General features: G+C 40.2%; 1 protein-coding gene, 2 non-coding genes and 1 pseudogene across 4 annotated transcripts; all 4 read left to right on the top strand.

Annotated features, from left to right (window-relative positions):
• Window positions 1–6,788: 6,788 nt before the first annotated feature.
• Window positions 6,789–239,538, top strand: DIP2B (disco interacting protein 2 homolog B). 2 transcript variants are annotated; one of them, XM_060166241.1, is made up of 38 exons: window positions 6,789–7,020; window positions 124,484–124,555; window positions 146,536–146,664; window positions 162,620–162,745; window positions 173,077–173,289; window positions 176,054–176,209; window positions 176,682–176,801; window positions 180,415–180,612; window positions 182,064–182,155; window positions 183,862–183,972; window positions 185,637–185,760; window positions 186,372–186,481; window positions 189,567–189,669; window positions 190,851–190,915; window positions 193,196–193,289; window positions 193,759–193,878; window positions 195,336–195,450; window positions 196,257–196,396; window positions 197,046–197,182; window positions 200,449–200,529; window positions 203,036–203,163; window positions 204,890–205,004; window positions 208,789–208,990; window positions 215,270–215,379; window positions 215,517–215,597; window positions 219,037–219,160; window positions 220,761–220,882; window positions 222,087–222,198; window positions 224,515–224,624; window positions 225,115–225,245; window positions 226,886–227,054; window positions 227,868–228,038; window positions 229,037–229,098; window positions 229,979–230,036; window positions 230,804–230,878; window positions 232,625–232,802; window positions 234,682–234,805; window positions 236,401–239,538. In XM_060166241.1, the coding sequence occupies exons 1-38, from the start codon at window positions 6,921–6,923 to the stop codon at window positions 236,651–236,653; spliced, it is 4,731 nt and encodes a 1,576-aa protein (XP_060022224.1). In that variant the 5' UTR covers window positions 6,789–6,920; the 3' UTR covers window positions 236,654–239,538. The 2 variants fall into 2 exon arrangements, with proteins under 2 accessions (XP_060022224.1, XP_060022225.1); XM_060166242.1 differs by lacking the exon at window positions 124,484–124,555.
• On the top strand, window positions 29,747–81,974 carry LOC132529205 (small ribosomal subunit protein uS5-like; annotated as a pseudogene).
• On the top strand, window positions 126,580–126,651 carry TRNAD-GUC (transfer RNA aspartic acid (anticodon GUC)). Its single transcript has one exon. It is a non-coding gene; the product is annotated as a tRNA-Asp (tRNA).
• TRNAR-CCU (transfer RNA arginine (anticodon CCU)) lies at window positions 232,378–232,450 on the top strand. Its single transcript has one exon. It is a non-coding gene; the product is annotated as a tRNA-Arg (tRNA).
• Window positions 239,539–247,595: the final 8,057 nt, after the last annotated feature.

Here is a 247,595-nt window from a genome sequence, read left to right as displayed (position 1 = left end):
ATCAGTACGGTTTTGAGATGGTTATGCTTATTCTTGCAGGATTTCTGATAATCCTAACAATGGCAAGATGGGGGTGGGGGGACTGCAAAAAGAAATACCGAACTAAAATCATTCCCTTTAATTCTAAAAAACAGTTCATCTCTAGCATTGTGGTGATTTTCATTAGATTACATTTTCTTTCAGCTTATTTAGGGATAGGGCTAAAAATTATTTAATTTATACCTACCCCTATTTCTGTCTTAATTGTTGCTACCCTAATCCTAATCATCATCCTCTCTTCCCACCTGGACAGTCTCCATGCCAACTACTGTTAAGCACTTCTCATGTGAGTTCATTCAAGTTTTAATGTTTCCAATCCTCACCAATAAAATTGTCAGATTGGAGAGGAATTAAAAGCATTAAGCTTGTTGTGACTGTTATCACTGCTAAAAAAATTTTATTATCAACTTGCCATTTTTCTATGTGAAGATCCCTAAAAAACATAATTCACACATGCCTCAGCAAACCAGCTGTGTCCTAGAAATGAAGTAACACGCTCATAAACACGGCTAGAAGGTTATAAAATTTGAATGTCTATCAAATCCCCCCCAACCCTGAGTAACATTATAGTCTTCCCATAGCTATAGCCAACTCTGTTATTAATCTTGGTGTATTTAGGCAAATCATTTCTTTCTCTCAGCTTGTTTACTCATCCAAAAATTTAGGGAGTAATAGCACATACTCTTCAAGATTCCAGATTTAACTTACTAAGTTAAAAAAATTTTTTATTGTGTCTCACCACTTGTTTTCTTGTGGATGTATGGCTGTTTGTGTAGCATGCCACTTTCCATCAGTATTCAAATCTTAGAAATACCCACACACTAACTCCATGACCTTAATTGTTTCATTTATGACCATTTTGATCTTACATATCTACTATAAGCCAAGACACTAGGTGCACAGAATGCTAAAATTATGAAATTTCTACCCTTAATAACTAGAATGGAGCATTATAAGCCAAAATATTACTATGAAGTGTTATGAATGTTTTGATGGTGTTAGAAATACACATTCAATGGTGGTCAGCTCTGCTGGGGTTGGGGGGATAGGCATTAACTTCCAAATGGATTCATGAACAATATGTGTTGGCTAGGTAGGTGAAGGAAGAATGAACAGCATACTGACAGAGTGCAAGTAAAGAAGGGCAAAGAGGCATGACCATGTGGTAAATTCAGTATAATAGTTTGGAATGGGTGGAGTGTAGGTTTCAGTAGAGTACGACAAGAGAAAAGCTGAATTTACTTTGCAGTCAAATCATGACCAATTGTATGCTAAGAAAATGACTTCACTTGATTCTGTAGGGAATGCTGAACCACCGAAAGTCTTAAGGAGAGGATTATGGTTATATTCGAAATTGAGAACACAAGCTCGTGGCTATGTGAATAGTTTGGGAATTGTCCAGGTGAGAAAGATGTTTGGAATTAAGGGAGCAGTAGTTAAAACAGTATGAGAGGTTGAATAATCTCTCCCACAAAGATGTCCACATCCTAATCTCCAGAACCTGTGAAAGTTATTTATACTGCAAAGGGGATTTTGCAGATGTCATTAAGTTAAAGATTTGGAATGAGGTTTTCCTGGATTGTCCAGGTGGGCCCAATATATTCACAAAGGTAAGTCTAAGAGGGAGGCAGGAGATGAGTCAGTAGTACTATAGTATGTCTTGTGATGAAATACTATATATCACTTAAAGTGAATGAACTGGAAACAGCTCTTACGTGTCAAAAGAAATATTGAAAGAGCAAGTTAGATTGACATATAGAGTTTGATACCTTTTATTTATAGTTTTTAAATTACTATTTATTGTTTATGGATACATCTAGTAAAAGTATAAAAATGTAATAATATACTTGGGAATGATACCGGCTGCAAGATGGTGGATACCTTTTAAATAACCATGTTTTGGGAAGGAGGAAGGGAGGTAAATAATACTAGGGATGCATGTATAGGGCCTTCAAATGTATCTATAATGTCTTTAAAGTTCTGAAGCAGAAATAGATGGTGAGATAGGTACATAGGTATAATTCTCTATACCTGGAAATATTTTCAAGTAAAAACACTTTTTAAAAATGTAAAAGAAGGCAGAGGAAAAGGAGTTCCCAAACAATACTGGCATTAAATGTTCTAACAAGAGAAGCAGGAGAAAGAGATGTTAAAGAAATTAAAGGAGAAAATTTCAAGATGTAAAGTATAAATGCCATGTAAGTGAGATGACGAGTCCATTGGATTTGACAGTTGGACGGCTACTGGTAACCATTACCAAACTGATTCAATAGACTAGGAGTGGAGGCCTGATAATAGAGGGTTGAGAATAGGTTGGAGAATAAGTAGAGGGGAGCCAGTGGCTTACTTTAAACGTTCAGTGATGGAGCTGGACCCAAGTGCATAATCAATCTTAATCTAATCCCTCTTCTCTCCTCTTCCCTCACCTTTTTTCCACACCTTTCCCTCCCATGCCCAATCCACTAGCTGTATGTTGGCTTCTTCCTCAGGTGCGTTCTCTATGTGACAGGAAAGATTGGTCAGTAGCAGTTACAGGTTTACGAGGTCCTTGCAGCAATTTCCAGATGAGGAAAGAATTCTCCTCCCCAGTGTCCAAATCTTTCACACAACAGGACAAATCACCCTCAAGAGTTTTGGGCTTTTATGATTCTGTAGCTTATGGTCCTCAGCCATCAAGGGAAGGGATACACCCAGTATCTATATATCATTTAGGTACTTCTTATCTGTTATTGCTAAAATTGTATTTCTTTGATTGCTGGTAAGTTTTTAAATGTTTTTGTATCCTTATTAGCCATTTATTATTTGTTACTTATTTTTTCATTAGGTGGTCAATTTTTATTTACTGGTAGGGCTCTTTTTTTATAATCTATTTTTGTTTTTTATAATTTATTTACTTATTTATATTTGGCTGTGTTGGGTCTTTGCTGCTGCGCGCGGGCTTTCTCTAGTTGCGGCGGCGAGTGGGGGCTACTCATTGCAGTGCGCGGGCTTCTCATTGCAGTGGCTTCTCTTGTTGGAGAGCGCGGGCTTCAGTAGCTGTGGCTTGTGGGCTCTAGAGCGCAGGCTCAGTAGTTGTGGCTCACGGGCTTAGTTGCTCCGCGGCATGTGGGATCTTCCAGGACCAAGGCACGAACCCGTGTCCCCTGCATTGACAAGCGGATTCTTAACCTCTGCGCCACCAGGGAAGTCCAGGGCTCTTTTTTATGTTCCGGATATTTCACCGTCTGTTAAATATACTGGAAACACATTCTTATTTGTAATTTAAAAAATGTTAACGTTTATATCAGCGGTTCCCAACCTTTTTTGACACCAGGGACTGGTTTCGTGGAAGACAATTTTTCCACGGACTGTGGCGGGGGTGGGGGGGATGGTTCAGGCAGCTTGGGGACACCTGTTGTATATGGTTTCTTGCATTTTAATTGTTTTGGGGGCCATATCTATCAACATTCACCTGTACAACTTGCTTAGAAAGCCCTGCCTATGCTGAAGTTATTAAATATTTTTCCTCTCTTCTAATACCTTAATTTTTTTCTTTAAATTTTAACTTTTAAACACATTCAGTTTCTTTTGGAGCATTATGAAGTGTCACTCTTATTTCTTCTAAATAGTAATTTGTTAAAAAACAATTTGTTAGATACTTGATCTTTTCTCCTTGATTTGAGGTGCCACCTTTATCATAAAGGAAATTCCTAGTTACGCGTAAGTCTGTTTCTTCAGTATTTATCAAATTCCTTCTATCCTCTTCCTGCACTAATAACACCCTATTTTAACTCCAGTAGCTTTTTAGCATATTTTGTTATTTGAAAGGACAAATTGTTCCCATAGTTTTTTTATTTAGAATGTTTGGCCATTCTTGTGAATTTTTTTCTTTAATATGAGCTTTAGAATCACCTAACAAATTTTGTTAAAAAAAAAAAAACCAAAACGTTCTGTTGAAGATTTTATGGATATTGCATTGTACTTACAAGAAATTTTGGGAGACCTGACTCGACAAAAATTATGAGTCTTGCCACTAAAGAACATGCATGTTTGTCTTATCTTTCATTATTCACAATCAGTATTCCTTCATGACTTTTTGGTTTTGAGGCTTGTTGATTTTTAGTATGTTTTGATATCTGCTCAGGCAAATTCCTCTTCTAAATTTTTAAATTTTTCTTGACTTTCCTTGAGCATTTAATCTTCTATTTAAACTTTAGAATCTGCTTGTCAAGATTTAGAAAATTACAGTAATATTTTGATAAAGATTGCATTCACTTTTTTTTTTTCTTTTTCTTTTTGCGGTACGCGGGCCTACTCACTGTTGTGGCCTCTCCCGTTGCGGAGCACAGGCTCCGGACGCGCAGGCTCAGCGGCCATGGCTCATGGGCCCAGCCGCTCCGCGGCATGTGGGATCCTCCCAGACCGGGGCACGAACCCGTGTCCCCTGCATCGGCAGGCGGACTCTCAACCACTGCGCCACCAGGGAAGCCCTGCATTAACTTTTATAGATTAATTTTTGGAGTATTGATATCCTTATGATATTGTGTCTTCCCATCTGGGAATAGGTAACTATTATTTAGGTTTACAGTTTTCTTCATATAAATCGTACACATTTCTTGTTAGGTTTATTCCTACTTATGTTTTGCTGTGACCGAATGGATTTTTCTTTGAATTGCCTATTGCTGTAAGACAGGAAATTATTTATTTTTATATGTTGGCCTAATCTTAAGCCACTTCATAAAACTAATTGTAATTCTGATAGAACTAAACTAAGCTCCGTGAGAGTATACACCTTTTTCAAACACTGTATTCCTAGCACCTAGACAGTTCCTAACATGTTACATTAACTCAGTATGTTTGAATGAATGAATGAGTGAATGATAGTATTTTAGTTGATTCTCTTGGATTTCTGGGTAGACAATATTTCCAGTTTTTCAACTGTTATAATTATGAAACTTTTAGTAAAGATTGCTTTGTAGATTCATGTTTTAAAGTACCCATTCTCTTAATATATAGCAATATTAGAAAAAATAGAAAAAGATACAATTACAAAGGTATGATCTCCTGCAGAAATATTTCTCTACTTAAAAAAATGTTTTTTTATGGAAATTTTAAAATATATACAAAAGTAGAATAGTATAATCAAACTGCATATTCCCGTCACCCAACTCCTTCTATGATCTCAGCCAATATTACTTCAGATATACCTCTACCTTCTTCTCACCCCACCTTACACTGGGTTATTATGAAGCAAATCTCAGGCATACCATTTCATCCATAAATATTTGAGTATGTTTTCCCATTAAAAAGTACTATTTTAAAGTTATATAATCACAATGTCATTACCATATGTAAAAATATGACAATAATTCCTAAATATCTAGTGTTCAAATTTTCCTGATCCTCATAAATTTTTTCTTTCCTTTAAAAATCTCTTATTTAAGGGCTTCCCTGGTGGCGCAGTGGTTAAGAATCCGCCTGCCAGTGCAGGGGACACGGGTTCGAGCCCTGGTCCAGGAAGATCCCACATGCCGCGGAGCAACTAAGCCCGTGCGCCACAACTGAGCCTGTGTTCCAGAGCCCGCGAGCCACAACTGCTGAGCCCATACACCACAACTACTGAAGCCTACTCGCCTAGAGCCCGAGCTCCACAACAAGAGAAGCCACCGCAACCAGAAGCCCGGGCACCGCAACAATGAGTAGCCCCCGCTCACCGCAACTAGAGAAAGCCCGCGCTCAGCAATGAACACGGAACGTAGCCATAATTTAATAGATAAAATAAAATTTAAAAACTGCCATAGTCCTCATGTAAACCAGAAGACATACATACATATATTCCCATAGATTCTCCTTACATTGTTGCAGTTAAACGGAAATTTCAAAGTCTACTTCCCAGTCAACCTTATTACATTCCTTTTTTAAGCTGAAATTCAATTTTTTTTTCCCCTCCAGCCCATGAATGGTATAATACTGTCTGGGAACTACTAAAGAACAGATGCTGAGGCCTTACTCTCAAAGGACCAATTTTGGATCAGAATGGAAGGGAAGGAAAAACACTGGAATTCCCTCTAATTCTGCAGGGGACTTTTGACGTTTAAAAAAAGATTCAATACTACTAAAGAAAGACTATGAATGGCAGTTTAAGGCATCTGCCCCAGTAGTTCCTGGTAAAAACACACACATGTGTGGATCCTTATACTGAATTAAAATATTAATACTTTTGGAACACCTATTAAGTCATACACCAAGGAGGATAAAAAGATAAAGAAGACGAAGTTCTCCTGTAAGTGGTTAGATGTCTAGGAAGGGGGAGGCAGATTCTCCCTCCTTTGTCTTAAATGCTAGAACCGAAATAGAAAAAAAAGAGCTCCTGGTAAATGCAATCGGGAAGCCCCAGTGAAAGAACTGGCCTGAGTTCAAATCTTTATGAATCGGAGGTGTCAATCAGGGGGAAACGGAAGATGTGACAAGACAAAGGGATACACTACTAAGTGAAGAGAACTGGAAAAAGCAAGGCCTGGGGCCCCTGAAAACTGCGTGGTCGTGAGTTCGTAAAAGGTAAAGGCTACGTGTCCCGGTGGACATCAACACCGTTGGCGTATTTAGCGTTGGAGAAATCGGGGCGGCGGGCTTGGACTCGTCGTTTCAGGAGTCTCCCAGTAGAGGGCGCCATCAGACCGCGAGTGCTCAGCCTGACTCGGCTTCGGAGGCGGTGCATCCTCAGCCCGGGGGCGGGGCTGCCGCGCTCACGTGACCCTTGCTCATGGCGGCGGCTGCAGCGGAGGCGCTGGCGGCGCTTGGCGGCCGGAGCCGGATCCTGTAGCCGGGGTGTGGGCTCGCGTCAGTCCGTCCCACTTTCGGCCCCCTCGGTTGTCTTCCGGAGTGTGGCTGACAGAGCCGGGATGGCGGAGCGAGGCCTGGAACCCTCGCCGGCTGCGGTGGCGGCGCTGCCGCCCGAAGTGCGGGCGCAGCTGGCGGAGCTGGAGCTGGAGCTCTCGGAGGGTAGGAGACGGGCGGGGGAGCGGGCGCCCGGGCGCCGCTGCGGCTCGCGGCGAGGGGAGACCAGGTCCCCGCCGCGCGCCCTGGTGGCCGTGCGGGCAGAGTGGAGGAGGGTGCCGGAAATCTGGCCCGGGCTCTGAAGGGTCGCTCCCCTTCTCTCTCACCCTGGGAAGTGGGTTTCCGTGTGATTCATTGTGTTCCCTGGGAGGGGGTGAGCAGAGGCTTGGAGGAGAGGTCCTCCCCAGGCCCGGGCTGCTTCTGTGTTCCCTGCCCCCCAAAACCCGAGACAAAGCTGTGTCCTCCCGCTTCAGGCTTCTGCCCGGGCGCCGGGGCACGGTGGGGGCGGGGCGGGGGTGAGGCCGCCAGCAGGGTGGCTGACAGCTTTCTCCTGTTCTCCTCTACCCTTTTCCAAGGGAGGGCCCTAGCCTGTTTCAGCTCCCCTTCCCCGTCTTCAGAAAAAGAGAAAGACAGGGGAAATCCACCAGCATTTATTCTTCCTTCTTTAACAATGCGAGATGCCTCCCTAGTGACAGGAGAGAGATAGAAGCGGGGTGGGCCGTAGAGGGTCCTAGGGAGGCCAGAAGAAGTGGCATTAACACAGAGAGGGACACACAGGGCTGCTTCTAGAACACCTTTGTCATAAGGGTTTTTTTTCCTGGTGCCTGTATTCAGGCTGAATTGTCCGCATCTGATCACCTTTTGCAGTCTTTGAAGAGGGAAGGAGAGAGGTGGCTACCGGTTACAGGCAAATCCTGGCCGGCACCGTCTTTCTTTTGTTAATGGATTGTTACAAGGAGGGTTGGATTGGTATTGAGAATTAAAAGAATGGAATAAGTCGAGCCACTATTATTAGAGAAGTCTCTGGACAACAATGAGAGAAACGTTGCTCTGTTGTGGGCATGTGATCAGGCTTCTTGTGCAGTTGTGATCAGTTCTCCACAAAGTTCCTGTTTTTATCACAGGCTGCCTCTGAGACAAAAGCAGCATTTTCTCCAAGCTTGATGTCAGTACTGTGGTGGTGTCCCCAGAGCTGCATATTCTTATTAAGTTCTTTGCCAAAGGCCCTCTTCGCTAGCATTTTTCAAGTGGATTAAAAATTGTTGGTTGGAAAAGAAGAATGTGATAAGTTCCCAGGAGAGTTCTGACTTTTTGTTTACTTATCAAGGCATTCTCTCTCCCACCCCGCAGTCCTTTACAATGAAAAACCAGAAGTAGATTTGAGTGTTATAAAGCCAGTTGGGCATGGAGGGAAATAATTATTTTTAATAACCCTGTTAGGTTTTCCTAATGTATAGGGAGGTGCTGTTTTCATTTGCACTTAATTATCAGCATATTTTTTTTCAGTTAACCAGTTGGGAAGTTATTCTTTGGCCAGTCCCCAGAATCAGTTGTGGTGGGTGAGTTTGTTTCTGTGAAATGTTTAGGGCATTGCTATCTTGGTTCTGCCTCTCAAAAAACCTCATTCTTCTGGACTAAAGCATTGTCATTCAATCCGTGATGACTTTCATTCAAGTCAGACTTTTAAAAGTTACTTTATAGTGTCACATCAGCTATCTTTGATTAGCCAGAAGGAGAGAAGTTTGGCTGGATGTTTGCATCAGAACGAGATTAAAAATAGGAGTTGATTGCTTTTACATGGAGAGGGAAATCCTGGAAGCTCTTTATTCTTGATATATCTGCTTCCAGCTTTTTATCGTTTACTTCTCTGGGTGTTTCTAGAGATGATTCCAAGGAACTATTTCTAGGACTCACACTGATTAGCTCACCTGTGTCTCCTTCAAGAAAGTGTGAAACTCCTGCAAACTGTATTGCCAAGCCTTCAACATTTTTAAGGACAAGTGCATGGTTTGTTTTCTGATGCAGGGTTGTTTTGCTTTGGCGTGTAACTGAGTTTGAATTGGTTTTTTAAAGGTTTATACTACATCATCTTGTATTTCATCTCTTTTAGCGATGGAAAATGGGAAAAAATGTAGTTGAAAAACCTCGGACCTGCAGTGTCAGCATCTTGGCCATCTGTCTGTCTCTCTCGCTTAAAGTACAGAGGATGGTTGACTGGAGGAGTAGGTAGACATTTTTAGGAATTCAAGTGAAGTTGAAACCACCAACAACCCCCAGATCTATAGCATGCTATTTGTGATGTCTGTACCATATTTTGAAGGGACCTTTGTTTGTTTAAAATTTTCTCTACGGTTACTGCTCTGACAAAAGTACTTTTTTCTTCTGGGAAAAAAAAAAAGATGCTTTTAACTATGTGTTCATTGTGTGTTGTTGGCTTTGGTGCACTCATTCCTCCATTTTATTCATTTTTTTAGGTTCAGGCTGTAGTTGGTCCTAATTATAGCGATCGTCTGAGCTGTATGCCGTTAAAGAATTTCCTTTGTGCTCGCCTGTATTTTCAGCTGCAGGCTCTGGTCGCAGATGGGCCAGCTCTGCACCGGAACGCAGGTTGTGCCACCCTGGGCTGTTTGCCGCAGAGTGCGTTGCAGAACCCAGTGCTGTGGCTGCTGCTTCATTCAGGCAGGTCACCATGGACTTGGTGCTTAAAGCTGCCTGCTTTTGCACCAAAAAGAACAGCCCAGCACTGTCCAGAGAATCATTTAAAATTGAATGGACACCTAATCATAAGCTTTTCTGTAGACTAATTGAATAGGCAGGAGGTTTCTGCAAGTATTCCCATAACTGAAAATTTTTTCATGATTCACATGTATTGTTACATTTATTATGTATTTGGTAATAAGCTCTGTTGTCTGAACTTGAGTCATATGTTTTAGTCAAGTGTATGCACATAAAATAACACTAATGAGGGGAATTTGTTTAAATCTGTCTGATAATTCATTGTGTTTGTGTCATGATCTTATGCATTATGTCGTTTGAGTCTCACTGCAACTTTGTGATTAGGTAGAACAGATGTTATTAACACCTGTTAATAGTTTTTTGTTGTTGTTTTGGTTTAACAGAAGGGAAAACTAAGACTCAGAAAGGTTAAGTATTTTGTCTAAAGTTGCTCGCTAATAAGTGCGTTATCTTAAGCTGACATGTAATTATGGCATCTGTTACCATCAAATGATTTAAATATCTTTACGGTTATTGCACAAGCTATTAACTCTAATTTTTACTCTAAGCAAATGCTACGAAATAGTTGTATGCCACAATTCCAAAGAGTCTTGTTGATTCTCTTTCTGAAATCTCTTTTAAATCTATCTTTCACTTATTTGATTCAGCAGACATTTATTCTCTGCTTACTATGTGCTAGGGATACAGAGGTGAGTATGGTACTGTGTTAGCTTTCAAGGAGCTCTGAGTCCGGTAGGGAAATCACTTAAAAATACCAACAAAACAGTCCATGAGACAAAACAGTCCATGAGGGTTCTGTACAGAAACTGCCTTCTAAGAAAAGAGGAAGCTGTCTGCTTTGTTGTTGTGAAAAAGGAACAGCAGAGAACCTTAAATACAAAACTGGAGGCTGGTAGAGAGGGCTGTGATTTAGCTCGTGAAATTGTCGTAAGTGTGAAGGAAAGAAGGCAGTCTGTGGCAAATTAGAAGGGGTGCAAGTCTTTCAGTGCCTGAAAACAGTCCCAAGATGACAACTGGAAAGGTATTTAAGATAAAATAACGCTTACAGGAAGGGATCCTCCCTTTTCTTGTTTGAACACTTCTCTGACCACAAACACAACAAACCCAGTCACATCCTCCCTTTCTCCTGTCTATTTCATCACGTATCTCAGGGTCCTCAGAGAGTGGTACAGGTCCACCTTGAAGGTGGAGGGGAAGGAGACAGCTGCTTCCTAGGAGTTGAAGTGAATCCCCTTTAGGAGTTGGGCAGAGGTGGGGGAGTTGAAGAGGAAAAGGGGGAGATGCTGAATTGAGATTGTATTTCACAGTGTTCAAAGTGGGCAATTGGAATTAAGCCACTAGAAGACTGGTAAATCCTTCTTACTTTACTTATAATGGGAAAGTGGGCCACTTCCCCCCAAATATGTAGCATAGTCATTAATTCATAAGAAACACCTTTATCAGAAAATTATGACTAAGCAGTTGTCATTCCTAGTGTTAGGAGTATTAAGGAAAGCAGGTTTGGTTTGAAAAACCAAAACTGGGCATTATCTAAGTGATTTATTCTCTGAAAGTTGCATATCTATATTTTTGGTGGGCTATACCCGCCTTATGTTGGAGCTTATCTTTAGGAATTGCTTGTCAGAGCCTGTGACGCATTCCTTTGAAAATCCTCATAGCGGCAAATTTTAATTCTTTGAGGGTAGAGTTTCATTTTATGGGTTACTTGGTGTCAAGTAGAGAAAAGCTGGTTGATGTTCTTCTGGAGTCCAGACTAGCTGTGAATGAAAAAATTAGAGTGATTATAAATGTGTTTTATTTGTAACTGTCAAAAAATTAGAATGATGCTAAACTGGTTTTGAGGGTAGTTCCAGAAGAGTAGTGACAGACAAATTCACTGGAAGAATGATTCACTTTACTGTAAAGGATAGCGCTTGTTTAGACACCCTAGTTCTATGTATTTTGAAAAATTAATCTTGTTGTTTGACAGTCCATAACACTGAGCTGGATTTTTTTTTTTTATAAATTTATTTATGGCTGCGTTGTGTCTTCCTTGCGGTGCGTGGGCTTCTCATTGTGTGGGCTTCTCATTGCGGTGGCTTGAACTGTTTCAGAGTTTGGGCTCTAGGTGCGTGGGCTTCAGTAGTTGTGGCACATGGGCTCAGTAGTTGTGGCTCGCGGGCTCTAGAGCGCAGGCTCAGTAGTTGTGGCTCATGGGCTTAGTTGCTCCGTGGCATGTGGTATCTTCCCGGACCAGGGCACGAACATATGTCCCCTGCTTTGACAGGCGGATTCTTTACCACTGCTCTACCAGGGAAGACCCTGGATTTTTGAATAAGAGAAATCTTTAACCCTTCACTCTCAGCCCAGCCCTTGGTGGCTGCTTTCTTTCCTGGCCTTTGAGAGGATTAGCACCTCAGGGTTGAAAGTTCAGATGATTGGCTAAAAACGGCCTTCACATGTATTTGTATTTTAATGATTATAGTTCTTCATGGTTCTCTCTCATGATTAATCAGGAATGGTCTTTGAAACACTCCTTCCTGCTTGTCTGCACCATTTCTCACAGTTCTTTAAGAGTTAGTTGAAGTTCTACCTTTTTTCTAAACCTGCCCCTGAACACTGTGAGCTCTCTTTCTCCAAACCTTATAGCATTTACAGTTTATATCATTTTTGCCAGTCATGGATCTTGTAAATATTTAAATTGTTTTTCATTTCACCTCCATGTAAGCTCCTAAGTCCTTTAAACAACTGCTCAACAATTTCTTTCTTGTATTGTTTTAGGAGTGCAATAAATTTTTGTTCACCTCAGATTTTAATTGAAGCAAAGTCTCTGTCTTGGGGATTTGATTTTGGCACAAGGGGTGGGGTTGTATGATCATTTGAGGAGCACGGGTTTTGGCATCTGGTGGGCTTGGGTCCAAGTCCTGGCTGTCACTTAGCCCTGTGACCTTGGATGGACTGCCTAACCTCCCTGGTTTTAGTTCTTCAGTTCTAAGAAAGGAAGGACAACCTTATTAGAGTTGTAAGGAGGTTTAAAATGAGATCGTAGGAGAACAGCTGAGTGTGGTGTGTGCGTGTAGTAAGTGCTTGGTACGTGTAATCTTTATTGTTTCTGATAGTGAATGGATGCATAGTGACTTGGCTGTTTTTAATATCTTGTGTTACTTAGCGGAATATGATTACATATGAAGTGATGAATGGAACCAATTAGTGTAATTCTTTTTTGCAAGTAATACTTGACTCCTCCATCAGTTGCTCCTGTCGGCACCCTCTACCCTAGTTCAGCACGTGTTGTGTCAGTGCAAGCAGTTGACTAGAGCAGCACAGAGTAGCTGGTTTGTTTCACGTAGACATCGGGCATGTGTGCATTTCTAAGCCTGTAGGCTCTGGCAAATGGCTCTGAAATTTAAGCATCGTTTCTTAGACTCAAGCATCTTCACGCTATGTATGAAAAGGCACGTGTGGATGCTCAACCTTCACATGGCTTTTGACTCTTCCTTTTCCCCCGTTTATCCTTCATGAACAACTCCTTTTGGCTCCTCGTTCAAAAGTTTTCTTGCATCCATTTTTCCTTTAAGTTGCATTTACCACCAGCCTTGTTCAGTCCTCTATCTTTAGACCTAAGGGTCAGCTCTAGATGGATCTTTTATCTTTTAAAAATACCATTTTTATCTAAAGGCGTTGCTACATCCAAGGCTCTGTCGCTCATTGTCTTTATTTTAGTTTTTATTTTTAAAAATATTTATTTATTTATTTATTTTTGGCTGCGTTGGGTCTTCGTTGCTGTGTGCGGGCTTTCTCTAGTTGTGGTGAGCGGGGGCTACTCTTTGTTGTGGTGCGCGGGCATCTCATTGCGGTGGCTCTCTTGTTGCGGAGCATGGGCTCTAGGTGCACAGCTTCAGTAGTTGTGGTGTGCGGGCTCAGTTGTTGTGGCTCGCGGGTTCTAGAGCGCAGGCTCAGCAGTTGTGGCGCATTGGCTTAGTTGCTCCGCGGCATGTGGGATCTTCCTGGACCAGGGCTCGAACTCGTGTCCCCTTCATTGGCAGGCTGATTCTTAACCACTGCGCCACCAGTGAAGTCTAGTACAACTTTTTTTGGACTATGTCATGGACATTTAAGTAAGAGTTTTCGTATATTTGTGTTTATAATGAATAAGTTACCTTCCCTTGTGGATGCTCTTCTATGAATAAAATCTTTTCTGAAAGGCCATTTCTTTGGAATTTTATAGCATCACAGCTGACAGGATCTTTGGATACACGGGTTGGCTTTAGTGGACCTGGAAACTCTAAAGCCGTGTGTAGAATTGTGAGTGTGAGTGCTTATGTGCCTTTTTGGGGAGCAGAGTCTCCAGCTTTCATCAGTTTCTCAAAGAGGACTGTGAAGCGAGAACCAAATCTGTGTACTACCACTCTTCATTCTTACTAGCCTGTAAGGAACGCCAGACTCCCTCAGCATCCCTCCTCAACACTCACAAACTTACCTATATCAGTTCCCACCCGTATCCTCTTTCCTTCTTTCCTCAGAGGAAGAACTGTCCCCCTCCTGTTCTGCAGTGTGTCCCTGTGACTATGATCTCAGTCCTCATCCCTTCTCCTCTTCTGGGATCTTGGGATCTTACTTTATTGATCCATCTATTCACTTGTAGTCTTTTGTCTTTGTTTTTTCCTCTCATCTTTAGCCTCTCACTTAACACTTGGCTCTTGGCCCCCTCCCTTCAGCCTATAGATACGCTGAAGTTTCTCCCATCTTAAGAAAAGTATCTTCCCACGATCTTGTATTGGAGCCTATTTGCTTTCGTGTGCTAGCGTTCACTCCCTCTCATAGATCCTAGAAAGTAGAGCCTATGTTTCCTTTATTTTGTTTCTTACCTTTGCTCACTCCTCAGTCCGTTGCTTCTGTCTTATCAAGCCTCTGAAAAAAATGTCTCCAAGGCCACCAGTGACTTCTGATTTTAGACTGAAAAGTACCCACATCTTTCTCTGCATCTTTCTCTGCAGCATTGGATGCTGTGGACCAATATCTTTATAAAACTCCCTCCTTCCTTAGCTTTTATGGTATAATTTCCTTCCAGCTCCCTACCTATTCCTTCTGCTCTCCCTTGGGCTTCTTTTTCTCTTTCTTCCTCCTGGTGTGGGTGTTCCTGGTATCTGTCATTAGCCTTCATCTCACTTCACAGACACTTGCTGACTGATCTCATCTATGACCAGGGCCTCAGCTGTCAAGGCTGGGAGATGGCTCCCTAGTCTGTATCTCTAGCCCTGACTCCTCTCTGCTCCAGACATCCCATTTATTCTCCCCAGACAACTGTAACTTAGTAGGTCCAAAACTGTACTCCTTGTTTCTGCTCCGCAAATACTTGGGGGTCATCCTTAACTTCTGATGGGTCGCTAAGTTCTGTCGATTCTGCTTCCTCCCCTCCATTCCCATTGTTTCAGCCTTTGTTTAAGCTCTTAACCATCTTTTGCTGAGACCATTACAGTAGTCTCCTAACTCGTCTGCCTGCCTTCAGTCTCTTCTCTCTTCAGTTCATCCTTCTCTATTCTGTGATGGAATGATCATTCTGAAACACAGATCTAATTGTGTCCTTTTCCCTGTTGAAAAATTTTCACTGGCTTCCCCAATCCACAGGATAAATTCCAGGCATCCTTTGTGTAACAAGACCTGCCTGCCTGCCTTTTTAGCCCGGCTTCCCGCGCCTTCCATGTTTTTGCTGTCTTCTCTAGCCATGCCGAGTGACTTGTATTTCCCTGAATGCATGGTGCTTTTTCACTTCCATTCCTTTGTACACGTTGCCCTTCTCTGAGAAATGCCCACTCTGGCATGTTCTTCCCCTTTTCCTGTCTCTTTAACTTCTGTTCCACTCAATTTCCTGTAAGAAGCCAGCCTTTCCTAAGCTCTCTTAAGAAGTTAAGAGCTCTGTATAAGTAGCCATCAATTATTGAGTGCTTATTATGTAACAGGCCCTGTGCTTAGCACTTTATATATCCTGCCTGACCAGTAAGTAGGTGCTGAATAAATTGCTGCTGTTGTCATGGTGATGAGGGAACTGAGCTAGCAAAAAGCAACTGAACCTTGAGTGGAACAAAGGGTGTGCCAGCTCCTGCCCTCACACAGACCTGATCTTTCCCTTTTTCCCTACCAGGAACAGTAACGTTCTGAAGTGAATGGCAAAGGGGAGAGAACACACTTGAATCACTTAGAACTGTTTCTGCTGCTTACTGTATGATCTTGGACAAGTCTTTGAAGTGTGCTTCTAATCCTAACAACTCCTAAAGATAGGTGTGTCATTTCCATTCTGTAGAGACTTGTTAAGGAACGTGAAGCCTGAAAGTAAAGTGTGCTGGGGTTGGAACCCACCTCAACTTGGCTCCAAACCCCACGGTGTTTCCACACTGCCTCCATCTCCCTGAATCACGTTTCAAGTAATTTCAGCAAAATTCTTTTCCATCTTAACTATTGGGCCCCGCTTTTCTTAGGCTACAGCTTCTGTCTTTGGAGTTTGGGAGGTAGGGCTCCCCAGAGAGAAAAGAATGGGAATGTTCTATCCTAAGAGAAATGGATAGCAGTTGGAGTGAGGTTGGTTGGTTATTTTTGACCTTGCTTTGCCAGAACCAGCACTCCAACATATATTTGGAGGATTTCATTTATATCAGCTTGACTTCTGGAAGGGTGTGACTTCTTTTTTTCTAAAAAGAGCAAAAGATATTGGGTAAAATCCTTTAAGACTGCGTATCTGTAAAGTAAGAGATAATCTTATGTACTTATATTTTGATGTGAAATTGATTTTTCTTCCTTGAATTGAGATGGGTTGATGAGAAGCTGAAAGGGGAAAATCCAGAAGGAGAATATCTTGGATGCTACACAGGACAGCCCTAAATGAAAATGCACAGGTCTGGCATCTTTGAAAGGTCCTTGCTGTGCCCTGGACTTGAGCTTCTGGGCTACAGATAGAGTATTGTTACATTCTGGTTCAGAAAGAGTTTTTTGTTTGCTTTGTTTTTTCCTTAGGATATTTAATGTTTAATTTAAAAATTAATGTTTAAATTAATGTAGATATTTCTGTAAATGACATTTACTTTAGTTGATTTTTCTGGAGTTATTTTTTGTCAAAGAAGAGCGCTCTCATATCTCCTTTTTTTTTCCAGAGGACTCTTGCTTTTAGGGGTAAACTAAAGCAGCTGTAGGATTTTTTTCTTTCTTTTTAAGGACCTTGTTTCAAGGTTATGTTTGGGTTATGTTTCAATTTATTCATTAACTGGAACCTTCTGGGTTTTAATTCAGGTCAGGCATGAATGCATTACAGTGCTGGCCAGTCTTGTCACTGAATCTCCTTTTTTTTTTTTTTTTTTTTTTTTTTTTTTTTTTTTTAGCGGTACGCGGGCCTCTCACTGTTGTGGCCTCTCCCGTTGCGGAGCACAGGTTCCGGACGCGCAGGCTCAGCGGCCATGGCTCACGGGCCCAGCCGCTCCGCAGCATGTGGGATCTTCCTGGACCGGGGCACGAACCCGCATCCCCTGCATCGGCAGGCGGACTCTTAACCACTGTGCCACCAGGGAAGCCCTGAATCTCCTTTTTAAAAATGAACCCAGGGGCTTCCCTGGTGGCGCAGTGGTTGAGAATCAGCCTGCCAATGCAGGAGACACAGGTTCGAACCCTGGTCCGGGAAGATCCCACGTGCCATGGAGCAACTAAGCCCGTGAGCCACAACTACTGAGCCCACGTGTCACAACTACTGAAGCCCGTGCGCCTAGAGCCCATGCTCTGCAACAAGAGGAGCGACCGCAATGAGAAGCCCTCGCCCGCAACGAAGAGTAACCCCTGCTTGGCGCAACCAGAGAAAAGCCCACGTGCAGCAGCGAAGACCCAACACAGCCAAAAGTATAAAAAATAAAAAATGAAAATGAACCCAGCAGGAATTGTGAGGAGAAGTTTCTGATAGTTTCTTGCATAGTAAATCTGTGACTGAGGCAAGCAGGCTGTCTTAATTTTTTTTTTTTAATCAAGGTATAATTGACATACAACGTTATATTAGTTTCCAGAGTATGACATAATGATTTGATATTTCTATATGTTGGGAAATGATCACCTCAGTAAATCTCATTAACATCTGTCATCATACATAGTTACAATTTTTTCCTGTCTTAAAATTGTAAAGAGCTGTCATTCTTTTTTTGGCTTCGCTGCATGGCATGCGGGATCTTAGTTCCCTGACCGGGGATTGAACCCGTGCCCCCAGCAGTGGAAATGCAGAGTTTTAACCACTGGACTGCTAGGGAAGTCCCAAGAGTTGTTATTCTTACTTTATTGGACTTCCTTTCTGGTTTGGAGAAACTTTCATTTTTAAATTGAATGTGTAGCAAAAGCATTTGTGAGTTTTCCTCCCATGGTTCTTTGCTTATCGTTTTCTTCAAGGAGACCAAAGGAAGTCCTAGAAGAGAACTTCCTGTTAAAAGACAATGTCCTCATTTGTTGGTTCTCTGAGCTCTAATCTCTAATGTTACTCCTATATTATAGTTATTTTTCAAATGACCTTAAAGCTATTATATGATCATTTGCATAAATATTCTCATCTCCCTTTGTAAGCTGCTTGAGGACAGCACACAGCATCCTTCAGCATAAGTGCTTTTCAGTACTTATTCAGCCAGTGAATGAATCTAGACTCTTGTCATCAGCCTCCTTATCTATTCTTATTTCCTTAGTAGTATCTGACAGACTCTTCTATTACAGTCAGACTGGTTTCCTCACTCTTTTTCCTGACTGGCTCATTCTCATGTCTATGCCTTTGCAGCGACTATTTTCTTTGTCAGGACTACCTTTTCTCCTAGTAAAATTTACCTGTGGTTTCACGGCCTGGTTGATGTCCTTTCATCATGAAACCAACTGACTACTTTAGTCCTTATTAATCTCTTCTATTTTTAAGCTATTGTTGTATTCAGTGACAGTTTAACACTTAACTGACAGCTGTTTATTTGTTTTGTTTATGTTGTTTTTGCCTCCTCAGTTAGACTTTAGATTTTGTGAGTGTAATGACAAGGTCTTCTACCTTTGGGAACGTGTAAGGTGCTAAACATATCAATATATCAGTAAAGATGTATTGAGCACATTTATTTACAAGATCTATTGAGAGGGTGAGAGATACATAGAAGGCAGATACCCTGCTCTCAAGGAGCTTTCAGTCTAGTAACTTATCAACAAATAGCTGTTTGGGCTTTAAAAATATTAATTTAAAGTAATTGTCTTTTGAGTGAGCACGTAGAAACTATTTTATACTTGAGTGATAAGATAGCATTTAAACAACCCCATTTGAAATGATTCTGGGAAAATGGCAGTTTGAGCACATCTCTGCTGCCCTCTTTTTTTAAAACTCAGTTCAAGTAAAATAACAATTTCAAAGCTTAGAACAGAAATACTAAGAGTTGGAATGGGAACTCATGAAAGTCGAAGGACTTGGAGGATAGATCCAGGAAACCAAAAATGCAGATAACAAGAATTTTAGAAGGAGGAATAAGTAATAGAAGAAAAATTCCCTGAGCCAAAAAAAGATTGCAGATTGAAAAAGACTGAAGATTGAATGAGTTCACTGTGTTCCAGGCAAGATCGATGAGAAAAGGCACAAACCTAGGCATATTCTGATAAAATTCTTGAATTCAGTGGTAAAGACAAAAAAAAACCTACAAGTAAGTTCCTAGATAGAAAGATAAAGATTCAAAAGAAAAGAAAAGGTGAGAAACATTCAAAAGAAATAAAGATACAAAAGAAAAAGTTAAAACTACCACAAAACAGACTGTTCTCATTTGCATCACTATAGTGTTAGTGTAAGAAGCAGACTATTTAGAGAAAAGGTCCACTCCAAAAATCTTACAGGCAGTCTAGATACTATTCACCTTTCAGGGAAAAGAAAGCTCTGTGTGGGTGTGCAAGGATTCACATTATATCACCCATAGACTCTAATCTGGACAGTATACTCTAATCAAACAAATAATATTTCCTCTCCTCCTTCCAAAGTAGGAAGAGGAGAGGAAACAGTGATAGACAATGGACTTTGAAATATATATATATATCATATATTATTGTTACTCTATGTTACATATAATGTATATATCAATATAATTACATATATTGAGAGTGATAAGGAATGTGTAATATAAATGCTAAGTAAGGATCTTTGAAATTGAAGACACATATTGAAAGAGAAAACCTTGCTGTCTGAAGGAAATATTCTAAATGATTCCAGCAAAACTTGGACATCGCAGGACAGGGTAGTGTGTGGTGAGTGGGAACTAAAAGCATTCTTTGGTATCATTGAGATGTTGGCAGGGGAAGTATGGCAATGAACTGCCTTTGTGAGGAGAAGAATACTTCATTTATAATAGTGCTAAAAAAAATTGTAAAATACTTAAGGGAAAGTATCACAAGAAAGGCACAGGCTCTGTGTGAAGAAAATTGTAAAAGGTTAAGGATGATCTGAAAAAAATGGAAATATATACCATGTTCCTGGATGGGAAAACTAAATAGATGTAAATTTAATGGAAATTAATTACAACTCCAGTGGAGAATTCTTTTGGGGGTGGGGAAATAGGTAAAACAATCTGTGTTCAGATAGAAGAATAAATGTTTTAGAATAGCCAAGAATATTTAGGCACAGAATAGTGAGGTAGTCCTTGCTTTACCATGTATTGAAACAGATTCTAAAATGATCATACTCAAAGCAGTGTGGTATCAGCATGTGAATAAGGATGAGCAAACATAAAGTATCCCAATCCTTGTATATGTAAGAAACATAATTATAAAAACATGAAGGTTTTGCAAGCTTAGACTAGCTTTCTTTCCAATTGTCTCAAATTAACAAAAGATCTTAAAATAAGTTGGCCAGGGCTCCATAGGACATCAGAAATACTGATATTGTATTTATCCTTGATACTCTATTTATCCTGCCAAGAGGAGCACACTGGAACCATTCCTACTGCAGTGTCTTTCCAGTGCCTCTACAAACAAAGCTTAATATTGTGGCATCTGGCAAAGGGAAAATATTTAAAGGGTTCATCTTAATTTTCACAGAGCAGGCAATGAAGGGGTGATTTGGAGCTGAGAAGCAATAAATTGATAACTGGCACATTCTTGACTCCTCTCTTTTCTTCAATCCAACGGCCCATATCTAGTCCATCAGTAAGTCTTTTTGGTGCTACCTTGAGAAATACCCTCGCATCTGCTTCTCCATCATTGATCACTGCCGATCATCACCTTGCCTCTGTTACCTCATCTGTAGCTTCATAGTGCCTTATCTCGTGTCCCTGCTTTTTTCTCTCTAACCTATTTTCCAAACCTAATTTGTAAAATACAAATTAGATCATGTCGCTTCCCTGCCATTGAATTTCCTTCAGTGGACTTCTGTCTTTTAAATAAAATTCCAGGGACTTCACTGGTGGCACAGTGGTTAAGAATCTACCTGCCAATTCAGGGGACACGGGTTCGAGCCCTGGTCCAGGAAGATCCCACATGCCACGGAGCAACTAACCCTGCGAGCCACAACTACTGAGCCCGCACACCACAACTACTGAGTCTGTGCTCTAGAGCCCACGAGCCACAACTACTGAGCCCACGCGCTGCAACAGCTGAAGCCCGTGCGCCTAGAGCCCGTGCTCTGCAACAAGAGAAGCCACCGCAATGAGAAGCCCATGTACCGCAACAAAGAGTAGCCTCCACTTGCTGCAACTAGAGAAAGCGTGCGCGCAGCAAGGAAGACCCAATGGAGCCAAAAATAAATAAAATTAAAATTAAAAAAAAAAGTAAAATAAAATTCCAGCTCCTGTTCCATGGTCTACAAGGCCAGCACTCCTGTTCCCCCATCTACTTTGCTTCAGCCACACTGGCTGACTCTTCTTTCCCTCCTTTCTCGTTTCCTCCCTCTCTCCTTTTCTTTTTTCCCTCTCATTCTTTTCCTCTCTTCCTTCTTTCTCTGCCTCCCTTTCTCTTTTCTTTTCCTTTTTATTTATTTAGCTACTATTTACTGAGTGCCTACTTTATGCCACATAGGTACAGGCAATACGGCAGTGATTAAAATAACAAAACTCCCTGCCCTTAAGGGGCTTACATTCTGTAGAAATAGACAGAAATTAATAAGTAATTTATATTGCCTGTCAGATGGTAAAAATTTCAGTGGAGAAAAATCATGAAGAGTAATAGAGAATACTGGGGCCGGTCAGTGAATACAATTTAAAGTAGGGAGTCAGGGATGACTTCATCATAAGATGGCACTCGAACAGAAACCTGAGGATGGTGAGGCTTTTTCTCTCCTTTGAACAAACCATGCTTGTTCCTGCCTCCAGACCTTGTTCCTTGCTTTTCTTCTGCTGAGAATGCTCTGCTCCAAGTGCTGTGCTTGGCTGGCAACTTTGCCTCCTTTCTGTCTCAGCTCAAAAGTGACCTTCTCAGAGATGCCTTCCCTGACTGCTGAGTTTAAATGAGCAGCTCCTCCCCACTTTCCCCATCTCATCTTTTTATTTATTTATTTATTTTGAAGTCAAAGTGATTATTTATTTATTTATTTATTTTTGGCTGTGTTGGGTCTTCGTTGCTGTGCACTGCCTTTCTGTAGTTATGGTGCGCGAGGTTACTCTTCATTATGGTGCGTGGGCTTCTCATTGTGGTGGCTTCTCTTGTGGAGCACAGGCTCTAGGTGTGAGGGCTTCAGTAGTTGTGGCCAGTGGGCTTCAGTAGTTGTGGCTTGCGGGCTCTAGAGTGCAGACTCAGTAGTTGTGGCACACAGGCTTAGTTGCTCCGTGGCATGTCGGATCTTCCCGGGCCAGGGCTTGAACCCATGTCCCCTGCATTGGCAGGCAGATTCTCAACCACTGCACCACCAGGGAAGCCCTCATCTTTTTTTTTTTTTTTCTGTTTAAAATTTTCTATTTAATACCACCATTTGAAATGATCTTGTTTGTGTATTTATTATCTGATCCCAGTAAAATGTTAGTTCTGTGAGAGGCCTTGCTGCCTTGCTCCCTGCTGGATGCCAGGACCTAGAATAGAAGACACTCAGTAGACACTTGTTCGCGAATATATGGACTTTGCAGGGAGAAGATTCCAACAGGATTCCTTAGATGGTGATAGCTTTACAGAGTAAAGAAATGTCGGCTCTGTCCCAGGGCCTCTGCTGGGAAGGGACAGGGACCCCTGTGGAAGCTGGCCAGGGCTGGAACTCAGGGGCCCATGATGTTTCCTGGCATTCGGTTAGTTTCTCATGTTTGTTTTTCCTTTGTTTCCTTCACCTATTTATCTGCACGCTCTGATTTTCCATGTGACTTTTACAGTTGGGTGGTGCGTGACAACTTTCCATTTTATCAGCGGACCTGGCTCTTTGGCCCATACATTTCAGTTCAGCTGATATTTATTATGCAGAAGTGTATAGAAGATGCAGTGCCAAGCCTGGTAGAGCGCTTGCATGAGAGCCAGAGCTGGAGCCAGGCTGCTGAGGACCTCTGCTCCCTGCATGGAGGGACGTCCACTTCTGTGTTGACTTGTACTTGCCTGTGTGTCGATTCCCTTTTCCTCTACCTTGACCAACTGTATTACTCACAGGATCTGATCTGAGGTGTAAGCTCATTGGGTGAGTTTTTCTGTAGAATAGATAGTGTAAGCAACCTCGTTTTGGTTTAACTGGTCAGTCCTGGTTGGGAAAAACTAAATATTTCCCGTGTTTGGTTTTTCAACATCTTTTCTTGGCCACATTACATCTTTTCCAAAATGTTGGAAAACCGGGGAAGTGAAATATTTAGCCATATGGTGAGTATTTGGTTTGTTGAACTGTCACACCTTTGGACAGTTTATCGTCGTTTATGCAAATTGTGTGGCCAGCTAGACTTCTGAGGGCCTTCATAGGCCGCCCATAATATGTCTGCCTGTATGCATACAACACTTTTATTTTAGGTCCCAATGTTTTCTCTCAGGTGCCTCTTTGAGTACCTGTGTCCAAGATGTTGTTCAGACACTAAATTTATTGTAATTTTACACGTAGGATAAATATAATAAAAATCTCAAATATTCCATTTATTTATTATTCTGTCATCAACTTGAAGTTTATTTTTGTGGCTGAGAAATAGAACTTGTGAAACATCTTAATAATTAATATTATCCTATTTCAGCAAGGGTTGAAAGAAATATGATTTAGATGATTATCCTGTTGAAAACAAGACTAAAGTATTATATGTTTATCAACCAGAGATCACCATTGACAGACGTAGTAAATTGCTCAGAATTCTGAATTTGATTTGATTATCTTCTAACTTTTCCTTGCAATTGTAGAAAAAAGAGTTTTTCATTAGAGGTAGGGATTCTTTCCTGCCTTCCCCTCCACCCCCCCGCCCCAGTCAGATTTTTTTTTTTGCGGTACGCGGGCCTCTCACTGTTGTGGCCTCTCCCCTTGTGGAGCACAGGCTCCGGACGCGCAGGCTCAGCGGCCATGGCTCACGGGCCCAGCCGCTCCGCGGCATGTGGGATCTTCCCGGACCGGGGCACGAACCCGCGTCCCCTGCATCAGCAGGCGGACTCTCAACCACTGCGCCACCAGGGAAGCCCCCCGGTCAGTTTTAGTTATCTGTTTCCATACCTATAAAATGTGGTTAAGAATGCTATCAACCTTATAGGATTGATGTGAGAATTAAATTAGTTAATACATAAAAATACAGTGATTAGAACAGTGCCCAGCCAGGAGGTCCCTGACAGTAGTTTTTTGCAGAGATAGGATATTGCAAACAGTATGTTTATTGCATAATAAATGCCATAAGGAAGGCATGTACAAATACTGAGGGTGCTCAGGCAAAGGGCGTTCATGTACCTATGTTGTTTCTGGGGAGGAGTATCACTCAGGCTCAGAGTCATCAGTTGAATAGGAGTTTGGTGGGAGGACAGACCAGGGAGGAGGATAGTTTAGGTTTGGAGAAAGACATGGGTTTGTGAATCACTGGAGTATGTTGGAGGAATTACGATGATTTAGTAGTCATTGCTAGAGCATAAAGAGTAAGCTCAGTAGGTCCAATAAGCCTGGACAGGTGGGTAGGTCTTAGAATCTTAAGTTTTATCTCGTAGGTTCTTGCTTCTCAGTAGGAAATGTGCCAGGGTACTCAAAACTGTAGGATAAACATGGTACAAGAATCTTCTTGGGGTATCCATTTAATTGAATTTTGGGGAAATTATTGCTACATTAAAACATGAATATATTATAATACAGGATTTAAAATCCAAGATAAAATATAATTTTAACTTTTTAAATAAAAAAATAATACATTTTGCCTTAGTTGCTGGCTTTTTCAGGCTGTGCCTCTTCTAGACCCTCCATTCCCCCCATCACTTTCTTCAGGTGAAAGTTTAAAAAGCACCCATATAGGTCATGGGGAATCATTCAGGAATTGTAAGCAGGAGTGGATGACATCTGTATTTGGTGGAGATCAGCCTAGAGGAGGATGGTTTCAGGCTCCTGTGTCACACAGTCAAGGGTCACCATTCACATAGAATACAATGCGAAATACCTTAAGTAGATAAGAACAGGGCAAGAGGGCAAGACAGGACAGGGAGAGTTGTAAGGTGGCTACTGAAATGAGCTGGTGGCCTCTGCAGTGGGATTGGGGAAAAGGGAATGAAAAGAGGTATTTAAGGAGAGAGAATCGATGAGACTCGTGTAGAAGAGGAGAGCGTGTGATGTGTTGGAAGAACCTAAGTTGACGCCTAAGAAACTTAAATTTCTGGCTTAGCATCTTGAAGGAAGGAGGGCACCATTTTCTAGTACAAGGAATAGCAGAAGAACAGTTTGGAGTACGGGAGGAGATAAATTCAGTGTTCCTGAATTGGAGGGGTCTTTGGGCCATGCGGGTGAAGGTGCGTAGCAGGCAGTTGGCTATGTGCGTGTGGAGCTCTTTAGAAAGGCCTGTCCTGATGACACACCTTCAGTTCTCCCGAGTGGCCATCACTGGCAGTGAGGCCCACAAGCATGACTGAGGTGGTCTGAGGGGAGCACAGCGAGTGAGGAGAGGCTAAACAGAGAGCTCTGGAAGTGCTGCCATTTAAGGGGGGAGGCTGAAGGAAAGGAACCTGAGAAACTGTCAGAGGTACGTGTGGCCAAAGAGGGAGGAGAAGAGCAAAGCAGCAGGGAATTTCAAGAAGTGCCTGTCGCTGCAAGAGAGTTTAAGAGTAGACTGGGAAATGCCGTCCAGATTTACCCCGTGGAGGAGGCCACTGCTGGTGACCTTTGCCTGAGCTGTTTCAGTGGTGTTGGGGGTGGGGACTGCAAACCTGTCCGGAGAGGGTGAGGCATCCAAGGCGGGAGAGGAAGTAGAGGCAGGCTGCCCGCGCTGCTCTTGGGAGCCTGGCTCTGTGAAGTGGAGGAGAGAACAGTAGCTAGGATGCTTATACATTCACCTCCTCTTTCTCTCCCACTGGAAAGTAAGTTGCACGAGGGCAGGAACTTCATTTTATTTACTGCTATATCTCCAGGGTAGAAGAGAGCTCCTGCTACCTAGTAGGTGCTCAATAAATATTTGGTGGCTGAATTAATGAGTTATGTTAAGATGGGAGAGACTTGAGCATGTTCATTTATAGGGTGGAAGGGTAAGAGGTCTTGGAGAGGAAGGTTTGAAGGTCTAGAGGAGAAAGGATGTGATGGAACATGGTCTCCATGAGTCAGGAAAGTTTGAGATTCCAAGCCCCTCTGGAGTGACTATCCAGGATACCAGGAGTGGCTCCTTTTCTGCTGAAACTGAAGGAAAGGAGGAACGGATGGGAGCAGAGGTAGATGTTTACAGGTGGTGGAGGAGGAAGTTGAGGGAGTTCTCTCCTGATGGTCTTATGAGTATTCTCTGAGTTAAAAATAAATTAAGAATGAGTATCATGTGTGTATCCTTGGAAAACATTTTGTGAAGACATACAAAAAGCCACCCCTATTTAAGCAGCTATGCTTATGGGGAGAGTCACAGACAGGTAATTGTAGGCACACACAAGATTGTGGTCGGTGATATAAAGGGTAGATGAGGTAAGGATGCACCCAGGGGATGAGTAAGTAGGTGAGACAAGAGGTCTCAAGTTTCAGACGGGAATGCAGGGAGTGGCTGGGAGCTGGGAGGAGGGATCCACACACACTGTGCACGCCATTTCACCCTGCCCCAGGAACCTTCTGTCAGCAGGAGACTGTCCTTGGATCATGGGGAAGTGGGAGGAGAGGCAGTGCATGGAGCTCGGTCTTTCCTCTTTGAGATAAAATGAACTGAAACCTGAGGCTTGAGGGAAGTAGAGTCACTCATTGTTAGTAACTCTTCTGGTTCTAACCAGGCTGGTTTTCCAGTGATTTATTTCTGATTCATTTGATAGGAAACTGCTTTCCCAACTTTTGTCAAACCTGTTATCTGAAATGATTTGTCTGTTCAGAAGCACAGGTAGTAGTGAGAAAGGATATGAGAGTGTCGCAGTGAGTCATGAAGAACAAGACATGACCATATTTATTTACTACATCAGACTTTAGCTAGAATTAATTTAAAGAATATTGAAGTGTCTATTTTATTTTAATTAGCAATTGTTTAGTAATAAAGTTTCACTTGTTCAGAATTCTCTATTTTCAGTCTATTCGAGTTCAAGACTACTTACTTCTCAGAAACTTTCTGAAAGGGAAACTAGAGTAGTAAGGATGGGTCTTTTAGTTTTCTAGACTTTCATTGAAATTAAATAACCCAGTGAAGCAAATTTTGTTTTTTTGTCTTTTGCTATTAACCTTAATGGCCATTATTGCAAATCAGTCTCTGATAGCTAAGCAGCATGAGGCAGGTTAGAGTTGAACTTGAGTCCTGGCTACTTCTGTTCTTGGATTTCTCACATGTTAAAACACGTTCCCTATAAAATGAGCAGAGGATCTTTCAGAAGGGGATCTGATTCTAAGAGTTAAAGGGGTTTTGCTTAGAACAAGTTGCAAATTCTAATCACTTATTTAACTGCCCTATCAGGGAAGGCAGGTTTATGGTGTAAAAAGCACCTGTCAATTTTTGGAGATGGAGAGAAGTACCTTTTTTTCTCTTGACAGGAGGTGAAATCAGAGGTTGACTGAGACATGCTAATTGGAACGTGGTATCATCTCAGTTGGCTCAGTACTTAGAATTCATTTTCTCTAAGCCAGTGGTCCCCAATCTTTCTGGCACCAGGGACTGCTTTCGTGGAAGACAATTTTTCCATAGATGGGGTGGGGGGAGGGTTCAGGTGGAATGGGGGCGATGGGGAGCAGCAGAGGAAGCTTCGCTCGCTTGCCCGCCCCTCACCTCCTGCTTGCGTCCCGGTTCCTGACAGGCCGTGGACCGGAACCAGTCAGCAGTCCCGGGGGTTGGGGACCCTTGCTGCAAGCCATCCCAGTTCTGATGGGGAATGGGGGGAAACCCTATGTGCCTCCACCTCATTCCCCCCAATTCTAAGTTTTTTAGCCATTAGTTGAATAGTTAGAACTCCAGTTAGGCCTTTATTTGGGGGAAGAAGAATGACTTTATCAGCATTTGGGGGAGAACCTAGGGGACAAGAGAGTCTTCAGGTCAATTTGGCATCAACACGCTGAGGACCTTTTTCTCATTTTTACAGAGAACTAAGTTATAGCCAGATCCCTATTTTCCTGGAATTTATGTTGTGTGTGTGTGTGTGTGTGTGTCTAAGAGAACATGTTGAAGACTTTTGAAAGAGACCTGACGTCTGGACCCTCTTTACAGATTGTCATTTTTGTTGCCTTTTACGGGAATCAACTGGGAAAGCATTCTGAGATGAGGCATGTCAGAGGCAGTGAGTGAGGTAACAGGGAAAAGGTCACTGGGTTCTGGTCCCATTTCTGCTATTTCTTTGTGACCTCAGGCAAATCATTTAACCTTTCCTGGCCGCTGGGAGATGAAGTGGCTAGATGAGGGAATCTAGTTCTTTCCAGGTCTTAATTCCTGAGGTGACCTGTGAGTATGGTTTAGGAAAATGTATGAAGAAAAAATCATATATATATATATATATATATATTTTTTTTTTTTCCCTTGGCCGTGACACACCGCACAGCACGTGGGATCTTAGTTGCCCGACCAGGGATTAAACCTGGATCCCCCCTGCAGTGGAAGCAGAGCCCTAACCACTGGACCGCCAGGGAATTCCTGAGGAAATCCTGTTGATATTTTAAATTCATTAAGACAGTTATCATTTAAAGGAAATCCATGTATAATGAGAATCATCAGTTGCCTAATTTATATTCATTCAGTCAAAACTTATATATTGAATTTTCCTAAAGCGAGGTATACATTTAATTATTCAGGATGTGTGCTGTTATTATTTTGGTCTAGTGAGGCTTAGGGGATGGAACTTTCATTCTGACTCTTACAAGTTACAGCTTATCAAATTCCCCTCCTAATGCATCTCCTCTTCCCTTTGTCCCTCTATGCCTCCCCAACCTCAGCATCCTGCGTGTTTATCTTTGGTAATGCCTGTGTTCCCTTACATTTCTTTCCTTTTTTTTTTTAAGATTTATTTATTATTTATTTATTTATTTTTGGCTGGTATTGGTTGTGGCATGAGGGATCTTCGTTGAGGCATGGGGGATCTTTTGTTGCAGCGCGTGGGCTCTTAGTTGTGTTGCATGAGCTTCTCTAGTTGTGGTGTGTGGGTTTTCTATCTCTAGTTGTGGCGCATAGGCTCCAGGGCGCATGGGCTCTGTACTTTGCAGCACGCGGGCTCTCTAGTTGAGGTGCACGAGCTCAGTAGTTGTGGTGCACGGGCTTAGTCGCCCCACAGCATGTGGGATCTTAGTTCCCCGACCAGGGATAGAACCTGGATCGAACCCATGTCCCCTGCATTGTAAGGTGGATTCTTAACCACTGCACCACCAGGGAAGTCCCCCCCTTACATTTCTGTTTATCCTTCCCAGAGGCTGGAAATCATGTCTTATTTGTCTTTACTTTCCTTATTGTAAAACATTGAGGGGAAGAAAGGTAATATGTGAGGAAATAGGTAACAGCAGAGTCAAAGATGGCCCAGATTTTAATTTGGGGTAATGGGAGAATGTTTACGTTATACGTAGAAATACCTGAGGTGCTGGTTTGGGGAGAAGATGATGAATATAATTTTGGACATGATGGAATCTGTGGCACTGGCAGGACATTCAGGTAGACTGTTCAATAGGCAGTTAGAAATGGTGACTTATATCCTGGAGCGGTTGGAGGATTTGAGCATCAACTTCATGAGGTTCATCAGGGTGAGTCAGATCTTTGAAAGGGAAAGTGAAAAATGAAGCTAAGGGGGAATGCCTGTATTTAGGAAGCTAGAGGAGAAAGAAGAGTCATCCAGGCTGCCAGAAGTGATCGCAGAAATAGGAGGTGTACTGGGGTGCGTAGTAAGTGGCTTTTATGGAGGTAAATACTCAACTATGTTAAAGCTACAGAGAGGTTAGGAGAATTAGATGAGGGAATATAGATGATTGGATTAGTCAGTTCCAGTCCTGTGGCTGGACCAGAGGCTACATTAAAAAGTGATGAGGACACAGAAGCAATGAGTCTGTAGGCTCTTAGTTTGAAGTTGGGAAAAATGAATTAAAGAACAAGGGCAGGTTCAAAGGAGTACTTATTTCTCTTACTTTATTTTATTTTTTAATAATAGAGGATACTGAGAAATCTTTATAGGCCTGGGAGGCTAAGAATGGAGGCTAAGAAAAGATTGTGTTGGCTAGGGAGATTTGGACACAGATTAGATCCCTGGAGGGTAGATGAGGGTGAATTTGAGAGCAGGCTGCCGTCAGGTTGGAGAGGAGGGAGGAGCATCTCTCTGAGACAGGAAGAATGGTTTGGTTGAAAAAAATGATTTAGGGAGAGGAAATTGGTGTGGGATTAAAGGGAAAAGAATATTCAGAAAGATGGAAGCATGGGGTTTTGAGAAATGTGAAAAGAATTAGAGCAGCAGCTGCAGGGGAGTTCGGGAGGAATTAATGAAACAATGAAAGCAATGCTGGTGCTCGTAGGCAGACAGAGTGTGGTCAGCATGAATTTGGAGGGGACACAGTTGTGATGCTTGTGTCCAACTGTGAGATCAGGGTGTCATAAAAGTCGTCAGTGTGAATGACGCTGGCTACAAAGACAGTGACAGGACCTGGGGTCTGGGGGGAAGCAAAAGAAACCAGCAGTAAAGATGGAATGTGCTCTGGGGGCTTCGGGACTTCAGTGCCCTAACCTGGGCTTCGTAGTTGAGACCAGCAGCATTCCTGAGTCCCTGTGTGTTTGTTTTTATGAAGCAGGAAAAAAGATGGTCTTATTTAAGGGTTATTGAAGTGGAAGTGAGGTATGAGAATACTTGTAAGAATACTGTGCATTTTTTTCCTATTAAATTAAAAAAAAAATGGCATGGGAACATTGTTGAAAAACTCCATGAAATGGAAAAATAGCCTCCCTCCTCCCCCCGCCCAGCCCCATCCCACTTCCCAAGGTGTAGCCATTTTTTATCAGTTAGTAGTATAACTTTCAATATGTTAAGTCACCTTTAGGAAGCATGTCTTGAATCTCTGCTATGAACAGTTGAGAAGTGTACCCATTTCCAGTACTCTTTCCTTCTGAGTTTTTGCAGTCATATTAGTGTTCTTTTTTAAAAAAAAACCTTTTTTTAAAGTCTTTATTGAATATGTTACAGTATTGCTTCTGTTTTTTGTTTTGTTTTTTTGGCCTCCAGGCATGTGGGATCTTAGCTCCCCAACCAGGGATTGAACCCACATCCCCTGCATTGGAAGGTGAAGTCTCTAACCACTGGACCATTAGGGAAGTCCCTACTGGATCTACTTTTAATTTCGTCTCTGCTTTCTATATTCCTTCTCGGTCTTACTCAACTGCTGTTGTTTCTTGTACTTTAAGTTCTCATTTTTCTTGTATTCTTAAAATTTGGAGTAGTTATTTTTGATATGGGGTGCAAGAGAGTTAAACTTTTAAGTCCTTGCCTTTCAGTAACGTCTTTATCTCTCATTTGATTGTCATTTCTGTGAATGTAACTTGTTTTTATACTCTGGATGCTTTTAGGGTTTGCTTTTCGTCTTTGACGTTCTGACGTTTTCCCTAGGGTGTGTCTAGGTGCCTGTCTTCTCCATCATCCTGTTTGGGGGTTAGAAGACTCTTTGAATTTACTCGTTGTCTTTCTGGAGCTCAGGGAGAATTTTGTTTTATTATTTCTTCCCTTCCATGTGCTATGTTTTTAAATCTGTTTTGTGTTTGCTCTCTTTCCTCTCTCTCTTTTACTTCCGTTTTAACAGCAGGTTTAGTCTTAATTTTTTTTTTTTTTTTTTTTTTTTGCGGTACGTGGGCCTCTCACTGTTGCGGCCTCTCCCGTTGCGGAGCACAGGCTCCGAACGCGCAGGCTCAGCGGCCATGGCTCACGGGCCCAGCCACTCCGCGGCATGTGGGATCTTCCCGGACCGCGGCATGTGGGATCTTCCCGGACCAGGACACGAACCCGTGTCCCCTGCAACGGCAGGCGGACTCTCAACCACTGTGCCACCAGGGAAGCCCTCTTAATTTTTATAGACGTGATATCCTCTGAGCATGCTAATTAGCATTTTTTTTAAAGTTCTCTTTTAATTCCTGAAATAACTAATATTTCCTTTGGGGCATGTTTTTCCAGAGGTCCATCTTGGTCTACTTTTCCTGTTCTGTTGGGTTTCTTCAGATGTCATTCGTGGTTGTTCGCAGTTAATGTGTCACTAGGTTGATTAGGTAGTTGGTGTGGTTTTCTTCTGGAGTTGAATAGGTCTTATTAGCTATTTACATTTTTATTATGGAATATCACATGCAAAAGAGTATATGTTATGTGTGTGCACAGTTTAAGGAAAAACAGCAAATTGTCCATGATCTAGTTTAAGAACTGAAACCTTAAAATACCTCTGAAGGCCTGTTGGGCCTGTCCTGTTACTTTCACCTCACTCTCAAATGTAACCATCATCCTGAATTTTGTTACTCATTCCCTATTTCTGCTTTATAGTTTGTATGTATCCCAAACAAAGTATTATTTAGTTTTGTAAGTTTGTGAACTTTAGGAGTGGAATCGTGCTGTGTGTATTCTTCTGTGACTTGCTTTTTTTTTTTTTTGCTCAGCATTGTTTAGGAGGTTCATTCTTGCTGATGCAGGTTACTGTAGTTCTTTTTTTGTTTTCCTGCTGCTCTGGCATTCCATTGCATGAATTCACCACATTTTATTAGTTCATTCACCAATTGGCAGATATTTCAGTTGTTTCTAGTTTTTTGCTGTTGCAAATGACATTGCTATGAACATTCCTGTGTATGCCTTCTACATTTAAATATATATATATTTTTTATACCTTTAGTCATGGATTTTCAAATGCATATATAAAAGTCTAGAATTAAACAGAACAAAATCTCTGGATAGGAAATTGTGAATGATTAAAAATGCTTTTATGAACTTTGTATTTTCCATAGTTCCTTACATGCCCTTAATTTTATGGTCTGGAATTTTAAAAAATCAACTGAACATACTCGCTATTTTTCTTTGGAAAACACAGAAAAGGATAAGAGTTGATAAGAGAAATTTGCATCAATAAATGTGGAAAAATTCAGTGCAACTTTCATAATGTTAACTGTGTTTTTTTGCATGCTTGAAGATTTTGTAGCGTCATTAACAATGCCATCTATATCAAGTTAGTCTATTTGTAAGTACTTCCAAGCTTGAATTATAGTGTTTATGTCAAGTTTGTAACTTTTTAAACTTCTTTTCTGTTACTTTCCTTTTCATCTACCATCAGTCACTCACATTTCCTTTGTCAGCATCATGCAGGATAAAGGAGACTTATCAAAAACATTTGCTATCTGAGGACAAAGAATATTTTTGAAAGCGTTCAAAAAATTTAAGAGATTTATTATAGGTTAATTAAGCTTTTGAATTGTGAAGATTTTGGTTTTTGTTTTAGTGGTAAGGTTTCTCAGAATGAAGCATGCCAGACTTTTGATAATGATTTTTGATACTCTAAATAACACAGACTCACTTTGGCTAACAATTTTTCTAGATTGCCTCACTGACTCAGAGCACCAGGTGACTGAGCAAATAGATCATTCAAAACAACTGATCAGGACTGCCCTAGTGGTACAGTGGTTAAGAATCTGCCTGCCAATGCAGGGGACACGGGTTCGACCCCTGGTCTGGGAAGATCCCACATGCTGTGGAGCAGCTAAGCCCGTGCGCCACAACTACTGAAGCCCTTGCGCCTAGAGCCCGTGCTCAGCAACAAGAGAAGCCACCACAGTGAGAAGCCCGGGCACCGCAACGAAGAGTAACCTCCGCTCACTGTAACAAGAGAAAGCCCATGCACAGCAATGGAGACCCAACGCAGCCAAAAATAAATTAAAAAATAATAATAACAAATAAAAATTTAAAAACCAACTGATCACAGAGCTTGGGAAATTTGTGTTCAATTTTTATTGATTGGCAATAGAACTGATAAATTTGGCCTCAGACATAAGGAAAAATCCATTTTATATACCAGTAAACTTGGTGGAACAGTTTTGTTTGACCTTCATTTAAAGATGTACCCCCTCTGATAAACATCACCCACAGGCCTCTGGATTCTTACTCTAAGACAAGTGTCATTCTTTGAGTGCTTCCTGAAGTACAAAACATGGTAGTACTTCCATTTAAACATATTATGGGAGTTGCTTGAAAATTTCTGATGATCACACCGTGGTATTAAATTTGGGTAATGGAACTTGCTTGATGTAAGCAGTTTTTTTTTTTTTTTTTAATTGTTTTTTTTTGAGGTATGCGGGCCTCTCACTGTTGTGGCCTCTCCCATTGCGGAGCACAGGCTCTGGACGCACAGGCTCAGCGGCCGTGGCTCACGGGCCCAGCCGCTCCGCGGCATGTGGGATCTTCCCGGACCGGGGCACGAACCCCTGTCCCCTGCATCGGCAGGTGGACTCCCAACCACTGCGCCACCAGGGAAGCCCATCCTCAGTTGGTTTATGAAAGAACCTAAACCTCAAGTTTTGGAGGAATCCCAGAGGTCCTCCTCACTCGCACCACCTCTTTGCAGCAACATGTACTGTACAAACTTGAGAAAAATTGGCTGTGATGCCAGTTTTAATTCAGGAAGGTCAAGTTTCAGAGTTGGGTGGAAGAAGAAAGTTGATAATAGTTTAGACTTATGTATGGCTTAGGAGATTAGAAAGTGAAAATTGGGGTTGATGCAACAACCCACTTAATGTCCATATTAACTCCTAAAATGCGAGCACTTTGTTTCTTATATCATCCCTTTTTCATATTTCACCAAACAAAATACTTCATGATCTCTGTGCCCTACCGTGGGAAAGCCTTTTAGAAATTTTATTTTGGTCTTGGATGACTTAAAATATTTGTGAATGTATTGTAGAGAAATGTTAGTTTTTCCCGTACAGAATGTGATGCTCTTATTTATTGATTAGTCCCATCTTAACAATATTTATAGAGTCTGGAGGAAAAGATGGGGAGAAAATGACCCAAATATTGTATTTAATATTTTAGTTATTTTTAAGGTAAGTTAGTAAGGGAAAGGGATCCGTGTGTACTTGGTTTGAATGAGAGTCAAAATCCCTAAAAGTGCTTAGGGTGTTAGTAATAGTTGTAATTCCGGTTTGAAATTTGCATCATTGCAGTATAAAAACTGAACTGATGTACTGACAGTTGGAGGGGAAATTTCTTTTTTTTTTAATCCATGGTCACAGACAACTTCTGTTTGGAGAACAGAGAGAAAGGCAGGCTAAGAGAAATACAAATAGAAAATGTTTAATCCTGTGTTGTGGCTTACTGTAGCATTTCTTATCCACTTAAATTTTGGACTAGACTTCTACTAGAATTCTGTGAACTTGAGTGGTATGTGTGATTGCCAGCTGTGTGACCTTTTGAAGTTTGGAACTTTCTGGAATCTTAATTCCTTGTACTCTCCAACCTGTAGTGTGGGAAGGTAACACACATACACACACACACACACACACACACACACACAATTAGGGCAGGCTAGAGAATCTCATAAATAAAATAGTAAAAGGCTACAGTTGTCTTGGAATTCATAAACACGTTTAAAAGTTCATTTTTTTATCTTCGTAGATGTGTATTTCAGTAAGTTTTTCCTCTCTTCATTTCCCTTCATAAAAGGAAAAGATTTTTTTATTCCTGAGTTATCACTCTCCTAAAATATACTGTTTTGCTCAGATCTGTGCTATGTATAGAGTGTTATATTCCTGCCCACGTCTGATGTGGAAGGAGAGACACAGAGAGGAGAGTGGTGACTGACTCAGAGAGATGTAAATGATCTTATTATACTTGAGCTGCAACCACACCTAGAAACCTTGACAATAACAGGGTCTGTGTTTGATATTCCTTACTTGTTAAATCCTGTCTGGATTTTATTATGTCACATGTGTGTTGTTCATCAGCAAAGTCGAACGGGTGCTAGAACAATTGCAAAGCTTTTATCAGACTCATGATTACACTGTTTCTCACTTTGGCCATACAAAGAAAATGAAACACATAACCAAAACAAATTTCTAGTTGTTTCTGGTATTGTTGGTCTGGTTCAGTGGTTTCAGTGCTACAGATCCTATACCAAGATAGATTTTCATGGGTAAATTCATTAAGGTTAAGATAGTCTCAATGTCTGTGGCAAGCTGTTAATGTTTTTAAAATAACTTTTCCCTCATTATAAAAATAACACTTTTTAAAAAAAATTTATTTATTTATTTTTGGCTGCATGGGGTCTTCGCTGCCGCGTGCAGGCTTTCTCTAGTTGCGGCAAGTGGGGGCTACTCTTCCTTGCAGTGCGCGGGCTTGTCATTGCAGTGGCTTCTCTTGTTGCGGAGCACCGGCTCTAGTAGTGCGGGCTTAAGTAGTTGTGGTGTGCGGGCTCAGTAGTTGTGGCTCACGGGCTCTAGAGCACAGGCCCAGTAGTTGTGCACAGGCTTAGTTGTTCCAAGGCACGTGGGACCTTCCCGGACCAGGGCTTGAACCTGTGTCCCCTGCAGTGGCAGGCAGATTCTTAACCACTGAACCACCTGGGAAGTCCCACACATGCTTAATTTAAAAAAAAAAAAAAAGGAAACTAAAGAAGAAAATGACTATTTCCTTAAACCTAACGCCCAAATATAAACACTAATACTATTAAGTAAATCTCCTCTAGTCACTTTTCTATTTACATATCTTTAAAAAAAAATCGAGGTACTACAGTAAATTCAGTTTAGTTAACTTAAAAAACCCTATTTTGAACAGTTCCTATTTCATCATTCTTTAAAAACATGACTAAGTAATATTCCATGGGTTTGGATATACCATAATATTTGGATATTCACCTACTGTTGAAATTATAGGTAGCTTTCAGTTTTTCTCCAGTAAACTGCTTTTAAAGTAAACTTTCAGGGAATTTCCTGGCGGTCCAGTGGTTAGGACTCAGCGCCTTCACTGCCAAGGGCTGCGTTCAATCCCTGGTCAGGGAACTAAGATCCTGCAAGCCTTGCGGTGTGGTCAAAAAAATATATATATATAAAGTAAACTTTTAAATTGAAGTATAACTTATACAAAAAAAGAGTCCAAATGATAAACGTATAGCTTAGAGAATTTGTAGTGAATTTTTATAACATGAACACACCCATGAAACCCCCCAGATCAAGAAAGAGTAAGTTAATAGCCAGCATCCAGAAGTTGTGCCCCTTCCCGGTTATTACCTCCCCAAAGTTAACCACTACTCTGGCTCCTTTCCTCATTGATTGGTTTTGCCTGATATGAATTTTACATAAATGGAGTCATATGTATGTTCTCCTTAGTTCCTGGCTTCTGTTACTCAACATTGTATCTGTGAGTTTCATCATGTTGTTACTTACAGCAGTAGCTAATTCTTTTTATTCTATACAGTATTTAATTGCATGACTCTACTACAATTTATTGTTCATTCTACTGTTTGTGGACATATGGTTTATTTCCAGTTTTGGCTCTTATGAATGTTATTCTATATGTCTTTTGGTGCTGTACCTTGGATATATACCTGGTAGTGGAAATGTGTGGTCATATGTTCAGTTTTCATAGATATTATCAAACGGTTTCCCAAAGTGATTATACCAAATTCCCATCAACAATGTATGAGAGTTCCGTTTGGTCCTGTACTTACCAGCACTTGGTATTGTTAGTTTTCTTACTTTTAACCATTCTAGTAGATACATAGTAGTAGTATTTCCTATTGGTTTTGATAGTGAGCACCTTTTCATATATTTATCAGCCTTTTGGGTATGCCCTTCTGTGAAGTACTTGTTCAAATGTTTTGGCAATTTTTAAATTGTGTTTGTCTCTTTATTGATTTATAGGCATTCTTTATGTATGCTGGGGATGAGTTCATTGGTTGTATACACTGCAAATATCTTCTCTCTGTGGCTTGACGTTTTACTCTCTTAACGGTCTCTCTTGATTACACAGTAAACTTTAAAAAGTTGACAGTGTTAATTTGGTAAAAATGTAGACACATCGTGCCTTGCCAGAGGTTACTTACTTGGAGGACAGTGCATAAGGGGATAATAAAATCAGAAGTTCTGTTATAGTTAGCTTTGTCCAGCATAATGGCCATGGTTTGCCTCCCCAGCAGTGCCAGCTCTCTTACAAATAAATGTGGGCCCTTCGTTGCAGGGGGAACCAGCTGAGCACGTGGATGGATCGGTGAAATTTCTCTCTAACCCTGGGAGACTACTAAAAGCTCAATCCCTTTTAATATTGGCTTAGTAGAACCATGTTTTTATACTAAGTATTGTACATACAAGTTAATGCTTAAATTGCACGCAGTGGCATAGGATCTTGATATGTTTTAATCTATCCATTTAAAAAGTAGGGATTATATAAAAGAGTAAAAGTTGACTTTATTTTTCTCCAGACGTAGAAGAAAATAAGAGCTGCAAATCAAAAGTTAAAAATATAGGTACTGAGGGCAAAAAGACAGAAAGGAAGTATTATTTAGTGGTTAAGGACTCAGGTTGGAATTCTAGCTCTTCTGTTTACTAGTTTGGCAATTTTGGTATGGTATTTATCTTCCTTCAACTTTAGTTTCCTCATATTTGAAATGAGGGTAATAGTGAACCCACCTGGTAAGGCTTTTGTGAGGATTAAATGAGATAATTAATGGCAGGTATCTGTGGCCCATAGCGCTCAATAAATGTTTATTTACTATTATTAGGAAGTAAAGGATAAAAAATAAGGTTAAAAACATTTATTTATTTGTAAGGACAAACTGAATTTACATATGCTTTTGGGAAACCAGAATTTTTTTTTTTTTTTTTTTGGCCGCACCACGCAGCTTGCGGGATCTTAGTTCCCCCACCAGGGATCAAACCCAGGCCTACGGCAGTGAAAGCACAGAATCCTAATCACTGGACTGCCAGGGAATTCCCGAGAAACCAGAATTTTTAAGAGAGCTAGAATAAAGATATAAGTGATCCTAAAGGTTTATAAATGCATATATTCAAAGATTGTTTTATCCCACTTTTCTCCTTTTGGCTTCAGAGTCATATCTAGATTTGAAACTGCCTCTCCTGTTTAAGCTTTTATCCTGTGGAGGTAACTCTTGCAATCAGCGTTTGTCAGTAGACACCAGGAGTTCAGTTTATACAGCTCAACCACTTGCATTTTTTTTTAAAAAAATTGATTTTTTTAAAAACACATAATACTTGAACTGTTTTTGTTTTTTGAACTGTTTTTTTAAAAGTTTTTCTTTGCTAAAAAATTAATCTCCCTCTAAGAATATAGTCATAATTTTCTGTGTTAAATCATCCTTTGATTCCTTCGGAAGACAATGAGGGAATCCTAAAATGAATTCTCTTCTTTAAGGGTAGAGAAGTAACATATAGGCATTGTCTCCTGGTTAAGAATTCATTCTATCCTTTCTGTGATTTGAGGTTCCAAAAAGAAAACAAGATATATCTGTAATATCTTATAAAAGCAAAGGGAACTGGAGACTAGGTAAGTTTTAAAATATTTCTTCTGCCTTGGATTTCTAAATGAACAAAAGGAAAGACTAAACTTCATGAATATTATTCTCTACTGTTATAGACTGTCTAGATTAGTGCTTCTTAAAAAAACATTTTTTATTATGGAATATCTCATTCATAAGAGTAGAAAGAACAGTATAACAAATCCCTATGTACCCATCACCCAGTTTAACAATGATCAGTTTATGACCAGTCTTATTTCATTTATAACTCTGTTGTCTTCCCCCCACCCCATACTGTTTTAAAGCAAATCCCAGCTATATCATTTTATCCATAAATATTTTAGTACATATCTCTAGAAAATAAAAACCAAAACAAAAAACTCTTAACCAAAAACAAAAAAATAAACAAAAAAACCTCTTAAAAACAAAACAAAAAAACCCCATTATACTGTTATCACCTAAAAAAAGAAAAATTTTAGTTTTGTCAAGTATTCAGGCATGTGTTCAGAATTTCCCCAATTGGCCCATTGATTTTTCGTCTTCTTTAACTGTTTGTTTGAATTGGGTGCTTTTTGGCTGCTGTCCTGTTCCCAGTGTGCTGTATTTTGACATTGTATTTCATGTGTGGATATTTCATAACCCTAGGATTTGAAGGAGGGTGGGGTAGGGGACTAGCAGAAGTATAAGAATCTTACACGAGTGTATGAGTTAGTAGGCTGGTCTGTGGCTCTGATTATTTGAACAGGAGGAAAGTAATCAGTGCAAATTGGCCAATAGGCAGGTGCCGTTCTCCTTTAAATTTCACAAAAGTGTCTCTACATTTGCTGTTGCCACTCCATCCTTCCTGCTGTGCCTTCTGCCTTCCTCCTTCCCTGGACATGTTCAATGTGTATCTAAAATATTTTATGTTCTTTTGTTTTAAAATTGTTTTTAACCTGTGTTTGGGTCCTTGCCTCACTCTATTGTGATTATCTTTCTACTTGCTTTTCTTCCTTATCTCAATGAAAACCCCTTGAGGACAGGTACTTCCTTGTTTACAGTTAACAGTTCCAGTACCTAGCACAACTTAGAGTTAGTGCTCAGTAAATGTTGTGGAACTGTAACTAGGTTTTCCGTATTAATATTAATTGTTATAATTTATTACAAGACTTCAGATCTATTATAATATTTACCTCTTTGTATTAAAATAAGTCATGATGACTGACAGTCTTCTGTGTTGGGCATTGCCCTTGGCCCTTTACATGAATTTTCTTTAATCCTTATAGTAACTAATGGATAGATAGAATCCCCATTTTATATTTGAAGAAACCGAAGGTCGAGAGGTTTATTAGTTTTCTTAAGGCCATACACGTCCATGCCGCTCTGGCTTTTAAGCCAGTGCTCTTTCCATTACATCACATCCCCTCAAAGGGTTGATGTGTCTGCATGGGGGAGAGAGGGAGAGACTGATATGAAACTTAGGACACTGCCTTTGCCTCTGAAATAGTATTCAAGAAGAGTAGGCAGGACTTCCCTGGTGGCGCAGTGGTTAAGAATCCGCCTGCCAATACCGGGGACACGGGTTCTAGCCCTGGTCTGTGAAGATCCCACATGCCACGGAGCAACTAAACCCACACGCCACAGCTGCTGAGCCTGCGCTCTAAAGCCAGCGAAGCACAACTACGAAGCCCACGTGCCACAACTACTGAAGTCCACGCTCCTAGAGCCCATGCTCCGCCGCAAGAGAGCCACCGCAATGAGAAGCCTGCGCACTGCAACGAAGAGTAGCCCCGCTCGCCGCAACTAGAGAAAGCCTGCATGCAGCAACAAAGACCCAATGCAGCCAAAAATAAATAAATAAATAAATAAATATATATATATATATATATATATATATATTTAAAAAGAGGAGTAGGCAGGACCAAGTCAGAGGTCAGTTATCAAGAGGCTGTATAAAAAGTTTCCATGAAGGGACTAGGGGGATAGGAAGTAGACCAGGAAATAAATTGGGAGGGTCAGAGCAGGAAAAGCTGCTTAGTTAGACATCAGACTGGAAGGCCTGGAGGAGATAGGAGGCTGGAGAGGCAAAGATAGAGACAGAGAAGAGACAGGGTACAGGCATGTCACAAACTGGTTTGAGTCAAATCTCACAAACGTGAAGTTCCTTTAGCGTAAGTCCCCGTAAAGCACAGTTTGACATTTCTTGCTGGGCTAGGGGTGGGTCCTCAAAGTGAAACACCAGACTGAACAGACCATGAGAGCCAGGAACCAGGGATGCCTAATTAATATTCTAAGCTGCTTTTATGGTGCTGACACATAGTAAATACTTAATACAGGCTTTTAAATCAATGATGAATTTATTTCTAATCTTTTAGAGTTGCTGACATGGAAGAGATGCTGAGAACACTGTAATTTTGTAAAAATACATTTTACGTTCAACAATGTTCAAAAAGGAAAAAAATAGCTCAGTTTGAGATTTGGGGCAGAAATTTGGGAGGAATACTGAGAGACATGTTCAGAAAAGGAAGTCCTGTCACACTTGGACTGAAAATAAAGAAGGGGCAAGATAGCTGAAGTTAATGACTTGGTACTTGGTTATCAATACAATTGAATTCAGTGAATGCCTTTTGAACACCTATTAATGTGCCAAGACAGTGTGCCAGATATTATGCCAGGCTAGGGATAAATTAGATAGCCCTCTCTTTGGGAACTCCCAGTCTAGACTAGAGGAAGACAGAAAAAACAGTGACAACGCTTATCATCAGTTCTATTGTGAGACATATGTCAAAGGAAGTAAGGGAACACAGGGAAGTTCTGTATTAGAGTTGCGTTCAGCTGAGATAGACAGAAAGCCCAAATTAACAGTGGTTTATGTGAGGTAGAAGTTTGCTTCCCTCTCACATAAATGCTTACTTAGGTGGACTGGGGGGTGGTGTGGTATTTCATGGTGTTAAGAGTATCCGTGTTAGTGCTCCACCATGTGTGGCCCCAACCTCACGGTCTGAGATGGCAGCCTCTTCATTCAGGCAGTAGGATGGGGAAAGGAGTGAAGAAGAAAAGGCATAGAGCTGTCTCTTAAAGAAGGTCCATGGACCCTTGTGCTTATATTACTTGGTGAGAGCTTCATTATATAACTACCCCTGTAGTTAGCTAAAAACGGGGGTCCTACCCGAGTGCTTAGGTAAAAATGGGGGTTCCCTAACTTAGAAGAGGAGGATGAATTTTGCAGAACAGCTAACCGTCTCTGTCATTAGAACCAAATTTTACCTTTCGGAGAAAGTGATGCTTAACCTGAGACCCGAAGACGATGGGAGTTAGCCAGGTAGACAAGGTTAAGGAAGGCAGAGGAGGCATGGGGATGGAAGAGACATTGGCAGTTTGTGGGACTTCAGGTCTTAGGCTTGATTCAGCATTGGGTAGGTAAAGGGGAGCAGCCTCGGATGAGCCTGACAAATCAGTAAGAGCTGTGTCAGTCATTTTAATGAGTTTGTATTTTATTTTGTAGTCAGTCAGAGCCATTGACCAGTTTTAACCGAAGGAGTGACTTGATGAAATTTCTATATTAGAAGGGTAGCCCATGTTATTTGAAAGACAGATTTTGGGTGTGGTGAGCCCACTTTAGCTCCAAGACCACTTAGAGAGTTGCTACAGTGGTCTGGGGGAGAACTAGTGGTCTACTTTTAGTTCCCCAAGCATGCCAAAATACTCCCTTCCCTTCCTCCTCTCCCCTTCCCTCCCTCCCTTCCTTCTTCCTTTTTTTTTTGTTCCTCAATTTAAAAAAAAATCAAGTTCACATACCATAAAATTCACCCTTTTAAAGTGTACAAATCAGTGGTCTTTAGTATGTTCACAAAGTTGTACAACCATCAGCACTATGTAATTCCAGAACATTTTCATCACTCCAAAAGAAACCCTTACCTGTTAGCGATCACTCCCTGTTCACCCAGCCAGCCCCTGGCAACCACTAATTACTTTCTGTCTTCATGGATTTGCCTGTTCTGGACATTTCATATAAACAGAGTCATATGATATGTGGCCTTTGTGTCTGGCTTCTTTCACTTAATATGTTTTCCATGTTCATCCATGTTGTAGCATGTATCAGTACTTCATCATTCTTTTGGTTGAATAATATTCCCTTGTATAGATATACCATATTTTGTTTATCACTTTATCAGTTGAACGTTTGGGTTGTTTCTACTTTTTGGCTATTATGAATAGTACTGCTGTGGACATTAATGTGCAAGTTTTTGTGTGGACATGTATTTTTAGCTCTCTTTGGTATATATCTAGGAGTGGAATTGCTGGGTCATATGGTAACTCTGTGTTTAGCTTTTTGAGGAATTGGTAGATTTTTTCCCAAGTGGCTGCACCATTTTACATTCCCACCAGCAACGTATGAGGGTTCTAATTTCTCCACATACTTGCTAACATTTATTATCTGTCTTTTTGTTGATAGCCATCCTAGTAGGTATGTAAATGGGTTGTTTGTCTCTTTATTGTTGAATTGTACGTTTATTTTATATTGTGGATAGTAGACTCTTTTCAGATACATGATTTGCGATTATTTTCTCCCACTTTGTGGGTTCTTTCTTGATAGAACAAAGAGTTGTGAACACAAAAGTTTTTTATTTTGATGAAGTCCAGTTTATTTCTTCTTTGGCTGCGTGTGCTGTTGGTGTCATATCTAAAAAAAATGGTTGCCTAATCCAAGGTCATGAAGATTTACACCTATGTTTTTCCTTTAAGAGTTACATAGTTTTAGCTCTTACCTTTAGGTGTCTAGTCCATTTGAGTTAATTTTTGTATGTGGTGTAAGGTAGGGGTCCATATTTATTCTTTTGCAGATGGATATCCAGTTGTCCCAGCACCATTTTTTGAAAACTCTTCTTTCCTCCACTGAATTGTCTTGGCACCTGTGTCAAAATCAGTTTTGAAATTGGAAAGTGTGAGTCCTCCAACCTTTGTTCTTCTTTTTCAAGATTGTTTTGACTGCCAAATTGTTTCTTGCTTTGTAGCTATCTATTCTCTTTGTCTAAAAGACTTATCTTGCCCTTGTTCTCCTGGAGAATTTTACTTATCCTGAAAGATTCAAATCAGCACAGCATCTCTGTGAAGCATTTTGTTTTTGCCTTTGCAAAACTGATTGCTCTCTCCTTCAAGCCACCACTTTATTTATCTCAGTCTTCCCAAATGCAGGAATGAGCAAACTAGGGCCAGAAGACCAAATCCAGTCAGTTATCTTTTTTTTTTTTTTTTTAAATGACCCAGGAGTGAAGAATCGTTTTTCAGTTAACAGAGTTACATTTTAAATGGTTATATGAGTACCTACATAATAGTCTTGATTTTGCCTGCGGCCAGTAAAGCCTAAAATATTTCCTATCTGACCCTTTAGGAGAAAGTTTGCTAACCCCTGTATTTATCGTGCAAAGCATATGTAATATTTTACATGTCTTTCATAATAGAATGAGCTTTTTAAGGACAGGACTGAATCTTGTTCATTTTTCTGTTCCTATTTTCTAGGAAAACACTTGGTACATGGTAGGGGTTTAGTGAATGTTTTTTCGATGGATGAATAGTGTGACACAAAGTTATTTTTAAATTATAATTTAATTACTCTTATAATATCTTGCTTTTTTTGGCTTTATCTACTTAAATTTTGTATACAAGTATGAATTATGTAGATTTCAGAATTTCTTTACACCTTAAGAAAGACTTACAGAATATAGTTATGGAACACCTTTTTAACAGAGAGAAAAATCCGAGTACATATAAAGTAAGATTTATTGAGGAATTTATTAGAAACAAAAGCAGGATTCCTCCTCTTGATTTTACAGTTCCTTCTATGGAAAAGATATGAGTACAATTGAATATAGCAGGCTGCTATGCCTGTCAGCTTTGTTTCCACTCTGCACTGATTCCATCATCTTACCCTATCCTAGGCCAACCAGATGTGCTTCCTTTCTCAAATAAGATGAAAACGGTTCATTGTTTATGCACACTTGTGCAAATATGTACAAATGTAGCAAAAGTTAGTCCTGCCCTTTGGGAAATACAACGAACTAGTATTAAGTGAGAGGCAGCATGGTTTACTCCAGGGATGGCATATAGTTTTAGATGCTTACTCCTTCCTGTCGGTTGGAGGTATGCGCTGTGGAGAATCTGAGGCCATGCCTGAGATCAGTGAATAGAAACCTCTGCTTTTGTTGCAGGAAGAGGACATGTATGCCACATATTTACCTTCCATAGGTGGTGGAATAAGGCACAGTATGGAACCTGACTGATTCAGATATTTCCAACACTTAGTTTTAGACAAGCTATTTTGTTCCTTGAGAGTCTCAATTTTCTTATTTGGAAATGAGTCCAGTAATACCTCCTTCACATGCTTGTTAGGATTAAACAGGGTAATGCATGTGAAGCATCTGCCCACAGTTTTGCAAATAATAGGTGCCTAACAAGAGTTAGCTCTCAAATAGGGACACTTCTGAAGCAAGAATGATCACATCACGGCCCTATGTCTCAATTTTCAGGGGCTAATGTAGTAGGCAGTGGAGAAAGAATTTTTAAACGAGATGTCTGTTTTGAACTTATAACTGGGTTTATGTATAAATAATTTAGAAATGCATTATTTACAAAACAATTAAAAAAGATACCACTTCCTATTAGGCTTTATTCCTTTTACTGAAGCTGCTTATTCAAAGGTTAACAATTTACCTTGGCTTATTTTTACTTCCCTTCCTCCTTGACATTCACAGCACTGTTAACCACAAACTTAGTTGAAGCCCTTTCATCCCTTGGCTTTAGTAAAAATAGCACTTTCTAAACAATTTCACTCTTTTTTGGGGAGGAAGGGACAAACTTTTATGTTTAACTTTAACCATTGATTTTTTTTTTTTTTTTTTTTTTTTTTGCGGTGCGCGGGCCTCTCACTGTTGTGGCCTCTCCCGTTGCGGAGCACAGGCTCCGGACGCGCAGGCCCAGCGGCCATGGCTCACGGGCCCAGCCACTCCGCGGCATGTGGGATCTTCCCAGACCGGGGCACAAACTCGTGTCCCCCGCATCAGCAGGCGGACTCCCAACCACTGCACCACCAGGGAAGCCCTAACCATTGATTATTGATTCGATTGGTAGTTAAAATTAAAGTTTGTCTCAAAAGATTGAAAGATATCTAGGAAGTAATAATTTCCCTGTGTAATTTTTTTAAATTAATTAATTTTTTTGGCTGCATCCGGTCTTAGTTGCGGCACGCCGGATCTTTTGTTGCAGCTTGTGGACTTCTCTAGTTGCAGCACATGGGCTTAGTTGCCACATGTAGGCTTAGTTGCCCCGCGGCATGTGGGATCTTAGTTCCCTGACCAGGGATCGAACTTGCATCACCTGCATTGCAAGACAGATTCTTAACCACTGGACCACCAGGGAAGTCCTCCTGTGTAATTTAATGATGACTACAACCCTAGACAAAGAGTCATTTAAAATGCTTAATGGAAATATTAATTGGTACCATTTTTTCAAGAAGATAATTTGGCAGTAACTCAGAGCAGGGTTAACATTCTGTAATTTGGGATCCAGCACATTCCATGTCTAGTAATCTCTCGCACAAAAATTATAGCAAGAACGGTAAAAATATATATCGTGAGATGTTAATCTAAGCATTAGTCTAAGAGCAAAAGTGGGAAACAAACTAAACGCTTGTCAGTAGAAAAATAGTGAAAATTTACTATTTTTTTTTTTTACTATCATCTTTACTATTCATTCATTAAAAAAATGAGCTATACAGGTACTGAGCTAAAAAATGTCTGATATATTAAGTGAAAATAATCAGGCTGTGACACAGTATGTATAGCATGATTTCATTTTTGTGTTAAAAGAAGTGTGTACATGTTAAACTTTGTGTAAACATAGGAAAAAACTCATTAATCCTAATGATTTCCGTTGGAATTGGGTTTAGAGAGGCAGAGTAAGGAACTTTCACTTCTTACTATGGCTGATAATTATGGGTGACTTTTACATTTTTTGTGTGTACTTTTCTGTGATTTTTCAAATAAAGCAACCTTAAGAAAAAAGAAAAATTAATGGAGAACAGTAAGGGGGAGATATGGATCCAACTAGCTACTCTTAACAAGGATGCCCTTTAAAATTGTATGTATTTATATGCATACTCCTGTATATATGTATTGATACATAAATTTATGTATACACACACAAACACATACATATGAGTGAGTACAGTTGGACATTCAGTTAAGCTGCATGATGCATTGTATTGACATGCATTTTAAAGTGCAAGACACGAAGTGTTTTTTCAAACATCACAGTGTACAATAATAGTTCTTAAGTTCTTTAAGAAGTGATAGGATTTGTTCTGGAAATGTACAGTTTTCTAGTGTTGCAGTAATGTGGGTTCACGTTTCCCCAATGCAGGTTACAGCTTGTTCATGTCTCTTAGTTAAAGTTTAAATTTTATGGTAATCAACCAACTGCATGACCTTTGAAACAGAGCAAAGAAAGTACTCCAGAGCAATGAAACTCTCAGTACAACCACTCTGGGTTTGGACTGTAAGTTGGAATTCTCTTCCAGTGACCAAGTCAGGGATGAGAGTAGGGTCTGTTAAGAAAGCTGTGTGTTGTTCATGATTTCCTGTTTAAAATGATTTTATAATGATCTCCTTTACATGTAGAAATATTTAGCTTATGTCTCTGTGCTCTTAATTTTGTTTTATTCTGAATAATTTTTAAAGAACTGAATCTTGGGCTTCCCTGGTGGCACAGTGGTTGAGAGTCCGCCTGCCGATGCAGGGGACGCGGGTTCGTGCCCCGGTCTGGGAAGATCCCACATGCCGCGGAGCGGCTGGGCCCATGAGCCATGGCCACCGAGCCTGCGCGTCCGGAGCCTGTGCTCCGCGGCAGGAGAGGCCACAGCAGTGAGAGGCCCGCGTACCGCAAAAAAAAAAAAAAAAAAAAAAAAAAAGAATCTTGTGACTTGTTCTTTTTTAGATATGGAAATTTAAGCTCTGCATGTAACGAAGGAAAAGTCCTATTCCAGATTTAATAATCAGAATACCTAGTTGTATCAGATTTGGAAATTTTCTTAACCTTCCCTTCAGTGTCACTGGCAATTTTAGATTTTCTAGAGACTCTTCAGTTTGCAGGTTATCTGTGCTTCTGTTTTCCTCCTTCATTCCCCCGCCTGCCCCCTGGAATGGCAGCCGTATGCTCTGTGTTAGTTCTTTGCCTAGTGAAGGCAAAGGAGATGCCTAGAAACCGTGGATTTTGTTTTTTTAGGCCTGACTAGTTTTGTGTGTAATAGATAACATTAAGTTTTGAAAATTTCGATGAGATCTCTTGGGTTTTAAATTTGGGATTAAATACCAGCTTGCTTTTTGAGACTTGAAGTTTCCTGAAGATTTGGCCAGTTTCTTCATTGATTTTTTTTCTCCGTCCGTCTTTTTCATGAGACTGTGACATTCACAAGTGAATTGAGAAATTGAACTACTCAGAATCTAAATATGAATATTTCATGAGAGACACGCTGTCTAAAAGAACGATTAGCCTCTAAGATATTCTTTATAACCATTGGTATATTACTAGGTCTGTAACAGTTTACCATATTTCAGGATTCCTGAGGGGGAATGGTCTGGAGAACCTAACAGGCTTTTCCATCTCTCAAGATTCATTTTACTTTATTGAAAAATTACCTTAAACATAAGGAAGTGAATAGCTGGTAGAACTGGATTCTAAACTGTGCAGCTTCAGTGGGAAGGGAGTGATTTGTCAGTCAGTGCTTGCGCTGGCTGTTAATCTACAGGCAACGCACTGGCCAACTTCTGTGCAGTTGGTAAACACTGCTGTGGGCTGGCGACAGGTGCTGCTTACACACATCTCAAATTGCTCTTCTAGGGATTCTATTTAGCCACAGATTTAAGGTTTATCAGTAGTGTTTTCAGAAAGCAATATTTTGAGAACCAGATTCTGTCATTTCTTTGTTTTGAAGTCTGTAGTCAAAGCAGCTTACACAATGTATACATTAACGATAGCTTCCATTTATCGAGTACCGCGTTGTGCCAGGCACTGTGCTAAGTACTTTACATATGTTATTTATGCAACAACCCTGCAAGATAGGTATTGCTATTTTCATTTACACATGAGAATTAAACACGTGAGCCTTTTTGTTTTTCCTAATTAAAAATTTTTGGCTGCGCCACATAGTTTGCAGGATCTTAGTTCCCGGACCCAGGATTGAACCTGGTGGGCCCATGGCAGTGAAAGCGCCAAGTTCTACTGCTGGACTGCCAGGGAATTTCCAACACTTGGACCTTTTATCACACTTCCTTTTGGTCAACTTTTTCATTCTTTCCTTTACCTCTTTTTTTTTTTTAAATAACAGTGTTATTGAGATATAATTTACATGCCACAAAAGTTCACAGTTTTATAGTAAGTGTACAGTGAATTTAGTGGTATTTACTCTATTTACAAAGTTGTGCAACCATCACCCCTATCTAATTTTAACATAGTTTCATCATCATCCCATAAAGAAACCCCAAACCCATTAAAAACCACTCCCCATTTCCCTCTTGCCCTGCCGTAGGCAACCACGAAACTTCTGTCTCTGTGGATTTGCTTGTTCTGGATTTTTCATATAAATGAAATCATATAATGATATGTGGTCTTTTGTGACTTCTTTCACTTACACCTTTTCTTTTTAAAGTATCAAATATTACATCAGTCAGGGTAGTTGATTCAAAAGAATAAAGTAGTAATAATATGGTAATAATTCTTTTATTATTGTTGAGTAACATGGTATTTTGAATACGTAGATTTCCCAGATGACTGATACTTACCATAAGCACATTTGAAGAGCAGAAGCTATTCAAATTTGAGTCAGGGACGATGTAATTCAACCTAAATTGCATGATATATTTTCTCTAATTTCTTAAACATAGCATAGTTAATAACCTGGGGTTCATTATTTTGAATGTTTATTGCACTGTACTATATTGCTGTGGTGTCCTTGGGCATTGGAGATGTGAAAGACTCATCTCTATGTTCACCTCCGTACTGAATGGCTTCTGATTGTTGTGCTTTAACGGTTTCTGATACCTCTGTGTGAGATCAGTTCATTTATTTTAAATTTGAATTTGATAAAAATTTGTTCTTTTTCCCATATTGAGCAATACATACTCATTGTAGGAGAAGTAAAAAATCATAGCTAAGAAAAAAGATGAAAACTTACCCATGTACCACAGAGCTAACCATCGTGAATATTTTGGTATATATCCCTAAAGTCATACACACATGCACACACCCACGCTTGCACATGCACAGGGATGTATACATGTATGCAAGGACTTGGTATAATTCTATGTCTTTTTTTTCTTTTTCTTCCTTTTTTTCTTTTTGCCAAATGGAATCATACTCTTTTGTAATCTGTTCTTTACATTTCAATAAATACATTTTCACAACTTAAAAAGAATTAAATGAATTTATGTCAAAGAATTTTACAACGTATTCAAAAGAGAATCCAAAGAGCAGGCACTTGTATAGACAATCAGGAATGCTGAAATAAATTTACTAATAGATACAACACTGGTGTTTTGAGGGGCAGAGTGGTGAGAGTATCAGTTACGTTACATTTTCTCTGGACAGAATTCATTTTCATTCTTATCTTACAAGTTCCAGAGTTGTGAAATAGCTGTCAATGACTGTGAAAGCCCCAGACTCCAGTAGTTTCAGATAACCCTGGAAGGGTGTACCTCTATTCTATTGAAAGGACACTGAGTAATCTTTTTTACAGAATCATTTTTATTTATTTATTTAAAAAAATTTTTTAAAATTTTTATTCATTTTTTATACAGTAGGTTCTTATTAGTTATCCATTTTATACATATTAGTGTATATATGTCAATCCCAATCTCCCAGTTCATCACACCACCACCCCCACCCCCGCCCCCGCCACTTTCCTGACTTGGTGTTCATACATTTGTTCTCTACATCTTTGTCTCTGTTTCTGCCCTGCAAACTGGTTCATCTGTACCATTTTTCTAGGTTCCACATATATGCATTAACATATGGTATTTTTTTCTCTTTCTGACTCACTTCACTCTGTGTGACAGTCTCTAGATTCATCCACGTCTCTACAAATAACCCAATTTTGTTCCTTTTTATGGCTGAGTACTATTCCATTGTATATATGTACCACATCTTCTTTATCCATTCGTCTGTCGATAGGCCTTTAGGTTACTTCCATCACCTGGTTATTGTAAATAGTGCTGCAATGAACACTGGGGTGCATGTGTCTTTTTGAATTATGGTTTTCTCTGGGTATATGCCCAGTAGTGGGATTGCTGGGTCATATGGTATTTCTACTTTTAGTTTTTTGAGGACCCTCCATACTGTTCTCCATAGTGGCTGTATCAATTTACATTCCCACTAACAGTGCAAGAGGGTTCCCTTTTCTCCACACCCTCTCCAGCATTTGTTGTTTGTAGATTTTCTGATAATGCCCATTCTAACTGGTGTGAAGTGATACCTCATTGTAGTTTTGATTTGCATTTCTCTAATAATTTGTGATGTTGAGCAGCTTTTCATGTGCTTCTTGGCTATCTGTATGTCTTCTTTGGAGAAATGTCTATTTAGGTCTCCTGCCCATTTTGGGGTTGGGTTGTTTGCTTTTTTGATATTGAGCTGCATGAGCTGTTTATATTTTTTGGAGATTAATCCTTTGTCCATTGATTTGTTTGCAAATATTTTCTCCATTCTGAAGGTTGTCTTTTTGTCTTGTTTGTAGTTTCCTTTGCTTTGCAAAAGCTTTTAAGTTTCATTAGGTCCCATTTGTTTATTTTTATTTCTATTACTCTATGAGGTGGATCAAAAAAGATCTTGCTGTGATTTATGTCAAAGAGTGTTCTTCCTGGGTTTTCCTGTAAGAGTTTTATAGTGTCCGGTCTTACATTTAGGTCTCTAATCCATTTTGAGTTTATTTTTGTGTACAGTGTTAGGGAGTGTTCTAATTTCATTCTTTTACATGTAGCTGTCCAGTTTTCTCAGCACCACTCATTGAAGAGACTGTCTTTTCTCCATTGTATATCCTTGCCTTCTTTGTCATAGATTAGTTGACCATAGGTGCATGGGTTTTTCTCTGGGCTTTCTGTCCTGTTCCATTGATCTTTATTTCTGTTTTTGTGCCAGTACCATATTGTCTTGATTACTGCAGCTTTGTAGGATAGTCTGAAGTCAGGGAGTTGGATTCCTCCAGCTCCATTTTTTTTTCCCTCAAGACTGCTTTGGCTATTCGGGATCTTTTGTGTCTCCATACAAATTTTAAGATTTTTTTTGTTCTAGTTCTGTAAAAAATGCCATTGGTAATTTGATAGGGATTGCATTGAATCTGTAGACTGCTTTGGGCAGTATAGTCATTTTCACAATATTGATTCTTCCAATCCAAGAACATAGTATATCTCTCCATCTGTTTGTATCATCTTTAATTTCTTTCATCAGTGTCTTATAGCTTTCTGCATACTGGTCTTTTGTCACCCTAGGTAGGTTTATTCCTAGGTATTTTATTCTTTCTGTTGCAATGGTAAATGTGAGTGTTTTTCTTAATCTCTCTTTCAGATTTTTCATCATTAGTGTATAGGAATGCAAGAGATTTCTGTGCATTAATTTTGTATCCTGCAACTTTACCAAATTCGTTGATAAGCTCTAGTAGTTTTCTGGTGGCATCTTTAGAATTCCCTATATATGGTATCATGTCATCTGCAAACAGTGACAGTTTTACTTCTTCTTTTCCAATTTGTATTCCTTTTATTTATTTATTTTTCTCTGATTGCCTTGGTTGGGACTTCCAAAACTATGTTGAATAATAGTGATGAGAGTGGACATCGGTGTCTCGTTCCTGATCTTAGAGGAAATGCTTTCAGTTTTTTACCATTGAGAATTATGTTTGCTGTGTGTTTGTCATATATGGCCTTTATTATGTTGAGGTAGGTTCCCTCTGTGCCCACTTTCTGGAGAGGTTTTTTTTTTTTTGCTGTACGCGGGCCTCTCACTGTTGTGGCCTCTCCCATTGCGGAGCACAGGCTTTGGACGTGCAGGCTCAGCAGCCATGGCTCATGGGCCCAGCCGCTCCATGGCATGTGGGATCTTCCCGGACCAGGGCACGAACCCGCGTCCCCTGCATCAGCAGGCAGACTCTCAACCACTGCGCCACCAGGGAAGCCCATCTGGAGAGTTTTTCATCATAAATGGTGTTGAATTTTGTTGGAAGCTTTTTCTGCATCTATTGAGATGATCATATGGTTTTTATTCTTCAGTTCGTTAATATGGTGTATCACATTGATTGATTTGAGTATACTGAAGAATCCTTGCATCCCTGGGATAAATCCCACTTGATCGTGGTGTATGATCCTTTTAATGTGTTGTTGGATTGTTTGCTAGTATTTTGTTGAGGATTTTTGCATCTATATTCATCAGTGATATTGGTCTGTAATTTTCTTTTTTTTGTAGTATCTTTGTCTGGTTTTGGTATCAGGGTGATGGTGGCCTCATAGAATGAGTTGGGAGTGTTCCTTCCTCTGCAGTGTTTTGGAAAAGTTTGAGAAGGATAGGTGTTAGCTCTTCTCTAAATATTTGATAGAATTCACCTGTAAAGCCATCTGGTCCTGGACTTTTGTTTGTAGGAAGATTTTATTTTTTTTATTATTTTTTATTTATTTTTATTTTTTTTTTGTAGGAAGATTTTAAATCACAGTTTCAATTTCATTACTTGTGATTGATCTGTTCATATTTTCTGTTTCTTCCTGGTTCAGTCTTGGAAGGTTATACCTTTCTAAGAATTTGTCCATTTCTTCCAGGTTGTCCATTTTATTGGCACAGAGTTGCTTGTAGTAGTCTCTTAGGATGCTTTGTATTTCTGTGGTGTCTGTTGTAACTTCTCCTGTTTCATTTTTAATTTTATTGATTTGAGTCCTCTCCCTCTTTTTCTTGATGAGCCTGGCTAATGGTTTATCAATTTTGTTTATCTTCTCAGAGAACCAGCTTTTAGTTTTATTGATCTTTGCTATTGTTTTCTTTGTTCCTATTTCATTTATTTCTGCTCTCATCTTTATGATTTCTTTCCTTCTGCTAACTTTGGGTTTTGTTTGTTCTTCTTTCTCTAGTTCCTTTAGGTGTAAGGTTAGATTCTTTATTTGAGGTTTTTCTTGTTTCTTGAGGTAGGATTGTATTGCTATAAACTTCCCTCTTAGAACTGCTTTTGCTGCATCCCATAGGTTTTGAATCGTTGTGTTTTCATTGTCATTTGTCTCTAGGTAGTTTTTGATTTCCTCTTTGACTTCTTTAGTGATCTCTTGGTTATTTAGTAAGGTATTGTTTAGCCTCCATGTATTTGTGTCTTTTACTTTTTTTTCCCTGTAATTCATTTCTAATCTCATCGCGTTGTGGTCAGAAAAGATGCTTGATATGATTTCAGTTTTCTTTAATTTACTGAGGCTTGATTTGTGACCCAAGATATGATCTATCCTAGAGAATGTTCCATGCACACTTGAGAAGAAAGTGTCATCTACTGTTTTTGGGTGGAATGTCCTATAAATAACAGTTAAATCTATCTGGTCTCTTGTGTCATCTAAAGCTTGTGTTTTCATATTAATTTTCATTTTGGATGATCTGTCCATTTGTGTAAGTGATGTGTAAAAGTCCCCCACTATTATTGTGTTACCGTCCAATTCCTCTTTTATAGCTGTTAGTAGTTGCCTTATGTATTGTGATCCTCCTGTGTTGGGTGCATATATATTTATAATTGTTATATCTTCTTCTTGGATCGATCCCTTGATCATTATATAGTGTCCTTCCTTGTCTCTTGTAACATTTTTTATTTTAAAGTCTATTTTATTTGATATGAGTATTGCTACTTCAGCTTTCTTTTGATTTCCATTTGCATGGAATATCTTTTTCCATCCCCTCATTTTCAGTCTATATGTGTCCCTAGGTCTGAAGTGGGTTTCTTGTAAACAGCATATATATGAGTCTTGTTTTTGTATCCATTCAGCGAGCCTGTGTCTTTTGGTTGGCGCATTTAATCCATTCACGATTAAGGTAATTATCAATATTTTTGTTCCTATTGCCATTTTCTTAATTGTTTTGGGTTTGTTTTTGTAGGTCATTTTCTTCTCTTGTGTTTCCCACTTAGAGAAGTTCCTTTAGCGTTTGTGGTAGAGCTGGTTTGGTGGTGCTGAATTCTCTTAGCTTTTGCTTGCCTGTCAAGCTTTTGATTTCTCCATTGAATCTGAATGAGATCCTTGCCGGGTAGAGTAATGTTGGTTGTAGGTTCTTTCCTTTCATCACTTTAAATATGTCATGCCACTCCCTTCTGGCTTGTAGAGTTTCTGTTGAGAAATCAGCTGTTAACCTTATGGGAGTTCCCTTGCATGTTATTTGTCGTTTTTCCCTTGCTGCTTTCAGTAATTTTTCATCTTTAATTTTTGCCAATTTGATTACCATGTGTCTCGGCGTGTTTCTCCTTAGTTTTATCCTGTATGGGACTCTCTGCGCTTCCTGGACTTGGGTGGCTATTTCCTTTCCGATGTTAGGGAAGTTTTTGACTATAATCTCTTCAAATATTTTCTCGGGTTCTTTCTCTCTCTCTTCTCCTTCTGGGACCCCTATAATGTGAATGTTCTTGCATTTAATGTTGTCCCAGAGGTCTCTTAGGCTGTCTTCATTTATTTGCACTCTTTTTTCTTCATTCTGTTCTGCAGCAGGGAATTCCACCATTCTGTCTTCCAGGTCCCTTATCCATTCTTCTGCCTCAGTTATTCTGCTATTGATTCCTTCTAGTGTATTTTTCGTCTCAGTTATTGTATTGTTCATCTCTGTTGGTTTGTTCTTTATTCTTCTATGTCTTTGTTAAACATTTCTTGCATCTTCTCAATCTTTGCCTCCATTTTTTTTCCGAGGTCTTGGATCATCTTCACTGTCATTATTCTGAATTCTTTTTCTGGAAGGTTGCCTATCTCCACTTCACTTAGTTGTTTTTCTGGGGTTTTATCTTGTTCCTTCATCTGGGACATAGCCCTCTGCCTTTTCATTTTGTCTGTCTTTCTGTGAATGCGGTTTTTGTTCCACAGGCTGCAGGATTGTAGTTCTTGCTTCTGTTGTCTGCCCTCTGGTGGATGAGGCTATCTAGGAGGTTTGTGCAAGTTTCCTGATGGGAGGGACTGGTAGTGGGTAGAGCTGGCTGTTGCTCTCGTGAGCAGAGCTCAGTCAGAATCATTTTTAATAATTGCATGCTGTTTCATAGTATGCTTTAACATAATATATTTAACCCATCCCCCATTCTTGGACATTTAGGCTCTTCGTGTTTTTTCAACTTTAGACACCATGTGCATTGCGTAGTCTTAAACACTATCTTTTCTTAATTTCTTTAGAATCAATTCCTGCCCCCTGCCTGCCTGCTTCTCTAGTCCTGTAGTAACATTTGTGGGTCCTGTAGCAAGTTGTGTGTTTTACATCTCTTTTCTTTTACACAGTTCACTTTTCTTGCCAGTCTTATCTTTCATGTCACAGTTCGGGTGACCCCTTCCCTTATCACTCACTCCCAGGGCTGGGTTCTAGGTGCCTTTCATATGCCACCTCTTAGTTCCTTTTATCAACCCTCTTGTAGCATTTCCCACACTGTTTTGTGTGTTACTTATCTTCTTCTTTCTTTCGTTAGACTATGAACTATGGACTATAAGCTCATTGTGGGCAGTGTTGGCATCTTCTCTCTTCTACATTGAAACATTGCCTGACACATGATATGTCTCTTCGCATTTTTATGCAGGTGTTTTTTCTATCTTCATTTTAGGAATCAAATTCTACCTTCTCTATGCCAGTACAGCACTTTTACACTTACAGTCTAGAGTTTACCATATACTGCTTGGTATTATGGTTCAGAGCCCAGTAAGTCTTCCCCAGAGATTGTCACTTCTTAGGGTAGTCCCACTCATCTTTGTTACTTCCAGAGAACTTAGGGCAGTGCCTTGTAAGCAGCCATAAATGTTTACATTGAATTGATTCATATGCTCTTCATTAGGCCTGTTTTCCACTCATGTTTCTTGTTAACCACTTATTTCCTTGTTTCTTACCTAAGCTTTTTGTCTTCTTTATTGTGGTAAAAAACACGTCTCGTAAAATTTATCATCCTAACCATTTTTAAGCGTACATTCAGTAGTGTTAGGTATATTCCACTGTTGTGAAACAGATCACCAGAACTTTTTCATCTTGCAAATCTGAAACTCTGTGCCCATCAAACAACTCCCCATTTTATCCCTTCTCCTGGTTACCAGCCCCTGGTAACCACCATTCTACTTCCTGTTTCTATTGGTGTGACTACTCTAGGTACCTCATATAAGTAAAATCATACAATATTTGTCTTTTTGTGACAGGCTTCTTTCACTTAACATAATGTCCTCAAGGTTCATCCATGTTTTAGTATGTGTCACAATTTCCTTCCTTTTTAAGGCTGAATGATATTCTATTTTATATATACACACACACACACACACACACATACACACATATATCACACTTCCTTTATTCATTCATCCATCAGTGGACATTTAGGTTGCTTCCACATCTTGGCTATTGTGAATAATGCTGCAGTGAACATGGGAGTGCACATATCTCTTCTTTGAGACCCTGCTTTCAGTTCTTTTGGATATATACCCGGAAGGAGGATTGCTGTATCATATGGTAATTTTATGTGTAATTTTCTGAGTAATCGCCACACTGTTTTTCATAGCAGTCACACCATTTTACACTCCCATGAACAGTGCACAAGGATTCCAATTTCTCTGTATCCTTGCCAGCACTTATTTTCTGTTTGTTTTTGATAGCAGCCATCCTGATGCGTGTGAAGTGATAAGTCACTGTGTTGTTGTTTTTAATTGAACTGTAGTTGATTTAACTATTGTGTTAGCTTCAGGTGTATAGGAAAGTGATTCAGTTTTATATATATATATTCCTTTTCAGATTCTTTTCTGTTATAGGTTATTACAAGATATCGAATATAGTTCCCTATGCTATACAGTAAATGCTTGTTGTTTATTTTATAGTGGTGTGTTTTTGAAGTCACTGTGTGTTTGATTCGCATTTTCCTGATAATTAGTGATGCTAAGCCTGTTTTCATATCCTTGTTGGCCATTTATATATCATCTGTAGAGAAATGTCTAATCAAGTCCTTTGCTCATTTTTTTTTGTTTTGTTTTGTTTTTTGCGGTACACGGGCCTCTCACCGCCGTGGCCTCTCCAGCTGCGGAGCACAGGCTCCGGACGCGCAGGCCCAGCGGCCATGGCTCACGGGCCCAACCGCTCCGCGGCATGTGGGATTCTCCCGGACCGGGGCACAAACCCGCGTCCCCTGCATCAGCAGACGGACTCCCAACCACTGTGCCACCAGGGAAGCCCCTTTGCTCATTTTTTGATCAGGTTATTTGCTTTTTTAATTGTTGAGTTGTGGGAGTCCTTTATATAGTCTGGATATTAACTCCTTATCAGATCTGTGATTTGTAAATACTTTAAAAATTTTACCTTTATTGAGTTATAATTGACACATAAAATAGTAGGAGATTTAAAGTATACGTTGTAGTAATTTGGAAGCATACACATTGTGAAAGGATTTCCCCCTCTGGTTAATTTTTTTTTTAAATAAATTTACTTACTTATTTATTTATTTATCTATGGCTGCATTGGGTCTTCGTTGCTGCGCACGGGCGTTCTCTAGTTGCGGCGAGTGGGGGCTCCTCTTCGTTGCAGTGCGCAGTCTTCTCATTGCGGTGGCTTCTCTTGTTGAGGAGCATGGGTTCTAGGCGTGTAAGCTTCAGTAGTTGTGGCACATGGCCTCAGTAGTTGTGGCTTATGGGTTCTAGAGCACAGGCTCAGTAGTTATGGCACACAGGCTTAGTTGCTCTGCGGCATGTGGGATTTACCTGGACCAAGGCTCGAACCCATGTCACTTGCATTGGCAGGTGGATTCTTAACCACTGTGCCACCAGGGAAGTACCCCTCTGGGTTAATTTTCTTTTCTTTTCTTCTCCCCCCCCCCCCCGGTATGCGGGCCTGTCACTGTTGCGGCCTCTCCCGTTGCGGAGCACAGGCTCCGGACACGCAGACCCAGCGACCATGGCTCACGGGCCCAGCCGCTCCGTGGCACGTGGGTTCCTCCCGGACTGGGGCACAAACCCGCGTCCCCTGCATCGGCAGGCGGACTCACAACCACTGCGCCACCAGGGAAGCCACCCCTCTGGTTAATTTTAACACACTTATCACCTCACATATGCATGTATGAATTTAATTAATTATTTATTTCTGGTGAGAACATTTAAATTCTCTTTTAGCTACTTTAGTTATACAGTAGAGTGCTACTAGATACAGTCACCAGGTTTTACATTAGATCCTCAGACCTTATTCATCTTACAGCTGAAAGGTTTTATCCTTTTACCACCTCTCCATATTTTCTCTAGCCCACAGCCCCTGGCAATCACTTTTTTACTGTTTCTGTGAGTTTGACTTTTTTAAAAAATTCCACATATAAGTAATACCATGCAGTATTTGTGTTTCTGTCTGACTTATTTCATTTAACATAATGCCCTCAAGGTTCATCCATGTAGTTGCAAAGGGAGATTTGTATATATTTTCTCCTGTTCTGTAGGTTGCCTTGTTACTCTGTTGATTGTGTCCTTTGATACATGGAAGTTTTTAAGTTTGATGCAGTCCCATTTGTCTACTTTTGCTTTTGTTTCCTGGGCTTTTGGTGTTATATCCAAGAAATCATTCCCCATTCCAATGTCGTAAAGCTTTTCCCCTAAAGTTTCCCCATAAAGCTTTATAGTTTCAGGTCTTACATTTAGGTCTTAGTTATTTGGGGTTGGTTTTTGCAGATGGTGTAAGGTAAGAGTCCAACATCATTCACTTCCATGTAAATATCCAGTTTTCCTGGCACCATTTGTTGAAGAGATTGTCCTTTCTCCATTGAGTAGTCTTGGTACCCTTTCACTTAAGCTGTTTTTTAAACTGTCATTTTATTTGTGAGATGATTTGATTAAATCCCTCTCCTACTATACTGAAGTGTCATGAAGGCAGGGATTGTGACTGTTTTGCCGACCTTTGTACCCCAGCATGTAGCACAGTGCCTCACATTTAGTATAGGCACTCAACATTCATTTATTGAGTAAATGAGTTAAGCAGTTTAGCAAGAGCCAGCATGTATATTGCAGGTCGGTTTGAGAAATATTGCCAGAAGTGTTGCCAGATAGGACTGAATTACATATCTGATAGCACTGTCCATTTTATCCAAATAAGATTGTTATTCTGACAGCCAATATACAGTCTTTTAAAAAAATCTCCTAAAAGAGGCCTTTGGTTCATTTCTCTTTTCCTTTATAATTGAATTTTTACTGAAATTTTATATGCACGTATTTCAAAGTTAAATAATTTTATAAGATTTCACCACAAACAGGAGTCTTCTGCTCATCCCATTCACCCAATCTCTTTCTCCCTAGAGCTTTTAGCTGATTCGTTTAGGTTTTACCTTTATGCCTTTATGTAACATGCAAACATTACTCCTTTTTGATTTTCAGTTTTGGTTTTTTTTTTGCGTTATATATTAGTTCCCACCTCAGGCACCCACCTCCATTTTCTGTACCACCTTCCTCTCCATATAGCATAATTGTGGTTAAATGTAGATTGATATTAAATGTTCACATTATTATGACTATATAAATGCTATTGACACTAAATATTGTGGTACGCCATTAACATTTCTTCTTTCCTGCTTAAATTTGTTTTCTTTGGAATTGTTCGATATTTTTATTTGCTTATTTTCTATGTATTTATCATTCATATGTCTCCAAACTCTCTCCCAGTTGCCCGAGTCTCCCCTTTATGTGATCGTTTGCATTAAGTATTCTGTCGGTTTCACCTTCTTGAACAGGTCCATCCTAGAGTCTTCTGACCCACTCTGGTGTAGATGGGTTGATCTGGTTGTGTGGCACAGCTGTAGAGGGGATCACCTTTCTCTAGGTACCTCAGGATTGCCCTTGCTTTTTGTGTTGCATCCTCTGGTTTCTGGGTTCCATGTCTTTACCTTGGGGTTTACTCCTTCACTTCGGCTGAGTGCATCTCTGAAAGACATCTCTACATGCCTCTTACTTTTTCAATACGGGGTCCACCTCCTCAACTGTGCTGGTGTCCCCCATTCTAAAGATGCTCTATTTTGTCTTCTAGATAATAAATCTGTAGTCTTCTGCTAGGGTGAGGAAAGGGCATTGTCTTGGCTGCATGGAGGAAGGGAGAACATCTGCGAGTCTAACTTTTCTTAAACAAACTTTCAACAAATCTTCCTATTTGTAACCTACTTTCACCCCCATTTCCAGAAGGAACTGGTCCAGCCCATTCCTGAGCCTTTTGGATTTTCACAGTATAAATTGCCCCGCTTCCCCATTGCCACTTAGGATTCAGCTTTCTTGGGTCTGCTCAGTCAGCTATCACTTTATCCTGCTTCACGTCTCTTCGACTTCTCATCTTTATACCAACTGCTCATCTATTGGTATGTCTTCCTCCTTGCAGGGTTTTGCCACTAGGAAAACAGGTGTTTACTTGTTATGTAGAAAACACATGAATAATAGAACAAACATATTAGGAAGGCTGAGTTTATTATCCTAAATGATAATACATATTGTGAGACTTTCTGAATTGCTAAGTCTTGGTTCTTTGTGTATAAAATGGGGATAATAATCTCTTCCTACTTTACGGGACTTTGAGAGGCAAATGAGATCGATGGAGCAAAAGTGTTTGGGAAGCTCTGAAATGGTATCTAATTTTTGTGCTCATCTTGCTTTCTACACGTGGTTCAGGCAGAGGTCCAGGAGGTGCTTTCCGAGTGTGGTGTGTGTGCAACAGTGGGAATTAGTAGATCCCTGGGGACATGGCTGCAACTTGGGTGGTATCTCCACTTTTGTGTGGAAGCCATCGCTGCTCTGTCCTCTTAGCTTGGTAGATCTGAAGCATTGGTTATACCATTCCTGGTAGGGACACTGATGTTCTCGCAGCAGTTGCAGGGCCTCCCTAGGCAGAGGACACTGCAAGGATGCATGAAGATGGCTGCCCCCTGCTGAACTGTGGCTTATGGGCTGCTCTGGGGGAGATACTCCCTGAGGGATCTGCTGGAGCCCATGGTGGGCAAAAGCCAGCAAAAATTTATTACCATTATTGTGACTATATCTATATGCATGGCCAGCATAGCCCTGGAAGAATTTAAGTTATATAAACTTTGTGAATCTTAGTAAATACAGTCTAGCATTCTTGTTGTTTATCCTAAGGTTGAGCTTGCGTCTCTGCCATATAATTGGCATACTTCCTTGTTTAACTAACCATGTTTCCTTTTTTAAATAAGGAAAACTAAGTACATAAATGGTAGTGTTACAGATAGTAAAGAGTGAACGTTGGGACTTACCTGGAGGTCCAGTGGTTAAGACGTCGCCTTCTAATGCATGGGGTTCGGGTTTGATCCCTGGTCGGGGAGCTAAGATCCCACATGCCTCGGGGCCAAAAAGCCAAAACATAAAACAAAAGCAGTATTGTAACAAATTCAGTAAAGACTTTAAAATGGTCCACATCAAAAAAAGAAAAAAGAACAGTGAACATCAGCACAATCCAATGTAAATTGTCACAAATTTCAAGATTTATAGGGTTTTATTAAATAGATTAACTCAATCTAGTTCAAAAACTTTTAGAGATTGCATTGTTTTGATCAATCTCCTTTACCCTTAGAGATAACCCAAATAACAGAAAAACTTAAATAGTTTCAGATACAGCAGTGCTGGCTGAGGATATCAAGGTGATTTAAAAGTTTCTGTGCTTCTGCCAACGGTATCATTGAGAACCGTACACTCCTAGGATTGAAAGGAACCTTAGGAATTCTCTGTTCTGACATTTTTTATAGATGTGGAAATTGGGGTCCTGAGAGGTGGGGTAGTTTGCTTGAGGTCACTGAGTTGGCAACACTGTATTTCTGAACTTGTTTGCTACCAACAAGGAGCATCTCAACAACAGTTCAGCTTCCAGTCAGAAATGGCCAGATTAATATGCCTAACAACCTCTATTCTTTCTCATACTTCAATTAATGTCAGTAAAGAAAAAAAAAGTTGGGCTTCCCTGGTGGAGCAGTGGTTAAGAATCCACCTGCCAATGCAGGGGATACGGGTTCGAGCCCTGGTCTGGGAAGATCCCACATGCGGCAGAGCAACTAAGTTTGTGCACCACAGCTATTAAGCCTGTGCTCTAAAGCCCGTGAGCCACAACTATTGAGCTCACGCGCCACAACTACTGAAACCCACGTGCCTAGAGCACGTGCTCCGCAACAAGAGAAGCTACCACAATGAGAAGCCCGCGCACCGCAATGAAGAGTAGCCCCCACTCACCACAACTAGAGAGAAAGCCCACGTGCAGCAACGAAGACCCAACCCAGCCCAAAAAATTAATTAATTAAAAAAAAAAGTTAAGCATTACCTCATAAGGGTAAAACAGAAGTATAGAAGAGACAACAGCAACAAAGTTCTGAAATTTGCAGAGCAAGTGGATAAGTGGTAGCTGACTGAGCAGATACAAGAAAGCTGAACCTTAGTGGCAATGGGGAAGCAAGGCGACTGTGTAAATCCAAAAAGCTCAGGAATGGGCTAGACCAGTTCGCTCTGGTGATGGGAGTAAAAGTAGGTTACAAACAAAGATTCATTGAAAGTTTGTTTAAGAAAAGTTAAGACTCGCAGATACTCTCCCTCCATGCAGCCGTGAGAATTCCTCATCCTAGCAGAAGACTACAGATTTATTTTCTAAAGAGGGTAAAATAGAGGATCTCTAGAATGGGGGACACCAGGCGCAGTTGAGGGCAAAGAGGGCATGCTGTCAAGGCACTTTCTACTCATGTGTAATTTCTCTCCATGCCTAGTATCATATATCAAAGTTGATTTAGTTCCAAATTTGCGACACAGGTGATTAGGTGACCCCCACCCCCACCCCTTCCCCAGAAAGGGACAGACTTCTTACTAACCATTCTCCCACTGAGTGAATCCTTTAGGTTTTTGGATAACATTTCATTTTACCTTTTCTTGCCTCTCCTGTAATTTAGAAGTTAATCTTCACAGAAAAGAAAAGGATGATATAATGAAGTTTAAAAGTCAAAGGGTAAATATTTTCTTGGTATTATACCAGTTTTGTCCTAACAATTGGACTAATCAGCAGTTGGTGCTTTAGAAAAATATTATTTTATTAGTCCATAGATCTTGGAAGTCACCTTAGATGTTTTGGCCATGGAGGTGGGGATGGCGTACAAAGAATCCTAAGATGTATTCTTTGTTCTTGTAGAAGGGATGAGATTCAGCACACCAAGTTCAATCTAGTTGTCATTGTGTAAAGTGTAAGACTGGGTAAAAAGTTTAAAAAAAATCTTGTTCCCTACCCTCAGAGGGTAAATGGTCTTTCTGCCATTTGCAGGAACGTGGATGGACCTAGAGAATATCATACTAATATCATAAGCAAATATTATATGATATCACTTATACATGGAATCTAAAAAGTAATACAAATGAATCTATATGCACAACAGAAACAGACTCACAGACATAGAAAACAAACTTAATGGTTACTAAAGGGGAAATGGCAGGAAGGCTAAATTAGGAATATGGGATTAATAGGTACAAACTAATATATATAAAATAGGTAAGCAACAAGGGAACACAGGGAACTATATTCAATATCTTGTAATAACCTATAGTGGAAAACAATCTGAAAAATTATAAAACGGAATCATGTTGCCATATACCTGAAACTAACACAATATTGTAAATCAACTATACTTCTATTTTAAAAAATAAATTTAAAAATAAAATTGTCTTTCTTATTATATTCTAGTATCTCTTAATCTCAGGTATTCCATCTCTAAAAGATTCAGTGGTTTGAGATTCACATAAACCAATATCATATTAAAGTGTTAGGCAAGTGTCTGGCAAATAAACTGTTTCAACATTTTTATGGCTCAGTATTTCCTAAATTTATTCTATAGAATAAAACTTAGGAAATAGCAACCCATATAAGAGCACATACCTTCAACTGCCATGCAAATTAGGTTGGCGCTGAATTGTATTTCGTTCATCAGCCATTTCCCCCCTATTTACTCAATATAGATTGTTTATGGAAAGTTAGACACCCCAGATCCTTTTCCTTCCTCCACTCAACCAAGGGAATTAATATTGGTGAATATTTGAGATTTTATTTTCATTGTCCTTCATTAACTATGCTTAGGGGCCATCATTTTGAATTGGAGACGTTTCCAGGTTCTTAAAGAAGGCTGATGAGTGTGTTTTTTGTTCGTTTGTTTTATTATATAACTGAAGAAATTAATTGATTCTAACGTAATACTGTTCAATCTCTTTTGTAATGATTGGTTTGTTTCCCTTTGAGGGATTCTTAATCTACTAGTAAGTGACCAAGTTTTATCTCTGTATTGTGAGATAAGTCCTTCTTGATTGAATGAAAGGAGATAAATAACACAGTGTCATAATTCAGATATTTGGAATCACTTTCCAAAGTGACATGTGAATTGTTTAGTTATCTCAACTGACCTCTTGACTGCTGGGTACAAGCTTCTGAATAAAAAGAGGTGGTAGAGGGGCTTCCTTGGTGGCGCAGTGGTTGAGAGTCCGCCTGCCGATGCAGGGGAAACGGGTTCGTGCCCCGGTCCGGGAAGATCCCACATGCCGCGGAGTGGCTGGGCCCGTGAGCCATGGCTGCTGAGCCTGCACGTCCGGAGCCTGTGCTCTGCAACGGGAGAAGCCACAACAGTGAGAGGCCTGCGTACCACACATACACAAAAAAAGAGGTGGTAGAGGAAGGGGAAGTGTCATGAACTGTTGTTCCAGATTTTGGATCAGGTCTTAAATAGTGGTTATCCCTGATTCTAGAATAAAAAGACTATAGGGCATAGTAAGGGAGTATAGATGGTAATAAGGACAGGAAGGAAGTTAGCATTTAGGTCTCTTCTGTACATAGGGTTGGAGCAAATGCTTAAAAGCATAACTTTTCCATCCCTTACAGCAATGCTGTTTGTTTGCTTGCTTATTCATTCATTCATTCATGCATGCATGCTGCGCTGCACTGCACAGCATGCAGGATCTTAGTTCCCTGACCACTGATCGAACACCCGCCCCCTGCAGTGGAAGTGTGGAGTCTTAACCACTGGGCTGCCAGAGAAGTCCCAGCAATGCTATTTATATTGAAAGTTATGGAGTTAATTTTCTTTAAAAATATCCTCAGGTTATTTTATGGTCAGATTAATATGTCACCTAAGTACAATTCATTAGTATGACTTTATGGCCTTTGGGTGGCCAGGGGTGGGGTAGGGACAGACTGATTGTAGTACAATATGAAATGTAAGCCAAATAAATACTTAGTCATGTTGGTACCAGGGGAATAATTGTAACTCTTACGAACCGCCAGGTCCATTTTAACTGTCTTGTAAAATCTAACTGCCATCTAACTGTCTAGAAATGATTTAATATCTCAGTTGACCTAGCTGCCACAAAGAAACCTATAATACTTTAATAAAATTAGGTGTAGAATAATTGTTAAAAATTTTAAGGTTATAAAGCATAGCTTTATTTACTCATGGATCCAGAAAACCAGTGCACCAATTTTCATTCAGTTCATTTGTTTGGGAGCTGCTGGTTGTTTGGTTTCAATGTATGCTTGAGTCTTGTTGAGATGTAATTTCTTCCACTTCGTTTCCTTTCCTTTTTTTTTTAAGCTCTTGTTCTGTGTACCTTCTTTGATCCTTAAGTCTTGAAGCATTGACATGACATGTGGCAAATTTATTTTTCAGTCCTTAGGTGGTGAGGATTGAGTTAATCATGTATCCCAGTTCATGGCACACCATCAGCACTGATCTGTGCAAGTCTTCTCTCTTAGCTTTCAGAATTAATTAGAATTAATTAATTTCTCTTTTGCCTCCACTTTCCACTTCTGTTCTCAGTCCCCCATAGTTAACTGTTCTAATATGTTTGATGTATTTTTGTAAATATATAGTAGTGGTTTTTTTTGATGTGTGTGTTGTTAAATTTACCTAAATGGTGTGCTGTAGTCTTTGTTCTGCTTCTTATCCCCATCAACCCCTGCCTCCTTCCCCCCTTTAAAGACTATTTTTGTTGCTGTGTATATATCTAGTTCTTTGTTTCTAACTGCCATCTACTGTCTATAAATGATTTGTTCTCTCAGTAATAGACACCCAGATTGCTTTCAACTCCCCACCACCACAGACAATGGGATAAACAGCCTTGCACTTGTTCTCCTGTGGTCCTGCGGGAGAATTTTCTGGACATCTGCGTAAGAGTGGATTGCTGCACGTACTTTGATTAAGCAAGTGCCAGATTTGGGCTCTTTGTCAGTGTGCACAATGGATCCTGTTTCTCCATCTTCCTGCCAGCACTTGGCTTTATCTACCTTTCTAAGTTTTGCCTATCTGATAGGGGTAAAGTGGTATCTTAATGTTGTTTTAATTTGCATTCTCCAATTACTAATGACTTGCAGCATCTCTTTGTATACAATTAATCCATTTTGAATGCCCCTTCAGTGAATTACCTGTTCATATCTTTCGCCCATTTCTTTAATTAGAGTTTCTGTCTTTTCTTTGTTGATTTGCAGAAGTCTTTTATCTAGTTTAGAATATTAGCCTGGTATTTGCCTTATCCCAGTCTGTGATAATACGTTAATTTTGTCAGTGGTGCCCTTTGTTGAGCAGAAGCTAACCTTGATGTAATAAGTCTATAATTTTCTTTACCTTATGGCTTTCTGGGTCTTGTTAAATATAATAAAGATATTCTGTAGTTTTAATGATATATTTTTATAATTCAGCTTTTTACATGAGGTCTTTAATCTGTCAGAGTCCATCTTTGTATATGGCTTAGAATAGTAATTTTTTCTGTATGTAGTAAGACTGTTTCTCCAACCCCATGAACTAATTTGCGGTACCACTGTCCTTATATATCACATTCCTATGTTTTCATGGCTTTTTTTTTTTATGTTTTTTTGTTTTTGTTTTGTTTTTTTGCGGTATGTGGGCCTCTCACTGTTGTGGCCTCTCCCGTTGCAGAGCACAGGCTCCGGACGCGCAGGCTCAGCGGCCGTGGCTCACGGGCCCAGCCACTCCGCGGCATGTGGGATCTTGCCGGACCGGGGCACGAACCTGTGTCCCTTGCATGGGCAGGCGCACTCTCAACTACTGCGCCACCAGGGAAGCCCCATGGCTCTCTTTTTTAATAGTCTTTGTTTTTTTAGATATATTTGTTTTTTCTCACATGAGTACCAACTGGTTGTTGTTTTTTTTTTCTTTCACTCAGCTTTGTGCTGTCTTAAAAACTCATATGGTACATAAGTTAAAAAGATGTCATTTCTTTCTCAAATTAATCTGTAAAATCAGTGTAGTCCCAATTAAATTCCATCTATTTTTTCCCTTTAGATTTGGCAGACATTTACAAATTTGAATGGAAAAGTAGAGGTCTTTTTCAAAATTGATCTACCACTTTCTGGTCCTCTTAATGCTTAGTCTGTCTAAGCTCACAACTTTTCTTGTGCCAACTTTGGCATTTTATATTTTTCTGGCAATGTATCCATTTCATTTCTTTTTTTAAGAATAAAATTTTTATTTTAGAACAAGTCTAGATTTACAGAAAAATTGTGGAGATAGTACAGAAAGTTCCCATTACTACTGACAAATTCTCTTAGCCTTTCTTCATCTTTGTTTCACCTTCATTTCTGAAGGATATCTTCACTGAATTTATTATAGAATTTTGAATGACAGTACTTTTCTCTGAGCACTTTAAAATTATTGTTCCACCATCTACTGGCTTCCATAGTTTCTGATGAGAAGTCTGCATTTATTTAGATTATTGTTCCCCTATGTGTAATATGACTCTTTTTTTTTTTTCTGGGTACTTTTAAGATTTTTTTTCAGCACTTTGGTTATGATGTGTTTGGATATGATTTTCTTTAAATTTGTCCTGTTTGGGTTTTCTTCAATCTCTAAATTTATGTCTTTCACCAAATTTGGGAAGTGTATAGCCATTATTTCTTCAATTATTTTTTCTACACCAAGCAATTTTTTCTCTCCTTCTGTGATTCCAATGACATGGATGATAGTGTTTCATAGTTCTCTGAGGCTGTGTTAACTTTTTTCAGTCTCTTTCCTTTTTGGTCTTCATATTGAATCATAATATTCATCTGTCTTTATGGTCATTGAGTTTTCCCCCTGTTATCTCAATTCTGCTATCCAGCCCATCCTGTGATCTTTTTTTTGTTTGTTTTGTTTTGTTTTGTTTTCACGGGCCTCTCACTGTTGTGGCCTCTCCCACTGCGAAGCACAGGCTCCAGACGCAGGCTCAGCGGCCATGGCTCACGGGCCCAGCCACTCCGGGGCACGAACCCGCGTCCCCTGCATCGGCAGGTGGACCCTCAACCACTGCGCCACCAGGGAAGCCCCCATCCTGTGATCTTTTTATTTGACATACTTTACTTTTCTGGTGTAAAATTTCCATTTGGTTCTCTTAAAAACACTTTTTAAAAAAGTATTTTATTTTATTATTTATTTATTTATTTTGGCTGTGTTGGGTCTTCATTGCTGTGTGTGGGCTTTCTCTAGTTGCAGTGCATGGACTTCTCACTGCAATGGCTTCTGTTGTTACGGAGCATGGGCTCTAGGCACACGAGCTTCAGTAATTGTGGCGCATGGGCTTAGTTGCTCTGCGGCATGTGGGATCTTCCCGGAGCAGGGCTTGAACCCATGTCTCCTGCATTGGCAGGTGGATTCTTAACCACTGCGCCACTAGGGAAGCCCTTAAAAACACTTTTATTTTGAAATAATTATAGATTTATAGGAAGTTGCAAAGAAACGTGCAGAAAAGTTCCATGCACTCTTTTCCTAGCCTCTCTCAGTGTTAACATTTTGTGTAACTCTCATATGTTATTAATAATAAGAAATTGACACTGGTACAATCCATAGAGCGTTTTCAGATTTTTCCAGTTACACATGCACTTGTGTGTGTGGGTACAAGTAATGTGGGTATGGTTTTATGCAATTTTATCATGTGTTGTATCATGTAACTACCACCACAGTCAAACTGCAGAACTGTATCATCATCCTTTTGGGTTTTTTTCATTGTTTCTACTTTTCTGTTGAGAACATCAGAAACAAAACACCTTTCAAGAGTGTTTACCTTTACCTCATGGAGCATGGTTATAATAACTGCTTTAAATTCTCTGATAATTCTAATATTGAATATCTGTTTAATTTTGGTTTTGGAATCTATTGATTTTTTTCCCCGAAGAATCAGTTACATTTTCTTCCTTCTTTGTATGTCGAGTAATTTTGAATTGTGTCATGGACATATTGAATATTATGTTGTGAGATTTTGGGTGCTGTTAAAATCCTCTGGAGAATGTTGAGATTTTTTTGTTTTAGCTGACAGTTGACTTGGTTAGGTTCAGATCATAAATTGGGTTTCACCTTCTGTGAGTGGTGGTTCCAGTGTCATTTCAGTTCTCAGCATTTGTTATGCTCTTTGGAACTACACTGCCCATGCACTAATCAGACTTGGGCAATGTCATATTGTAGTTCAGACTCAAAGCAGTTGCTGTCCTTCTTTGGATTTATTCTACACATGTGAACTTGGAGAGCAGACAGACACTTTAGGGGGTGGACACAGGGGAGAAGGACTCAGCCCAAGACTTAACATTTGTTTATATGTAGAATTGTTTATATGTCCTCTTTCCAGTTTTTTCTTGTTTGGTATATCCCTACATTCTTGGGCTTCCAGAGGCCCCTTTCCCATGTAGTTCTGTGGAGAAGGAAAAAAGGAAAAAATTTACATTGTACTCTGGCTTGCTTTGGCTCTTTTTTCCAGTCCTCTGGCCAGAACAAGAAAGTTTCTCTCAGCACTTTTAGAGAGAGAGAGAGAGAGAGAGAGAGAGAGAGAGAGAGAGAGAGAGAGGGAGTGTGTGTGTGTGTGTGTGTGTGTGTGTGTGTCTGTACGTGCGCATGTGCTGTGCCATTGTGAATTGGCTACCTGGACAAAGCCATTCTTGGGTCAAAGCTGGGCGGTGAAGGAATTTAAAAAGAAAAAAATAAAAAGGCGAGGAAATTCACTGGTACTGTAATTTTTCAAGTTTTTACTTCCCTTCTCTACTTGCCTGTTATTTATGTACTTTTCTCCATCCTCGGGTAGGTTTTTTTTTTTCTGTTTTCAGTTCAGAGTTTTTAGTTGTAATCAGTGGGAGAGAGAGGCTATAGTGGGCTTACTCCGTCTTGGCATCTTTGGTAGAGTGTAATTTGTTAATTTCAGGGCAAAAAAAGTATCAAATAGTAGAGGAACTAGTTAAGGGCGTGGATTTGTGAAAGCAGAGAACTATCTGGTACTGAATATAAGCTTTCCATGGAACTGCTTCTCAGTCTGGGAAGAGTGTTGAGCTGTTAGAATCCATCAATGTGTTAAACCTAGTGGGAGAATTTGAGTAGTGAGCTGGGGGTGCAGTCATGCCTTGTCCATTTTTTTGTAGACCAAACATATTAGGTTGAAGCATATGCAATTGACAATATTTGACTATCTTTGACTTACAAAAACCGTATTTTCTCATGATTTAACCTATATTTAACTCTCAGTTCTGCAATTTGAAGAAAGAAAATGAAACCTCAGGTTTAAATATGATCTGTATTAAGGTGATGCTTGATGCTTTAACAGACAAATCCAAAATCTCAGAGGCATAACACAGTCCAAAATGGACATTCCCGTTGTTGGACAGCGAATGGGGGAAGCTGCTCAGTGAGGTCACGTAGAGACTCAGGATGATGAACTCTCCTCCATTGTTCATACATGGCTTCCAGGTGTCCTGGGTGTTGATACCCAGCCAGGAGACTGGGAAAGGGAAAGGGTGACAAAAAGAGAGGGTAACAAAACTTCTTAATCTTAGCCCAAAGTGGGTATGGTATGTTGGATTGGTGAGGACCAACCTAGATGTGGGGTGGGGGGTGGGTGGGGGGTGGGGTGGGAGGGCAGAAAATGTATTCTGTATTTGTCAGCTGCTTTCCAGCACCAGTTGTGATGGGAAACATGAACCTCCGGTGGGCAGCCGGCCATCTCTGCCATACTACTTCTTGATCACTTGGAGAACATCTTTTGCTGTGTGCATTAGTTTGCTAGGGCTGCTGTAACAGAGACTAACAAAGACCACAGACTGGGTGGCTTAAACAATAGAAATTAATTTTCTCACAGTTCTGGAGGCTAGAAGTCCAAGGCCAGTGTGTCAGCAGGTTTCATTTTTTCTGAGGTCTCTCCCCTTGGCTTGCACACAGTGCCTTCTCACTGTGTCCTCACCTGGTCTTTTCTCTATGTGTGCTCATCTCTGGTGTCTCCTCTTTTAACAAGAAACCAGTTCGATTGGATTAGGGCCCATCCTAAGGGCCTCATTTTAACTTACTTACCTCTTTAAAGGCTCTGTCTCCAAATACAGTCACATTCCGAGGTACCGGGGGTTAGGGCTTCAATATATGAATTTTAAGGGGACAGAATTCAGCCCATAACACACACTCTACATTTATAACAAATGAATATGTTTTTACTAAAAGTAGTCATACTCCATTATCTAAAAGAAGAAAGTAATGTTAGATATATGTTATAATTATACTTTTACTGGATCTGTAATAAATTTTAAATTATACATATTAATGAAGATTGCCAGTGTCTCAAAGGCATTTTTCCTTATTTATTAATCAAGGAAAAAAGTTTAGTGATGAAGATAGTTTAGTTTTTAGCAAACTAAATCATTTTTCTCTTCCAGAGTTTGTGTTTGGTTCTTATTGTAGCTTATCCAAGGGGTATGTTAATTACTGAGAGAGTAAAGAGAGTTACTAAACATGTCTCCTATAAGAAAATCACCACCCTCTACAGTGTAAAAGTAAATCTCTAAGTGTATATTGGACATTTTAGAATTTTGTCTTGTTGTGACTTGCTAAATGACATTTTGTTACTGAAAACCAAGGCGATGTTATGTGGTTGGTAATATCCTTTTTAGCCTGCCAGACACTTGAAGGTGAAAGAGAATGTGCCTGTGAATTCCACCATCCGAACTGTTGGACTCCTTCCCTTGCTCTGCTCTTTTGTCACTATTTCCAGTGTGTTGGAGGTGAAGCTCTAAGGCAGCGTTCCCCAACCTTTTTGGCACCAGGGACTGGTTTCCTGGAAGGCGACTTTTCCACAGATGGTGGGGGGCGGGGGTGTGGGGATCGTTCAGGCGGTAATGCTAGTGTTGGGGAGTGTTGGGGAGTGGCAGATGAAGCTTGGCTTGCTCACCCACTGCTCACCTCCTGCTGTGTGACCGGGTCAGCAGCCTGGGGGTTGGGGACCCCTCCTCTAAGGGAAGGATGAGGCTCTTAACCCTTTATGTAGGTGGTGATTAAAGATTGTGTAGCCTCACTGTCGACTGTCAGACCCTTTTTTTGACTTCTCAGGATTACCTTTTACCAAATGGTGGCTTGAGATTCAGCTCTCCTTTATATAACTATGCTCCACCTTTATAGATTTCTTTTCTTTTTCTTTCTTTCTTCCTTCCTTCCTTCCTTTCTTTCTCTTTCTTTCTCTCTTTTTCTCTCTCTTTCCTTCCTCCCTCCCTCCCTCCCTCCTTGTGGCTTGCAAGATCTTAGTTCCCCAACCAGGGATTGAACCCAGGCCCAGGCAGTGAAAGCGCCAAGTCCTAACCACTGGACCTCTGGGGAATTCCCTACTCCACCTTTAAAGGAACTATAATTATGATTTTAAAAGTTATATAAATATCAGGTAAACATTGGTCACTTTAGAGATTTTGCTTTTATACTTGTTTTCATAATTACTATTTTAAAAGTTATATAGATATCAGATGAATACTGGTTTTTAAAAAGATTTTGTTTTTTACATGTTTTTATATTTATTGTGAAACTAATAAGTTTAAAAATCTTCTAGCTTCCAAGAAGGAGTAACAACTCAGCTTCTGTGTTGACATTTGCTGCTAATTGTTAAAGTGAGAAATCTTTTGCAGTTTGGTGTAGAAACTTGTCACCTCTATGAATGAAGTTATCCAATTCCTTTGTGAGAGATTCAGTAGTCAGACTGGTTTTTTGCTGTGTCATGATTCCTTTATCACTTCTGAAAATCAACTCTAGAAGATTTTCCAAGTCGTGGTTAAAAATGAGAAAGTTCCATAATTTTCCCTTATATGTTATTTAACACGTTCATATATTGAAAACAGATCTAGGGGATTCTATAGTATATAATATATATGTTTCCTCTCTCTTTCTTTTGCTTTCTCTCCCCCACCTCTCCCCGACCCTGCCTTTCTTTATATATATATGTATTTAAACACCTACAGTGTTCTACATGTATTAATTGGATCAGTAAATATTTGAACACCTACTAAGGTCAAACATCGTTCTGCATGAGACAGTTGCTAACTGCCTAAAGATATAGGCAGCAATATGTGACTATAGGTTGTGTAAACAATTCTTTTCAATACCTTGAGTTACTTGAGGCCTTCCTTTCAGTGAGCAACCTTTAATTTGTAAAATGATAGTCTCAGAAGTTTTGATTTCATTCTTTCAACAAAACTTTTATTAACTGCTTTACTATTTTAGTAGATTGTAGGGATAGCAAAATGACTCTGACCCAGTTCTTGTCCACAAAGAGCTCACAGTCTAATCAAGAGCTGACTTGTAATGAAAAGCAGATTAAAGTTTGATTCTATGTTGAGGTAAATGATAATAGAAGTATGAAAAGAAAATGCCATGGCAACAAAGGGGAGAGTTTGGGGAAAGGGTTTGCCAGGAAAAGCCTCACAGAATATATTATTGTTGGCAGCCCCTTGAATGACTTTGGCTGTAAGTAGACGGGAGTTCAATTCTCTGTGACCCTTGGAACCTAGGCCTTTTAATTATTCATAAATAAGCATACATCTAGGACTGGGAATTTATTTAAAAGATGCATCTTTCTAGTTTAAACTTTAGTTTAACTAGTCCTTTAGGAATAGGCATTTAAGGATGCAGCTGTATGGCAGCATTACAGATGTTTGCTCTTCAGAGTCCCTTATAACACAGTTACAGTTATCCTGCTTTGCTTAGGTTGCCCTTTCCTTTTTAACAAAAAATATTTCTCATTTGTCTTCATTCAGTCCGTATAAACAAAGCAAAACTTTTTTTAAAAAAATCAGAAACTTGGATCTACTCTACTTTAACGTCCTCATGTGTCTTCCTTTTCTCTTCAACACTAAGATGTCCATCACATGCTGATACACAAATATTACCCCTAGACTAAGATCGTAGTCGTGTCAAACTTTGCTGAGTAATATATGGCTGCTTTTTAAAAGAAATATACCTTTACAAAGGAGATTCTGGCTTTTTTCATTTATATATTATGAAGTTAAGATATATTTCCTAGAAAAAATATTTTGCTGTAAGCAGAACTGAAAGCATTTGCTAGGAGAGAGTTAAGGGTTGCTAAACTCGAGGCATGCAGGATTGGTGGTGAGCCGAGAATGCTTTCACAACAATTTGATTCAGCAAACATTTACTGAATGCTGTGGTCAAAGCATTGCTGCTAGACCCTCTGACGGGTCAGAAAATGAACATAGGCTCTGTTTTGAAGGATCTTCCAATTTACTGCACTGTTTCTGAGTCTCCTCTGTTCCATTCTCCATCTTTGCCATTTCCCAGATAATGAAAATTAGAGCTGTGATTTATCAAGTCTGTAAGCTGGAAAGGCTATAAAATTAGTTTGCTTAAAATGTTGGTTGCTAGTTCTCCGTAGTGCTGCCAGTATTTAAAATAACGGAAAATATTTGGTGTCTCCTTCCGCAAATTAACATTTCCATGAGTGGCTGCTTTTCATAGAGCATCTCGAGCCAGCCCCTCTCGTGCTGTGAGTCTTCATTGACAGTATTAAATCAGATCTGAGCAGCTCTAGGAGACAGTTGAGAGTTTGAGAATATGCCCAGTGTCAGCATCTTGGCTAGAGTGTGCTGTGAAACAAAGAAAACTCTTGGCACCCAGTAAGTGGTTAGGCATGTACCATTCTATGTGTGAGCTCCAATAAATAAAGCAACGTAGCGCATTCCGTGCTTTCATTTGGGCAGAACTAAATGGTTAAGTGTCCTTTTAGGCTTTCCCCTAAGTCTGTCCCAGGCAGTCAGCACATAATCCAGAAGATGTAAAATCTTCAAATACAGCCACTTATCTTTATCATGTAGAGCTCTGTGCTGGGTGCTTCAGGCTGTAAAGAGACAAGACTGAGTACCTGTCAAGTAGCTTACAGGTTGAGTAGCACCCTGGTCTAGCTGTTCCACCTGTCATCCCACTACAGGTCCATTTTTTCCTGGCCTACCCTGGTCTGTAGCCACCTACCACTTGGTGTTGACCCATCATCATTCAGTATGGTTATTCCAACACAATCTCTATAACCTATCCTGAATGTAGAGTGGATATTGGAAACAGTAGAAGAGATGGGCCTTGATCCCTGGACAGGGTCTGCAGTGATTGGTGAAGCCCATTGTAGCACTATTCACTTGAGGTACTGCTTCAGGGCCATTTTATTTTTCTGACTGAGTCCCATGATTGTCATGGAACAGGCAGAACCCTGGAACAGGAAGCAGTCTTTAAAAATGGTTAGCCCAGTTTTGTTTACGTTTCCTTTTTCTACAGTGTGTATTTTTCCTTCCTCAGACTAAAAATAGCACAATGTAGTGTATAATAGTGTGGGGTTATTTGCATGAAATCACTGAATTCATTTATTCAAATAATTTGTCTTCTCAAGTATTTTTAAAGTGACCAGGGATAAATATTTATGAATTACATTTAAGTACTTGGAGGGTATTTTGGAAATGTGTTTTTCTTAAGAATAGATTTGTGCTATGGTTTCCTTGACTATGTTTGATGATATTAAGAGTTCTTGGAAATTTTTTCCAAAATCTTGCAATTTGAAAGTGGGTGGAGTGTTTGGAATTAATTTCAGCTATAATTATATCTTTAATGGTGGTAGTCTCTTGCCTGTTTCATATTATAACAAATGAGAAGTGCAACACCCTCATCATCAAAATACTTAAGAAACTTGCATCTAAAAGGAAGATGGGGAACTAATACAACCTGTTTAGAAGTCTTGAGTTATTTTACTATGATTACACTAAATTAGATTAATTAGATTATATTTATCTAAAGTTAGGTGGTTGTTTACTTAAACCTGGTGTTAAGATCTAGAAAGGAGGGGAGAGCAATAAAAGCACCTTTCTCCCCCACTGAAGTTTTCAATAAATTGAATAAAAACTAAAGGATTAGCAAATGGTGGCCATAATATTACCTTTATTATTGATAAAGGTGAAGGTAAAGGAAGCAGCTTCATATTAGAGCCAAATTGGCTTGCTAATAACTAAGTTCCAAAATTAGGCAGACCTACCCCCTGGTCACAAGTAGTGCTGGATTAGAGAAGGCAATATGTGGTATACAGAGCCTCCACCCAACCCAGTTCCTATAGGCAGCTCACTCATATGAGGAAGAAGGGCGCGACTGGACCATTTATTTTTCCCAGATTTGCCAATCAGATCAGTTGCTTCCCTCCCCAGGATAGAAGCATCTAAGTGGCAAAGAAATGCCAGAGAGGTTACAACTGGTAGGGCTCCGTTCACAGAAGGGGACTTCAGAAATGAGGAATAAGCACTCCCCACTAGCATTTGGCTTCTTCTCCTATGCGTGGTTTCTATGAAGAATGCGTTGGTGCCAGGTAGGAAATGGTAGCATAACTAGGCCAGGAGCAAACCTTTGTTTTGAGGAAGAGGCCTTATAACAATTGGCCTCTTGAAAATTATAGCAAACGTTTGTTTACCAGAATCAAAGAAGTTGTCTGTCCTTAGGCAGCCCTTGCTGCCTTTCTGAAGCATCTGTGATTTAGCATGCTTTGCTGGGCATTAAATGAAGGCCCACAACTTAGTCTTCTGCTGTCCTTTAGCATTTTAAAATATACTTGCTGTTCTGTCTCTTCTTTGAGTTTTCTTCACAGACTCATTTTGTCTCCTCCCCCAAACCCTAGTGTTTCCCATGATCGTAGCCAACTTTCTTCTCACTTGACACTCTCACCTTGGCTGTCAGCCATTTACACAGTTTTAACTGTTTAGTATCTTGATGATTTCCAAATCTTTATCTCCACCCAGACCTCTGTTCTGAGCTCCATGTTTATATGTCCAGCACTCTATTTAACAGTTCCACCTGGGTCATGTAAAACTGACTTATTCTTCCCGCACACTCTCAACTCCATCAGTCAGAAATCCTTGTCTTTTGTTTTGTGTCCACAGGCTTTGTGAGTGGCATCTCAGCCTATCCACTAGGTTAGGCCAGAAACGTGGGTGTCACCTCAGCAGGCTCTTCCTCTCCTTTATTGCTTACCTCCCAGGTCAGGGGTCAGTATCTGGCCAGAGACCTGTGAGCCAAGAATGGTTTTTACATTTTTAAGTGGTTGTTTAAAATAAGCGTATATGTGTATTTGTTACAGAGACCCTATGTTGTCTGCAAAGACTAAGTATTTACTATCTGACCCCTGTCTGAGGCCAGCAAGTCTTATCAGTTCTCCCTCTAAAACATCACTTTTAATTGTTTCTTTCTATCCCCCCCCGCCCCCCAAAATCTCACCTACCCTGTTTCTCCCTTGGCCTCCTAACTAAGTGTTGTCATATTTCTTTATAAAACACAGAACCTAGTGATGTCCTCTCTTGTTTAAAATCCTGCAGTGTATTTTGCCCTTTTCTCCTCTGTTTTCTGCCTGCAACCTCTTCAGCCTGTAGGACTCTGCTCAGTTGTCACCTTTTCCTTAAGCCCACCTGCCTTCTTATGGAGTTATGCCCCTATTCCACCTGGTCTGTACTTCTGTTATTACACATTCTAGATTGTGTTCTGAGAATCCATTCGCCATTCAGTCATTCCTACAACACTGTGCGTACCTGGAGGACAGGTTCCATTTCCTATTCGTTTCTATGTCTTCTTTACCTAGCTGTGTGTGGCATGTCAGAGGACTGTAATGAATTAATGGGTGCTTTAAGAAATAGTTCTTATTCCTAAGATATGAAAAAATATTAGTAGTCTAAAGATATCATTAACCAGTTTGAGTTGGTAGGCAGGATTTATAACATCTAGACTTTTGATAGAGTCATGCTACATTCTCCTGATTTCTGTTTCATAGCTTTTTCAGTATTACATTTTTAATTTTGAGATAGTTGTAGATTCACATGCAGTTATGAAGAAATAATACCAAGCCATCCCAGTTATCTTTTACCCAGTTCCCCCAATGGTAACATATTGCAAAACTGTAGTACAAGGTCACGACCGGGATATTGGCATTGAGGCAGTCAAGATACAGAACATTTCCATTAACAAGGATCCCTCCTGTTCCCTTTTATAGCCACACCCACTTCCCCTCCCACGGCAGCTTGCCCCTCCCCCATGGCAATCACTAACCTGTTCTCCATTTCTGCAATTGTCATTTCAAGAATGCTATCTAAGTGGAATCAGAGTATGTAACCTTTTGGGGTTGGATTTTTTTCACTCAGCATAATTCTCTAGAGATTCATCCTGGTTGTTTTGTGTATCAGTAGTTTTCCTTTTTGTTTCTTTTTGTTGCTGAATTTTCATAACTTTTAAAAGATGAAACTCTCCCCTATTTATATATCACTGCAGTTTTTCTTTTTAAGGCTATTTACATTTTTTTCCTCTTGTTCTTTATCTGTAACGGTGGTTTTCAAACTTTGTACTCTTCCCCTGTACTTTTTTTTTGGCGGTACGCAGGCCTCTCACTGTTGTGGCCTCTCCTGTTGTGGAGCACAGGCTCCGGACACGCAGGCTCAGCAGCCATGGCTCACGGGCCTAGCCGCTCCACGGCATGTGGGATCTCCCCGAACCGGGTCACGAACCCGTGTCCCCTGCATCAGAAGGTGGACTCTCAACCACTGCGCCATCAGGGAAGCCCCAAACTTTGTACTCTTAAATTGAGACTCAAAGAGCCTTTGTTTATATGTGTATTGCATCTATCATTATTTACTTACTACATTATAAATTAAAACTGAATATTTTAAAAATATTTAATTCACTTAAAATAACAATAAATCTATTACATTCTCATAAGTAATATATTTTTATGAGAAATACCTGTTTTCGTAAACAAAAAACATTTAATGAAAAGAAAAGCACTGTTTTACATTTTTTGTGACTCTAATGTCTGGATTCTCATATCTACTTACTCATTTAATCTGTTATGATAAATTGTTTTGGTTTAAGTATATGAAGAAAATCTGGCCTCACATAGCTATGTAGTTAGAAAAAACCAGGAGATAGTCGTATCATATAACTGTGGATAGTCTTCTATGGTACTACACCCAAACTCAAGTGATAGTTTATTAAAGATTAGTTACAATGTAGGATGGGAAACCAATAACTTTTCATACTGTTACATTAAAATTATAGTTTGAATGGGTCATTAACTTGTGTATGATTTTTTGTTTTTAACATCATGCATTGGTCATTTGGAAAATATTGAATCGCTGTGTTAGTTACATCTTCCAAATTGTGACACATTTCATTATACATTGTCAAAAATTATATTTGTTAATCTCACCTTCAGTCTCATAAGAAAAAATGCTGAGTATTGGGAAGCTGTCAATCTCAAGTTTTCTAAAATTTTGATTTTTGCTTTGAAATCACTGTCAGTTCATTGAAGTTTATGATTGTCATTAATGCTGCCAGTAACTGTCTCACTTCATTAATTTTTAAGAACATGTCTGCCAGATACTCAAGTCTGAAAACCATAGTTTGTTCATCATTTCAAGTAGAAATGGTGTTAAAGTAGAAATGGTGTTTGGGTGTTAAGTGCTCAAAGGAGGTAGCCATTGCCATTGTGGGGCCATTTTTCTGGCCAGGCTCTCCACCATCCCCATGCGGCGAGGCTACTGGGGTAACAAGATTGGCAAGCCCCATACTGTGCCTTGCAAGATGACTGGCCACTGTGGCTCTGTGCTGGTGCGCCTCGTCCCTGCCCCCAGGGGCACTGGCATTGTCTCAGCCCCTATGCCCAAGAAGCTACTGATGATGGCCGGAATTGACCACTGCTACAACTCTGCCAGAGGCTGCACCACCACCCTGGGCAACTTCACCAAGGCCGCTTTTGATGCCATTTCTAAGAACTACAGTTATCTCACTCCTGATTTCTGGAAAGAGATGGTGTTCACCAAGTCTCCATATCTGGAATTCACTGACCACCTTGTAAAGGCCCACACCAGAGTTTCTGTGCAGAGGACCCAGGCTCCAGCTGTAGCGATCACAGAGTTTTATATGAGAAAAATAAAGTGAATGTAGCTGGTTTTAAAAAAAGGCAGTCAGTTCAGCTCACAACTCAGTTATGTAAGTGCTCTTCTTTGAGACAACACAGAATATTAGAAAGGTGTGGACTCAGGGGTCAAAATGTAATAAAACTAGTAACTACCACTGTGAGTGCATGGCCTAAATCACCAGCTGTCTTGATTTGTCCTAAGGCTCCAGCCGCTTTATTCTCCATTGCTTTTATACCATCAGAGCAAATAATTTAAAAGTGTGAAGTTTGAAATCCATTGTTATAGATAAAGAACAAGAGGTAAAAATTTAAAACAGACTTTCACACAGTAAAAATGGCAAATAATGTCTTAATATATTATTGAACTATTTTATACTTTGTGGACCTTCGTAAGTTCCTGGGGGACCCCCAGAAGCCCACGGACCACATTTTGGAGGACCGCTGATTTACAGTAATTTGTGATGACTTATTTCTTTCTCTTTTCTCAGATTTCTTCTGTTTGCCTTTACTTTTGCTGAGATAGACCCTATAGAGGCACTGATCTAGGTTGAATACCATTACGGGTCAGAGCTCCACTCTGGACTGGCAGCCTCAGCGTGGGCACTAGGCCAATGCTAGGACTGACCCTGGGCACAAAAGAGAAGACTAGTTCACAGCCTCACCTTGGGCAAGCAACAAGGAAGGGCCATAAACCTACTAGCCTTGTTGGCTTGCTGTGTGTGCATTCAGAAACTGGTCACATCACATGGACCTGAGTCCAGAGGGAGACATTAACTATGACTACTCAAGTGCTTTCCTTCTGAAGCAGTCTTTCAGGCTCCAGGGTGGGAGAGATTCTCAGGCTAGAAAGGGCCCTCCATAGGGCTATCAGACCTACACACTCTAGTCCCAAATCTTCTGAGTCATATCACAGCCTTTTCATTCTAATTATCTCCAGGAAAGGGCCTCAAGTTTTCCTGGCAGTAATAAACCTTAGGAGTTAAGAAGTTTTTCCGTATGAGTACTCTAGATGCTCCCTTATATAACTTAAGTCCATTTTCTTTAGTTTTGTTTTTAATAAAAATAAAGAGCTAATAACAGTGCTTCTCATGCTATTGCTTTATATTTTGAAGACAATTTAACTTTCTGTATCTTCACTGCAGTCTACTTGTGCAATTTTTTTCTTCTATTTTTAACACAGTTCCTTTAATCCAGTGGTCCTGAAATGGGGTGATTTTGCCCCCAGGGGATGTTTGGCAATGTCCAGAGACATTTTTGATTGTCAGAACTTGGGGGGATGCTTCTATCATTCTAGTAGATAGAAATCAGAGAGCTTGCCTTCATTTCAGCAAAATCACTCATTATGTTGTTACAGTAAGATTTTCACTGAATTTATATTCAGATGATAGGAGCATCCTACAGGACAGCCTCTATCAACTAAGAATCATCCAGTCCAAAATGTCAATAATGCCAGTCTTAAAAGACTGTGTGTTAGTCCTTCCTTGTAATTTGTTAGCTTTTTATTAATTTTTTGTCTTGCTGAATTAACAGTTTGATTTTACTTTGCATATTATTTAGAATTGTGGTTTTATTTAGAGAAAGTATTTTGATTATGTTCAGAATAATTAAAGATTTTAGAGGTAGATTACTCTTTTGAATATGACTTATGTTTGTACCTCAGGTCATAATACAACATTAGTTTCTGTACCTGAGTGAACACAACTACCTGATGACTTTTAAAAATAATTTTTATGGGCCCCAACCAAATCTTAAAAGAACTCTTCTAGAAATTCCTATAATTAACCAGATTTGGGAACCACTGAAACAGATATGTATTCATAAGCTAGGAAACTTTTAGGACAGCTAGTACAAAGAGAAAACGTTCTTTGTGGCTCTCAGAGATAATATCCACCCTACTGGGCAACCAGTTCTGTCAGTGAAACCAGTCAAGTAACCCTCCCATTGACAAGGTGGAACTGGAGCAGCGGTGTCCAATAAGATTGTGGCTCTTTCCAGTCATATGGTGTCCAGTTCATTTTATTTGCCACAAGTTTGGTTTTAGAAGGGGGTGGTGGTGAAAAGAGATGAGGGAGGCGATAGAGGAGAATTGCTAGTAGAATCGAAGAAATATGATCTACCGTATATCTCAGGAGGGGAATTACTCAGTGCTGACTTCTCTTCCGTAGCATTCATTTGCTACCCACATTCACCACAGTGGTTAAGTGTTCTTAAAAGCTACTTCTGGTATAAATTAACCTGACCAAGGCAGCAGGGGCGCTGACTGGGAAGCACAGAGGGCTGTCTAGTCCATTCCCACCATCAAGGATCCTCTGGTCTTGGCCCTTTACTTCTTTTGGCTAAAAGAGAAGTTAATGAAGGTGAGCTTGTTTGTTGGGGTGGTTCCAAGAGCTGTGGAGATGAGACAGTTGTTGAGGAAGGAAAGAAAAGATGGTCACTTTTTTTTACTTTTTCTTTTCCTTTTCATTTTTGAGACCGAAATGTTGCCTTTAATAGTGATCGAGGCAGAGCTTACTGTGGGAGCCGGTGAGCCTGAAGCTGAACCCCCAAGTCGGACAGTAGTGGATAGGCTGCAGGGGGACCTGGGCAGTGGGGCAGGCTTGATCCAACAAAACAGACAAGGGAGAAGGATGGTGACTTTTGAAATAAGGCGAATTTTGTTTGGAAGGATAATAGCTTCTTTTCCTGATTAGTTAGTTGTTAAGCAAACTAGAATTTTGGAAATGAAAAAAAAAAAACTATGAAACTTTGGAATATTAGTTTATATTGGAAGCGTAAAATAAATATTGGTTGTATTTTAGTGTTCTGGATTTCTTTTATTATTTGTTTTTACTTTTTTAATTAGAGATTTTCAAACATATACCAGAGTAGAGAGACTAGTATAGGGAATCTCCATGTACCAATCACCCCAATATCAACAGTTACCAACACATGGCCAGTCTGATCTCATCTGTACCCTAACCTGCTTTCTCCCACCCCCTCCAATTATTTTAAAGTGTATCAAGCATCAGTATGTAATTTTATCCAGAAATATGTAAGATATTCAGTCTGTGGTCACATTTCCCCTGATTATATAATTTTTTTTTTTGTCTCTTTGGTTTGTTGTCTGGTCTCTTTTTTAAAGATGCTGGTGATCAGATGATTGAATCAAATCCTGGGAATGTGTAGAGTCCATAATATTCTATTTTGGTGAGGGGGGCGGCATTTACTTATATTGGATCAGTGATTTCCAAAGATAATATTACAAATCTAATTCCTGGTATAAATTTGAATAACAAATCGATTGAAGGAAATATTTACCATGTACAGAAAATGTTACTAAAATTCCATGTAGACATAACCCCAGCCTGAAATGGGCTTCATCACTGCCAGGAAGCCCAGCTGTTAAGTTTGCTTTCTCAGGTTCTAAGAAGACTATTTCGTACCTTTCCCTCAAACCTCATAGACTTCTGTTCTCTCAGCTGATGGCTTTGTTTGATGCTTCTCTGAGAAGCATCTGTCCAGAGGGACACCCTCATCTGCCCTCCACCACATCTAGAGATTTTTTGGCAGCTGGGCCACTCTTCTCTCATTTCCCTCCAGTTGGTTATAATGTAGCAAGCGCTTGTTTCTCCCCCCGCCCCCACCCCCCGCCATTACAGTCCTTTCCTTTGTGCTGAGTGTCCCACCTCCTTCACAGGGACCTTGCCGCTTCTGTGGTCCCCCATCTCCCTCTTCCATCTTCAGGCTCTCCCTGTCTGCTAGAGCATCCCTGTTAGTGTACAGATACGCTCTGGTGCACTCTGTCTCTAGAATTAAATTGTCCCTTGTTAAATCCACCTCTGTCGATACTTAGTGACCCGCTTTCTCTCCCCTTCACAGCTCTTTTCAAAAGAGTTGTCTGTTCTCTCTTCTACTTTTTTTCCTCTTCCATTCACTCTTTAAACCACTCATTACTGGCTCCATTCCTCCCTACTTCACTGAAACCGTTCTTGCCAAGAGCACCCAGGTCCTCTGCGATGGAATCTAGTTGTTTTCTTTCTGTCTCATAGACCAGCCCTCCTTCTCTTTTACTGCCTCCCCTTGCCCTGTGTGACCTCTAAGTGCTGGCATGCCTCCAGGCTCAGTTTTGGGCCTCGCTTCTCTTTATTTGTACTCCTTCCCGCGGTGATTTCACTCACTCCTGTGGCTTTAAATACCATCTTTATGCTGATGACTCGTAAGTATGTATCTGCAGCCCAGACCTGTCCTCTGAATTCCACCTAGAGATCGGTAACCTATGACTCAGGCTTCATGGGTGCAAAAGACAGTTCTGGCTTTTCCCCTTCAATCCTTTTTCATTTCAGTAAGTAGATCCTGATACACCCAATTGCACAAGTCAGAAACTTGGGAATCATCTTAAATCCTCCCTGTCTCCATCCAGCCAATCAACATGTCTTATCAATTCTACCTTAGTACATATCTCAAGTATATTCACCTCTCTCCATCTGCGTTTCACCACTAAATCCCTGTTATTTCTCAACTGGAAAACTACTTGAGTTTCCTAATTGGTTCCTCTGCTTTCATTTTTGTCTTCCATACACTATTCTCCTCACAACAGGTACAGTGCTCTATAAAAAACACTTAACCACATTATATAACGCCTTGCTTAGTCCTTAATGATGGCATTTCATGTAGAATAAATTATTGGCTCCTCACCATAACCTTCAGCGTCCTGCCTGCTTCTCCAGCCTCATCGACTGCTTTCCCCTCCCTCATTATGGAGGGCTACCTTGTCCCTTTCACACCAGGATCTTTCATGCCCCAGGGCCTTGACACTCACTGTTCCTTCTGCATGCACTAATCTGTTCCTGGCTCTTGTCCTTACTGTTCAGGATGCAGCTTAAATGTCACCTCGTCTGAGAGCCCTTTTCTGATCACCCTTCCCAAAGTGGCTACTTGCCCACCTCAGTTTCTTCTTTGTCACATTATCTGTTTTTTCCAGCAATATTTATTGAGTGCCTACTCTGTGCCTGACACTGTTCTAGGCACTGGGGCGATAGCAGTGAGTGAGGTAGACACACTCAGGAAGCTTCCATCTAGTGGGAAAACAGACAAACCACAAATATATCATATTCTGACTGTGATCTGTGCTGTGTAGACAAATGAAGCAGGTGGAGTGAAGTGAGGGATGCTGTTCTAGACAGCGGTTAGAGGAGGAGACATTTTGACAGGGATTCCAATGAAGTGAGAGAGCATCATCTTGGGTATTTACGTGCTTCTTTTCTGGAAGTATATCTAGAAATATAAGCTCTAAGAAGTCAGGGACCTCACCTGTTCACCGCAGTTCCTGAAACCTAGCACGGTGCCCGGCCTTCGGCAAATACTTATCAATGAATAAATGACCTTTAGGTTCCCACATAATCATGGCATTCTGTGAAGCAGTGCATTCTAGATGTGGCCCACTTACCTTGTCTCTGTGAGCTTGAGTCTTTTCCTGTGTTCAGTGAGGGAATCCACCTCAGGGAGTGATCTCTAAAGACTGCCAGCCTCACTGTGGATGCTGTGGGCGATCATGTATTCTGTTCCTGGTTTCACCGAAATGGTGAAAAGATTGCAAAAGAGTTGAGCATTCACGTTAAAACAAGACTTGCATTTAAAAAGTTATGTCAGCTACAGTCCTGAGTAGAATGGCCTAGCAGAGGCAAGAGGGTGGATTATTTGGAGGATGTGGAGGGGCTGGGGCAGGTCCAGGCAGGAGCTGATGGTGGCCTGGACTCAAGAGGTGGCCACAGAGATAAGGGAGAATGCTGAAGAAATGGTGGGACTTTCCCAGACTTGCACAGAATTGAGGCAAGAACCCAGACTTCATAATCCAGAACTTTCACTCTTCTCTTGATACTTTAAAAAAAAAAAAAAAAGTCTTCGGGAATTCCCCAGTGGTTCAGTGGTTAGGACTCCATGCTTTCACTGCCGAGGGCCTGAGGTCAATCCCTGGTCAGGGAACTAAGATCCTGCAAGCCGCGTTGATGGGCCGAAGAAAAACCAGTCTTGAAGTCAGCCTCATAGAAAGTTGGAAAGTATGAATATGTGTGATGCCAGTGAGTTATTTAAAACAAAGACTGCTTTTTAAAAAATATTATTATAAACATCTAGATCAGAATTTGCCTACATGAAAATGTGCTTTTGCTTATTATATGTGCATCTTTGGGCAAATTCTCAGGAAAGAATTTGGAAAACAGGAGAGGGAATGATATTTTCACTATATGTATATCTTTTGTATCTTTGGATTTTGAACCACGGGTGAATGTATGATAAAAGTAAGTAGTGGGCTTCCCTGGTGGCGCAGTGGTTGAGAGTCCGCCTGCCGGTGCAGGGAACATGGGTTCGTGCCCCGGTCCGGGAAGATCTCACGTGCTGCGGAGCGGCTGGGCCCGTGAGCCATGGCCGCTGAGCCTGCGCGTCCGGAGCCTGTGCTCCGCAACGGGAGAGGCCACAACAGTGAGAGGCCTGCGTACCGCAAAAAAAAAAAAAAAATACTTTAACCATTTCCAGTTCATTTTCGAAAGCTAGAAATCCACATAAACCTTGCCTGCCACTCGTGCTTCTCTATTCTGCTCTTCCCACTGGTTCTCTTAAGTTTTCCAATTACTTGTCTACATACTGCAAGCATTCTGCCTGCATTTCTGTTTTGAGGTCCATCAGAGAGTAGAAAGACAAGCTGTATTATACTTTAAACTCTGTCCTAGTTGTGTTTGAAAACAAGGTATAGGAAAGAAATTTTGAAGAAAATTCTCTCTTGGGACCATTGGCTTTTATAAAAATGTAATCTGTAGGCTTAGAATTTATTTTGGTAGCCACAGAATACTGATGAATGAAAGCAAAGCTAGACTTATATGTTCAGTTACCCTGACCCACCCTCCCCCAAGAAAACCAACCTTGGAATAACACATTGGTGAAGCAGCTTTAGAAATTGTTTTGTTAGTATTTCTACTGTATTGTGCTTACACAAGATATTCAGAGTTCCGAATGGATGTACAGTAGTTATTTCCTTACTAGTCACTTCACTGAAGATCAGGAGGACCTTTTTCAGGGAATGCTATCTGAATGAGATACCTTTCTATCCCTCTACTGTGTGGGGAACAGGCACCTTTAACAAGACCATGATAGCTAGAATTCCGTCTTAACCCAGCTGCTGGGTTATATGTGTATGGCCGCTGCTGCCCATCTGGGTGTTGTGCCTGTTTCTATAGAACGTTTTAAGTGTAGAGGGTGGAGTGGGGACCGGTGAAGTCAAGTGATGTATAAGGGAAAATCTCTTGACGTTCAGAATTTGTATTATTTGTATTAAAGGTGAGGACCTTTAAAGTCATTTGATTTAATGAAGTGATTGGAAGTGTCTTATTGATTTAAAATTGTGATAATCCTGCTGGTTGCCTTAAAATGACAAGTAATTGCTGTAGTGCGCTATTTTCTATGACATAAGGTAAAACTGATGGGTTATAGAGTGCTGTTTTCGCTAGGGTGATAAGAAACATTGTTTCTGAAAACGTGGTAAGAGACTGAGTTGAGACTTGGAATGATGAGAGGGAACCATTTTATGAGAAAGTCTGGGGAAGGTGTGTTTCAGGCACAGGAAGTGATTGGTGCAGGGATCCTCAGATCAATGTATTTGAGTAACTGCAAAGGGTGTGAGGTTGGTGAATTAGGAGAGTGGTGATGGGATCCATAGATACGGGTGAACAGGGGGCAGATATAGTAGGCTCTTTTGGGCCAGAGGAGGATTCTTCATGTTACCTAAATTTTAAACAATTGAGTGATTTAGGACCTCCAGGAAGAAAAGTTAGAAGAGGTTGAGAGGAGAAACTTGAATATTACAGTGGAAATATGTGCTAATCAGGAGCTAATTATTTTCTAAGATTCTCATGCTGCTCTTTTTTCTCTCTTTTTTCTTCCTTGCAACTGTTGAAAGTAAGGTGGTGGAGTAGATAGGCAGAGTAACATTTACAGCATGGTTTCCTTCTCTCTTTAAAGATGGCATTTGTCGCCCCACTGGAGGAATGATTGAGGTTCACGGTTGTGGCCCAAAGAGTGACTCATTGGGTTAATTGTTACAGCACCTGCTACTAGAGGATCATTATTGTGATAATTATTTCCAGTGAAGGCACTTTTTTAAAAACAGGAATTTAGACTTTAATATAAAAGTATAGATGGATCAAGTTTTGATGTTATAAAATTTTAGCTTGTTTATGGACCAGAACTCACATAGGAAATTCCTTTTACAAGTTAGGTATACCATCTTTTCAAATAGTAGGAACTAAATCATTTGTCTCATTTCCCCATGAAGGCCAAGAAGCTGGGGGCTAAATTTAATGCCCAGTTGTTGAACCTGAAGCTATTCTAAGATTTTATTATATTGATTTTTTTTTCTTTCTGTGTATCCATCTGGTGTGTGTTATTTTAAATCTTTTCTTTCTTTTTTTTTCTTTTTTTTTTCCTTTCTCTCTTTAGCAGGCAACTAAATTTCAGTCTGAGCTAAACCTGAGTTTTACACTTCTCCTACAACCTTTCTCAACCTTTGTACTCTTGCTGGAATTAAAACCCATACACTAAGTAGAACTTATGTATAGCTCTAGACTTAATGTCCTGGTATAAGACCAGAGCTGAGTTTAGTCTTCTAGAAAGATCAAACATGTTGACTTTATGTTAAACTCAAAGCAGCAGCTCATTAAATACATGTCCCAGTTTTACAAATGATTCCACCCATTTTGCATATGAAAAAGAGCCAGTCAGAGATTAGTGAATCACCTAAGGTCACAGATGGAGATGATGTGAAGGCTACCCCTTTGTTTCAAGTATGAGATGCTGGAACACAAGCAACCTTCTCTGCTGCCTTATTAATTAATATTAGAGCACAGAAGCAAATGTCATCCTAAGCTTGAATCTGAACCATGATATCTTTTGCTCTTTTCCCTTTGATCTGATTCTCACACCTGTAAAGATAGTGTTTACCTCAAGGGATTTTGTGAGAATTAATTTAGGTTTAATTTTTAAGTGATGGGGCCTCTAGATGGAAAGAAACCTCCTGTTTTATTTGGCTGATGTTTAGACCAATTTTAGAACTTAGTAGAGTTTTCTTTAATTATATGAAGTAAACTCAGTGTATGTTAACGTGAAGCTTGGTACATATATTACCTCGTCACATGTATTATTACCTCGTGATATAGATTAAGATTCATATACTCAGTCATAAGGCTTTATGGTAAGTGTGAAGCAGTTTAGCGATTGGATTATTGATCTAAGAACTCAACATTAATTGTCAAATAAGAAAAGGACATTAGAACTATTAAAATAATGTATTTAAAAAGTTGAGCCCAGCTCAAATGTAACATAGGTATTTATAGTTTGATACGTGATAAAGTGTTTTGTCTATCTTGGTCTTATATCAACTTAGGTATTTTGCTGTTTTTATTTGCCTGACTGGTTTTTAGATTATCTGGTTTATTTTAACAATGGTAAAATAACTTAATGGTGTCAGCCCTAGGTGTCTTAAAGGGTTTGTCTTTCAGAATTGGTGACCCACCTTTCAGCTTTTTTGGGGGAAGGGGGAGCCGCACTGCACGGCTTGCAGGATCTTAGTTCCCTGACCAGGTATCAAACCCGGCCGTGGCAGTGAAAATGCCAAGTCCTAACCACTGGACCTCCAGGAAATTCCCCCAGCTTTCAGCTTTTAGCTGTCATTCAATTATTTTAGTTTACTTTGACATTTTTCTCTTATTGAGAGGGAGGAGCTCTACTTTGATTAACTTGATATGTTAAAAAAATTATTTTATTAGTACCATTAGGTTACACTGGCCGCATAAATTATCACAGAGCTTGGGTTCAAAGTCTAAAAGGATTAACACTTTGGCAGCTGTTGGCTCTAATGAGACTAAAACCATGCCGACTCTGGCAACGCAGGTTAGCAAGCTAGTGGTGCACACAGCTAGTGGGTTTCCTGTCCCTTTGTGTACTGGTAAATATATTTAGAACTGGAGAGTGAACTGGTAAGTTCTTTTTTTTAATGTTATTTATTTATTTTTGGCCGCGTTGGGTCTTTGTTGCTATGTGCGCGCTTTCTCTAATTGTGGCGAGTGGGGGCTACTCTTCGTTGCAGTGTGTGGGCTCCTCATTGAGGTGGCTTCTCTTGTTGTGGAGCACGGGCTCTAGGTGCGCGGGCTTTAGTAGTTGTGGCATGTGGGCTCAGTAGTTGTGGCTCATGGGCTCTAGAGTGTAGGCTCAGTAGTTGTGGCGCACAGGCTTCATTGCTCTGCGGCATGTGGGATCTTCCCAGACCAGGTTTTGAACCCGTTTCCCCTGCATTGGCAGGTGGATTCTTAACCACTGTGCCACCAGGGAAGTACCGACTGGTAAGGTTTTATTAACAGAAAGCTTCAAGTACACCAAGATTATACTTAATGTGGCCATTGAGGAGAATACTACATCCATGTCTCTCAAGTATAGTTTTTTCTTTCTTTGTGACAATTAAATGTATTAACCAAAAGTCTGTGTATTGATTTACATTATAAAATAAGCCATTTATTCACAGAAGAAAAATCTCCAGATGGACTAAAGTAAAAATGAGAAAAGAAATAAGTGGCCTCTGGCACATGGCCTCCTGGGAATGTATTGAAGGGCTCCTCCCTTCTCCCCCTTTACTCTCAACCTTCCTTCTTCCACCCTCAAGGTGGGATTTCTTTGTGCCTTTGTGATCTCATAACTCCAGGTCAGCTTCTCGAACATGGTTTCTTTCCTTCTGTGTTTTTTAGGCATTTACAGTGTTCAGTAAAGCTGAATAATTCTATAGCACATTGCCAGTAGGTGCTGCCATCTTATACACAGTATTCCAGCCTGATAGCTCCATGGCTTTAAGACTTTGGTTCATGTAAGAAGAATCTAATCTCATTTATCAGTGCTTTATATAACTTAGTATATAAAAGAAGACCTTTGGCAGGGATAGAGTTTGTTTTAGAAATATAAAATAAGAATCATAAGTAGAAATGAAAAAGGGAGAAATTGGGAGAGGGTCTTAAAGACAAAGTTTTGACCATATGAGTTGGATTGTGTCTGTTTTGCATGGTGGTAAAACAGGTTAACAAAAGCCATATATATATAGATAGTTGAGGATGATCATTACTACGCATAGCCAGTCTGGGGTTAATTGAATCTTAGAGCTTTGACTGTGTCCAAGACCAGGAGACTTTCAGAGTGTTGACCTGGTTTGGATGATCCTGAAAAACACAGCTTCCAGTTGGCACTAAAGTACACTGAAGATTCACTACCTAAGGAGTTCAGTAACCCAAGGTATTTAGATAAATATGATTTGCATGTTTTAAAAATAGCTATGACTTGTCTCAGTTTTATTTCTTTGAAACTTGGTTATTTTTACTTTTTATGCTAGAATAGGTAATATTTGCTTTAAATATAGTCAGATATTTATACAAGATCAGTAAAAATTTCCACTAACTTCTTTTAAAAATTATCTAAGCTAGTTTTTTTCCTTATATATTTAAAAACTCACATATTTTCCAGTCTTTGTGAATCCTTCTGTTAATTTGCCCTTTAGGCAAACTAGCATATACACACAGAGATGTACTCTTTGTATGGAGGGGCTCCACTCTACAAAGTTTTCAGCACATTGTTTTTCACTTAGTTACTCTCAGAGCACTTTCCATATCAACATATATCGATTTACTTCATTTTTTTTAAAGGCCTGCATAGTGCATATTGGAATGGGAAATCCATCATTTATTTGACAGCATAACTTATTAAATCACTATAAAAGTTATTTTAATTTAAGCACAGGTGGTTAAAAATCTGGCATCTAATTTAAAAAATTTTTTTTATTGGAGTATAGTGCATTTACAATGTTGTGTTAGTATCAGGTGTACAGCAAAGTGAATCAGTTATACATATACATATATCCACTCTTTTTTTTTTTTTTAGATTCTTTTCCCATATAGGCCATTGAATAGAGTTCCCTGTGCTATACAGCAGGTTCTTATTAGGTATCTGTTTTATATATAGTGGTGTGTATATGTCAGTACCAATCTCCCAATTTATCTCGCCCCACCAATCCCCTGGTAACCACAGGTTTGTTTTCTACATCTGTGACTCTACTTCTGTTTTGTAAATAAGTTTATTTGTACCTGGCATCTAATATTGAAATGTCTGGATTCTTTGTCAGCAGCATGGAATTTCATATAAATGAGTTTTTAATTTATCCATTGTCCTCAGAGTTTACAGACAGAAGCTCCCTCACTATTCTGCTTACTCTAGAGAGGGAAAAGGTTAAAAGTGAGAATGTTATCTTAATATAACAATATTAGGTAGTGCTGTGGCCTCCTGTTTCTGGAGGAGTATGATTAATAAATGAGCATCTCTTCTTTGAGTCAGCGGGCAGCACTGGGATGCCTGATGACTGAGGGCATCTGAGAGGAGGGAGGTCAGAAGAACTCGCCCTGGAATCAGGGAGCAGGGCTCTCAGACCTCTCCTGCGCAGTCCTGGACTTTGTCAGAGTAGCATGAATGATGAATGCTGACTCCTGTTTAGCTGAAACAGTAGGATGCTTTAATAATATTTTAGAGCTTCTCTTTTATAGTTATCTTTTCAGTCTTCTTTGTGAATATAAAGTTATGTTATATTAAAGTGAATGGTCACATTTAAGGGAGAAGGTTACCAGTGAACAGTAAGGTTCTTTGGATGGTTTAGTTGTTTTCAGCCCTTCAGAGTTTTCTTTATCACATTTGGCAAGTATATTTTTCTACCTCCCACTGGCATGAAGTGAGCGCTCTTGCAGAACATGGTCACACTTAATTCTGTCAGGTTGGGTCCAAAGCAGCCATGTGACTGACTGATGTTAAGATGCAGAAATAACTTAAGTAATTTCTAAATATGAGTTTGGTTTATTTTCCTTTCTTTAATGCCATCAAGTTATCCACACCTACCTATTTCTGCATTAATGAGCAAAGGACTTTTTCTTTTTTTCTTTAAAGGAGGGACAAACTGGGAATCCTGATGATTTACTGGGTAAATCACTTAAGGTAATGATAATGGTAGTGTCATGGGAACAGTGGATATAACTTGCAACACAAGTTGTACTCCTCTTGAACAGAATTTTGTTAAGTAGTCTTAATCCTGGCCTTAAACTCTTCAGGAGAATCTTAACACAAGTTCTTCTGTCATCCTGCCTCCCATCCCTCACACACATACCTTTCTTCTCCATGCCCGTTCCCACCGCACATCCCCCCCTTCTTAGAGACTTTTGGAACATATTATTTTACCTGGCTTTTCAGCTGCTTCTTATTGCTCTAAAATGTATCCTTGTCCAGCTCCAGATTCTCCGTGAATGCCACCACTTTACCTCTCTGGTCACCCATAAGTGGGTAATTCTACAAGGCATCCTGCTTTCCTTTTCTTCTTTGGCTACTGAGAATAAAAATACCTCCTTTTCCTTTTTTATCTTTTCCTTCAGATGCAGCTTTGATGATAATGATAATGATCCTTTACTAACAACTTTCAAAAGGTTTTCAGATTTATTACTTTCCTTTGCTCACACATGCACACACACAAATTACTGTGAGGAAGGTAAGTTGGATATTTACATCCCTATTTTGCAGATGAGGACACTAACAGAAGGCTGGAAATGACTGGCTTAAAGTCACATAACTAGTTAAGAATAGAACCAGATCACTAACCAGATCATTTTATTCCAGAACCAGTGCTTTTTACACCATACTATACTGTCTATTTTGTGTATTTAAAAAGTTTTTTCCTAAACAAAAATAGTTCCTTTTTGTGAGAGGAATTCTTTTTTTCTTTTTTTAACCCATGTTTATAGCAGCAGCATCATTATTATTTTTTAACATCTTTATTGGAGTATAATTGCTTTACAATGTTGTGTTAGTTTCTGCGGTATAACAAAGTGATTCAGCTATATGCATTCATATATCCCTATATCCCCTCCCTCTTGCATCTCCCTCCTACCCTCCCTATCCCACCCCTCTAGGTGGTCACAAAGCACTGAGCTGATCTCCCTGTGCTTTGTGGCTGCTTCCCACTAGCTATCTATTTTACATTTAGTAGTGTGTATATGTCAGTGCTATTCTCTCACGTCGTCCCAGCTAACCCTTGCCCATCCCCATGTCCTCAAATCCATTCTCTATGTCTGTGTCTTTATTCCTGTCCTGCTCCTAGGTTCATCAGAACCATTTTTTTTTTAGAGTCCATATATATGTGTTAGCATACAGTATTTGTTTTGCTCTTTCTGACTGACTTCGCTCTGCAGGACAGACTCTAGGTCCATCCACCTCACTACAAATATCTCAATTTCGTTTCTTTTTAAAGCTGAATAATATTCCACTGTTTATATGTGCCACATCTTCTTTATCCATTCATCTGTCGATGGACACTTAGGATGCTTCCATGTCCTGGCTATTGTAAATAGTGCTGCAGTGAACATTGTGACATGACTGTTTTTGAATAATGGTTTTCTCAGGGTATATGCCCAGTAGTGGGATTGCTGGGTCATATGGTAGTTCTACTTTTAGGGGTTTTTTTGGGTTTTTTTTTGGCGGTATACGGGCCTCTCACTGTTGTGGCCTCTCCCGTTGTGGAGCACAGGCTCCGGACGCGTAGGCTCAGCGGCCATGGCTCACGGGCCCAGCTGCTCCGCGGCATGTGGGATCTTCCCGGACCGGGGCACGAACCTGCGTCCCCTGCATCGGGAGGCGGACCCTCAACCACTGCGCCACCAGGGAAGGCCTATTTTTTGTTTTTTAAGGAACCTCCATTCGCTTCTCCATAGTGGCTGTATCAATTTACATCCCCACCAACAGTGCAAAAGGGTTCCCTTTTCTCCACACCCTCTCCAGCATTTGTTTGTAGATTTTTATTTTTTGTGGTACGCGGGCCTCTCCCGTTGCGGAGCACAGGCTCCGGACGCGCAGGCTCAGCAGCCATGGCTCACGGGCCCAGCCGCTACGCGGCATGCGGGACCCTCCCGGACCAAGGCACGAACCCTTGTCCCCTGCATTGGCAGGCGGACTCTCAACCAATGCGCCACCAGGGCAGCCCTGTTTATAGATTTTTTGAAGATGGCCATTCTGACTGCTGTGAGGTGATACCTCATTGTAGTTTTGACTTGCTTTCCTCTAATGATTAGGGATGTTGAGCATCCTTTCATGTGTTTGTTGGCAATCTGTATATCTTCTTTGGAGAAATGTCTATTTAGGTCTTCTGCCTATTTTTGGATTGGGTTTTTTTTTGATATTGAGCTGCATGAGCTGCTTGTATATTTTGGAGATTAATCCTTTGTCAGTTGCTTCGTTTGCAAATATTTTCTCCCATTCTGAGGGTTGTCTTTTCATCTTGTTTATGGTTTCCTTTGCTGCGCAAAAGCTTTTCAGTTTCATTAGGTCCTATTTGTTTATTTTTGTTTTTATTTCCATTTCTCTAGGAGGTGGGTCAAAAAGGATCTTGCTGTGATTTATGTCATAGAGTGTTCTGCCTATGTTTTCCTCTAAGAGTTTTATAGTGTCTGGCCTTCCATTTAGGTCTTTAATCCATTTTGAGTTTATTTTTGTGTATGCTGTTAGGGAGTGTTCTAATCTAATTCTTTTACACGTAGCTGTCCAGTTTTCCCAGCACCACTTATTGAAGAGGCTGTCTTTTCTCCATTGTATACTCTTGCCTTCTTTATCAAAGATAAGGTGACCATATGTGTGTGAGTTTATCTCTGGGCTTTCTATCCTGTTCCATTGATCTATATTTCTGTTTCTGTGCCAGTACCATACTGTCTTGATCACTGTAGCTTTGTAGTTTAGTCTGAAGTCAGGGAGCCTGATCCCTCCAGCTCTGTTTTTCTTTCTCAAGAATGCTTTGGCTATTCAGGGTCTTTTGTGTTTCCATACAAATTGTGAAATTTTTTTGTTCTAGTTCTGTGAAAAATGCCAGTGGTAGTTTGTTAGGGATTGCATTGAATCTGTAGATTGCTTTAAGTAGTATAGTCATTTTCACAATGTTGATTCTTGCAATCCAAGAACATGGTGTGTCTCTCCATCTGTTTGTATCATCTTTAATTTCTTTCATCAGTGTCTTATAGTTTTCTCCGTAAGGTCTTTTGCCTCCTTAGGTAGGTTTATTCCTAGGTATTTTATTCTTTTGGTTGCAGTGGTAAAGGGGAGTGTTTCCTTAATTTCTCTTTCAGGGTTTTCATCATTAGTGTATAGGAATGCAAGAGATTTCTGTACATTAATTTTGTATCCTGCAACTTTACCAAATTCATCGATTAGCTCTAGTAGTTTTCTGGTAGCATCTTTAGGATTCTCTATGTATAGTATCATGTCATCTGCAAACAGTGACAGTTTTACTTCTTCCTTTCCGATTTGGATTCCTTTTATTTCTTTTTCTTCTCTGATTGCTGTGACTAAAACTTCCAAAACTATGTTGAATAATAGTGGTGAGAGTGGGCAACCTTGTCTTGTTCCTCATCTTAGAGGAAATGCTTTCAGTTTTTCACCATTGAGAGCAATGTTGGCTGTGGATTTGTCATATATGGCCTTTATTATGTTGAGGTAGGTTCCCTTTGTGCCTACTTTCTAGAGCGTTTTTATCATAAATGCGTGTTGAATTTTGTCAGAAGCTTTTTTGCATCTGTTGAGATTATCATATGGTTTTTATCCTTCAGTTTGTTAATATGGTGTATCAGATCGATTGATTTGCATATATTGAAGAATCCTTGCATTCCTGGGATAAACCCCACATGATCATGGTGTATGATCCTTTTAATGTGCTGTTGGATTCTGTTTGCTAGTAATTTGTTGAGGAATTTTGCATCTGTGTTCATCAGTGCTATTGGCCTGTAGTTTTATTTTTTTGTGATATCTTTGTCTGGTTTTCGTATCAGGGTGATGGTGGCCTCATAGAATGAGTTTGGGAGTGTTCCTCCCTCTGCTGTATTTTGGAAGAGATTGAGAAGGATAGATGTTAGCTCTTCTCTAAATGTTTGATGGAATTCACCTGTGAAGCCATCTGGTCCTGGGCTTTTGTTTGTTGAAAGTTTTTAGTCACATTGTCAATTTCAGTGCTTGTGATTGGTCTGTTTATGTTTTCTATTTCTTCCTGGTTCAGCCTCGGAATGTTGTGCTTTTTTAAGAATTTGTCCATTTCTTCCAGGTTGTCCATTTTATTGGCATATAGTTGCTTGTGGTAATCTCTCATGATCCTTTGTATTTCTGCAGTGTCAGTTGTTACTTCTCTTTTTTCATTTCTAATTCTGTTGATTTGAGTCTTCTCCCTTTTTTTCTTGATGAGTCTAGTTAATGGTTTATCAATTTTGTTTATCTTCTCAAAGAACCAGCTTTTACTTTTATTGATCTTAGCTATTGTTTTCTTTATTTCTTCTTCATTTATTTCTGATCTGATCTTTATGATTTTTTTCCTTCTGCTAACTTTGGGGTTTTTTTGTTCTTCTTTCTCTAATTGCTTTAGGTGTAAGTTTAGGTTGTTTATTTGAGATGTTACTTGAGGTAGGATTGTATTGCTGTAAACTTCCCTCTTAGAAGTGCTTTTCTGCATCCCATAAGTTTTGCGTCATCATGTTTTTTTTTTTTTTTTTTTTGCTGTACTGGGCCTCTCACTGTCGTGGCCTCCCCCGCTGTGGAGCACAGGCTCCGGACGCGCAGGCCCAGCAGCCATGGCTCACGGGCCCAGCCGCTCCGCGGCATGTGGGATCTTCCCGGACCGGGGCACGAACCCGCGTCCCCTGCATCGGCAGGTGGACCCCCAACCACTGTGCCACCAGGGAAGCCCCGTCATCATGTTTTCATTGTCATTTATTTCTAGGTTTTTTTTTATTTCCTGTTTGATTTCTTCAGTGGTCTCTTGGTTATTTAGTAGCTTATTGTTTAGCCTCCATGTGTTTTTAATTTTTACAATTTTTTTCCTGTAATTGATATCTAGTCTCATAGTGTTGCGGTTGGAAAAGATACTTGATACGATTTCCATTATCTTAAATTTACCAAGGCTTGATTTGTGACCCAAGATATGGTCTGTCCTCAAGAATGTTCTACGAGCACTTGAGAAGAAAGTGTATTCTGTTGTTTTTGGACAGAATGTCCTATAAATACCAATTAAGTCCATCTTGTTTAATGTGTCATTTAAAGCTTGTGTTTCCTTATTCTGTCTGGATGATCTGTCCATTGGTGTAAGTGGGGTGTTAAAGTCCCCCACTATTATTGTGTTATGGTTGATTTCTCCTTTTATGGCTGTTTACATTTGCCTTATGTATTGATGTGCTCCTATGTTGCGTGCATAAATATTTACAATTGTTATATCTTCTTCTTGGATTGATTCCTTGATCATTATGTAGTGTCCTTCCTTACCTCTTGTAACAGTCTTTATTTTAAACTGTATTTTTTTTTTTTTGCTGTACGCGGGCCTCTCACTTTTGCGGCCTCTCCCGTGCGGAGCAAAGTCTCCGGACGCGCAGGCTCAGCAGCCATGGCTCACGGGCCCAGCCACTCCACGGCATGTGGGATCCTCCCAGACCGGGGCACGAACCCGTGTCCCCTGCATCGGCAGGCGGCCTGTCAACCACTGTGCCACCAGGGAAGCCCCTAAAGTGTATTTTATCTGATATGAGTATTGCTACTACAACTTTCTTTTGATTTCCAGTTGCACAGAATATCTTTTTTCTATCCTCTCACTTTCAGTCTGTATGTGTCCGTAGGTCTGAAGTGGGTCTCTTGTAGACAGCATATATATGGGTCTTGTTTTTGTATCCATTCAGCCAGTCTATGTCTCTTGGTTGGAGCATTTAATCCATTTACATTTAAGGTAATTATTGATATGTATGTTCCTATTACCATTTTCTTAATTGTTTTGGGTTTGTTTTTGTAGGTGTTTTCCTTCTCTTGTTTTTCCTGCCTAGAGAAGTTCCTTTAGCATTTGTTGCAAAGCTGGTTTGGTGGTGCTGAATTCTCTTAACTTTTGCTTGTCTGTAAAGGTTTTAATTTCTCTATTGAATCTGAATGAGATCCTTGCTCAGTAGAGTAATCTTGGTTGTAGGTTTTTCCCTTTCATCACGTTAAATATGTCCTGCCACTCCCTTATGGCTTGCAGAGTTTCTGCTGAAGGATCAGCTGTTGACCTTATGGGGATTCCCTTGTATGTTATTTGTTGTTTTTCCCTTTCTGCTTTTAATATTTTTTCTTTGTATTTAATTTTTGGTAGTTTGATTAATATGTGTCTTGGCGTGTTTCTCCTTGGATTTATCCTCTGTGGGACTCTCTGTGCTTCCTGGACTTGATTGACTATTTCCTTTCCCATGTTAGGAAGTTTTTGACTATAATCTCTTCAAATATTTTCTCTGTCCCTCTTTTTTCTCTTCTTCTTCTGGGACCCCTATAATTCGAATATTGGTGCGTTTAATGTTGTCCCAGAGCTCTCTGAGACTGTCCTCAGTTCTTTTCATTCTTTTCTCTTTATTCTGCTCCCTGGCAGTTATTTCCATCATTTTATCTTTCAGCTCACTTATCCATTCTTCTGTGTCAGTTATTCTGCTATTGATTCCTTCTAGAGTACTTTTAATTTCATTTATTGTGTTGTTCATCACTGTTTGTTTGCTGTCTAATTCTTCTAGATCCTTGTTGAATATTTCTTATATTTTCTCCATTCTGTTTCTGAGATTTTGGATCATCTTTACTATCATTACTCTGAATTCTTTTTCACGTAAGTTGCCTATTTCATCTTCATTTATTTGGTCTTGTAGGTTTTTACCTTGCTCCTTCGTCTATAACGTATTTTTTTGTCGTTTCATTTTTTTTTTTTTTTGGATGGGTGGGGCCTGAGGCATCCAGCACTGGAGTTCGCAGGCAGTTGGATAGAGCTGGGTCTTGGTGCTGAGGTGAGGACCTCTGGGGAGACCTCACTCCGATTAATATTCCCTGGGGTCTGAGGTTCTCTGTTAGTCCAGTGGTTTGGACTCGGAGCTCCCACCACAGGAGATTAGGCCCAACCTCCGGCCTGGGAACCAAGATCCCACAAGCCGGTCGCTGGCGGTTCCTCCCATCCTCTAGGTGTCTGTGGTTCCCCACCGGTGCCTGGTAGGTGCCCTAGTTGTGCGGAGATGCAAATTCCGCGTCCTCCTAGTCCACCATCTTGACTCCGCCCTTGCTAGAGGAATTCGTAGTGAACATCTTTTTTGCTGGATATATAATATTGTAAAATAATTTTTTAAACTGTTAACAGTCACTGTAAAAATAACATTGAGTGGACAAATTTTTGTTATTCTTTTGGGTAGATTCCTAGAAGTAGTATTGGGTTGAAATATAACTGTTTTACAAACTTGTGAACACTGCACAACTGTTTCCCCTGAAAGGATGTTCTGATTTCATTGTTTCTTCATATTAACCAGATAGCCATATAATATAACAGAAAGCTTGACAGAGAGTAATTATAGCCTTTGCCTAGGGAGACTGGAGTCACTGGTTGTTATTTATTAGTTTAACTGTTATCATCAACACCATTTCTATAAAAATGGCCTGTTTTCTGTGATGGCAGTAGGAGATTTTGAGATTATGATCTTTCGTATTGTTTTGCTCTTTTCCTGATCATGTAATTTATGACAACAGTTCTGTAAGGACATCCGTATTTACATTCACATTCAACTGCTTCCATTTCCTGCAGCTCAACTGAACAGGAAAAAAAATTGAAATATTGGGAACCTTTGTTTTTAATTAGTAAGCCACCTCAAATGGCTGGGAGATGGTGTCAATTTATAGAACCAGAAAGAGCAATTTTCATGATGGTTAGTAGTTAACATTTACTTACTCAGGTTAGTAAATAAATACAAATAAATTCAGGAATGGTATACGTTTGAATTAAATACATCTCTGCCCTTCAGTTTTGTACATATGACCAGGATAGTTAATTTAGACATCTTTTTTTTTTTTTTTTTTTTTTTTTTTTGCGGTACGCGGGCCTCTCACTGTTGTGGCCTCTCCCGTTGTGGAGCACAGGCTCCGGACGCACAGGCTCAGCGGCCATGGCTCACGGGCCTAGCTGCTCCGCAGCATATGGGATCTTCCCGGACCGGGGCACGAACCCGTGTCCCCTGCATCAGCAGGCGGACTCTCAACCACTGCGCCACCAGGGAAGCCCTAGACATCTTTTGATGTTTCAAATGATTTCCAAAACCTCCCTTTGGTTCCTACTAGCTAGTACCTGATGAGGACAAATTATTTTATTAAGAATTTACTGTTTTAGTTATTAGCAGTATTAATACTAGAATATGTTGATTGCTGTTTTCCACAGAAAAGCTGTTGTTGTAGTATGAATAAGTGTGGGTGTAAATAACACTTTACAAATGAGAAAAACAAATCTCTCTCTTGTGAGTCCCAAACTAGATGTGCTTCCTGTGTGGGGGGAGCAGCCTGATAGTAGGGTGGGGAAAGTCTACTCTCTGGAAGCACAGGCTGTAACAGGCCTGACAGAGGAGTGAGGAGGTGGGGCCCTGCAAGCCTGGCCTGGCATTAGCTGCCCATGGGCTCTCTTCTTTCCCCCACTGGATAGTTCAGGAGAATATTCACTTACCTGTTCAGATAACCATTTTAATTGATTAGTCTTTAAATCAGTGGGTTACTTTAAAAATATTTCTGTAAAATCTGGACACTCCTATTTATCTTTTTTAACCCCTTCAGAAAAGTTTTTTCCAAAGATGATTGAGTGTTTTGGAGAAGCCTGATATTTGCTTCTAGTGTTGTGTTAAAGCTTGAAACATGTTCATATTTCTCAATTCATTGATTTGCATAGCTGTTTCCTCTTCCCGGAAGATTCCTACCAGAAGGCTCTTCTCAAGATGTCTGTATGACTAACTCCTGCCTCAGGTTTTGCTCAAATCTCACATTCTCAAATGAGTTCTGCCTGATTGCCCTATTTAATGCTACCGCCTGATGAACATCCCCCCATACTCTGCTCTCCTTCTAAATTTTTTTTTCCAAAGCATTTCCACCTTGTAACATTCTATATGATGTGTCCACTTGTTATGTTTGTAGTTTACTGTCTATCTCTTCCCTCAGATCTAAGCTGCACGAGGGAGTCTTTGTCTGCTCTGGCACACTCCAAGCACCTAGACCGGTGCCTGACGCCTCGCAGGCCATCAGCACTGGCTGAATGAGAGATTAGTAACACACACTTACGTATGTGCATGCTTATGTATGTTTACGTGGACAGTACAAGATGTGTGGAGCAGGCTGACCAGGGGAGCCTTTTAACTTAAAAGTATGTTTGCTTTTCATGTTTTATATATTTTATGATTTATACATTGTGTTTTTACATCTTAGCCAGGAATTAAACCCAAGCATCTGGCTCCAGATTTGGGAAACTAACCAGTATGCCACGTTGCCTCACAGTAGGATGTTTTTGTTGGCCTTTGTAATGTTTCTGTGCATTCTTACTACACCTTGCTTCCTATTTAACCTGTTACTTTTATTCTAGCACTTAAATATTACCCTGTCTCATCCCCAGTCTCTAAAGAGCCCAAATCTGTTTGCATATGATTTTGTTCTAGGCACCATCTTCACCCCTGTGTTTTCTGGTCTGTCTTCTCCTGGTTGTACAGTTACTGATCCTATTATATAAGTCAACATAATGATCCTGTGATCAGAGAGCAAAAGTTCTCTCGCTCTTGTTATTAGCCACTCAGGGCTGGATCACAAAGGAGCTTTTGGAGTTCTGGAAATCCCCCTTGTCAGCCTTGAGCAGGTTCATATGTTTCAAATTTAAAGCTTGTATATTAATTTACTAAAGTAGTTTCCATCTTCCCTTCTAGGAATCTATAGAAAGAAATGAGGTAGAAATAGAGCAGCAATTTGCACACTCACAAATGGTATGGTAGTATCAAAGTTTATGTAACTTAATACATACATTGTTCAGCAATATAATTGGTATCTAAGTTAAAATTCAGTATTTAATATTTGCAGCAACTATTTTTCTCAAGCAAATAAACAAGTGATGTCAATTTAAAGAGGCAATAGACAAGATTGACAAGATCATGCCTTTTTATAAATTAGCAAAGAATATAGTGTTGCCTTTGATATGTCCAGGTCTGAAAAGAGGACTAGGGAGGGTGGGCGAACCAGGAGAAGAGAACATCACAGTCCAAGAAATGAGCACTTAGTTTTGTCTTCATCTGAAGACTGCCTAGTCTAATAAAAAGCAAGCAGTTGGGAATTGGGTCTTTCAAAAGAGGCTCAAGTGGTTCAGTGACATTAGCCTGGAAAGGAAAGGGGAGAGCTATGACTTGGCTTGCCATTTTAGTGGTGAGGAAGATCAGTGGCTGTCTTTCAGATTTTTAAGCTAGTTGGTCACCTGAAGTGATTGAAGCTTGGTCCCATTTTTCTGCCGAGATAAGACCCAGTGGAGGTCTTTTCTCAGGAACTGCTCAAGGATAAATCCACAGTGATGATAAAGCCGTGGACTGGTTCCAGGCCTTGGCTTGCTGAATTAGAAGAACACTTTGGGGAAATGTTGACCTTGGCACTGACCAGAGCACCAAATTCCTTTCTCTGTATTGTTTTGCATCTCATGCAAGCTCCTGATGGATTGTATTCTCCCAGATAGTGATAGTGTACTGAATTCTCTGTGAAATACAGAATAAGCTTTTGAAAGAATTAAGTGCAGATGAGTTAGGCAATAATTATTTATAGTACAAAAAGGTTTACTCCATGAATGCTTTAAATAGCAAATTCCCAAATGCTCCTAAATATGATTGATTATATACATTTTTTGAGAAACAAATGTGTTAAGTATAACGAGGTCTGTTGGCAGTATGCAAACATACACCCAACCTCAGCCCATTTCCTTATGAACTAACATTATCAAGTGGCAGTATATATATATATATTACATGCACAGTATGTAATACAAGTAAATGGCACAGTAGACTGTTTTTTATAGCCGGCCTTTAAAAAAAGTTACCTTTTATTGATTTGTATTGTATTGTTGACATATGAAGTGGTCTGTAGGATAGCAGTTCTTTGACATGTTTATAACTTACGTTATGGTCTAGTATGTGGTCAGTTTTCATAAATGTTCTATTTGTTTAAAAAGAATGTATATCAATTAGAATTCTACAAGCGATTTAAGCTGAGTGGCTCTTCTCAGTTTTCTCAAGTATGGTACATAGCTGGTATCATTTGAGGTGCACAGGAGATAAGGCGTCCATTGTATATAATGAGTAGAAAGAAACAAACATGATGAACTGCTAAAGACATTATAAAGTGACTTAGAGGTTTATATACACATACCCACCAGTGTAGTCTATTTTCTAGATGATAGTATATTTTGAATAGCCGTGATTTGATTTATTACATTTTAGATGCAATGAGGTGGTTTATTTTTATTTTTTTAATTTATTTTATTTTTGGCTGCATTGGGTCTTCGTTGCTGCACACGGGCTTTTTCTAGTGGCGATGAGCAGGGGGCTACTCTTTGCGGTGCACGGACTTCTCATTGCGGTGGCTTCTCTTTGTTGCAGAGCATGGGCTCTAGGTGCGTGGGCTTCAGTAGTTGTGGCTCGTGGGCTTTAGAGCGCAGGCTCAGCAGTTGTGGCACACGGGCTTAGTTGCTCCACGGCATGTGGGATCTTCCCGGACCAGGGCTCGAACCCATGTCCCCTGCATTGGCAGGTAGATTCTTAACAACTGCACTGCCAGGGAAGCCCCACAGTGAGGTTTTTTTAAAGCTTCATTGAGGTATAATTCACATGCCACATAATTTACCCATTTAAAGTATGTAATTCAGTGTTTTTTAGTAAGTTCAGTGTTGTGCAACCATCATTACAATCTAGTTTTAAAGCACTTTCATCACCCCCAAAGGAAACCCCATACCCATCAGCTGTCACTTTCCATCCACTCCACCCCTTCTACTTTCTACCTCTATGGATTTGACTCTTCTGGACATTTCATGTAAATGGAATCATACAAAATTCAGTCTTTTGTGACTGGCTTCTTTCACTTAACATAATGTTTTCAAGGCCATCCATGTTGTAACATGTACCAGTACTTTATTCCTTTTTATTGCTGGATAATATTCTGGGTTTGGACATACCATATTTTGTTTATCCATTCGTTAGTTGTTGGACATTTGAATTGTTTCTACTGTTTGGTTGTGAATAATGCTATCAACATGCATGTGCAAATTTTTGTGTGAATGTATGGTTTCATCCAGGGAAGTGTTTTTAGCTGATCTCCAACATAAATATCACTCATTGCAAAAAGGCATACAATCCACCTAGAACCCTTTCATTTGAAATTTGTTCTGAGATTTTGGTGTTTGGTGGCAGGGGCAGAGTGGGTGGAGAGGGGAAGTAGCATTTATTGATTGTCTGCTCTGAACTAAGCACACTGCTAGGAGCTTTGTGTGCATTCCCAATCCTGTTAACAGTCCTGTGAGACAAGTACAGGTTTCCTTATTTTACAGATGGAAAAAACAAGGACCCAGGAAACTTAAGTAATTGGTCCAAAGAGACAAAGCTGATAAGTGATGAGCTAGGCTTACAACCTAGATCTGTTTGACTTTTGGAGCGTCACACAGACATGGAATATCCAAAAAATTTTAAACATTAAAAACAATTTTTTAAATGATAATCTCATTACTTCTTTTCATCACATCAGTTCTTTCCAATGATTTATCTTTCTTCCTTTACTTGACAGCTTTTTTTTTCAGTAGTAGCTATATGCTTATTGCTCTATGTCTATTAGCTATATATTAGGTAGTTTTAAAATCTTTTGGCTAAGGTGAGGGGTTTTTGTTCAAACGCAGTCTTACACTGAAGCATGATTGAGTGTTATCAGTAAAAGCCGAGTTGCTCTTGTTGAATCTCAGAGAATTTCCTGGATTACTAATGGCTCTGGTATAGCAAGCTCTTAGTCTGAAAACATCATTCCTCAAACAGCTTGCTTATTTCCAGGCTGTAGTCCTTCAACAGTTGGCAAATTGGTAATTGGAATTTGTGTTCAAGCATCTATTTTTAACTGGGAGTTTATTTAGGTAATATTTTGATGGGGAGCTCAGCATATCAAATGATTGCTGTTTTAACTTTAAGAATAAAAATAAACACAAGCACAGTGTAGAAATGCCATCCTGATTGTGCTAAAAACCTTTCATGGAAACGGCATCTATCAGAAATATTTAACGTGCACAGTGTATTGATGCGCCCAGTTCAAGACTCTTAATGTGTGTTCTTAGATAATTTTACAAAGAGTTGCTGTGCAATATTTTGATTTCAGATAAGTAAACCAGATTTACTTTATAAGAATTCAGCCTGGATCAAAATCACATTTACATAAAACTGGTTGTGAAAAAAGATTTATCAAGAGGATTAACAGGGAGAAGTTGATGAGGGTATGTCTCACCTATGCAACAGTTAAATTAGCTTTTAACAGTTTTAGTGCCATGGTTTGTGCTTCTGGTGGGGACACAAGTAGCAGCAATTATTTGCTGCCACAGACTGGAAATCACTTCATTTACTATATATTTGTCGAATTATGGGTTTGACTGTATGTAACAGAGATACCAAATAACAGGTACTTAAACCCAATAGAAGTTGATTTCTGTGTTATGTAATAGTCTGCACTAGTGTGGCCACTCTGCTCCATGAGGTCGTCAGTCTCTGGGCTCTTTCTGTCCTGAACTTCACCATCCTTGGATCTGGCCGTCAGCCCGTGTCCAAGATGACTGCTCACCACAGTCCCATTTCAGCTGTCAGGAAGGGAGAAAAAGGGAGGACGTGCTTTTTCCCTTAAAGAGCAGGACCTGGAAGTTGCACACATTCTTTCTGTCTGGACGACATTGGCCAGAACTTAGTTATTTGACCACACCTAGCTGTGAGGGGACCGCGAAATGTGGTTTTTATCCTGAGGGTTGTTTTACCCAGCTAAAAATTCTCTTCTGGAGAAGAAAAGAAGAGTTGGTGGGGGCACTTGTCTGTCTTTAAACTCCTTGGCACACAAACTGCTTATGCTTGGCTTTTCTTTCTTTTATACTTGGTTTTTTATACTGTTTCCTCACCTTTCATGTTCTGTTAAAATATCAAAATTGCATTCTGAAAAAACTACATTGCAAAAACACTTCAAATGGGAAAGGTAATAAAGAAATAGTATTTCAAATTCACAATGACAAAATATATATATTTTAAAAATTTATTTATTTTATTTATTTATTTTTGGCTGCGTTGGGTCTTTGTTGCTGTGCGTGGGGTTTCTCTAGTTGGGGCGAGCGGGGGCTACTCTTCGTTGCAGTGCACGGGCTTCTCATTGCGGTGGCTTTTTTTGTTGCCGAGCACAGGCTCTAGGTGCGCAGGCTTCAGTAGTTGTGGCACACGGGCTCAGTAGTTGTGGCTCACAGGCTCTAGAGCGCAGGTTCAGTAGTTGTGGTGCACGGGCTTAGTTGCTCGGCGGCATGTGGGATCTTCCCGGACCAGGGCTCGAACCCGTGTCCCCTGCATTGGCAGGCGGATTCTTAACCACTGCACCACCAGGGAAGTCTCAACAAAATATTTTGAATGAAAGAATTTTAATAGTAAAGTTTTAAAAAAATTCTAAGTATACAGCTACTAATTAAACAAATCCAACTTTTGATTATTTCTAGCTTTTATTCTAGAACAGTAGCTTTTCTCATTACTTACACTACTGTTATTATGATGAATGTTTATCCTGCTTAATATTCACATTTCCATGTATTGACAGCTCTCAAAGTTTATTTTTGTAATATTCAGACATGTAGCAAGCAGTGTCTTGTTTTGGGGGGGTGATGAGGGTAGGGCAAGAATGGTATACTGGGTATTTTGTTGTTACTGAGGATAAGTGTCAGTAGTGGTGTTTTTTTCCTTTTAATTCCTAATTTTGATTGTGATTAGTACCTCAAGTGAAGTACAGGAAATATCTGTTCAGACTCTGAAGTATTATTCCTCGCATTGTTGTCTTTGCTATTTTAGGAAGGAATTTGTTGTTGTTTTTTTCTCCAAGTGAAACTGCGGGAAAGAAGTAGATTTTTTAGGTAATGGTATTGGAGATTTAAATATCTCCAGGGAAACAAGAGACACACACATTACAGAAAGAAAGAAACCATTCTTTGTCAGCCAAACCGAAAGTTACAGCTCCTAAACACTGGTGAATGGTGTATACAAAATTACAAGTCATTTGTAAAAATCCTTAAGCCGTTTTTATCCCATTTCTTTCTTTCACTCTACTTTTTTTTTTACCTGCTAAGGATATTATCTCCTGGGCCAGTGAAAAGCCACGGGCAGCTTTCTATTACCAATTGTGTAGCTGCAAGATCATTTTTATTCTTTTTGCTTTTGCTCAGGGAGCCTCTATTCCTGAGAGTATTATTAACATTTAACATTTATTCTTTTTGTTGAGGCTGCATTGAGGGGTGTGGGTTGTTTTTATTTAATCTTTAAAAATAGTGACCACCAGCTAGTTCTTTTAAATTTTGCCATGGTAGAAAGAGGAACTGGCAGCAGCATCTGGCCATCTTTTATGGAAGTCTGATTCAGGATGGACCCCGTTGGATTTAGGAACTCCCTTTTCCTCTTCTGATAGCTTTATCCTCTCCCTTCCTCTAGTAACCCATCCCTCAGTCACTCTTTCACCAAACCTGATCCCCTTCTCAGTTTCTACCAATTCCCACAAAGCTGCTCCCTGCACCAGCAATTATCTCTTCATTTATTGACTCTGCCCCTGCCCCCCAGGCCTTTTAGGCAGAAATGCCAAAGAACATTTCAATTTTTAGTGTTTCTTCTACAACATAAACTAATCTTTAGTCTTCCTTATCACTTTTTTCATGGTTTTTGTCTTTAATCGTTTTTTTTGTTTTTTGGTTGTTGTTTTTTGGTGTTGTTTTTTGGTGTTTAGTAGGTTCAAAGTGAGAAATGAAAAACAGGTATGGGGGGTGGGAAAGGAGAATTAGCCTAGCAGTGAACCTTTATATACCTTCCTGATCTCCCTTCTCTAATTCCTTTCGGTACTCTCTCCTTTTGGAATCCTATTATTTCTTCTGGAGGGTGATGTATTCTGCTATCTCAAGGTGAATTGAGTGCTTTCCCCATAGAAACTTTAAAAAGTTATAGAAGTTAGGTTGATAGTATTACAAATCATTTATTCAACGAGTATTTATTATTGATTGATCGTTAATAAATACTTGCTAGCCTGGGTCCCATCATCCTCCTTCCCTTCCATTCCCCTTTCTTGTTAAAACCCAGCTCTCAGTTATTCAGACCATCAGCCTTCTCCCAGAGGTTACTGGAGAAAATCACAAAACTGGAAATTGGTGTCACTAAAAGTTCCTTTTCTCCTCTCTCCCTGGACTCTCGTCAGTGCCTGACACACTCTCATCTCTTTAGTTAACCCCCTCTGCCATTAGAGTAGCAGATGTTATTAAGTGCTAGGAACTAAGAACTTTGCACGTATTATCGCTTTAATCCTCACAAAGTGTATATTCTATTATCTTTGTTTTATAGCTGAGGAAATTGAGGTTTAGAGAGATTAACTTTTTTCAGACACAACTGGCAGAGCTGGGACTACACACTATATCAACTTCAGAGTATGTGCCTCCTATTCTTTTTTTTTAACATCTTTATTGGAGTATAATTGCTTTACGATGGTGTGTTAGTTCCTGCTTTACCTCCTATTCTTATAGTGGCAACTCAATATCTTTACCAAAACCCTCTCTTCCAGCTCTTTGGTCCCTCTTAGCAAAGAGCCTTAGCAAGGCAGTGTTGAGTAGTGGTTAAGAGCTTGGACCCTGGAGCCAGACCGTCTAGTTTGAAGCTGGCTCTCTCACAGTAGTGTGTCCTGTGAAGGTAACTTAATCTCCCTGTGCCTCACTTTGTCACCTGAAAACTGGGACTAATAATAATACCACTTATGGGATTGTTTTGAAGATTAAGTGAGTTAACACATGTGAATGTTTGTTTGTTTATTTATTTATTTATTTGGTTGGTTGTGCCAGGTCTTAGTTGCAACAGGTGGGCTCCTTAGTTGTGGCTTGCTGGCTCCTTAGTTGCGGCACATGGGCCCTTTAGTTGCAGCAGGTGGGCTCCTTAGTTGTGGCATGCAAACTCTTAGTTGTGGCATGCATGTGTGATCTAGTTCCCTGGCCAGGGATCGACCGCGGGTCCCCTGAATTGGGAGCGCGGAGTCTTAACCACTGCGCTACCAAGGAAGTCCCTACATGGTGAATGTTTTGATGAATGGTACCTGGCATGAGGTAAGTACTAAATGAAAGTAGGGGGAAAATAGATCAAAAACCTTTACTCTGATGCCTATGCAGAAAGAAATTTAGAGGTCATCTGACCAGAGTCCCTTTGTCTTCTGCCCCCCATCCCACCCCCGCCCCCAGGGCTCCCTCAGCAACTGTACTGCCTTATCCATCCTTATCTCCTTTCTCCGAGAAAGGGATATCATTGAAGTCCTACAGCACTTCCAATCTTTCATGCATCCTGACAGACACAGAAAATGATAATATTTGCTCAGGACAGTGGGATTAAAAAGGCTGTTTGCCTGCTTGAGGTGACTGCTCCAGGGTTCCCAGCTTCTCTAAGCTCTGTCAGGCAGCCCAAGGGCTGAGGATAAACGGTTCCACACCCAGGAAGCACTCACAGATCAAGGACACAGACCACATTCCCAGCATAGGTTGACCCATGAGGTACCCCTACCCCCAGCTCTGGATCTTATTCCCTCTAATCCTTTCAGGAACTTCAGCCCTTGTCAGTTGCCTTGTTCCCTGGCTCTGTTTCATCATGTTACTCTCCTGCTTAAAGCCCTTCAAAGGCTTTCTCTCTCATTTATAATGAAATCCCTAAACCTTTGCATGGTCTCCAGGACCCTGCAGGATCTGGGCCCCTGCTGCCTCCCCTACCTCATCTCACCCCACTGGCCGCACTGGCTTTCAGCTGTGCTCCCTCCCAGACGTGTCCCCCTCAAGGTCTTCTCAGGGGATGTGCTTAGCACTACTGCAGGCCCACTGCCCCTGCCCCCAGCTTCTGTGTCGTTTTCAAAATAATTAATGTATTCATTTTTTTTTTAAGGTCTCAGTTTAAACGTCACCCACTTCCTCAGAACAGCCTTACCCAGCTAGCTGCCCAGAAACTGTCTGCAGGTTTGTGCTGAGCAACGTGCCTGCTGACGTCTGTCAGAGCCCTCTCAGCCCCTGGACAACTTCTGTGCAGCCCTTATCAAACTTGTATTTAAGCCATTCATTATATGATTGTCATTATAAGGATATCTCTGTGCTGGAAAACTCATGACCATGACTATAAATTTTGGGACCAAGTCCATCCTCTTCTGTTCTGTACCTCTAAAGTAGTGCTTTGCAGGTAGCAAGTTCTTAGTTTTTGTTGGTTGAATCAGTGTTTCACCCTCTTTCTAATAGCTCTTTCTCTATAATACATAAATTTGTCCATCTTCAAGAGAAAGAAAAGAAGACTCATTCTCCTTGACTCTGTAGCCTTCTGTAGATACTGCCCCATATCTTGTTCACTTTATAACAAAACATATTGAAAGAAAAAAAATCTGTTACTCTCATATTACCACTTATCTACGCTTTAGTACTGTAAATAATCTGTCTTCTTCCTCAAGTTCCTTTAAAACTGTTCTTAACTGGGCCACTGGCGATCTAGCTGCCAAATCTAGCTGGTGCTTTTCGATTCTGATTTTACATTTGTGACAGTGTACATTATTCATCATCTCCTTCTCGCTTTCCCTCTCCCTCTTCTCTCCTCCGTCCCCCTGTGCCCTCCTGGTCTCCCTGCTGTGTCCCAGTATCATCTCTTTTAACTCTGCCCATTCTTTAAATGTTAGTTTTCTCTAGGATTTCTTTTCTGGCCTTCTTCTCTTTTCACACTGTACTCCCTCTGATGATATCATTCACACCCAAGCTTTCAGCTCCCACCTTCTACAGTGATGGAGAGAATGTATATATCTTACCCAGAGCTCATTTTTTTTTGCCGTACGCGGGCCTCTCACTGTTGTGGCCTCTCCCGTTGCGGAGCACAGGCTCCGGACGTGCAGGCTCAGCGGCCATGGCTCACGGGCCCAGCCGCTCCATGGCATGTGGGATCTTCCCGGACCGGGGCACAAACCCGTGTCCCGTGCATCGGCAGGCGGACTCTCAACCACTGCGTCACCAGGGAAGCCCCTTCCCTTGGTTTTTGCCTTGTCACACATAGCAGTGCCAGGCAAGTGGCATTCATCAAACATTGACCAAAAGCAGCCTTAGAGCTCATTTGATCCTTATTTCTACATATATGGAAACCGAGGCCCAGAGAAGTATAGTGGCTTGCCCAGGATTAGAGACCTAGTTTGGAGCAAAACAGAGAAGAAAACATAAGTCTTCTGACACCTGGAATCTGAGATCAAACAAGTTGCTTATTTTGTGATCCACATACTACAACAGTGGTGGTATTCTCCCTACTTATATTTTTCCCTGAGCATCTTTGGTTTCCAGAGCAGTATGAACTAGCTACCAACAAAATTCTTCCTGTGTTTAAAAATTTTCACTTTATTTCTGTACTTGAGAGAGGACATACTCAGATTTTCGATTCGTTGTTAATTTCATCTGCACCATTGACAAAGATTGCCTGGCACCATGCACTGTTCAATTCAGATTCGATGAATGGTATAGATGTCATTACATATTGCCTAGTTTAAAAAAATTATTCTGATCGATGCTAGAATAAAGGCAGAGTAATTGCATATACCTAGCTGTCCTTGTAAGAAATGGTTTTCTAATTTTCTGAGGAAAATTAAAGATAAAAATCAGGGAAAAAAGAAGCTGTAAAGAAAATTACCTGTTTTCTCTTTTTCTTTTTTTTTTTTTTCCCATTCCCCACCCACTCGAGGCATTTGCAGTTTTAGCCCTAAATTAAAACTACAACATCCATAGTCAGATGCATGTCATCCTGTTTTGTGCATAATGGCACAGTTTTATTTACAGACATTTATATATATTTATTTGAACTAATCTGCTCGTTTCTGGTTTAGATATTTGTTCTTCCTCTTTGATATGTTTTTCTTCTTTTAGACTCTTAGCACCCAAAGTCACTAACTTCACTGGCTCCTACTGCTAAGGATCTAGAACTGTGCCATGATGTGTCTTTAGAGACAATGCACTCTCTCCTCTTTTAAATTTTTTTATTTTTTTTAAAGAGAACCTACCAACCCAGAATTTTCTAAATAACCCTTTTAAGGATAAAGTTAATATTAGGACTTAAGGGTGGGACTGGGGCTGGGGTGGTGTCAAATACAGCTAGTCGAGTGTGTGCTACGTGCCAGGAACTTTTGTATGTATTCTCTCATTCAAGACTCATCATAAGCCCTCAAGGTAGGAGTTATTCCAATTTTACCTATTATGAAACTGAGGCAGAATTGTTCAGTAACTTGTCCAGGAGCCAGTAAATGGCAGATTGAGGGTCCAAACCCAGGTCCAGGTCTGCCTGTTGCTAAACCCTGTGCTGCTTCTACTGGCTGAACCATCTCAGAGATTCCTCCTGTCCTGGTTAAACATCCAGGTCATTTGTATAGCAGATCTCTCATTTGCAGACATAGTTTTTCTAATGGACACATGAACATACCTTTTGCATTAGATGAATTAGTTTAGCCGCTGCCTGATGATGTAGCAGCCTTAGAGTTTGGTTTCTCCGTGTGTTTCAAGTGTTTTACTCTGTTGCTTTTTATTCGTTTGAACTTGCTGGGTGCCTTAGGTGAAATACCATCTGTAAGAATTCATATATATTTGACCTAGAAAACAGAACGGTGCAGCCAGAGCAATTCTATGATTTGAGTTTTGGGAGAAAGCAGTCTGGGCTTACTCTCAAGTTCTTGATGTGGGAAATGTCTAGTTATTGTCCTAAATGAGGTGAGAGGACATCTACAGAGAATGGAAATTTGAATGTCTTGAAGTTAAATTTTCTTGAAAATCTTTTGTAAGATTAGCAAAGTTAAAAGAAGAGAAGACCGTAGCTTTTATAGGCTGCCAGTTGAATACTTTAGAATCACTGATTTTTTCCAAAAGAAAAATTAGATAAAATAAAAATTCTCATCTTTCGGCAGATTGAAGTATTTTAACAGAGGTTTACTTCTGCTAGACTATGAAAATATTGTATCTTTTCACCCTCCTTTCAACATAAGATTAGTCTTATCTATGTGCAGAAAGAAACTTCAGAGAGTTTTAAAAGTAATTCAAGGTTTCAAATTCTTTGGAGTCCTCTTAGCCCCTTTTAGTTCAGATAAGGGAAGAAAACTAGGTAGGAAAAGACAAAGGCCAAAATGCCTCTATATCTGGCTTAAGGGGTAAGGCCATTGTTTTCGGTGACGATGAGCCTTTATTTTGTATGTTTGTGAACCTTTATATATCACCTCTGGAAGGAGGATATTTGGAGGACCCGTGGCTGGTACATGTAATTCATTGAATGGAATTGTCATTGTAAGGAGAACATGGTAAAATTTAACGATCGATAACTTTCTTTGTCTTCTGGCCCATGTCTCCTGGATATGATCCAAATCCTCTGCCCTTTTCAGTTTTGCTAAGACTGACCCCATTCACATTCTCAGCTGTATTTTGGCTCTTTCTCTCTATGTGTGTATTTATATTCCTAACATACGAATAGCCATAAATCCCAGTCCGACTCCCCATCTCCAGTCATAGCCAACATGTCCCACCTTCCCGGTCTAACGTTTACATGTAGAGGATAGAATAGGATTTAGATGCAGGTATAGATTTAAAGGTGATGAGTCTAGAACTTTTTCTTCTCAGTCTCTCATTTCTTTCCCTCCTAATGACTCCTTAACAAAACAGAGAGGCCACATTCTCCCTTAGCTGAGTATTTAGTAATGATGTGTAATCACTTCTTGCTGACTGTTTTTTTAATGCACTTGGACATTTTCTACAGTTGGCTGTCTCATTTAAAAAATAGCTAAAAGAGACAATTCACCCAGAGCCCTGTTGCAGGCAGGGTGGTAGTGGTGGTGCCGCTGGTGTTTAATGCCTTCTTGAAAGTCATCTATATTTTGGGGTGAGTCATAAAAATTGTTTGTCCCATGCTGTTCATTTTATGAACAATAGGTTAGTTTTATACTTTTATTGTGTCTGATTTGGGGGCCACTTACAAATGAACAATGGACAAAGAACAATAAGACCAAAGACCCAGATTCTAGTCTAGCCGTGTATCCTTAAAAAGGATATTTATCTTTTCATGTCTCAGTTTCTTGTTCTGTCATAAAGGTCATGCCTTTTCTGTATATTGAAGAGGAGTTTTGGCAGATTAAATGAATTGTCAGAATATTTTGAAAATCTAGAATGGTGGCTGCATTATATAGAGGCATTTAAGGAAGGGGGAAGTAAATTGATGACCCATGAGATTATATAAGCCCTAAACTTCAAGCCTCTGAGGATCCCATGTTGATGCTCCCCTTTGGCTGGACCTGCAGGAGCAGCGGTAGGGCCAGTGTCCTGCCCTGTTTGCGGGAGACTGAATTTACAGCTCTCATATCCGCCTGTTGCTCCAAGCATGCCACTCTCTTTCACAGCTGAGGGTTTGAGAAATAGTGTCTTCACCCTCAGTGTCTCTCTGTCTGAAGTCATCCTTCAAGACCCCACCCAAGAGCAACTTCTGTGAAGTCTTCCTAGTGTTTCTGAAGCTGAATTTGGAGCTTCTCTCTGAAAATGAATGTAGTGTAGTGTTTAAGAGGAGGCGCCCTGGAGCCAGGTCTGCCTGGGTTCAGTCCTTGACCATAGCGCTTACTAGGTATGACTGCGGGCAAGTTGCTTAAACTTCCTGTGCCTCACCATCCTCATCCTATAACATGGGAATGATGATAATATCACCTGATAAGACTGCTGTGAGGCTCTTCAACAGAGACTGATAGGTAGTAAGCCCTTGATAAGTGTTGTTGTTGTTTACTTATTTATTCTTATTGAATATTATAATTATCTTTTATCACCGTTACTTCCTTCATACTTACATAAGACTTTGTACATAATCTCTAATGTAGCACTTGTCACTTTTATTGTAGTTATTTTTTTAGACCTGAAACTTCTTGAAGACATGGATACTATTTTATTCATCTTTGCTTAACACTCTGTGTGTCATCCATTCAGTGCTCAAAAATGTTTTTTTGTGGCATCTTCCAAATCCCCCCAGCCATTGCCCCCTCTGACTGAATAGGTGTGACTTTGAGGCAGAGCTGCAGTGGCACATACCTTTTTATTTCCTTCGGAGCAGAAAGAGTTTATGGCTAGAGCTGTAATCCTTGCTCTCAACAAGCTGTAAGCCTTGTCCAACAACACCATACTTACATCCGACTTGGTGACCCTCCAGAATTTCCCAGACCCTGTGTTTATTTAGCACCTAATTGCTCAGGGTGCTGCACAAGGTCATCTGTGAGAATTACTTAACATTGCCCTACTTCTCTCTGGGAGATGAGAATCATAAAGGAACTACCGAACACGGCCATACCCATGCAGCAGAGGAAAACTAGTAAAGCAATAAGTGACTGCGCCATTAGGAGTTCATGTCATAGCTCTGATAGTAGAAAGGCCAGACCCAGACCAATGTCACCACTCTGTAGAGCTTTCTTTCGGTACCCAAGTAGAGAGCACGACACTCCCTTCTGGGCCCCACGCTGCAGTTGGTGTGCACCTGTCCATGGCGCTTCATTGTGGAGTATTAGTGATGCTGTGTGCCTTGTCTCCTCTCTCTGAACATAGCTGCCTGCCCTTGCCCCACCCAGTCAGTAGGGTAGGCCTTCAGTAAATGTTTATGGCTATTGGAACTTTTGATATCCCAGAGCCCACACTAAGTACTTTTATTTTTATATTTTTAATTTTTAAAATTTATTTATTTTAGGCTATGTTGGGTCTTTGTTGCTGCGTGCAGGCTTTCTTTACTTGCGGCGAGTGGGGGCTACTCTTTTTTGTGGTGTGTGGGCTTCTCATTGCGGTGGCTTCTCTTGTTGCAGAGCACGGGCTCTAGGCACACGGGCTTCAGTAGTTGCAGCACGCAGGCTCAGTAGTTGTGGCGCACGGGCTTAGTTGCTCCGCGGCATGTGGGATCTTCCCGGGCCAGGGCTTGAACCCATGTCCCCTGCATTGGGAGGTGGATTCTTAATCACTGTGCCACCAGGGAAGTCCCCACACTAAGTACTTTTAATCACAAATAAAAACTTTGCAACATAGATATTACTGTTCCCCATTTTGCAGACATGGAAACCGAGACTTATCAAGAGGTTAAGTGAAACTTGTCTAGAGTCAGATAGCCAGGAAGTGATAAGGCTGTGCTCCAGGTGCAGCTGTGTGTAGCTCTTAGGTTCTGAACCACAGCATGGTGCCGCTCCTCCAGTGTAAACATACACTCCCCGAACTGCTAACTGACTTGTGGGACTATTCCTCCTATCATCGCTGACCTTTAAGAGGCTGGGTTGGCTGGCAGGCTCGCACCCACCTCCTCCCAGGCGCTCTGTCATTCTGCTGGGAGATGAGTTGCGGACTGCCTGAGCCAAGCCACTTTCATTGATCCCAGGTGGCGAGGAGAGAAGTTGGGAACACGCTTCCTTTCTGTTCTGCCCCACACACCCATCTCTCCATCGGTCTGGTGTGGCTCTTCAAGACTGTGGTGGTGCTGAAGCATCTAGACAGTCTTGGGTCACGTGGGTCTCTGACTGCTCAGGGCTGGTCTCTTGGGTCCCTGTCTCATCAGGCCAGGAGCCTTCACACCTGCTGGGTGCTGCAGACCTCTGGAAGTGGCTACTCTTCTGAGTGTTCACTAAGTGGGTGAAGAAATACGTTACCCTAGTGGGAGGGGAAGGCTAATCCTCCCTGTATTTGTTTACTTCTCAAAAAACTTGAACAACAGGTTTAACTTAGCTCTATGCCATTTTAATGCAAATTTTATACAGGTATAGTTACGGCACTCCTTTTTGTTTTATATGCCAGCTGGCAAAAAATCTGTTGTGAGTAAGAATGCCTGTGGTGTGACTTAGTATCTGTGAGCTCCGGAGGCTCCGTGCTCTCCCTGGAGGCCATGTCGCCGAGACAACCTTCTCACGCACCCTTCTCACATTAAGTCAGCAGAACTGTCCAGCACACTCCAGACAGGATTCTTCAGTGCAGCGATTTGATTTTGAGACTCATTGGAAGGAACTTGTTAGAAACACAGGTATCTGGATCTTAATCCAAGCTTAGTGGATCAGCATCTTCATGGGAGGGGCCTGGGAATTTGTATTTTTACAAATTCCTCGGGTGATTCTTAAAAATTGGGCAAGTTTAGAAAGCATTGCTTTAGTGCAGCAAAAAGCATTTTTTTAGTGCAAAAAAAGCATTGCTTTAGTGCTTAGCTACAGGTGGTAAGAGTGATAAGAGCACAGACTGTAGGAGGCAATGACAGAAATGTGGATAACAAATTCAGTTACGTGGGATAACTGAATTCCTTCTGTCTGGTCTTGCTCTCTGACTAAGGGATACCTCGCTATCTGGTGGGAGTTCCTTCCGATTTTAGTGCCCAGTGATTTATGTACTATTCCTCTCTTGCTTTTCTGGCCACCTTCGAGGTCTAGCTGTCGAATTTCAGTAAACTTTTGGTTCACTAAATTTCTCTCCCTGGGCGTTTCAGCTCCTGCTAATGTAAAGACCCATTCCCCACTCATTCTCCCATTTCCAGTTTTCCACCCAAGCACATGTGTCTCGTTGATTTATTGTTCTTTCACTGCCTTCATTTTACCAATTCATTCAGTCACTCATTCAGTAAGTGTCTATTGTGCCGGGCTGCAGGCGGGCTACAGAGATAAACAAGACACAGGCCCTGCCCTCCAGTGCACAGTCTAGTAGGGACATAGATGTGTAAACCAATAATTAAAATACCAGTGATGTGCTGAGTGCTATCACAGAAGTGTGTGCAGAGTTGTAGGGGCACCAGGAGGAAGTGACTAACAATTGGTGGCAAGTGTCACAGAGGAGGTGACTTTTGAGCAGGGTCTTGTACTCAGAGAAAAGGGAGGGGGCATTTGTAAGTTATATCACCATAGTCCTCACTTCTCTTTGCAGTGCATCTTCTCCTAGGGCTCTTCACTGTCTTTGCTCGTTTATGGAACAAATGGAGCTAATTGGCATGGCTGAATCAGACTCTCTTTATTGACCTTTTTCAAAACCCGAGATGGTTGGTTGTTGAGTAATGTCCATGATACCAAGTGTAGCAGTTTGTCCCACGATCATTTACCGACAGTGAATGGTTGATACTCTAAACACTGAAGAAAGCTTTTAAAGGCCTTTCACTTTATCAGATGTGTTCTGAGCCAGCAGAAGTGGTCTTTGTGCTTTTCAGGGAGTGGCATGTGTGCGCGCGTGTGTGTGCGCACGCGTGTGTGTGCGTGTGTGTGTGTGTGTGCGTGGTGGAGGTAGGGGAGCTTGTGAGTGGGGAATGGGACAGGAGAATGCTTGTTTCTTTTGCAATAAAAGACATGATTTCCTGTTTCTCAGGAATGTTTCCTTGGTAGGCTCCCACATCTCTATTAGTTTTGTGTGTTATTAGAGATTACCTAAACTCTGCAGTTTGCTGATTTGACAAGGCTTGGTTTTGATTTCCAAAAATGCACTGTGGGTTTTTCTTACTTCACAAGGAAAACAGAGATGAAGGGCCATTGTGATTAAATTTGTACAGTCTAGTAAGTAGTCATGATTGCAGTTTTAAAATGTTTGTTTCTTGAAATAATGGATGCTCATTGTAGAAAACTTATAAAATACAGGCAAGCAAAATTGCAAAGAAGCTAAAACCAATCCATAATCTTGCAGGCCATAACTAACCACTCAATATTTTGGTGTATAAAAATCCAGAATTTCTTCTGTGCATATACATGTATGTACAAAAATGTTGTTATTCCAGAAATTGAATATACTGTGTAAACTGTTTAGTATCTTGCCTTTTTTCCTGTTATATAATTTGACCATCTTATTATGTTAACAAATAAATATCTACAGAACTATTCATTCTTAATGAAAAAAACTTTATTGTCAAGATTATACAAGTCGTTCAGGCTTTTTTTTTTTAATCAAACTCTGTTAAAGTATATAAAACAAATGAAAATCCCCCATAATCTCATTCCCCCAAGGATAAACATTTAATATATGTATATATATGTAGCCTTCTAGACTATTTTCTTTATATATGCAAACATTTCTATTACCTTTTTTTTTTTACAAAATTAGTTCCTATTTTACCTAGTTGTTCTGCAACTTGCCTTTTACCCTTAATATATTTTATTTTATTTTTAAAAAGTTTTTTAATATTTTTATTTAGTTAGTTATTTGGTTGTGCCAGGTTTCAAGTTTTGGCTTGCCGGTTCCCCAGTTGCAGCACATGGGCTCCTTAAGGTGGGCTCCTTAGTTGTGGCACGTGGGCTCCTTAGTTGCGGCAGGGGGCTCCCTAGTTGCGGCTCATCAGCTCCTTAGTTGTGGCACGTGAACTCTTAGACACAGCGTACATGTGGGATCCAGTTCCCTGACCAGGGATCGAACCTGGGCCCCTTGCATTGGGAGTGTGGAGTCTCAACCACTGCGCCACCAGGGGAGTCCCCCCTTAATATATTTTAGAGAGCTTCCTGTGCCAGTACGTTTGGAATACCTGCATAATATCATGTGGATCAGGGTTTCGTGTGCTCAACACTACTGACATTTGAGACTGGTTAATTCTTTGTCGTGGGCCTGTCCTGTGCATTGCGGGATGCTTAGCAGCATCCTGGCCTCTATCTTTTAGATGCTAGTAGCATCCCTTCCTCTAGTTGTGACAAAAATGTCTCCAGACGTTGTCAGTTGTCCCCTGGAGGGCAAAGTCATTCCTAGTTGAAAGCCACTGATACAGATGGTCTATAATGTAAGCATCTAGAGACCTTCCAGTTTTTCCATGACAAAGAATGGGTCAGGGAATATTCCTATACTGATCTTTGTGCACCTCTGTGAATTTTATCGTTGAATAAATTCCTAGAAGTGCAGTTGGTGAATCAGAATTTTGATAGAAATTGCCAAATTATTCCAGAGATTGTATCGATTTATTTTTCAACTATATCCTGATGGTTCCAAATCAATATCTCTTTCTGAAGTTCTAGATTCATGTAGCCAACTGTTGATTGGACATCTCCTCCTGTGTGTCTCATAGCCCTTTCCTAAGCTCAACTCTCATCTTCTTCAACCCACCAAACATGCACTTCTTGCTGTATTTCTCTGTCAGAGAATATCATGACCATCTGCCTGGTTGCTCAAGCCAAAAACCTTCTCCATCCTACACTGAACCAGTCATCAAATCCTATCTAGTCTTCCTCCCTAATGTCTCTCTTAATCCATTTACTTCTTTTCATCCCTTCTACCTCTATCTTTAATTTAAGCTACTAGCCCAGATCACTGTAGTAGCACTGGGGCAAGAACTAGCCTCTCTGGCTTTTACCCTTGGTTCCACGCTCCTCAGGAAGAGTAAACTTGCTGCACTCTGTGATATGCAAGTGTTACTCGCCTGCTTAAGCCTTTCAGTGAGCCCTGCTGCCTCTCCGCCATCTGCTCCATCAGTCAGATGCTGAGGCCAACACATCTAACGTTCATCACCCATGATTTCAAATCTCTGTATCCATCAGAATAGGCTTTTTTCTCCCCACCACATATATTTATTCACCAGATATATTTATTCCCCCAGCTTTGAATTACTCACTGTCCCTTAAATGTCCCTTTGTTCTCCTGCTGCATTTCCTGGTCCTTTTAACCATGCTCTCTGCCCATCCATTTTCTACCCTTTCTTTAGGACCAAGCATATTTCTTGAACTCTTCAGCCACAGAGTTTCTCCTCTATTAATCAGTTTTATCCTTATTGCATTTATTGTATATGTACTTTTTCATTTAACCTTGTGAAAAAGACATACATGAATAGAAATAATACAAACCAGTGAACCAAGTGGAGAGGATATGGGAATTCCAGCTCCAAGTTCCAGCACAGATCCTAGGGTGCAAAAGTGCATTTCAAAAATCCCATCCCAGTGCGTGAACCTTGACTTCTCCCCTTAACTGGACTTTTGATTTTTATGTGGTTCTGTAGAGCAATGTAATTGAATACCTCCCAAGTAAATTGCATTCATTTGGTCAAACTGAAACCTTGGAGAGAAGTTCATTTGTCTGCCAGCCTTGCCACGTTCCATTTTGGTATATCTTAAATACCACGGAAACAGGGGTGCCCTAGGAACTTGGGAATCTCTGACATGGAATGCAGCATACTGCTCTGCTAGATTGGTGTAGGGACAAACCCTGCAATTTTCCACAAGAAGTCAGCTCCAATCCTGTGGGAAATCACACATAGCAAAATCCTTGGCAAAGAACTATACATTTTTTTCCTACTCTCTATGTAGTAATTCTGTAACACTCTGTAATTAATTTTATTTCTACAGTGAACAACCACAGAGTAAGAATAATGCATAACCTAAGTTTCTGTTCTTGCTATTTTAGGGGACATCACACAGAAGGGATATGAAAAGAAAAGGTCAAAACTCCTGTCTCCTTACATCCCGCAGACACAAGGTAGGCAATGAGAAGTGGTTTAAACCTTTTCAGTAAGAATGCTGTCTTACAGGAGACCTGTCTTTTTTGTTGGTTCCTGTTTTTTCCCTCCCTCACCAGGGAAGAGAAAAGACAGAAGGAAGGAAAGGAGGAAATGAATCTTAATTGAGCATCTGCTGTGTGGTAGGCACTTTTAAAATACCCAACGTCATCAAATCATTTATACAGAACTTGAGTGGTAGTGTGTCTATGCGTAGCTGACATGATTCAATGGCAGAAAATTCCAGGTTATGGAAAAACTGCATCTTTTAAATGCCTGAGCATGAACTGTAATGGAGAGGAGCAAGTGGGGCAAAGATAAGAAGGAGGGACAGATTTAGTTTGCAAGGCAACCCAAGGATTGCAGTCCCTGAGCATTTGGGGGTAAGAACCCTAAATAAACTTTTAAACTATTTCACAGCCTGACTTATTCCTTCTGCAAAGAGACTGGCGTGTTCTTTATATATCAGAAAGTTCTGAGTCACTTCTGTGCTTAATTCCAGGCGGGTTGCTGGAACCTTTGCCTCTAGGCAAGGCTGTCTGTTTCTAAGTCATCATATTTTTAAAGTTACTCAGCCTCCAGGATTTCCTTTGATAGCCTGTTTCTATTTAATCACTTTTACTATAAAGAGTTTTTTCTTTATTTCTAATTTCCCCCCTGCAGTCAGTTAGAGTCCATTTCCACAAGACTGTGTTTTGTGGAACTAATAATTGCTTTTATTTCTGGATTATAATCCTTTGAGGACTTTGGATCCCCCATGGTTCTAATATCAAGCCTGGCACAAGGTTTATAGTCTGTAAATATTTGTTGAATGGATAATGGAATAAATAAATGAGCAATGGTGGTATACCAATCGATTTCACTGAAGTCCTTGTTTTATTTCCTGCATTATTCTTGGAAATTCCTCCCTGCAAAAACTAGTAGGTCAATTCAGTGATAGCCAGTTTAAAATATCTTAATGAACAGATGGATGTAGAAATGAATTGAGAGAAAAGAGGTGGAAATCAGGCCAGTGACAGCTAATGAAAAGCCAGCTTTTGCTGAGCAAGGCATGACAGAAAAGGGGAGTCCTCTGATTGGCTGCTTAATTATGGATCTGGTCCATGCCTCTGTAGGCCCAGAGATTTACTGTAGTCACTTTGTGCAAAAGCAATCAGATCCTGAGAAAATAACTCAGTAAGGAATGTAACTATAAAAAGGACCATGATCTGTCTCATATCTGTTGTCAGGCTACAAAGAAACCAAATCATGTTCAAAAACCAGTTTATCAATTTACTATGAGAAACCACTGAGACACATTCAAGTCTGTGTGGTCAGCACATTCTTGCCCCACGGGCAGACCTACGAGAGGAGCTTGATCACACATAGAAGGTTGCTTAGTGAGAATGGATATGACGAAGCAGACATTTAGTTACAGCAGGCCAAGAGAATGTGACATAGCATCTCACAGTAGGGATGGTCTTGCATGTGACCTCATGGGGGAAATAGAAGCCATTTGATGGCACCTCCTTCCTGCTATTAGACTTCAAACCCACCACATCAGTGCCCGTCATGTTTATCACCTCCTCCCTTCTGGTTGAAGAGGTGATCTGTCCCTCCTAGCCAAGGGCAGTCCTTTCACCTGGGCTTTTGATCCCATCTCCTCCTCCCTTTTCAGAAACCTTTTACTATCGTCCCGTGACACCAAGGACAGGGCAGTGGGAGTGGGCCACCCCACTGCAGGCAGTGAGGGGTGCAGTATCTATAGGAATTTTAGAAGCAGTAATAAAACCAACAAAAAGTTGGTCAGCTTTTTCTTATCACCATGGATAGCAATTCTAAATGCTGTAAGTAGTAAAGTCTCCTCCCGCTGAGTCAGACAGCTGCACTGCCCCCTCGGGATGCCACTGCAGTCAGCTCCCTGTCTCTCTTGTACTGTCACTCTCTCCCTCTCAACCAGATTATTCCCCCAGAAGTTCATCATACTCATTACTGTTCTTTTTTAAAAAAATCCTCCCTTGGGAATTCCCTGGTGATCCAGTGGTTAGGACTCAGTGCTGTCACTGCTGGGGCCCAGGTTCGATCCCTGGTCGGGGAACTAAGATCCTGCAAGCTGTGTGGCATGGCCAAAAAAAAAATCCTCCCTTGTCGACCACTTCCATCTCTACCCTGTCTGTCTCCCCTTTATGATCAGACTGCTGAGAACTGTCTATATTTACTGTCCCTGTTTTCTCAACACCTTCTCACTTCTCAGCCCATTCCAGTCCCTTCTGAAGCTGCCATAAGTGATATCTCACTACTATTTGCCACTCTGCCTCTTGAGACACTCTCGTCATTTTCTTACTCCTCTCTTCATGTTGCTCCTAGTCATCTTTGCAGGCTCCTTCTCCTGTGTTAAATGTTGGAATTCCCAAGGCAAGACCTCAAGCCCTCCTGACATCTCACTCTATATCAGTGGTTCTCACATTTTAGCCTACATCAGAATCACTGGAGGACTTGTTCATATACAAATTGCAGGACCCTGTTCTCAGGGTTTCTGATTCAGTAGGTCCAGGTTGGGGTTCGAGAATTTGCATTTCTGTCAGGTTCCCAGGTGATGGTTGCTGGTATGGAGAACCAATGCCCTGTCTCCCTAGAGCTTTTCAAGGGAGACTTTTCTTAGTGGTAAAAAGTCTCTCAATTTGTGTTTGTCACTTTCTTTTCCCACCTTTTTTCTTGAATCTATTCATGTCTTTCCCAGAAATGGATTGTTTGTAGGGCTGGGTTATATTGTATGGATTCTGTAGCAAAAGAAGAGATTACACCTTGACATTTTTACCCCGTATGTCTTTGTAGATTTTGAAGAAGGCGTTTAGTTTGATTTTTTTTTAATGGCATTGGATTTAATGCAGATTTTAAACTTACTGAATTGTATTAATGCTTTATATAGGATTAAATGAAATGAAAGTCATTTAAACACTTTTAGTAGGAGTTTCCTACTTACTTCTAGAGGGATTCAACCTCTTTCAAACTATTTCTGTTACCTTGTTAGATTTCATTTCCTCCAGTTGTGAGGTGTGCTTCATTGTGAGGGTGGCTCCTTGAGTGTAGTATATAAAAGTAACATTCTCCACCAGTCTCTCTCGAAAGAAAAAAGTAATACTGCTTGCAGCATTGTACTGCTAGAACAATTACATGCACATGCTTATCTAAAAATTTAGTGAGTGATTTTCCATACAGAATTGACTTGGAGTGACCTTAGGTTGCATATTTATATATATTTTAGATTTCTTTTCTCAAATGTTACATAAATCTTTAAAATAGGACCTTCAGAAAAAAATTAACAATGTAACAGGGAAAATGGGGAAATATGGAAGAGAACACATGGTTGAAGAAAATACCTAGTGGAAATTGAGTAAGGACAGTTTGGGGTAATAATAAACATAGCTTTGTTCACTAACATCACAGGGGTTAGATGCTAAACTTACTGTATGACAAAAATCTGATGTCTCAAAATTACCCTTGGAAATCACTTTAACCTGTCAACATTGGAACTGATTGTTGTTTCTTTAGTTTCTACAAAACCCAAACTTTATCTGGTATTTAAGGGCATGCCGTATGAAATTCATATCTTGATAAAGGTTAAAACCATACTCAGGGCCGCAAGATGCTCTCACTATGAGAGGCAAGGGAGAAATGAGGATGTGGCAGGTTCATATCTCCTCGTTATGAGCCATATGCTCTTTGAAAGGAATGACCATAGAACGTCTTTCAGTGGCTTGGAAGCTACGAGAGCCTGGATGTAAAGCTTCCCACACACCTCAGTTATTAGCAGCTTTGCAAGGAGAAGAGGCCAGAAATTAACTCTCTTTTGCCAAGGCCCAAAGAATTGATTATTCAAACCACATACACTCTTAACTCCTCTGTAAATTAGTCGCTCTTGGCCACACTTGGATTTAGAAGAAAATGGAAGGTTTTGTGCAGGGAGGCAACTTCCTGTAGTCTAATCCTTAAGATGTTTTGCATACAAGTAACTGATTAATTCCAAATAGTTTTAATAGAAAAGAGTTTATTCTAATGATACCTGGGTTGCTGACAGAACCTCAGGTCAGCACATATTTACTATGTGCTTTCTGTGCTCCAAGTACTGTTAAGACATCAGGAGGCAGCCGGCATTGGACAAGACTGCCTGGGACCCCCTGACTTGCTCCCTCAGTCTACTAGGGGTTTGCTCAGCTACAACTAACACTAAGAAGGCTTCCTTGACCAGCTTTATCACAAACAGTCCCCACTCCCATGATCCGCGCTGCATTTATAAAAAGCTCTCTCTGACTGTCCCATAGATTATGGTTTGTTCATGTGTCTTATTCCCCTACTGGACTCTTAAAGTCTTTATAATCAGGAACATTCTTTTTTTATTATTATTTCTTCATGTTCCCAGTTTCTAGCATTAGTACCTGGCACATAGTAGAATTCTATAAATGTTTGTGGAACTAAACAGAAGGAACATTTAGAATTTAGAAATATTTCCTTTCGTAAACATCTGTGAAGATGGAAGTGTCAGATAATGAAGAAAGCAGATTACTCTACAGATTGGAGAGTGACTGGTCCTGGCAACTTGTCTCTACCTTCAATAGATCTTTTAATTTAGATCTTCTAAATCTCAAGAGACTGTGCGCACATATTGATTCTCATCAATATTATATTACAACATTATATCAATATTAGCATTCCTCTTTACTTAATTTTTATTTTTAAATGAGATTACTGAATCTATTTTACAGAGTCAAATGCTACTACGAGGTTTGTAACAACAACAGAAATAAGCAGTGTCCTCTTCTTCCCCAGAGACAGCTTCCTTCAACTGTTTTAACTGTTTCTTCTGGCATTTACCTCTGTAGGTAAAAGATTAGAATTTTTCTCTCTTACACATTCTTCCCCCAACCACCTGGACACCACACACTCCCCTTCCCTTTACCCCTTCCTTCACACCTTCCATCTCATACTCATTGTGAGCTGTCTGTTCAATGTACTACTTTTGTTGTTGCTAAGTCAGCATTCAGTGTTTGCATTATTTTGATTATGTAAATATTATTCACAGCTAAGTCACTTGGTTTACTAGGATTACATTTACTTTCTTTCTCTCTCTCTTTTTTTTTTTTTACAGTTAATCCATTGTTTTATTATTATGTTTATAGAGACAACTCTTGATGCTGTCTCTTCCTGAACTGATTGTTTCTTTGTCCTGCTACAGACCTTTATTATCATTCTAGTGGTGTTTTAGGAAGGAGTGGGGATAGATAGATGTGTTATTCTGCCACGTTTAATCAGGATTCTTTATACTAACATTTCTATTTAAGGATTGTTCAAAACTTGTACCAAGATCATTGCTGTCAATCTAAAAGATCTCAAAGACGTCAGTACCTTATTTGCTGGTTGTTCACCAACAAGCCGATCAAATGGTCTCTACCACAGCCTGATTAAAGTGTTGAAACTGGGGGGCCTCCCTCCTTTGGGTGGTTCTGAGAACGAGCCCTGCCTCAGCTCTGTTTTACAACTCTCTGCTATTTAAAACTGCCCTTGAAGTTCAACGGTGGCATCTTCTGTTGGACCCACATCCTTTGCTTTAGGATATTACTGCAGCTTCTGTTTTTCATGGCATTGATGTACACATTCCATTCTGTCTTTGTGTATTTGAGATCATTTGTGACCTTTGTGTATTTGTTTTTCTTCCTTCATCCGTTGACTTTGTCCTACTGTCTTTCGCTTCATTTAATTGTGTTTGTCTTCTGCTTCAGAATAGGATCTCGCCTTTTATATATTCCTTCCTGGGCTAGGTTCCCACATTATTTTTCCCCTGGGCCCTTACCTGCTGCCCTTTTAGGGGTAAGACATGTCAGTTTATGATTACGCTTACGTGTTGGCATTTTCTAGCTTGTCTTGGTAAGAAGTGCTGGTGGCCCAAAGGTTCTTTCCAAACTTGGATTCCTTTTGTGGTTGCTGCCTATTTTGCTGTAGAGTATTTGCTCACCAGTGTTCCAGTGTATGTACATATGCTGCACTTGCCAGTTGTTCCCCACCCCTTTCGTCCCAGGTCTTCTGAGTTCAGTCCTGCCTTTGAGATTGTGCAAATGTGTATATAACCGAGTGAAAATGAAAGAAAAGAAAGCCTTGTAAGTTTTATCCTCTCTCTCTAAAGACTCTGGTAACTCCTCTCAAGGATAGTCTGTGATCCTGTTATTCTTACAGACCTCATGTAATTGTATGAAAATTGTGAGAGGCACAAATTTTTGCATAAAATATTTGCGGCTTAGAGATACACAAATAAGCAGCCTTCTCAGATTAACAGTTAACCATATCCTTTAAGTTGGTATCTCTTCATTTTTGTCTTTGTTTTTCCCAGCCACCCACTCCCATTGGTGGAAGTGAGGAGACAGAAAAGATCTTAATTTCTTTATTTTAACTAAAATTTTGGGTGCCTGCAGTGTAATACCCAGAGCTAATTACTGCAGGAGATAAAAGATGAATTAAGACCAGCCTCTGACCTCAAGTTTATTTATACTATAAAATAGGAAAGATAGGTGCACAAATGAGAATCATAAAAGACAGAGTGAAATAGGGGCTTCCCTGGTGGCGCAGTGGTTGAGAGTCCGCCTGCCGATGCAGGAGACGCGGGTTCTTGCCCCGGTCCGGGAAGATCCCACATGCCGCAGAGCAGCTGGGCCCGTGAGCCATGGCTGCTGAGCCTGCGCGTCCAGAGCCTGTGCTCCGCAACAGGAGAGGCCACAACAGTGAGAGGCCCGTGTACCGCAAAAAAAAAAAAAAAAAAAAAAAAAAGTAGAGTGAAATAAGCACTGTAAGAAAGTTCTAAACAAAATGTTATGGAAATTCAAAGGGATGTGAACCTAAAACTAGCTACTGAAATCAAGAACAGCATTTTGGAATGCTGTAGAACATTCCCAACCATATAAATGTTAAGTAGACAGAGTGCCTCTTTGTGTGCTGGGGGTGGGATCGATTGTATTTTCTCTATCACGTTTTGATTTTAAAGTTCCTTCCCAAGTGAGGATCACAGAATAATGGAAAGAACATGGAATTTTTTATTCCAGTCCCAGTTCTGCCCTTTCATTAGCTAGGTTTGGACACTTGTATAGTTGCTATGAACTGGAGCATGCATTGCAATCTTATCTGTACCCACATGCCTCATTGGAAGGAAGTCTGCTGTCTTTTGGGGCTCCTCTTTCCTCTTGAATTGTGCAAGAACCCCCTGGGATATAGGTAGTACAGGAGGAGAGGTGGTCAGTGTAGCTTCCACACCCAAATGGGAAGAACCCCATTGTCTGCTGCTGCTCCTCAGTGCCTCGTGGGGCGCTACTGAAAACCGATCCTCACCTTGTGACCAGCAATGCTGTCCCACTGCTAACCCTGGGTCCTGCATCAGTCACTCTGAGGAAGGAGCCCACTGTGCTCGGCTCAGCCAAGGTACCCCACTTGGATTCTCAGGGCAAAGCTCTAAGTATTGTGTTCTTTTAGTCCACACACAGCCATTTTCCTGATGCCAAGTGGCCCAGGAAGCTTCAGGTTTACCCTAGGCAGATGGCCCCTTTCCAGACTGTGAATGTGGACTCTTTCTTTCCTCCCTTCCCCCAGGCAGCGAGGCAGGTTAATCACCCATCCTTCTGAGGAAAACTCTCCTCAGTGAGCTCCCAGGGAAGAGTCTCTGAGTGATTCAAGGTACCTTCACCCAGGGTGGAGCATGGAGTTGGGAGCGGAAGCTCTGTTTATAATGATTCAAGGTGATTATGGACACACTCTCACTGTAGAAAAACAAATTTAATCTGGTATAGGTGTCCTGCCTCCTTTATGGTATCTGTCAGATGGTGTTATGAGTTTAAAGAGCCTGTATTATCACTGATAACTGTATTATCATTGTTATTCTGTCATTCCCTTTCTAAAGCCCTTTAAAGGCCGCTCGATGGGTTAGGAAAAGTGACCTGACCCTGCTTTTCTTCTATGGCCTCATTTTGTCTCACTCCACCTCTTTCACTGTGCTTCAGCCCCACCAGTCTTTCTTAGACTTGTCAAGGCTTTTCTCCCTCACGGGACTTACACAAATACCTTGTTGCTGTGTAAAGTAGCCCTCCCCACACCCCTACCCCCACGCTGAAGCCCGCATCAGCCTATCCTTTTAACAGGCTCTTCCTGAAACTCTAGTACAAATTAAATTCCTCATTACGTGGGCTCAGAGATCTTTGTCTTTTTCCTTCTCAGCGCCGATCACGTTGTAAAAGATACACCTGACTGGGTGATCACTTATTTAATATATTTCTTCTCTGACACCAGCCCCAAGACCAGTGACCATGTCTGCTTAAAAAGCTGAAGCGTTATGTTCGCTGGTTCTCAGAGCACATCCTCCTTCCCTCTGTTACTCTTACAGGTGAAAATTCCTGTTTAATCATTGGCAGAGTTGAAAGATAAGAAGCCAAGGTTGGCTTTCCTCCATGTTTCTGATTTGGAGATTTTGCATGGTTTTATACTAAAGATCAGCTTCTTTTCCAGGTTATCGTTGTTATTATGTTCAAACAGTAGAATCATGCAAGACTGTGACGTCTCTTTCTGCCAGAGAACCATAAATTGTGTACATGCTGACCATTGAGAAAGGAGGCTTTGTGTTGTAGAAGAAATGAAAATTTGTCTAAACTTATTGTTAATAAACATTGTAACATCATCACTATTTAAACATAATGGTGACCCCTAGTGGATATTCTGTATAACAGACTGAAAGATCCAGGAACTCCCAAACTGAAGTGGTCACTGTGTGTCGTGATCAGCGAGTAATTTTTTTCTTTGAATCTCAAGTATGTTTCACAATAGAATTTAGAAGTTTGGAAGAAGGCTTGATTTATGAGGTTCACAGCTCTCCTTATAGCTGTCTCCTTACCTAACCTATATTTAAGGTCTTTTAAAATTACTTTGATTTTATACAGAGCTCTTTCAGTAAACAAAGTGGTAAAGAAATGGTAAAGTTCTCCAGAGTACCTCATCCCTACCTCATCCCAACTACTTAGGGGATTTTATATCCCCTCCAATCCGTATAATTGTATGTGAATAGTTTTTACGTGCACAATTGTAATTATATACATAATATTTTGTGTTCTTTTATTACTGGAGACCTTTTCATGTGTCTGCATAGTCAACAGTTTTTCACTTTTCGTGGCGTATAATATGTATCTCCTCATGTTGATACATAAGTTAATTCTGTCTTTGCTTTTAGCTTCTTACTGTGGTAATGAAACTGTGCACATCTTATTCAAAATGTAGAAATCTCTACTTTTGGGCCCCAGGTAGTTCCTGAGATCTGGTTGGAGTGTGAAACCATGGCCAGGGAGCGATTCATCTTTAAGCAGCAACTTGCCTGCCCAGCTGACATTGGACATGCTGTTAAATAATGCCCTGCTGGGCCCCTATGTCCTCAGACCTCTTCCTCCTCTTTCAGGAGACCTGAGGTCCATGTTTCCTGCTTCCTTCTGTGATGAATTGGTGCCCTGGCAAGTAAGCATTCCAAGATTTTTTTAATCCAACCAGGACATAGTTTCCTCCTTCTCACCTCCATATATGCATTGAATTACCAGTTGCTTTGGGGGAAAGAAAAAGAAGACAATTGATTTTAGAAGATTGGAAAATCCTGCTCACAATGTCATAATTTCTCTAGGAAGCTGAAAACTGGGCATTATTTTAACTTATTTTGGTAAGAATCTGCTCTCTGTGGTATGGCCTTCAAATTAAGAAAATCCAATATCATTTTTATTTTCTTCTTTATACTTAACTGTTACCTTGATGTTCTATAATGAACATATATTATTTTTATATCCTGAAAAAGAGAACTTCTCTAAATTATGGAAACCTAGTAAAGCTGTGGAATAATATACAAAACATCCAATCTCATCACCTAGAAATGATGGCTATTAACGGTTTACTGTATTTGCTTTCCATTTTTTTAATGCACATATAAAATATATCTGTAAGTCTTGTGTTTTAAAAAATGAAACTCCAATACATGGAAATTAAAATTTATAAAATAAAATTCGTAATAAATTGGAGAGTGATTATTAACAATCAAACAGATTAGCTACAGAGTTTCATCATTAAGCTTCCCTGTTATTCTTTCTTTCTTCCTTTCTCCCTTCCTTTCTCCCTTCCTTCCTAATATTTATATATTGATTGATTGATTGATTGATTTTTGGCTGCTTTGGTTCTTCATTACTGTGCATGGCTTTCTCTAGTTGCAACGAGTGGGGGCTACTCTTCATTGCAGTGCGTGAGATTCTCATTGAGGTGGCTTCTCTTGTTGCGGAGCACGGGCTCTAGGTGTGCAGGCTCAGTAGTTGTGGCACACGGGCTTAGTTGCTCTGCGGCATGTGGGATCTTCCTGGACCACGGCTCGAACCTGTGTCCCCTGCATTGGCAGGTGGGTTCTTAATCACTGCGCCACCAGGGAAGCGCCCTCTTTATTTATTTTTGGCTGCTTTGGGTCTTCGTTGCTGCATGTAGGCCTTCTCTAGTTGCAGCGAGCAGGGACTACTCTTCGTTGCTGTGTGCATGCTTCTCATTGTGGTGGCGTCCCTTGTTGCAGAGCACAGGCTCCAGGGTGCGCGGACTTCAGTAGTTGAGGCGCGCGGGCTCAGTTGTTGTGGCTAGCGGGCTGTAGAGCGCAGGCTCAGTAGTTGTGGCGCACGGGCTTAGTTGCTTTGCGGCATGTGGGATCTTCCCGGACCAGGGCTCGAACCATGTCCCTTGCATTGGCAGGCGGATTCTTAGCCTCTATGCCACCAGGGAAGTCTTCCCTATTATACTTAAAGTATATTCCTAGGATTCAGTTCCTAGGAATTCATTTTATTCTTTTTTTGTTTCTTTTATGTCACCTCTCTTAAACCTGAACAAGTATATTAAACATTTGAACCAAGCTTGTTCTGTCAGAAATCCATGTTTTTGTGGCATCGTGCTTTGGGCACCCGAGGAATGCTCACTGAACAAACTTGTCAGCCACTTACTGAAACTGCAAGTTGACCTTTTGGTTTCGTTTCTGGCAAGCTACCTTGAAATGTCTGTCATGATTTTAGACCCAAAGAGACCTGGTCTGCTTGGATGACTAAATACCCGAGGGGACCGAGAAAAACTTTGCAGAGCATCATACTAATGTTGCTTGGTGAATAGCGTGTTGTGAGGCTTTTTTTTTTTTTTTCTTCTTTTTTGGTACCAGTTCAGTAGATCTCTTGGCTAAGTGTCATCTGACTCTCAGTTCTCATCAGATGTCTGTATTTATGTTACATTTCCTTGTGGTTTGTTCTTTGATAACCTCTAGATAATCCTGAGTGGAAATGTTCGTTCTTTCTAATTCTTCCTCAAATTTATCAACTCCCAGTTCCCCTATCACCTCCCGATCATTTTTTGGTAAAATTTTTTATTTAGTCCACATTATCTTCTTTTTTCCTAATTAATTACATTGAAAAATACAAAATAAAAGCACAGTGAGGGAGGAATCAGAAAAAAATACATCGGACTTTTGTTTCCATCTGTTGTGAAATGAGAATCCATATTCCTTCTTTTTATCCTTCGGATTATTAACTATCTAATTTGAAAGCGCCATGTTTCTTAGCAGGGTAGTTTGGTTCATCCTAGCAAATCTGCTTACTTAATTAAAAAAAAAGAAATTAGTGACAGGTAATTCAATTTTATATTCACTATAACCCTCCAAAAAGGAATACAAAACCAGTGTTTTAAAATGGGTGCTTTATCTGTTTAAGTCAAACCATTTTCTCTGTGCATGTTTACAGACAGAGTAGTTCATGTGTGCTAATCTGATTTCCTTCCTGTATGTATCATCTGACCATACAAATAAAAATAGCCCCTTTCTATTTTTTGTTCTCTGTTTAAAGGTAATTGAAATATGTTTTAAATAATTTCTCTAGTGAATGGCTGAAAACTTTATTTGGAGGGGATTTCTGCGTTATCTTTCACATGAAGGGAGATGATTTAAAAAAATTAACTCCTGACTGTAAATCCTGAAGCATTTAGATGCTCCTAAACTAAATTATTAATTCTGATTGCTTTCCTCTTAAGAGCCTTGGGAGAATTTTCATAACCTTTTCAGGTCGAGAACCTGTGGAGTTAGACCTGGTTTGAATCCTGGCTCTGCCATCCTCTGGCTCTGTAACCCTAATCCATGTCTCTCTTTTCTTTTCCATAAAAAGTTGAGAGTGATAGTTCTGGCTTTGTAGGGTTGTTGTGAGGAATAAATAAGACAAAAATTCACATGCCTCGCACAAAGCAAACACTTAAATGTTAGCTTTTATTATGATGATTTTTTTAACATCTTTATTGGAGTATAATTGCTTTACAATGGTGTGTGTGGTTTTTTTGTTGTTTTTTTTTTTTGCGGTACGCGGGCCTCTCACTGTTGCGGCCTCTCCCGTTGCAGAGCACAGGCTCCGGACGCGCAGGCTCAGCGGCCCAGCCGCTCCGCGGCATGTGGGATCTTCCCGGACCAGGGCACGAACCTGTGTCCCCTGCATTGGCAGGCGGACTCTCAACCACTGCGCCACCAGGGAAGCCCTAAAATGGTGTGTTAGTTTCTGCTGTATAGCAAAGTGAATCAGCTATACGTAAACATATATCCCCATATCTCCTCTCTCTTGCGTCTCCCTCCCATCCTCCCTATCCCACACCTCTAGGTGGTCACAAAGCACCTACCTGATCTCCCAGCGCTATGTGGCTGCTTCCCACTAGCTATCTATTTTACATTTGGTAGTGTATATATGTCCATGCCACTCTCTCACTTTGTCCCAGCTTCCCCTTCCCTGTGTCCTCAACTCCATTCTCTACGTCTGCGTCTTTATTCCTGTCCTGCCCCTAGGTTCTTCAGAACCTTTTTTTTTTAGATTCCATATATATGTGTTAGCATACGGTATTTTTCTCTTTCTGACTTACTTCACTCTGTATGACAGTCTGTAGGTCCATGTACCTCACTACAAATAACTCAATTTCGTTTCTTTTTGAAGCTGAGTAACATGGCATTGTATATATGTACCACATATTCTTTATCCATTCATCTGTCGATGGACACTTAGGTTGCTTCCATGTCCTGGCTATTGAAAATAGAGCTGCAGTGAACATTGTGGTACATGACTCTTTTTGAATTATGGTTTTCTCAGGGTATATGCCCAGTAATGGGACTGCTGGGTCATATGGTAGTTCTGATTTTAGTTTTTTAAGGAAACTCCATACTGTTCTCCATAGTGGCTGTATCAATTTACATTCCCACCAACAGTGCAAGAGGGTTCCCTTTTCTCCACACCCTCTCCAGCATTTATTGTTTGTAGATTTTTTGATGATGGCCATTCTGACTGCTGTGAGGTGATACCTCATTGTAGGTTTGATTTGCATTTCTCTAATGATTAGTGATATTGAGCATCCTTTCATGTGTTTGTTGGCAAACTGTATATCTTCTTTAGAGAAATGTCTATTTAGTTCTTCTGCCCATTTTTGGATTGAGTTGTTTGTTTTTTTGATATTGAGCTGCACGAACTGCTTGTAAATTTTGGAGATTAATTCTTTGTCAGTTGCTTCATTTGCAAATATTTCTCCCATTCCAAGGGTTGTCTATTCATCTCGTTTATGTTTTCCTTTGCTGCACAAAAGCTTTGAAGTTTCATTAGGTCCCATTTGTTTATTTTTGTTTTTATTTCCATTTCTCTAGGAGGTGGGTCAAAAAGAATCTTGCTGTGATTTATGTCATAGAGTGTTCTGCCTATGTTTTCCTCTAAGAGTTTGATAGTATCTGGCCTTACATTTAGGTCTTTAATCCATTTTGAGTTTATCTTTGTGTATGGTGTTAGGGAGTGTTCTAATTTCATTGTTTTACATGTAGCTGTCCAATTTTCCCAGCACCACTTATTGAAGAGAATGTCTTTTCTCCACTGTATATTCTTGCCTCCTTTATCAAAACTAAGGTGACCATATGTGCGTGGGTTTATCTCTGGGCTTTCTATCCTGTTTCATTGATCTATATTTCTGTTTTTGTGCCAGTACCATGCTGTCTTGATTACTGTAGTTTTGTAGTATAGTCTGAAGTCAGGGAGCCTGATTCCTCCAGCTCCATTTTTCTTTCTCAAGATTGCTTTGGCTATTCAGGGTCTTTTGTGTTTCCATACACATTGTGAAATTTTTTGTTCTATTCTGTGGAAAATGCCATTGGTAGTTTGATAGGGATTGCCTTGAATCTGTAGATTGCTTTGGGTAGTATAGTCATTTTCACAATGTTGGTTCTTCCAGTCCAAGAACATGGTATATATCTCTCCATCTGTTTGTATCATCTTTAATTTCTTTCATCAGTGTCTTATAGTTTTCTGCATACAGGTCTTTTGTCTCCTTGGATAGGTTTATTCCTAGGTATTTTATTCTTTTTGTTGCAGTGGTAAATGGGAGTGTTCCCTTAATTTCTCTTTAAGATTTTTCATCATTAGTGTACAGGAATGTGAGACATTTGTGTGCATTAATTTTGTATCCTGCTACTTTACCAAATTCATTGATTAGCTCTAGTAGTTTTCTGGTGGCATCTTTAGGATTCTCTATGTATAGTGTCATGTCATCTGCAAACAGTGACCGTTTTACTTCTTGTTTTCTGATTTGGATTCCTTTTATTTTGTTTTCTTCTCGGATTGCTGCGGCTAAAACTTCCAAAACTGTGTTGAATAATACTGGTGAGAGTGGACAACCTTGTCTTGTTCCTCATCTTAGAGGAAATGCTTTCAATTTTTCACCATTGAGAACGATGTTGGCTGTGGTTTTGTCATATGTGGCCTTTATTACATTGAGGTAGGTTCCCTCTGTGCCTACTTTCCGGAGATTTTCTATCATAAATGGGTGTTGAATTTTGTTGAAAGCTTTTTCTGCGTCTATTGAGATGATCATATAGTTTTTCTCCTTCAATTTGTTAATATGGTTTATCACATTGATTAATTTGCATATATTGAGGAATCCTTGCATTTCTGGGATAAACCCCACATGATCGTGGTGTATGAATGTGCTGTTGGATTCTGTTTGCTAGTATATTTTGTTGAGGATTTTTGCATCTGTGTTCGTCAGTGCTATTGGCCTGTAGTTTTCTTTATTTGTGACATCTTTGTCTGGGTTTGGAATCACGGTGATGGTGGCCTCGTAGAATGAATTTGGGAGTGTTCCTCCCTCTGCTATATTTTGGAAGATTTTTGGAAGGATGGGTGTTAGCTCTCCTCTAAATGTTTGATAGAATTCACTTGTGAATCCCTTTGGCCCTGGACTTTTGTTTGTTGGAAGATTTTTAATCACAGTGTCAATTTCAGTGCTTGTGGTTGGTTTGTTTATATTTTCTATTTCTTCCTGGTTCAGTCTCAGGAGGTTGTGCTTTTCTAAGAATTTGTCCAGTTCTTCCAGGTTGTCCATTTTATTGGCATGTAATTGTTTGTAGTAATCTCTCATGATCCTTTGTATTTATGCAGTGTCAGTTGTTACTTCTCCTTTTTCATTTCTAATTCTATTGACTTGAGTTGTCTCCCTTTATTTCTTGATGGGTCTGGCTAGTGGTTTATCAATTTTGTTTATCTTCTCAAAGAATCAGATTTTAGTTTTATTGATCTTAGCTGTTGTTTCCTTCGTTTCTTTTTCATTTATTTCTGATCTGATCTTTATGACTTTTTTCCTTCTGCTAACTTTGGGGTTTTTTTGTTCCTCTTTCTCTAATTGCTTCAGGTGTAAGGTTAGGTTGTTTATTTGAGATTTTTCTTGTTTCTTGAGGTAGTATTATATTGCTATAAACATCCCTCTTAGAACTGCTTTTGCTGCATCCCATAGGTTTTGGGTCGTTGTGTTTTCATTGTCATTTGTTTCTAGGTATTTTTTAATTTCCTCTTTGATTTCTTCAGTGATCTCTTGGTTATGTAGTAGCGTATTGTTTAGCCTCCATGTGTTTGTATTTTTCACAGATTTTTTTCCGGTAATTCATATCTAGTCTCATAGCATTTTGGTCAGAAAAGATACTTTATATGATTTCCATTTTCTTAAATTTACCAAGGCTTGATTTGTGACCCAAGATATGATCTATCCTGGAAAATGTTCCATGAACACTTGAGAAGAAAGTGTATTCTGTTGTTTTTGGATGGAATGTCCTATAAATATTAATTAAGTCCATCTTGTTTAATGTATCATTTAAAGCTTGTGTTTCCTTATTTATTTTCATTTTCAATGATCTGTCCATTGGTGAAAGTGGGGTGTTAAAATCCCCTACTATGATTGTGTTACTGTCGATTTCCCCTTTTATGGCTGTTAGCATTTGCCTTTTGTATTGAGGTGCTCCTATGTTGGGTGCATAAATATTTAGAATTGTTATATCTACTTCTTGGATCGATCCCTTGATCATTATGTAGTGTCCTTCTTTGTCTCTTGTAATACTCTTTATTTTAAAGTCTATTTTGTGTGATATGAGAATTACTACTCCAGCTTTCTTTTGATTTCCATTTGCATGGAATATCTTTTTCCATCCCCTCACTTTCAGTCTGTACGTGTCCCTAGGTCTGAAGTGGGTCTCTTATAGACAGCATATATACAGGTCTTCTTTTTGTACCCGTTCAGCTAGTCTATGTCTTTTGGTTGGAGCATTTAATCCATTTACATGTAAGGTAATTATCGATATGTATGTTCCTATTACCATTTTCTTAATTGTTTTGGGTTTGTTATTGTAGGTGTTTTCCTCCTCTTGTGTTTCCTGCCTAGGGAAGTTCCTTTAGCATTTGTGGTAGAGCTGGTTTGGTGGTGCTGAATTCTCTTAGCTTTTGCTTGTCTGTAAAGGTTTTAATTTCTCCATTGAATCTGAATGAGATCCTTGCTGGGTAAAGTAAATTGGTTGTAGGTTTTTCTCTTTCATCACTCTCAATATGTCCAGCTACTCCCTTCTGTCTTGCAGTTTCTGCTGAAGGATCAGCTGTTAATCTTATGAGGATTCCCTTGTATGTTATTTGTTGCTTTTACCTTGCTGCTTTTAATATTTTTTCTTTATATTTAATTATTGATAGTTTGATTAATATGTGTCTTGGCGTGTTTCTCCTTGGATTTATCCTGTATGGGACTCTCTGTGCTTCCTGGACTTGATTGACTGTCTCCTTTCCCATATTAGGAATGTTTTCAACTATAATCTCTTCAAATATTTTCTCTGTCCCTCTTTTTTCTCTTCTTCTTCTGGGACACCTATAATTCGAATGTTGGTACATTTAATGTTGTCCCAGAGGTCTCTGGGACTGTCCTCAATTCTTTTCATTCTTTATTCTGCTCTGCGGTAGTTATTTCCACTATTTTATCTTCCAGGTCACTTATCCGTTCTTCTGCCTCAGTTATTCTGCTATTGATATCCTTCTAGAGAAATTTTAATTCCATTTATTGTGTTGTTCATCATTGTTTGTTTGCTCTTTAGTTCTTCTAGGTCCTTGTTAAACGTTTCTTGTATTTTCTCCATTTCTGTTTCCAAGATTTTGAATAATCTTTACTATCATTACTCTGAATTCTTTTTCAGGTAGACTGCCTATTTCCTCTTCATTTGTTTGGTCTGGTGGGTGTTTACTTTGCTCCTTCATTTGCTACGTATTTCTCTGTCTTCTCACTTTGCTTAACTTACTGTGTTTGGGGTCTCCTTTTTGCAGGCTGCAGGTTCATAGTTCTCTTTTTTTTGGTGTCTGCCCCCAGTGGGTAAGGATGGTTCAGTGGGTTGTGTAGGCTTCCTTGTGGAGGGGACTGGTGTCTGTGTTCTGGTGGATGAGGCTGGATCTTGTCTTTCTGGTAGGCAGGACCACGTCCGGTGGTGTGTTTTGGGGTGTCTGTGAACTTACTGTGGTTTTAGCAGCCTCTCTGCTGATGAGTGGGGTTGTGTTCCTGTCTTGCTAGTTGTTTGGCATAGGGTGTCCAGCAGTGTAGCTTGCTGGTCGTTGAGTGGAGCTGGGTCTTAACGTTGAGATGGAGATCTCTGGGAGAGCTTTCACCATTTGATATTGCGTGGGGCTGGGAGATCTCTGGTGGACCAATGTCCTGAACTTGCCTCTCCCACCTCAGAGGCACAGCCCTGACGCCTGGCTGGAGCACCAAGAGCCTGGCATCCACACGGCTCAGAAGAAAAGGGAGGGAGGGAGGGAGGAAGGGAGTGGGGGGAAGGAGGGAGGGAAGAAAGAATAAAATAAAGTTATTAAAATAAAAAATATGTTATTAAAAATAAAAAAGTAATTCAAAAAAAGAAAGAGAGCAACCAAACAAAAAAACAAATCCACCAGTGATAACAAGTGCTAAAAACTATAGTAACAAACAAACAAACAAACAAAACGGATAGACAGAACCCTAGGACAAATGGTAAAGGCTAAGCTATACAGACAAAATCACAGAAAGAAGCATACACATACACACTCACAAAAGGAGAAAAAGGAAAAATATATATATTTTTTAAAAAAAGGAAGAGAGCAACCAAATCAATAAACAAATCTATCAATGATAATAAGCTCTATGTACTAAACTAAGGTAAACATAAAACCAAAAACAGATGCAGAAAGCAAACCCCAAGTCTACAGTTGTTCCCAAAGTCCACCCCCTCAATTTTGGGATGATTCGTTGTCTATTCAGGTATTCCACAGATGCAGGGTACATCAGGTTGACTGTGGAGATTTAATCCGCTGCTCCTGAGGCTGCTGGGAGACATTTCCCTTTCTCTTCTTTGTTCGCACAGCTCCTGTGGTTCAGCTTTGGATTTGGCCCCACCTCTGCGTGTAGGTTGTCTGAGGGCGTCTGTTCTTCGCTCAGACAGGACGGGGTTAAAGGAGCAGCTGAATCAGGGGCTCTGGCTCACTCAGGCCGGGGGGAGGGAGGGGTGCGGATGCGGGGCGAGCCTTCATTGGCAGAGGCCGGAGTGACGTTGCAACAGCCTGACGCGCGCTGTGCGTTCTCCTGGGGAAGTTGTCCCTGGATCATGGACCCTGGCAGTGGCGGGCTGCACAGGCTCCCGGGAGGGAGGTGTGGACAGTGACCTGTGCTCGCACACAGGCTTCTTGGTGGCTGCAGCAGCGGTCTTACCGTTTCATGCCCGTCTCTGGTGTCCGCACTGGTAGCCGCGGCTCACGCCCGTCTCTGGAGCTCATTTAGGCGGTGCCCTGAATCCCCTCTCCTCGCGCATCCCGAAAGCATGGTCTCTTGCCTCTTGGGCAGGTCCAGACTTTTTCTCGGACTCCCTCCCAGCTAGCTGTGGCACTCTAGCCCCCCTCAGGCTGTGTTCACGCAGCCAACCCCAGTCCTCTCCCTGGGATCCGACCGAAGCCCGAGCCTCAGCTCCCAGCCCCCGCCCACCCTGGCAGGTGAGCAAACAAGCCTGTCGGGCTGGTGAGTGCTGGTTGGCACTGATCCTTCGTGCAGGAATCTCTCCACTTTGCCCTCTGCACCCCTGTTGCTGCACTCTCCTCTGTGGCTCCAAAGCTTCCCTCCCGCCCACCCCCTGTCTCCGCCAGTGAAGGGGCTGCCTACTGTGTGGAAACTTTTCCTCCTTCACAGCTCCCTCCCAGGGAGTTTCTTGCCTTTTGGGAAGTCTGAGGTCTTCTGCTAGCGTTCAGTAGGTGTTCTGTAGGAGCCGTTCCTCATGTAGATGTATTTTTGATGTATTTGTGGGGAGGAAGGTGATCTCCACGTCTCACTCCTCCCCCATCTTGAAGCTATCAAGGTATCAGAGGACCATACAGTCTCTGTCACAACTACTCAACTCTGCCTTTACAGAGTGAAAGCAGCCATAGGCTAACAGATGCATGTGGTTGTGTTCTGATAAAACTGTTTATAAGAAGAGACATGGGCTATTAGTTTGTTGACCCGTGTTCTAGAGAAATAAGACTTAGCAAATGAAACAAGGTGTGAATATATCAAGAATCAGTACAGGTCTTCTGGGAAATGGATTATCAATAGGATTTAGGTTGGTTAAAAACTTCCATTTATAACCCCAGACGTTACACTTAAAAGTCTCAGGGTTGAAATTGTTCCGCTCAGATATTTTATAATTAAACTCTCAGCTACTAGGAACCATCAAAAATAAACATTTCTAGATCCATAAAAGCACTTTAATAGAGAGCACCCTAAAATATACTATTCCTTGCCTTCTTAAAAACAGTATATAAGGGCTTCCCTGGTGGCGCAGTGGTTGGGAGTCCGCCTGCCGATGCAGGGGACGTGGGTTCGTGCCCCGGTCCGGGAAGATCCCACATGCCGCGGAGCAGCTGGGCCCGTGAGCCATGGCCGCTGAGCCTGCGCGTCCGGAGCCTGTGCTCCGCAACGGGAGAGGCCACAGCAGTGAGAGGCCCGCGTACTGCAAAAAAACACAAAAATAGTATATAAAAAAATAATCTTTTTTTAAAAAAGGAAACCTTTTTTATTACATCTTCTGACTTCGTGGGTCAGGAATTTGGGCAGGGCTCAGATGGGTGATTCTTATGCTCCACATGGTGTCACGTGGGGTCCGTCACTAAGTACTTTTCACCTGGTCTGTAAGGTCCAGGATGGCTTCAGTGACATGTCTGGTTTTTGGCAGAGGCAGATGGAAGGCTGGGCTCAGCTGGGACTGTGGACTAGAGGTCCTACACCTGGCTTCTCTAGCATGCTAACCGTTTTTTAAAATTGCTATGACTTTGTCGTTAAACATCTCAGTTCCTGTAGTACTGTGATTCCGTCAGCCTTTGCTGAGGTTTGTGGGGCTGTTACTTGCACTCCCCAGACCACTGTCTTTCAGTCTGCTTTTTTCTTTTTGGGTTTCATAAGCCAATTCTTAGCTGTGGTCTGGAGCAATGCATTTGCTGGGTAGGTGGCATCTTCCTATAGTGGGCACTTAATTTGCTGTGTGAAGGTACCCTGCTGGGCACAGCTAAATGATATTTAAGAAACTTAAAATACTCCTTAAAAGAAGCAGCAAATTCCTGCAATATGCGACAACATGGATGAACCTGGAAGACATGATACTGAGTGAATTAAGCCAATCATAGAAGGACAAATACTGTATGATTCCACTCATATGAGGAATCTAAAATAGTCAAACTCATAGAAGCAGAGAGTAGAATGGTGGTTGCCAGGGGTTTGGGAGTGGGGGAAATGGGGAGTTGCTACTCAGTGGGTAAAAAGTTTTAGTTACGCAGGATGAATAAGTTCCGGAGATCTGCCGTACGACATCATGCCTGTAGTTTACAATGCTGTACTGTACACTTAACAGTTTGTTAAAAGATTATATGTCATGTTAAATATTCTTACCACAGTTTAAAAAAAAATATGACTTAGGAGCTAACACCATTTGAAAAAAAAGGCACTAAAATGTCAGAACTTAAAGTGTTTCTCTTCTGCTTATTTTACTGCTTATTTTCTCTGCCCCATATTCTTGGTAAAACAGTAAATGTTGGGAGGACAGAATATAGGGACAGGCCAGGGACTAGAAAGGGATAAGTTCAATGGTGATTCCAGTTGGAAGAGGGGCTAGTAAGACGTGACTTGAAGGTGTGTTTGCACAATAACCACCCTAGTTTTGTTTTAATGACGTTTACTTGGAGTAACTTACGATGGGGAGGCCAAAGCTCCGCAAGCTATGCTTTGTGCAACTATGCAGGATTAGGGGGGCATGTACACCCCACCCCACCTGCCATTCTCCCACTTGACCAGTCCTTGGAGTCTCTGGAATGGCCTTTTCATTTACTTATATTTCCCGTCGCCTGTTGACAGTTACAGCTCCAAGATGATATTTTTTTAGCCTGGATGTCTTTGTATCTTGGTAACATATTTACGTTAAATAAAGCTCTCTGACCCTTTACTGGAGATGGGGTAATAGTACCTACCTCAAAGTTTGTGGAAATGCTGTAAAGTGCTCAGAAAACATCAGCTATTATTGTCATCTGATAACCATCTTCCAAACTTCCTGTTTCAGAAACTGATTCAGCAGTACAGAAAGAACATAGAAACCAGACACCTGCTCCATCTGCAGCTCAAACTTCCGCTCCTTCTAAGTACCACCGAAGTCGATCTGGGGGAGCCAGGGATGAACGATACCGATCAGGTGAGAGGGAACTGAAAATTACCAGTGGAACAGTTTTTACTAACTGTAGTGTGAACTGTATGTCCTGAGATATATGTTTGTTTTATTTTTTTCCCTTGAAGTGCCAACAGGTGTATATTAACTAGTACCTGTTACGTGCCAGGTGTAGTAGATAACTCTTATTTGCTGGGGATACAGCCCCAAATAAGACATTTCTGCCCTCAAGGGCAGAAGAGGAGCCAGGCAAGTACAAAGGCACTGTGCATAAATAAGAAGGCAGAGGGCTAGGGTCTCATGGGATGGTACTGGGAGAACTCAGTAGGCTCTGTTTGAAGAGACATGTCCTTCTGTGTTTGCCAGAGCTGTTGATTAGTCTCTTGACTGAGGGAGCTGGAACAAAAACTCAACAGTGAAATTTCAGATTGGTAAATTCTTAAACTTTATTTCTTCTCACCCAGGAAAAACCCATGGGAAAGGAAAAGGTGATGTGCTGTGGCTGGCAGTGGGGGCATGCTCCTGCCACACCGTGTCCAGCACTGATGAGCAAAAATGAATCATAGACCCTCAGGGGGACGTGTGGCCTAGTGAGCTCATCCCATGCCCACCTGCTGTCCACTGCACTAGGATAGTCTCCGCAGCATGTTTATTGTTTTAAGGACTAGCAGAATTAAGCCAGAAGACTAACTGGAATGTTATTTTACTTTCTCCAGATTTTTGTCTCCCTTATACCAGCCAAGGTTACCTTATCCTTTTCTTGAATTGAAAAACAGGGTTTATATCAACCCTCTCAGAAACTGCTTTAGAGGATGGTTATTTTGTGAGCTGATATTATTAGATATATATTTTCACACACTGGAAGGAAGGAGGGAATGAGAAGTGTTCAGTCAGAAAGATAGAGGTTGCATGCCACAACAGAATCTCCCCTTGTACCAAACCTGGTGTTGAGTGATCAGAGGAGGCTTTCTCAGAGAATAAAACATCTGAACGATGTCATGGCAGCCAGACAGAGTTAGGGAAATAGCATCAGATAGTAAAACCTGAAAGTAGTTCATTATGACTGAAACTTAGAAAGCAAGGGCCCAGAACGAGGTGGGAGATGAGGCTAGAAGATGATCAGAGACTTGAGGAATCTTGAATACCGTTGAAGGATTTTCAGCAGAGCAGTAACACCGATTTGTAATCTGTTCTAGTAACTTGCGCCAGCTGCACAGGGCCTAACATACCTAAGAGGTAAATAAATATTTTGGAGAAAGGAAGGAAAAAAAGTAGTATTAGTTAGGGAATGGATTAGAGGGAGGTAAGGCTAGATTTGGAAAAACATATCAGGAGCTCCTGTTTGTCACCAAGACCCCAGCCCGATTTCCCAGCACCTGGTGTTGCTTTTAGAGGCTGGGGCTCAGGTGCTGCAGGAGCAGCAGGTTCTAACCAGACCAGAAGGGCTCTAGCCTGTACAGCTCTCATCCCTGGCCTTCTGGGAAGATTTTTGTTTTTTGTTTTAACTTTGACTTTCTCTTTGGTTTTACAGCAGATAACAAAAGGATTAGTAAGGAACCCCAAAGAGGATTCTCTATACTCTATGTCCAAGCTGATCACATAGAGAAAAAAGGCTTTAGCCAGCTGATTCAATAGTGTAAAACTTTGATGTACACCTACCAAAACCCAACTGTCCTTTTTTTTTTAATATCCTTATTTTTTTGTTTGTTTGTTTATTCATTTATTTATTTATGGCTGCATAGGGTCTTCGTTGCTGCGTGCAGGCTTTCTCTAGTTGTGGCGAGCGGGGCCTACTCGTTGTTGCGGTGCGCGGGCTTCTCGTTGTGGTGGCTTCTCTCTTGCGGAGCACGGGCTCTAGGCATGCGGGCTTCGGTAGTTGTGGCTTATGGGCTCTAGAGCACGGGCTCAGTAGTTGTGATGCACAGGCTTAGTTGCTCCACGGCATGTGGGATCTTCCCAGACCAGGGATCGAACCCGTGTTCCCTGCATTGGCAAGCGGATTCTTAACCACTGTGCCACCAGGGAAGCCCCACCTATCTTTTATACCAATTCTTTCAGATTTACCCCCAATATTAGAAAGTATACTCTGTGAATCAAACACTGGTTAGCAGACTGTGGTTAGGTGCAGGGGTATTGAAGAGAGTTTAATAGTTGGGTCTCGGTTATTTGTCTCACTAGGACTTTTTTTTTTAGGGTAGTAGCGAGAAGAAGGCCAGAGAGTAGGTAAAGTAGGGAACAGAGGTGATTTTAAAACCCTGAAGATATTGCAAGTTATGAGAGTTCTGCAATACTGTCATGAGAGGGGAACATGAAAGAGGAGGCCTGCAAGCATGAATTTTGGCTAAACATCACATTTTTCCATGTTAGGGTGTGCCCAACTAAATAACAAAGCAAAGCTGAGCACACACCGAGCATTCTAGCTTCGGTGAGTGAGAAGCAACCAACGGTAGCCGCAGAAGTAGAGCAAATAAGTTGTAGAAATCTATGGGACTGGAACTTCGCCTCTTTGCCGCTCCATTCATAGGAAGGGTTACGTTTACATGTCACATGCAAAAATAGCTTAAGAATGGAGGGTATGTTTAGAAAAAATTACAAGCATTCAGATTAAAGTGATGGGTACACAGAAAGGATTTAATATTGATTTCAGTGAATGTAACTTGAAAATCCTCTCTTATTTGGTGGAGGCTTATTAATACCTACCACATTTCAACTAATCATAATCAAATCTAAATAGACTTAGTGTTTCATGTTTCAGACATGGTGTAAAGAGCTTTTATTTATTCAGAGTTTAGATTATCTGCCCTTATTCTGTTCTTTGTGCTTAACCAAGAGGGTCTGACATTTCAAATACACTAATTTAGTACCTCCTTTACCTGCCCATCAAAGCATGATACACACATGTGTTATGGTCACAAGTGTAGTCACAGTCAGTGCCTGAGATGGAAGGTCGCTCTGACAACTTCTCTAATGTTAATCTTTTGAGCAGTTAGCTCAAACAAAACAACAAAAACAAAAAAAAGGGCTTTAAAGGAGCAGTTGTATCACCTTATTCAGCTCAAACGTTCGTGCTGGAAAATGAAACCCAGCTTTCTGGTGCTCCTGGCAGAGATATCCAAAGTCAGCCGCGTCTGGGGACTGAACTTCGGAAGTGATTTCTCTATCAGAGATCAAGATGAATTGTATACTGCTGAATGAGTCAAATCCAGTTACAAGAGCTGCCTGTTCTTATCGATAAAGAGGCTTTGCTAACACAGGAACTGTGAACATCTCCTTTTGACACACGTGTATGGGCCAGGGCTTCTCATGTTAGGAAATAAATGGGTGGTTTGATTTGTTCTGTGGTCGATGCTAAGAATCCTTATGGCAGAGAAGAACATGCTCTGTAATTATTACTTATCCAGATATCATGGGCCTTCTAAAGCTTGACTAATGTGAACAAGTCCCTAGTTTTCGCAGGTTTGCTTTCGCATGTTTCATGTCTCGTGCAGCAGTACTTTTGACTAAAAAGTATGAGCATTTAATGTGCCGTCTTTCTGTTGAGAAAGTGCTTTTTCTCAGTATAAGTGATTATTCATTGGTTTTCCAAGACAGCTAAGAACCATAGTTTCATCTAATATAAGAAGGACACTTTTCACATTCTAGCATACCTGAAAGCAGGATATCTTTTAAACATTTTTTTTTTTTGGCTCTGCCATGTGTGTTGTGGGATCTTAGTTCCCTGACCAGGGATTGAACATGGGCTCTCAGCAGTGAGAGCACGGAGTCCTAACCACTGGACCGCCAGGGAATTCCCTCAGGATATCTTTTTTTTTTTTTTTAATCTGGACGATATCTTTCATATAAGGTGGCATCATAGATTCAGTAAAATGACAATCTTGATTCAACTAAGTAAACCTCAGGGACACTAAAATAGTATAATAAATATAAATGCAGTATAAAATTATTTCATTTCAGAGACAAAAGTACGTTGGTACTGTGGTCTTAAAAGTAACAGCACAACAGTTTGGCACTATCTTTTAAACTTTTAAGTATTCATACACTTTGACCCAGAAATTCTCCTTCTAAGAATTTGCACCTACGTATGTACACAAAAATATATATATACGAAAATGTTTGTTATCGTATTGTTCATAATAAATACAATGATTAAATAAGTTATAGTAGGTCCACACAATGGAATTCTGTGAAAGCTGGTTTAAAACTTCTGTGAAGGCTCGTGGAAAAACAATGAGGTTATTAGATTTATTTGAGCAGATATGGAGAGATGTACAAAATACATTTTTAAGTAATAAATACAAGACAGTATGTAGCATATGATCTAAATTTTGTAAATATTAATACTAACAATTACATATATTATTATGTACACAGATACAGAAATCTGGAAAAATATATACCAGACTATTGAGGTGGGATTATTTCTGGGAAGTGATGGGTCTAGGGAAAATTTTCACTGCAGCATTATATGTGTTTAGGTCTTTCCCCAATATGTATATTAATTTTTTCCAGGATTTTTGTTGTTGTGGTAAAATGCAAAATGCATATAACAAAATTTATGTATATTAATTTTAAACAAAAAATAACAAAGATTGTTTTCTTTTTTTAAATCGAGGTATAATTGACGTATAACAAGACATTAGTTTCAGGTATATACCATAATGACTTAATATTTGTATGTATTGTGAAGTGATCACCACAATAGGTTTCATTAACATCTGTCGCCTTTCATAGTTACAAAAATTTCTTTTTCTTGTGATGACAACTTTAAGACGTTCTCTTTTAGCAACTTTCAAATGTGCAATACAGTATTATTAACTATAGTCACCATTCCATCCCATGACTTATTTATTTTCTAACTGGAAGTTTGTAAAAGATAGTTACTAAGGTGATATCCCTGGATAAAATATTTAAAGCCTTAACATCAGTTGTTCTTAGTGATTTTTACTCTAAGTGTGGATTTTTCTGACTTAATTCTGTGAGCTAAATGCAACAATAACTACCTCTGTCACCTTGAGAGCTTTCTTTCTCTATGCAAATATGATCTCTGATATGGTGACATTTGCCAAGGTGGCTGCCACTGGCACACCAGGACCATTTTATTTCTTTAGTAATACACTTCCTCATACCAAGGAAGATAAATTGAGTTCAGTTCAGTTAAGCAAGCATTTATTATAGACCTCCTATGAGTTGAGCACAGTTGAGATGCTAGAGAAACACAGGACTCCTTTCTTAAACACAGAAATCCTTTATACAAGGTAGAGGCAGCTTAGAAGAGGGGGTGACAGGGGAAGGAGCCCCTGGGCACCAGGCACTGTCAGCGGCAGGCTTCGTGGAGGTGGTGAAGTCCGAGCCATTTTGAACAATGAATAACTGTTTGCTATATAGATATTCCAGGCTAAAGAAACATAATTTGTAAAGGCAGGGGAATGTGAAATGCAAAATTAAAATTTCACTGCTCCTCCCCACCAGCAGATGGAGTAGTGCCAAAATTAATGTGATATCCTAATGTTCCAGAAGTTAATAGGTGCTGCCTCTGCCATAATTAAAGATGTGAAAGTGATCAGTACCTTAGAAATCGGTAAAAATTGCATGACTACTAATTGGCTTACAGGTAACTCCTTGAACTCTACTTCTCTACCTAAACGACTCAACCTGCCCACACATCTGCCTTTCAATCTGTCCTCATCTATCTGTCTGTCTGTCTATAAGTAGTGTCCTAGCAGGTAAGGGCACTTGGTGTCTGTTCTGCCCCTGGTCCTTAACGCCCAGCTGTGCCACTTATGTACCATGTCTTAACCACTTCATAACAACAAGCCAAGGATAGGAGCAGCTACTTAAAAAATGTAAAATAACATTTTCCACTTAACTTTTTGGGAAAGATGACAAAACATGGCCCAGTATTGTCCACAGATGTGGGGAAATGGACAGTCTCTCACCTCGTTGGTAGAAGTGTTATTTCTTTTATTACTAATGAGACTGGACATTTTATTTTATTTTATTTTTTTTGCGGTACGCGGGCCTCTCACTGTTGTGGCCTGTCCCGTTGCAGAGCACAGGCTCCGGACGCGCAGGCTCAGCGGCCATGGCTCACGGGCCCAGCCGCTCCATGGCATGTGGGATCCTCCCAGACCAGGGCACGAACCCGTGTCCCCTGCATCGGCAGGCGGACTCTCAACCACTGCGCCACCAGGGAAGCCCCAAGACTGGACATTTTAGAATATGTTTATTTTCCATTTGTGCTGCCTCTGTAAACTACCTGTCCATTGCCTACGCCTATTTTTTTTCTAAGTTGGGTTCTTTTTTTTTTTCTTATTTGTAAGAGTTTTTCTAATCCTAGGGATGCTAACATTTAAATTAACTAGAGGTATTAACCAACACAAAGAGACAAGAGAAATCAATTAGAGGTGTAAGAATTAGAAAAGAGGTGAAGCTGTATTTGCAGTTGGTATGATAATTCATTTTAAAAACCCAGGAGAATTGATGACAGAATTAATGAAATAATTTAGTCAAGTAGCAAGATCTGAAACTAGTATAGAAACCAGTAGCCTTCATATATGCAAACAATAACTGGTCAAAAGATATAATGGTAGAGCAAACCTTATTTACAAAAGCAATAAAGAAGATAAAACGTATTTAGGAATAAACTTCAGGACTGTGTAAAATCTTTATAAAGGAAACTTTAAAACACTCTGAATGACACAAAGTAGACATGATAAATGGAAAGGCATCCCTTGTTCTTAGATAGGATGATTCAACATCACAAAAATGTTAGGACTCCAAAAATTAGTTTATAAGTTTAATCCAATTCCAATAAAAACACTATCAAATTTATTTATGGAGCTAGAAAAGATATTTTTGAAGTTCATTTGGAACAATAAACACGTAAGGATAGCTAGGAAACACTGAGAAAGAAAACCTAAAAGATATTAAAATATACTCCAAAGACTGTATAATTAAAACAGTGTGGTATGGCATACAAATTGGCAGACAGACCATTGGAATAGAATAACAAGTTCAGAAATAGACCAAAGTACATCTGGGATTTATTATATGATAAAGATAGCATTGTGAATCACTTGGGTGAAAAAGTACTTTTTAGTAAACAATGCTAGGACAACAGGAAAAAGATTAAGTAAATCCATACCTCACACCATATACAAGCAAAAACTTCAAATGGATCAGAGATCTACAAGTAAAAAAGAAACCATATAAATACCTAAAGAAAATATTAGTCAATTTTTTAATAATCTAAGCTTATGGAAAGCCTATGGGAAGGCTTTCTGAGACTCAAAATCGAGATGTGATACAATGACACAAAAATTTTTTTACTGAGGTAAAAACACATAACATAGAATTACCCTCTTAAAATTTTTAAGTGTACATTATATTGTTAACCATATGCACATTGTTGTACAACAGCTCTTTAGAACCTTTTCATCTTGCATGACCGAAACTTTATACTCATTGATCAACAACTCTGTTTCTCCCTCCTACAGCCAACCACCATTCTACTCCCTACATCTATGAATTTGAGTACTTTAGATACTTCTTATAAGTGGTATATATTTGTTTTGTGTGTGTGGGTGACTGGCTTATTTCACTTAGCATGTCAGTGTTGTAGCATATGACAGGATTTTCTTCTTTTTTAAAGCTGAGTAATAGTCTATTGTATGTATATACCACATTTTCTTTATTCATTCATCCACTCATGAACATTTAGGTTGCTTCCACATCTTGGCTATTGTGAATATGCTGCAATGAACATGGTTGTGCAAATATCTCTTCAAGACCCTGCTTTCAGTTCTTTTGGATATATACCCCAAAAGTAGGATTGTTTTGGGTAGTTCTATTTTTAATTTTTTTGTGGAACCTCCATACTGTTTTCCATAGCAACTGTAACATTACAGTTGCACCAAGAGTGCACAAAGGTTCCAATTTCTTCACCTCCCTGCCAACATTTGTGATTTTCTGGTTTTTCTTGGTTTTTTTAAAAGTGACCATTTTGTCTTCTTTGGAGAAATATCTGTTCAAGTCCCTTGCCCATTTAAAATTGGGTTATTTGAGATTTTGTTGTTGTTATTGAGTTGTAGGAGTTCTTTACATATTCTACCTATTAACTCCTTATCGAGTATATGGTTTGCAAATATGTTCTCTGATTCAATAGGTTGCCTTTTCACTCTGTTGTTTCCTTTGTTGTGCAGAAGTTTTAAAGTTTGGTGTAGTCCTATTTCTATTTTCTGCTTGGATGTCCAAGCAAATTATTACCCATTCCAAGGTCATGAAGTTTTTTCCCCTGTGTTTTCTTCTAGGGGTTTTATAGTTTCAGGTCTTATGTTTAGGTCTTTAATTCATTTTGATTAATTTTTGTATATGGTGAAAGGTAAGGGTCCAACTTCATTCTTTTACATATGGATATTCCAGTTTCTCCAGCACCATTTGTTTCTATCAAGACTATCGTTTCCCTGTTGTATAGTCTTGACACCCTTGTTGAAGACCGTTTGACCATATACACCAAGATAATTTCTGGGCTCTCCGGTCTGTTCCATTGTTCTACATGTCTGTCTTGATGCCAATATCATGGTCTTGGTTACTGTAACTTTGTGATGTGTTTTGAAATCAGGAAGGGTGAAGCCTTTAGCTTTGTTTTTCTTTCTCAAGATTGTTTTGGCTATTTGGAGTCTTTTGAGATTCCATATGCATTTGGGAATTTTGTTTTGTTAATTCTTCAAAAAGTGCCATTGGGATTTTGATAGAAATTACATTAAATCTCTAGATTGCTTTGGGTAATATGGACATTTTAACAATATTAAGTCTTCTAACCCATGAACATAGGATGTCTTTCCATTTATTTTTGTCTCCTATTTCTTTCATCAATGTTTTATAGTGTACACATCTTTCACCTCCTTGGTTATGTTTATTCCTAAGTGTTTTATTCTTTTTGATGCTATTGTAAATAAGATTTTTTTTTTTACTTTTCAGATGATTTGTTTTTAGTGTTCAGAAATACAACTGATTCTTGTATGTTGATTTTCTATCCTGCAATTGCTGAATTTGTTTATTAGTTCTAACAGTTTTTTTTTTTTCTAAAAGTTTTATATGTGAGATCTCACGGGTTTCCTACATATAACATCATGTCTTCCACAAACAGAAACAGTTTTACTTCTTCTTTTCCAATTTGGATGCATTTTATTTCTTTTTCTTACCTAATTGTTCTGGCTATGATGTCCAGTACTGTGTTGAAAGAGTGTGAGAGTGGGCATCCTTGCCTTATTCCTTAGGAGGAAAAGCTTTCAGCTTTTCACTGTTGAATATGATGTTGACTGTGGGTTTTTCATGTATGATCATTATTATCTTGAGCTAATTTCCTTCTGTTCCTGGTTTGTAGCATGTTTTTATCATAAAAGGATGTTAATTTTGTCAGATGCTTTTTCTGCATCTGTTGAGATGATCATATGAGTTTTGACCTTTGTTCTATTAGAGTTTTACAGATATTGAGTTGAATTTGTTCACATTTGTTGAATCAGCTTAGGTATGGTATGTATGGTCTTTTTAATGGTCATGCTGTATGGTCCTTTTAATGTGCTGTTGAATTTGGTTTGTTAGTATTTTGTTCAGGAATTTTGCATTAATAATCAGGGATTTTGGTGTGTAGTTTTCTTTTCTTGTAGTATCTTTGCCAGGCTTTGGTATCAGGATAAGGCTGGCCTTATAAAATGAATTTGGAAATGTTCCCTCCTCTTCAGGTTTTTGGAAGAGTTTGAGAAGAATTGGTGTTAATTCTTCTTAAAGTGTTTTGTAGAATTCTCCAGTGAGACCTGGGCTTTTCTTTCTTGGAAGGTTTTTGGTTACAGAGTCAGTCTCCTTATTAGTAATCAGTCTGTTCCAATCTTCTGTTTCTTCATGATTTAATCTTGGTAGGTTATATGTTTTCTAGGGACTTGTCCATTTCTTTTAGGTTATCCAATTTATGGTGCATAATTATTCAGTGTCTTATAATCTTTTTTATTTCTGTGACATCAGTTGAAATATTTCCTCTTTCATTTCTGATTTTAGTTATTTGTCTTTTCTTAATCTAGCTAAAATTTTGTCAACTTCGTTCATCTTTTCAAAAAATTAACTCTTATTTTTGTTGATTGTTTTCAATTGTTTTTTTTATTCTCTATTTTGTTTATTTCTACTCAAATCCTTGTTATTTCCTCCTTTTGCTAACTTTGGTTTTAATTTGGTCTTTTCTGAGTTCCTGCAGTTGTGCATTTAGGTTGCTAATTTGAAATCTTACATAAATTTTTTATTAAAAAACGTTTGCGTGGCAATAAACCACTGCAAACAATATCAAATGACAAACTGAAAGAAAATACTTCTAACATATCTCAGAGATAAAGGGCTAATATCCTTTACATATGAAAAACTTTTAAAAATCAAACGAAAATAGGGGCTTCCCTGGTGGTGCAGTGGTTGAGAGTCCACCTGCGGATGCGGGGGACATGGGTTCGTGCCCTGGTCCGGGAGGATCCCACATGCCGCGGAGCGGCTGGGCCCGTGAGCCATGGCCGCTGAGCCTGCATGTCTGGAACCTGTGCTCCACAATGGGAGAGGCCACAACAGTGAGAGGCCCGTGTACTGAAAAAAAAAAAAAAAAAAAAAAAATCAAGGGAAAATAAACTGAGAATCCCAATGGAAAAATGGTAAAGTGACATGAACATTCACTTCACTTTCAAACAAACAAATATTAAATGGCTCTAAAATCCTCTGTAAAGATGTTTAATCTCACTAATGATAAAAGAGGTGCAAATTTAAAGTATACTGAGGGAATTTCCCTGGCAGTCCAGTGGTTAGGACTCCACGCTTCCACTGCAGGGGGCATGGGTTCGATCCCCGGTTGGGGAACTAAGGTCTTTCATGCCGCACAGTGCAGCCAAAAAAAAACAAAAAATAACATAAAATAGTACCATTTCTCAGCCACTGAACTGGCAACAGTGAAAAGGTAGATAACACACTTTGAAGGTGAGGCTATGGGGAAACAGGCACACCTATACATTGTTGATAGTACTACAATATGACAAAGCTCTTTCAGAGGGGAATTTGGCAAGATGTAACAAAATTTAAAATGTATTCAATTTTTGATTTAGGAGTCTCACTTGTAAGAGGTTATCCTGAAGATATATTGTCATCAGTATAAAAATACATTTGCACAAGGCTGTTTGTTGTATCATTATTTGTAATCGTAAAATATTGGAAACACTTAAATGCCCACACATAGGATAGTAGTAGAATAAACTGTGGTATACAATGGAGTGCTATCTATGCTGCTTTAAAGAATGAAAAAGATCTCTAGTAGCTGATACAGAATGAATTCCAGGATCTATTGTTAAGTGAAAAAAGCATAGTGCAAAACAGTATATATTGTATGCTACCTTTTGTGTATGAAAGACAGGGATATGAGAAAATATGGTTATTTGTTGCAAAAAGAAATATAGGCAGGATAAATCAATAAGGAGATTGGTTACCTATAGAGAAGGTAGAATTGGGATAGAAGTGGTTATTGGGGGTAGTGACACATCTTTAAGTTTACCTTTTGGTATAGTTTTGACTTTTGGAACCATGTTAATTAAAGAAAAACTGTATGTTTACTCACAGTATTCCTGACATCTAGTGTGTGGGTTTTCCACACTGAGCAATTCTCCAGTTCTCTGCAGACACCAACTAAGTATCCTACAATTTAATTCAATTTTGACATTAGCTACCTGGAGTTAGTGCAGACCCCAGAGGCTTATTCCCACAAGACTCTCCCCACCTTTAGACGCCAATCACAAGTACAGATTTTCCTCGACTTACAATGGGGTTACATCCCAATAAACCTATCGTAAGTTGAAAATATTGTAAGTTGAAATGCATTTAATACATCTAACCTACCGAACGTCATAGCTTAGCCTGATCTGCCTTAAACGTGCTCAGAGCACTTACATTAGCCTACAGTTGGACAAATGGAATGGCTGTATGGTTACAGAATTGTTATAAGTGTATCAGTTGTTTACCTTTGTGATCTTGTAGCTTGCTGCCACTGCCTAGCATCACGAGAGAGAATCATACCCAGGAAAAGATAGTTCAGAATTCGAAGTACGGTTTCTATTGCATGCATATTGCTTTTATACCGTTGTAAAGTCAAAAAATCATAAGTTGAATTATCATAAGTTGGGGACTGTTTGTAGTGGGTGCCCACATTACCCATACTTCTGTCCATCTTGGCTACAGATGAAGATTCCCACAACCCCCTCCTCAGGGTTGATTATTTGTTATAATGGCTCACCGAACCCAGGGAAATACTTTGCTTAACGTTACCAGTTTATTATAAAGGATACAAATGATCAGCCAGATAAAGAGGTACATAGGGCAAGGTCCAGAAGGGTCCCAAACCCAAGAGCTTCCATCCCTGTGGAGTTTAGGGTACACCACCCTGGTGGCACGAGGATGTGTTCACCAACCGAGAAGCTCTCCAAACCCCTTACTTCAGGGTTTTTTATGAAGGCTCCATTACCTAGGCATGCTTGACTAAATAATTGGCCATTGGTGATTAGCTCAATCCCAAGTCCCTTTCCCCTCCCCAGAGGATGGAGCATGGGGCTGAAAGTTCTAAGCCTCTAATCATAACGTAGTCTGTCTGGTGACCAGCCCCCACCCAGAAGCGATCCAGGAGCCCACCAAGAGTTGCCTCATTAGAACAAAAGACATTCTTGTCACTCGGGAAATTACAGGGTTTTAGGAGCTCAGTGTCAGGAACCCAGGCAGAGACCAAATGTATGTTTCTTATTGTGTCACATAATGTTTAATCCACACTTTGGAAAGGACCTGTGGAATACAAAGAAAAACAAATGAACCTAACAGTATTACTCAAAGAATAATATAACCACCAAAGGGGGGAGGGGTGAGAACTAACCCAAATAGCTTTTTTTTTTTTTTTTAATATTTATTTATCTTTGGCTGCATTGGGTCTTCGTTGCTGTGCGTGGGCTTTCTCTAGTTGCGGCGAGCGGGGGCTACTCTTCATTGCAGTGTGCGGGCTTCTCATTGCGGTGGCTTCTCTTGTTGCGGAGCACGTACTCTAGGCGCACGGGCTTCAGAAGTTGTGGCTTGCGGGCTCTAGAGCACAGGCTCAGTAGTTGTGGTGCATGGGCTTAGTTGCTCTGCAGCATGTGGGATCTTCCCAGACCAGGGCTCAAACCTGTGTTCCCTGCATTGACAGGTGGATTCTTAACTACTGCATCACCAGGGAAGCCCCCCAAATAGCTTTTTTTTTGCCCCAAATAGCTTTTTGAACACAGTACTTTAATTTAGTCTAAAGACAAAAAGAACTCAAATATTGAACTCTAGTTAGATTTACCTTTCATAGGAATTTTGAAACTTTCTGTGTATTGTGGCATTTAATGAATGAGTAAAATATATTGATTATACTGTGAACCAGGTGTTTTACTGTTAGAGAAGGGAGTTTACAAATGGAAAGGGGAAGATTGGAATGAATTCTGTGGTGTTGAATTGGAATTGTAGGTATTAATATGAACTCATGGTTTTTAATATAGATGAAAATAGATATAGATACATATGTGTGTATATTGGTTTATGTTTATATTCCTTTATCCACTGAAAAGGCTTAGAAGAAAGACCCCAATAGCAGTGAGCACTCCTAGTTCTAGGATCTTGGTTTCTAAATACCATTCTTCACTAAGAGGAGCCAGAGCTCCTTGGAGAAATGTATAATTCCAGTGCTGGAGCAGGGAACATACCAGATGAGCATGGATCATCTTGTACCACAAAACAAAGAACATTCAAAGTGACCAGAATACATCAAAAGGATATAAGAAGTGGTTTGAAGGGGCTTCTTTTGGCCAAAGCTGGGATATGTGAGCATCAAAATAAGTAACGATAGTAACAAACTAGTCATGGAATAAAATGAGAATTGATAGGTCCAAATATAAATAAATAAATGGTGATATAAATAAATAAATAGTGGAGAAAGGAAAGCTTTTTCTTAGAAGAGAATACCAACTAATAAATACAGAAGGAATGTTGGAGTTATGAAACCACCATTTTGTAACCATTATAATAATTGATTCAGGCAAGAATTATCAATGGATGCTGAAACTAGTGGGTGAACGTTTAAGGAAGTATGTAACATTTACATAGTCTCAAAAGTATTCACCCATAAATTATTTATTAATTACACAAAGGAAAGAATAGTAACTTACAGTAGATTAATTTAGCAGACACCATCTTAACTAAGTAAAGTCATTATTACCTGTAGCAGGGCAGATGCATCTTGATATCTTGTTTCAGGAAGATACATTACTTCTGTGGTATTCCTGCAAAAATGCATAACCTAAATCCAATTCTGAGGAAATATCAACAAACCAAAATTAAAGGACATTCTACAGTGTAACTAGTCTGTACACAAATGTCAAGGTAATACAAGATAAAAGTTGAGAAACTGTTACAGATTATAGGATGATAAAGAGACATGACAACTAAATGTAATGTGTGATTCTGTATAGTGTCCCGGATCAGGAAAAAAGGGGGAAAATTGTAGATGACATTATTGGGACAGTTGACTAAGTTGGAATATGGGTTGTGGGTTAGATAATAGTTTGTATCAATTTTGAATTTCTGGATTTTGATAAATGCACTGTGGCTATATAAGAAAAAAATCCTCCTCCTTAGGAAATACGTTTCAGCAGTTGTTGGAATTAATCCTAAAGAAATAGGATTAGACATATGTGCTAAAATGAAAATACTGAATTATTCTTGTGGATAGTTGTATGAATAGTAGCAAAAATTTGGAAACACAGTTATTTAAATAAATCATGGCACATTTATACAGTGAAATACTACACAGCCCTTTAAAATTATATTGTAGACCTGCATTTACATAGAAAGATGTTTCTAGTTATGTTAGTGAAGGTTTTTGGGTTGCATGAAATAGGATAACTCAGTCTAGCTTAAATGGCTGGGGTAGTTTATAGAAGCAAAGGAACAGCTGAGAAATCTCCAGGAAGGAGAGACAGCTCTGGGGATCTCAACCTTGAAGTTCAAGAACTTTCTTTCTTTCTAGGGCACTGCCATTCAAGTGACTCCACTCTGGGAGCTGTGGTTTCTTGATTCAGAGTTTCAATTCCCCCCTCTCCCCAAAACAATCCGATTGGTCCAGCTCTTACAAGGGACAGGCCTTTAAAGGTCATTTGCTTATGTAGATTGGGCCCATTCGTTGAGAATAGGAAATCATTGTGATCCAGGAAGCCACCTCAGATGTTATCTACCTCAGTAGGATTTTATAAGAGTTAAAAAATCAAAGCACAGTACAAAATACTGTGTATAGTATGATCCTATTTTGTACAAGTGTAGATTGAGTTTTGGGATGGGAGTGGAGAATCAGGAGTTCTGCCTGGGTATGCTATTTTGCGATTCCTATTAGACATTCAGGTGGAGAGCTGAATTCTTTTGTGGCCAGAGAGGCAAACAAGTACCATCAGCCCTTATATTTTCTAGATCAAAATCAGCCCTTCTCTTCCTGTGGTATAGAACTGAGGAGTCTCAACCCCTTTCAGACAGCTAAGCAAATCCTAAATTTGAAGAACAGAGAGTGTCCTGTAGGCACCTGCACAGCACGCATTCCGTTCAGAGGTCGGGTCCGCACCTGGCCCAGATCCGTGTTAGACTTTTCCTTTCTCTCCACCCCCACCCCCATCTCCATCAGCTCCTTCTCTGCTGTGTTAAGCAGTCTCATTATCATTCTCGGCTTCATTTTCCTCCCCTGTAAATTATCCTTGACTACTTCTTTTGTCTCTTTTTCATATTCATTTTTGTTATAACGCAAATGATAAATAAAAGTCACCTAAACATCCCTTTTTAACGATTGAGGCAGTGATAGTTCAGCTCACAGAAGTAAACACTTTGAGAACCAGGACCTAATAAATGCAAATGTTTAATCTTTCAGATATCCACACAGAAGCAGTTCAAGCTGCACTGGCAAAGCATAAAGAACAGAAAATGGCTTTGCCCATGCCAACCAAAAGGCGGTCCACATTTGTCCAGTCTCCTGCGGATGCCTGCACGCCTCCCGGTAGGTTTATCAGAAGCTTTCTGTCTGACAGTTACTACTTCGATGTTTCTCAAATGACTTCTGCTTTTTCTTTTCTGAGGTAGGAGCCAGAACTCCTCTCCTGTCATCAGAGGTGTATGAGAGTACACACTGAAGGTGACAGGTTTTGATTGTTGCATCATAAACCACACACAAAGAGAGGCCTCAAGAGTAAAGCTATTTTTTAAAAAAATTTCCTTCTGAGTTTTCAGCATTTCCTTGCTGTAATCTCCAAACTCATGTAGTCATAAATAAATAAAGCCAACGCTTAGGGTCTAAGAAATATCCTTCTGTAGTTAAATGTAATAGTTATTCTCATTGACACCCAAAATATGACCCAGAGTCATATATGTCTTTAACAAATTTATACTCCTAAATCAGATGCTTTTTCTCTGCAACAATCACAGGAATATGTGGTCTTGGGACAAAATTTTTTTGTGTCATGAGAGAGAGAAGTCATGCAAAGTTATAATAAATCTGGAAGACGTATGTAAGTGTGTGTTTATATGTGTTAATATATTTTGTATATGTTTTTAAGAATCCACTTTCTATAATAGGATCAGGAGATCAGCGGGAACCAAGAGGCCCATCCCCATCCCCTAGGCTTGGAAGCCTTACCCCCCACCCCCATAAATTCATATTTGAGGAGCAACTGGAACAACTTCAAGTTGTCTTTTCTATTCAGAATCTTTCCCAAAGCTTTAAAAAAATTGTGAGATGAAATCACAGACAGAATCTCGATGGAGGCCTCTGAGACTAAACATAGTAAATGTATTTCACAGCCTCAGTATAGTGTCTGTCTCGCTACCGTCATGTTACTGGTAATGAAATCTTTGGGGAAGAACGTTTCCTGTACTGTTTTGGTCTCAGCGACTTACCCTGTCTTTTGGGGGAGATTCCCAGGAAGGTTACATTTGTTGTGGTTGACTTTGATTCACAGCCGTCAAGTTGAGCTGTTCGCGCTGATCCTATTCCCTGGCCTGGGTTTATATTAATAGTCTTCTACTAGGTTTTGGCTAACTTCTCAGAGCATTTGGGTGTGCTGTGGGCTCATTAACTGTGTGTGCTTTTTTTTCTTTACATCTGTGGTGTCAATATGTTCAAAAGAGAAATAGCTCTGTGGCTTCAAGTGTTTCTCAAAACGTAACACAGGATACCTCTTGCAGACCATCACAATGAGACATTCTGTGTCTATAGTGGTGCATACTTCCAGCCCACTCATTCAGAATCTTGGATGGCTTCCCTTCCGCATTAGTACAGCACCAGTTGGGTCCTCGTGGACAAAGGGGGCTCTCAGTTTCGTAGCTATTCCTTCCTGGCAGATTCTGCTGCAGCGCAGCTGAGGGTTCAGTTGTAGTAAATGGCAAAGGGTAGGGATCAATGTGACTGGGAGTTCTTAGAAACAGTCCTCTCCAGAACTGTACTAAAGAAATGCAGTTTCACAGTAAATAGTCTGCTCCCATGGCCTCGGGTGAAATGTGAGAGTGCAGCAAAGGATCTTAAGAATGCTCGGAAGGAATGGAAACCTTTTCTATCCCCTTACAAAAGTCATTGCCTGAGGGGAATTTACCAACTCTAAATCACGGCTATTCATTGCTGAATGAGACTATAGTCCTTTGGAATTCACCACAGGCCTCTGTATTTCTAAACAGTAATGTTCTCCTCTGTCTGCAGCCTTAAAGATGTGGCATCATTTTCTTGATCACCTTGTGGTTTTAATAATTTCATGATTGTAAAGATTCAGTCCTCTCTCCTAAGACCTTTTATTCAGCAGAGCAGAGAAATAAAAAGGTTTCCTATCCATTTATGTCCTCTTCCGGGAGCTCTGAATAGTACATGAGAGATGTTAATATGCTCTTAGAGACATCAGTGTTGTCAGATAGAAGAGGAATTCTCTCCCAGCATGAGCATTGAGAGTATCCCACATAGCGGTTTCTAACGTGGCCCCCACATAGAGCTGGATCTTGATGCTTTTGTTCAACAATAACGCACGTGTCTGGGACAAACCCTGTGTTCCAGTGTGAGGGAATGTGTGGGAAGGACTGTATCATAAGGCTTCCGTTAGCACCTTTCACGTGGAGGGATAGAATTTGCTCTTCATGGGTTAGGATTTGGATTCCATTCTCTCCAAGTATCTGAGAACCACCGGTTAGAGACTTGGCTGTTGCACTTTAACCCTTTATCGCTATCTCCCAGAGCCTGTTACAGCCTAACCCAGGAATGGCAGGTAGGTTTCCTCTTGCATATTTACTCTGATAGCCCCCCAAACCCTGAAGTTTAGAGGAAACGCTGAAGCTGCGCTCAAGGGGTGGGGAGGAAGAGGAGAATTGACATTAATTACTGCTGGTTATAGACTGATTTTCTAGGCAGCTATAAAGGTGACCTTGCTGTGATTTTCTTTCTAGAAAAGTTGTGCCAGTCTTGCAGAGCAAAATTAACCTCAAATTTCACAGTATTTTAGTTGTGTTGTCCTTTGCGCACTGAGAAGCCACACCACACACATCACAAAACATGTTTCCAGTCAGAGCCCTTACTCTGCACGTGCTGTGCCAGGTGAACCTAGTTTCTGGGATACCTGCTGGAGCACGCTGGCCAGTCGGCTTCTTTGGGAGGCACCCAACACATAACTATCGGAATTACTGAACTGATGAAAATTTAGAGCTGTTTTTGGAGAGATTTAACAAAAAGGATTTAAGGAGTAAACTATGTCATAAGTCTTGGCTTTATTCGTAGTATCATATAGTCTGGAAAATATGGTAAACAGCATGAGAAATCATTTGTCTTTTGTTCATAAATCCTTCTCAAACAATAAAATGTCAATCAGCCTAAAATTTGCTTATTGATATGTGCACTGCTTTCTGTCTTGTGGATTGGAAAATTTAAATTCTCCAAGTTGGTAGCAATCTATGGTTCTTTTAGTGCCTGTGGCCTCTTACATAGTCTTTTAGACTGCTTGAATTACTGCCATCCAGTTCCCTTTATGTGCTGAAACCATTTACTAATGTCATGAGGCAATTACCTCAGCTCTTTCTGTGTAGGGGTTCTTTGTGTAACACTATTACTCATTCATACAGATAAACACAATGCAAAAACTACAGCATATATTTTTTCTCCTCTAAGCTTTTTCTGCACCCGTGTGGACTTACCCTACACTGCGTTCTGAGGGTACACAGATGAACAAATAGACCACGTAATGACCCCAAAACACAGTAAGGTATTTTGACTGACTTGCATAAAATGAAGCTTAAAATGTAGAGGTCTGTGTCCACAGGTCTCCGCTTGAAAGTGCCTATAGTAGTAATTCATAGGGCCGGACAAAAGAGAGATTTACCTCTCTGCATTTCTATATGTGAAAATGATGCCCATGAACAGACTGGGATATTGTTATACTTTTAACACACTTTAATAATGCTTTATAGGATTACACTATGTAAGGGACTTCCATATACCAGTGGCTGCGCTGCCTCATTTGTTCCTCATAACCAACTACTCTGAGAATTGTGAAGTCCAGATTTCTTTAGAGATGAGGAAACAAACAACCTTCTAGTCACTAAGTGATTTGCCCCAGGTCATTCAGCAATTATGTGTCAGGCTCCTTTCTTGATTTTCTTTTTTCTCTACTAAAGTGTCAGGTTTGGAAAGTCCTTTTTTACTTAATAGATACTCCTGTATGCGTGGTCCTGGAATGGGTATTATTCCAAGCAAATTGAATAGCTTTTGCCTTCTGAGAGCTTATAGTCCAAAACACATAATAGATGGTTACCAACTTGGAGAGTTTCCCCAGAATATTCTAATTTTATTCAGAACCACAAAGTAAACAGAGATGGCTAATCAGACCTCTATAAACGTGGTCTAATTAATAGAGTTGGATCTTTTAATAACATACTTTCATTATTGGTATGGGTTATGAGCAAAGCTCCGTAATTACTTGGACGATTAGTATTCAATATTCTTTAAGCCAAAGCACAATAAAAACCCACTCTATCAGATTGAATTCGTTTATTTCAATAGGTTATTGTAAAATTTAAGGTTTTCCAAGAAAAGTAATTTCATAGTTACCATTTCTTGAGTACCTCTGTGTACTGGTCAAAGGGCTAAGTGCTTAACATATATATTTTTTATCATTTGTTCTCTCAACAATTCTCTGTACCATTTTACGGATGAGAAAACAGATTTAAAGAGACTCAGTAACTTGCTCCGACATCTGTTTCTAGCTATGTAGTCAGTTAGATAACCTGAAAGTTCTCTCCTAGAAAGAGAGGAAAGAAAATTTCTCTTTCGAAATGCTAGATAGAATATAACCAGCTTCCTTTTAAATACACACAGGAGCAAGAGGAAGAGAACGATCACTGAAAATCAGTGTGATGAGATGGAGCTGACTTTGTCTGCCCAGGGAGAGGGGAGACAGTAAACAAGGGGCCTAAATTTTAATTACTATAAGGGTAGAAAATATAAAACCTTGGACCTGTGTAAGGTTGGAAGCTGGAATTGAGACCCCAAGAGGGACTCACATCTTTAGCAGAAGTGGGAACTAGAAAAAATTAACCTGCCAGCAAAAGAAGACCTTGTCGAGAAAGCTTGCCTGTTGCCTGGCCTTAGAATGATGGGGTCAGGGACCTTCCCTAACAATTTGTGGTTAGTAGGTACAAGAATTGAATTTCAGTGGCCTGCCTGGTAAGAACTAATGTTAGAAAGTGGTCCTAGGCTGATGATAACCCGGGGCGCAAATGGTTTCTGGAAGGATACAGCATCAATTCAGGGACTTACGATCCCCACAGACGAAGATCCACTGAATTTTTTTTTCTTTTTCTTTTCTTTTTTTTTTCTTTCTTTAAGATCCACCATGAAAGAGAATCAATAGAAAAAGAACAACAGCAGCAAACAGTAGAGTTAAGACCCGTAAGAACTGATTTGCCCAACAGCTATCAGTGGGGCAGAGCTAAGATTGGAATTCAAAGCAGCCTGATTTTAAAAGCCTATTCTCCCACTTGGCATATTGCCTCGCATTCTGCCATACTGTCAAGTAAATGTTTTCTGGTAATTTTGGAGCTCTAACAATTGCTGCATGTTTGGTCTAACTTTTCAAGTAGGTAATAAGTTAAAAAAAAAAACACCTCTCTTCTCACCCCAATATTAATTGTAATATTAGTTCATTTTGTGAGATGTTTTTTCATAGACCTGGGACAATACCTAGAAAAACAATGGAGATCTCTTATAGGTAGAGTGAGCCCGGAGTAATTATTACTAGTCAGTGCTCCTCCCTCGTAAGTATCCCCGTTTGGATGTTAATGGTCGGATAATGCATGGGCCTCTGCTGATTAGGCTCTACATAGTGATTTTCAGCCCCAGCCAGCTCTCTGTCCACACAGGTTACTGTGGGATGCTGGAAAATCTCTTGAGTAGCTCTGAACATCTCCCTAAGCCTTGTCTGGTGAATCAGTACTCACCCTTGTTGAGTTTAGTGCTAGATTAATCTGTTCAGAATTTGTAGCCCAACGTAAATTCAGAATGGACTGCTTCCCAAACTAACCTTTTAATCTTCTCTTCCATATATGCTTTTACTCCCGGACTGCCCCTTCTTGGGTCTCTAAAGCTTTTCCCTCCTAAGCGTCAAACTCTATCTTTGCCTACATGGAAACTTCCTTTGCCTCTCTTGAAGGTTCTGGAAGTCCTTAATTCCCCTGACCCACCAACGCAAGCGAACATGACACTTTCCTGCCTGATACCACCCCTTCCCACCTGCCAACCCCAAACACACACAAAAATTTCTTTTCATGGGCTCCAGAGTATTGTACACTAACTGTACAATGGTTAATGGTTGTTTCCTTTATTTGTTCTTTGAAGCTCCCATTTTCTGGCCTAGTGTATGTGGCATATTTTGGAATAGTTGTTAGGATGAGGTCTTTCTTTCAGTGAATCTTGACTTACCTGCTGTTCTAAGCTGGTATCTGGGCCTAGTTTGGGTATCAGCTGTCAGAACCCAGTGGCAAGCGCTGTCTTTCCAGGAACTTTTGCACCTTGCACCATACCCTCAGGTTGTGTAGACTAACCTTCAGATGTTACCATCCTCTCACCAAGGCATCTTTTTCACCCCTACAAACCTATGAAAATCAGATTTGTTGAAGTATAATCGACATACAATAAGTTGCACATATCTAAAGCATATACTTTGCTGTGTTTGACATAGCAAAACTGTGAAACCATCACCACAATTAAGGTAATGAACATATCTATCACCCCCCCAAAAGTTTCCTCATAATTCCCTTGTAATCTCAACTCTCCCCCTCCCCATGAGGTAACTAACCACTGATCTGTTTTTTCTGTCACTATACATTGGTTTGCGTTTTCTAGAATTTCATGTTTTTGTATAAATAGAATCACACAGTTGTTCTTCTTTTCGGTGGGTGGAAGGTCTGACTTCCTTAACTCAGCACAATTACATTGAGATTCATCCATGTTGTTGTGTGTATCAGTAGTTCATTCCTTTTTATTGCTGAGTAGTATTCCATCATAAAGATATGCCACAATTTGTTTATCCTTTCAGTTGTTGATGGACATTTGAGTTGTTTCCCATTTTTAGCTATTACAAATAAAGCACCTATGAGCATTCATGTAGAAGTCCTTGTACAGATAGATATATGCTTTCATTTCTCTTGGGTAGATACCCAGGAGTGGGATGGAAAGATAATATGGTAGGTATTTAAAATTTTAAGATAAACATTTTTAGATATAATAGATATATTTTCTACCAAGAATAAGGGAGTCATTTCCACAAATGGCTAAGGCGTGCTACAGCAGTTAGTAAATAAATTCAGGACTTTTCTTCCCTTAAAGTCCACAAACTAATTGTTTATATGTTTCCTAATTGGTTATAAATGGATTTTAGGCTTCTGGTGATCACTATTAAATGACACTGTGTTAAAATCACATCAGTTATAACCTGAAGGTCAAACTGTGTTTCCAAAATAGTTTTCTGTTGTGTAGACCTATTATATTCATAATATACAGGAAGTTAGGCAAGGGCTTTAGTTATGATGGATAAGAGTTGTGAGTTCCTGGGCTTCCCTAGTGGCGCAGTGGTTGAGAGTCCGCCTGCCGATGCAGGGGACACGGGTTCGTGCCCTGGTCTGGGAAGATCCCACATGCCGCGGAGCGGCTGGGCCCGTGAGCCATGGCCGCTGAGCCTGCGCGTCCAGAGCCTGTGCTCCGCAACGGGAGAGGCCACAGCAGTGAGAAGCCTGTGTACCGCAAAAAAAAAAAAAAAAAAAAAAAAAGAGTTGTGAGTTCCTGTTCAACCAGAGCAGAATCAGTGGGAAAATGATAGCTTTATTTCTATTAATATTCATTTAATCTTGCCCAATTTTCTGCTAATCCATAACAATTTCATGGGCGACAGTTACTTTAAAAAAAAAAGGTACCAAATAAATGTATGCATATTTAAGGGAGCTTGTTTTTATCTTTAAAAAGACATAATCCTAGAGCAGTGCTTACATTTTGTGTGATCTTAACATGTGATCAGTTGTAAGCATTTCACAGCCACAGTTTTGGGTCTGTGAGGTAACATAGGGTGGGCTTTTCAGGGCAGAAGGGGACTGGATGTTTATTGGCCACCTGCTGTCTGCTGGCACTGCTGGTGCTTTCTGTAGCTTGCCTCATTTCGTGGTCTCACACAGCAGTTAGCACAGAGGCGAGTTTCCTCAGCTGATTTATGTGGCCCTTAGCAACCCAGTGCTGTCTACTCGTCCAGCCTCATCTCTCGTCAGTACCAGCTTTGCATCCTGTGCTTCAGCTGGTCTCATTTCTTCCAGATCCACAAATGTGCTTTGTTTCCTGTCCCCTCCCAGGTTTCTTACATGCTGTTCCCTCTACCTGACTCTCCTCTCGCCTCTCATAAGTAATTCCTGCTTACCATTCCACCCTGGTTGAGGTCTCACTTCCTTGGGTGCCTGCCTCGAACTCCTTTAAGACTAAGTCCTGTTAGAGTAGGGACTGTGTCTTCTTGCTTACCATTTTATTCCTACCAACTAGTGTAGTACTTAGAGTATTTGTTGAATGGACAAACAAGCAAACAACCTTCTCAGATGGGTAATTTTGTCCCCAAGTCACATAGCTAGTAAGTGGTGGACCCCAGAGTTCAAATGGAAGGAGGACACCAAAGCCATGTTTTTTCCACTACACTAAGCCTCCCCACAGTTGTAGTCACTAAACACTCTGAGGAGGACTGGCAGGCAAATGAGGTAATTGAATTGAAACAATATACCTAATTACATGTTGATCCAATATAGGAACATAATGAAGCCAATTTTCCATAAACCTAATCATGAAAATACTGGTTTTACTATCTTTTTAAAATTGAGTTATTCTGATTTTAGACTTAACACAGATTACAATAATTGATTCAGTAAAGACAGCCTGCAAATACAGTGGAGGTTGTGGGATCCTGAGAGGTATCACCCCGAAAATACTTTATTCTTAGGGTCAGATTCACCTGTCCTATTCCTCCCACATGTACTTTTTTTTTTTTAAGCATATTTGCAAAGACTGAAATCTCTGCCTCCCAAGGTACAGATGAAATGTTAGAATATTTTCTTGGAGATTATGCAAAAATGTTTTCCTTAAGTAAAAGGTTACAGATTCTGTTACTTTTCTTTCTCTGTATTTTCCTTTAATCACCCTCTGTTTAATTATAAATCTCTTTTCCTTTTGAAGAACCTCATCGCTTTATCCCTTTGGAGTCTGGTCACTGTTTACCTCTCCAGCCTCATCTTTTGCCCTTCCTTACCTCCTCAAAGTGTGCTCCATTTACATAGAAGTACTTCAGATCCCTGACTGAGATTGGTGCCCCTCCTGTGAAACCCTTTGCTCACCCCATTTCCTAGCATCTGTTATATTCGTATGAAATAGTCTAAGGAGTTGTGTATCTCCTTTATTAGATGGTAAGCCTTCTTAGGGCATTTACTGTCTCAGAAGAATTCATACATCTCAGAATCCCCAGAACCTGACAGTTCCCAGCACACATTATGTAGCTAAGTAGTACATTGTAATAAATAAATAAGTAAGTAAATAAGTAAGTTTTGGGCCTCAGATCTCCATCAGTATGAGAGAATGAGTCAGAGGTAGTTCAGAGCAGGAAGCAAGGATGTAGTCATTATTCTAACTTTCTTACTCCGGATCTGCGCAATTTGACTTCTAGATTAAATTAGTCTTTTGTTTGAATTTCCATTGTCAGGTTTTAGCAGTGTTGTAGCCCTGTTAGTTATCTGTTTGGCTCTCTGAACCAAAGTAATAGAATCTGGACCCACAGTTTCACCTGAGTTAGAGGAAAGAGTTCAGCAGGACAAACCACAGAATATTTACTTTTAAAAAAATTGAATGAAATTCAATCCACAGGCCATAGATTATAACCCTCAAAATCATTTAGAAGGGTTTATCTGACATCAGACTAAATGCCACTCTAACTTGTACGACTCGTAAGCTCAGAGCCCTGGAATAAATTCCTGACTTCTGCTTCCCTTGGCTATCCTATATTTGGTTGAATTTTTCTTTTTTTTTTTCTTTTTTTCAACATGCTTTTCTAATTTAGACCTTATTTTCCTGAAGTCAGAGCCAGTCTAAATACAGACATCAGTGAATTTCTCACAGTTCTCTGACTGGGAATCAAGGAGAGAAATACAGATCTGTGACCTCTCCAGTCACGTTTGGAGAGCTCACCTGTGCCCTGTGACCAGCTAGCTTTTCCACTAAAACCATGAATGCCTCCAGGCTGAGCACTGTTTCTTATTCCACATAAGAATAAGTCAGTTCCTCAACACCTAGTTCACTGTTTGGCACTTTAGTTGTTGTTACCAAAAATAAGTGTTTATATTTCCCATCAAGATCATTTTCTTTTAAGTAGACACTAATTAGTAAGTACTTACGAAAATCAGTATAGCAGCCTATCACAAGGTTCTCTAATAAAGAGACTGAAGAAGATATAGAGGCACTTCAGGGTTATTTGAACATAAGAAGATAAGCCAGAAGAATTCAGATACTGATTTAAGCTCAGAACAGAAAAACAGTGAAGTTTAAATGTTCTAAAATGGGTTTTTTAAAATAGCTTAAAATTACCTCTAGATTTTGGCTGCTTTATTTTTGCAGACTTTGGTTCATAAACCTTTCCTTGAGATTCTCAAGAAACTTTACATATTAATCTACCTTAAGAATATAAATGTTTTTTGCTGCTGTCAAAATTGAATGTGTGATCGATGAGAAAGATCTGAAAGCCCTCTGTTCTAGGCAGGATCGAGAACTTCTTTTTTTCTAATTCCACACAGACACGTCTTCGGCCTCTGAGGATGAGGGCTCTCTGAGACGCCAAGCTGCGCTCTCTGCTGCCTTGCAACAGAGCTTACAGAACGCTGAGTCCTGGATCAACCGTTCAATTCAGGGATCGTCCACTTCTTCATCCGCATCTTCTACGCTGTCCCATGGAGAGGTCAAAGGAACCAGTGGGTCTCTAGCTGATGTATTTGCCAATACTCGAATAGGTAGGAGCTGGATCTACCCGAGAAGCCCAAATTATGTTCCATTTGGCTCCCAGTATCCAGGAAATAGGTTATGATTTGTATTAGGTTTTTCAGGGTGGCCTAAAAAAAATAGAATCAGAAAGAACATGACAGTTAATGAGGCAAAGAAGGAAACACGAGCATTAATTACACTTGCAATGATAGAGAGCGTCTGCATTATTGGTACATAGTATTTATTGCCCACCTGAAGCCATAGCTATTTCTATAAGCAATACTCAAGCTGCAAGATATAACACCAGTCTTAGTGTGGTTTATCCCTATTGGAGAATATTCCATCAAGTAAAAGGTGTTAAAAGATGTCATGTATTAGATTTTCCCAGGATTGTTGTCTACATTCTCTCAAACACAAAAAAATTAAACCTGAGCAAATTCTGAACTAAGACAATATCAATAAGACCCTTTTGTCTTTAGCATAAAGACTGGATTTATTGTCGTTGCTGCTGTGCTATTGCTACAACGGAGTGTGCGGGCTGAGAACGTTGGTACTCTGTGAGCTGCTACCTGCTGCCAGTGCTCCTCTATGGAGTATAGCTTTCGCTTGGCTCTGCTGTGTGTGTGTGTGTGTGTGTGTGTGTGTGTGTGTGTGTGTGTGTGTGTGTGTGTGTGTGTGTGTGTGTGTGTGTTCTAAGAGTCTGTGACATCTGCAGATAAAGATACAGTTCAGATCTCTGCTTTTGCTTAATTAGTTGGTACACATGGCACTAAGTGATGTATATGAACATCGTGTGTCTGTGATACTTTTCCTTGTTTTTTAACAATCTACTTGCATTTTGGTGTCTTAATTTTTATATCAGTGACCTTCCTGTTTCACCTTATATATATCTTTATTCTATTCATTGATTTCTGAAAAGAATAACTTGGAAACCTTTCAATTTAAGCCTATAATTTTGAAAGAAAATAGCTACCTTGAGGGTATGCTTGCCTACATTAAAAGGCCAAGTGCCAGCAACTGATGGCTTGTCCTGCACTCTTAGCTGTGCCCTTAATTGACTGAACCTCCCAAAGCAGCTACGGATGAGCGTGCTCACCACCTCTTCTATTGGGAGCGTAAGCAACAGAGCCATGGTGGGGTCAGGTTTTATTCCCACATTGTCTAAAAGAGAGCAGTTTCACTTGTTAAAAATATTTTCCTGATACCCAGTTAACTTTACCTGAATTTTTGTTAACAAGATGATTTCATCTGACTTCATAGCTCATATTGCTTCCACTCTGTGAAAAGTTATTGGTTCAGGTACTCACAGGAACCATTTTATCCCACATTATTGCCTTTCGGATGTCTGCTCTAACAGAAGTAATTCATGTTTCTAAAAGAAAAATTTGAAAGTACAGATAAAAGGAAAAATAATCTACAAACCCACTTCTATGGGTAACACTTCAGTGTTATCACTTTCACGTATATCCTTCTAGACCTTATTTGCATATAAATATGTAAGGTTTTGGTTTTGTTTTTACAGAAGTGAAATTGTACTAAATATAATGTTCATAACCTTTTATTAGCAGTGTATCACAGACATCTTTTATATCATTAATATAGAATTATACTTTTTTTTTATGGTTTCAAAATATGCAACTGTATGGCTGTGCCCTAGCTTATTTTAGCCGTTTCCCTATTTTGGACATTTAAGTAGTATCCAGTTTTTTGCTATTATGAAACCGGAATGAACATCCTCGAACACACAACTTTGTGCATTTGTTTGATTATTTCCTCTTAGGATGTATTCCTATAAGTGGAATTGCTGGGTCAAATAAAAATGTCTATTTTTAAAGCTTTGTTATCACATTATCCTACAGAAAGAATATACTGCAATATACTTGTGCAAAATATTTAAAGCTTTAAAAAATATTAAACTAGTAATTATAGACTTTTGGGGCATGGAAAGCTTACTCCCAAATTGATTTTAGAAATTGTTTATATTATGCTTTTTCCCTTTTCCATAGTTATGAGTGGCCTTTCATTATTCTTACGAATTGTATACTTTGCTTCCTCTAATTTTCGTTTTCTTCTTCTAAGTTTTTTGTAACACATCCCTGTTGAATGGCTCTCTTCCAACTATATCATTATTTCTTTATAGTAAGAATCCCTACATGAAGCAGAATATAACAACACTGTTTAATCGTGCTTAGAGCAAGGGAAGAACCTTTTCTGTCAAGTAAATCCAAGTAACCTATTGGTTATTTTATAAAAATTAAAAGTGGATTTTATCTGGTTTTCTTCATTTGGGAACTTGAGCGATCTGACTCCCAAGACACAATTTCTGTCTTCAGTGAAAGAAGAAACATAGATAAACCAACGTAAACATGAAGAAATGCTCAGAAGACTAGACTGTTAGTAGCCATAATGATCATACTTTGATTTCATTTTGAAGTCACTTGCAATTTTTATTCTATTATGGTTATTTTTATAACATTGGATTTCTACCAGACTTTCTGTGTAGGAAACAGCATTTTTGAGAAATATTTGATATGCGATTTTATCTTACTAAGGCTGCTCAAGTTCTCAAGAGTAATAATTTTAGAAAGCTGATATGCCCTGGCTTAACCTCTTCCTCTCTCATTATATCTTGCTAGTAAAATGTGATTTTAAAGGTGGTTTTATTGGAGCTAGTGTGCCATTTATGTAGTTTTCTTTCTTCTTAAAAAACAAACCAAAAAAAAAAAGATTTAAAGATTCTTATTTTTATTGCTAATGTAATATAATTCTAAATCTTGGTTTCTTCCCTCTTAGAGAATTTCTCTGCTCCCCCTGACGTCACTACAACTACCTCTTCTTCGTCATCATCTTCCTCAATACGCCCAGCAAATATTGATCTACCCCCATCGGGGATAGTTAAAGGCATGCACAAAGGATCCAACAGGTCCAGCCTCATGGATACAGCTGATGGTAGGCATCTCTGTTTGATAGCTAAATAGGGCATATTAGTTAAACAGAAAAAATTCAAATTATAAACAGCACTGCCTGATGTCCAGCAGTGGCAGAACTATACTGCGATTGACCTACTCACACAGATCATCTTGAGCTCCCTCTTTTCAACGTCTGCACTGTAGCAGCACTAACACTTGTTCACACTTCGTCTATACTTTCAAAAAGATACTCTGAACAAAAAGTATGGAAAAAGAAAAGAATGCTATGAGAGAAAAGGGATGTTAGATGAAATATTTAAACAGTACTAATAATAGCATATTTTTTCTCTGTTGTCATAAAAATGATAATGTACGTATTTGGCCCAGTTGAAATAGAATGAGACTGTGGACAAAGGCCAAACATCATTAGAAATAAAAGCTCCTAAGAGAATTGAGGAACTGAAATATCCCTAAAATCAATTAATTTTAACTTACCATTTTTTCCCTTATAGGTGTTCCTGTCAGTAGCAGAGTATCCACAAAAATCCAGCAGCTTCTCAACACTCTGAAACGACCCAAAAGGCCTCCCTTAAAAGAATTTTTTGTGGATGACTCTGAAGAAATAGTGGAAGGTAGTGGTAATATTAACAAACATGTATATTCCTTAGAAATTTCGTAAGCAGTTGCTACATGTTAGGTATTATAGGATTTAAGGATGAACAAGGCATCGTTTTTGGTTGAAAGAGTTGATAGCTTTCTGCTCTTTATATTTTAAATCTGAGATGAAAAGTAAAGAGAGAGGGAGGGGAGAGAAAAACAAAGAGATAACTATGGAACACAGAAATATGCTCTTTGAAATTAGGAACAAACACATAATTTTAAAAATTGTTTATATTTGGCATTATCCTAGAACTGGAGTGTCAAATTCGATCTCAAAAGTTTGCCCAATCTTTTTTTTTTTTTTTTTTGGCTGTGTTGGGTCTTAGTTGCTGCACGCAGTCTTTCTCTAGCTGCGGCGAGCAGGGACTACTCTTCGTTGCAGTGCACAGGCTTCTCATTGTGGTGGCATCTCTTGTTGTGGAGTATGGGTTCTAAGCGCGCAGGCTTTAGTAGTTGCAGCATGCGGGCTCAGTAGTTGCGGCTCGCGGGCTCTAGAGCACAGGCTCAGTAGTTGTGGTGCACAGGCTTAGTTGCTCCAAGGCATGTGGGATCTTCCCGGACCAGGGATTGAACCTGTGTCCCCTGCATTGGCAGGCAGATTCTTAACTACTGCACCACCAGGGAAGTCCTGCCCATTCTTTTCTAATATAACCCAGTCGTTTTGTTAAATCAACCAGTCAACACATATATGTATCTGCTTTAACGTGGTAGATGGTGAAATAGGTTCACGAAAGTACAGTCACTTCCTTCTTCCTTCATGTTGTTGTTTACAGTTTAGACAAAACATATACTGTAGGTGAAAGCTGAGTTTAGTCAATATGCATGTATCAACTGGTACAGGCAGTTTGGAGAAGGGAAGAACTCCATTTCATCTGTGTGGTTAGGGAAGGCTCCCTAGAGGAAGTGATAAGTGATTTATTCATTCAATAATTTTAAAAATATTTAGGGATAAAATAATATGATGTCTGGAATTTAATAGAAGGATTGGGAGGGGACCATATGGCGGCATAGATGGAATGAGGGTGGCCATTTGATAGTTCTATCTAACAAAAGCTTTCATCCAAAGAACTAAGTCTTGGTAGTTTTGCAGTCCATTTTTACGTCCTGAGGCTAAGAGTAGGCAAACCTTAATGGAACTAGGCATGTTGGTAGACCAGATCCAGTCTTAGCCCACTTTGTACAGCAGGAAGCAACAAGCAACCTGACGTATGAGGTTAAGATGAATTTCTGTTTCTTTAGGAGTCACTAAACTCATTGAACTATGGTCATCTTTCTTGATGGACTGATATTTTCAGGGTGTCTGTGCCAGTAATATCCTCTTCAGTCTTTTTAGTACTGTGTATTGACTAGGCAAGTGAAGGTCAAGGTTTAATAGAGTTATACTTGAGCAATATTCATACTTGAGCTCAATTAGAATAGAGCTAACAGCTTTCCACTAATTTTAAATAGGCAGCATTTTTTTATTTGAATGACAATTACCTTTGGAAAAGAAAAATACCTATATGTCTTTGGAAGTCTGGAAGAGTGTGCCCCAGGGTCTGCATTGAGGCCTAATGGATGGCAATAATGCACGAACTTTTATGACCAGAACTATGCCTACCATATATACAATCTGTCCATAAAAAGAAAACTATTTATTTAGAATCACCCATGTTTATTTTTATACTTAATCCAGTGGTTTAGGGTCTGAGAATATGCAAATGTTATTTACCTAGGGCAGTGAGTTGGGAAGAGAAACTGTTAGTTTTGTGTCAGTAGAAAAATGAATGACATTTTAAGTAAGTTTCCCCAACCTGTCATTAAATTGAGCTGTAAAATAAAATTTATTTCACATTTCATTTGCCCTTCTAATACTTGCTGCTCGTTCCATCTGTTCTCTCTTCTATAATGCTTCTCTCATCTCCTACTCACCTGGCTAATCCCTACCCTTCCCCTCCCTTTAAGACTCAGCTCAGGCATTACCTCCTCCAGGTGGGAGACCCCATCCCCTAAGCTGGGTGGCATGGTCCTCTTCTGCCCTCTCTGTACCTGTCTCTGTCACGCACTGGTCATGTTTACTTAGCTCTGTGTATGAGTGTGTCCCCACTGTCTGGATACTCCTAGAGGGCATGGACCCTGTATTCCTTGTACCCAGCATTATTAGAAGCAATAAATGTTTGTTCAAAGAATGATATGTGCAGCATTTATCTTCTCAATGTTTATCACATCTTGTGCACATAATTGGCACTCAGTGAATACTTGGCCTTTTGTGCCATATGTAAATTATCTTTCCTGCTATGAAAATACAGGATTTTTTTTTTTTTGCTTTTTAATGTTTGAATAATAATTGTTTATTGTAGAAAAATTAAGAGGACTTAAGTTTTGTCTATATGAAAGAATATGAAATATTAGTCACCTCCAGTTTCTGGAATTGCCCATGTTAATGATCCTGGTGCTTTTCTTTTTTGTCCCCCAAGTTCAGTTCAATTTAATTAACATTGATTGAGCAACCATTATGTATTAGGCACTCTAGGCAATAAGAGGAATATGAACCATGTCTTCTCTCAAAAAGCTCTCAGTCAAGGGACTTCGCTGGTGGTCCAGTGGTTAAAACTCCACGCTTCCAATGCAGGGGGCCTGGGTTCGATCCCTGGTTAGGGAACTAGATCCCACATGTCGCAACTAAGGGTTCGCACACCGCACCTAAAGAGCCCACGTGCCGCAACGAAGATCCTGTGTGCCGCAACTAAGACCCAGAGCCGCCAAATAAATAAATAAATATTTTTTTTAAAAAAAAAGAGCTCTCAGTCAAAGGGGGAGAAAAAATTATAGAGTAGCAGATGCTCTTGAGCATCGTCAGTACTTTAATAAGGGTGCACTAGCACACAGTGTGGAAGCACTAAGGAAGGGATGGCCCCGGGCGGCTTCCCAGGGAAGGTACCATTAGAGCTGCATCCTGAGAAGGATGAGTGCAAGTTCACCAGGAGGCAAAGGGATTGGCCATATGAGATGTGCACAGAGGTATAGAGACATGGAAGGAACATTGTCATTCATGCCCATTGTCTGCCTGAGTCCAGTATGACCCTGTTGTATCCCCATTTTATAGATGAGGAAAATTGAGGCTGGGGTAACTCCTTTTGCCTCAGGTCACACTAGTAAAAAGTGAATGTAAGCTTGGGTTTTCTGATTCATAGTTCAGTGCTTTATCATTAAACATAACCTGGTGAGGTGGAACCTGGCTTTCTAACATTGGACACAAACTAAAGGTCTAAAAACAAGCTTACTAAAAATTGTAAAATTGCTAAACAGAAATGTATGCTTTGTGTTTTTTTGAACGTTCAGGCATTTGCTTTGTCAAGGTCAGGATTTGTTGTGTAAAATATATTAAATATGATTTTACGATTATGTGGGAAAATGAATTAAGGCCCAGTTTGTGGATTACTATTTCTAACGATGTCCTTTATTTTCTCAGAGTGAGTTCAAGCCAGATAAAGATAAAGGGAAAGGGGAAATGTACTTGAGATTAGAGACCTAAGTTGTGTTACTTGGTATTTGTACTTACTTCAGATCGTATTTTCATAACCTGTTGGGGTTGTTTTGGTACAGTACCTCAGCCAGACCCCAACCAACCCAAGCCTGAGGGACGGCAGATGACCCCTGTGAAGGGAGAGCCACTAGGAGTCATCTGTAACTGGCCTCCTGCTCTTGAGTCTGCCCTGCAGCGCTGGGGCACCACTCAGGCAAAATGCCCCTGTCTGACTGCACTGGACGTAACAGGGAAACCAATTTACACTCTTACTTATGGTGAGTTTCAGGAGTCCAGTTCCTTCCTTTTCTCCTAATAGTTCTTCAGATTATCATGGGTAATGTTTTTATCTTGCTATTTAGCAGTTACTGGTCATTGTGTTTCACTAGATCTTTTAAATTATTTTAATAGGATCCTAAGTTCTAAGTACAGCTGTTGCCAAATATTTTCTTTTGCTAAAGGGACTGTTGCAAGCCAGCTGATATTTAAAAGAAGAAAGAGACTTTTTAGATCCACTGATGTTTAAACATTAGGAGAGGATTTTAGGAAGATATTTGGGCAGGATTAATGGCATATGGTAAAAATCAGGTGGTTTTATCTAAAAATTGAAATTGGTTACTTTTTAGATCTTTGTCATTTACTTCATCCTGCCTCCTGCGTGTAATAGGCACAAAATTCTATAATGAACAAAGAATCAGTAGTTTTCCATTTAGTTTTGTTTTACAAATTTTTAAAATAACTTTATTTTTATTATTTCTTTTTTTAAATAACAAGAAGAATGGATTCAACTTGGGCTGTGAGATTTTGTACTAGTTTATTCAGACAGATTCCTTTTTCAACCTTCACAAGTGGTATACATTGTCCATAGATCTCCATATAGAATACTTTAGAGAAATAGTTTTTATTTAAAGAATTGTACAGATTGACATGAGTTTCCATCTTCAATGCCCCTCTGAACGAGTTGTGTGTAAAACTAACATATCTTTGCAAAATAAAATGATTTTACTTTCTTCATAATCTAAAATAAGAATTTCTAAGGGTGGTCGGGGAAAGGAGCCGGAAGAGGGGAGCAATAGGCTTTTCCCCCTAAAATTGTTTTTAGCATTCATTTCAGAAGCTGTACATTGATCTCATCCATGTACCCTTTAAGAAAGCAGTCAGCTAGCCAAATCTTTACATGTTTATTTAACATCTTTGACTATATCCACATGTTTCACATAGTTAATTTCCATTTTATTGTCTGTTTTCACGGAAATACAGTGGTATGGAATGCTCAGTCATTTGAGGCGTACTTTTGCTTTGCACTTACTTCAGGTATCCAGTATCATATGTGTAAGTGTTTCTTCAGAAAAAGCTTAGAAAGAAGCTGTCTTCTGATTTTCAGTCCTGTGATAAAAACTTGTTTCCTTCCCTTTAAATCTGATCAGCTCACATCAGATTATTTCTAAAGATATTCAGATTACTTCAGAGAAGAATTTGAAATATTATCTAAATCAGAGTGAGCTTTCGGTGATGTTTCATTTTTGCTTGAAGGCAGCACTGGCTTTCGTAAACTAGAGTGACTGTGAAGCAGTTTTTGTGGCAGAGGGCCTCTCTGTGTGTTGAGGGTGATGCTTGTCTAATGTATCATTTGCTAGAGGCCGTTATCTCCTTTGGTGTGCTGATGAACTGAATGCCCTCTTGCTGAAGTAGGCCTGTGTTTTTCTATATGACTGTTTTCTTTTTCCAGGAAAGTTGTGGAGCAGAAGTTTAAAGTTGGCCTACACACTGCTTAATAAACTGGGGACCAAAAATGAACCTGTGTTAAAACCTGGAGACAGGGTAACTGGTTTTTTTGTTTGTTTGGTTGGTTTTTTGGGGGGGTTTTTGTTTGTTTGTTTTAAGGAGGTGATGCTTATTGTTTTCTAGCATGCACATTCTGAATTTTTAATGTACAACAGCACAGTTTATATAACTCTTACTCTTAGAAAATGAAAATGGTTTGGTTCCAACCCAGGTTATAATTCTTGCATTTATAGTTTGAAGGATATTCACATGTCTCTTTACTAATGAAAATAAAGAGAAACCTAAATCTTTCTGTAAATAAATATTTCAATATTTAGACAACAAAAATAGCAATCAAGTTTACTCTTTGATTTTTTTCTTTGAAAAATGCCCCATAAAACTTTCAAAACAATATTCTGGGGTTTTGTGTGGACAGGGAGGGAGACTTATGATACTTCTAAGAAGAAACAAATTGACATCATTAATTTCTTTTTAAATTAGAGGTGACATTAAAATTTTTTTCAATATTTAAAGGTTTTATTCACTTTCTAAATAAAATTACTTCTTATCATCAAATATTACTTTTCATTTGGGCTTGTAGAATGAAACACCAGCTACATACACAACAGAATTCATTTTAGTAGGCTCATGATTACAAAATTTCCTAAACTAGCCTTTTAAAGATATTAATACTTCTGCATTTTGGCAAAGGGCATCTAAAGTATGGCTTTTACTTTTAAGTATGACTTGTGAGTGTATCATAATCTTCACTGAACCCTAAGAAGGTAATTTCGTGTCTTCCTAACAACATGGACACTTGTGTGCAGAAAGGAAATGGGTTGTTTAAATGTCTTGTGCATTTAGTATTTTTTTTAGAACTCTGAAGGTTCAGAACTGAACTTATCTTGGGAGTAAGTTAAGAGAATTTTTAAGTGAGAGAAAGAAAGGGAGAAACAAAAGTCCAATGACATAATTAAGTTTCAAATGTTAATCTGTGAATATCCAAGCCAAGGAACAAACTCCACAACAATCGTGACTTCTGTGTTTTTGCATTCCTTGAGGAAATTAGGAAGGGTCAGTTATCTCTGATGCATTACAGGTGAGATCACAGGTTTGAACATATTATGGAGGTTTCACTGTTTATCTTTTGTAAATGAATTAACTTTATATTCATAATGGTTTCTGCCAGTATTGCTTATACCTACTACCAAATGCCTTCTTGCTAGTATACTTGCATTGTTGGTTAAGTGAGCATAAGGATTAATGCAATGAATTTGTTAAAAAGTAAGAAACCTTAGGTTTGCCCTAAGGTGGTAATTGAGTCTGTCAATTCTTGTAGGTTCTCTCTGAGGGATACAAGGCTTATTCTTTAATATGTTAGTCTATCTAGAGAGATCCATCACATTAATTTTATTGCTTTAGCCCTGCACTAAAGTAAATTGCCTTAGGTTTTCTAAGTAATTAACTTACTGCTGAAGGTGGGTTGTTTACTGCTAAATCACCAATAGAATTAAATGAAAAATTCTTATGGTGATGATGATGAATTGCATTATAGTCCCCGAATTGTGCCTAGTATAATCATGGGAATGACAGAGATCTTTTTAGATGTGTGCATCCTTCTGAATAAGTTAATTTTCTAGGCCATTAAATGGTTTGATGTATTGTGTCCATGCTAAATGTCATATATAAATCTATCACTTAGTGGCATTGAAAGCGTTAGTCTCCTCTTATTCCTCTGTATTGAATGTCATTATGTATTATAGGTAGCCCTGGTTTACCCCAACAATGATCCAGTCATGTTTATGGTGGCTTTTTATGGATGTCTCCTGGCCGAAGTGATTCCAGTGCCTATAGAGGTACCTCTTACCAGAAAGGTAACATTGCTAAATTTAAGAGAAGTGTAGCCTGATGCGACATGGCAGGCACTGGGTTCTTGGATCAGTTGACTCAGTTACAACATTAAAAAATAGTCTGACCATTTTCTTAAGTACTTAGCTTCACTTTCTAAAAACATGAAAGTTGTAGAAAATTTATTTATGAATATTTATAAGTTTCATGAAAATAACCTGTTTTCGACCGAGATAGAATTTTTCTAGTGTTATATATCACGTAAAAGTTATGGGGACACACTTGACTTTTCAACGATTACCATTTATAAAGAGTACCACTCGGGAATTCCCTGGTGGTCCAGTGGTTAAGACTCGGGCTTTCAGTGCCGTGGACCCGGGTTCAATCCCTGGTCGAGGAACCCACAAGCCACGTGGTACAGCCAACAACAACAAAAAAAGTACCACTCTCGGGACTTCCCTGGTGGTGCACTGGTTAAGATTTTGCCTTCCAGTGTAGGGGGTGTGGGTTTGATCCCTGGTCGGGGAGCCAAGGTCGCACATGCCTTGGGGCCAAAAAAACAAAACATAAAACAGAAGCGATATTGTAACAAATTCAATAAAGACTTTAAAATGGTCCACATCAAAAAAAAATCTTAAAAAAAGAAGTAGCACTCTTGCTTCAGAGACTATAGATAATCCACATTTACAATAGGTGAAACCTTTCTGTGAAGGGATTTCCCTTAACTGCATCATAACATCTAGGGCCTCCATTAAGTCGAAGGGCAATGCAGTGATGTTGTGTTACTACCTTGGGGTACAGAATTTACTTTGACCACACATCCGTCCTACTAAAATAAGCATATGTGGCAGATGTCAAAGTTTAACTGAATGATTTCTCCATGAGCTGTTTGACCCTAATTTTCTCGTGCAGTTTATTATTGGGAGTTGATGGTGAAGACAAATATGGTGGAGACTATGGATTTATAAGAAAAAAATTATTTTCTGAAAGGAATAAAAAAATGGGTAGCATCCCTGAAACTCTGGTTGATGGGTATAGTATCTTTAGATTGGTCAGGAAATCATAGGGTTGTTCTTAAATTATTAAGTTGGCAATGTTTATGTGGTTTCATAATGATACTTTTAAGATGAAATTTTAATGGAAATGCTTTAGGCTATCTCTTTTGGTTTCTTCCTCAGCTATTGCTGTAAGGCTTAAATCTACCTCCTTTAAAATAGAATAATAAGGAGTATGTGGACCTAGGTATAACCGTCCATTCACTTTCATTGTAAATTTGTACATTTGATGTCCATTTACATTATTTATTTTGTTCTGACCTGAATTGCTTTGCTTTTGGATTTGGAGGTATGGCTAGGTCAAGACAGCTTAACCATGTTCACTTTTATTTCATTTCCTGAGATTAATCTAAGAGAGGAGTGTTGCTGACCGTTCACTAAAATGGTCACATTTGGCTGGTGGAATTCGTCGTTAGCAACGTCAGATTAATAAAATGTGGTTTGCACTCAGGAAGTCACTGTGTTGTAGAAATTATTTGGAAGAACATATTGTCACTGGATTTTGACAATTGCCAGATATCAGGGGGTTCCACGAATGTGTCACACAAGTGCCAGAGTGTTACTGAGTGTCAGGTTTGGGGCCTCAGTATGCTCACGTTCTCTCCCCTGCCTTGCTCATTATCTTTTCTCCACAGGATGCTGGAGGGCAGCAGATTGGCTTCTTGCTGGGAAGCTGTGGTATTGCCTTAGCTCTTACCAGTGAAGTTTGTCTAAAGGGATTGCCAAAAACCCAGAATGGAGAAATTGTACAGTTTAAAGGTTAGTAATATTTGTACCTGAATTATCAGTTAAAAATTAAAGCTGAGTGCTTTAGTGTTTTAATTTAATAATAGCTAAGTACTTAACGTATATTTTCTTATTTAATTCTCACAATCTTATGAAGTAGGTACCATTATTATCCCCATTTTACAGGTGAGGAAAGTGAGACACAAAGAGGTTAAGTAAGTTGCCCAAAGTCACAGTTAATATATGGCAGAGCAGCGATTTGAACCCAAATCTGTCTGATTCCACAGCCCACACCCTTAACCTTTATGCTGATGGTTGGAAAAGCTACCACTCTGTTCACTAAAGCTAAATGCTACATGTAGAGACAGAGGATAGACCCTATCCTCAGTGGACTTCCACTGCCAAATGGACCTCCCAGTTGTTGAGGTAATGTCAAGGCCTGGAATTAGCATGTGCAACGATGCTAATTATTTTCGAAAGAAGGTACAATTGTCTGGTGATTTATCACTAAACACTAATAAAGATATTTTACTGATTATAAAATGACCTTGATTTGGTCTCTTGATATTTAAAATGACCAATTCATTGTGAACTCCTTTCCTGATGGCTTAGGCAATTCAATTTTTATTTTACGTTTGATTTAGGTTGGCCCCGGCTCAAATGGGTTGTAACAGATTCCAAGTACCTTTCAAAGCCACCTAAAGACTGGCAACCCCACATCTCACCTGCTGGTACAGAACCAGCGTACATTGAGGTAAGTCCTGAGACTAGGATGTACATTCTGACTTTTCCTTTGGCTTCAATTGCTGTCCCACAAAATTTTAAACTAATTTTTTGTAGCGTTAATGTTAGTAGATCCTCCTGGTTTGTTAGATTTCCATCTTTTGGCTTGTAAAATGCCTTATAGTGGCCCTTCTATTCTAATTATTTTGAACATAAATACATATTCAAGAGAAAGACAACAAAGAAATTGATCCTTGTCATATAAGAAAGTTACAAAAGACTTAGAGAAGTTCAGAGGTTTAAGAAATGCTTTACTGGCAGAGATATTTTTCTGCTGCTTTGGGGATGGGAGTGGTGGGGGGTGATGGGAAGCAAGAGACTGGAGAATTGAGGAGGACAAATAGCTGTGCTTTAAAAGAACAAATTTAGGGCTTCCCTGGTGGCGTAGTGGTTGAGAGTCCGCCTGCCGATGCAGGGGACACGGGTTCGTGCCCCGGTCTGGGAAGATCCCACATGCCGCGGAGCGGCTGGGCCCGTGAGCCATGGCCGCTGAGACTGCGCGTCCGGAGCCTGTGCTCCGCAACGGGAGAGGCCACAGCAGTGAGAGGCCCGCATACCGAAAAAAAAAAAAAAAACAAATTTAACAGATAAAGAGCAAGAAGAAACAGATGGCTAGAGGGTTTGGTATTGAATGTTAGTGTAGGAACTTGACTGATTGATAACATAATTCAGTTGAGGGATTAAGTCCTACTGCATACCAGGCACCAGGCCAAGTGCTTTATTTTTTTTTATTTTTACTTTTTTAAAATTTATTTATTTTTGGCTGTGTTGGGTCTTCGTTGCTGCGTGTGGGCTTTCTCTAGTTGCGGCGAGCAGGGGCTCCTCTTTGTTGCAGTGTGCGGGCTTCTCATTGCAGTGGCTTCTCTTGTTGCGGAGCACGGGCTCTAGGCACACAGGCTTCAGTAGTTGCAGCACACGGGCTCAGTAGTTGTGGCTCGCGGGCTCTAGAGCACAGGCTCAGTAGTTGTAGCGCACAGGGCTTAGTTGCTCCGCGGCACGTGGAATCTTCCCAGACCAGGGCTCCAACCCGTGTCCCCTGCATTGGCAGGCGGATTCTAAACCTGCACCACCAGGGAAGCCCAGGCCAAGTGCTTTATATGCATTATCTCAGTCAGTCCTCACAAGTACCCTGTGAGGTGGGGGGCTGTTATTAAACCTGCTTAGTACCTGAGGAAACTAAGACTTTAACTTGAGTAACCAACCAAAGTTTGTCTAAAACCTTTGACTTGAAGTTGACAGAGCTCGGACTCAAACTCATACCTGATTCACTCTCAAAGCTATGCCCTTGAGTACTCTGCATCTTGCTTGAGACATATTAGTAAATGCTCACCAACTGTTTGCTAAATTAATGAATAAACATCCATAAATTTTAAAAAAAAGTTTGGGGAAAAAAATCCACCCAACTTGAGCCCTGTAGTGATAACTTTGGCTATAAAAGGGAAGAGAGTGGGCAGTAGCTTTGAGGCAACATGGATCGAAGGAGGATTGCTTTTAAAGATGGAAGGGATCTGGGTACATTTAAATGACAGACAAGTAAACAGGCGATTAAAATACCACATTTAGCAGTCAGCTCTCAATCCATATCATCTCCCAGTGATGACATGGTTCACCCCTTCATCCCCCTTAAAACTGCTCACTGGCTTCCCTGACTACTGACTGACCACTCCTTTTCACTCTTCTTTATTGGTTCTTCCTAAAAGGTAAAGTGCCCTTCATTCTGTGGCCCCTGCTTAGCTCTCTGACCTCATGTAGAACTACTGTCCTCTACATTTCTATGCTTCTGCTATTCTGAATTAACTTGCAGTTTTCACTTGGGACCCTCTTATTACCCACAGGACATTGCTAGTGAGTTTCAAGTATCCTGTGGGTAATAAGGAGCTTTTAAAGGGTTGTCAGCAGAAGAGTGACAAGAATAAATATGTTGTTAAAAGATTTATCTGTTTGGTGGAGTTAAGAAGGGAAATGGGGAGCTTTCACAGTTATCCAGGTGAGCCCAAGTTCATGGTGATGGGGATGGAGAAAAGTGGTTGGATGGAATTGAGATACAGTAAGAAATAGAAGAGACAGGACTTAGTGACTAACTCTGGAGAGGGCAGAGGCAAGAAAGACACTTGGGTTTCTGACTTGGGCAGCTGGATAGATGATGGATGGCATCCTTTGCTAAGACAGGAAGTACAGCAAGAAAAGTTTTCATGGGCGAAAGGTAGAGGGGTGGTGTTGGCTGCGTTTCACAGGAGTACGGGTCATTCGAGGGGAAGGGTTGACCCTCTGAGTCTGGATCTCTGGAGAGAGGTCTGGACTGGAAGTAGAGAATTGGGAGTCATCAGGAATGTGGTACCCTGATGAATTAAAGTGAAAAGAGAAGAGGAAGAACAGAACGTTCAGGGAATGCCAACATTGAAGGGATGGGCAGAGAAAGTGGAGGGAAAGGACAGAGAGAGAATATTGAATAGGAAGGGGAGTATCACAAAAGCCAAGGAAGGAGAAAGTGTCAAGAAAGGAGGTGTCAGATATTACAGAAAGGTCTGATAAAGTAACGTATGCAATATGTGCTTTTGATTTAACAATAAAAATGTGACTGATCTTGGTAAAAAGCAACTTGAATGGAGCATCGAGGTAAAAGCAAAATTATAGCTGATTGATTTGGAGGAGTGAATAGGCCATTTCCCAGTCTCCCCTCCCAGCCGGGAGCTGCTGATAGACAGGGACCACACTTGCACACCTTTAGCTCTTGCTCTTGCCGTGTATTTGATACTGTGCTTCTGTTAACACGGCTGAAGTCACATGTTTGTTTTAGCTTCTTTAGCAGCCACTTCACACTGACGACTAATTAAACTTTTAAGAATTTTTCACACATACTTTCGCTGAGCTTTGACATTACCCAGTCCTATCTTTGTGTGATTAGAGTTTGGGGCCCAAGTGCGTAGCCTCAGATATTTATATGAAATGTTAAATTCAGCCCATCGTCATGGCTTTTCGGGGTTTTATAATTTTGTCATTTGAAATAACCCATTTTGTTGTTTCTTGTGTTTTTGTTTTTGTGTTTTTTTTTCTAGTATAAAACAAGCAAAGAAGGGAGTGTAATGGGAGTTACAGTGTCCCGCCTTGCAATGCTGTCTCACTGCCAAGCTCTGTCGCAGGCCTGCAATTATTCTGAAGGTCAGACTTCACCCCGTGACTGCCTGCACTGTGAGCTCAGATCTGTGTGACTTCGTGCAGAGCGCTCGGCGGCTGGACTCCAGTTAATGACCGCATTCAGAGGGAAATGTTCTAAGACACATTCTTGGCTTGCTTTCTTCTTTTTCACAAATATGCTGTGATTTAAAGAAGCTAGAATCCTGGGCAAACCAAATATGTAAAGCATGATTTCTAGAGTGCAGAAATAGAAAACTAATTAAAACCATGTGCTTATTAGCCGCGGAATGTCAGGTACCTCCATCTCCCCATGCGTTAGAGCTGCCACCAGCTGTATGGAGTTAGAGTCAAAGAAATTCTGCTACCAAAAAACACAAATTAAAACACAAAAATGTATTCTGGGTTGTTGGACTTTAGATGTGTTGATATATATTGTGTAATGACTATTCCCCTTAGAATGTTCTTCACAATATTAATTTTTTTAGTGTTTTATTTTCCTTTCATAGAATGAAACAAGTTAATACATGCTCATTATAGCAGCATTACAGAGCTGCATTCTTGTCTGGTTAAAAATATATATGTGTGTGTAATGAAATCAAAATGCCAACAAATGCAGTTGATTATTATATAATACATTCATATAATGGGTTATACGCTGAGGTATTAAAACTCATGTTCTTGAATATTAAAGATTGTTTCAATATATCATTAAGTGGAAACAAATTAGATACAGAGCAGTATGTACCAATTTTGTTAGTCAAGTATCTGTCTCTATATAAGCATTATAAGTATATAAGCTTAGAATTATATGTGCATGTATGTAGATGTAATATATAGATATATACATACACCAACATTTTTTGTTTTCTCTAGGAAGTATAATTTTTTACATATGCTTGTGAAACTTCCAAAGTTTCTAAAACAAACATGTGTTCCTTATATAATTAGGAAAAAATTATTATCTCGAAGACAGTGCCAAAGTCAAGGAGTTCCAAACTCATTGTTTCTTCTGTGACCACGTCACCCTGTGATCAGTCCCCCAGCCAATCTGAGGGTACCCTCAAGTAATTAGAAGACCCTGAGAACTTTTAGTGGTTTCTTTAAAAGTACCAAATCAGTTGTTTAATAGAGGCAAGTGACATAATTTTGCTACTTAACACTAAAGATGATTTCCTTGTGTTTTTTCCTATTTTTTTCTATTTTAGGGGAAACAGTAGTAAATGTTTTAGACTTTAAGAAGGATGCGGGGCTGTGGCATGGCATGTTTGCGGTAAGCTACACAGAATCGAGGCCTTTAGTGTAAATTGTGCTTATGATTCAGGTCACTGTGTGTGCTGTGTAACCACAGCATCACTCAGTGCTTGTTTGAAATGTAAGCCCCTAAAAGATCAGTAGTATTTTCCAGGGGAATTTGATTTTGTGATACGAATGGTAATTTTTTTAAAGGAGAATGTAATTCTGTTTTTTCTTCATTGTGTGGTTGGGTATACCTTTCACATAATAGTATATAGGAGAACTTAGGATCAAAAATCCTTTAAATATCTGCTATGATGACTCAAAGCTTAAAAATTTCTACAAATGGCTATATGTTTATTTATAATTTTCAAAAAACTATGAGAGTCACCTCTTCTCTTTTCTGAAGAAAAGATTACTTAAATATATCTGGAACTTTGCAACTGTGTTTAATAATATCTAACCTTTCCATTGGACAAAATGTCTTGAATGAGTCCATGCTGCAATGAAAGAGTAGAATAACAAGGTAGATGAGACTGCTTTCCATAATAGAGGAACAGGTACCATCCTAAGGGAGTTAGAAAAAGGTGACTTCCTCCCAGCTGTGGCCTCAATTTTTATGGAAGAGGTGACAGTTGAGTTGGACTAAAAAATGGGTAAGATGTAGCCATACAGAGATGTTTGGGGGGTGGAAGTAGAAGGGGGGACATTTCAAGTGGGAAAAGCTACATATGGAGCATGCTGATTAGGAGGGGAGAGAGGAGAGATACAGTATCCTACAGTTGAAAGAACCTTTGAGAGTATCTCATCACACATGGCAGGAGTCAGAGAAAGAGTAGGAAATGAAGCATGGGGAAGAGGAGCGGTTTCCCTTTTCTCCCAGGACCCCTCAAATTAGTAAAAAAAAAAAAAAAAACCCTTATTCCTTGAGCATACATGCTTTCTTGCTCTTTTCTAAAGTCCTTCCCATTTTCTTTTTTTTTTTATCAGCGGTTAAGAAACCCTTGTGAGGAGTTAGAGGGAATCTTCTCTCTCTGATACACAGAGCAAGATAGGGACACGTGTGAAGACTTAGTTATACACACCATTCTTTCCCTGAAATCCAAAAGTTTGTCACCATAGCTAGAAACTTGGGGGAGGGAGGAAAAAGAGGTTTACAGTGGTATTTTGGTATCTTTGGGCCACTTGGGTGGTGAACAAAATGGCTAGTCTAAGTACCAAGACTTAACTACTCTGTCAGGCTGGGTCTCTGTGGGGACAGGGGGTCCTGGGTATGTTCGGTCTGGGTGGCAGGAGAGACACCAAATTGCATGACCCCCTTAGGTTACTCAGCTTTATCTACCCCAACACCTAACGGGTCTGGGCAGGACCTCCGGTAAGCGACAGGGAAACGTTGATTTCTTGCTTTGTAAGACCCAGCCCTTGGTGGTATGTGGCAAGCATAAACATGATGAAAGCGCTCAGAGGGTTAGAGAGCAGTTTGGCAGTTCTCTGTTCAGTGGTAAAGGCACACATCCTATGACTCAGCAGTACAAATTTTCTGTACCTACCCTAGAGACACACTTACACACGTGCCAGGGAAATGAGTATAAATATGTTCCTTGAAACATTGTTTGTAATTGCAAAAAAAAAATCTGTCAATAATAGGGAAATGCCCAAATAAATTGTGGTACAGTCATACTATAGAATACTATGCAGCAGGTCCAAAAAATTGTATAGATCTCTTATACTGATGTACATAGATTTAGCGCTAGAACAATTTAAGTGAAAAAAAAGCAAGTTGGGGCTTCCCTGGTGGCGCAGTGGTTGAGAGTCCACCTGCCAATGCAGGGGACGCAGGTTCGTGCCCCGGTCCAGGAGGATCCCACATGCCATGGAGCAGCTGGGCCCGTGAGCCATAGACGCTGAGCCTGTGCGTCCAGAGCCTGTGCTCCGCGACGGGAGGGGCCACAACAGTGAGAGGCCCACGTACCACAAAAAAAAAAAAAAAAAAGCAAGTTGTAGATATATGTATAGTATGATGCCTTTTATGTTTCTCTGGGGATGAATATATATATGTAAATACATGGGAAAAAGACTGGAAGGATCCATGGCAGATTCATAACAATGATTATCTCTGAGGAGGAAAGAAGGGAACCAGGTTTGAGAATAGGTAGCAAAGGAGGCTTCAACCTTACAGTTAATATTTTCAATTTTTTTCAAAGAGCATGTGTTTGAGTATTGTATGGTTAAAATTGCTAACAAAATATCAGTTCAGTTTTAAAATGCTAAGTATGTATTAGGTATTGATTACTTTTTATCTTTCTTTGCTTTTCAGAATGTAATGAATAAGATGCATACAATTAGTGTACCCTACTCTGTTATGAAGACTTGCCCTCTCTCTTGGGTCCAAAGAGTACATGCCCACAAAGGTAGTTACACACAGCATCTAAGCTTTGATTACGTGACTGTTGGCAATTTCAGGGATTTTCAAATTGCTCTTCTAACGACATAATTCTATGCCTTGGTGCCTTGACAGGTTTTAGAGTTTGGTTATTAAAAAATCAGATATGTTGTCTAGTTCATCTCAGTTGATGTCCATTCTTAAGAATTGTGCCTGAATCCGGGCCCTGAATTAGATTTATTGGGTGCTTTGGTGTTCGAAGCTTCCTTGGCTAGGATACAAGGCCTGCCTGCAGGTCACAGTGAGCGAGGCAGTCGTGTGTCCAGTCAGTTGCCACTGCCTCAGAGCACCTGGAACAATTTCTTTGAAACCGTTTTTATTTTTCTCTAAGTGAAAATCATGATTCCTAAAATAAGTAAAAATGTTTTTATTATAATATATTAATATCTACCAAATTTAACATGTGTGTATTGACTTTATCTCTTTTGCATTTATAGCCAAGGTTGCTTTAGTAAAATGCCGAGACTTGCACTGGGCTATGATGGCACATCGGGACCAACGAGATGTGAGCTTGAGCTCCCTCCGCATGTTGATTGTGACTGACGGAGCTAATCCCTGTGAGTGTTTCTAGAGGGTCAGTCTGGGAATATCCTTTCCTTTGGTAGTCTGAGGTTTTCATCCCCTTTCTGTAAGCATTTTTTTTTTTATATCTGTATTGAGAGATAATTCACATACCATAAAACTTGCCCATTTAAAGTACCCTTCAATGGGGGACTTCCCTGGAGGTCCGGTGGTTAAGAATTTGCCTTCCAATGCAGGGGGTGTGGGTTCGATCCCTGGTCGGGGAGCTAAGATCCCACATGCCTCCTGGCCAAAAAACTAAAACATAAAACAACAGAAGCAATATTGTAGCAAATTCAATAAAGACTTTAAAAATGGTCCACATCAGAAAAAATCTTTTAAAGAATTAAAAAAAATAAAGTACAGTTCAGTGGTTTCAGTATATTCACAGAGTTATACGGCTATCACCATTGACCTGAATTTAGAACATCATCCTCCCCAAAAGAGACCCCATACCCATTAGTAGTCACTCCCCATTTCCCATCCTCTGTGCCCTAGCCCTAGGCAACTGCTAATCTACTCCTTGTCTCTGTATGTTTATCTATTCTGGACATTTCGCATAAATGTAGTCATGCTATATGTGGTCCTTTGTGACTGGCTCCTTTCACTTAGCATGTTTTCAAGGTCCCTCCATGTTGTAGCCTGTGTCTGTACTTTATTCCTTTATATTGCCATATAATATTCTATTGTATAGATATACTGTATTTTATTTAGTCATTCATCATTTGGTGGATCTGTAAGCTTTTAAAACCACTCCATGCTCACTCATTTAGGTCCTTTCTCTGTCATGTAACTAAAAAGAACTATGAGAAGGTAACTTGATAGAGCCAAGTGTCTGGACTTTATGTAAATTCCCTGTCACCAAATCTAAGGAGTTTGCGAAAGCTTTTAGAGATCTTACTGTGTTGCCTGCTTTTCCTGACAAGCATAAACATCTTGAAGCCTCCACAGGGTAGAATCAGGTAAAGCATTAGATACTACTGTGTTCTTTGTCATCGTGGATTTTTGTCGGTAGTCACAATGATCATCTTGGTATAAAACACAGACCTGGGACTGACCTTAGTAAGAAACAAGTCAGAGAATACATGAACAGGATGGAACTAAGCCAGAGTACTAGTAATGCACTGGCTAAACTGCAGTAGTTACTTCAGGAAGAGTTGCTTGCTTCCGAACTGGCCACCTGTTGCCTGCGGTGCATCTCTGCTATTGATTGGGCAGTTTGGTAGGAGCAGCCTTATTTTAAGTTGTAACTTTCAATAGTGTCACTGACCTTTCATGGGCTAGATGAGCATTTGTTTGTCCTTGAAACCTATCAACCATTTCACAGGCACAGTAAAATATTTGCATGGACTTGATGATGTACAGATGTGTCGGCTTTCTGTTCTTTACCAGTTTCCTGCAATAATGAAAATCATGTTTTCAGTTTTCAAGTTGATCTGTTTCAACTCCTCAGGGTCTGTGTCATCCTGTGATGCCTTCCTGAGTCTGTTCCAAAGCCATGGTCTGAAACCTGAGGCCATCTGTCCGTGTGCTACTTCCGCCGAAGCCATGACTGTCGCAATCCGCAGGTATCGTTCAGAATGTTGGTGCTCTTGATGTATGTTACAACTCTGATCAAATGTGCAGAATGGACCAGGTGATGACAAGGGGTGTGATCTAATTTTCTGCTTCATAATCCTGAAAGTGAAAATGACTTTGTAAAGCAGTTTGAAGCATCTCATTTATTTTTCCCACTCTTGCCCTAAGTGTAACTGGTAAACTGAAATTATACTTTAGTTACTAACATCTCGTATTTGTGAATTAGTTCTTTTTCTGTCTTGTTTTGCCCTTCAGAATCCTTAGTTAGCATCTTAGACTACAAGTAGACTGTTCTTGATTGTAGCTTATATATGCAAAGTACCTATATAGAGAGTACACCCAAGCCAGTATATTCCTTTTATTTATTTATTTTTTAATTGAAGTATAGTTGATTTAGTGTTGTGTCAGTCTCTGCTGTACAGCAAAGTGACTTGGTTATACACATATATCCCTTCTTTTTTTTTTTTTAATACAGTAGGACCTTGTTGTTTATCCATTCTAAATGTAATAGTTTGCATCTACCAACCCCAAACTCCCAGTCCATCCCGCTCCCTCCCCGTCCCCCTTGCAAGCCAGTATATTCTTAACAACTGATTAAAATTTACTTTTTCCATCTGAATGAAAGTTCACCATGCTTTGCACATGTAAATTAGATTAATTTGGCATGTTTTGGGTAGAGAAAAATGCGGATTTTTGTGTGTATGCTAGCCAGAGGAAATTTCCTTTCCTACATGTTCATACTTTTCTCTTAGTATCATTTTATTTGCCAAATTTCATGAGTTTATTTTGTTTTCAGGCCTGGAGTCCCAGGGGCCCCTTTGCCGGGAAGAGCCATTCTCTCCATGAATGGATTGAGCTATGGGGTAATACGGGTCAATACTGAAGATAAAAATTCAGCACTGACGGTTCAGGATGTGGGACATGTAATGCCCGGGGGTGAGTTCTCAGGGGCATCATTTGGTGTTTCATGAAGATTCGTCTTTAGAGATAGTGGAGCCTGATAAAATATGAGATCCAAAACCAGGAATCCAAAATCTAGTACTAAGTCACTTAATTTCAAAAAGCCTCTCTAAGAGTTAAGCGATTCTAATCATACTTATTTCCGGCAGAAATTGGATGATTTAATTGTGAATGTTTCAGTTACAGTTGTTCACATGGAAAGCTAAGTACTGAGTGATACTAAAGTTGTCCGGTTTTCACTGTAATTGCCAAGACGATGGGCTGGCAGAAAGTTAAGAGTACATTGCTTCCTGCGTGTTTGAATTTGATCTGTGTAAGGGTATTTTAATTTAACCTGTTTCTTTGGACTTTGTAGTCATTTTGAATAAGTCACTGTCTTTAAAAGCTTCGGTCTGCATCTATTGTATGTTTTTATTTGCTGAATTTAAAAAATTCTTTAGTATCGGGTGAAAGGTGGAAATTTCAGATATACCTATGTAGCATCAAGTCTGTTTTTAACATTCCTGTTTGGTATTCTTACTTAATGCCACTCAGTGAATGTAAAACTTTCGTGGGTTCATAAGGATGAGACTGTTTTTTCGAAGGTTTTCCAGACTGTCCCTTGACTATACTTTCTGTACACTAGGAATGATGTGCATTGTGAGACCCGATGGACCTCCCCAACTCTGCAAAACAGATGAAATTGGAGAAATCTGTGTCAGCTCCAGAACAGGAGGCATGATGTACTTTGGGCTTGCTGGTGTGACAAAAAATACATTTGAGGTACGTGACGTTAAAGTTTCATGGGGAACGTGTTGCGTGAGGTCAGTGTCACTAAGGCAGCTGAGCGGGCTGATGGGAAATAGCACAGCGTAGCTGTTGGGAGTGTGTGCTCCAGAGGTAGACTGCCCGAGGTCCAGCCCTGACTGCCATGCACTAGTTGAGCCGCTTAACCTCTCTGTGCCCCAATTTCCTTCTTTTTAAAATGTGAGTAATGATAGTATCTACCATAGGAACGTTGTGAGAACTAAATGAGTTAATGTTTATAGAGTGCTTAGACCAGTACCCGGCACACAGGAAGCGCCCTTGTTTATCTCTTACATATATGAAGAGTAAGAGGCCTCACAGAAATTCACCCTGGTGAATGTGCCATGGTTTGAGCGTATAAGACCCAAAATTTAGTTCTGAGAGTGCAGTGAGAATGGATCCATCTCTCAAGAGTAGGCTCGAGTTAACCACGCTTGTAAAGACTAATGTAAACCAGAATGCCAGCTCCTAATGAAAAATGAAAACCTGGCTTGTCACGGGGGCAGATTGTTGCCGTTATTCAGTCTTTCAGTGAGAGAAATATTTATTGAGCACCTTCTGCATGTCTGGCACTATTCTCCATGCTGTGGTACATCAGGAAAATACATAAAACTCAAATAGCTCATATTTCAGTGGAACTAGCACATCGTTTTTCTGAAGGCAGTTCTGCATGTGAAGCCAAATTGTAATGAAAGTTTGCCTGGTGAGCCTGGAAATCAGAACAGGCGTAATTAATAGTCTGTATTTCCTAATTGGGATTAACCTGCCTCGGGGTACCTTTTAGGGAAAAGAGAACTCCAGTTTATGGGCCATGTCCCCTTCACACTAGACAGGGCTTATATGACCACTGCCAATTTTCAGTCTTTGAGCTTCCCTTTTCTATAACCTAGACTAGTGGTTCTCAGTCTCAATATGGCAGGGCACATCTGTCTACCATCCCATTTGAAAATCAGTGCATGTAATTATGTAATAATAGATGTAAATGGCAGGAGAGTGTTATCTATATGTGTGGTGTGATGTGGTGGCTCAAAAAGGCTCCATCATCTATGTTTATACAGCCTAAAATGGCATAATATATATTATTAAATGTCTGTTATTACCACCACCACCACCACCATCATCATCACCATCATCATCACCATCATCATCATCATCATCATCATCATCATCATCATCATCATCATCACCACCATCACCATCACCATCACTATCACTACTACATTCCTGACCTACCTTCAAAAGTTGTGACCAATTCATAAACTCTTAAAGCACATGCTTACTGCCATTCTCTTGGTTTACTTTCACAGGTGACTAATTATCTCTGCTGAGTTTTTATACATTTTACTAATTTTATTCTCACCTTATTTCTCTTTTAAGTGCTTGGACTACATATGTTTCCAATATCTGAGTTTTCTTCATTGCATTTTCCTTATATAAATAAGATCTTCAAGCAGTGTTTGAAGATACTAATAATATTTTATTACGTTGCCTCCCCTGGGAGGGCAAGTGCCTAGCTAAAATTCTCAGATTTGTTACTAAGCTGCTAGGTCCATAGTGATGAAGAAATTTTGAAATCTGCAGGATAAATTTAATGACCGTGAAGTACAATAATAATACTAACCAAAAAAGGAGAAGAAAACTGTTGCACTGGTTTTGCAAATTAAAGTTTCTCATATTTTTCTTACTGGATTCTTATATTTAAACCCTGAGAGAAGTTTTCAATGTGGTTAACACTTCACTAGAACAAAAGATCTAAAAATGGCTGCTTAGAAAATAAAAGTGTATTTTAAAAATAAGCTACTGGTAGGGAATTCCCTGGCGGTCCAGTGGTTAGGACTCCTTGCTTTCACTGCTGAGGGCCCAGGTTCATTCCCTGTTTGGGGAACTAAGATCTCACAAGCCGCGTGGTACAGCTAGGAGGAAAAAAAAAAAAAATGCTTCTGGTGAGAAAAACTTTGCAACACATATGAATGCAAAGAGCTAATTTTCCATCGTCATCTCTTACTAGCTATTTGATATGAGGCAAATGAAACTCTGTGCCTTTCTCATCTGTAAAATGAAAATATTCTGTTTCATAGGGTTTTCTTGAGAATTAACTGTATTTACACCCATGCCTGGTACATGATAACCATTTTATAAATGTTAGCTCTTGTTATAGTTGTTCCCTGTGTAAAAAAAGAAATCTTAAAAATTAAAGGGAAAAATCCAATCAAATAGAAATAATAGACAGGAGACATGACTAGGCTATTCATAAAAGTAATACAAATGGCCGGTAAATTAAGGAAAAGAAATTCATCCATGTTAGTAATAAATAAATGCAGCTAAAATAATAGTGGGATTTCTTTTTTTGCCTACCAGATTGGCAAAGTTTAGAAAAATTGATAACATGTAATATTAGCCAGAGTATGGGAAAAACATTCTAATATGGTATTGGTGGAGTGTAAATTGCTATAATAATTTTGTAGGACAGCCTGTTAAAATTGAAAAGACTCATGCCTTTTGTACAAATGCACAGAAATATGTACAGCAGTGTTCAGTAAAGCACTGTTCATATAGTGAAAAATTAGAATGACCTACCTAGCCAGAAAGACTGGTTACATTCTAATAGTGCTGATTCTGATGGTTTCCTGAGTACCGACTCTAGGCCAGGCACTGTGCTTGCATCTACAAATCTATTTATATTCCCTTGATCTTTACCCTAAGCCTGTGATAGGCGTTGAGAGTTCCATTTTATGGCTAAAGAAACTGAGGTATAGAGAAATGCAGGAACCTTCCTAAGGCCCATGTTACTAGTAAGTGGCAAAGACAGACATTGAACTTACATCTGACTCCAAGGGCTATGTTATCTCATTCCCCCATGTGATGGTATATTATAGAACTCTTGTACAAAGAGAGCTAGATTGACTATTACCAACTTGTAAAGGTATCCAAAATACATATACGATACGAAACACATAATATATGAAAAAGCAAGTTACAAAATAGTATATATAATACGATCCCTTTAAAAAATGCTTAATATGTTACTATGTGAATCTAAAAAAGTCCGGAGAGATAAACAACGAATTATAAATGTTTGTTACGTCTTAAGCAGGTGGGATTACTGGATTCACTATTTTTTATAATTTTAGTTTTCAACAAGCATGTATTACTGTTTTAAATTCTTTTTTTTATTTAAGACTTTTTGAAAATCAAATACTTTTTTTTTTAAGCTAACATTTTCACTTTCTTCCGTCTTTTAGGTGATTCCAGTGAATTCCGCAGGCTCTCCTGTTGGGGATGTACCGTTCATCCGGTCGGGATTACTGGGGTTTGTAGGGCCAGTAAGTGACACTTGCATATTTGTTTTGGTGCATCTGATCCAAATATTTGTACTTTAGTTCACAGAACAAATTCTTATTAGTCCAAGAGTATTACAGGGCCGCTTAACTTACATTTAGAGCAGTTCCTGTAAAAATGTCATAAAATGAGTAATGTTTATTGTTCCAGTTACCCAAATTCATTTTATTCCTTCAAACTAAGACATTATCTTTTATTTTCAAAACTCTTTTCACTTATTCTTCCTATGTTGCATTGATTTGATTAATATATTTCAGTAAGTTAGAAGAGTGCTGAAAAAGTTAACCTTCAATAGCAAAGGGAAGCCATAATAGTGTACAGATCATTTTCATACAGATTATCAGTACTACACCAGGTGTAACAGTAAATTCTCTGAATGAAAACAATTTGTTTTTCAGCAGGTGGTATTTAGAGGCATTGGGTTTACAGAGACAATTAGGATATAAAACCTGTTCTCAAAGAGCTCACAGTTAGTTTCATGAGCCGGTGAGGAAGGCAGAGAGGCAGAGCATGAAGGGCTTTGCATGACATAATGGGAAGTTTGGATTTTATCTTGTAAGTAATAGACCTTCATTATCATAGTTGAGCCCACATACCTCCCTCCATCTTAATTACCTCCTTACCCTCTGTTTTTTCTCCTCATAACAGTTCAAGTTCTATAAGAAAAGATCTAATTTTATTTTATTTCTTCCCCACCATTTATGGGTGACGGTGGGGTTGAGGACATACCTCTAAGAAAATCACTCTCCTAGAAAGAGACATCTGCACCTACTGTCTTGACTTCTTCACTCAGCACCAAGAAATTCTCAGAGACCCAACTCCTTTTAGCTTCCACTCCACTATTGAGGTCCAAGATGGAGCTCCAGCCATCACATCTGCATTCCAGGAAACAGGACAGAAGAAAGGATGTAGCCCTACTATCTCTTAAGAGAAATTCCCTGAAGCTGCTGAGCAACACTTCTACTTACATCTCGTTGTTCTGAACTAGTCACCTGGCCACACATAGCTGCAAGGGAGGCTGAAATGCATGCCCAGCTAGAAATTCTACTACTGTGAAAGAAATGGAAAAATAGATGTTGGAGGACCAGCAGAGACTGTCTTGTTCTCTTTATTCACTTCCACCGTAGGACTTTTCAGACTGTGTTGAAAATGGCTGATTTTCTTCTGTCTTCTGGGATGACAGAAGGATGGGCCAGTAGCTTCTTGAGACTAGAGATTATGTCTTACTTACAAAGCCTAGTCAGTGTATGGCATTACATTGTGCTTAGTAAATCAATTAGTGACATTCAAATGGAGATGACTACTAGATAATTCAATATATGTAAATGGTCCAAAAATTTAGGAATTCTATAATGAATGGGAAAAGTTAATTTATTTCAAATAGGTCTGGGAAAATTATTGATAAAAATTATATGAAATAATAATAGAATTATTTATACAGCGATGCTTTGAGGACATTGACAGCAGACTTTCCTGCAGCTCGGTTATTTTTTTGGAAAGGAGAGGCTCCTACAATTCCTTAGACCTTTCTTTATTAACTTAGTTCTAATATTACCAGATGGAAACATTACCCTTATAAATCTGAGACATTCATTCTCACATTAAAACTGTTTTACTCTCTTCCTAATTCCAGTGTTAAATGGTCTAACAATTTTCTCCTCTGCATCCATCCCATGAATAAGTACAGAAGATGAACTAATACATAATCATGACTGGGAAAATGAACTGTGCTCATTTGGCATCCTAGTTGCTTTCTTATAAAATTCCTCCATGGGACTTCCCTGGTGGTGCAGTGGTTAAGACTCCACACTTCCACTGCAAGGCACACAGGTTCAGTCCCTGGTCGGGGAACTAGGATCCCAACGTGCCTTGCAGTGCGGCAAAAAAATAAAATAAAATTCCTCCCTAAGAATGAATATGGGGCTTCCCTGGTGGTGCAGTGGTTAAGAATCCACCTGCCAATGCAGGAGACACGGGTTTGAGCCCTGGTCCGGGAACATCCCACACGCCACGGAGCAACTAAGCCCGTGAACCACAGTTACTGAGCCTGCGCTCTGGGGCCCGCGAGCCACAACTACTGAGCCTGTGTGCCTCAACTACTGAAGCTCATACGCCTAGAGCCTGTGCTCCGCAGCAAGAGAAGCCACCCCAGTGAGAAGCCTGCACACTGCAACGGAGAGTAGCCCCCCACTCGCTCAACTACAGAAAAGCCCGCGCACAGCAACAAAGACCCAGTGCAGTCAGATATTAATTAATTAATTAATTAATTTAAAAAGAATGAATATGAATGGTTTCCCTTCTTATATACTATTAAGACCGCATTAATTGTAAGATGCCACTGATTCTGAGATGTCGAGATGTGAAACACTTTTTTAGAATCCATAAAATACGATATTTTCTTTCCTACAGTTTTTATGAGATTTATTTCAAGGCAGGAAGTAAAATGTCTGTTTTGCTATTTAAATTATGTAAATCATTGTTACCTTTCAGGGCAGCTTGGTTTTCGTGGTTGGAAAAATGGATGGGTTACTGATGGTTAGTGGTCGAAGACATAATGCTGATGACATTGTTGCTACTGGATTGGCTGTTGAATCAATAAAGACTGTTTATAGAGGAAGGTGAGTAGTACAGAGTTCAAAGGTCAGCACTTCTGGTGGAATCTAAAGATACCTCTGTAGGGTGATTTGAGTTGTAGTCTGTAGATGCTGTAGATTAGGTTGTTTTTGATTAAGTGTAGCAGAAACCAGGCTTTGAATATTTATCTTAAAATGTCTGGTTCTTTGGCTGTAATTGAGGGGCTGTAACCATATCCTGTATTTCAGGTTTTAATTACTACTGTTTGTTGAATCCTGAAGACTGAGGAGAGATTTCTGAAACACTGAACTTCCTACATTCCTTCAATACAGAAGTCACCCCATTCAGTCTAATTGAGATAGATGCTACTCTGTAGGAGTTTACATCTAAGAATTGTTCCCTTACTTGACTCTAAATTATTACCATTTTAATGTAGAGATTGACATAGTACATAAGCGCTAATTTCAAATTCCATGGATGAAGTCGACTAGATATCCTCTTTTCTTTGCTTATTAACTCAAGAAAAGATATTTGGCATATATTTGAGTAATTGATGTCCTGTTCAGTAGTTTTCAGTCATGGATATATGTCTTTAAAGCAATCCTGGTGTCCCTTAGTTTTTGAAGCAGTAGAAAAATTAAACCACTAGAGAACCAGTTCCTGAAATGTATAGTTTTTTGTAATGGTGTGGCTTCCTGTGAGATGTAAACTCCATGGGGTACTGGACCTTCTGTCTTTGGTCACGGTCATATCCCCAGCACTCAGCACAGCACCTGGCACGCAGTAGGTGTTCATTAACTATGTGTGGATGAAAGGAAAGAAGGAAGGGAGGTGGTCAGGCTTGCTGGCGTTCTCAGCCCTCCAGTGCCTTCCCGTTATTTCACACATTCATTCAGCAAGCGTTTATTGGGTGCCAACTGTGTGCCACTGTTCTGGATGCTCAGGGTGTGGCAGTGAACAGCACAGGCCACGTCTCTGCCCACGGGAAGTCACATTCTCATTGGGGGAAGAGCAGGTAACCACATAGGGAAACAGATACTAGGTGAGCTGGTGATGAGCGCTGTGCAGGAAGGACACGCGGGGTGGTGGTGCCTGTGGGTTATACGGGAGGTCTGGGAGTGCCTCACTAGCAGGGGGACGTTTGAGCCGAGACCTCACTCAGAGCAACCCCTCCCCCCGCCTCCAGGTCCTCCGTGACCACCTGGGCGGGTCTGACCTCTCCCCACCACTCTCTGCTTCACCACCCTGCTCCAGGCACACTGACCTTCTTGCTGTTCCTCAAACCTGCCAAGCTCGTTCCTACCTCAGAACCTTTTCGCTTTCCGTTCCTTCTGCCCGGAAACCTCTTCCTCCAGATCTCCGTGCGGCTCGCGTCCTCACCTCATTCAGGTCTCTGCTCCAATGTCCGCTCCTCAGGGAGGCGCTGCCCACCCCCCCACCACCCCCCGACCCACACACTGCTCCGCCCCCGCCCTGCCTCGGTCCCCCGGTGTGTAGCGCGACGTGATTGTTCTGTCTCTGACACGCAAGCTCCACAAAGACAGGGACTTCAGCTTATTTATCGCTACGTCCCAACATTCACGACAGTGGCGCTTAGTACGCGTTTTTTGAGTCCTCGTTTTGATGGTAATGATTGTGACGTTTTCTTTTCTAAACTACTCCTTCCTGGGCAGTGCGGTGGGGATGTGTCCTCTCTGTAATTCCAACTGAGCAAAGCAAATAGGACTGGTTGTGAAGGGAGTCCTGATGTGTTTGATCTGTCTCTCTTAGAATTGCTGTGTTTTCTGTGTCTGTATTTTATGATGAGCGCATCGTGGTGGTTGCGGAACAAAGACCTGACGCTTCCGAGGAAGATAGTTTCCAGTGGATGAGCCGTGTGCTACAGGTGAGCGCACCTGGGGTCTCTGTCGGGGAGGTTGACTTTGCTGTCAAAGGCAGCAGAAGCCACTGCTGAAGCATTTTCTTCAGTGGACCAGTTATGTTGCCTTTTGTTTTTCCTGCCAGTAGCTACTCAAATATTCCAGCTACTGTTAGCAAAAGCAGATAGTACTACGCCTCCTTGTGTACCACAAAGTATTTTTCTGCTCAGGTTGCCAAAAACAATTGAATTTGACCTGCCTCAGCAAGTTCTTTCACTCTTTTGTGCCTGAGTGTTAACTACCCATGAACGTTTTAACTGTCCAAATGTGGAACACATCTTTGACATAATCAGTCCCCATGTCAACAGCTGCAGTCTTACTGCATGCTACAAGTGGTGCCTAGAGTGTGAGGAATCCAATATGAGCTGCTGTTCTTCCTTTGAAGGAGCTTTACTGTGGAGTTAGAGATCTAGGTGAAGTAAACCACTAGGGAAGGAGGAAGATATGGGCTCAGTATAAGGGAAATGTTTCTAGGGGAGCAGGCTAGAATGATGAAGAGAGCCTAGTATTCGTTTAGAATCATACTTTGAATCCCAGCTCCACTACCTACCACATAAGTGCCTTTAGGCAGCTTACTTAACCTCACTGAGTTTATTTTCTCGTCTGTAAAGTGGGGATAAAATTATCTATATTACAGAGCTATTGGAAGGTTAATTGATGGTAATTAGATAATGAATTGAAATATTTAGTGCCTGCCTTCAGTACAAGATGATGGCGATCATTATTAATATAAAAAAGAACAATCATAAGCATATCTCCAATGAGGAGTTTATCTTAAATAACATTCCCTTTCCTCTCGGTCCCCTCACTCTGCTCTATTTTATGCTTAGTATTTATCAGCATATAAGTGTCTTCATATGTATTGTTTTCTACATCCACTATAATAGAAGACCCGTGAAAGCCAAGAGTTACTCTCTCTTGTTCCTGTTAGTCCAGAACCAGATGGCTATGCCAGCACATCATCAGAGTAGGCTCAGCAAATATTTGTTGGATAAATGGATGGTCCAGAGAAAGCATGGACTGTCCTTACCATTCAACTTATATGTATTGGGATTGTTCCCAGTGTCTATAACTTGTCTGCTTGGGGCATTTGGATTTATTTATTGCCAGTTAGTAGTAATGTTGTAGAAATGTTGTAGGCATGAGATGAGTGATGGCACTAGATGACTTTTAAGATTCTTCCTATCTGCAGGGTCTGTGATTCGGAATTATCAGTTGGTATAGCATAGGCTGTTTATAGTGCAAAAATCAGAGAAAGGAAAGAGAATACTGAAGATAGACTAGATAGAAAAAACTGTGAAGAAAGTGGGACTGGGTGATCTCTGAAAGACGGTTAGTAATCAGACCCGCAAAGAGAATTTTTTTATACTGTTCATATTTTCAAACACACTGCTTATTTCATTCAGAAAGAACTTTGGGGGATAGTGGTAGAATCTTGTGGTGAATTATGTATTTTTTCCAGTTACAGGAAGCAAATTTCCCAGGTTGTTATTTTTCCCTGGAAAGCAACTATAGGAATTAAATGCAGTGCTAAACTTACTAATCCAAATTTTTGTTAAAGTCATTTGGGGTCTGATTTGGGTGTGAAATAAGAAGGCATTATCTTATATGTAGCTTCTCTGCTTGGGGTACTTGGATCCATAGTAGAACATTAAGAACTCCATGTGTTCTGGTAGGTTAGAGCCCAGAGGTTGTTTAATTCCAGGTCAGTGTATGATATAAACTAAACACCTAACTCAACACCTTCTAAGGAACGTCGTCAGTGGATGACTTACCAGGTGGCATATTTTCAGTGAGGAATCCAAGCTACACATGATACATTTGCTAACTTCCTGTATATTCTAAGATACTCAAGACTTAGGAACTGTTACAGACTTCCCATTTCCTAGTTATCTCTGTTGGTTAGTGGATTAGTCTGAAGAATATGCTTTCAAGTTTATTCCTCTGCCCTTTTAAGTCATTTTAATAAAAGGCCTTGTCTGTCTTTTATGACTCTTGGTCCATTCGTCTTCTCAGGCTGGATCTCCTTTTCAGTAAGATTTGTGGGTAGTACAAAAGAACCCTCTCAACTGGCATGTTTAGAAATGGTATTGATGGTTGGTCAGTTAGTTTTCAAAGGTGATTGAAGCAGAAAACCATAACAATGAGAAATTCTTCAAGTATTAAATTTTAACACAAAACATAACAAGTGTGCCTTTTATTTGACGCAGAGGCGTGTGAGTGTGAGTTACACCAGTTTGAGTTCCAGGTCAGCTTACTTCCATAAACTACGTCCAAAAGCATTGGTTTCTGGTTTCATTTCCTTTAAGTTAGACTAGAACATGAATATTTGAACAGAAACTTACGTTTTAGAATTAACTTGCCCATTCCTATCAACAGTAGGAGTTCACCTCTAATGAGTCTTTAAAAAGCATAACTCTACCTATTTTGCATTCATATTTTATCAGTGGATATAATAGTTAATTATCTGAGCACAGTAACAAGAACAACAGCTGTAAAAGGTATAGAAGCAGGCACAGCTGACACTCAGTGAGCGCACGGGTGCGTGGCTGGGAACAGGGGTGCACCGAGGGAGCTGTTGGCCTCCAGGACTCAGTGTGAGGTGGGCCTCACCTGGATGTTTTGCAAAGGGGATGCCTAGTAACCTGGTGAACCGCTTAAGCAAGGGCTTACTTACAGAGCTTCTGTTTTGTTCATAATAAAAATACTGGGACTTCCCTGGTGGCGCGGTGGTTAAGAATTCGCCTGCCAATGCAGGGGACACGGGTTCGAGCCCTGGTCCGGGAAGATCCCACATGCCGCGGAGCAGCTAAGCCCGTGTGCCACAACTACTGAGCCCACGTGCCACAGTTACTGAAGCCCACACGCCTAGAGCCCATGCTCCGCAACAAGCCACTGCAATGAGAAGCCCGTGCACCACAACGAAGAGTAGCCCCCACTCGCCACAACTAGAGAAAGCCCGCACGCAGCAGCGAAGACCCAGTGCAGCCAAAATTAAATAAACAAAATAAATAAATTTATTAAAAATAAATAAGTAAAATTTAAAAATTAAAAAAAAATTAAAAAATATTTTGCCTCTGTTTAATTGAGCTATGTTGGACAGCTAAAATATTAAACGAACCGAAACAAATTTCTAGGTTTTGGACTTTATCAATCAAGAGAGAACATACTGAGGCTTGCAAATCAGTATCCACCTCTGTCCATTTAGATTGTACTGGGTTGGCCAATACCTCACCACTCTGCCATCACTGGAAGGATTAGGTACCTTTAGATGTATGGGATACTAATAATCTACCAGATTCTAGACCTAGAACGGAGAGAGAAAGAAAAACTCTAGGGCTTCCCTGGTGGCGTGGTGGTTAAGAATCCACCTGCTAATGCAGGGGACATGGGTTTGAGCCCTGGTCCGGGAAGGTCCCATATGCCGCGGAGCAACTAAGCCTGTGCACCACAACTATTGAGCCTGTGCTCTAGAGCCCGCGAGCCACAACTACTGAAGCCCTCGCGCCTAGAGCCCGTGCTCCGCAACAAGAGAAGCCACCGCAGTGAGAAGCCCGCGCACCGCAATGAAGAGTAGCCCCTGCTCGCCGCAACTAGAGAAAGCCCATGCGCAGCAACGAAGACCCAAGCAGCCAAAAATAAAATAAAACACAAAAAACTCTTAGAGTAGAATAATGCATTGTGTTAGGAGGATGTCAAATGTCATAAAATTAATCTCACTGAGTATTTATTTTCTTTGTATTTTTCTAGGCAATCGATAGCATTCATCAAGTGGGGGTTTATTGTCTTGCTCTGGTGCCTGCCAATACTCTGCCCAAAACTCCACTGGGAGGGATCCACATATCTCAGACAAAACAGCTCTTTCTGGAGGGATCGCTACATCCTTGTAATATCCTCATGTGCCCACATACATGCGTGACCAATTTGCCAAAACCCCGGCAAAAGCAACCAGGTAAGAATGCTGGCTTTGAAGGCATGACATTAAAACTGTAACTTGAAGAAGCTGAATTCTCTCAGCATGATGTTTTTCTCTAGAGTTGGACTTTACAAAGATTAGTAAGTAACATGAGAATCGTATCAGCTGACCAAAAGCAGGAAGGAGTGAGATTTTGTAAAATAGCTTTTCCAGGTTTACTGTTGGCTCAGTCTTCTGAGTAATTCTCAGTAGAGTGCCTCCATTTTCCCTGGATGTAAGGTATGGGGTCAAGGTGATCAGAATCCCACTGGCGGAGGTAGAATAGAGCAAGTCCCGTAAGGGAAGGTTCTGATAATAAGAAGAGCTAGTATTTATTGAGGCTTACTAAAAGCCAAATATGAGCTATACATTTTACAAATATGATCCTAGAGCTTCGCCCTCAGCTGTGGAAAGTAAAGTTCAGAAAAGTTAAGAATTGTGCCCAAAGTCATATAGCTGGTTAGTGACAGAGGTGAGATAAATAGCATGTTTTGCATTTGCCATATTCCTATGAATTCAAGATGCAAATAGAAGTATGTGAATTGCCATGTGAAACAAGGAAAAAACCAAATAGTCAATTTCACCATTTTGCCTAATTTCTGAACAAACCTAGGTTGTAGGGCTAATGAGTAGGAGACTAAAGGCAGGAGTAAGTGATTGATGGTCAGTCATGTTAAAATATCTGTTTAGGGCTTCCCTGGTGGCGCAGTGGTTGAGAGTCCGCCTGCCGATGCAGGGGACACGGGTTCGTGCCCCAGTCCGGGAAGATCCCACATGCCGCGGAGCAGCTAGGCCCGAGAGCCATGGCTGCTGAGCCTGCGCATCCGGAGCCTGTGCTCTGCAACGGGAGAGGCCACAACAGTGAGAGGCCCGCGTACCGCAAAAAAAAAAAAAAAAATCTATTCAATCCAACATGAAGTCATTAAGTTTTATTGATGCTTTTTCATTTTAATTGAGAAGTTAATGAGAGCCTCCCAGTTTCTTGTATGCCTGGAAACACATGAGAGCCAAAATCTGGCCTTTACAGTTCCCACTGCTACCACGTACACTCACACACACATACACATAGTGGGAAGATTAGGAAGTCAAAGGAAGTATGGCATTTAATTATATTTCCATTAAGACCGCTTTTGCTGAAAGGTAAATATGATGTACAATAATAAAATAAAAGGTAAGCCTCTGACTCTCTAGGATATTTTTATTAGGATATTACAATGTTAATCTGCTCTGCTTTGCAGTAGTTATTACTTCAGTGGTCTGGTGGCTGAAGATCATATCACATTTGGTTATATAGACGTTATTGTCAACTCACCAAGTAACCTTATCTTAGTAACAGTGTATATAGAGCTAAAGTATATATGATATTTATCAGTTTCTGCTAGTGGAAATGACAGTTTATGGAGGCTAATATTCTAAAGGGGCAGTTGGAATCAAGTCTGTACTAATCAAGAAATATATAAAAAGAAGTATCTTCATATTTCCTGCCTACGTATCTGATGGATATGTAAAACATACAAATCCTTCTCCATCTTGTATTCTGTTATACTGAAGTCCTACATTTGTCATATGAGTAAAATCCTATTTTAAATAGCATTTAATCTAGAATTCCTTTAACAAAGCTTTCATTTCAGTAGATGCTTAAAGGATGCAACTCAGAGACATAGTGGTTGCTTAAAACATTGCTTTTGCTAGCCAGATTTTACCCAGTTTTACTAAATGATGAAACCTGTGTAAAAGGTTTATTCCTAAGCCCTCATAGGCATAGCATCCACCTGTCTGATGAAAGCATTAGGTTTGGATTCTGTGTTTTTGCTGTCTGTTGTGATGGTCTGCTAAGATCTTAGTGGAATGCTTATGGGTCAGACCAAAGCAGCTTGAAAATGTAGCATAGGTGGAACAGACATGATGTGGGGATAGCATGAGAGGATGGGGTTTAAGAAGAATACAGGAGCATAGAGATGGTTGGGAGTGAGGTAAAAAAGGAAAGGAGAGGAAAAGGAAGATAGAAACGGTGTTAAGGTAGCCCAGTGACAAAAATCTCATTGAGATGTCTGTTAAGCTGTCGTGTAAAGAATGGGAATGTGTTAGGACTGGTTTCGGCTGCACGTTTCAGATGAACATAACGGCTGCTTAAACAAGAGGCAAGTTTTTTCTTTCTCAAGTGAAAGAAATCCAGAGCTAGGCAGTCCAAGGCTAGGATGGAACTGGCTAGGAACCCTCAGTCACCGTTGGTCCAGCTTCCCATCTTATTGCGTTGGCATTGTTATCAGTTAACTATTGTTATAGATGTGCTGCATAACAAATAATCCTAAAACTCAGTGGTTTAAAGTAAGAAGCATTTATTTTTCACTCATGGAATGTGGATCTGCTGAACCTGGCTGGGATCCGCTGGCCTTGGCTTGGCTCCAGGCTGTAGGTTGGGTTCAGACCTGTTCCATGTGTGTCCTCATCATGGGACCAGCAGCTACCTGTGCCATATTTTCCTCAAGGCAGATGGCAAAAGCAAGAAGCAAGCCAAACCATACAAGCATACTGAAAGCTTCTGTTTGCTTCATGTTTCCTAACATTTTATTGTCCAGGACAAGTCAGACCAGGCCCAAAGTCAGTGGAGCAGAGAGGTATATACTCCTCTCATGTAATCCCAGCAAGGAAGACTTGTAAGAAAATCAAACAGTCTGCCACAGCCAGCCTTAGCATACTGCCTCAGGGTTCATTTAAGCTCCTGACCTCCAGCCATCAGTTCTACATTCCAGCTAGCAGGTGGGAGAAAACGACAAAGAAGGGAATACCCTTCCCCTTTAAACATATCTTCTAGAAATCGCACATATTACTTACTCTTACCTATTATTCTCCCACGCTAAAGAATATAGTCTTTGTTCCAGGCATTTGCCCAGCTAAAAACTGGAGGTTGTGTTTTTAAGGAAAAAGAGGAGACTAGGGCTTGATGACTAGCAGTCTTTGCCAGTGGAAATTTATAGAATTTTGTGGAGAAAATAAGACATATTACAGGTACAGCACAGTATCAGCAATTAGCCTCGTAGATGTTATTGCTTTCAGTAATTTTTCACTCTTTGACTCATAGTCTCAAGAAATACACACAGAAGGACCTCAAGAAATTACTGCTGAGTTATTTTTGTCATTTTAAATTACTCTGAAAAATTCACTTTTTAAAACATCACACCTTTATTAACTTTACATTGTGAGTCCAGGAATGGGCAACTTACACAGTCATATATAGTCTGTGTCCTGCCTATATAAAAAAGGCTGTCTCCAACATAATACATCTGTTAACGTATTATGCAGTCTCTTGGGAAAGAATTTTGCATATTGTATTGGATTGGCCAAAAAGTTCCTTCAGTTTTTAAGTAAAAATAAAAGACATTTTTCATTTTCACCAAGAACTTTATTGAACAGCATATTCACCATTTTGTTCCACTACCTTTTGCCATTTTTCAGGCAACTTCGTAATTCCATCTTCCCAAACCTTTTTCTTTTTGAGCAAAGAACGGTTCCAGGTGCCTTTTACAGTCTTCCAGGGAATTGAAACTTTTTCCATTAAGAGAATTTTGTTAAGACCGAAATAAATGGAAATCTGAAGGTGCAATGTCTGGTGAATACGGCGGGTGAATCAGAACTTCCCAGCCAAGCTGTAACAGTTTTTGCCTGGTCATCAAAGAAACGTGTTCTTGCGTTATCCTGATGGAAGATGATGCGTTTTCTGACTAATTCCTCTTTTTGTCGAGTGCTGCTTTCAACTGGTCAAATTGGAAACAGTACTTGTTGGAATTAGTCATTTGATTTTCCAGAAGGAGCTCATAATAGAGGACTCCCTTCCAATCCCACCATATACACAACATCACCTTTGGATGAAGACTAGCCTGTAGTGTGGTTGGTGGTGGTTCATTTCACTTGCCCCACAATCTCTTCTGTTCCACATTATTGTACAGTATCCACTTTTCATCTCCTGTCACGATTTGTTTTAAAAACGGAACGTTTTCATGACATTTCAGTAGAGAATCGTGAGCAGAAATACAGTCAAGAAGGTTTTTTTTGCTTAACTTATGTGGAACACAAACATCAAAGCAATTAACGTAACCAAGCTGGTGCAGACGGTTTTCAGCGCTTGATTTGGATATTTTGAGTATGTCAGCTATCTGCCGCGTGGTATAATGTTGATTGTTCTCAATGACTCGATTTGATCGCTATCAACTTCACCTGGTTTACTGAACCATGAAGCATCGTCCAGTGAGAAATCTCCAGCACTAAACTTTGCAAACCACTTTTGACATATTCAGTCAGTCACAGCACCTTCTTCATACACTGCACAAATCTTTCTATGCGTTTCAGTTGCGTTTTTACCTTTTTTGAAATAATAAAACATTATACGCCGAAAATGTTGTTTTTCCTTCTATCTTCAATATTAAAATGGCTACACAAAAATTCACCAATTTTGATAAGTTTTTTTTTAAATGCACACTGATGTGACAGCTGTCATAATACAGTCTAACAAAATTGTTTCGAATGAACTTAAAGACAGCTAAGCACTACTAGAGAGCCATCTTACGGAAAAAGCCAAACGAACCTTTTGGCCACCCAGTACTTAAAATTTCAGTGGACATACACTGTGTAGATGAAAACTGTTTAGCAGAGTATTGGAGTTCTTTACCCTTAGGGTGTGTTTTTTTTTTTTTAGTTTAAAATTTTTCTTTAACTTTTCATTTTGAAGTAATTTCACTTACAAAAAAAGTTGCCAAACAGTAAAAGAATTGCCTTATACTCTTTACCCAGCTTCCCCACATATTTAAAAGTGATTCCATGATTTAAGTGATCTTGTTCCAGCTATTTCAGTACATTCATAATCAACAGATTTTGGCAATAAACGTTATTTAATATTAATCAAAGCATAGCATCAGCATTATTCAAAACTCAGCTGGCAATAAATTTTGTTATGTTTTAGCTGTCTTCTTAGTTTCATACATTGGAGTCTAATCTTTAAGTGACCATCAGGAAAGGCATACAAAGCCCTAGCATTATTGAGAAAGGGAGAGTTTTCCTTTTTTATCTTGAGAAAGGGAGAGTTTTCACTTTTTTTTCCCCAAGTGGCAAGCCTCTGGAACAGTTGAAAATACCGTAATGAACACCCATATACCTTCCCCTAGATTCAGCAACTGTTAACTTTTTTTTTAACTGAATTCTTTGAAAGGAAATTGCAGACATCATGACACTACACCCCCAAATATTTCAGCAGTATATCTCTAGAGAACAAAAACATTCTCCTAAAATTTTCCTAATCAGCCACAATGCCATTATCCTATTAAGAAAGTTAGCATTGAGCTTCCCTGGTGGCGCAGTGGTTGAGAGTCCGCCTGCCGATGCAGGGGACATGGGTTCGTGCCCCGGTCTGGGAAGGTCCCACATGCCGCGGAGTGGCTGGGCCCGTGAGCCATGGCCGCTGAGCCTGCGCGTCCGGAGCCTGTGCTCCGCAACGGGAGAGGCCTGCGTACCTCAAAAAAAGAAAAGAAAAGAAAAAAGAAAGTTAGCATTAATATAATCCTATCATTTAATAATACACAATCTATGTTCATATTTCTCCACCTGTTTATTATAGTAGCTGATTTTTTTTTAATCCAGTATCTAAAGTCACACATTGCTTTTGGCTGTCATGTCCTTTAACTTGAAAGCTCCCAAATCTGTTGTGTCTTCAAGACACGGACCTTTTTGAAGAATCCAGGCCAGTTGTCTTGTAGAATGTCCTACAATCTGGATTTCATTGCTCACTTAAAATAAAGCCCTTCTGATTTTCCTGATGAACTCACCCTCAGTCCTCATAGATGGCAGATTTCTTTTCAGACCAGATATTTATTACTGTTAAGCCCCCGTTAGGGTTTTATCCATGATTGGAACAGATGAAATGTATCAGTAGGAACCAGTGCAACCAACTGTCACCTCCTCGGAGTGAAAACCTCCCTCTCTACACAGTCCCTCCACCCCCCAATCCATGTCTCTCCTGTGGTCCTATTTTCTATTTTTCCAGCACTTCCTGCTACCTGACATTATTTGTGTATGTGTTTATTGGTTGCCTTTCCCCGCTAGAATACAAGCTGTATGTCTTGTTTGCTACTTTGTCCCAGTGCCTAGAAGGGTGCTCAGTCGGTATTGGTTGAATGAACGTTTGAACCAGCTTTGGTCAGTCTGGAAATGCTTGGGGCTGGCGTGGGGGTGGTATGTAGCTTGAATCGCCATCTCCAGAGAGCTGATTTTTGCTTTTACTTACAGGCGTAGGCCCTGCTTCTGTGATGGTTGGGAATCTGGTTGCAGGAAAACGCATAGCACAAGCTGCAGGAAGGGATCTTGGGCAAATTGAAGAGAATGATTTAGTGAAGAAGGTAAGTGTTCCAGAAGTGTTGATTTTTACAAACAAGTCAAGGGCAGAACCTACGCTTCAGGTAACAGATGGCAGATGCATTGTCCAGCTTCTTAAAAGTTGCTGACCATGATTCTTTTTTCTGCTTTATGACTTCAGCACCAATTTCTGGCGGAGATCTTACAGTGGCGAGCCCAGGCAACTCCTGACCACGTACTCTTCATGCTGTTAAATGCCAAGGTATTAAAAATGCAATTGTATGTCTAATCAGCTGGCTATTGTGAGAGTATCTTAGGCACACTTGATCTCTTTCTTTCATCAGAAAAGTTCTATTGCCAACTCAGAGGAAGGAGTTGTTGCTTTCTCCTCGTTTTGATATATGAAGATAAATTGTGCAGTTATTTCAAGGTTGAAATGAGACCTCCTGGAGTGTTATTCAATACTGTCTCTTTTTTGTCACAATCAAGTTGTCTTTTTTCAGTTCTGATAGGAACCATAGGACAACCATGTAATTACATAATCTACAGATAGACAGAATGCATTGTGTCAATGTAATTTTTAACCCAGTTTGACTTTTAATTCTTTGATTTCCACCAGAAATAAAATGACTTTAGATCAACATTTTAAAAACCAGTTGTTTCTAGTACATACTTAAATTATTTATTGCTAACATAAAAAGCAAATTGAAAATTATTCAAGAGTATGTTTAACTATTGCTTTCTAATGGATGGTTCGCCAGAATATTGTATTTTTTAAGTTATACATTCCATGGGAGTCTGTTGAGATTTGTTTGTTTTAATGGTTGAGTCCGAAGCTGGTACTGTGACCACAGCATAGAACAGTATTTGTCACCAGCAGAGGGAAGACTGGAGGGCCTATTGGAGTCCCTTAGGGGACTTACCCAGATGGCCCCCTTCTGCCCCAGGCCCTGGATTCTGATAGTCTCTCCCTCCCTCCCTCTCTCCCTCCCTCCCTCCCTCTCTCCCTCCCTCCCTCCCTCTCTCTCTCTCTCTCTCTCTCTCTCTCTCTCTCTTTCTCACACACACACACACACACACACACCACACACACACACATACACAGCTTTGAGAATTTATGCAGTGATAGAACCTGAGAGGGATATGCTGTGCATCTTAGTGAAAAGTCAGTTAAAATCTTAAGAACCGTTGCTCTATGGTACAAAACTTTGGGACTTCCTTGCTCCACCTCTGCATGAAGTGGGCTTCTCTTCAAGTGCATGGATTGATTAGGGTCCTTCCATTTCAGTAAGAAGATGTCAATCCAGCTTGTTCCCCACTCCACTCCCAAGCTTGGCTACAGTTAAACTTATGGCCCTGTCAAATCATACTTCAGATCTATTTGTTAGTGAAAGTAAGTTGAAATTTGCTTCTTGGGTAGAGAAATAATATATATGGATGACTAAAGGACATGTAGTCCATCTATTCTTCTGCATATTCTAACATTTTACCTTGGATTAGCCCAGGCCACCAGAAAGCTTAGGAACCATACAACATTGTTCCCTTATGCCCAGAAAATGCTTCTTACTGAAGTTTAGTTTACTGCTGTACCAAGGACCAAAAAGAGAGCCATTGTAAGAAATGGCCTTATGAATTTAACCCTGATTTTAGCCAAAGGAATATTCATTTTAGTGTTATAACCTTAATGTCCAACAATAGACAATTGACTAAATAAATTATGGCATATAAACATGAAATACTATGCAGTCATTGAAAATAATGTTATAGAATAGTTGATGACCCAGAAAATAGTCATAATGTGGAAGTAGGAAAAGTAGGATATAAAACTTTAATAATAATTGAGTACTTACTGAAGACCCTGTCCTGGGTGCTTTCCATTTCATAGTTCATTTTAAGGTTAGGGGAATGGAGGCATAGAGACATGAAATCACTTGCCCAAGGTCGCAGGGCCCTAAGTGGTAGGACTAGGAAATTAGCTCCTTCATTTGAACCCAAACTAGCTTCAGAGCCCACATTCTTAGCCAATGCACTATACAGCCTCTGGCATAATATAGTATACCTTTTTTTTTTTTAATGTTGTATGTGAATTTATATATAATACATACTCATTTGTTAAAAACCAGGAAAATATACAGCAAAAGTTAATAGTGGTTACATCTCATATTTACTAATCTATATTTTCCAAATTTTCTATATTGAACTTGTACTACTTTATAGTAATGAAATTTAAAAGTTATTTTTAAAAGAAACAGCTCAGTAAACTTGTTTTTATCATGAGTTTTTTAAAGTTAAGTTACAATAATTAAAACAGTGTGGTATTGGCACGATATAGACAAATAACAGTTTGGTTTTATCTGGTAAAGTTGAAGGTGGGCATACCCATTGACCCAGCAATTCCATTTCTAGGGCTATACCTGACCAAAACTCATATATTTATGCACCAGGATATATGTATTAGAATGAATTGTCCATCAGCAGTAGAATGGATGAATAAATTGTGGTATGTTCATGCAGTTAAATACTGTGCAGCAACAAAAGCAAATGAACTATACACCTAAGCATGAGAGGTTAGATGACGCTTCATAGAATGTTGAGAGAAAGAAGCAAATCACAAAAAAATATATGTACAGTACAACTATGAAAATCAAATATTTCATAGGTGGTAAAAATATAAAGAAAAAGAAATTAGCCACTAACATTAAAAAGTCACGATAGTAGTTCCCTATGGAGGGAAGGAGAAGGCACCCATGAGGGTGCTTTTAAGCAGGGGTCTTTTTCACATCAGGCTGGTTCTTACACAGATGCTTGTTTTATATATACATATATATATTTTTTTTTTTTTTTTTTTTTTACCGGTACGCAGGCCTCTCACTGCTGTGGCCTCTTCCGTTGCGGAGCACAGGCTCCGGACGCGCAGGCTCAGCAGCCATGGCTCATGGTCCCAGCCGCTCCGCGGCACGTGGGATCCTCCCGAACCGGGGCACGAACCTGCGTGCCCTGCATCGGCAGGTGGACTCCCAACCACTGTGCCACCAGGGAAGCCCTATAATTTTTTATTAAGCTACACGTTCATATCTTATGCACTTTCACACTCGTGTGTTATATTTTACAAAGGCACAGGGGTTCAAAAAGCCCAGCTCGGTGAAACTTGAATTGGACAATAAGGGTATTTATGAAGACCCGCAGGAGAAATTATTCTCAGGACCAGGAATAATTGGCCATCTCCTAATCTGCTAACCTTTGTTAATTCACTGTTCGTGTTTTTGTTTACATCTCTGCTGTTAGAATACTCAGAGCCAAACTCGTGTTTTACACAAGTGTACTTGACCACATAGCCAGCGCCCTGACCTCACTCATGCCCTCGTCCTGCTTTCATTTCTTTTATTTTCCCCTCTTCTCTTATTTCTTCATGTAAATACAAAATTGCTATGTATTTTTAAAGCTATCTTAAATAAGAGAGACTGTAAATACATACGTTTGATTTAAGTTAATGTTGTTAGTCCCTAAGTACCTTCAAACATTGAGAAAGAAAAGGAATACCACACACGTCTTTTGGTGCTTGGGGAATTTTCACTGAACTTGATAGCTTGCTGCAGATAATCTAGCAAGGCACAAGCCTTCCATATAATGTCAGATTGGCTCTGTTTGTTACCGTTTTCCTTACTGGGCGTCAACCTGCTTATCCTTTCTTCTATTAACAGGGAACTACGGTGTGCACGGCCAGCTGCCTTCAGCTTCATAAGCGAGCAGAGAGGATTGCAGCAGTTCTTGGTGACAAGGGACATCTCAATGCAGGAGACAACGTTGTATTACTCTATCCACCTGGTAAGTGCTGGATTGGTAGACTAGACAAGCTCCATTGCTAGACTACAGACTCTAAGAGGACAGGAGCTCAGGGCTGCTATACATGACCACGTGGGCTGTGCGCACAGGCTCATGCCACGGGAACAGGCCTCTCCTCTCAGGGTTGTGCAGTGTGAGGGCTCTGCCAGGACCGGGTCTGTTGTATTTACTCTTGTATTTCCTGTCTTGTATAATACTCTTGTATTTCCAGGCACTGTCTAGCTCAGTGCCTGGCACTATGGTAAATGTTGAATGAGTGAATGACAACTTCTTGACTTTTGGAAACACTCAAAAGAGACCCTTATTTCTAGGAGTGCTCAGGAACAGGACTCTTTCACCCAGTTTTCAAAAGCATGTTGTGTGTGAACTCTGACTTCACATTCTCCACATCGTAATTCGTGCTTACTGTCCCTCGATTATTACTGCATTCATCTTCCACACTCTAATTCAGCAACCTCTTTACATCAAGAGGGACTCAGGGACTTCCCTGGTGGTGCAGTGGATGGGAATCCGCCTGCCAGTGCAAGGGACACGGGTTCAATCCCTGGTCCGGGAAGATCCCACATGCCGTGGAGCAACTAAGCCCATGCACCACAGCTACTGAGCCTTAGTGCCACAACTACTGAAACCCGCATGCCTAGAACCCGTGCACCGCTACGAAGAGTAGCCCCCGCTTGCCACAACTAGAGAAAGCCCACGCGCAGCAACGAAGACCCAGTGCAGCCAAAAATAAAATTAAAGAAAAGAGGGACTCAGAATTACTTGATGAGTTTGGTGTAAATATTAAAAATTTTAGGTGAAATATTTCAGTTGTCCCTTTCTTTAGTCTTCGGCCACCTAACTCATAAATCCAGCCTTCTGTGGTCTTTTATCCCTTTTACCTCATTTTACTGTGATTCTCACTTTGCTTTTTTATTTACATTGATACTAAGATTTCTTAGAAGGTCATCTGGTAAAGGAATTCCTCCTTGTTCCTGGGAGATTGTCTTCCATCTACCAATTAATCATGGTAATGGACCACAGCACTTCCCAAGGAGGCCACCCTTCGAGTCCTGATATTGCAGAGGCTTCGTATCAAGTGATGCCTTGCCTCCCTAAAACCTGCACCCACTGGGGGAGTGACATCTTGGGGGTCCAATTGCTGTTCACATAGCGGCCTTCTAAAGAGTGAAAGAAAGCTCAAGTGTTCCTCATCTCTCCTTTTCCCATTCTTTTATCTTCCAAGTGGAGCAGCCCTAATTTTTGCAGTTATTTCTCCTAGGTAATATCAAGTAATGATGTCAAAATACCTTCGTCAGGTATCTTTCAAGAGCTTACTTCTGAGCTCCTTTCTCGTTATTTATTCTTGGCTTCTCTATATTTTTTTTTAAGTTGTTTTATATGCATCCTTCTTTACCTTCTGTTTCTTCTAAATTTAAAAAATTTCTTCCGATAATGTCTCTGTTAAATTACGGTCTAGTGAACCCATCTGGCACATGATTTAATAAACTGGTTTTGGAATAAATAAATAAATTGGTTTTGGAAGCTCTGGCTTTTGCTTTCTCGGTGACAAACCAGGCAGCTAAGTGGCTCTGTCTTGCAGGCATCGAGTTAATCGCTGCGTTCTACGGCTCCCTGTATGCCGGGTGCATACCTGTGACCGTCCGACCTCCTCATGCTCAGAACCTCACAGCCACATTGCCCACCGTCCGCATGATTGTTGATGTAAGTGCCGGGTATAACTTGCCTTGTCCTCATCTCATAAAACCCAGAGTCAGACAGCTAAGCATCCTTACTCATTTTCCAGTCTAATTGAGTCAGGAAGTCGAATCTGTCTCCTGCAAACTACCTCCTTTTCCTTTATCTGATCAAAGTGACCAGCATTTTCCAGTGAAGGAATGTGGGGAAAGCAGTTTTTGGTGAGATACAGGATTGTGTTTTTATCATGAACATTAAGGAAGTGAAGCTGTCATTAGTATTTCTCCATGAAACTTATTTTTTTCCCTCTTCTTAAAAAAGTCCTAATATTTTTTCTGCACAGTAACCAAGGTAATTTTAAATGCCAAACTGAATTCTCCCCATGTCAGGTCACTTTTTGGGGGGTTAGTCTTATAAATTCGCTTGGTATAGTATTAAAGTATACTATAGTAGGAAAGTAAGATAAATCTTATTCTAATCATATCCTAATGTACTTTAAAGCAAAGAGTTACAAAGTTCCAATTTATGTCACATTTGTTTCTCTAAGAACTGCTGCTCCATCCCCAACTGGAGCCTGCAGTATAAAAGGTGCATTTGCCACAGATGATTTTACTACAAAGTTCAGTTTGGCAAAATGCCCTGGTTATATTCTGCAAAGTAGGCCGGAGCAGCAGGGAGGGGAGTTTCCTTCCACTGACACAGTTTGCGGGGTGAGGGAAGTTGGTCCCCATGCGTTTCCACGTGCGGGTGTGTGGGAGAGCTCGTTCCTCTGAGTGCACAGAGTCCCTCAAGTCCAGGGTATGTTCTAGGTCCGGTGTGTTTCACCATATTCCCTGGACTGTTGCAAACACTACCTCCTTCAGAGATGATCCTCCAACACCTCTCATTCCCTGAGTACTACGAAGTCCATGTTTCTATTTTATTATGGTCTTCATGAAATCAAGAGATCTGGGGATCCATACTGAGGTTATAACCATGGAATATTTGAGAATCACTGTTGTAAACAGTAACGTGTGTTATGAACAAGTCCATCATTCTAATTCAGTGTTACGCATTTTTCAGGACAAATGTAAGGGGAACACTGACCTCCATTGTCCTGTGTGTATTCTTTGAAAAGCTGGTACTGCCCTGTCCCAGTATGATGTGCGAGTTGCTTTTAGCAGCAGCCAGAGCCTATGGTGCTACACGGGGCTAAGCCTCATGGTGCTTATTTTTGTCCATTTGTTTCTAGGTCAGCAAAGCAGCCTGCATTCTCACCACACAGACCCTAATGAGGTTACTGAGGTCCCGAGAGGCAGCAGCAGCTGTGGATGTGAAAACCTGGCCAACTATCATTGACACAGGTGAAAGGGAGATTTCTCCAGAGGCATTGAGGGGGCAAGAACATTCACTCCCCGAGATTTCCTAGGTTCTCATACCAAAGGTGTTTACACAGCTCTTCCGTTGCAGCCCATTCCACCTGCTAAGACAGAGGCAAAACTTAATATCCACTCAGCTTGAGTTACCAAAGGACTGGATACTGCAACATCCAGATCCAGAGAAGCAGATCACAGAGTGCCAGAACTCTGGCGACAAAACGTGACTTGCTGTTACTCTTGGCATCGCCAAACGGTGGTGAGGTGTTGATGCCAGATGTGACCGGAGACATGTTGGGCTACATAAAGTATGGGGAGGATCTGACCCTTGACTTCCAGATGTGATAGAGTTGGAACAGCATTGCACGAGGAGTCAGAAGACCTGGTTCTGGTTCAAGCTTCAGTCCTTATTTTCTGTATAACCTTGTCTGAGATGACCCTTTCCTAAAACACTACCTACCCTGGCCCGACTCACATATTTATTGAGAATATCAAATGCAACATAATATGAAAATACTTTGAAAACCATAAAGTGTATGAATTTTAGATGGTGTTCATACTAAAGAAGGGGGTAAGACTTTGGGATAGCTGGAGATGGTGGTGGAGGGGAGAGTGTGGGTTTTGGAGTTGGGCAGACAGGTGTAAATCCTCATCCTCTGTTACTCGTAACTACTTCATGGGGTCGTGAAGATGAAATGACATAATGTAAAGCACCAGCATACAATCACAGTAATAACAACATCTAACTTTCTATTGAGCCCTTACCATGTGGCAGTCATGTAACATGTGTTACCTAATTTCCTCCTTCTACAACCCTATTAGATAGGTGCCAGTTTTAGCCTCATTTTACAGATAAGAAGACTGAGGCACAGGGAGGTTAAGTAAGTAGCAGAACTGAAATTCAAGCCCAGTCAGTTTGGCTCCCCTCCCAGCCCCTTAATCATTATCTCCTCCCTACCAGTTTTCAGTAAGTATCACGTAGTGTCCACTTCAGGGACATTTATGTGGATTTAAATGCAGGGATGACATCTATTTATGGTTATTGTGTCCAGATGCTGAGCTATATTTTTTTACATATGTTACTTAAGGATATACACAAAGTCATTTGTAATATGTAACACAAGTGGATTGTGTTGGTGTTAAATGATGTAGATAGATCTGCTGTGGTTACTGGACTCAGTCATGTTTCAGGAAGACCTGGAATGTGGTCTGTGATACAGACAACAGAAAGGTTTCTTTAGGTATTTGAGTGGCCCTTCGCTACACAGAGGTGGGTTGAAGGTGATAGAGAAAGTCTTTGGTTTGACCAGAGATGAGTGCCCAATGATACAGAGATTGAAAAGTCAGAGTCAGAATCGTTTCTTGATCTGGAAAGCCAAAGGAGCCATTGAGGAGGCATGGCTGGGGCCAGAGACATCCTTGATATCTTTGGATATGACATACTTATAAAGCAAATTTGGAGGGAAGGGAGAGGTTATCATAAAAGAGCAAAGGAAAATAATTCCCAATTCTAGATTATCATTCTTAAAATCAGTCATGTTACCTTGGAGAAAAACTGTCCAACTTTTAAAGCAGTCCATGGTTACTGTGACGTGTACTAAACTGTAAATAATGAACTTTAACTTGAAACCAGCATAACAACAAGTAAAGCTTCTTGAGTTGTCTTAAAGTGCTTTATATGAATTAACTTCCTAACAGTTCTGGGAGGGCAGGTATTATTACCACTTTAGAGATAAGGAAACAGACACAAAGAGGTTAAATAACATCAAGATGACATCACTGAGAAATGGCAGAGCTGGGATTTGAACACTGGCAGTCTGCTTCTTTAGCCTGTGTTTTCAGCTACTATGGTATATTACCCCTCTCTAATCGTCTAGTAAATACATCTGCCTGATGTAGTTTCCTTGCTTATATTGTCTATTGGTGCCCTCAACCCCAACCCTCCTCTAGGAGTGACATATGTGAGCCGGTTGGTTAAATACGAGAAGCCTCAGCTTTAGCAAATCCCAGAAGCTAAGTGTGGCCATAGCAAAGCCACAGAAGACCGGTTGAAGAGCAATGATTTTCAAGTTCCAACGTGTCTGATTTTTTTTTAATGTTACTGAAGTGTAGTTGATTTACAATGTTGTGTTTAATCTCTGCTGTACAGCGCAGTGACTCAGTTATACATATATATATATTCTTTTTCACATTCTTTTCCATTATGGTTTACTGGAGGATATTGAATATAGTTCCCTGTGCTATACAGTAGGATCTTGTTGTCAACATGTCTGATTGACATCGGGTTTTTTCTTTTCCTTGCAGATGATCTACCCAGGAAAAGGTTACCTCAGCTGTACAAACCACCCACTCCTGAGATGCTGGCGTACCTTGATTTTAGTGTCTCCACAACTGGCATGCTTACGGGAGTGAAGGTAGAGTAGTCGGGATATATTTACTCTCTCACTGGGTGCTGGTAAAGTGCCAGGGCTGCAAAAAATAGAGATGACCACTGCCCCAGGGACTTCAGATGGAGAGGCCAGCTGGTCGTACCAGAGACCAGTAGGCAGAGGATCAAGGGCCACTGCTATATTTAAATAAAAGCATTGGCTCTTCCGGAATAAGTTATCCCAAGGAATTTGTGTTATGAAGTGTTCTGAACCTAGCATAGAAGCCAACAGATAACACGAGTTAGTTCAAGCCAGTATGAAGTCATAGATTCGTATTTCATAAAACTCAGTATTGAGAAGTTAACAGATAGACTTACCCTTCAGTTAGACTTCGATTAGGCTTTTTGAAGCAATGAAAAATATACATCATTTTGAGGAGCTGGAGGGAATGTAAGCTTCTCAAAACTCTCGTTAGAGCTGCTTTTCTGCCTGTGGGATGCCAGTTCCATCCTGTTCCATGTTCCTTACCTTCCAGATGTCCCACTCTGCGGTCAATGCTCTCTGTAGAGCCATCAAGCTCCAGTGCGAGTTGTATTCCTCTCGGCAGATCGCCATCTGCCTTGACCCTTACTGTGGACTTGGCTTTGCACTCTGGTGTCTCTGCAGGTAGGCATGGAAGAGCAAAGAAACAGAATGCATGGGAATATCTTTGGGGCTGTGAGCATCTCATCCTTCCGTTTGCTCCCTTAATTTGGTAAAGTTTCAATAAAATGCTGATGCTTTCCAGAATTTGTGCATCTAATGTATCTTCGACGTTTGTCTGGTTTGTTTGTATTCCCTCTATTAGTTTTATGCCTCAGACAAAAGGGCAGTGATCTTACTGCCTCTTCTGTGCTCCATCCTGTCATCCTCATTTTAGAAGCAGAGCCAAGTAGAAGGATGACACTTGGGTGAAATGTCATACTGTGTCAGCCAGAATGCACCCCCTAGGCTTGGCAGGAAGGAATGTAATGAGATGGGTGACAGCATGTGGCTGGAAAGTAGCACATTGGCCACATTGTTCCTTGTGGGATAGCAGATCCCAACTCCTTCTACTCTCCTCCCAGAGGACCTCATCTCAGCCTGCATTTTCACCTCCTTGATGGGCATCTTCATGAATGCTTCACAGATGCCTCAATTCAACATCTTCCTTCTGTGTCCCCATTCTTCTTAGGATGGGCTCATCCACCTAGGTTAGGGGCCCACACTAGGAACTTGGGCTTTATCTTCAACTCTATATCTTTATGTCATACTTCCAATTAAATGTCAGATCCTTTGGCTCCATTATTCTTAAACCTATCTCTACATAAGAATCACCTAGGGGTCTATGAAAAAAAAAATTAATGGGGCTTCCCTAGACATACTAACCTAGATCTCCAGAGGTGGAAACCACAATTCCAGTATTTTTTTTTTAATACAGGATTCCTGGGCTCCTAGTTATTCTGGTCTATATTCAAGGTTTAGGAAGTTGAGGATTCACGGCTGGAGATTGTACATACAATACAGGACTCTTTCCTTTTTACAATACAGGATTCCTTCCTTTTTATCCTGGGTGCACTGTCAGGGTTCAAGCTCTCATCCTCTCTCACCTGGATTATTGCAGCCTCTCCTAACTGTCTCTCAGCCTTCAGTGACTCGTGTCTCCAATACCCGCTCCGTGTAACTAGCTTTACCCCAACTTCAAGCTATAGTGACAGCCTGCTGGGTAAATTCTAAACTCCTTGATATAATAATAGATCAGTGATTTCACAGTTTGGCCCTGACCCTTCTGGCTTCAGTTCTCACAACTCCCCAGGCATTCTATGCTTTAGTATTTCACTCTGGAATCCTATTTCTGACAACCTCACACACACCATGTAATTTTATATTGCCGTGCCTTTGCATATGCTCTTCCCTCTGCCTGGAATGCCCTCACCAGCTTCCCCATTTTTCCAGCCACTGTCAAATTCCTACTCATTCTTCAAGCCCGAGCTCAACTGCTGCCGACTCAGTGAAACACCTGCCGCCCCTTGTGTTCCCAGTTTGAATGACTTGCTCGTCATTCTGTGATCATGATGGCCTTTATTCACATCTCAGTTACCGCCTTCCACAGTCTGCTTTATTCTGTAGTTATTGTATCTTGTGAGTTGCATAGGAACAAGGCTGATTCTTAGACCTTTATATCTAATATGACCCAACCCTGTCCTTCATGCTCAGTAAATATTTGCTGAATTGATGGTGTTCTAGGATGAATTGATAATGTCAGTTCTTGCCTTTTTTCATTGCAGTGTCTATTCAGGTCACCAGTCCATCTTAATTCCTCCTATGGAGTTGGAAAACAACCTTTTCCTCTGGCTCTCCACGGTCAACCAGTACAAAATAAGAGACACTTTCTGCTCCTATTCAGTGATGGAGCTCTGCACCAAGGGGCTTGGAAACCAAGTGGAGGTGCTGAAGGTAAGAAGCAGCTGTAACCAGGAGACAGTCCTGAGGGAAATGGGCCAGGCGAGATGATACCCCACCTTGGGCTGGCCAGACACATCTGCCTGCTTTTTTTCTAGGCAAACAGGTGTTTGTAAACCTCAGGAAGTTTATCTCTTTCAGTTTCTAATTTAATGCACTCTTTCAGAGTTTAATCTGATTCTTACATTGTGGAGAAGAAGGTAAAACTGGTGAGGAGGCTGAACAGAAATGACTTTATGTGAAGATGAACAGAAACTGTGACCTCCAAGAGGATTTTTCCCAATAGAATTTGCAGCCTGAGAATCTCAGAGATTGGCGACTGCCCCAGAGATAAGGTCGCTCATTCATGAGTGTATCCCACGATCATATGTCTAACTGGCATGTGAGAGTCAAAAAACACTGAATTTTCTTTAGTAGAGAAATGTGACCTTAAGAATGAAAAAAAGAGATAAGAGGTTAGATATCTATGTTGCTAAATTTGTTTTTCTCTCAGTCCCATCTCTGCATTTGAAATAGAGAGAAATGTAAGGTATAGAAATAAAGAGGGATTAAAAATATATTGCTGAAAACCTAAGATTTTTAGGTGAAAGAGGAAAGAAACAGAGAATGAGCATATTGACCTGTGGATAATGACTTTAGTGGAATTCCTTGGCATTTTCTGAAAAGGCATATGTTTTCTCTGGGTGTCTGAGGTGAGAAAACATAGTTCCTTGGCTTTTCCTGACCATAGAGATAGAGCAGTGGCCCTGCTTGTTCAGCACTTCTGTGATTCTGCTGACCTCGGCTCCTGTGCGTGGTGTCTTACAGACCAGGGGAATCAACCTCTCCTGCATCCGGACGTGTGTGGTGGTGGCTGAGGAGCGGCCCCGCATTACTCTCCAGCAGTCCTTCTCCAAGCTTTTCAAGGACATCGGTCTGTCCCCTCGGGCTGTCAGCACCACTTTTGGATCAAGAGTCAATGTAGCGATATGTTTGCAGGTGACTGTCATGAAATCTTGCTTGTGTGGGGGGCTCAGAGCCCAGGCTACCGCTTAGCTGCTGTAGGCCTCTGGGCTTTTTATTTGGACTTCACTGTACCTTATTTTGCCCATCTGTAGAATGAACATGGTAGCATCGTCCTTCACAGGGTCGTTCTGTAGAACCACTGAGTTTCTAGGTGCCAAGCACTTGGAGCTGTGCCCGGCAGTTGAGCTCTAATGTAAACGTTTACTCTAAGTAGTGGTTTTATGGTCCAAGACGATGAGTCGAGAAGATTTCTGAGTCCTATTTGAATTTTATTTATATGTTACCCTTTGTTTTCTGTCTCCTCCATCTTTTACGCCTTTTTTTTTTTTTTTTTTTTTTTTTGCAAAAGAAGTACAAATAAGCCTGCATTCTTTTCTGCAGCCAGATGGCGATTTTGCCATGTTATCTTGGTGGGTAAATAACAGAAAAGAGGCTGAAATAACAGAAAAGAACTGAGTCTGATTTTATGTAGCTTGGAAGCTCGTAAGGCAAATACAGACATGGACAAGAGTGAGAGTCACAGAAGGTGGTGTAAATGGGTGGATACTTTCAGGTCCTCTGTGTCTGTGGTCGGATGACTTTGGAGCAGCATCATGACGCTTGAACTTTGGAGCCTGTTGTGGGCCCCTTGCTGCCAGCTTGGGCCAGTGCTGGTTTTGAGAGTCCCATGCATGCTGGTCTGTCTCATCCCTGCCTTGAGTCCAGGGGTGAGGACCCTCCTCAGCCTGGTAACCTTTCAGTGCTGCTTCGGCCCCCAGCCTACTCTACTCCCCTGGGGGAGGAAAGGAAAGAAAGATGAGAAGAAAGCGGGGCCAGGAGTCTCTTTCGTTGTAGCCCTGCCTCATCGTTCAAAATAGAGTTTGGATTTTTCATGTATGTGACTAAATTATCTATTTCTTGATTTGGAAATGTAAAATATGGAAATACCATTCAGTTAATTTTAAATAAACAATACATTTATTTTTCTTTAGGGAACCTCAGGGCCTGATCCAACTACTGTGTATGTAGATCTGAAATCATTAAGACATGACAGGTACAGTAGATTGGTTATGCTTACTTTCTGTTAGCGTTCCTAAGCATGAAAAGTTCTGAGCCTCGAGAAAGTCAGCTCTCCCCACTCCTTCCTTCTGTTGGTGTCTTCCGGGGGGATGGGAGAAGGGAAGAAATTCATTTTCATTATTAATACCTAATAAGGTTTTCATTTATAAGAAGAAAGCTTTAATTCTCACAGTTGCTGCACTGTTCTTTAATATTAAAATGTAACACTGGTATTTTGTAACATTTGACATAAATTACACTAAAATGGATAGACTCTTTGCTCTGGAAGTTTAAAAATAACTGAGACAGACAGAATAAATGAGGCAGAGTAGGGTTTTTGAAACAACACTTTATCTGAGCCCCAGGAGTAAAAGCCTTCCTCCTCAGCAGCTCACAGGTGAATCGTAGCTATACGCCAAGGGGAGCTCCTGGCGGAGGGCTCTGGGACCTTTTCCTGAGTCCCACTGACTTGGGCTGTGTTCACAGTGTGGCCCGTGGCAGTGACCCAGGCTGCACAGGCAGAGCGTCTCTGGTGCTGTGATTTTCAGCCTGGGGAGAGTTTGTCCTCCAAAGGACATTTGACAGTGTCTGGAGACATATGTATTGTCACAACAAGGGGATGCTACTGACATCTAGTGGGTAGAGGCCTGGGATGTTGCTAAACATCCTACAGTGCACAGGATAGTGTCTCACAAAGAATTATAACAAAATATCTGACTCAAAATGTCAGTAATGCTGAGTTTGAGAAACTCTGCTCTGATGTGAGGAGAGATAGATTAGAGGTTTGGGGAGGCAGTGTAAATAGCTGTGGTAGATGCGGTGCAGTCATTTTTTTTTTTTAAGGCTCTTATGTTGTAAATATTGTTTTTCTGCAGGGTTCGTCTTGTGGAACGGGGTGCCCCCCAGAGTTTGCTCCTCTCAGAGTCTGGAAAGGTAATTTGTTCTGTTAACCGTTGGGAAGGTGGTCTGTGTGTAGAAGTAGTTAGTTTTTGTTTTCTGTGGGGTGTTTTTTTGTTTGTTTGTTTGTTTGTTTGGCTGTGTTGGGTTTTCGTTGCTGCACGCAGGCTTTTTCTAGTTGTGGCGAGCGGGGGCTACTCTTCATTCCATTGTGTGGGCTTCAGTAATTCTGGCATGGGCTCTAGAGTGCAGGCTCAGTAGTTGTGGTGCATGGGCTTAGTTGCCCTGAGGCATGGCACATGGGATCTTCCCGGACCAGGGCTCAAACCCGTGTCCCCTACATTGGCAGGTGGATTCTTAACCACTGCGCCACCAGGGAAGTTCCCCCGGTTTATTTTTTATTTATTTATTTATTTTTTTTGCGGTACGCGGGCCTCTCACTGTTGTGGCCTCTCCCGTTGCGGAGCACAGGCTCCGGACGCCCAGGCCCGGCGGCCGTGGCTCACGGGCCCAGCCGCTCCGCGGCATGTGGAATCTTCCCGGACCGGGGCACGAACCTGTGTCCCCTGCATCGGCAGGCGGACTCAACCACTGCGCCACCAGGGAAGCCCCCCGGTTTATTTTTGAGGTTGAATCTTGTTATACCTCTGTCTCCACTGAGCACGATCCCGTGAGCACCGTCTCCGCTCCTGCCTTTGTACACTCCCTCACCTCACTAAAGAGATGGGGGCAGGGAACTGCATTTCCTAGAGGTCATTAGATTTAATTGAACCCCGTCTTTGTGTTTTCTCTTTGATTCTTAGATTTTACCTGGAGTGAAAGTAGTTATTGTTAATCCAGAGACCAAAGGCCCTGTTGGAGACTCTCACCTGGGAGAGGTATGTATAATATTCCCCTTTACTCTGAAGAGTCAGCAGTGAAAGACTTTAGGGTTCATATTTTAGAAGTCAGGAAACTGTGGATATAGCTTTTCCCTCATGGTGAATTTTTGAAAGTTTTCATCTTTCTCTGTGAGGCTCAAAACTGACATGGACAGAGGGGAAATTGAGACCAAGATGGAGCGAAGATTTAGGCACCCAAACTAGAACTAGTCCCAGATTGGTCCACTGACATACCCTTAACTGAAAAGGAAAATGGGCAAATCCCACCTGTTCCCACCTATTAAGGAGTGGAACTAAAAGGAGCCACAAATTTTAAATTTTCAAAATTTATACAAATTTTATATTTTATTCCAAAATGTATCCATTTTTGTATTAGTATAAAAATATTTAAGACTTAATTTAAATCCCTGAGAGACACTGATATCTCATCTCATAGCTCACTGGGAGCAATGTTGTGGGTGCACGAGGCAGATGACCCGGGCTCTGCCAGTTACCAGCTTCTTGTGATTGGGCAAGTTACTTAACGTCTCTGTCCTCAGTTTCCTCAACCATAAGTAATAATGGCACCCACCTAGTAGGATTGTGTGACAGTTAAATGCATTAATACCTGTATCTGTCATATATTTGGAACAGTGCCTGTCACACAGTGAATACTAGTTTTGTTACCATCGTCGGCTATTGCTGTGTTTACATTGTAAATTCAAATAGCCTGTAGTATTTTCCTGCGGTCTTCGTAACTTAGTTTCAGAGCATAGAAATGATCCCTTGATGCATTTGTGAGACTCTGAAAGAGGCTGAGAAATGAGCCAGGGAGGGCTTCCCTGGTGGCTCAGTGGTTAAGAATCCGCCTGCCAATGTAGGGGACATGGGTTCAAGCCCTGGTCCGGGAAGATCCCACATGCCGCGGAGCAACTACGCCCGTATGCCACAACTACTGAGCCTGTGCTCTAGAGCCCGTGAGCCACAACTGCTGAGCCCACGTGCCACAACTACTGAAGCATGTGCATCTAGAGCCCATGCTCCTCAACAAGAAAAGCCACAGCAATGAGAAGCCCGTGCACCGCAACGAAGAGTAGCCCCTGCTCGCTGCAACTAGAGAAAGACCGTGCGCGGCAACGAAGACCCAACGCAGCCAAGGATAAATAAATAAATAAATTTATTTTTTAAAAAAAGAAAGAAAGAAAGAAAGAAATGAGCCAGGGAGGCAATGTAGCCTCAAGGTTAAGAGCACGGCCTCTGTGGCCACCCAGGCTTGGGTGTAGGTTTCCTTGTTTCTGCATCTTAGGCAAGTTACTTAACTCCTTTTTTTTTCATCTGTAAAACGGGAATAACAGTAGTACAAACTGTATTGTCATGTCATATATGTCAGGATTGATGGAGGTAAGGCATATAATACTGTTCAGCACATGGTAAACATTTGATAACTGACAGCTGCCTTTGTTGTTGCAGCTGTGTTGTTACTATAAAAATGAGGTTAAAAAACCAAAATAGGGACTTCCCTGGTGGTCCAGTGGGTAAGACTCCGTGCTCCCTATGCAGGGGGCCCAGGTTCGATCCCTGGTCAGGGATCCCACATGCTGTAACTAAGATCCCATCCCAACTAAGAGTCCGCATGCCGCCACTAAAAGATCCCACAACTAAGACCCAGTGCAGCCAAAATTAATTAAGTTAAGCCAAAATCATCTGTCCCAGAGAACTGAATTGATTCTGGCGAAATGTGACCAGTGCTTTTTCTTGTTGTAGATTTGGGTGAACAGTCCCCATACAGCCAGTGGCTATTACACCATCTATGACAGTGAGACTCTTCAAGCTGACCATTTCAACACCCGCCTCAGCTTTGGGGATCCTGCTCAGACCCTGTGGGCTCGAACAGGATACCTGGGTTTTGTCCGCCGGACCGAGCTCACAGCAGCCACCGGAGGTATCTTCAGCAGTTCCTCACCCCCGTCCTGCTGCGCTTTGCAGCCCCTAGCATGGGCTGGCCTTCCGCAGCCTGCCTTTGGATGTGGAGTGTGTGTGTTGAATTATTCCCTTCTCCGACTCTTGAACCCATACACGAACCTGTATTCATTTGAAGTAAGACTTTGCCCTCAAAGAGGACCCAGGGAATAAGCACTGGGGCCCCGTGTCAGCATCCCTGACCTGTGGGTTGGCTCGGCCAGGCAGTCATAGAGATGTGCCTGGTGATGGGTAGATGCCTCTGCCAGGACTCGGCCCTCAGCAAGCTCCTGGGACAGGTATTCCACCTTTAGTCCCTTGCTCCTAAGCCTTGCGAGCGGGAGGCGGTGCAGAGGAGCCAGCCTGCCGAAGCCCTCTGTCCCTTCAGCGGCTCACGTTGGACACGAGCCTGCTTGGCAGGGCTCTCGTGTAAGCAGCCCCCAGCCATCCTCTGCCCACTGGGCAGCCACAGTGAAGCTGTGACTTCAACCTTCCTGACGGCATGAATGGCCATTTTAAAATACCCAGCACCAATTGCATCATCCACACCCAGAACTGACACAGATCACTCACTGGACTTGAGCAGCTGGAACTGAGCCAAGTCACTTCTCCTTCGCCCCCTGCATCTGTTCCCCACTGACCAGCTCCAGAGTGTCTCCATGTTTCACGGGGAAGTAGAATAACATACTGGTGGTGAGGGAAGCATGCCTAGCCAGGTGCCTTGGTTTGGAAGCCTACCTCTGTCATTTGCTGTATGACCTTGAGCACTCACTCAACCTCTCAGTTTCCTACCTGGAAAATGGGAGTGATAACGTTTCCTGCCTTGTGGAAATGATGTGAGATTAAATGACATAATGCCTTCAGGTGCCTGGGACAGTGACTGGCACCCAGAAAACACTCGAGAGTCATTAGCTACTCTTTCCGTTGTTTTTGTTACTACAGTCTTCAGCTCTTGTATGATGGGACTCTGCTGGCCTTCCTCATCCTTCTCTCTCCAACAGCTCCTAGCAGTTTGTTTTGCTAAATTTTTCAGAAATCTTCCTTTTCCTGAAAATACAACATTCTGTAGACCTAGCTAAATCATCTCTCTTCTTCTTTTCAGTATCTATATAGACATAAACCATGTAGCCTTGTGTATGCAGTGTGTGCATAAAATCTTTAAAAAAAGATTTCTGCAACGTCCTGCTGGATTACAAGCCTATTAATAACCAGGACTAGAGTCTCTGTGGAGTCCTTGAAGATGTCTAGGAACAATGACATATGTTCACTTCTTTTCCATCTCAAATCCTCTCCCCTCCTCCCCTCCCCAGCCATCATCTGGCTAATTCCTATTTATCCTTAAAAGCTCAGCATGGCTTCAGCTTTTCCCTTTCTGAACCCTTGAGCTGAGCTCGGGGAGGGGGGGCCCTAGTGCACACTCGGGTCGCTGGGCTGACCTCATCCCACCTGATGTCCATCCATAGGACATCTGTTGTGTGTGTGTTTCCCCCACTAGACAGTAAGTATCTTCAGAGCAGGAATCATGTTATATCATCTTTGTCTCCGCAGCACTAGGCACAATTCCTGGCACGTGGTAATAATAATAATGACGATAGCTAATGTTTTCAGCACTTACAGTGTACCAGGCATCATATTAACTCCCTTAAGCGAATTGAATCCTCACAGCAGCCATTTATTATTACCCCTGTCTCACAGAGGGGAAGCAGGACTCAGAGATTTAAGTTAATTCTCCACGTTACGGAGCTGGTGAGTGGTGGCGCCAGGTGACGTGGCAGGCAGTCTGGACCCTGTGCTCTTAACTCCAACGATGTAGTACACTCAGTGCGTCTGATGAACCAGGTTCCTCTTTCTCTCCCCATCAGAGCGTCACGATGCCTTGTACGTGGTGGGAGCTCTGGACGAGACACTGGAACTGCGAGGCCTGCGGTACCACCCCATCGACATCGAGACCTCGGTGTCTCGGATCCACAGGAGCATGGCCGAATGGTAAATCCCCTGCACAGCATAGGTTCCCCCGCAGCTGCGGTACCAGTTAAAGTTGCTCTGTAGTCAGCCGTCTGTAGCAGACCACCTACGGCTGTGGAACTCCAGGGGAGCCAGAAAATAAACGGACTGATCCTTGTCTGGCAGTGTGCCGTCTGCTAAGACAGGCTCCGTGGACTCGTGGTGGGGCTGGGTCCTTTTTAATGGTAGGCGCTTACCGTTGGAAGGGACCTAACTGATCATCCGCCTCTAGAAAGTTGGTAGAGGGTGGTGGGAAGAACCATGACTTTCAGGTCAAAAGACCCAGCTGGAAGGCCCAGCGCTGCCAGCGTTCCCAAGGAAAGAGGCTGCTTTCCTCATCTGAAAATGCCTCCTCTGCTCCTTCCTGATTATCAGGAGGATCCAGTGAGAATGTGCTTTGTAAGCTATCAAATGGTAAGCAGATGAAAAGGACTGTTATTATTATCTGGTCCAGGTTCCCTCTTAGTGCGGGAATTCCCCCTACATTACCCCTGACAAAGGATCATCCGACCTCAACGTTGACTAAAAATTTCTTAAAATTAGAACTCTGTAGTTTTTACCTATTTGCTTTCATTGTGGATTCTTAACAGTACAGAATCCATCCAGTTTCTTTTTATACATGTTTAAGTCAGTGTGTCCTCAGGTTTTTTTTTTTTTTTCATGCAAAGTAGCCACAGTTCTTTTAATGGTTTGTTCATGCTTTCCAGATGCTTCTTTGTCTTGCTTTTGTCAGAGTCTCTCCTCTGAACAGACCTGAACAATGCCCATGAGATGTAAGAACAACGCAGAGAAGTTGGGCACCATGGTTACGCCCTAATTTTAACCATTTGACTTTTGATGCTACCAGATATTGTGTACATTTTTCTTAAGGACTGAATCTGTTTTTCAAAGCAGTTCAACACTGCAAAACACAAGTCAGGTCATACCTTCTAACCCAGCAAACCCCACTGAATGTAAGGCAACTTTCTACCTTATAGCACAATAGGAGAGAGCGTGTATGGGGCACTGAGTTCAGATGAGGCCAGGCCAACTCCCTTCCCGTTTGGTATTATAATATAGATAATAATCTTAGTCAAAGCTCTTAATTCTCTTCAAAACAACTTACGCAAAAGAGAGTTCATGGACAGAATACCTGGTTATCTCAGAGGTTCCTAGAAGTCTCTGACCAGCTCTGGATCTCAAGAAAGGTAGAAACAAGGAATGGGAAGGCCATCAGGAACCACCGTCTTCTCACTTTCTAGAGCCATGTGGGCATCCACTTCATTCTTTTCTCTCCTCCCTGAAGAGCCATTCTCTGTACTTCTCTGCACACCTGCTACCCCAGAACGTTCAGTCCACGTGTCCTCAGTTCAGGTGACCAGCTAACAACTTTCATGCCCACTTCCAAACTCCCAAGAGATTTTAAATGGCTCAGCTAATCAGCTGTGATCATAGGGGCAAGGTCATGTATTGAAGACGTGGCTGAGAGCCTTCTGGTTGGATCCAAGCGAGAAGGCAGTTCTCAGGGAAAATGGGGATAAGTCTTGGGCAGACACTGTAAGAGATGACATGTTAACTGAATGTGATTGAAATTTCAGTGCCGTGTTCACGTGGACCAACTTGCTCGTGGTGGTTGTGGAACTGTGTGGCTCTGAACAGGAGGCCCTAGATCTGGTTCCTTTAGTGACAAATGTCGTCCTGGAGGAGCATTACCTCATCGTGGGCGTCGTAGTTGTGGTGGACCCAGGCGTTATCCCCATCAACTCCAGAGGAGAGAAGCAGAGGATGCACCTCCGTGACAGCTTCCTCGCTGACCAGCTGGACCCCATCTATGTGGCGTATAACATGTAACCAGCCTTGTGGGGACTGCAGGGGCCATCCTGCAAAACCACAGGACCAAAGACCCGTGACTAGGAGGAAGCTTTCATATGGTGTGAAATAAGCTGAGATGGCTACATTATATCCTTCATCTCATCCTGTGGGATTCTGCAATCACGTGACACACAGGAAAGGGGAATTCTGTGGTAGCAAATGAAAAAAATATTAACAGTCTGTTGGTCATGAGCTTTGACGTAGTGTGAGCAGCACGTTACTAAAGCAATTACATCCATGTTGCATTTTTTTCATCTGTTGTATATAGTTGTATTTTTATCTAATGCTGTTTTAGAATTTTGTAAGGGAGTTTAATGAATTCATGTGATGGGGTAGTCTGAGTTACACAGTTCCCCGCTCTGTACTGTATTTTGCCATTTTACCATAGTTAGACCTTCTGCGGGTTTTGTTAACACAGAACTACTTGGCTTACTTTCAGTTGACCCATAGCAAATCAGATAACCCACTGAATATGAGAATTACTTTATATATAGAAAATTCTTGATGGTAAAACATTTTGACCAGTGTTTTAAACATGTAAATAAGAATACACATAATTCAGCTAAAAATTGAAGAATTGGCTTGTATAGTTGTAACAACTAAAGTAGAAACATTTCTACTTTGAGAGAATCTCAGTATTCTCTGGATGCAGTGTAATTGAATAGGTGACTAAAAAGTGCAAATTGTTTGCAGGTTTTGCTGCACATTGTACTGTGTCTCTGTTGGCTGGTGTATTTTATAAACTGAAGCTGCCTATGTTTGTTTTTTAAGCTTGCATTCCCAGAATCAGCTTAAGCTTTTAAGAATTCAGCCTGTTTCTACAAACTGAATAATCTCAGCTGAAAAATCAACATGTTAGGAAAAGCTAAGATTCATTAGATCCCACCCAGTTCTAAGGAACCGGAATAACTCACTCCGGCCCCCAGTGTTGAAACCGTCTTTCACGTTTAGAATGACTGCATAAGAATTTAGAATTTCCTCTTTTCCAGGCCCATTGTATACTGTGTCAGCAGTTATACATCTAGCTTTTCTTTTCTGAGGACTGAAGAGCATCCTCTGTTCTTCCAGTTCACGAGGGCGGGGATTTTAAGAACAAGAGCAATAGGCTGGGAAGGCAGTGGGATCGATAGTCACGCGAAGGCATAAGTCCTCGTAACTGCACGTCTCCGAACTGACCGATTTGGGTTGCCAAAGTAGCCAGGCTTATGCTGAAATAGGGGAAGTCTGATGTATGCAAGAAACTCTTTTGAAATAACTGTGGTGCCCAGGCCAAGCGGACAGAGCCTGGGACTGAGTTTGGCCTCTGGCTCGGTTTCCTTTCTTTGGTCTGATACTTCACATATTTGAATATAGTTGAATTTTATTATTTTTTTCTTACAGAAATATTTTTTAAAATTAAAAAAAGAAAGCTCAAAGTGAACAGAGTTAACTTGTTAAATCAGAATGGTTCTCTTTGACCCACTCTGGTCTATTGTGTAAATATTTATTTAGACTATTTTAATAATACACATTATTTACCCCACTGTAACATCATGTAAACTAAATATGTTTTTAAACAATTTTTTAGACTTGTAATTACCCTGAAAATAAGGTTTATAATGCAAAGACCAGACCCTTCGCCACGGCAGCACTCCTGGGGGGCTGCCCTTACACAGTCTCATGACTCAAAGCCACTTTATTGCCTCCCTTTTACATAACCCTCTTTTCCTCCCAACTCGTTCTCCGCAGAGGGAAGACCTCAAGACATTTTCCAGTTCCAGATCTCTTTTTCAACATTTTGGATGACGTTAACTTACACATGATGGGAGAGGTTCTAGGATGTACAGGAAAAAAGCACTTGCATTGGGGTAAGAAATCCAGTGACTAGCAGAGAAAACAGCCTGCTTATTTGGAAAGTAATTTTCTTAAGACAGTTTTTAATGATTCACTAATCAAAGCAAGGGACCCTGAGGATCTTCTATCTCCGTAATCCACAAGTTCTAAGAAAAAGGTATAAGGCAGAGTCTATCCTATGGGTTGCTTTCATAATTCTCATTACACAAGTTAGGGTGTCTGCTAGAAATATACTGTGAGCCACATCTGTCATTTTAAAATTTCTAGTAACCACATTTTAAAAAGTAAAAAGAAACAGGTGAAATTGATTTTAATATATTATTTAGCACAATATATGAAAAATACTATCACTTCAACATGGGATCAATATAAAAAATTATTGAGATATTTTACTTTCTTTTTTTCATATTATGTCTTTGAAATCCAGTGTGTATTAAGCACATCTCAATTCGGACTAGCCATATTTCAAGTTTTCAGTAGCCACACATGGCTGTTGGCTACCATACTGGACTGTGCAGATTATACTCATTCCTTCAAATAAAATATTCCGTTAATCTCATGGTATGGCCAACTCCCAGTTATTTAGGGGCTGATTATCTAGTTTTGAAGTTCCTCAGGCCTCTGATTTATTGTTATTTTTTTTGCTTTCTGCCTTGTGGCTGCTTTATTTATCTTTTGCCTATCCCCCAAAGCCAGAATAAGCTGGTGGAGGAAAGAAAACTAAGATGCTAAGGTGTGTCTTTCGGGAACTTCACCAGTAACTCTGGTAAAGTATCCTCTGGAAGGGGAAGAGAGTCAGTCATTAGTTTAGAGGTGTTTGTGGGATCATCTACAGATCTGATGCCTAGTCTGTTGCAGACTTGGTAAGAAAACTTTCTCTTGGTGACACAACGCTCTTAGTCTTTCCACATTAAGTAGAACCTTTGTGGTAGAACTGACTCTTAAGACAGGCCCCAAAGGCCATTATTAATAGAAACAGCCTGGCCAAAACTTGGGAACATATTGTGTCTGGGTTTTTATGCCTGTGGGGAGTGGGGGTGGGGGCGGGGGGGACTAAAGAATAGCAAGCCCTCATTTCAGATAAGAGAAACCTATTCATCTGAAAGTTTTTGAAACTCTTTCTGCCTCTCAGCAGAAGTAACAAGGTAGATCAGGAAGGGGCTTCCTCAGAACAAATGCCATCTCCTGCATCAGTGAGACCTTGGGAATGACCAGCATGCTAATGGGCATCAGTGAATCCACACTCTTTATTTCCTTCCTGCCTCATAAAGGGCCCCTGCTTTCCCAGTACCAGGTCCTCCTGAAGTTGTGCTGCCTCAGGCTGTTTAGGGACCATTGCCTGTCTCTTGGTCATAGGAGTGTCTCCTTAACTTTAGTCCCTGGGCAATGCTTGCTTAATGCTTTTGTTGAATCAACAAAGGGCCCGAGGCCTTAGGCTTTTTTGTTAAGGTCTGTGCCCCAGGCATGGTGCTCAATATCTTGGCCAAATAAATTACTTTCCTTGAATATCCAGGAATCTGTAGACTGAAGCAATGAGGAGTTATCACCTCACCCTCAAACTCCAACATGATCTATGCCTTAGAGTTGTTTTTGTTGTCTGCTTTTGTGTAAAAACAAGAGTATTTGGAGCAAGCTGCAGTACTCCAAATACACAATAGGCCTTTTCTTTATCATTCATTCAACATTTCTGGTTTAGGTCTATGTAGGTGGGCCATGTTATTTGTCCAGAGGAAGAGAGTGTAAAGATATAAGAATAATTTTTTAGTCCTAAATGCTGTTTTGTTTATTTTTTGTCAAGATATTTACCAGTGTCAGATTCAAACTATAGTACTGTGTAATTATGTATAAAGTTTTTTTTATTTATTTGAAATTAGACTAGATATACATTTTTAAATTTAACATCTGGCTGGACAGTGTTCTATTAACTCATTGAATGTGTTTCCTTTGTCTTGTGTTAATAAATATTGATGCCTGATTATGTTTAATGCTTCACACATCGGGAGAATTGATAAATTGGAATTAATAAATTTTAAATTTAACTTCAGATGGTAAGACCCAAAGATACCTGGAGAGGTCTAAGGAAAATGAACACAGAGATCCGAAGTTATAGCAAATCAGTTCTATAAAAGGAGGCCAGATTGAGGAACAGTAGAGAGTCATTTTGAAAACTAATAAGCCTTTTGTCCAGACCAATTATAACTTAGTTTTCCTCCTACCCCTGTAGCATTTGGTAGTTTTTAACTATTGATCACACATGTTATTGTATGATATTGTTGTTATTATTTTTTAAAATCTGTAATTGGACTGGGTTTCAGCTTTTCTAAGGTAATATCTCATTTGCTCTCCCATTTCCTCGTTTCAAGAAACTTGATGGGAGTTTTTATCAAATTGAGCATATTCTCAGACACTGAAACTGGTCCTTGAATTACAGTCCAAGCTATTCAGGCAGCTGAGAACTTTTCTTTAACTTAATACACATTTATTGAGTGCCTACCCACTAGGCACAAGTCACTGTGATAACAACTGAAGCTAGAGAGAGAGAAACTCAAGTCACTGCCCTCAAGAAGATACAGGAAAACAATACACTATATTAAGGGTTGCGAGTAGAGGTGGACTGTGGGAGCAGGTAGGATAGGCACCCAATCCAGTGATGAAGGAGGATAATGAGGAATTCGGGCTGGAGGAGGTAACATCTGAACTGAGTCTTGAAGGATGAGCTATAGCCAAATAAAGGCAGCAAGTGGGGAGGCAGAGTTGTATATTCTGGAAACTGCAATTTATTATTAGGATGTAGGGTTTAAAGGGAGAAAAGTAAAAGATAACTATCTGTGGAGGTCTGAGCCAAGGACAGATCACTAAGGGCCTTGATGTGTCAAGCTAAGAATTTTGGACTTTTATCCAGAAGGCCAAAGAGAGCCAATGAGGTGTTTATAGCAAGGAAATAACATGCTCAGATTTGCAACATAGAAGATTATTCTGGTAGTCATGTAGAAAATGGATTGGTGCAGGTAGGGAAAGAAAGGTAAAACCTGGGACAGGGAGATCAGTTGAGAGGCCTTTGCAGAAACTGCAGTGATAGAGCAAAGCACTTAAACCAACGCAGTGACAGGATGGAGACCAGAGACAATGCATGTAAACTTGGGAGAGAGCAAGATGTCAATCGATAAGGAAGGAGGAATCCAAAATAACTTGTAGATTTCTGACGTCGGGAGTTAGGTAGATGTGGAGTCATTTACCAAGATAGGGAAAAAGGAGGAATGGATTTGGGAAAGAAGATGCTGTGTTCCATGTTGGTCACGTTCATTTGAGGTGCTGTGGAGGTCCAACAGGCTGCTAAATATTTAGGTCTCTGCCTCGAGAGCTCTGGCCCAGAAATACACATTTGGGAGACATTCTTTTAAAAGTGGTAGTTGAAGCCATGGAACGGATGATAGTGCCAAGAAAGATCACGTAGAGTGAGAAAAGGCCCAATGATGGAGCCGTAGGGAACACGGGCATTCAAAGCCTGAGGGAGGAAGAAGAATCCACAAAAGGGAGAAGGAATGACTGGAGAGATAGCGTCAAAACCAAGAAGGAGCTTGGGCATAGAAATCGAAGGACGAGTTTTAAAGAGGAGGGAGTGCCCAGCAGTGCCGAAGGCTACAGTGAAGCTGAGAAAACAGGGACTGGCTAGCGTCTGTGGTATCTGGCAACCAGGCAGTCACTGGTAACCTTGGTCAGAGCAGAAGCAGTGGCAGCTATGGGGGCAGGAGGCAGAAGACTGGTTCCGGAGAGGTGTGATGGGAAGTGTGACCGAACAGAGGCTACTCTTTTTAGAAGCTGTATCTACACATAGAAAGGAAAGAGATGGGATAGTAGTTAAACGAGGGATGTAGAATTGAGGGAGACTATTTTTAAGACAGAAGAAATAAAATATTCCTGAGTAGAGGGAAAGTTTCCAAATAAAGCAATGAGGGATAATGGACAAAACAAGGTCACTGAGAAAGTAAGAGGGGTGGGGATCCAGAGAACAGGTGGAACGATTAGCCTTTAAGGGGAGGAAGCACATTTTTTCAAATAAAACTGGGAAGAGGCAAGATCCTGATAGTAGGAAGTTAGTAGAGGCCTACTGATGACCTCCTTCACTTCTCTGAATCTCCATTCTCAGTCTACAGAGATGAATATTCATTTCTGAGATAATCTCTAAAATAAATACGATGGAGCTGACAAAAAATAACATGGAATCTGCAAATAATGGGAATTCCTAAAAAGCAGATGTAAGAGGGAAATTTACATGAAACTCATAGAAACAAAGACTAAAAATAAAATAGTTGTATTCAACTAAAAAAAGAAAAAAAGGGCCCTCTACAAAAGTAGAAGGAAGGAAATAATGAAAGGCAGAAATTAATAAATACAAATAAAGGAAATGTAAAAGGTTCAACAAAACCAGAAGCTGATTTCTTAAAAATAACCTAATCTCTAGTAAAACTTGTGTATGCACATGCACACACACACACACAAAAAAAAAAAACTAGTAGGAAACACAAAGGAGAATATAACTACAGCTACAGTATTTTTTTAATCTTGAGGGATTATTATAATATTGCAGTAAATTTGAATTTTAAATGAAACATAATTTTCTAGAAACTATGCGATTTGAAAATTTCACTCAAGAAGTAGAAAAATCTGATTTTTACCAAACCCACAAGGAACAGGTAATCCTTTTTTCATATATAAAATAAAAAGCCACCCAATTCATCGTACAAAGTTAGTATAACCTTGATACCAAAATCAGACTAAGGCAGTGTTTTAAAATTCTAAATAATCTCACTTGTGAAAAGATGCAAAATTATAAAATCTAGCTGTTTTGGTTATCTGCTATGTAGTACACTGCCCCAACTTGGTGGCATAAAACAAAGTCATGCATATATACATTCTGTGCATCATGAATTAGGGCACAGTGGGAACGTCTTATATCTGTCCCAAAATGTCTGGCCTCAGCTATGAGGACTCTTAGGTCTGGGGGGGATGATTTGAAAAGCTTGGGGCCAGAATCATCTAGACTTCTTTGCTCACATATCTGAAGCCCAGGCTGGGATAACTGGAAGACTGGACTCAACTGGGACTGTTGACCGAAGCACTTTAATGTAGCCTTTCCTCATAGCTAGGACTTCTTACAGCATGGCAGTTGGGTTCTGAAAAGGAGCATCAGAAGAGGATCATGTTAAGCTGTAAATGTCTCATCCACTCTTGGAAGGCATGCATGTTCCTTCTGTTGCATTCTACTGCTCAGCCCAGATGCAAGAGAGATGACTCTACATCTTGATGAGAGAGAAGCAAAGTCACATTGCAAAGGAGCATGTGGTTTGGCAGATACCTCTGTGCATATGTCTGAAGATATTATATTGGAAAATTCAATCTTCCACACTAGCAAACCAAACCCAGTAGTGTATAAGAAATAATACATGAAAATCAAAGAGGGTCAAATCAAGGATGGTTCAATATTAGAGAAATCTGTTTATATAATACCTCTTATCAACAGCTTAAAAGAGAAAGCCATATGATTATCTCATCTCAACAGATTCAGGGGGGAAAAAAGGTAAACTTCAACATTGACTAATGGAAAAAATTCAAACAGCAAGGAATAGAAGAAGACTTTTTAAAAATTTTTTATTGAAGTATAGTGGATTTACAATGTGTTAGTTTCAGGTGTACAGCAAAGTGATTAAGTTACATATATATGTATATATTCTTTTTTAGATTCTTTTCCATTATAGGTTATTATAAGATATTGAGTATAGTTCCCTGTGCTATATAGCTATACAGTAGAGGTCCTTGTTGGTTATCAATTTTTTATATATAGTAGTGTGTATATTTTAATCCTAAACTCCTAATTTATCCCTACCTGCCCCTTCACCTTTGGTAACCAAAAGTTTGTTTTCTATGTCTGTGAGTCTGTTTTTGTTTTGTAAATAAGCTCATTTGTATTATATTTTTAGATTCCACATACAAGCAATATTATATATTTTTCTTTCTCTCTCTGACTTACTTCACTCAGTGTGATAATCTCTAGGTCCATCCATGTTGCTGCAAATGGAATGTTTTCATTTTCTTTGTGGCTGAGTAATATTCCATTATACATATGTATATATGTGCCATATCTTCTTTATCCATTCATCTGTCGATGGAGACTTAGGTTGCTTCCATGTCTTGGCTATTGTAAATAGTGCTGCTATGGCGCATGTATCTTTTCAAATTATAGTTTTCTCTGGATATATATGCCCAGGAGTGGGATCACTGAATCATATGGTAACTATATTTTTAGTTTTTTAAGGAACCTCCATAGTGTTCTCCATAGTGGTTGTACCAATTTACATTCCCACCAACCATGTAGGAAGGTTCCACACCCTCTCCAGCATTTATTATTTGTAGACTTCTTGATAATGGCCATTATGGCTGGTGTGAGGTGGTACCTCTTTGGAGTTTTGATTTGCATTTCTCTAATAATTAGAAATGTTGAACATCTTCTTATTTGCCTATTAACCATCTGTATGTCTTTGGAGAAATGTCTATTTAGATATTCTGCCCAATTTTTAATTGGGTTGGTCTTTTTTTGTTTTTTTTTAAATATTGGGCTGTGTGAGCTGTTTGTGTATTTTGGAAATTAATCCCTTGTGGGTCACATCGTTTGCAAATATTTTCTCCCATTCTGAGGGTTGTCTTTTCATCTTGTTTATGGTTTCCTTTGCTGTGCAAAAGCTTTTAAGTTTAATTAGATCCCATTTGTTTATTTTTGTTTTTATATCCGTTACTCTAGGAGACAGATCCAAAAAAAATTTCTGTGATTTACATCAAAGAGTGTTGTGACTACGTTTTCCTCTAGGAAACGTATCCATAGTATCCATTCTTACATTTAGGTCTTTAATCCATTCTGAGTTTATTTTTGTATATGGTGTTAGAAAACATTCTAATTTCATTCTTTTACATGCAGCTGTCCAGTTTTCCCAGCATCACTTATTGAGGAGACTGTCTTTTCTCCATTATATATTCTTGCCTCCTTTGTTGTAGATTAATTGACCATAGGTGCTTGGGTCTATTTTCTGGGCTTTCTATCCTGTTCCATTGATCTATATGTCTGCTTTTGTGCCAGTACCATACTGTTTTGATTACTGTAGCTTTGTAGTATAGTCTGAAGTCAGGGAGCCTGATTCCTCTAGCTTCATTTTTCTTTCTCAAGATTGCTTTGGCTATTTGGGGTCTTTTGTGTTTCCATACAAATTTTTTTAACTTTGGGGAATTTCCCTGGCAGTCTAGTGGTTAGGACTCAGCGCTTTCACTGAAGTGGGCCTGGGTTCAATCCCTGGTCAGGGAACTAAGATCCAGCAAGCTGCATGGCGTGGCCAAAAAAAATTTTTTTTAATTAAAAAAAAATAATAAACATTTTTTTGTTTTAGTTCTGTGGAAAATGCCTTTGGAATTTGATACGGATTGCACTGAATCTATAGATTGCCTTGGTAGTATGGTCATTTCAATAGTATTGATTCTTCCAATCCAAGAACATGGTATATATTTCCGTCTGTTTGTGTTGTCTTCAATTTCTTTAAGCAGCGTCTTCTAGTTTTCAGAGTACAGGACTTTTGCCTCCTTAGGTAGGTTTATTCTTCGGTATTTTATTCTTTTTGATGTGATGGTAAATAGGATAGTTTCCTGTTTGCAGATGACATGATACTATACATAGAAAATCCTAAAGACTCTACCAGAAAACTACTACGTCTCATCAATGAATTCGGTAAAGTTTCAGGATACAAAATTAATATACAGAAATCTGTTGCATTTCTATAAACTAACAGTGGAATAGCAGAAAGAGAAATTAAGGCTTCTTTGATAGATAGATCATCTGTTACAAAACTACAATAAAAAATACTTAATGGTGATACTTTAGAAGCACTACCATGAAAGTCAAGATTATGATGAGGATGCTTACTGTCTATCACTGTTTCTATTCAGCATTGTACTTAATATTATAGCTAGCATAATTAGGGGAAAGAGAATGAGCTATATGAATTGCATACAAAGGAAGAAAAACATTAATATTTGTAGACAGTATGATAGTCTGTGTTGAAAATACAAGAGAATCTACAAATTTAAACAAATAGGAATTTAGCAAGATTGCTGAATACAGGATAAACATATAAATATCAGTAGCATATGTCTCTAGTTTATGATAATGGTGGAGTTAACTTGGTCAGATTAACCCTCCCAAAGATAGAAATAACTACATTTGAAAAATGAAATGCAATAGGTGACATTTGTGTGTTTGTGACTTTGTGTCTGAGGACATCCCCATAACTCCAAATAGCTTAAGTGGTAGAGAGCCACACCCTATTGGCTTAAGGTGTAAAAGGACAGAGTCTCAGGTTGGCAGAGCAGCCAGAGAGTAGTTAGGTGAGAAATCTATGCAGGGAGAAAGCCTCAGAAGATGTAAGTCCCCAAATCTGCATATAGAATCTGTCAGAATCTTTGACTAATAGCTAAACTAAATCATGTGGAGAAAAACCCAGAGTTCCTGGTGAAACAGAGCATCAGCTAGAAGCTGAAAGAGTTAAGCAGAGATTTCAGCCATTGTCCATGACAGAGGAAAACGAGATGGGAAGTTAAGCCCTCTCAAATTAAATAAAATTTAATTTTTTTGGCCTTCTGGAATAAAAATCACTCTGTAAAAGAGTATAATCCATCCCAATGATAAAACTACTAGAAACCTGAAGAAACAGAAAAATATGACTCATACCTAAGGAAAAAGAAAATCAGTCGATAGATACCAACTGCAAGATCACTCAGATGTTACAATTGGTAGTCAAGAGCTTTAAATCAGCCATTTTATATATATATATATATATATATATATATATATATACACACACACACACACATACATACATACATACTGGGACTTAAAGGGAAATATACACAAATGGATAAACAGATAGGGAATCTAGCAGAGAAATAGGAACTATAAAAAAGAATCAAATGGAAATTCTAGGACTGAAAAGTACAATATTGAAATGAAAAATTGAGGAACTTAATGAGCTTAACAGATTGAAGATGGTAT

This window comes from Lagenorhynchus albirostris, chromosome 11 (assembly GCF_949774975.1).
Source record: "Lagenorhynchus albirostris chromosome 11, mLagAlb1.1, whole genome shotgun sequence".
In the NCBI taxonomy this organism is placed as follows: domain Eukaryota; kingdom Metazoa; phylum Chordata; class Mammalia; order Artiodactyla; family Delphinidae; genus Lagenorhynchus; species Lagenorhynchus albirostris.
The sequence above is the reverse complement of the archived record's forward strand: the minus strand, read 5'-3'. Positions and strand labels throughout refer to the sequence as shown.

Bases quoted from the DNA above. Each gene is read 5' to 3' on its own strand.
- DIP2B (XM_060166241.1), top strand. From the start codon at position 6,921: ATGGCGGAGCGAGGCCTGGAACCCTCGCCGGCTGCGGTGGCGGCGCTG. The intron at 196,397-197,045 runs GTGAGTTCTCAG...TCTGTACACTAG, and splicing joins GGGACATGTAATGCCCGGGG to GAATGATGTGCATTGTGAGA. The intron at 219,161-220,760 runs GTAAGTGCTGGA...TCTGTCTTGCAG, and splicing joins TGTATTACTCTATCCACCTG to GCATCGAGTTAATCGCTGCG.